Source organism: Manacus vitellinus, unplaced genomic scaffold (genome assembly GCF_001715985.3).
Source record: "Manacus vitellinus isolate BGI_N305 unplaced genomic scaffold, ASM171598v3 scaffold_13_pilon, whole genome shotgun sequence".
NCBI lineage: Eukaryota > Metazoa > Chordata > Aves > Passeriformes > Pipridae > Manacus > Manacus vitellinus.
In genome coordinates this window covers 15,267,046-15,555,403 of record NW_021938999.1, presented here as the reverse complement: position 1 = coordinate 15,555,403, position 288,358 = coordinate 15,267,046, and the positions used below count along the sequence as shown (strand labels likewise).

The following is a 288,358-nucleotide window of genomic DNA, read 5'->3' as shown; positions in this document are numbered from 1 at the left end:
AATCACATAAATTCCTTTTATACTAGCCAAAAAAGTCAGCACATCCAAACACTGATTTTCCTTTTTCTAAAACAGACATCTGTGTCTCTGAGAGAGCTTGCTTTGTTGGAGAGGAAGGGTAACTAGCTCAGACTTAAATATGGAACCTCAAATGGCTAAAATTTGGAGAAGTATATCCTACCTTTAGATACATATCCATGGGACTACACATTCATTGAAGAGTTGAAAGTTAGTGGCACAAAAAGGGCAGCAGCAATTATAAGAGGGTTTCTTATATGTTATATGAGATTGTTACATCTTCCCTGTTTTGTACGTATATTTTTAGTCCAGGAACATATGTAACAATGAAATGCTGTACAGATATATCAGATCAAATCTTTTGAAGGAAAATGCCTGCAGTCACTTCTGTGCCCCTCCCTGTAAATTAGCATCTGTGACCCAGCTGCATAAGCAGTTTTTCTGGCCAGGATTGAAGACTCCTTCCCAGTACCCCATTGTAGTTTTTTTTATGGAGCACAGCTATTTTGCATGGCTGTACTTCTTTTTCAAGGGTTGGGCCCAAAGCCTTTGACAAATTTTGCATTTGCAACTGATTTGCTCCCTCCTGGGCTTGAGAATAAAAAGCAATGGATAATGCCTCAGAATCCAACTTTTCATGATGAAATAATAAGGATCGGATGAACTGACAGCTTTTCTCTATAATGCTCATTAAGTTAGACATTGTTTTGATTTTTTACTGAAAAACTCATTTGCAAGGACTATAGTCAGAAGAAAAAGGATTGGGTGGAATAGACAACTATAGTCAAACTGTAGCGCTATTATCCCAGAGCAGATGAGGCAACCAAGCATCTCTCCCAGACAACACAGAAAATTCATTTTTATAATGGAAATAGAAGTCTTTCTCATTTAAACTCCAGCTGTTTTGTTGGCTCATGCTATAGTAAATATCAGTTAAACTTTGTTCTTTCTTTTGGAAATGAAACCAAAGTTACTTTCAGTCTCAGGATTTCACAGTCTTTTGCAATGAAACAAACAATGCATTCTAATGTCCCGTGGACCAGTTGTGAAATGAAGACTCCATGGAACTTTTAGGAAGAATAGGTGAGTTAGTTCCAGTGTGGTTTTGACAATTATATACTCTCTGGTTTGAGCTAACGTAACATTCAGCTGTAAAAAATATTTTTCTTCACTTTCTTCGAACTGCCATGCCATGCTTCTGCTGGGTACTGAACAGTCTCTGCCAAGGCCAGACAAGAGAGAAGAAATAAGATAAGCAAAATTTTCTGAAATATGCATGCTGTTAAAAACCCAAATTCTGAACTTTTCACTTCCTTTTAGTAAATTTGGACATTGTATAATATAAGTTTATAATCAAACTATAGGGACTTTAGTATGAGGATCATCTGGTACTTATGAGCGAGGAACAAAACTTTGATTAAAAACTAGATTTTTATCTTATAATCTACCTTAGTTATTTATAAAGGTAGGAGCTTTAAGGAATGACTGTATCAGAAGTGTTATGTAGCTCAACAGCCTGTCTCTAAGAGAGAATCAATCAGTCTTGTTCTAACAAAGGCATAAGGGAATACTTCATATGCTGATATCAAATAATTAAGTATCAGATATGATTCGATTTCCTGGAAGGCATACTCCAGACTTCTGGTTCTGCAGTTGTAATGGGTCAGATCTGGGTCCTTGAAAAATAAAAATAGCATTAATGAAAGGATATGCCTTTCCAAAAGACAAAACTAAGCTGAGACCAGTTTCTGATCTTACTGGGAGTACAGAGGTATAACTTGAACTAAACCCAGGGTGTTTAATTATTTTCAAACATAATGAAATTAATATTAATTTTCTTTGTGTAGATCTCAATTGCAAATTGAGTGAATAGCAAAAAAACTGTGTTATGTAAAGAAGAAATGTTAGCTAGCTTAATCTGGTAGAAAATTCAACTCAGTGGGAAGAGTGTCTGAGTTAAACCCTTTCAGGAAAATATTGTGACCTGCATCGTAGGTGAGGTGGTAAACTCTGCTGGAAGACACATGCTGCAGATATCCTCTGCATTCCTTTTATGGCCAGAGACTCCAGAGAATTTGTTATTACATCACTACAAGTCATATTTTATGTTTGAAATATTTATAATTTTATTTTACTGAAGCTTAATCTTCAGCTAGGACGCAGGGACATTTTTATACGCCTCCATTTTCACAGCCTTGTGTACACAGACTAGGCCTTCAGGGCAAGTTTTATTGTGCCAGTGTAACATATGTTCCCAATAGGTAAGTGACACATGAAAGGGAAGGAATGTGATTTAATGTTTCAATTTTATTGCTTGCAATTTAACATATGGCGGTGAAGAAGATACAATCAATAAAGTTACATGAATGTGAAAGCACACAATAAAAGATACCTCAGAAGGAAGGTCTGATTTAAAGATTTATTGAACCTAGCTAGTCAAATAATTCAGCACAAAAATTGTATTTATGATCTTGGGCTCGTTTGTTATTGGTGACTTAGTAGCGCATGGTTAATGATTTGTAAACTTCTTCCAGAAATCGTGTCCAGATTTTGTACTTCACCCATTTTCATTCCACTTGTATAAAGAAAGTGTAACCCAAATCAACAATGTACTACTATAATTGATTTTTTTTCCCCCAGGAGTTTAAAATTTTCGTTTTCTTATTTTGTAAACTCTTCTGTATCTCTTATTCATTGATTTTCCCGATCTCCTTTTTTTTCTCCTCTATACTTCCCTCACACTATCCAAAAATTCTTTCATCAGTTTTGGTCAAATAATGTACAAGAAAATCATGTTCTGATTTCAACATTAGTGTATAATTTGAAAGCCTTTTTGAGAAAAAAAAAAAATCAGATCCAGAAGCACAAATAAAAAATAAAATCCTCCAATCTTTCAAACCAAGAATGAATATTTTCCCAAAGTAAATTCAGTTTTAATAAATACAAAAATACATTTGATTTAGAAAAAATGACTGGTTTTACCAAAGAAAGTACAATGGAAATCTAACAGTTTTCATTCATTTTTCTAAAACAATCTAATCTATTTTTTTTAAAGAAGAATCCCTAGTTTTATTTTTTTTTTAAGAATAAATATTTTGGGGATAAACAGACATTTAAATGAAAAATACATATTCTTTATAAAATAATGAATATAAAAGACAAAATTATTAGCTTTGCAATGTGTACCTTGCAAGATTTCTACCAGTCTATCGAGTAGGCCCAAAGCCAAAATCATTTCACTTTCTCTCTTGGATTTGAATTAAATTATTTAGAAACCAAATTCCAGGAAGATGAACTTAATTACTTAAAATATTTATAAGCATTTGCATATAGTTAACATAACAAAGGACAAAAATTCATCAAAAAAGGTTTTCATGGCACCGTCCAGCTTGAAACAGGAGATCTGTGGCTTGTGTTTCAAGCTTAGCCTAAGTTTTGGTACTTAATTCAATTTTGCATTGATGTGCAACCTTGCACAGACAGTATCAGTTGAATGCTTAAAGTTTTGCTTTCCTACTTCTAATTATCCGGTTCTGAATTCTTTTAATCTTTTCTCTTTTGGCTTCCATTTTTCATCTATAAAGCATAAACAATATTTCCAGATTTCATGTTCTTCTTTCTTTGATTTAGATTCACATAATTCCATGGATGGCAATATACGATTTAGCTTCAGCTTCAGTTTATTATCCTCTCAATATCTTTCTTTCAGAACACATGATTTTGTTAAAAAGCTGTGCACACAACATGATTTGGGAAAATTCTGGAAGAACTACCTGACCAGCATAGCATTAACCATTAGTAATAGCTTGCATTTGTGAAAGGTTAGACCTGAAAATATGATGTGGGCAGCTATTGACAGAGATTAAAATCTTTCAGGCAGGGTTTGGTGTTTTGTTTGTTTGTTGTGGGGTTGTTGGTTTGGTTTTGGTTTGATTTTTTTTACTAGATTTGGGTTGGTATATTCATAAAGACTAATTTCCAGTCAACTAGGAAATTATAGTAGTAGTTTTTATTTCATATCACAATATATAAAAAGGTGTGCATCATTCTTGATAGGACAGATGGTAGGTAGACAAAAATCGTGGGATCAAATTATGTCAGATCTGATTATTAAAGTTCATTTAGTAGCATAACTCCATTGTAACCTGTGAACAGAGCATATTTTAAATGGTAGATTTCAAATTTTTGAAAAGGAAGAAAGTTATTTTCAAAATAAAACAATTATCACTGAGAGATACTATAAGATGTCTCAGACAAAATTATTTATCATGCATTTTATTAAAAACATAAATTTATTAAAGTTGTGGATAGAAACTAAACTATTACCAGACTACTAGAAGTTCAGCATTAGGAATCTTAAGGCAAAATGGATTTTCTTTATGGTACCCACAGTTATTGTGAGTTTCATGAAGTTTACCAAGAAGCAGTTTACCAACATCAGCACTTACTGCACATTATTAAAGCACCATTATAGAAGTTACACCTTCTATATTATTCCACATGATTAATCTGGTTACAACAAACTGAATATAAACTGATTGTCGCTGGGAACTGTTAGGATAGGATATTGTTAAAGATAACCTAAAATTTCATTTCACTGTATTTTACTTTCCCTTCTGTAATAATTTTTTTACTTCATGGAAGGAGAGATATTTCCTGATCCATTTTCTCCTTACTTTATTTTGTTAAGTACATACACCATTTCTCGAGGTAAGAGTCTTGGAGGACATAGATAGGTAATTCAATGTGTATATTATAGACTTCTCTGGAGAGGTAGCAACTTTTTACAGGAAAACAACATCGTGCCAGCCAGATTTGTTAGTTTGAGGCCACACTCAAGAATTTTCTTTCTGTCAAACAACAGTCTTTTCTTCATGAATCTTTTTTATTAGCATATTCCCCAATTTATGCACCCAAATGCCTTGAAACTGCTCGTTTTCAACCTTCCAGTCACATAGGCATTAGACAAAACTGTACCTAAATCACATCAGGGTCTTGGCATATATGAAACTTATACATGAAATAGGCATTGAACATGCACATACTATTCTGGTGAATCTAGAGTTCTTTCATGCATGGTATAACCTGAATCCATGCAGGTATATCACTGTGATCTCTGGGTGCCTGCAAATATCTCCCCCATGACTATGTAGAACACATGGTACCTGTTTGCTTTGTTGTCACATTTTATGGTTCATGAAGCTCCTTAGGATATGCCTTGCAATAAAAGTTCTATTTAAGAGATGACTGTAATTTTATATTTATGAACGTGTATATATACACACACAGGAAGAGAGGGGAAAGACATTTGTTAGACATCATCTGCATTCATGTGTACAGTCCCTGTCATTACAGTACAAAGGATTATCCAAAACATTTGTAAAGTCTGTGGGAGAATGGCATAACTGTCGGGAATTTCCATGAGGCTTCTGTTGCCACATATCACTTCTTTTCTGTCTTCTGGCTTGAGTTGACACAAAGATTGCTGGATTCATTCATCCTCTTGTGTCTTCTAAATCCTGCTTTGTTTACCTTTGCTTCAGCAGTGGGAGGTGGGACATGAAATATGCTCAGCGCCAAGAGACAGGCATTGTAGGCATACACACCTCCTATAAACTGATGCAGCTGGAGAACTAGACCCATAAAACTGCACTGTGTGGGTGCCATATGGAAAAAGAGTCCATAATCTATGAAGCATTTGATCTGTATTAAAATTGTCAATACATATCTTCTACGCTTACAACTAGAGATGAAAATTCCTTATAATGTAGCATTATTTATGTGTTTTTAAGCCTGTCACCCATGTGCTTCAAACAAACACAGAAGACCAGAGTGAAACTTTAATTGAATAATGGTAATTTACATTTACCCAAACAGGGTGTCCAGTAGATTTCTGCACAAATCCCATATGACAAGTCTTCTATCACGATATACCTACATCATTCTCTGTCTAGCTTAATCACCCAGCTATTGGCTAAAAATAAGTCCACTGCACCATGATAACTGCTTAGTGTTGCAAAGAATGTTGCTTTTGAGATCTTAAAAGGTCAGCAGCAAAAAACACCAGGCCTTCTTCACAGTGATATAATTAAAGCAAAGTGATCTGCTTATTTGGGATCAGAAAAGAACCTTCACTGTCTCTCTTACAATAAATAAATTGGGAGGTCCTCTTTCTGTAGGTTATTGTACTTACCCATATGTGACTTTGAATAGTGCTTCCCCCAAAATTATGAGTTTGACTGAAAGCCTGACTCGGCCTCACATGTTGGCAACCTGAAAGAGCAAACATAAAGAATGAGCTACTTCATTATAAACATCCGTCCATGCCTGACCTCGTAAGATATATCAAGGAAAATGGCTGAAAACCAAAACCCTCAGTCACCAGCTCTGAAATGCTGACTGCCTGATAGTTGCTGTAAAAGTGCCCAGGCTGCCCAACCAAAAACCACCTCAGTTATTCACTACATGTGACTAAAGCCACAACTATGGGAAACAGCTTTAAAGAAATTCTTTTCAGTACCTTCCCTTTTCCACAGTCCTTGCCAGCCTTCTACACAGTAGGATCCTTGGAAACAAGCTCCAAACCCTTTCCTTCTTGACACATCCATGATGAACAGCTGCAACTCCTTAGGCACTGAGCACAGCTGCCTTGAGCTGCACCACTGAAATAACTCAAAAAGGCAGCAAGAAATGGCAATATGTTATTGAGTACGTGGTTAGTGGTCTTCGTGCATCAGCTAGATGGGTGGCTTCCAATTTGTATTGCTGAGGCTGCTGGAAATCATGCACAAAACACAAATCTGGTTCTTTTTTCACTGTTTTCACTCTGGAGTTATTTCTGGTCAAGGAAAAAAGTGAAGAAAACAAACAAGATTACAATGCTCCCTTCCTCCTTGGTTAAATTCTTCAGTGATATTATCACTAAACTTTTACTGACTGCAAGGGGACTCAGACTGACTGCATCCAAGAGACCAGCTAGTATACCAGTTCTGTGCTATTTCATTATATTCAAAGAACTTTAGATACTGAGAAAAGAGACTCATTAACATTGCTTCCTGGCTGTGCTAATTGGTAAACAGGTGAGAAATTGGTTGTATTACGCTTTGTTCCTTCCAGCTCCTGAGGTAGCTCCAAGAGGACAACGCATTGCAGTGTTGGTATATCTCAAATCAGATTATGTTCTGATTTGAATTACTGATAGAAGAGTGCTTGACTGTAGGTACTATGGCTGCCATGAGCTCAGCTCTGTGCTCAGCAGAGTATCTGGGCAGGCTTAAGCCTGTATGCCGTGTTTTATGAAACTCCAAGTTGGCTGGTTGTTTCCTGTGAGGCCTACAGCAATTCCTACCACCAACATTGCAAGGAAATAAAAGACAACTGTGCGAAAAAAAAAAGGAAGGATAAAAGCTATTTGTAAAAACAGTGCCCCACAGTGTTCTATTCATGGCACAAAACCATCCATCTGGGAAACCTTTGCATGATTATTGCTTGAAAACATTCTTCTTATCTGATCAAGTGTTTCTTAGGAATTTCTTCATAGGCTGGGGTCATAGGACTGTTTCAGAGAGATGTGGTGCTGCCTGGAGCTGAGTATGGCAGCCTCAGTCCAGAGAAATACTTGGTTCTAAGTACGAGCAGCTCCTTTATTAACACATGAAAGGTATCTTGATTTCACAAGTTAAGCAAGGGATGGAGAAATTTTGTTTTGTTTTGTGTTTCTATTTATCTGAAGCAAGCAGGACATTTCAACACATTTTCTACAGTTTATTTTACCCTTTCGTTTCTGGCAAGAGAGTGTAATTCTTGTCTAATTCCACTTTCCTCTTTAAATTCACATAATATAAAATATCATACTATATATGGTTAATTTGCTCTACAGCTGCTGAAATGCTTATTGCTAAAAAGCCTTTCAAGTTATTCTCTAGGAGGTTTAGGTGGGAATAGGCCAATTGCTTCCCAATCTAAAACTGGACATGAAAAAAATCTAGTGCTAATTCTTGAGACTCTAAATAATACCTCAGTGTAAGTTCCCAAGAAATTGGCACTAGGAAGTGACAAGACAACAGGGTTCTGTTTTGTTTGCTTTTTAAGTTTTCATAAGAGGAATGAAAGGAGGCCACATTTGAGCTGTTGGTGTATATAAGAGATATTTCTTGGTAATTTGAGAAAATTGAGTTTGCAGTTGGAAGATTAATAATGTTTCATTGCAGTTAACTAGGGAGAGTACCTTTTCTTTGCTTTTGTCTTCATCAAGACCTGGTTATGAGCACCAGGTGTAAATAGTTGCCAAAGAGTGAAATAAATTAAAATAGACTTGTAATTTCTCGTCATCACAAAACTGATATGTGACAAAAGTAAGTTCAGGCAAACAGGCTTTCTTCAGGATCAGTACGACAGAATCAAAAACCTACAAAGTTCATTGATGTGTAAATGTGCAGTGACATTTTAAAAATGTGCACTGACTTTTTAAGAGTACTCATGCAGAGCGACTAGGAAAGAACAAATTATATCTATCAGGGTCCTGTGAACCAGTGTTTCATTCTGGTAGTGGATGCTGGATTTAGGCACAGGCTCATATACTTCATCAAAAAATCAGTAATTTTGGTTGTTAAGCTGAAGGCAAGTAAAAATATATTTGCTGCATCTGGGTCCAAAGATGAAAGTACAGGATTCATGATTAGCTGTGCATCTGCCTTCGATACCACACAGCAAGCAATAACCTCTTCTCATCATATATAAGACCTTCCAGACAAGAAAATCACAGTGGTCTGCAAAAGCAGCATATCTTCATAACACTTCAAAGAGTTCTTTTTCAAGAGATATTATTTTCTCTATTTTACAGCTGAAAAACCAAAGCAAATAATAGTTACAGTCAATCTTTTCAGCCATTAGTTCCCTAAATTACTCCTGTTTGTCAGTCTTCAAGTTTTATTCTAGCACCTGTCAGAATAGTAGCCAAGCTCCTCCCATGCTAACTCAAAATGTTGGGTGTACTTCAGCCAGACATCTATAATTAGTGCCTAAGTAAGTAGAACTCAAGTCATCTGCGGTTGTTCATCATTAAGCAATCAGGACATGCCTTAAAGTACCTACGTTTACATTTAGAAATCCAACAGAAGCCAAGTAAAAGAGGAAACTTTTGGGAGTGTCTCAAAATGTCTGAGCCAGCAACCCACAAGTACAAGGTCATTCTCCCTTTTGAAAGAAAGGACGCAACAGTGCATAGCATTATATAAGACAATGAATGGAGCATAAGGAGTGTTTGCAAGTGTTTTCAAATGAATAAATTAAAATTTATAGCTAAGCACATATTTCATATTCTGTTTTACCACAGAACACAGTGACTAAAAAATAGAATAATTTTTGACATTATGCTTGAATACTAAAATAAATTTTATTTATTTCTACTTGTTGTAATTATATTTCTATGATAACCCTTTGGGTTAAATGAACATTATTATATGCAGGTACATTTTTGGCACATTTAAGATGAAAAATCTTTCCTGATCAAAGAAAGTCAGCAATGGGAGAGCTGACTAATAGAACCAGACAATGGAATCCAAGGTGCTGGTACAGTTAATAATTCCTAACAGCTGCCTAACTCTCTTTAACATTGCAATACTCATCAAAGAAAAAGTAAATTTTAGAAATTCCAGGGGAGAGTCCTGTGATGTAAATTACTACAGGTCTATTCTGTTAAATTTTGATGGGAGGAATTCCATTAATATTTTCACAAATGGGTATATGTTGGTGGCCTGAAAAAAATACAGTTACCTCTTGCTCTACTCATCAACATGCATAGCTAAGTCTTGGTAAACCACCTGAGTTCTCGTATCAGCGTGCAGGTTTTTTTTCAAGATGGGATACCTGGCACATATTTTTTAATAAATATCATGGAACCATAGAAATAGCGATTGGAAGGAAACTCTGGGTGCATTCACTCCTGCTTCCTGCTCAGGGTGGGACTGTTGCCAACACTAACATTCTGGTTAATTTTTTTTTTCTTAAAGTTTGGGCTGAGCCTCCCAAGCTGCAATTTGTGTTCTTTGACCCTTGTTTTGCTCTCTGCTGCTACCAAGGGGAGTTTGGCTCTGCTGTCGCTGTCACCCCCCTTCATCTCCTGTCATTTCAGTAGTTGAGTTTAGAGTTTTAGCTCTAACATTGCTGAGTTTTTCCACTACTGAGTTTGGCATTATAACCATATATTTGAATAAAAAAATCCCTGTCCCATCAAATTATACAGTTACAAATATGTTTTAATATACTTCTATCTGAACGTATATGCATGCACATACATATATAAAATTAATGTAGATTTGTATATAATGTCTCCCTTACAAATTGAAAACAATTGAAATTTTGGTCTGCAGTGGTCATTTATCCTTCCTGACGGTGACGTCAAATACATAAGTTTCTTTTCATATCCTTTTTTTTAATATATATTAGAATTGGAAACTAGATACAAACATAAACATGTGCACACAAACATACATATGCTCATTCCATATGCAGTCCAGACATGCCAGGAGTTGAAATATTTTATTCAGGAAACAATTTCAGCATGGGATCTGTATATTTTTCCCTCTGACAAGGTTGCTTCTATGGCCTGAGTAAACTTTTGGCTTCACAGGCACCCATGGAAACGTGTAACTATTTGTGACTACAGTGGGATTCATTTTCCTCTGGGCAAACAGATTTTTGACTAGAGATGAACATCAGCCACGCAGATCAGATCCAAATAATGATTTGAGAAGATTGAAACTTCCACTTAGTGCATGTTGGATCCAGGATTTTAATTTAACCCATTACAAAGATAGGGACTGTTTATGAAATACGTGTACTGATCCATCTGGATGTTATTTGCATCTCTGATTTAGTTAAGGGTCTCATTTACATTTTATATTTGAATTCAAGAAACTCTTTAAAACACTTATCTAAGTACCACTGGGATGCAGAAATCATTCCACCGGAATAGTGAAAAAAGGCATGCTGCAGTAAAATTATAAAATTATTAAAATTGCTCAAGCCACTACAGGAAAGTTTTATAAAAATCAGAAAAAAACTTAGAACAAAAGCCACTTATACAACGTGCTGCAGTACATATTTTCTAGGTATGGTGAAAGAGTTTTAAAACTTTTGGATAGTAAAACCCACATTTTATTTCTAAAAATAAGCCTAATCCTTTCCTCCAAGTTTTTCTGTGGATGAACACAAAACATAATCAGTCTCACCTTCTTGTTACTCATGAGTACAGTAATGATCTTTTTTTGTTGTTGTTCTGCACAAAAACAGACATTATTGTGAGTTATAAAAAAAAAATTTTTGTCTGGAGTCCAGGGGCTATTTTATCAAATGCTGAAATATATAGGGAATTATATATAGGGAGAATAATTTTAACACGTATAAAGATTTATTCCACTATAGAGGAGGAGGATGATAAAGCCTAGATTTTCAACAGTAGAGTTTATTTTCCTTCATCATCAGAAAGATAATATTTTTATCCTCATTTTACAGAGGAAGTATTTAACATAAAAAAAACAATGAGTCCTAATTACATTAGAAAAAATGTCACTAACTCTGAATTTAAATGTAACCACATCCTGTATGCCATGTGATGATATTTTTAACATTGTTCTTTAACCTTGCTTGTTCTTAGACACTGTCAATAAAAAGACAGTAAGACCCACATTTACTATACAATTTACTGCTACAATAAAAGGTAGTAGTTAATTCCTGGAAACACTTAGCATATGAAAGGAAAATATTATAAATCCAGTGAACTATACATTAAAAATGGCTTAGATTTTTCAAGGAGTGGCCTCAAGAATATGATAATCAAGTGATATAACATGGCAGGACATGATAATTCTGTAGTTGCTCCGAGAAAAAATGCCAACTTGTGGTTTGCAGTAGCAGTCACATGTCTTGCAAAGCAGCTTAGTGTGACTCATCAGATCCTGCTTAAAACCTAGGCTAAATTGTTGCTTACCACCACAGTATTTTTTCAGTGTAAAATGCCTGTGTATATCCACCCTTCACATCCTCTCCTCCTTCAGTCCCATGGATGTCCCTCATGGCAATAGTAGCACATTTTAACTTGTTATGTGAGTTGTACGTTGATCTCTGGATTCTTTCTGACATTAAAAATAGATGACTATCTCTACTTATAGCTACTGTACTAGATTGATAGCACAACATTTTTAGTATAAGAATGTATTTCCATGAGTTTTTGTAATATCAACATTGAAACTGGAAATATACTGAGACTTTTCTGGGGACAGATCACTACCTAAAAGGAAGAAAGACTATACTTTATTTAGGATGATATGAATATAACGTGGCAGATACTTCATGAATTCAGAGCAAAATGATGGTTTCTTTTCCAAAGATCCTGCAACTTAATAGATGACATAACACATGTTAGGGAGAGTCCAAGGAAACAAAGAAATGCTAATTAGCACCATAACTAGTGGTAACAATCTTCACCTTTGGAAAAGATTGGTTGTGCAAAGAACAGCAATTTTTGTAACAGTTTTTGACTGTGAAGTTATTTTCCCTCAGAAGAAAAAAACATGACGAAACAGCAAATAAAATCTATTAACAAGAATTGTGCATGTTAGTTTCCATCTTTTGCTTTACCTGTGATATTATATTGAGATAAATATGAAGATATATAATATTTAATCAGTATGTTCCTCAGCATAAAGTGAGAAACTAATTTCTCAGATTTAGATTACATATAAGAAAAAGAGCACTGTTTTTCTGCACTGGTTTTGTCCTCCAATTTTATCAACATTTAGATTGGATAAAACCTCAAATATTGGCCTGGATATTTTTGAAGGTGAAGCAATAAAGTTTATAAAACTGGAAAAAATAACATACTTCATCAAAAGACATGAAAGAGACAGAATGAGTAAAAATTGATATTTCATTTGTTTGTCCACAAGAGTAAAATCACACAATGAAAATATATCAAATGGAACTCTATTGATAAAAATAAAGACATTAATTTTTGTCAAAACGTCTAGTCAGGGATAATTTCAACAACTTGCCTTTTAAAAAATTATCTTCTTGTTTTGTGGAGATCAGTAAGTCCTTAAGTGACTCTTACTTAATGAAGAAAGGAATTAACCTTAGCATCTAACTTCTATGAGTTCTCACCTTGCTTCACTTACCACATACTGAACTTCTATGTTGGCTTTTCTCTCATACTTCATTTGATATCAGTTTCAGTTTGTCTCATGCCTAAAAGGACTGGTGCCTGGTAGATAAATTTCCTCTTGCCTAACTTAAAAGTGATTCAGTTCAATAGGTTTGTCTTTGTGTATTAGTTGTATTGCAGAGCAATGAGATTGTCTAAATTTGCATGACATTTCCTCCAATAAGCTTTTATGCAGTGAACGAACACAGCTAAGAAATACAGCTATGGAAAATACAGGTAGAATCTGCAGAAAAAATCAGTGGCTTAAAATTGGGGGTTAGAATTGTGACAAATCAGAGTGTACATTATTTGAGTTGGAGGATTGGAAGGCTCTGCAGAGGGATCTGTATAGGCTGGATTCATGGGCTGAGGCCAATTGCATGAGGTTCAACAAGGTCAGGTGCTGGGGTCTGCACTTGGGTCACAACAACCCCACACGGAGCAACAGGACAGTGGAAGAGTGTCTGGAAAGCAGCCTAGGCAAAAGAACCTGCAGGTGCAGGTCAACAGCTGGCTGAACATAAGCCAGTGTGTGTGCCCAGGTGGCCAAGAAGTCCAAAGGTGTGGCCAGCAGGATAAGGGTAGTGATTGTCCTCCTGTACTCAGCACTGGTGAGGTCATATCTCAAATCCTTTGTTCTGTTTTGGGCCCCTCACTTCAAAACAGACATTGAGCTGTTGTAATGTGTCCAGAGAAGGGTGACAGAGCTGGGGAAGGGTCTGGAGCACGTCTGATGAGGAGAAGTTGAGGAATCTGGGGGTGTTTAGCCTGGAGAAAAGGAGACTTGGGGAGGGGACCTTATGACTCCCAACAATTACCTGAAAGGAGGTTGTAGCAAGGCTGAGGTCGGCCTTTTCTCCCAGATAATGTGATAGAATGAGAGGAAGTGGCCTCAGGTTGTGCCAGCGGAGGCTTAAATCAGATGTTAAGATTAAACCACAGAAAGAGTTGATAAGCATTGGAACAAGCTGCCCAGGGAAGTGGTGGAGTCACCATGCCTGGAGGTATTTAAAAGATATGTAGATGTATAGTGAACTCTGCCCTTGGCAGGGGGTTGGAACTAGATGATCTTTAGAGTCTCTTCCAACCCAAGCCATTCTATGATTTTATGATTCTATATGGTGCTTAAGGACATAGTTTACTAATGGGCTTGACAGTGTTAGGTGTACAGTTACACTCAATGATCTGAAAGGTCTTTTCCTACCCAAATGATTCTATGATTCTATTCTATTCAATCATTACCTGATTGAATTCTCACCAGATATAATGTCAAGATGATGAGGAATATGGGAAAGAATAGGCTAGGAAAACCAGAGATTAAATCACCTCCCGGTTTCAGACCTTCCTTGAAGACAGTGAAGTCAGAAAAGTAAACACTGCAAAAGAATTTTACTAGTAATTTTTCCTTCAGAAGGGGACTGAGGTGGACTGAATGTCTACATCTGTTCATTGGTTACAGAAATTTCATCAGTAGACATGGAACTATCTTAGTTGAAGTCTGAATGTCTCATGACATGAGGTTTAATTGTGGCTTCTATGAGTCTGTGGCATGAAGAGTAGGAAATGTTGTTCTGGATTGAGAGTTGAAACATTCTTTTTATGCAGTGTCAGCATATTAGCAAGAAATAGACATCTGATGTTCATTATTTTATTCCAGGAATTTTTACAAAGAAAGTAAATTATTTTGTATGGTATCATGCGTCCTGAAATGTTCCTGTTTAGAACCAGTAGGATTGAGTCTGGGGAAGGTATTTGTTTTAGTATGCCAGATAGTCCTTTGGCTCAAAGGCTTGAAGTAAAGCTCTGTAATCATTTTTGAAGGAAGTCGGTGTTATTCGAAGTGTTCTCCTCTCCACCAGGTTGTTACTATACGTCTTAGGGTATGTGCAACTGAGTGAGAGCAGGATGCCTGTTCTCAGCTTGTGGAGCTGGCATAGCATTGCTATGACACAAAACCACCTGGACCTTGATGAAACTGGAACAGACATTTTGGGATGACTGAGTGGGAGTAGGGTGTTTAACCACACCCACCTTCCATATTTTAAGTCATCAAGCTGAAAACACCCAACAAAAACAAAGAACGGGCTGTGACATTCAAATAGTTCAGTAAAGATTTAGATTCCTTGAGTTTTATTTCAAGCTGACAAACCAAGAAATTCCTACTGGTGTGTGAGCTAAAGCAATGAAAACACAACTCACGCAACAGGCAGATGTTTGGTAGTGAACTTTCTTCTTCGATTATACTTCCAACGCAATCATTGCAGGCACAAACGAGTTCCCTGGGTTTCAGTTTGGCTGCATTAGGTAACGACAGGCCAGTGTCAGTATTGTAAAGGCAACTGAGGCACATATAGAGCCACTGTTATGGCTCTGGAGATGACCACTTGCTGCAGGGTTTGGTGCTCTCATTCTGACACCCCGTGACTCAAATCACCTCAAGCAAACTGAGATGGTTTCATGGGGCTCTGTGAAGACTGAATGTCTGACCTTCATTTCCAGGTTGATGATGATGATTTCATCACCTCTCTGTGCCACACAGGGCACATCTACTCTCTGACTACACTCAGATCCAATCTATAGGTGACTGTCAAGGCTGAGCTCTGTTTATTTCAGGCTAAGGTGTGTGGAGATGCTTTTTCTCTTTGGAGTGAGAGAGAGAGATTACCCTGTGTTTAACTGTGTAGATCTCAGTGTGGGCAGAGAGGGAAGGACAGAGCATAAGATTACCTAAAACAGGGTTCCCATCAGATATATGGTCATTGCCAGGGCATGTCAGTAGGGATTATGCACTCTTAGCACAGCAGTTTTCACAGCTGCTTGGACTAAGTGTCATCTCATCTATGGCTAATGAGGGAGATGTGGAGAACTCCAACAGGGAAAATAAACATCTGCAGCATTCGGTGAGGAAGTGCAACTCTTGGTTAAACTCTCCTGACCTGAGTAAAGCTTTGATTTCAGCCCTGATCACTTGGCTCAGATATTTTGTTTGCAGACCGAGAAGCTGATTTCTTTGGGATTCCTCTTTTGGGAGACCCCATCACCAGCTGAGATAAAATTAGCTTTTGAAATCTAGCTTTAAAACTCCAAAGTAGCAGAGATTGCCCAAATTTCTTCCAATGGTGAAGCTTGCAATAAAAATGTTTCTTTGAGCAGAGTTCCTATTACCAGATTATTTTCAGTGACTTTGTAGCCCCAAAAGTCATTTATCCAGGAAAACATATTCATTGACACAAAGAAAGCCAGAATATAGGCATTATATACTCTGCGTCATTACTCAGGCATATATTATAGCTAATTTTAATATGCAATTTCTACTGAGCATAGAAAGAAGTTGATTAAGCAGTAGAATGAGATGCAGTAGATATACCGGTTTTTCTTGTGTTTCAACCAATAACAGGTTTCAGTAGGGAAAGGTGAAATAAATCAATCACCTCTTTACCTTCTGATGCCTTCAGATGGCAAAATGCTTCCATGTGCCAGAGTCTTTCTTAGTCAAACAATATAAACATAAAGAATAAACAGGCCAAAAACCAGACAGTGTAGTTTGTTTCCTTATTTTTATATAATCTCTTTTTCTTTGACAACTGCATAACTACACCCAGAGAAGTAGTAATTATGTTCAGAACACAAAGAGGTCCATCATAACATGAAAATGTTGTGACATCATAGTCCTTGGTTAGGGAAATTATAATGATGGCAGAGGTTAAAGCCACAGCATAGGACAGGCAGAGAAAGAGAAGAGCCTCAGAGGAGAGTTTCTTGCTCAAAAAAAGTACAAAAGTCTCCCATTTTGAGGGAGGATTGTCACAAGGTAAGTCACCTTGCTTTTAAAATGCTTCTTTGCATGGGGATGTTTTCGCAAGAGTTTTTTGATTGGTGTAGGTTTAAAACCACTCATGGGTGAGGTGGAAGAGAGGAAATAATGAGAAACAAATTCAGTGGAAAAAGAAGTGTTGATGGTGTGACTAGGCAATGAAGTAAATTTATGAACTGATTTGATCATGCATATTAGCACCTCCTTTCCTTCCAATGTGAGTCAGAATGAACATAAACATCACAGCTATGTGGAAAAATTTACCTCTGTGGAAAAAAAAAATTAAAAGACCTTGAAATTTTTTTGTAAGTTTCTTTATTATTATTATTTTTTATATTTACTAAGAAAAAAAACCCTCTTGAAATATCTGTCCCATTTCTCTTCTGACTAGGAGGAAAAATAAATGAGGACTAAGCACAGTGTGTGACACACCAATAAATTTCTAAGTTAAATGTTTCTAAGGTATTATGATTACTGTTTCTATTAAGATACCAACAAGCCAGGATCCACTATGTTGTGAACTGTACTATGATAGGACAAAAGCACTCCGAGTCATATTTTATTAACTTTTCCAACATTCTTGGACTGATACAGGAAATGTTCTTCCTTACCAAACTTGATGTAGTCTAATATTTTCACAAGCAAATTCACATCTCTTATATTTTTGCCCTTTTCTGTGGAAAAACAAGGCAACTTTGTGATGGTGGTAGTAATACACAGCATTTGTCATGAGATTGCCTAAGAGAACCATTCGTCAACTACTTTACTTGCAGAAATTGTATGAAGTGGCTGCTACTTCAATGATGCATTAGATATTCACTTTGTTTTTCATTTTTAAATAAGTGAAGCTAAATAGGTAAGTTTCAAACACAGATGAACATTGTTCATTTCACTATGAGTTCCTCAGCTAAATCTTAGGTTTCTTTTGTCTCAGCCATGTGTTCATTCCTTTGTACAATATAACAATCTTGTTTTTGTAAGTTCATTGGAACTGGCAGATAACTGAGGGAGCTTGAATTCCAAAGCAGAGTCAAAATTTACTTTATACCCATGACTAATGTCAAATCTGAACTCTATCTAATAGAAATATTGAGTAACCCCATGTTAATCTCTTCTTGATGCCAGCTATGACTGGCAATAATGGCTGAGGTCAGATCACTATCCCTGATGCATGTACTCTCCTCCCAAAGTTTTCTTTGGTAAGGAACTATACTGAGGAAGAATCCCACTTCTATTTCAGGCTGGCCTAGTGCATCATACACACCCTGACATTTAAAAGTCCTTGACTCATGGCTGCAGGAATACAACAAGGCTTAATTATTAAATTGGTAAACATTTATTCTCCAGATACATACATGATACATATCTTCTAAGATTTTGTCCATCAACCAATTTTTAAAATAAAAAAGTAGACGTGTGTGTAGCAGAATATGCAATGAAAAACTTTTGTCAATATCTTAACCTGTATGAGGACCTTCCCCAAAACATGTTCTTAGAAAGAGAACAAGCAGACCCAGCTACCACTAGATTTTTCTTCATAAGAGCAGAAAATTGCATGATGTAAATATTGTTTTTATTGTACAGATGTGCTGTAACAAAGAAAAATGCATGCAATACTACATTTTCTCTACTATAAAATGAAAAAAAAAAGCCACAATAAAAAAGAGTATTCTTTAGCCTGTGTTATATAAACTTAAAGAAATGGTAATGAACCTTGATGCGTGACTAAGGCACACATCTGCCTGTGTGATTTACGACAGAACACAATCAGAGAATAAACTGTTTTGTTTTTTTTAAATATCCTCCCTGTAAGAGGATATTTTGCTCTACAATGAAGCATAGAATATTTTGTTTCCGTATTTTCTTTTCCACTAAGCTAAGAGTTATTATTCAATTACAAGACCTAGTTTATTAACAGTCATTATAGAAATCCTTATCAGTTTCTTCTGTATAGATGCTCAGGGTTGTTCTTGACCAGAGAAAATATTTAGTCTGTTTTATTTTTAAAGAAGGTACAGGCTTCTTCCTAAAAATATACTATAATTCTGAATTAAATGTCAAGGAAATTAGGTATTTTTTATTTCTATTCAAAAATTAGTGTATGGAAATAGAGGAAGTTATTTTCATTATTATTTTATTTTTGTAATGTTTCTTTACTTTGAACAGGACATTTCTAAGGGCTAAAAATTGTTGCAGGTTCACATTTATTTGAAAAATAAAAATTTCCAATAAAAGTACCAGCCATAGTAAAGAGAACATGGACAGTATCAGTACTGGAATTTGATGGAGACCATCTAACTAAACTAATATAAACTGCTGAATTATCACAAGCAGATTAATTTTCTTTAATACAGTTGTAGATTGTGTTTAAAGTGATAAGATTTTAAGTAACACTTTTCACTTTTTGTCCAATGGATTTGATTATAAATACAAGATTGCTTGAGATAGAACAGAAGGGCTTGAAACACTTGCACTGAACTCAGTTGCAAGATTTCCTATATTCAAGTGTATATTAATAAGTAATTTAGGACTCAATGTTTTCCAATGGACTGGAGTCCTAATTGACTTAATTTGAGATCAAGGTCATTAATGTGGATTGAAATTTCTTTTATCGAACACTGGTTAACATCTCTGCAGGGCAGAAAATAACATAGCATGATAGCAGAATACTTCACTGAATTGAAAAACAAACCCAGTCAGTGAAGAACTTAAAATCTTTTCCCCACTGTTGTTCTTTGTTTACAGCTATAATAAATCACTTTGAAAGGTGTATCTCCCCAAGTCAGTTTATGCTACTCGTGCTGGCTGGACCTGACAAACTGGCTGGTGGAGAACATGACACAAGAGGCTCCCGTGCAAAATTTCTGGATCCCTGCCTCAGGGAGGAAGCAAATTTTGCTTAAGTATTTGTCACATTTAATGACCTTTTCAGAAGGAAATCGCATGTCCTGTAACATCTATTGGCAGGAAAGATGACTTAATAAGGAAAGGGAAGGTCTTGCATCAGTGAGAACAGAGTAGTCAATTGGTAATTCTACAGTCAGGACAAAGTTATGTGATGATGTTTGTGCAATAGTGTATTTAGATGAACCTAGAGGAAGCTTAAAAAGAGTAGGAGGCATGGGAGATGGATTCAGTCACTGCCTCTGCTATAAGTCAAATACCTCGTAGCATTAGGTTATGTTAATCTACAATTATATCTGCTTCTGCATCTCTTTCATTCATAATGTGTTTCTATCACAGAATGATCAGAAATGTCTTAAGCAATTCTGCATACAGAGGAAATACAGTTGTTCCACTCAGTGGAATTTTATTTGGAAGGCATAAACCAAAAGAGATGAAAAGAGAATATTTATCACAAGTGATTTTTCTGCATGACACCACAAAATAAATGTTAAAAGACCTAAGCAAAGTTGATCAAGGGTAACAGTTTAGAAACTACTCTCTATTCTGCTAAAATCTGTAGCATGCCCTAGGAGAAGGTTTCTACTTTTTCTTCTCTCTCCATATTCTAGTATTTGCCAGTGTATTGAAATGGAATGAAATTTATACCAGAATGAAAACTCTATTATTCATTACTCTATTGATCTCCCAAATACCAGAAAATTTAATCATCCCAAGTTATAAAGAGCAGAAATGTGTGTATATCTGCACAGTAAATATGTATTCAAAGACGGCAGTACATGGTTTCCAGGTAGCAGAGGCAAAAATTTAAAAAATATGAATTAGACACAGAATGCCAAATTCTGTAAAGTACTGAATTGCTCAAGTGTAAGACTGGGCTCCTGCTACTGCCAAAATACCAAATGGAGACCTCTGTTCAAGGATATTTCAAAGACTATTGCAGTCAATTTAGACTCTGCTGGTAAAAGAAACTTTCATTTGGGTCTCACCTCCACAGCAATCTCGCAGTTCAGGGAACAAAATGCATAGAATCATCTCATTCACTTAGAATCAGATTTGGAAAATGCACAGCATTTCTCCACATCAATCTGGGGAGGACAGAACATAGTTCCTCTTGGACTTAAATATGGCATCTTACTCCTATGCCTTTGGGCTCTAAAGGTAGCCATTGGCTTCCCTCTTTTTTTTTTTTTTTTAAATGCAGCTAGAGCATAAAACTCTGTTTTTATATTCTTCGAAGACCACCCATGAGGTTTCCTCCTCCACTCTTACAAAGCTGTTTTTCATTGGGAATAATGTGTTTGCCCTTACATGTAACCAACAAGGAAAGGCTTTCATTAATAAGACCAGTTCTGAAAATGCCCATGTTCATTTTCATCAATAATTTCTAAGAAAAGGAAATGTTTCTACATCTCTCTTCTTGCTGGTGGGTTTCCAAAATTTTATGCACACACACACACAATAGTCTGGATAACATAGCTTCTGAGAATGTTTATGTCAACTGGAGACCACGAAACCTGACTAACAGGAATTCAATGTACTTTGTCCAAACACAAGCCAAGACTTTGCCTTTGAGTCTAATTTTGAAAAGTCACGTTTTCAGAAACACACCTTTGGAGGTGTCTTGGGGAATAAAAATGACACCTACAATAACGTGCTATTTCTCCATTGAAAGAATACTTACTCTCATCATACAATTATTATGTCTGGGATAGAGTTTATTCCTGCAGAACACAAAAATATGTTTTACATAGCTTTCTATCTGCTTGCAGCTTGTCTCAAGACTTTGTGACAAACACTTCTAACATTGGTTGAAAGCCAAACATCACCTCTTAGGACTTCTTGCTTATGCAAATATTGATTTTTAGAGTCAGCGAGGAATATTTTTATGAAAATGTATTCACTCACATCTCTAGATTTATGTACTTGATGAAGTGCTGTGACAGGACACTTAAGTCAGGCATAATTGTGATGTAAGCCTGTCCAAATTTTTCTTAGAGTGAGAAAAAAAAAACAACAGATCTTCAAAGCTGCATTTGATTAAAAAATAGACAAACAAACAAGCAAACAGTGACTCAGAGAAAGCTCAGAAATCTTAGGTTAAGTAAATTAAAATAAAATGGTTTGAAATCTCACTGTTGCCCACTATAGTTTTCAGATGAAGATCTTGCTTCCAGTTAGCACTGGGATTCCTGTTACCTGGGACAAATCTCCTTTTCCATTGCTTCTCCACATTTGCTCTCTACTTTTTCAAGGACTGAGCATTCACGAACTCAGTCTTCCTTCTCACATTTCCTCCATCGACCCAGAGATCTTCTCTCTGCTTGTGGCATAGGTATGGACTTCTCACTTGCTCTTAAGGAAACACAGTCACTGCTTCCAGGGGGTCCTATCTCACCTCAAGCTCAGTAGCTCAGATAACATGAGCTCATGGAATTCTCTCTGACCTATCACTAAGACCTCTCAATCATAAATTGTAAATAAAATATAATAATCATAGATTGAAAAAAAAAGCTTAAACATGGAAAGATGAAGAGTTATTTCATCTGAATTTATTTCAAGCCTGTGTAAGCCCATTAATCAAATAGGTACCAAAACTAACACTTCATATGTGGAGTATTCCACATTACTAACATGCTAACATACTGAAGTGCATGCAAACTATCTGCTTAACTTATAATTGCTGTATATCTGCAAAAGCTCACAGCTCAACAATTTGTTTCCAAATTGGACTTTCAACTGAGTAAAGGCTAATCATATCTGCAAAAGGTCCCCCTCTGCTCTCTCTCTCTCTTTTGCCTTATAAGAAAAATAAAGTGAGGAGAATTTCCTATTAAATTTTTTACTGGTTTAATCTTAGGACATTTAACAGGGTGGTCTACTCCTTTCAATCCTAGAGCAGTTTGGGGAGCAGGGAGCTAGATCTGGACTTGGCTGCTCATATTGGATTATCAGAGCCAGCTGGAAAGGGGTCAAACGGTGCCTATAAAGGACTGAGAAACCTCAGCTGTAAAAAAGCAGCAGGAGGTAGTTTGGCTCCTGTGATTGGCCCTGAAGTAGTGGGAGCACACAGGAAGAAAGCAGTGAGGATCCTACAAATTGTTTAATAAAGATTATTTTTCCTTTCTGCATACCTATGTGTGTGTACATGTGGGTGGGTAGGTTGGTTGGTCTCTATGTCTGAGATATAAAATAATTGTTTGAATAAAATATCTGAAAGAGTTACAAGAATGTTATCAGTCCATCCTTGGCTAGTGAGGTGGACTAGTAAAGAGGAAAATCAGTGGTACTTTTTCTATTTATTACTGGGATTTTTAGATTGAGCTTCATACCCATAAGAAAGAAGTGCATGCACCTGCATAGGAATTTCAGAAGAGATTAATAATGTTGGGTGCTTAAACTTTTGATGCCCCTCCTGAGAATCTTAAAAAAAACTTGACATTTTCTTTTTTTCAGTGTATTTTCTGTAATGCTAGAAAGTCAGTCTAAAAAAAGGAAGAAACCCTTGACATTATTTTTTGGTGGATTAAGATAACTCTAGACCTTTTCCACATGTGATTTTCAAAAAGCGTAGTATCTTTAACACAGAATTTTAATTGGAAACTTTTGTATGGAGAATGCTTTTCTGTCCAGATGATTCAAATCTAAAAATGCAACTGTTTCTATATATCTGGAAAGTGTTGATAGAACTTTAACAGAAGCATCACAATAATAATATTTTAATATCACTCAAATTCTACTATAATTCAAAATATGCTTTCTTCAGCTGTTGCATCTTAAAGTCAATAGTTCAGTTATGTGCATATATATTGCAGGAAATAGAGAAACTTTGAATTTAAAGTCTATTAAAACCAGTTTGGTGTGGGGGGTCTTTTTTTAAATTATTTTAGGAAAAAGAAACAAGCGTTGTCCAGATAGGACTGGATTAGCAGGATGTTCACAGAACTTGTGTAGTGTTCAATAAAACTCTAGCAGAACTGGAATGGTAAACCTGCTTAATACTCTTAGTTCACTCTCAATTGTCTTCCCAAATAATAGATTATGATCAGATTAAGAAAAGATAAAACATAATAATCCATAGAGGTATTTTTAATGAATTCTGTATCAGTTCACTTCTTAAATGGTCTCTGTTAGCGTCCTCAGATCTAGGGCTGTTAGATTTGATATTTTGCATCAAGTTTGGATCCTGCTTCCACAGTCCTTTGAAATGTCTTCCACTTCCTTCACTGGGTTTTGTTCAGATTTTAACAGAAAGCAGAGTAAGGTCTGAAATTTGTCTTTAGCCTGAAAAGAAGGACATCACTAGGAAAAAAAATATTTCTGAAGAGCAAATCAGCAGCTATTGTTCCCTTTAGTAGATAAGGTAATTTCTTTCATTTTCAATCACTGACAGTCTAGGTTACAGAAGATCAACTCTTGTGTTTTTGATATATTGAAACTTTCTTTTAATTATTTTAATTGTGCATGTTGGCTTCTGTTTGACAGCTGATGTGGGCAAGTTCACAACCCTTGTTTCTTCCACTGGATGCGTTTTTTTCTGCCAGCTCTTTAAAAACTAGAGACTAGAATATTTCTCTGCAAACTTCTTAGAGTATTTTTGCACAAGAAAAGCATTCTGTAATATCATTTGTTTCTTCCTTATTTCAAAACTTTTTTAGTGTAGTTCCTCCTGTGTCAGTCACATTTAGAAAGCCAGAGCGCTTCAGGAAAACTGTAAATCATGAACCAAATACAGAAACTTTTTAAAAAACTATACTCACATGTAGCAAACAGGACCTTGCATAACTTTACGTGAGAATGTTGCTAGCTTATTTGCCAAGGAATGTTAGGCATTGTGCAAGCACATATTAAAAATCCTACAAATCTATAGGGTCCCATAGCATCTGCCATCAGAAATATAACAAAATTAACCAGCACAGTCAATGTGTTCCAAACAGAAATCTTTAATTTGAAATGTTCAGTGAAATGAATCAACTGTAGATGAAACTGGGTTTAATTCCATTTGGACTTGATCTTTCATGGATACATTCCATACAGAGAGTATTGAAAAGTATTTTTCTCTATTCATCCATTGCCCTGTCACTCTTTAGCATTTTGAGATCCGGGGTGTGTTCCACACCCCAGAGCAGGAAACCACAGCCCAGGGTCTCTCTGTTAATATGATGGGCATCAGACTGGCAAGTTTGTACCAGTGCTTGAAAAGTCCATTTATGTGAGCAAATTTCTTGCTAATGAGTTGCAGAAAGTCTTAAATATTTATCATTTACCTTACTTTCTTGCACATTTCCAGGGTGGAAAAAAAAAAAAAAAAAAAAAAAAAAAAAAAGAAGGAATAGACTGGGTGGAGAAAAGGGGTTCATATAGTTTGGGTTCAGTGTAGGAAGGTTAGTGATTAGTTTTTCCAGTGAAGAGTGAGTCTCTTTTACAGTTGAAGTTTAAAGTTAGGTTCTCTGAGCTACTCCAGTCTGAACTTGGCTTTCTAATCAACTTCCTTAGCTGGGCCTAGTCTTTGTGGATGCCCACACACGTGTTTGAGTAGACCTTCAAGTCCAAAAAGCGCACAGTTCTGCCTGGCTCCTAGGCACGGGCAGCCTGACCACGTGTGTTGCAGTGCTCTGGCTGATGGCACATGAGGTTCCCTGGCACAGGGTCTCTCTGGCTGCCTCCCTGACATGGGGTTGTGTTTGCAGGGCTGCCCACCTGTGCTGTGTGCTGTTCACACAGCACTACAAACCTGCGTGTCCCCTCCCCAAATAAACCCCCTGACTACCCCACCTCTTCCTAAGAAAGATTAACTGAGTGGACCGTAGTAAAATGGTGCTATAATGTTTCAAAAACTGAAAGTAATTTAGTTCAGTATCATCTGTGTAGGCTTACCTAGGAGATGTAACTTCATTTCAATAAAAATCAATGCATTTAAAGCTTTGGGGGGACAGAGGAGGTTGGTTGGGTTGGGTTTTTTTTTCTGTTAATGATAGAATCCTAATTAACTTTACCACAAAAAGGCTGATATTTTACATAAGTGCAATACGACCGTGTTTCATCACAGGCCCCCTGCCATACACTTTCCCAAATATTATTGAATTTAGAATGGTCCCTGTTACATAGTCAAGGCTTTGGATGCTTTAAAGAAATGCTATGGTAACTGATTATGTTCTTATTTACTTTTCAGAAGTAGGTATACTTTTATGTGTTTTTCAGTAAATTAGTTGTATTTTTTTAAACATAAAATTATCTTCCTTTAGGAATATCAAAAAAGACATCAATCAAACCGGATAATTTTTCTTTGACCACTAAACACTTGTGGCTGTCTGAGGTAAGCTCTTTTCTTCTTTTTTTCTTTCTTTTTTATTTTGACATGCATTTAAATAAGTTAAAGCTAACAGTTCCTTCCTGTTTGTATTTCAGTAATTAAGAATTCCGTGCAAAATTACTATATTCCTTTAAGAGCCTAATGATTGCTCTGAAATTCATGTGAGGGATACCAGTTCTGTTAAAACCTCAGCTAGACGTTCATCCAGGCACAGCTGATCTGATGGAGACAGGTAGATACCACGCTTATAATAAGGCAGTGATGTGCCCTATAGTTCTGCTCCTTGGTGTGTGTCCTGACAATGTCAGACCTGCTTACTGAGGTGGGACCTGGCTCATTAGTTTGTGCACTTAATTTATTTGGGAAATTGGAAATTTTGGTGGATGGCCACATCAGGGTCCTCCCTCCTAGGGAGCTGGGAATTGAGACTGTGGTATTTCTGCCTCAGAGTCAGATATGTCCATCATGTAAATGCATGATAGAACTGTAGATACACTACAGGACTGAACTGTAAATGCTTTTTTCGCATCTGGTAGCCTTTTTGTTCTGGAAGAAGCATCATTTACAAGAGTTCACTCTTGCAGGTTAAGCTCTTGGCTGGATACTTGTATGTCTGCAATAGTTTCAGATGTAAGAGCTCAATCTATGATTGATTTGAGAAGTACAAATTTTGAAGATGAAAACTTCAGATGGCAAAGGAAAGCCATGAGGTCTTTTAATGGGCTCACAAAATCTGTATATATATGGAGATTCCTTACTCTGTTTTTTAATGTTCCCTTTTTTGTAGCAACTGTGACCGACTGTGGGGTAATTTCACTTGTGTGAACCCTGAAGTAATTACAATCACTGTTCATATAGGTTCTTCTCTCAGAGTTGACTTTGAGTATTAGTTTTATTTAGATATTTTGAATTCTTTCATATTGGCCTCTTTTACTTAATTAGAGTATGCTTATTGCATAGATGAAACTTAATGTTACATGGTATGAATACATGTTTGGAGGTGCATCCTTCCAGTATATGTTTCTGTGCAAAGGCTAAAGCACTTCTACTATTTTCTTTGAGCATTTTATCTCCCCCTCAAGTGTCAGCTGTTGCATATGGAGCAAGGTGCACAAGGGTCTTCTCTTATTTCTGTCCTTTCCCCCTGGAGTTACATTCACAGTGGGGGAAAAGGGAGGGAAGACTTCTCCCTCCCTTACATGACCAAGAAAGAGTTATGGATAATTTAGCCCTAAGTGTTTAAGCCATGCTTCAGTGCTGCTGAATTTGAGTTTGGCATCATTTGAAGGAGCTTGCTGGAGTGTGAAAGGCACTGACGTGGGTATGATTAAAAAGTATTGAAAAATTATAGACCACACTGCAAGAGGCCCTTATTCAGGTGGATGAGGTCAAGGCAGGTTAATACACAAGGAATACTTTTGTAGCTGACACCTGTGTACGTCAGGCAAAGACATATTAAGAGTTGTTCCATTGGGTGTATCCTCTCCTTCACCTTCCTGGCCAGACTACAATTGGCAGAACAAATTTTGCAGTAATAAAAGTTGCTATTCATATTTTTAGAAGAGATTATTCATTGGAAGGAGCACTTCTCTGTACCTTCTTCTCTCTATTCTATACCTTTGATGTAAGTTTTTTATTTCTGGGCAGCTGAGAACCTGAGCAATAACAGAGAAGAAAATTAGACAGTGGAGTATATGATGTAATCCCTCAGAACACACAGGTGACTAAAGGTCTAAAGGTATGATAAATTTTAAGGAGGTTGCTGCTTTCTTGAACAACTGTTTCCATATCTTAATTGAACCTATTAAAAATGTAATATGAAGGGTTTGCTTTGGGTTCATTTAAAAGTAAAACCAAGTGGCAAATTTCCAAGGTAACCACACAATTTAGGATGGGATGAATGTCATTTCCAACACTCTGGAACTATGACTGACCCCAATGTATAAATATTTTTTGATACTCAATAATATTTTAGTCCCATTTTCATGGCTGTATCCCAGACTATAGATGAAAGTTAAGTATCTGTTTTCTTTTTTGGCAAACAATGATGTCCTGATTTTTCCAATCTAAATTGCCCTCCAGGGCACTAATAAAACAAGTCATGGCTCACAAAGTAAATTTCCTGTGTACTAATTGAAAACGGTTTCAAATTTATTAGGGTTTCAATCATCTTCCCAAGATCTAATGCTTGTGTTCATGGTATTCAATCTGACTGGTAATATCCTTACCTGAAAGGTGAAAGAAATATTAAAAATAGTTTTCGGGTATTTTAAAATGGAGGTGGGGGAGCAGGAAAAGGGGAATAAAAACAACAATAACAGAAACCACACATTTCATATCGTTGAATGAGGTTTAAGACAACATCTGAAACTGAGTACTCATTCTCATTAAATATTTGGTTTTATTGTACTTGCCAAAACCTTTCCTATATGTGTTCCCAGACGCTGGTTGTAATGCATGATCTACTAAGATTTGCTGGTAGACCTTGTTCTGAAGTGGTAGAAAAGGCAGGAAAGCCACAACATTGGTTTGTTCTTTTTTTGCTAGACTTTCTCTGCCTTTGCTGTACAAACTCCAGGAGAAGGAGAGAGAAGGGCTGTTGAAATGTTCCAACTTTCTCCCCCTTCAAACCACACCACAAAGAAGTGTAAGCGCTATGCAAACCATCCCCCAGCAACCCGCAGAGAGCCCGCCTTCTGCTCTGGGCTTCCTTTCTCCAAAATATTGTACTGGGAGGGAGGGCACTTGTCAGATTTTCTGGCACCACTTTTCATAGCAGAGTTCCTCTAGCAAGGGAACCACAACCTCTTGTGCAGACTGAATTAATAACACAACAAAAGCATTTGGCCTCCATGTGGATGAGGGTTGGCTGGAAAACTGGAACTCTGGCTTCTGAAAGATTTCAGGGTTTAGAAGTTTGTTTTATTTTCTTCATCATGGTAAATCAAATTGTGTGAAGGATAACCACGGTAGGGGAAAAAAATCTCCAATACCTATGGCCTTATTTTCCTAACAATACTGATATGTGAATACTCTAAAATAGCTCAATTGTTACGAGGATCACCTATGATTAAAAAGCAAAACAAAATTTTTCTCTCACATCTCCAATAAAACCCAGGATAAAATCAGTCTCTTTTCATTGTTTTTATTGCAATTGTTTCAGTTTGTGCAAACACTTAAATATTGGACGAGAGTTTAATAGGGATATAAAAATGGAATTTCTGTGGAGGATTGTTTTATATCGCAAGGGATGTGAGAGACTGCAGCCCAAATCTCACCCTTGTTTTGGTTCATGGTGATCCCTCAAGAGGTGAATGAGGCAAAGCCCTGTTTGTGAAGTGTCTTCAAGGATGTCACTCTCTGCGCACTCTCTGTCCTTGGAGAGATACAGTCTTTCTGATTGTTGTTGCATATTTATATAAAGTTATCTTCACTGGGCCATGACACACATGCATTAATTCTCTGTCCTCATGTTTTGTCTAAGTAAAAGTACAGTCAAGGCAAATGTACTCCTTTGGGATAGTCTGTGATGGATCTATCTGAGAAAAATTTCAAACACAAATCTTCTTGAAAACTATTCATTTTCATTAAAACTAAATTTAAAAAAATTGTTCTAACAAATCATAATTTTTGTATAGGAAAGGGATTTTGCTGGAGAAGTCCCATCCAGCTGTAGTGCAGATGGTCTTTGCTCTGGGTGTGTGCCCTGAAAGCTGCAGTTGAACTGCAGCAGTCCTCATGAGATGGATTCCAGCACCACTTGTTGTTTGTATGTGCTGCTGTACCTACAGTACCTTTCACCCACCCTGCCTTTCCCCTTCTGACACAAGAAGTAGCACTCAAAGCCTGCAGTCCCTATTTTATTTAGCTCCAGTTCTAAACACTGTGACTTCCCTCTGCTTACGGAGGTATGTTCTCCACTAATATACCTAAGGGGACTACATTAATATCTGCTAGCTATTTTATCCATCTACAGCTTCTCTGTCAAGATTCATGTTCATGGCAAAGACAGCAGAAGACCAGATGAGCAGCAGTTGCAATGCTATAAACTAATTCCCAGATGCAGAAGAGACTAGTTGTAATGGCTGTACTGTACATGTGGAAATTAAGTCTAAACATACTGCAGTCCCCATAGGCTTGTGAGCCAATTAAAATGTCAGTCATGACAGCTTCATAGTAGATACTGTGTTTCTCCTTCTGTTCTCTTGTATGCGTATCTTTTTGGTATGTTAGTGATAATTTATGGGAAAAAAGATAATATAGATATTTCACCATCATATGGTTTCTGCTATGCTTAGTACAATACTACACTTAATTCCAAGAACTTTAGGAGACACTCATTGAACTCCAGTAATAACAACTACTTTCAAACTGTTCTAAGCAGCAGTTGCACTTTTTCAGTTTTACATACTAGTATTTTCCTATAAGCTGCAGTAGATAATTTATCATTTTACAAATGCTACAATGTAAAATCCATGTTTTATGCAGATGCATCTTTTTCTTGGCAGGATTGTACTCCATGATTCCAGAAAGAATCATGATGTGATTATGAAATCTGTCAATAGTCAGAAAATGTCTAATGAAAAAAATCTTGACATCCATTCTGTAGATTCTCTCAGATATGAACCTAGTTCTGAAGTCATAACAAAAATATATTTTATTCTAATGGACAGTTTATACAGAGATGAAAACATGTCTGATTTTCAATTTTATTTCCTATCAGTATGAAAGGGTAAAATAGCTTTAAATTTAGCATATATTATGTCCGCTTTCGTACCGTTTACTGTGATGGATGAGGGTAAAAATATTTGTTGGTTAGTGGTTTTTTGATTTTAAAATCCTAATGTTAAAAACTGAGTCCTCTAACACAGGTTATTTTACATTCATAGACAAAGAGGCATTTTCAGTTCTACTTTTCAAATATTCAGTTTTCCCATTACATTTCCCACTAGAAAGCAAGGGGAGGAAAGAACATTAATTTAGAGGACATGGAGGTTGTCAGAAAGGGTCACAGAATCACCCTCCTTTATACTACCGTGCATTGATGAGCCAGGGCTGCTGGATTTAGTGACGGGCCATTATCTTTCAGTGAAGTTTACCTTTATAAGCAAGTTTGTATTTTCTTTGTCTTTAAAAGGGAAGTATTCTTACACCAAAGCCTCAGTTGCTCAACCTGGAGCTTATTGAAAATGCTGGCAACTGAATGTTTTTCTTACATTGAAGAATCTCTGTCTCTGAGATTTTTTCCATTTCAGCAAATTTTGATGCTTTATACTCTGGTTTCAAAGTATTAGCAAGTATCTACCAGTCTTCACACACTGTTCATTGGAAGAATTTTCTTTTCTGTACAGGGGTTTTGATAAGCCAACATACATGGGTCTAAATGAAAAAGAAAAAAAAAAAGTTTATATTTATGTAAGGCAGAGGATTATTTAGTCTGGTTAGTGAGCGGCAAACTCTTGAGAAATCAATTCCTAGTTTTAGCAGTCTAAGGCTCAACTGTCTGTGCTCTGAAAAAGTTACAGGCTGTGATTATATGTAGATATATATATATGTAAATATATATATATGTAGATACATATCACACATATCACATCTTTGCATGCTCTAACTAATTTTCAAATGGGTATTTATAAAATTAACCACATCCTTTTTTTTTTTTCCTTTTTTGTAATCAAGAATGTGACTGTGCAATGTGAGTTTCCGAACTAGAGTGCCTCTGAGGGGAGTAGTTTAGGGGTCTTTTCTGCTGCTTTTCCTTACATTGTTACTTCTTCCAGGTGAGCTTCACTGCTTTTTGCTCTTCTGTTTGTTTAGGTCACATATCTGGGCTGCAATGTTGGGCTTAAGTATGTTATTTGCTGTTTGTTGTTCCTAGGATTTAGAAAATGGAAGAGAGAAATGCTAATAAGAGATAATTTTAATAATTTAATAATTTAATATTTCAGATCATTATCTTGTGTACCATTACAGTCATTTGTGCTTGTCAGAAAGCAACTACATGTATTTACCATATTTTGACTGTATCCATCTACTTCTTGATTGGAGCTCTCCTTCCACATCTAGTTACTTTTTTGGAGTTCCTATCTGAAAACTAAATGTAAAGGAACATTGACTACATCTCATTTCTGAAGATATTTTGAAATGGGATGGGAAAATTACAATGATATTGAACATTCTGAACAGTAGATAAGTTTGGTTTCATGGGTTTGGTCTTGAGTATCTTTTACAATTACTTAATTCAATTAGCTTCCTTAATATTATGAGATTCACTGAAGGAGAACCCCTGCTTAGAAAAATAAAGAATAAAGTTTATCCCCAGATATCATAGAAAAATAGCTAGACACCACTTGAAAAGGTTTTAGCACTTGGAAGCAACACTTAAGAATATTGAAAATTACTCTGAGGTCACTAGTGCATTTCTGTTCCTACAACACTTCTATTTGTTTCAGCAGGGGTCCAAATATTTTGGAATCGTAGTTGCATATGAATGCTGATTAGAGACCTCCTAAGAAGATAAGCTATACCTTATCCTATTACTTTGGAGCTTTCATGAAACATTTCCACCAAGAAAAACATACTCATCAATCCATTTAAATTTCAGAGTAGAATTCTGTATTTTAATGATATATTAGGTACAGTTAAAAATGGATGAAACAACCAAAAGAAGAAGTGTTTTCCAATTTATAGCTCAAACTTCTATAAAGTTGCTTGGAATAACTTCTGCTAGATTTATCTCCCTATTGTGTTTCCTTTTGTCTCTGCATTCCTGTGCTAGGAATTAGGCCTGAGAGGGAAAGCTATACTTTTAGCCTAGCCAGGGGCCAAGCACCAATCAGTCTATCTGAACATTCCTCTTCTGTTAAAGGCAAACCTCACACTAATAGAAAATCTCAGCTATGTCCCGGGACAATGCTACTTCAAAGGTCAGCATGTCATTCATGTCTGAACCTCAGGGACATAGTAAAACTGACATCCGAAACCACGAGCCACAATGTTTCCTCAAGATTTTTTTTAACATGTAACCAGGAGTGGCTGCAGAAAGTCACACAGTCAGAAATAAACTGTGGACTCAATGGGGACAGAGGCATCCAAAAGGAAAGCAAAAGCAAGGTGATGTGTGCCACAAAAGAAATGTTTCTAAAATGGCAAAGGAACACTAGTTGCTATTCTGTTCTCAATATATGGTAGCTTGATTCAAGGGGGAAATATAGATTTTTAGGAATGTCAGCATGAAGATAAACATCACACTCGTAGGTCAAGGGGTTGAGGAAGAGGATATGCTCACCACATTTTCTGGCTTTCTGCCCTACCTATGAAGCTGAGCATAGTTGTACAACAAGTTATATGTGGTTATGATAATCATATTTAGAGACATATTGGCTATTTTGTTATTTAAAAAGTACATCTGTATCTCCCCAGGAGGAAATGCAGATTTGTTTCTGAGCCAGCTGACATAGCAAAATGAAAATCTGGACAGTCCCTTACTCAGCTGCACACACATCCTATTCTCACTGCCTGCTATTTAAAGTGAGTGTAGGATGAAGATAATAGTTACTTAATTTGTGTTGACTGCTTTAGGGGACAGCTTGGATAGTTCTGTATGACTTTTTTATTGAATTAGTGTTAACTGTCTAATTTTTCCTTTTTCATTCTTTTAGTACATTTCTTAATTTTATGTGATTAATAATGCCATAAAAAATATTGACAAATTTCCATGGTACTCAGATAGAGATTATTTATATTGCAAATTGCTATATAATTTATCTTACTGTGTAGAATACATATCACATATAAGTGTGTGACTTTGTTTTGAAGTGGTATCTGCTTGGAATTCAATACCATCAAAATTAGGGAGAGTTCAAACTCAGATACTCATTTGTACCAGAAAAATGTACCTGTAATTAGATGTAGGAAGCTTTTTAAAAAGAGAGCTACTAAAACCTTTGGGCTTTTTTTTTTACCTGTACTTTGTTTTGATTTTGTCTTTTCTTCAGGTTTTAGTATTCTTCTACAGGGTATTCTTTATGCATTTTCATCTCTACATATAGCCTTCCTCGGAATACAAAAAACCACCTCCACCTCTCATAATGAAAGTTGTTTAGAACAGATTTATGAGGCAACCTGTGATTGCTTTTTCTATCCGCTTTTAAAAGTTACACGGGCTTCCCTTTCCATCAGCTTTTGTGCCCTTTCTCTTGTTAAGACTTGTCTTTACAATGACAAACTGGGAAATGAACTGTCTATAATTATGCACAATGATCAAGAAAGACAGTCTATTTATGCAGAAGTCTCTGTATCTTGGTCTGATATAGATGTTAAGTAACTATTTAGGAAAGCTACACCAATAAATGAATACACATTCTCAACTCCAAAGCCAGTGAAACAGTGGCAGTCATTGATTCTCTTTACCCCTCTTGACTTCTGATTTGGAGTAGACAATTAAGCAATCTTGGTTTTCTCATAAAGCCTGTCTTCCCAGCTGGAGCAGTGTGAAAGGAAGCTGTGAGAAATATTAAAAAAAAAATAGGGCAAAGAAAGAGATATAAAGATTGATTTCTCTTCCCTTAGTGAGTGTTAGCAATTAGGTAAACTGATTTGCAGTGAGGTCATCAGTCACAATTGGAAGCTAATTTGAAAATGGATTAGCTTAGGAAGTAGCAATTTCTGCTCCATGGGATTCAGCAGCAAGTGATTCAATTCTGTAACAGACCTCATAAAGTGGCTGAGATCAATGCCTACCTAATGTGCCATTACACACTGGGCACACTTCAGTGACAGTGGCTGCAGGGAGTTTCCCTGCTGGGTTTCCTCTGCTCCACACTCTGTTCCACAGGTGTGTTAGCTGATTATTTTGCTTAAGGGAATAAACAGTTTAGGAGAATTAGAGCACGTGGAACTGTTTCCCCCTCTCCTGAGAATGAGCTTTTCAGTCTGAGATCAGTAGCAGCAAACAAGAAGGATTAGTTAGCACACCCTTTTCTTAGAAAAGACTGAATCTGCTATGTGAATGCAGGATTCTACAGCAACACAGTAGAGACTAATACAGGAGTTTCTGGCATTTACAGTGATGGGAGGACCTGAGTCTGGTCAGATTTTGGGGGCTGCGTGTGCGCATAGGAGGAGAAAGACCCTGTCTCGTACCCTGTCCTCCCTTTTCCCAAGACTTTTAATACCAATTCTGTTTTTGAACAGCTTTGCCTCCTGAAAATTGATACAGCTCTATTGCCCCATCTATCCTTTGTGGGCCCCCACCTTCTTTTCCAAGTCATGCAAGCTCAGTCCAGCTGGATTCCCTGAATGTGCTAATTGCCACCAATCCAGCAACAGTGACCAGTGATGGTCTGGAAGCACGCAGGTGTATGGTTCAAGTAAGCTTTGTTGGGACAAGATTGAAAGTCAGAGTTAAGATCCTCCTGGGGTGAAACATCTGAAAGAGTTTTGCATGCTACCAGTGGTGAGAACTCTGTAGTTCAAGATCAGGCTGAATTAATAAGTTTGGAGGAATATAGTTCTCTTGCAGTGAGAATTTTAGGATTTTTGAGAAATTTCTGCTCTAAATGTGGTCAAAAGCTTTGGGCTAATATATTTAGAATTTCATATTGGAAATCCAGTTGGATAACTGAAACATAGTTGTTGTGATACTTTTACAGTGTTTCTTTGAAATCAATTTTGACTTCTTAAAATGTTTACAGGATGGGTGGCTAGCTGTAGAAAACTAGATTGTGAAATGAAAATTGATCTTGAGAAAAGAGAGGGAATCTTTCACTTAAAAATATGAAAAACCAACAATTCCAAGACTTAAAATGAAAGTCTATAAAAATTACTTAGTTGTTTTCTGACGAAGACTTTTAACAAGCTGACATTTCTAAACCATAAAGACAAAACATGATGATCACCTAGTTACTGAGCTGTAATGCCAATATAAATTTGAAAGAAAAAAATGGATGAATAATTAAAGTAGATAAAATATTAAACTTCACACCCTACTCCTAGGGCATGTGCAATTTATGGTTACCTTTTACAGTGGAATAATCAGACACAATTCAAATACAAAGAATTAAGACTTCTAAAACTGAGACTGTTTACTCAGACATTTGTGGTTGTGTGAATGCCACAACCTTGCATACAGCAACGAATCATATTCAGACTTCAGACATTTAGATACAGTTGCTAACACTTCTTTTGTCAAAGCATTACTCAGAAAGATGTAATAGAAATCTTAAGATAAAATTTGAAGGACTCTTCAAATGGAGTCCTTAGGAATGAAATATTTCTATTGTCAGACATTAAATTCTTAAGAAGTTATCTGATTACCATCTTTTTTAAGGGTAAACAGACAACTATTCTATTGCTAGAGTGCGACCCCACATGACCAAGCCATTTTTAAAAGTGAAATTTAATCTGAAAAGTGGCTTAGATGCCTACTACAATTTTACTGGGTATTAAGAAAAGAAAAAAAAAAAAAGAAACAAAATCTGGAAAAAACAGAGTTAATATGGTCCCTGTAAAAGCTGTCAGAGCCATATAAAGGTGACACTCATGTGCACTTCCTTCCTTGCCATGCTTGCCTTGGAAAGGAAGCACATCCTCCTGGAACAGTGCAGAGTCATGGTGTGCTCTACTGTGTCTTGTTTAGTAGACAGCTGAGGAATTAGAGTGCCAAGGAACTGCATATATGTGCTTAGAAATTGTCTCTTATGCTGTCCAAAGTTCTACTTCCCTTTGATGCAGCAAATTTGATATTTCATAGAATCTCAGAGCAAATGTTTCAGATAATTATGAAAATATGTAGTTCCATTGTTTTCAATGTATTTTTACCTACTAGATACAAGGACTCCCTGAAACAACATCTCAGCCTTGGCCATATTGATCAACATAACTGGTGTACTCTGGCCTCCAATCGGGAGGTCTGGAGACACACCATCTTTATCACTGCTGATGCTTTTGAGAAAGCACACAGGATCACTCTTGAGGAGAAAAGACAACGCAGAAAGAATAGTGCCTTGTAGAATATACCACCTGAGGAGTCTTTCTGCTGTGCCTTTTGCAACTGGACATGCCTGTCTCATATTGACCTTTTTAGCCACCAACGCGTTTGTAGCAAATGTGGGTACAGCCCTTCCCAGATCTTCATTCACGAAGCCCAGCCATGATGATGATAATTTTTACCTATTAAATTAATGATAATATCAAGTTTCAGAAACCTGACAGCTATTCCATGACACACTCTGAAAACTCAGAAAAATTAGTAGTAATATCTTGACTTCGTTTGCTTTGCTTGGAATTTGCCATCAAAACAACAGAAACAAAGTACCAAACAGAATGATGAAGAAAAAATGGTAATCAAATATTAGGGGACAAAAATCCGACTAATTTTAATGTAAATTCATATTAGTTTCTAAGAGAATTGTATGAAGTCAATGACTGCAACAGCAACAACGTAGATGTTGAAAATCAGGATTTCTCTGGTGCTTTGTACCTAGCTGTGCCTTTCTGCATCTTCACACCAACAAATACACTTCTTTTCCCATGTTACTATTTCTTCATAAATTTTTCATGTATGATAATTGTAAAAAGAACTGTAAGATTTGGAAACAAAATCCTTTTTTTTATTTTGGAAGTAAGTATTATTTGCTCTTTCCAGAGCTGGCTTCACAAAGGTTTCACAAATGCTCCTGTGAAACAACCAAAACCCCGTAGCTCTTGTCTTTTTCTTAATAACTGATAGTATCACTTAGAAAGTCTCTTGCCCATCTGTTGTCACACTGGTGCAGCTTTCTGCTCACCTTTGGCAGCAGGGTGCTGAGTTTGGGAATTGAATGGGGCTACACCTGTTTTCATCACAGGAAGGGGAATTATTTATACCAAATCTAACCTGCCAGTGATTGCCATGATTGGACTGTAGAGTCATTTTCATACTGCAATTGTATGCCAACATCTTTTTAATAAACAAAGTGACATATTGTCTTTATTGCTTAGCAAAGTAGAAGTGAGGTGAAATTTCCTGCTTTTTCTGCAGAAGAAAATCTATAATGTCAGTGACACCAGCTCCCATATTTTTGGACTCTATAAGGTGAAAGAGGATGGTTGGGTGATTAGATGTAGGGAAATTAGTTTTTGATGAAGTGTTGGCTAAACATGCCAAGTAAAATTCACTCCTACAATTGATCCATTGATCACATAAGAGTAACACCAAAGTTTTTCTAAGTTTGAAAACAAAATTTTCTGTATTTCCTAAAATTACCTTCAAAAATCCTTGCTGAAGTTCAATGTGCCAAACCTGTCTATGCACAGAATGAAAGATCTTTGCAGTAGACTTAAGCCAAATTGACTTTACCTTTTTAACATAAAGCATATTAGCAGATGAGAAATCCCGTTGTCCTTTGCTCATGAAAGTCACAAATGCTCAAGTACTTTGCTGACATCTTGCAGAATGGAGCCATCAGCAACACTGGAATGGGAACATCCATCTCCCACATAATCAGCTGAGGCTTTATTACTCTCTACAAACAGGCATTGTGTCTTTCTCAATCCTCCTTCTAGACAGGGGGGCTTTGGGATACTTGTTCTGTAACTTAACTGTGATTCACCAAAAGTTTAACTTTTCAAAAGTGTTGTTGGATGTACTGGAGACAGATCCACAGTCAGGATGTAAAATTAAATACATGTGCTCCCTGAGCCATTTTGCAGAGCAGAAATGAAGATGTCCAGTCTGCTTAAGCTGACGTGGCCCCATAGAGGTATATGGAGGTATGATTATCTATAGCACCAGCACGTTGTCTGTGGTGTTTACATTGCACTTCTGGTCTTTTGGACTTACCAGAGGTAGGAAAAAATAAGAATTAGGCCAATATCTACCCATGTACTATATGTGGTATATGTTGAAGTTTCAAAATGAACGAAGTTCCAGCCAACCTGAGTGTCTCCTGCCTCACAGGTTCTCAAAGAATGCGTGTAACGCACTCTGTAAATCAGATTGGCACTTTTGTCATTTTAATTGTAAATGAGTATCACCATATTTCATGGAGACTGGTCATTAAACTTCTACTGACTCAAAATGTTATGGGAGGGATGAGAACATATGTCATTGCTGTGCCTGCTCTGCGATACCTTCCCACCACCTAACCACCCTGAAGGTATAAGTCTTTTTCCTAAGACATTCTGCAGTTAAAGTATCAATGTTATTGTTCTGGTGGGGTTTTTTATTTATTGTGCCAAGTAACTTCAAAGAGGGAATATATCATGGCTGTTTGCATAAAAAATATTTCAGCTTCATAAACACATGGAAATATTTAAAATTAAATACTGGTTTAGATAGCTGGAGAAACACCAAGTTCTTGTTAAGTACGCTTCTTGGTTTCTCTGTATGAACATGAATCTAAAGCAAACCAATAAGCATTTGTATATGAGTTTTCCTCTGAGCTTCTTTAGAGATCATTTCAAACCCACTATGTGTATTAAATTATGAACCATAACTTACTTCCCCATATCTAATCCAACATCCACAAATAATTTTTCAGCTATTTAACACAACTTACATGAAAAAAAAGCATGTCTTATTCATGTTAAAAAGTACCAGTGGAGAAAAAACACAACTGAGTTTTGTTGTGTCCTATTGGATCACAGATCTTATAGGGTCAAGAGAAATGCATATTGACTAGTAGACACTTTTTAAGCAGTTACAAGTCTCCTCTGTCTTAAAGGGAGAAGAGCCTATTGGGCTTCAGAAGGCAAAGGGTAGAGACATTTCACTGACACCAGCTGCCTTAAACTCTTTCTGTTACCATCTTGTTAGATGTTTCCATTATTTGAAGGAAAGCCAAAATTGCTTGGAATGTTCATACACTACTTATAACCTCCTTTACCTCTAAAGAACCCACAGTTATTGTTTTTACTCTTGATTGCTTTCCTTTGGTAACTTCACAAAGTTTGCTTGGGGATTTGGCTTGTAATCATTGGTTTCCTTGGACAGCCACACTCTTTTCTTTGTAAATAATGACTCACCGTGATTTATTCTCTGACTGACAGATAGTATTGACAGTAGACTAAGGGGGATGAGAAAGCAAGATGTTAAATAACCACCAACTGGATTCAAAAGGGACTTACAGGAATCTAGAACGCAGTCTCTTTCCAGCATGCTTAACCATTCAAAAGATGTACACATCAAGATTAGATATTAACTGGACATCCAATCTATAACTACTAAATTAGCATCCCATCATGTATAGAAAGGATAAACACACCACTCCCAGTACTCAGTCTAAGCACACATAATACAGCCAGAGATCCTCAGATTGTTTATACAGTGGTTTTCTCATGAATAAACTCTGGAATCTACCCTCAGTTTAGCTCTTTTGACTTAAAAGAAATGTAACAGTAATCCTTTATCTTTCTGCCGAGATCGTATTTTTTTCATTCAAACTAATGAATCAGAGTTCTGGTCTGCTCCCTCAGGCCTGCCGTAGCTGTGTTTAACACGAGTCTCCAAGACTGGAGGACAAAAGTGTGTATCTTCTTTTTTTAGTGCCTAAGAAAGAGGTTTGATAACCAGCAAAGACAGGATTCCTATTCCACAGTCCAGTAGCTTTGTTTGGAGCAATCTGCCAACTGGGTTTAATGCATAGCCTGTCCTGTTAACCCTTCATCTGTTCAGGTCCTCTGCTGACAAACTGTAAGACAGGGAAAACTTTCCAAGCCACTTGGATCCGTAATGGAGCATGGCAAACTGCCTTCAGGCCTGCTCTCCTGAACATTTATGCATCCATGTGCTTGGGAACCTGCTGTGTTTTCTGCACACATACAGCCACAGGTTGTTCAGCCCTTTACAGCACATCCTTGCCTTGTGTGCCCTGCACTCTTTACCATGACGCGTGTAATTACAGAGGTCTTTTAAAAGGTAAATTTGATATTTTTAATAAGCCCTTTGAATTCAATCCTTCAGGTGATTTTCTAGTTATTGGCTGTTTGTTCATTATTTTGGGTCCCTGTTTTAAAAATTATGACTGCTATGCACTTGCATTTCAATATTTCGTTTAATAGTGGGGGCTTTTGCCTTGCTCTATTAAACACATTCTAGAATATTACTTTGTTTCCCCACATGCAGGTGTTATGAGGGTTATTTGTATTTTAAAGGTATATTTACAGTATATACCTGACTGCAATTTCATATTCTCCTCCCCTTCCAAATGAAAAAAAAAATATTAATCATGATTTAAATTTGTCTGTTTAATGCATCTCCCAGGAACTTGAAACACCTGCTGCTTTAACCTATGCCTTGTAACAATGGAGAGGTTATATATTTGATTTAGGCTTGTGGATTAAAATAAAGCTTTTCTTTATAGGAGTTTCAGCTGGGAACGGTTGCCCTACAATTCTATAAAAATATGAGAAAATTTGTTTCCAGCCCAAATGACTTTAAAAAATAGAAGAAATTAACATGAAAATGTAACTAAAACTAAGTTGACAAAAAAATGAAGTACCATGGGAGAATCACAAATTTCACCCTGCCAACAACATTTTGAGACCTTCTGTTTTTCCTGTAGGTGTCCACATGGCTTTGATTTTCTCCTGATTAGAAAAAAACATAAACATTGGCAAATGCAGTGAAGAAAGAGTGCTGACCCCACTGTGTGAACTAGCATTTGATGCTTTCTGCTTTTGTAGAGTCTCAGTTTGACTATAAAGATGTATTCATTTGCTTTTAATTTGAGGAAATTTTATATTTCAATAAAATTAAAATGAAATTCCCCTTGTTCAGATTAGTAAGTTGTGACAATCAGGTTTTACATAGATTTGATGACAGTGAACCATGGCTCTGTCATTATTTTGGTTGACTTTTTTCCTTAATGTTTAAAGGAACTTTGTTAAGAACATACAGAAAAAGTGTAAAGAAAAAGGGAGAAATCTATAGAACAATAAATCAACACTTTGTAATTTTCTCTGTAGGTTGTGTACAATGGGAAAATCAAATTTAAGGTCATATTCAGGGCTGTAGGCAGCTAGTTGCAAGAGACAAGGTGACAGATTTAGTCTCAGAAAACTTTGGCCTCCTGGTATTGTGGCTGCAGTTGCTATTTGGCTAAGTTGGGGTGTTGGCAGTGAGAACAGATTTATGCACATAAAGCTGCCATTCTATTAGGGCTTTTATAACACAAAGTGCACTTCTCAAGTTGTACCTTGGTCTGAAAAGAGCTGAAAGAAAGAAGCAATTGAGCACCAGGAGAATGGTACCAGATGCTGGCCTTTTGACATCAACCAGTGGGCCATGGCTGAGCACTTCCTCAGCAAGCCCTGCTCTCAGCCACTTCAGCTACCTTAAGAAACACTCATAATAAAAAACACTATCAAACCCAAGGAGTTTCATGAACTCCATGTGACAACAAAAAGAAAAGGGGAGAAAAAATAAAGGAGTTAACTAAACAAGAGGGTGATAAAACAAAGCATGCTGCTGTATTTGGTTTCCAAGGTAGAAGTAGGTTTTTAAAGGACTGCTTCTTACCTTTTTAACACCAGTAGAAATCAGTAATTAGACTTAATGGCAGGGCAGTGGAAAGACTGCAGAGGGATTGTGTTAACTAGAATATCCTCTATATGAAGCAGTTGGGATGGGCTTCAGATCTGCCTTCACATCCCTGCATCTGCTGCTCTTTTTCTGCTATGCATCCTGAAAAAAAAATGAAGTTGTTCATGTTTGAGTTCTCCCTCTGTAAAATGGGGATGACAATTTTAAACTTCTTCTGCCTTTTAATCTGTACTTTCTGTTGGGATTTTAAGTTCTTTGCATCTGAGTGTACTTTTTATATCTTCAAATTCCACAAGGACGAGGTGAAAAATCTGCTCATAAACACAGAGATACACATTAGGAATTGACTCCTGTAATTTCAATTAACTTCTTTGCACTTTTACAGTACCTTTTAGCCAAAAATCTCCAGGTAGTTTACAAACCATGCACTATGCTATGTTTAACCTCACAATACTTTTATGAGTTCGTTAAATATTATTGCAGTTCTGTAGATGGAAAAAACAGGGAGATGTAGAAAGTCTGTGACAGAAAAATCATTAGGCCACAGATTTTTCAAAGTGCCTATGCCTGGTCATGAAAAATACTAACAAATGCACCATCCCTCCTCGCTTGCCTTCTGCCAACATATTTGCAAAGTAATTTGTATGGAGAGAGAGTAGAAACATGTCAAACCATGAGTGATGCTCCCTCTCTAAGAAAAACCACAGGCACATATTGCTACATTGTTACATCACCAACATGCAAATAATATAGCTGATGAAATATATGGAAATCAGTTTCAATGGTAAAAATTGAGCACATCATTCTATGGTTTCAATATAGACAGTGAGGTAGTCTTCTTTAATGCAGTAAAGGGTCCCTTACGAACGTATGTCAACTTTAGCCTTAGACTCAGCAGGGTGAATAAAGTGGAAATGGGCAACTGAAGGGCAGAAACTGAGTGAAGGTTGAGGTATCTAGTTTATCACTATTGGATGACTCCTCAACATGACCTGCTCAACAGATAATAAACAAAATATTCTGTTGATACCTACCCCACAATGTCCTTTTCCCCCCACAGAAAAATTTCTTTTCAGAGATGAGATTAGATCACTATACTTCTTTGTTATGCTATATATTCTTCATTATATTACATACATCTATACATTTGTTATATATTCTGCACTATATTACACAGTGTTTCTTCAGGGAAAGAAATGATGTCATTTTGAAAACTGAAATCTTGAGACCTGGGTTAAGTTCCCACTTCTGCCATAGGCATCTCATGTCACTTAATTAAATCCTCCCAGGTTTTGTTCTTTTCTTCTTTACCTGTTACACAATTCTTTAGAAAATGCTCTAACTAGATCAAGCTGAAAAATATTTCCTTCTGCTAAGACTGTTCCAGGACAACTCTAAGTATATGCGTATGCATTTATCCATATGCCCAAGTAATGAGTACAAACAAACAGACACATATAAGTGTATGTCTGTACAAGTTTGTATACCTATAAATAGGGACCATTTCCTCCAATATGGGAATTCAGTCAGCTCTCAAACAAAGATTAGTAGATGTTTTCTGCTAGCAGTGATTCTAAAGAAAGAGAAAGTGAAGAATAGCTTCTCCAATTGGGACCTCTTGGAGAATTTAAGCAAATATAATGTCATTACGTAAGCTGGAAGTAAGCCAGGACACTGGGGTTAACACCACTGCTCAAGTGAAAGGAGCCAGGGGACCATTCACAGCTATAAAAGTGGTCAAGAGCTGTGGTTTTAGGTTACACCCCAAATATAGGTAACTCAAGGACATTGCTAAATGTATCACATTGAGTACAAGCTTCACTTCTGTAGAATGGCCTAGCATTTTTTTAATATAAATAAATTCTTGAAGCAAGCTTTTTCAGTTGTTACAGTTTGTGATACAGAAAAGTGAAGAAGTTAAAGATGGAAGGAAAAATTACATTCAGTCCAAGCCAGTATTCAGTTGTGATTCTGGTGAAACTACGGGACATTTCCCTACTATTGAGAGAACTATCAAACATGGTTTCAGTTTTATTGTACCTAGCAATTAAAATGTGAGTCTTTCTCTATGAACTTGCTTTGATAGAGAGATCTCTACATGATGAATGTTTTTAGTTTTATTTTCTGTATTTTGCCTGAGTGTTTTCTCAACAGACACAAAACTTGTTTGGGAAGAACGTGTTGTTTTGTTAAAAGTGGCGGTATTGTAAAACTTCAAAGCATTTAAAAGTTTTTTATAAAATCTTTAGGAAAGAGATTAGTTGTGCTGTCGAGCATTTTCATTAACTTTCTTGCCTTTGCTCAGCTGAACTATACTGTTAGGGGTTCAGAAACCACGTGCCCTAAAGGAAGTCTACTCATGGACTTGACTTGTTAGACACCCTTAGATCACATCTAACTTGAACTGCACTAAATTAATTTAAAGCCGTATTGGCATACCTTTTGATATAGTTACTGTTACTTTTGATATAGTTATGGTTACAGTATTGCTTCAGGAAAGACAGGACTCCTTGTTTCCACACTACAGTGGCCTTCAGTCGCTCTCTTTTGTGCTGTGTTCTGGATGAAGGGATTTTTCATCTATACTGACAAACTATTTCCAGCAATGCAGGAACAGAGGATTGAGGATTCACAGGTGCCCCTATCTAGAAATCAGAACACTCAGTTGGGAAGTGGAGTCCTGTTCCTGTGGTAAAGTCTACTCCTCATTACCTACATTATTCTTTTTTTTTCAACCTAGTGATGTAAAATGTGAAATAATTTATGTAAACTATCTAATCATATCTAATCTAACAAGTAGTTTTCATTTGATAACACAGGGCTTGTTAAACTGACCTGAGTGATTTTGGTCTGAAGAGGATGCACAGCACTTATGTGCTCTGTCCCAGTGCCAGTGGCTCACGTTACCTACAAACTGATGGGGACAGTAATATCTTACAGGGGGACAGCTCTTTCCTCAGGGAAAGTCAGATCATGAGTTGCATGAACAACTGTGGAGGTGTGCAGAGCCAATAGGACTGACAGAAAACAAGGGATAGTAGGCACTTTCAGAGAGAAGATGACTGTGCAGAACAGCGAGAGGTGCTTGTCTTCTGTTGATTTGACCCTTGCTGCATTTTGCTGCCTTTGCCTTCTTTCCCAGCCTGACATGCTCAGCTTGGCAGCACTCTGGCAGGTACACCATGGGAACTTCTACAGTAGTCCATGTACAGCTGTGCTCAGCAGCCACACAGGTGATTCTGCCTGTACTTTCTGTCTTGCCAACATTGGCATTGTATTTTCTCAAGGACAGTTGGGATTTTTGGCAATCGCACTCGGATGTCCTGCAGCTAAAAAGTGAGTGGAGCCCACCCAGCAAGAACAAGTGAAATCATCCTTGTTCCTCACTTACTTCCTGGTCATTCTCAGCCTTTGAGGAAGAAGTCAAAGGGGACAGTTGAATCATTTAGGAAATATTTCTGTATTAGCATGCTTATTTTGCTGTTTTCTACCTTAGCCTGAAAGGCTTGGACACGGCATCTGGCGTGCAGTGAGGTCCCGTCTTTTCCCCAGTGGTACTGTTGGATTGCTGAGGCACCCAGAGGTCAAGAGACTGTTCACGAGGTCATCCAGTGACTGAATGCCTCAGTTCAAACTCAGTTCCAGCATCTGCTTGACTCTTGATTTTTTGTTCTGATCTTGAGACTCACCCGAAATTAATTGCTGGGGAATTCAGTGCTAGTTGGATTAAGTAGGTCCTTTTATGTTTGTGACAATAGTATGTCAGTGCTTTCATGATGAATAGAGGAGAGCTGGTACACAGCATCAACCCTTACAGAATAATCCAGTCCTTATAGGATGAACAAGCTTCAGAAACTCAAACAATCACACATACACAGATGAAGAAGAGATAGTCTTGGGGCTATTCATTGATTCAGTCAAAGACAAATTTTCTTTGCTAACAGCTCTTGTGCTTCTGAGGCATTTTCTGCTGTGACCAAGGTCAGCATAACATGGTAGAAATCACTCTGGTAGGAAAACAACACTCTCAGTGCTGGTTTGTATCTTTCCCTTCTCATTTTCTTGTGGTGTTTTGACACTGGATGGATGCCAAGTGCCCATCAAAGCCGCTGTATCATTCCCCTCCTCAAACAGACAAGAGAGAAAATATAATGAAATGTTCATGAGTTGAAAAGGGCAAGGAGAGATCACTCATTGATTACCATCACAGGCAAAACAGACTTGACTTGGGGAAAATAAGTTGAATTTATTCACAACCAAAATCAGAGCAGAATAATGAGAGGTAAAACAAATCTTAAAAAACACCTTGCCCCACCCCTCCTTCCTTCCCAGGCTTAAATTCATTCCCAGTTCTCTCCCTCCTCTACCCCAGCAGTGTAGGGAGATGGGAAATGGGGGTTACGGTCACTTCATCTCATGATGTTTCTGCCACTGCTCAGAGAGAGGAGTCCTTCACCTGTTCCAGTGTGGGTTCCCTCCCACAGGAGATAGTCCTCCATAAAATTCTCCAATATAAGTCCTACCCTGCAATTCTTCCTGAACTGCTCCAATGTGGGTCCCTTATTTTTTTTTCCATGGGGTGCAGTCCTTCAGGAATAGGCTGCTCCAGCCTGGGTCTCCCACAGGGTCACAAATCCTGCTAGAAAATTTTCTCCAGTGTGGGTTCTTCTCCCCATGGTCCACAGGTCCTACCAGAAATCTGCTCCAGTAGTGGCTTCCCACGGGGTCACAGCCATCTTTTGGGCATCCACCTGCTCCAGTGTGGGGTCCTTCACTGGCTGCAGGTGTATTTCTGCTTTCTTTCTGTCCCTGTGGACCTGCAGGGGCACAGCTGCCTCACCATGGTCTGCACCACAGGCTGCAGGGGAATCTCTGCTCCTGTGCCTGGAGCACTTACTTCCCCTTCTTCTTCACTGACCTCGGTGCCTGCATAACTATTTCTCTCACATATTCTCAATCCTCTCTTCTCTGCTACAATTACTTCTTTACAGTAATTTTTTTCCGCCTTCTTAAAAATGTTATCACAGAGCTGTTACTGACACTGCTGGTGGGCTCAGCCCTGGCCAGTGGTGGGTGCATCTTAGAGCCAGCTGGCAATGGCTCTGCTGGACAGGGGGGAAGCTTCCAGCACCTCTTCAGAGAAGCCACCCCTGTAGCCCACTCCCACCACCAGAACCTTGTTATGTAAACACAATACATTTCTATATCTTTCTTTTTATTTTTGCATTTTTGAAAAATAAAGGCTACACTGAAGTTATATCTAAAGTCCTTGTTAAAGTCCTGAAAGTGTGAATATTCAAAGTTTGAGAACATAATGCTTCTTCTCAAAAAATGGTCTTTAAGGGACTGAAAATAAAGTACTGACCTTGATTTTATGGGGATTTTTTATATTTTTTTACAACAATACAGTTTTGTTAAACATGGTTTTTTGTTGTTATTCCATCAATATGTTGACATCATCCAGAATAAATTGCTAAAGAGAAGGATATGGAACTGAAACACTGTTTTATTAATAGAATTTCTTGAAGTCTGTCTTTAAGCCATTAGACCTTCGAGGAAATCAGGACTTTCAATCTTCCTAATATTTATTTGGTTTTATTTAGTAAATGCTTTTCAATTGTTAGTTTCACAGTTGGATATATACAGGAAAGAGTTTTCAGGGATGGGAGTTCCTAAGAAGATGAAGTAACTTGAGGTCATGGGGTGTTTTTTGATCAGCCAATTCTCACAAAAGAGAATTGCACATGTTCATCATGTTGTGTTAGGGACATAGAAGCTTAAATCGAGAATATTTATTTATTTTGTAGGAGGGTTAGGTAATTTTACACTTTGCCTGTTGCTATTAGATACCACCTTTTTCTTCCATCTTTGCTGGAGCCAAGAAGCTGAGTTCTGTTCTAGATTAATATCAGAGTGTAAATTACATACACACACACACAGAAACCATGAGAAATCTCCCTCCTTTCTATTCTGGCAATATTCCTTCTCCCTGCCTTCCTCCATAGGTTCTTAACAGTGTGGGCATTTAATACTCTAACAAAGCAACACACAACACAGCACAGACAGTTCTGAGGAGAAGGTAGGGAGAAGTCATCCCTGACAGGTGTCTGTCATATTGCCTGATGCTATTTGGAGAGAGACTAGGTTACTGTAATGATAAGGGTGTCAAGAGCCTAGGCAGATTATAGCAGAGTTTCTAAGCCTTTGTAACTTGCTTTGACAGCTGGATAATTTTGATTATGTTTGTTTTTCTGTTTTACTTTACACTGCAATCAGACCCTAAAAACCATTGTCAACCTCCCGCTTTTTAAGGAGATTTAATTTGAAGGTATGTGACTAAGTTTTCAAAAGTTGGAAAGATCTAAACTTTCTGTATTCTCAAATGATCCCCATACACAGATTCTTTTTCCTCTTTAAATAAGTATTTTTAAGCAATTTCTCATTCAACTTTTTACTAGCTGTTTTAAAATGCCTGGGAATAAAATAGTCTGCTTGCAACTAAGTGGCAGCACTTGTCCTGGAAATGAAATTCACATTGCTAAAGTGTTTATGGAATATATGGAATGAGAGCATATAAATCATGGTCTCTCTATGTATAGTTCAAAAACAGTAATTTTAAACATTGCAGGCATTACAGTGAGTTATGCTGAAAAATAAAGCAGTATTTCATGAGGGCAGGTGGGATGGCACTGACAAAACTCTTACCATGTGTACCAAAAAAGAATCTAACTTTATGTGCACCTAAATAAATAATACACTTGATCAAACTTCACTTATGAGCCTCTTTTAAAAACTTCAAAGACACCGCTTATAACAGCACCGAGACACTGGTGGTCTGAAGATCACACACTCACAATTAGCTCTTCATTTAAAAAGGGGAAATACAACACCTTATTTACAGCAACTGAAAGAACCAAATTTCCATGAGGAATGACTCAGTGGGACAATTTTCCTCTGTTCTTATGTATCTCAATTAGTTCCGATCTTTTCATGAATTTCCATTTATAGCAGAAAATGCAAGTGGTCAGATGAGATTACAATATCTGTTCTACTGAATATATAAATGAATTATACTAATTTTTACTATTTCCAGAAATGGTGTAGATAGAAAGGCTGGCTTTGTGAATGCAGTTCTTAGCAGCCATAACCAGATGGAAAGAAATAACTTCAATGAGTAGAAAATAGAAATTATTTGTCACGAGCTTCATATTTGGTACTCTAAAAGAACTCCATTGTAGACATAAATATATCTTGTTATGGCGTTGTTTCAAACAGCATAATTAGATTATACTTTTGAACTAGAAGGTTCTATAGTCTGGGGTTTTTTGATTCCCCTTATCTTCCATTGTTTTATAAAAATGGACTGTAATTTCAAGCCAAGAATACCTGAAGTCAGCTTCCACATGCTGTTCCCAATTGCTATTAGATAACTGTGTTCAACAGGAGAGTATTTGGCTTCTCACTGTACAGTACATAAATCTCCTGCAATTGCTGTTTCAATTTTTCTCTTTCCTTTGAACTCTTGAATGGAGGGAAAGAATTTCTTAAAGAGTTCAGTAGGAATGTCCCATTACGAAACATCAATCATCAAATGCCCATTGTACATGGAAAGTGAGGTGACTGTAATAAAATTGACATAACTAAGCAAGCAGCATCTGACCTTTAGGAGCCAGAACTTATGATCAGAAGACCCAGTCTTCCAAACCTTTAGGAGTTAAGAGTTATCATCTCCCACAAAAAATACCTCAGTAAATGAAGTGCTACATATGAATGTATGTGATAAAAGAGGTGGAATAAATTCTTCCCTGACCCTTAGAAGGGGAGTGTTGACAGAACAGAGGTAGAGAGTGACTTTTGAAAGGAAGAAAGAAAAGGAATGTATCTGTGGGTCTAGATGGGAGCAGCTGCTCCCCTTATCTTGCATCAGCGTTAAAGTAGTTGCTGTTCCTGCCATGTCAGCCAAGTCACAACACAGCATGCAATGCTGCCTGTAGTTGATCCAAAGAAAAGACGCAATGGGCACCGTCAAAATGTTCTATCCACAATATGAACATAAATCTTCCTTGGGCTTTGTCAACCTGTTTGCTTTTGTCTGCGCTCTGTTTTCCATGTAACATGCTGTCACTACCATATTACTCTTTTTGAGCTTGCCAGTTCTTCAAGTATTTCCAGGGCTGGTTAGAAGAGACAGAGCTACTGAGTGTTCTGACTCAGCATCAGGCTGCTGAATTAATGCCTTTTTTGTACTGTTTTTAAAATTTGGTTGCTCCCTCCTTTTCTGCTTTTATTTTTTGCTTTTCTGTTCTATTTCAGAGGAGTCAACCACGTACACAACACATGTAACTGATTAGTGCAAACTACTCAACATTCAGTGTTTTCTATCTTAGCAGAAGGCTTTCAGCCATCCCTTGAAGGGATTTCTCTTCCCATTCAAGTGCTTCATACTTTTCCAAAAATGAGTGACCATAAAGCAGAATGTAGTTGACTCCATGTATATACTTTACCAAGAACATAAACGTTACAGTCCATTCCTAAAGCTAAATTTATAATATTGGCCAAATGAAAATTTACAGGAATTTAAAATAAAATATTTTGAGAAATCCTTGAGAAAGTTCTCTCCCCACATTACAAAGACCCTACTTAACTAATCCCTGAGTCAACTAGGTACACTTTTGATCAAACAATACACTAAATCAATATACAATCGAATTGAATTGCATAGGGATTGTTCACTGTAAAGTAAAAATTTCAAAGAATTCCAGAACAGCCTTATAAAAAAAAGTTCTCTAAACTTAGCCAGATTTGGATGTGTGCTTCACATTTATTAGTTCCTTTAGGTTATTCTGTTAGAAATAGTTTGGTGATTTAGGATGACTTGACTACTAGCTTCTGAGGTTAACATCAGGCATAAGCTCATAAGTGGTAAATGATATTTCCTTATTACTCCTTGATTCATGAAAAATGATGGAGATACCAGAGTGAGAAGAAAGTAGTAACATTTAAATCTTTCTACTCTTTTGTCCCGCTCTGAGAAATATTATGTGCAAAGAAAGTAATAGGGTAGGTTGCCCTCTATATGTTTTTGCCTCCATCCCTCTGTCTCTATGTTTACATGGCCTCCACTCCTGCAGCACCACAGCATCTGACAATTCACATAACAAATTCAGAGAGCCATTTCTGGAAGACAGTTACTATGGTCTCCGTTTTGCAAACAGGAAACTGGAACTAAACTTCAGAGCAGATCATCCAAGTAAGCCATAAACAGAGCAATACATTAAATTCTTCCTTGGTGCATCAGTAAAGTCCTATTTGGGAGAAAACTTCAGGAGGTGCTTATCTTTCCCTTTTCCCCCAACACACTTTTTTTCCCCTGAGAACAATATTATAGGAACAATCATTCACTTGGCCTAGCTTGATAGTGTTTCTGTTTAGGGGCAGATTTCTAGGTTTCAGAATTAAGGATATTTATATCTCACAAACAACTTCATAAATAAAAAGAGGAGCTAACCAGATGCCATCTTCCAGTTTGTGTTTTTAGGGAATATAGTTACAAGAGCTCTTTGAACTTGAGAGTTAACATGCATTTTCCACTCTGCAGATGTTACAGCAAACTATTAACCCAGCATTGCTTCTCTGGAGTGTGGTGTACTGTGTCTTTAATTCAGCCAAGTACAGCATGTCAAAAGTCAGGTTGTTATGACAGCAATAAACTTGTGATTCTCTTGAAGCAGATGTTTTAATTTGTTAGGTGTTTTTTTGGGGGAAAAATCTGCTTGCATTTAAATAGATGTTCATATTGAGAATGGAATTTGCTTGAAAACATCTTTTCCACCTGTATGAAAACTTTATCAGAGAGGCTTATGACACATGTGTGAAGTGGTGTGAGAAATCATCACAAAGATGGCCAAAGTACAGAAATCTCCTTCACACCTGAAAGATGATCTTTCTAAAGTCACTTCAGTATAGAAGTCAGATCTGGACCATGGAGGACCCTGTTTAATGAATCTGATATTGCAAAAAGAACACTGAAATCAAGAGTCTGCTGAGGCACCTTCTTACCGAGGTGGTCCTTGTTGCTGTAAATTAACATCATGCTCTTCATATCTTTCACTCCTTAGTGTGCTATTGCTTTTAACCTTTTCTGTAGTGATCAATGAGGTCTACAGTTTTAAAAGCAAATGCCAAAAGTAAAAACCTTTGATGGTTTTCAAAGGCAGGGAAGAATTATGTACCTGTGTGAACTGCAGGTAAAGAATGTTACAGCTGTGGGAACACTAATTCAAATAATTAATTGATCTCATTTTGCAGTGAAATATGTATGGGACCTTACTCTGTCCTCAGTACATGGTAGGATTGTCCCCAGGCATAATACTGACACTAAAGTTCATAGCTTGCTGAATCTACATGGAAGGTGAAAATTTAGGGAACAGTCTGCCCCAAATAAACAGAGTACACAGCCAGATGTACTCAAAAGATTGGTCTAGAATTCCTCTTGTGCTGGGATTTCATACTTCAGATATGGTCATTATTGAGTCATATATGTTGGCAATTTACTTTTTTTCCTCGTTCTTCCTATGAGCTGGTGAAGTCCCAGTTGTTGAGGAACATATGTTTTTAAATTTCAGACTTTTTATCTTTCTAAAATCTAATAACCCCAAAACAAGGAAGAAAATGTAAACCTAAAACCTTTTCTAGAGTTTCCTTGAGAGAAAAATAATAATAGTTTAAAAAAACAAACCAAAGCAACCAAACAAAAAAAAAAACCAACAACAAAACCACAAACAAACAAACAACAACAACAAAAAAAAACAAAAACAAAAAACTAAACAAATAAAACAAAACAAAAAAAACCATGCTTGGTTTAATGAGTCTTCTGTCTCTGATAATATTTTTAGGTGATCACTACAGTCCATGTAGGGTTAAAACAATTCAGCAGAAGCAGATGTGCAGAGTTAAAGCCCCAAAAACCAACATAGCTTAGCCCAGTGTAGACTGATTCCAGAACCCAACACTCAGCAGTGTTGTAGGGGCAATGTGGATCCATCAGCAGTGAGAGTAGAAGCATTTCTCCACATCATTTTGAATGATTTATTTGTTGGTACGTCAGCTTACTAGATACGCTAATAACTGAAGTTACATGGTTGAACATGAATTTTTTTTTTCTTTTATGGTTAAAATATTCTTACATGTTCCTTTCATCTCAAAATTTCCACCATTCGTACCTGAAAGTACTGGCTGCAGCAGCAGCCAAGGAGTCAGAATAGCAGAAACCTTTGAGAAGAAACTTACCTGTTTCTGGTTTTGAAATGTGTTTGAAATAAGAATTTGGGTAACCTGTAGCACTAAAATTAACTTAATGGGAATTTACTTTGGAAACTTCATTTTCACCACACCAATGTGTTTAATAATGTATTTCCAAAGACAGCAAACTTGACAAAACACAGACTTTAAGGAGAGTGGACTCTCTCAGTCCTGTTTTTTTCTCTCTACAATGTCGATACCTCTTTGGGAGTTTGAGGATTTTAAAACCTGGGAGTCTGAGGATTTTAAAACTTTACTAAATGAATGGCCTCCCAGATCCATGCATCATTACTGTTTTGCTGGTAGAGTGTTTATAATTAAAAAACATGGCATTTGACCTTTAGTCCATGGCCACAATATAATTACACTCACTCTACCCTCATTTATGAATGCAAATCAGGCCAATTTACTCAGCATTTTGTTTACTCTGCATATTTTTAAGACACTTCTTACCACAGCATGTCTTTCTCCTCGACTCCTGCACTTTGTGGTAATTGCAGTGCATGCTGTCGTGCTGGAACTGCAGGTATGGATAGTTTGAGCACTGATGGAGCTTGAGTGGTCTGGAGATGCCTTGGATCTGTCAGCGACCTAAAGTGATGAGATAATTTGAATGGGACAACTTTGTCTTTGAATGGCTAACAGTACTGCAGACCAAGCTCATATACCAGGCCAATTAATATACCTTGGCAATAAAAGTAATTCATCTTAACTGAAGTTATTTATGCTAGCCAAGGATCTAGCTCCCAGACTGTTATACAAGTGAGGAGACTGCAGGTTGCGGAAGGCTCTGCCCCCAAAACTCGTCTACAGAAAGCCATTCTTCACTGCGCCTTTGAACCCTCACCATGCCTTGAGGTAAACTCCTCCCAAGTGCCAGTGGATTAAATAACTCTTGTATGGAGCTACACAGGGAGAAGCAAGGGGAATTTCAACTGGTCATTATCAATCACGCAGTACAAACAGTTTGAAGAAGTAATCAGTCTCTCTGTCCTTCACACAAAGAGGTTTACAACACCAGAGGAGTTTATTATTATTGCTGGCCTAAGATCATCAAAGTCATTTTGTTTCATCTTGAACAGTAGTCAGAGGGGTTAAAGGAAGGTTAAACTGCCTAAACAAAATGGAAGCAATTACACAGTGGGATCATGGAGGACAGTTTGCTTTAACCCTCACTGACAAAAAAGGTACTATAAGAAAAAGATTCTCTGACTCTTCACAATCATTAAAAACCTCTGCCTATTTAAGTTCATGTAAAGCTTCTTCACCTAAATCTTCGGGGGAATGTCACTGCTTTAAACATTATCAGCTTCTTCACAGTTCCCAATGCAGCCCCTGTTCATCTGATCTTTGCAGCATTGTCATCACTTTGCAAGCTGTTGTGCAGGACAGGACTTACACAGTGCTGGAGATGTGCCTGTAAAAGTTATGCCTTAGCTTTTTTCTACTTAATGACTTGGCAGGAAAAGACAAGGCTCTATGGAAGAACAGTGTGATGAGGAATGCAGATTTGGCCCATTCCAAATTTTAAATTGCAAGATGGGGATTTGACTCTTCTACTCCATTCAAGGTTATATCATAGCTGAATTGTCAAACTTGGCCTTCCAGTGACCTGCATTGTGTGCTGGGATGAGATCTGCCCCTCACTAGTTTTGCTTTTTTCTGTTCCTCAAATATGGAAAGTATAGTGTAAACAAATTTCACTTACAGTGTCAGCACTACTGTATTATGGGGCTAAACGGAGTCTTTATGGAATTCCCTGAAGTTCCATTGCTGTTAAGCAGAAAAACACATCAAAGAGTCCTAGAAATCTGATGTGCTTAAAGAAAGTATAGGAAAAAAGTTTTAGTTCTATAAGAAGGCCTTGACACAGTGTTTATTGAAACTTGCCATTCTGAAAGGGGACGAGGGCTTCTACAGATAACCCAAATGAAGAATTGCATACCTAATTTTATCATTATGTAAGACACTTGCAAAATGGTTCCTCTGTACCCTGGAGTGTTACTGAAATTGCTTCTTTACTGATGTGAATCTTTGCAAAGTTAATGCTGAAATATTTCTGTGATCTGGTGTCACACCTCCAAACACGAAGTGACTCTTTTTCAAAGAGTTCTCTGTATCCTGTGAAGTGTTTATCTTGTTTGAACTTGTTACTAGGCTTAAGGAAAAGCCTGCATTTACAATTTGTAAAAGAGCTTGCAATTAAAAAAAAAAAAAAAAAGAAGAAAAAAACCCAACCTTTTTTTAATACAGAGAAAGTAATTAAAACAGCTTGTCAATGGAGCCAAAATGTTCAAGTACAAAAAATTTAGTAGAGTCCTAGTAAGAGAAGGAGGTTGCACAGGGATTAATCAGGCTCTTACTTCTTAAAACATTACTGTAAATGGCAAAGAGTAAATAATATTCTTAGGCAAATATCTGTGCATCTCTGATAATTAACCACAGCTAGCACATGAAGGAGCATATTTTGCTCTGTCTTACTTCAGATTTAAAGCAATGAAAATCTGTCAGATTCAATGAGACTATTCTTCATTTAAATCTCTAAAGTTGAAGTGTGTTATTAGAACAGGGCTTATCATTTGTGAGGAACTGCTTTGAAATTGTCGAAGTTATAGACAAAAATACAGGTAAAGTCATGTAAAAAGGCACTTATTTGACTGAGGTTCTGAATGGATGGAGGAAAAGACTGGCACCTGCCCCAGCTTATATGTTAAAGATGACAGTCTAAATTTTTTTCTCATTTGTCTGAGAGAAGATAGCATGAAGACCTAGTGGAAATGTGCTTTCTGTTACAACTCAGAAGCATTCGAATCTGAATAGTCAATACAAAAATGCCAGTTGACCATGTAACGGTAGTGTAGTATACCACTCACTTAAATTTAAGTTTCCTTTCCTTCCTCCAGACGAGTAGATTACTGGACCATGGCATGTTTTATGTATCCTCTAATACTGGCTACTTAGATGGAAGGACATAAATGTAATAGTGCAGGTACTGTTTTATAGGCAAGCAGACAACTAGATACGAGAACAGAAATAGGCAATGTTTCTATCATATAATGATTATGACGTCAAGATCCTTGTTCTTCAGTCATGTCAGTGTAGCATAGAGGAGAGTCTTATTCCTTTGGCCTCCAAAAGCAGGATCCTCCAAAGGATGTGTGAAGCTGTGCCTGAGTTAGGGAAACCTGCACAAGTTCAGGTTCAGCAGCTTGTTTAATCACACCTGGCACAAGATCGTTATATCACATTTCTATCAATGCTTTTTTCCTTGTACAGTCCTAAAATAAAAATTATATTATCCTGAACATAACTGAAGGCTAGCCTGGAAGGTATTTTAGTCTGTCAGGGGTCAGTGGTGTTTAATGATGTTCAGGCTGTAACTTATTGTCACTGCCTCACTGCTGGTAGCAGGAAAAGAGCAACTGAACTGGCCTGCATCTTCCTGTCACTGCTGCACCACCTCCTGCTCAACCCAGCTGCCAGCAGCTGCCTTGCCCAGGTAAGAGGTCACTGTAAATCACTGTGCTATATAAAATAAACTTAAGTCAGAATAGGATGCAGCAGAAAATGCTGTTGCACAGGATAAAGCTACCAGCAGGAATCACTTATGGAGGCAAAGAGCATCTCTGAGGAATGCACGTGGATATCGAGTCTCCCAAAGAAGAAATTTCTCAAACTTTCACTGAGGATGGCTGTTGGATGTCTGATGCTGCCAAACCAAGTTACTCTCAGAAAACACTGACACTGAGTGTCACTGATTTTCCTACTCTGCACAAGTTGGACGTCCACCTTCTTTAAGCAAAAGACCTGAGTGGTATGCTGCACTCAGGATGAGAGGCAGCACTTTTGTCCTTGATTCTAGCACTCAGAAGGCAGACTTATTTAGCAGAGAAAAAGAAAAAGTAGTAATTTTTTCATTTCAGGTCTTTATTCCTGATGCATACTGGCTTGTGCAGAGAGAAGAGATGAGGCTTTTGGACTATGCCCCAATAATTACTTGGGATTTCATTCTTTCCCCTTAAATGGGCAGAGAGGATAAGATTGATAGATATTTTCAGGGCACTGCTCTGAATTAAAGGCTTCAGTAGCAAGCATTGTAAACAACCAGTCTGAGTTATGATTTCTGATCTCACTCTCTCTTCAGAAGCTCTGAAGCAAGCTGATCTTTTTCTTTTTCTTTTTCTTCTTTTTTTTTTATATATTTTATTTCCTTTCACAAACCAATTCCAAAGGATTCTTAAACTATAAAAATAAAATTGCTCCCTATAAAATATAATTGGAGCTGCATTGTGGTTCAAGTGACAACCAGATGCTGGAAAATAACCCCAGCAAACTGTTGGTCCAATTATATGTTTCTTAGTACTCACCGCACGAAGTCTGGTCCAAAAGAGATTTGCTTCTTGTAAGATCTTGCCGGTAATTTTTATTCACTCTTAACAGCTTTTTTGATAGCTTTTCTCCTTCTGTATCTACATGTTTTCTCAATATACAGACACTAAAACTTGTGTGTGTTCTGTGGGCTGAGAAGCAAATTCAGAAGTGTAATAGGTACGAGAGCAGGCCATATAAAACCCATAGCAGCAATAACAGGGGCTATATTCTCACCATCCCTTAACACACACAAGTCATCTCACTAAGTCAATGGATTTCCACCCATGTCTAAGAAATATGAATTAAAGGAAATCAAGTCACTTGAGTCGGCAAAGCTGGATCTTTTTAATGAGTAAAAAAAGTGTGTGTTTCCTGATAATTAATTACTGTGGGGTTTACTTTCTTCTTTCCTTGAAGAACTCCAGTCCCTGGCTTTGAGCGGCTGTCCAATACACCCAAACCATGTTAGAAATAGCAATTCTCTTCTGTCTAATCTAGTTATCTGAGCTGAAAACAGTGCTAAAAAATTTGATTTCTAACAGGTGATGGCAACAAGCTGAGTAAAATGGTTGCCCTGGCATCATTAGCATTGCTGAGCCGGTGGCACAATTTTTTCTAAAGATTTGGAGTATGTGTGTTCAGCTCTGCCACTGGATACAAGTATCACAGGATAGAGCTGAAAGGGAGATTTTTGGTTTTCCCATTATCTATAGGGATCTCCAAGATCCTTCTGTTGGATTGGTGTATAAATAAGTACCTTGACCAAAGTTAGTGAAAAGGGCTGTAAAAAAAGACTCAGTTTAACTGCTGGAAACGATTTTATGAGAGGAAATATTGGATAGACATGAGGATTAGGCTTTTGCTGCCCAAATTCAATGACAGTTTAAGTGAAAATAAATGTCCTTTCTTCAAGTGATAATTTCAGTCACATACTTCCAAAGTTCAATAGACTTTATCTCTGTTTTCAAATGTTTGAACCACAGAATAGTTTTTCTATTTATTTATATAAATCCCCATATTCAGATTTTTTGTTTAATCAGTGAAATCTGTTAATGTAATTGTTTGTGTATTATGGCTTTTTGAGCTTCAATAACAGAGCTATTGACACACATTACAAAGAAAGTATGTCTATTTGTTTTGAATCTCCATACGTTCTTCTGTTTCTTGCAGGAGAGCACTGTGCAAATGGCCAGGCTTCTCCAACAACTGGCATTACATAAGGTCAAAAATATCATATACAAATTTAGTCTGGAATGCCCCAGTTTGTACTTCATGAATATCAAAGACAAAGCTGTTTCTGTAATAAATATTTCTTGTACCTCTGCATTAGCAGCAGTTTCAGAGGGGGTCTATAGGTACAGTCAGAAACGGAGAGCTGAGCAATAATTCAGTTCCAAGGTGATAAAGACATGAATAACTGATGGATGTTTGGGGTCCCAAAGCAGGTGTCACAACCTCTGCCTGTGCTAAGCATGTGTGTGCCCTCTGCAACCACTGCTTTTCGAATACAACAGTGTAGCTTGCTGTGATCAATGGGTAAGTTAGTTCACAGTCCTTTGGAGAGCTGAGGATTCCCTCCTTCTCATTACTGATACTTCACATACCCCTCTTGTGTCTCTTGAAGCACACAGAGATGACCACAATGTGTTTCAGTCCCTTCAGGCCTGGAATAAAAATTTCTACTGAGAGAGGAGACAACGTTAAAAATGGGTGAATATAAAAACAACCTTTGGATGTTTACCTTGGGCTGCTTTTGAAAGAACTTTAACAACTAGGGCTGGAAAACCACAAAAGTCTAACTAACAATGGAGAAAAACCAGAACCACTTGTTTTCTGGCGACTGAGGTGCCTTGGTATTAGTTGTCAGACATAGCATTAAAAGAGGAAGAATAGTTCTTAAATAAAAAAAAAAAGAGAGAAAGAGAAAAAAGCAAATGAAGAAAGAAAAATTGCTTTGAATGGACAGCAGCGTATGTGACATTTCTTTGCAAGTGCTTGCTGTCTATATGATATACACCACTTGCACCATGAGGTATAAACCATAAAAAGCAAAATCAGGAATACATTTGCAATGTTTTTAACAGGACTTCTTGAGTATTTTTTGATTGCATAGCTCTTAATCTTTTGAACAGAACAACTTGTAACCAGCAGTGCCACCAACCTAACTGTTAAATATTGGCACTTGGAAGTACGTTGTATATCCAGACATACACACCCTTTGACACCAGGTCTGTCTTCCTATCTCCATCCAAAACTATATGGATATTGGAGCTATAACACATTAAGCAATGTGACACACTCTTCATGTCCCTTCACAATTGCCCAGTGTCTCCCTGAGGATATGTCTCTTTAAAACTCCCTCTCTTGGTAAGGGTGGCTAGGCACAGCCCCAACATTCAAGGTTTGGACTAAATCATCTTTAAAGATCCATTCCAACCCAAATCATCCTATGGTTCTATGAAAACAAAATTAGGGAACTCAGACTATTCAAAGTAGAATTTAAGATATATTTTAGGGTGACAGCATCAACACCTGCATCTTAGCCGGACTGGGAGGATATTTTTTGTTTGTCTTTTCTGATTCCAAATGCTGCTACTATCTCCAGCTTTCAGGCATAAGCAGCTATTTTCATTGATATCTGTAGGTCTAAGACCAGGTCTCAGTTATGCACTAATGGTTCAGAGGTTTATACCGCAAATTATTTGGGGCAGGCATTATGTCTTACTTGGTGCGTGTAACATATGAGTCTCTGAGGACCCTGGATTCCAATTTTCAGTGAAAACAATTGGACTATAATATTTTGCTTAACTGGGCTTTGGATGCAGCTGTCTTACTCCCTGAAATGCAAAATACAATTAGAATTAATTTTTTTCACCCACCCTTTCCAAGAAGTGCCTGTAATCTCAATGTTCTTTGTCTTAAAGTCAGCTGTAAATTTTATGACAGCATAAGTGTCAGAGAGCTTTGCACATAGACACATTTCTCTGTTGTCAATAGCAGTTTGTGTCACAGTGGGAAGTTTGACTGCTGTCTTCAACACTCAAATGTAAGTGGCAGAATCACAGTTCACAGTCATAATTTTATGAATAAATTTACCTTTTCTTCACATCTCAGGGAAATTATTTATTTTGTTTGGATTGAGCACCAGCTCTTTTGGATGGTTCATATTTAAATTCAAGACAGTTCATTCATATGCAAATACTGTGCCAGGGGCAAGTGGAACAAAGTAGCTGATCTTCTGTTTTGCTACCCAAAGATTGGTCCGTGAGGCCATGTTTCCATTCATATTTAACAAAAGTGTTCCTGTAGCGCCTCATCTGGATACCAGCATATCATTCTCCTGCTTATAAAATAGCTGTATCCTTCCTTATGGCCTTCTGATATGAACATGCACCATGGCCTGATGGCAATCCTTTGCACAGGTCATCCTGGAATAAACAGCTTCTGAAAACCACATGCTTGTCCTTTCCATCCTGTAAACTCATAGTGCAACTCACACAGAGAACAACCAAAGCATAAAATGTCGTCAAGATGGTTGTGATTGTCACGAAATATAACAATATCTCGGTATGAATCTATCCAGGATCCATTTTTCCCCCTCAGACATTCATGAATACATCAGATAGAAACTCTTTCAAGTGTTTGCCAAGTGAATATAAATATGAACAGCTGGGGCCAGGGAGGCAATCTTTCGGGTTTTTTGTTGTTATGCATCAACATTTGATTGTTTTGTTTAGCTGGTTTGGGCTTTTTGTTTTGCTTGTTTGTAGATGTACAAATTTTAATGAACAGAGCAGTCTAGTATGAATAAAATATCTGGAGACAATACAGACCAGTGACTGAGAGGGAGTTCAGGTTATTCAGATCCCATTTCAAGTTCTCTCCCCTTTGGTAAATCTCTTCATTCAGTTCTAAGCATATGCCCATCATCAGTCTTTCCCTCATCTTTGTTTTTGCTAATCATATTTTTGACAATTCTCTTTTTTCCCTACTTTTTGTTGTATCTTTTTTCACTGTTTGGCCTTTTCCTGCCATGTCTAGTTCAAACTTTTAAAAATAAAAGGGTATAGAAAAAAATCAAAGCCTAGTCATCATTTCCCATAACCTAGGGTTTAAGAGACTACAACAAAATTACCAGCTAATATGCAATTTTTTAATGAGGTATCTTTTTGCACAACAAAAAAATTATAATTTGAAGCCAAATGCTACTGAATTTTGAGACAAATAATGAAGTGAAACTGGGCTGAAAAGACTCCCATGGAATGAAGGAGAGGCCCACCAGCTGTGCCCTCAAAAGATCTGATTACGCTATGCTGAGAGGATGGTTCCCTTCATTCATTTCATTTTTCTTACATTATTTCCATAAATGTCTACTGATATCTTCCACAGATAGGACCTGGGCTCTTAAAGCTATGGCAGCTTTAAAAGTTTTAAGTGAAGAAAGATTAGAGGAAAAAATGCAATGGTCAAGGTGAGGAAGATATTCCATCTTCATTAAGTATCTATAGGAAGAAATATTGCAAGAAAAGCAAAACAAAGGGAAAAAAATGACAAGGCTCGACCAATAAATATTCCAGTTGTCTTTTCACATAGAAGAAGTAATACCCGGACAAGGGTTTAGACTTATTCCTGCCAATAAATTTCTTATAAAGAGACCAAACTGAAACACAGATGTCCCATCTCATCAAATGTATATCATGACTGGCCTTAAGCCATGCTGGAGTCTTACTCATAACTGATTGGGCATTTCAGAAATCTCTGTGCCTCAATTGGAAGAAGCAGCTTTAGGAACAAGAATGTGCGTGACCGGGACCTGCCCTTCAAATACTACTTCTGGTTTTTTTCTTACAAAGAATGCACACAGGACCAACCATAGCCTGATCTTAATGACAGAGTACAGTTAAAACCTGAAGTTAAAACCTGCAGTTTTAACAGTCCAGTGCCTGGACTGTGGAGTTTGATTTCACTGTACCTTTTTCAAGAGTAGCAGGAAAATATATTGTTTGGTTTCCTGTCTTTGCTGTAAAGTATTTGAGAGAGCTTATTCCAACTCCCACTCTTTGGATAGGCTAAACCTGCAGTATACAGATGACTTAGGGGCACCTATGACTTCAAATGTCTTACAAGAGGTTATACAGGAGCAGAAAATCTTTTTTTTTTCTTTCTTTCTGTAGTAACATGATTATCAGGGTGAACTTTTGTAGCACAAATAGTGCTTTTGTGGGGATAGAAAATGCCCCAGTAGGTTTCTCTAATCCTTCTTGAGAGAGACATCCTGGGGCAATCAACTCATTTATACATTCTCTACATTTTTTTCCCCCTTTTTGTTGAAGAAGAGGGCTGGTTTGTTGCCAAGACCTGTTTAAGTGGTAACCTATGCAATTCATTCTAAAAACACTCATTTATCATTCCCAAATTAATCTTGTAACAGGATAGCTGCTCTTATTTTCATTGTCATTTTGCCCTTTGGATAAGAGATCACAAACACATAGATATCCAACTCAAAGATTCTAAGAAACATATATAAAAGAGGGAAAATAGGAATGGCATTGCTATAATTATAAGCAGAAACAAGTAGTCATATATCTTCATTTCTCACATATCACATCTATTAATAATAGGATGAAATGTAATTTGTGCTGAATATTGTTCAGAGTCTTGTGCCAGAAGCATAATTGTTTTCAATCAGACTGGTAGTTGGGAGGAAAAGGCTTTTTCGAAACACTTACTAAACACTCACAATTCATGCAAAATGATTAAAATATGACATAATCAATTTTTTTCTGGACCACAGTGCATTTTGACATGAAAAATTGTATAAACAATGAAGAGTTTGGTATGAAACTACCGTGCAGAATTTTAAAACCATATATACATGCTGTTGTGAGTGTAAAAAATAATATGTTGGCACTGGCAAGAACAGCTTGCTACAATGAAAAGTTATAGATGTAACTTTTTTACTGCAAGCACACAGCCTTTTTCAAGCTATGTCTTGTAAAAGCATTGCAGACAAATTTAAACAAAGGGTCGAGGTTTCTGTGGCAGGTTTGGACTCTCGATTCTTCCTTTTTTGGGGGGTGGGTGTAAAATTTTATGGGTTCTGCTCACACACTTAGAGGCTTTTCTCTCAAAGGACTTTCTTGTGGAGGAACACACTGCAAAATGTGTGATTTCTGACACCTCTCCTGTTCCCAGCAGCACAGGCCTAAATTTATGTTCTCTGTCCTGCATCCCACTCTGCAGGGACACGGAAAAAATAATGTCTTATTTTTCCTTCATTTCCCCACACACCCCCTTTCCCTTCATGTGCTGACATACCTCTTCAAACTGACTTTTCCTTGTCTTTCGATATTGAATATATGTGTTTTGGAAAGATGGTACATGTCCTTGCACAGTTGAAAGGGTTGGAAATTGTGGTTTTTCAAACACACACGGAAGTAGGAAGCATTCACAAAACCCATTAAATCATGATTCTTTCCATTGACTACAATGAGCTTCAGACCAAGACCTTGATCTTCACTCTCCATTGTAAATTTTTTTTTTAATGAGTTTCCTCTCTAAGCTGAGTTACGATTCTTTGAACAGTTTACACAAACAAATTTATTTTTTTTTATTTTTTTTTTTAAGTGACAATTTGTTTTCTGTATCCATCACTGACTGCTCACTGGTTTGTCTGCGATGGGTCACTGAGGTCAGTAGTACTCTTTCTGCTCCATGAATGGAATGACTCAAGTGTTTGAAAGAGACTAATGACTCTAATAGCCAACAAAGGATGAATTTGCTTATGTATAAACATCTTTGTTTGTGTGCCAGTTAGGACATTTATGCACAGTACATCTATTCTTCCAGCATAGGTGTATGCAAATTGAAATAAAGCTGGGGGGGAAATAGCAAATGGAGGTTGCATTTCAGATGGAGACACTTGGGACCAGCCCAACTCTCTGGCGAGGGAGACTGTGTGGTACAGTAGGCGCCTCCGGTCCCCCTGTCTATGCTCTGGGTTTCCCACAAAAGAAAATTGCTGCAGGTCCCATCCAGTCTGCATGTCCCAACAAGTCCCTAGTTAAGGTGTTCAGAGCACTAAGACTTCAGGGCAGAGCACCACACAGGCCCACAGGTCACATTATAATGAGCTGGAGATGATCAGAGAGATGTAATGGACAACCTCTATTCCTGAAAACAGCTTGAGAGTGGTTCTGGTGTGCATTACAAAGAGAAAAAATAAGAATAAAAGCAAAAGACCCCTCCATACCCCCAGAGTTGTTTACTGTAAAACATGTAAAACATGTTTTTCTATCATAACTGTCTGCTTTTCAGTACTTTTTTTCTCTTCTTCTTTTTTACTTCTCTCATCCAAAAGTGACCTCAGAAACCTTCTGTTTTAAAAATATCATTAATATAGAGATGTTTCTATGGAATATTTTAGTTTAAATAGGTTAGCATATATTGATTAAATTCTCTTTGGGTGAAAGTGTTCCAACTATCTGCAAAGGCAACCTTCTTCCAAAATTATTTTTCAAATGAAGTAATTAAAATTATATTTTTTCAGTCTCTTGTGGGTTTTTTCTTCTGTCTTTGCATAGTTTGAATTACTTGTGTTTATTTGTTTTCTCAGACATCTGATTTCTTTTAATAAGTGTATTCATGAAAATGTTCCATAAAAAAGAGGAAATATTTTACACTAGACCATTGATTATATTGGGGCTAAAGTTAAACTTCAATTATTGCTGCATGTCAGGGGCACTAGCAGCAAACAAAAAATTGAACATTTTCTATTAAAAAAAAAAAATATTTACATCGATTCTGCTTCAATGATTCCTTCCATGTCTTTGTCTTTAGTCTTGACTATGGCATATTATTTTGTCCTAATACACTTTGGTAAACTGTGAAGCAGAAATTGGAGCTCCATAGATCACATCTTTGAACCTTCCAGGGCTTGAGGGCCAGAGAAAGTTTTTAAGAAGCAGAAGTAGAAGCAGCAGTGCAGGACCTGCTCAGGTGAGAGCACCACAGACTCCAGACCCACCTCATGCTGTAAGCTAAGGGCAGTGCTGCTGAGTGCTCTTACAGAGGGAAGAGACAAACTGATGCACATTAGTGCTTAAAGTCAAACCTTCCACATTCTAAGATCTTTGGAGCCCAGCAGGAACATTTTCAGAGATAAGAGTGTCAGTAGCTGGGACCATCATCTCCCACGGCTCACTAGGGTGTCTGTCTGCCTTCATAACACATCCAACCCAGTGGGCTCAACAAGATAGAGCCCAGAGTTCCAGTCCAGGGAAATTTTAATGTAGATATTGCCATAGCATGTTTTTTCTGTCTTCAGTAGTGGTGATTCCAAGCTTCCACCCACAGCCTGCTTTAATGACAGTACTGTGGAGGACAGTGACGCCCACAGTTTGGTTCTAAGTCTGTTGTCAGCTCTCAAAGTTTCTCATAGAATTTAGCTCAGCTATTTAGGGTTGATGAGATCATGCTGTTTAATAGACCAGAGACCTCATACGGATGATTTGCCAGGACTTTGGGGAACCACCGTTTCAAAATCGTTGAGCAAAGCTAATCCCAGGACTTGATTCTAGCAGGTAAGATCAGCCACTGGAACTGCTCCTGCCTAAGAGGTGCAAAAAGCTTTGACTAAAGAAGTATTTTCTGGATTTACTTCTGTAACACTGTTATGACTTCACTGATACCTGCAGTAATGTGTGAGAGTGAGAGAACAAACACAGTCATGACTAATACAGATCTTGGCCTTTGGCTTCAGCACTTTCAGAAACCTACACTTTCTTCTTGTTTGGTACCTGCTTTCAGTTTGTCTGAAGCTCTCTCTTTCCTCCAAGCCTATGCCGTGCCTTGTCGTGGATGAATGGAGTTGTGAATTCCCCATAAGAAGGAATCTAACCCTTCTGGGTAGGTGGATGTTGCTGGCATTGAATAATCACAAAACTATCGGAGCCACTGTGGTGATTTCTCACAGCTTGCTGAGAGTGGTTGGTCATGCTGGGTGTTGAGAGAAGGGGATCTGGCTGGCCTAATTCTTTTTTGCCAGCTGTCAGTGAACCCCATGAATATTTCTGAAGGAGGATCAGGGCAGGTACCTTCGGTGCGGTAGCTTTTCTTGCAGAGGTGTCAGGACTGGCTACATACGAGCCACATAGCCACTGTATTTGTCTAATGCTGTGTGGTGCAGATCCCAGCCAGGGCTCAGATTTGTGGCTGGGCTTGAAGCCTGAAAAGCAAAGGATTCAGGATTTGGCCTGAATCTGTCTGTGTATTTATATAATGACAGAAAAAGCAAATTCCATACGAGCAAATATGAGTCAAAACAAAAACACTGTGAAGGTCAGCTGAGCACAGCAGTGAGATGATATTATCCCAGCCACACGTTCAACTTTTCAGCTGCCAGACCAGCCAGAAGGACTCTTGGGCAAAAGTCATGAGAAGATGCCAGCTGCGAAACCACCCACTGACACCCAGCTGGCTTCTCAAAACAACTGGAGCCTCAATGTTTGACACTCTGCTCCAGGCACAGCTGCAGGGCATAGCCCAGCCACAGAGCAATACCAAGGACTTCTCATCAAGTTTTCCAACAGAAATACTACATATGGGCAACACTGTCATACATCCTAATTTGTAAGGAATTCTTTTTTTTTATAAGAGGATCAGCAGTGTATTTAAGACTAAATTTTTCTTTTTTTTTTTTTTTTTTGCAACCTAGCTGGCACATTAATCCAGTAAGTCAAACTCTATTTTAGGGATTTTTTTTTTTTCTAAATATATTGGTTAGCATCTTGCTTTCAGCCAAGATACTATAAACAATTCACAGACACAGATCCTATCCAGAGTTCATTACGGCTGATCAAAGCTTATGTGCAATCCTCAACTCCTAGTGCTGAGGATAAAAGCACTGAAGTCTTTGTTAAGGATGTGGTGTCCTTGGAAATATATATCCCTCCTCTATTTGTTTGGATTTAATTTAATTTCATTATAACCTCATGTCTATAAATGCCCTTCCATTAAGTAATAACAATCTCTATGAAACTCTTCTTGGAAAAGTTTTGAAACTATCTGGAGGCATTCACTATAAATGTGTATTTCATTTCTGGAGATCTAGTAATGTGTTTGTTATTATCATTTTGAGAAGTTACATCGCATTGTGATCACTTTTCTTGCAGGAAGGTTCCAGCTTTGGCCAGTTCCATTGAGTCAGGCACTGTACTTAGGGATGTACAGTCAATACCTGAAAAAGTTTCCAGGCTACATGAACAAGACAAACAGGAAATCCTGTGTACACACTACAGACAGGTTTTAGAGACATCAGGGCTGAATCTACAATGAAAATCTAAAATCTTGGCAATAGGGCTGTTTGTCCACTCGTCCCTCATCCATTCTGGGGCAAAGCCTGCATTTGCACCAGCCACCTACACTTTTGTTTCCAGGTGAAAGGGAACCGAACCCACCGAGCAGAGGAGAATTTAGCAAACAGCAGCAAGATATCTGTCACAAATAGTTTTCAATTTGCACACTGCATATTTGCCATTCTTCTTAGAGAAGCCAAAGAAATTAAAATCTGGACTTTAATAATAGCTTTGTTTGTTCAATGTCATACAGAATAAGTAAGTTGGCCAGTGCCTCCAGTATGCACCAGTTTTGTCTCTAAACTGGGTTGCCTTTAATAGATACAGACCCTTCTTGCAGACAGTAGAGCACTTCACAGTCTCAGGTAACAATTTAGAGTTGTTTCACTTCCTTGTACTTGCAGGAAGCGTTACCTGGAGTCATTACTGCCTGACAGGTCCTAACCCATGCTCATATTTATGACTTTAAACTGTTCTGGGCCTAGAACATGTTTCTTCCTGAAGGTCTATACACACAGTACGTGTGTACTCTCTACTCTGGGGAGTAGTTTTGTCTGTGAGGGAGAATCTGGCATGGAAAGGCCCTGTGCCCTTTGATAGGACAAGCTCTCATGTGCAGTAGACCCTGAAAGAGCTCTTTCATGTTACATACAACTATCTACATACAACATTACCCTGATCGAACCCCAGACCAGGTTCTCTTTATAAGCCTATTTGTTGCCGGAAAACTACTCGCTAAGCTGGTGTAATGCAAAATTAACAAAGTTGGCTGAACATGGTTCTCTCATAGAAATGGGAAATGGAAAATCTCATGTATAGCCTTACTTACTTCTCATACATGGAGCAGAAAATATCTCCAAACACAGCAAAATTGGTCCATTATTCTTTCATATGCTAAATTACACAGACAGATACTTTGCTTTTCTTTTTTTTTCATTTTTCTTCATGTGTGAGTTTTGCCCATCTGGTAGTCTTGAGGACAGTGTCTCCTCGCCTTATAGCATTGGCAGTTCCTCACAGAGACTTCATTATGTATAGAGGTAACTAAGTACTCTATTCCTGCTATTATGGTTTTGCAATATGCCTCTGAGTGGTTGATAAACATCACCAGACTTATTCCAGTGGGCCACTGAAGGCCCCCTCTAGCCCAAAGAAGAGTTTCCATTTGGAAGTGGAATATGATTTTGAACTGGAAATCCAGAAGCAGAAGGATTATAATTTCTATTGTTCTTAGCCATTCACTGGTCTTCAATTAGTTTTCCTCTGCCAAGAGGAAAAAAAGATTATAGTAAAATATAAAGCAAAATGTCAAATTTTATTGACTGCCAGGTTTTGTTGTTGTAATGGGAGCTGATCAAATTGGTAATGGGTAGAAGCCTTGTGCTCACAGTTACTAGAGAGACAAAACTATTGATGAACTTTGTGTTCTGCCTAGAAGATCAGTCTGGGCTATGTGGCTACTGTTTCATGCTCCTTTGCAGAAATAAAACTTTTTTCCTTAACTGTTGAAGCAACAGAAGTATTCTCCTCTTCCATGGGAAAAAAAAAAATAGAAAAAGGATTCTATCACTGTTGACAGCAAATCTTCAGTATTTAATAAATTGTAGTAATTTCCTTAAGCCTATATTTAAGGAAATAAACCAACTCCTTGGGCTTGGATGAACCTGCAGTTAGAAAAATGTATTCTGTTATTATCTACTGTAGATAAATGAAAAATAACTAGTGAAAACACGACACAATGAAATGTCATGTCCAGCTTCAAATGTGAAAATAGGAGAAAGTGCAACTTTTTAGCAGATTTTTCCATCTAGATTTTTCAGGAAAGATGTTTTCTGCTGCCTTTAAAACTAATTTCTGGATCTGTTTTTCCTTCTAAATGACTTACTATCTATTAGTCCTCTCTTCCTCATAATCTGCGAAGACAGATCTGTATACATTTGAATTCTTCTGGTGTTTTAATTGGATGTGTCTCCAGTGTGAAACTTTAAGTATCTCATTTAGCATCGGTGGTTTAACATCCTCTGGAGCAAAGTGAACCAATGACTTAATTAACTTCCACTTGGGCAGTTATCTACTCTGGGAACCTGCAGGAAGTATTATTCTATTTGAGGGTGACAAATGAACATACATGAGGTACCACACGCCACCCAGTGGGAGATCTGACAAGAAACATAATTTATTTCATTAGTGGTGCCAAAATGGGCTTTCAAGCTGAAAACCTAAATATGTAGCAGTGTCTTAGGAGAAGAGGAAATAGCATGGGCTTTGTCTGAAATAATTGATTGTGTACAGTTCATAACATATATTTCCAAGGGAAAGTTTAAGTTTTGTGTCAATCTTCATCCATCATACTGTAGTTTGTTAGGTGTTAACAAAGTAGTGTATAAAATAACAAGTAGTGTATAAAATAAACACTCATAAATACTTTTGGATTTGGTAATATTGATCTATTATATTATGAAAAATAGATTTTAAAAGAAAACAACTGGCCTTGAATTAGAATTAACTTTGGTGTTTTAGAACATATTTATAATTGTTCTGAGTATTGTAGATTTTGAAACATGGCTACAGTCTCAAAGATCTGTGGCTTTCTTCAGATTTATTGTAATTTATAGAGTAAAAGTCAGTGGCAGCCTCTAATTACCCACAGAACCAAAGTTTCCTGAGTGAAAACTTGAGATCAAAGGGCATGAATAATAGCCTTAAAGGCATCTCCCCTTACACAGGCTACTCTTAGCCCCTCTGCTGTCCTTTGGTATAAATTAAGCACCTTAGGATGAATAAAACATGAAGCACAGAAGGTTTAGATTTCACAGAAGATGAATGGTTGGATTATTGATGGGAAAAGGAGCATGGGAAAGTATAAACCATGTAGATCTAAAAATTGTAAACTCTGTAAGCAATCACCTTTGCTTTAGTAATTTTTTTCTTAATTTATTTTTCATCATTTTGTCCAAATCCTTTCTGTTGATAAGGCAGCTGGGTTGTTCTGTGTCACTGAGCTGCACTTTTAAGCAAGCTCAGAAGCCTTTCACAGTTCATTCTGTTGATTTCAGTGGGCATATGACCAGGCCATAAAACCACAAGAGCAATCACTGGTTGTTAAAAACCATACAAGCACTTACATTCAATTATAATGAAAAAGGTGCATACCTCTGGTGTCTCATGAAACTCAGACTTGAAGGCCGTTTGATTCCTCATATATATAGCATGAATCCAGTTCCTTACTGATGTAAAGTTCACTGCCTTTCACTAGTGTTACATGTGCTGAATTTAATTCATTTCATATCCCGTCACGGTATTGATGTATGCAACCGTAGGAATCGGGAAAGTAGGAATCAAAATCCTTTCTAATTGGATGTTTATTTGTAGAAAAAGATTTTGCAAGAGGCAAAAGCTGCGTCTTTCTTTTGAACAAAATTCTGTATTTCCTTTCTATGAAGAACGATTTCTTTAAAGGAAAAAAACCAGGACAAAAAGGCAAATCAGTTACTGTTTTGAGAAATGGTAAAATGAAATATTTCTCCATAATCTGTGAAAATGGCTGACTCTTCATCTGAGCCATATTTTGTCAGGAATTGAAATATTAACTTTGTGAAATTTGGACATTTGAAAAGTTATTTGTTTCCTGTTTACCTGTATTGAAATCGAAAGCAGTCAAATGCCCAAATTACCTTCCCTTGCAAACCAGAGAGATGTACTATTATAATCATATCTCATTAAATCCTACAGCCCAGCTATCAGGGTAGTCATACAAACATAGGAAAAGGGGTTTACAGTATGCTTGATTAACATTAGGGCTTCGAACAAAGGTCATCTGCTTTCTGGGAAGTTGAATCAGGCTTTGTCTCTCCTCTTAAGGCTGTTCCACTTTTTAGAATACAATTAAAAATTCATTGGACTGGGAACAGGAACCCAGGTGTCTCACATCCCCTGGGATGGGTCTACTCACTGTCTTATACAGTCATTTTCACGCTCTCTTGCTGGCTCAATAAATATTGAAGTATTTTATGCAAAACGAAAGACGGTCTGTGTGAGAAATGTAGAAAAAATGCATTCAAAGAATACTGTAGATTGTGATGATTGGGCTCCTGTTTTTAACCTTTGTTCTTGAATCAGGAAAAAAAAGAGGTTTGGATCTCTCCCTCCTCATGTGGGATTGTGCTTATTTTTGGAAACTGGATAAAAATTAGAAATTTAAATGAAATGGTACATTGAAAAAAATCTCACGCTATCTCTTTAAATGGGTTTTCTAATTCCAAGTGCAGAAAGAACACAATTTAGAAAATCATAATGGCAAGGTTGAGGCTGTGTTTTTTTGCGTTTTTTTTTGTTGGGGCTGTGTTGGAATTTAGCATAAAATTTTTGTTCAGTTTAGCTTATTTATGCAAAAAGTCTTGGAGTAACCTAAGAAACACTTTTTTATATTTATATTTGTTTTTCTCTTAAGAAAAGAAATACATAATCAACTAAAGAAATAGAGCAATAACATTTCCTTGCTCTTCTAATCTTTGTAATTTTTTTCTCAGGCCCATTTATTTGAAAGAAGAGCTGTAAGTCAAAGGTTTTTTTACTAGATTGTAGCCAAAAATCAATTTTTTTTTTCCCCTGTGAAGTATGACAGGAAAAAGTACCATTTTTCAAGCAGTTTTAATCTTATCTCTGAATAGGTGTAGTTGTGCTTAAATTGTCAGGTTTTAGGAAAACTTTGAGCTCCCAAAGCTGATCCAAAGCCCTCTGAGTAGGTGACAGTCTTTCTGTTGACTTAAGCTGTCTATAGAGGGGATGCTATCAGAGTTAAAACATACAGAGTGCAAATCTGTGACTGTGTAATCTAGTATATTAAGACAGAGTTTTACAGGAAGAAGAGATACCTCAAAGTTATCTCAATATTGCAGAAACTTGATTAATTATCCTTTTGAAGTAAGGATATTTTTATTTATTGTGTGTGCTGCTTTTGGGGTTTTTTTCCTGCTATGTTATGGATGTAACATATTGATTCTGAGGACATTGTAGAGGCCAATGAATTCCAGTCAATGCGAACACTCAGAAACCCTCAGCGGTCAAAGAGTTCTAGCAAACAAAACCATTTTATAACATATCAGCACACTCTTTGTATTACCCTGAGGAATAGAAAGGGTAGTTAGTTTAGGCAATCATGAAAAAATAAATCTTGAGGAGCAAATATTCTCACTTACAACAGTTTTCTGACAATAAGGCCATTTCTAACGGGAAGGGAGTTCACAGGTCATTCTTATTAAGTGCTTGACTGATTTATTTTAACACAGCTCTCCCTTCTGCTGGAGCTGGGAGAACTGAGGTGTATTTTTCCTTCCAAAAAGCCTGCTAATGCTGTGCTGGGCTGCTGAATGGAAAGGGTGAGCACTGCTATCCCATCGTACCAATTGCAGCATGCTTCCATCAATGCAGCCAAAGTGCTCCGGAAGGGAGAATTCTCCAGCTTGAATCCACTCCCTAACTGCCTCTCCCTGACCTCTAGAGTATGCCAAGTGCCCCTTTAGGAACAGTTAGGTGGTTTGTCCTTGCAAACTGGATAAAATGTTCTCTCTACCCGCTGCTTCTTCCTACAATATTAATTTAAGGAACAGCCCAATTCTGCCTCTGGAAGATGGCATTTTTTAATCTTTCTTAAAGCATTTGTGACATCTCTCAAAGCCAGACTGTGTTGAATTTTAAAACATAATATGGGATATTATTCCTCACCCATATTATAAACTGTATCTTTTGGGACTCCAGCTTCAATTTAATTACATAATTACCCTAATTATCTTATTAACATCCATCCTTTTATGGAAGAATAAAATACAGATTTTTTTTCTTTGGCCCTGTGGCAGGCTCACAATCAAATATTCAGAAACTATTACACTAATCATAACCATTTCACTGTTAGCTTCTATTTGCCCATCTGTTTGCCCGTATCCACTTGTTTCCTGACACACCCTCAGACTGTCAGCTCTCTGAGGCAGGGTGTCTCATAGAGCTTTGCACAGAGCTTGTTCCTTATTGGGGTGTGTGGGTGGTGGAACAGTTATAGTGATAGATTTGTTTTCTATATTATCAGTAACATAATTGCATTGTGTTAAGCTGTAATATCTTTGCCAATGCGCTTTCTTACCTTATAATCTGGGAATACTTTGTAGCATTTCCAAGACAATGGGGCCAGCAATTGGTTTATTAATTAAACAGATTGATAAATAGCAACTGAAGCAGTTTGGCTACAATAAAGGCATTAAATCCTTTAATGATAGACAATCATGAGCTCAACACACTTAGCAGAAATGAGATAGAAAACACTGAAAAGACAATTTGTTTATGTGTTGTTACTCTAATTCATTTTTCTTATTTCTCACGATTACTTTACGCCCTTCATATATTTGTGTCATCCATGTAGCACTTCTGTTCTTGTTGTTTATCACCTTCTTCATTTATTTCTGCTTTGCAAACAGGACATTTTTACAATATTGCTTCAGAGGAAACTACAGATCAGACTAGCCAGTCACACTTTTTTTTCCTCTCCTTTCATTTATAGCGAGAAGAAATATGAATTGAAACCCATGTTCATCAAAAAGAGCATTGGTTGAGAAAACTGGATGTTGGTTGCAGTAGTAAAGGAGTACAAGCTGAAAATATGATACAGCTGTGCCGATGTCTTTGCGATTATTTCGAAAAGCTGGCTATCTGCCCCATCTGAGTCTGTGAACATGGTAAATAATTTAACATTCATGCAGCTCCTGTTTTGGCATTATATATATGAATCATGTGGTCACCACTTTCCAAAATGGTAGCAGATCAGAAAAGAGTTAATGACTAAAGTTTTGGTCATGACTTGTTCCATTGCTCCGTAACAAAAACCATTGTAGAATGAAATATCAAGGCATAAAGCACATTTGTGTCATGACTCATAGGTCATGGAGAACTTTTTTTTAGTACATCTTAAGGACTTATTTCTAACTTTGGAAGTTTCCTGGAGAGTTGATCAGCTCAGTATCCCTGAATGCCAGGCATGGTCCATGGATTCTTCTTGGACTCCATAGGCTTCTACATCCCTGAATAACCAGCCACTTACTATACCTTCTAGTGAGTTGCAAGAGAATATGCAAAGTCTTATTTCATCTATGCTTCAGAAGTCTATGGAAGTTTTGCAATTAGAATTTCTTAAGTCAAAATATACCTGTTTATTTGCCTGGGTTTTTTTTTATTGTGGTTGAAATATGTGAGAAGGGCAACCCTCATTAAGTTACATGGGGAAAGGATGGCTTTTATCCTCAGCACTGCGAAGTGGAGGGTCTTCATTACACTTATACCTTTGTGTCAAGCAAGTTTGACTGTGAAAATCCCCCTGGGGAGTAGCACTCTTGATCCTAAGTCCACCTGGGCACTCTGCTTATCTTCATGTCATTTTGGAGCAAAGCTGATAACATAATTAGATTACCTGCTGAGCCATTTTCAACACAGCATATCACTTCACCACTTCTTTCTCCATGATTCAACATTATCTCCGAGCACACAGGTGACCCCAATAGCTGACATGAGAGGAGCTTTGTATCAGCATCATAGATTGGCCCTGTTAGAGAATCATGAGTTTCTGCTTATCCAAATTTAGCTTTTGTCCTTTTTTATGGTTGAGCCAGCACAAGTTAAAAGCAGGGAAGAAAGAGCTAAGGTTAGATTTAATGTCAAGTAATCTTGGAGTTTTCAGAACAGGAAAAGTACATAAGGGCAGTGAATACTGAATCAGCTATGGCAGACATGGCCTGTATCTGTGCTTTGCAATCAGATACCTCATAAGAGCATAAATTGTGTGGTCCTTTTGCTTGTTTGAGAATTCCATTAAGATGTACATAATATCAGATTTACAAACACGGGCAGAAAGAGGTTATCTTGATACCCATTAGAGTAACATTCAATCTCTTTCCTTAGCTGTCCTAGAAAGGAGCAAGCACAGTCTTGGTTTTGAGTGCATGGAGAACAAGGAGGTAGGGAATAGTGTCACCAGCCTTCTTAGACCCCATGGCAGAGCCACCCTACATTTCACACTAAAGCTTGTGAGGCAACATGCACCAGCTTCTTCAAAGGCACTGTGAGAATTCAAACACTGCCTCATCACTACCTAAATACTAATCTGCTTATTTTGTTAAACAAGGTTCCTAGTTTGCTCGCTGTTTGTGCAGAGCACATGCATACACCTGCCATACATTTGGCATCAAAGGCATTGTAAAGCTTATGTTCCAAAGCAAATATACAACTGATAGCAAAACACAGCAATCAAAAGCAGACAGTTTTTCAACTTGATGTAATGCAAGAAACATGAATTTGTATGAACCACGCTGATTTTATTTTTGTCTTCTAGTGCTATACAAGAACATTCTTTTCATGATAATTTGAGTGAACAAGAAGTCTGTTGAAACTTCTGTAGTCAGAACAACAGGAGTTGGATAACATTTTTGGCTCGTGGGGTTGTTTGTTCGTTTGTTTGTTTGTGTTACTGGTGGCAACTGGAAATGTTCACACTAGCCAAAGTGATGGGGAAAAACTGTCAGTATCACAGTAGTACCCATTGCCCCCCTCCACGAAGTAAAACACTCTCCTTATCCATCTGTGAAAATTTTGCCTTGATATGAGATTTGTGAAGTCAGTTGCTTAGGATTAATAATGTTGATAAGGATTGCATGAGAGGTTTAAAATCCTTGATTCAGATTTTATCCACCCAATATACCCAGTCTGTTTTACCTCTCTCTAAATAGACATTTACCTGTCATAAATAGGATTAAACAAACTCCTAGGTCATACAGTAGACATTAAAAAGATTTTAACATAAATAGGAGCATTTAAAATTTAAGGCATCACCTTAATTTCACACTACAGCAAATTCTATGTCTGTCTGGAAGATTAATAAAAGAAAATGAGGATTTGCAGCTTAGTCATTGAACAATTCTTTGAAGCTGTCTTTACATGGAGATTCTTTTAATACATTAGTTAGCTCTGTCAATATTCCCTTTCCAAAGTATCATATTAGTGTGAAAATAGCAAAGAAAGAATCACAATAAAGGTTTTATGGTTTTAAATTTATTCTCCAAGGAAATATGGAATTCCCAGCTGAAAATGAGTAAGAAATCAATACAGGTGAATTGATAAAACACAACTGTCAGGGCAGGAAGTCTTCAAGTGTGCCACAACTCTAAAAAAAAATGCTATTCCGTCACTGTAGTGGGATTTTATTGTCTCCACATAGAAATAGATGAGTAAGGTGCCATGCTATAGATGAAATGCAATTGGTATCATCTTCACTATACTAGTTGCTGTATCATTATCAAACATACACACATTAAACTGTAACCAGATCATCTTCAAATACACTTTTGAAATTCTGGTTATACAACAGAAAAGTAGGGATGTCATGGTCTAACCCCAGCCAGCAACTAAGTACCATGTGGCTGCTTCTGTGGTAGTATTAACAACAACAGTAACAATAATAATAATAATTATAAAGAAAAGGAAAGAGAGAAATAAAACCTGAAACAAGTGAGTGATGCACAATACAAATGCTTACCACCCATTGACCACCCCAAAGCAGTGACTGGAGGCTCCTGGACAACTCCCCCCAGTTTCTATACTGGCCGTGACATTCTGTGGTATGGAACATCCCTTTGGCCAGTTCAGCTCAGCTGTACTGGCCACGCTCCCTCCCCCTACCAGTTTCTTATGCATCTGCTCACTGGCAAAGCATGGGAAAACAAAAAGTCCTTGGTTTAGAGTAAGAATCACTTAGCAACAACTAAAACATCAGTGTGTTATCAACATTTATTCCCATACTGAATCCAAAACACAACACTGTACCAGCTACTATGAAGAAAATTAACACTACCCCAGTCAAAACCAGGAAAGGGTAGAATTTTTTATTAATGATTTAAGGAAGCAAAGATAAGAGATCATCAGTGATTTTTCACAACAGAATAAAAGCCGTAAACTATGTGAACTGCAGAAGCTACAACCAGATCAAGTATATTTGGTGTGTTTACAACACAGCTCATATGATGACGATGGTGATGGAAGTAGCATAATAATATATTTTAGACTCTTGGGCTAAACCCCACATTTTTTAGATGATAAGACATAGTCTGATACGAGAGTGAATGAAAGGCCTGTAAGTAATATGTTTCTTTATAAAGTTAGTGACTTGAAGATTCATTCTCAGGAATATCAGAGGCAAGAGCCCATCAAATCTACTCTACTTATGAGTAGTAATACCTGTCAGTCAGATTTAAAGCAGCAGAAACTGATTCTTCAAGCTGCTACACAAAGTAGCTTATCCTGGTCATGTTAATGCTACAGAAAGGTAACTGGGAAAACAAAGTATAGAAAGAGATTGAAAGGCAAGTCAGAGTAACATTTTTCAAATGTTTTCTGCACCAGCACTAAATATTTCTAAAATTGTCAAAGGTGTGGGAAAATTATTTAGATAAGATTAAATGGGTTGTCTAGGTGACACTTGGATATTTTTATTTTCATGTTGGCCCTGTTCCTCTATTGCTGATGTTTCAACCATAAATTTGAGTCTGTTCACCCACTTTTTCTGCTTTTCTTAAAACTCTCAGATGGGGAAGAGATGGGAAATAAGGATATTTCCCCAGCTCTTTGTTGTTGCTGTATTTCTTCAGAGTTGCCCAGAGTTCAGACATTTGAGTACACTGTGAACCATTTAGTTTCTGAGTTTTTGAATTGAGTAGTACTACTTATATGAGACACCATATAAATTTAGCACTAGCTCAACAGGTATGTGAAAAGACTTATTAAAAACATAGAATCTCATGTCTTCTTTTCACAGCAAAACATCAAAAAAATTCAGAATCATCACTAACTTAATACGGAATTTCAAATATATATAATCTTTGTTTTATTTATATATTATTCATTAGTTGTAAATGCTCTGAACTGACCAGTAGCCTCTGACATGCTGTCCCAGAAATTTTTATGCTTTCCTGTTGGGACTATCAGTCCCATTTATTTTTGGCTATGCCATGCCCACAGGTTTCACTATGTCAATTTGCTGAAACTCTTACTCAAGTGACAATTCCTTAGGGAAAAAAACCTTTTCAAATGTTTCTCCAAGAATTGTAAAGACATTACTCTTTCTTTAAAGTTTGTGTCAGTTTGGATGGACAATTTCATCCAAAGTATGACACTGGTGACCTCTTATTCTCACAACAAATTCTCTCTTCATTTTAATAAAATCGTCATTTCTCTTAGTGGCACCAAGTAAGTTTTTATTTTTCTTGTCTCTTTACTTTTAGTGTTGAGTCTGACAATGTTGGGTCATGTTTTCTATTCTCTCTGGAACAAATAGTACCTCATGGCAGATTCATTGTAGCACTTCACAAGTTAGTCATGCTTAGCATCATTAAAAGCATGACTCAACAGGTTTTTTTATTAGTTTGGTGGGTTTTGTGTTTTGGGTTGGGTTTGGGGTTTTTTGGCACCATTTTCTTGCTTACCTATAGCATTAGGCATAATATCATTTAAGGGTTACATTCTATACCTGTACTGAAACTGCTTAAAACAACACAAGCTAAATTCTGGCAGAATTTACTGTGTAATAGGTTTCTATTAGACACAGAGCTGGTTTAGCAAAAAATGATTTAGTACATATGGCTACATGTTCAGCTACAGTATTTTCTGTAAAAGTCATCTCTAGCAAGCCAGCATTATATTCTAACACAAGTATATTTGTCCTTGCCAATTTAAGCAATATCATCTATGTGTGCTTTCCATCACAGTGCTGATTTTTCCTTTATCTCTAGCACGAATTTATCACTCTTTCACTTACTTTTGGCTCATGTAGTAATTCCTGCCAATGTTCTTCATTTCACTGTTCATTGTGGGTTGTTATAAAATATTTTTGCCCTTTTTCTAAGGTGTTTTTGGACCAGAAGATGACTTTTATGTATCCTTTTGAATACATACTCATGTAACACTTTAGCAATTGCCAGGTTGTTTCCTTTAACCAGAATCCCATCCAGGACTGAATAGGCTGCCTTGAAAAGCTCTTGGAAAATTCTGATCCTATCATCCCATACTGGTGACTGATAACTTTCCCCAGTTCTATCTCAGATATAACTCTGGCAATTTCAGTCCTCACCTATCCCAGACCTGAGGAGTTTGCTCATGTGTTGACAACTCCATAACCTAGTTATAGACATTGTTACACTTCATGTTCGCCCAGACAGTGTTACTGTAGTTATTAAATCTTTCCCCCTTTTTTATCAGTTTTAATATGTAGTTTTGTATCTGAAAAACTAATCATTTCCAGGTCCTCAAACATTGGAACGGTTTGTCAGATCCCCTTTTGATAGCAATAAATAATGTCTGACCAATTTCATTTTAAAAGGGCATTAAGAGTTAGAAAGAACGAATTGAAGCTTCTTATTTCCATTGCTTAAGGTCAGTGCCTCCTTTTGAGCAGACTGAAGCTCATTTTTGGTTAGTGGTTAGTGTGGTTAGTGTGATACATGAACCAGTGCCGATCATTTTCAATCACACTACTGTTAGTAGACTCTGCCAGAGCCCTTCTTAGAACTTTCAAAGAAAAAATTAATTCTGCTTTCTGGCATGGTAACTATGCATTACTGTGTCTTTTAACAAACCCATCAGTTTTAGAATCTCTTTCTCTTTGATAGCCATTAGGTTTTCTTTGCACGGTTTAACTCAGGAAGGAACATTTATCAAAAATGATTTAGTATTGAGAACTTGGGAAACTTTTTGTTGCATCAGGCATTTTAGTGATGACCTCAGCTTTATTATAAACTGCACATATACCTAATCGTATTAGGATCTCCACTGGATATGTTATATCTACATAGAGCCTGCATTATGGCTATTCAGATTTGGGTCACAATCCCTGTTTCTTTTCAAAACTCCAACAGCTCAGAGCTGTTGATCATGGCTATCTAATGTTTTATTTTTTTTTCTAAAGCAAACATTACTTGGGCAGGTCCTAAGTGCAGATGTGCAACTTATGTTATATAAACCAGCTATGTACAGCTTAAAGAAATATATCATTTAGTCCCTGGCCCCTTTAAATGTTTTCTCGTTTGTAAGGCAGAAGGATTCCCAGACGATGCACTGATCCAGATCTCTATCTTCCCCAAGAATGTTTTAAGTCATTCTCTCTGTCATGTCATTTAATATATGCATAATGAATGTAATTATTATTTTAGAAGTGGTCTGTAAATCCATTTTTGTCAGGAAGGCCAGTTTTAATGAGGGTGCACTGTGCTTTGGTTCTGTGCTAGCATAATAAATCTGATATTCCTGGGGAGAGTGTACAGTATATCTGGAGAATGAGCATAGCACACCAAGGCCTCTCATTGCTCATCTTCTAGGAGCTGGTGCTGCATCAGCTCAGTGGTGACAGGGACATATATTCAGATATATCCAAGAAGACAGAAGGGAAAGCAGGCAGACGGCTCCATGAATGCCACCTTCTCGAAAAACATACTTTGCTTGGAGTTATTCTCACAAGGGTGATAGTGGAATCACTCTCACTAAAAACTTTACTTACTAATCTTTACTTACTAATCTTTACGATCCCAAGACATTGTTGGGAGGAAAAATTTAGCCAAGCTTTGGGTAAACAAACTATATGAACTCTGATATCACTGCTGATTATTCTGCCAAAGTTAAAAACATTGATTTTCTTCTATGTTTATTTTGAAAAATCTTCCCTCACTTAAAAACTTTTGTGCTCTTGCTCAGCTATACATGTTCAAATGACTCGTGAGTCTCACTGTGTAGAGCAAGAACATTTAATGTGAAGCCAATTTAAGAACTCTTCCTTCCTAAGTTTACCCACTTATTCAGCTTTTGTTGCTGTACTGCTCGTAGTTATTCCAGATTTCTTTGGCTCAAGTACTGCACGTGATTCCTTTCTGGTCATGTGATTTGGGGTATTAGTAAATGCAATACACAGATTATTCAGGGTAGCCTCAGAAGCTTCATGGTGGCTGGGAGGAGGCCTCTACCTCAACCCTCTGAAATTAGAGGTGATTGGATGGGGCTGTCAGGTATTGATGGCACTATTTATCACAACTTTGATAATTTTTCTGACGTTTTTGGTCTTCTCTTCAGGTATCTCAGTCTCCTACTGTGTCTACTGCTCTTGCAAATGGCAGGTGCACTATTTCTCCTGAGTGTAAATAGGATCAACCTTCTAATCCTGATATGTTTTATGTTCATATCTCAGAGCCATCTCCACAAGCAAATGAACAGAGTGTCCACTTGTTTTTCAAAGTAAAACTGTAAGACATTTTTTACTCAAGCAATCAGATTTCCATGATATACGTTATGAACTACTATTATTCATTACATTAAGGTGATATCACCTGACAGTAGTATTCCATTTTTTTACATTTCCATAGTATCAGTAAACAGTTCATACAGCTTTTTTCTTTGCTTCTAAAAAAAATGTTACAGAGAATATATCATACACATTTTAAATAAAAGTAACTAAAGGTTGAAATTCATACAAAACTCTAACAAAAATAGTGATTAATTTCCTATAATTACTCAAAGAACTTTATTTGTTGTGAAACAGCCCGTGTTCCAAAGGGTAGAAGACAGAGATATTTATTTATTTTTGATTTTTTTAACTATCTGCCTCCCCAGCACTGGAGGCTGTTCACCTGTGAACAGTAGAAACACAGAGTAGAAATAAAGAAACTGTGGAAACATAGCAGGAAAAGAGAATCTAGATATGATTTTCTTTTCTCCTGAAGTGACTCTTCATGTTCCAGAGACATTCACGAAATATTTTTAGTTTTGAAAAATAGGTGAAATGGAGTGTGTGAAATGTTCTTCATAAAAACAAATTCAGTGAAGTTAAGCTAGTTTTTGACAGGGAATTTATTACTCACTGAAGAATCCTTTTAAATACATAGAAAGAAGCAGCACAGACATAGATAGCAGTGTATACAGTAAATCTTGTCCCATTTACTAAGTGTGTTGTGGATGCATCACCTTCTGGTAATACAGCATAAGACAGTCTTTATGGTTGTGCAGTTTTTGTTTCTCCTTTGACAATCACTGTTATGACAGATTTTTTTTGTAGTGTGAATTGTTGTCACAGAAAAAGTACAAGAAAATCCTTTAAATTATAAACTCCATCTGCCTTGGCTAGATTCCTTAGCTGACCGACGATCTGCAACCCATATTATTGGCTGTTCTGAGCTGAAGTTTGTGTTACTTCTTTATCACTATTATAACATTACCCTGTCCTGTTCCAGACACTGCTGATATTCTGGTTTACATGTGCATAACAAAGGCTTCCTTCTGGAATGAGACTTGTCCCAGCAAATATTGCAGAAATTAAATTACAGCACGTCCACTAACTCCCAGCTGCTGCAAAGAAGGCAGAACACTCCTGCTCTCTCTAACACAATTTTCTTAATTCCTGAAAAGAGCTTTTATCTGATATTAACTGTGGTAGTAAAAATTCAAAGTCGGAAGTGGATCACAGCCAACTCTTCCACTTGTGGAGAAGATAACTGTGGCATTAACTATGTCTCTTAAAGTTATTTATCTCATGCAAGCAGATGAGTTCAAAGCCTTCAATTTACTGCTATATGATTGTAGATATCTGCTGTCAGGTCTTCCCTGGCTAAAGCTGGGCACTTCTTCACAGGGACAGACATGGAGTTTGCAGTCCAGCATGGCCCATGAATATAGTTTGTTCGCAAAATAATATGGCAGCTGATAAAAATGTATGCCCTCTTCCTATTTTTTTCTCACTGTCTAAGTGTATACGGAGCACAGTATCAGCAGCAGCCCTCTCCTTTACAGATATGAGTCCTGACATTGTGCTTTCCACCATTAATTTGAAAGCTCTCAGAGACACAGGCTGGTCCAATGTATGTAATATTCACGTTGGTTTGAGCTTATAACATCTTATGGGAAAATTTTGTCATCTTCGTATCTCTGTTTCTCCCATCATTTGGCTTTTTCGGGCTTTTTTTCTCTTAAAGAATATAAAGGATATAGTACAAATATCAGCTTGATGCTGTTACTAACCATAACATTCTCCAGAAAGAGCTTCAATTTCTCTCCCCACCACTTAGCCTCTGAACTCAGAAAACTTCACTAGGTTTTGGGGATTTTTACCAATTCTTTTCTGCACTCTTTTCCCTCCTGCCTTTGATGAGATTTCCAACTAGAATTCTCAGTGATGGGTAAATTGCTTCTGTGCTGTGCTGCATTGACAGCAGTAAGGCTTCAGCAGTGAATAGTTACTGTGCAGTGGGGGCATAAGAAGGGACACGTGCTTTTTGCATTGGTGGCAGAGGTATGAGCTCACACATTTTTACCATGAACTAGCAACAGGCTGTGTTCACACAATCAGATGATGCATAACAGCTCACAGTCACACAGTGTTGTATCTCAGCCCTACAGCCTAAGCCTCAAAACACACAGCCTGTTGAGTGGTCTTAAGATGTTCCATATTGCAGAAAAAACCTACATATATATAACTATCCAAATGATAAGCTACATGTTCTCCTACCTGTTTCCATACATCCAGAGCTGTTCCTAGGCAGGTAATATAAGTACCATTAAAGCCTGATGATCAAAGGAGCTTGATACATGCCACTTAGAGTGAACAAATACTCCTGGTGGCCTTGTAGGTAACTCTATGCCCTAAGTCCTTCTATGTCTTGCTTTTACCCCAGATTAGCTTTGAATGGGCCTTTGTTGCTCTAGCTTGCATGAATTATAGAATCACAGAATGGTTTGGGTTGGAAGGGACCAAAAAGATCATCCAGTTCCAACCCCTCTGGTGTAGGCAGGGACAGTTTCCACTAGACCAGGTTGCTCAAAGCACCATCCAACCTTAACATCCAACTTTCAGGGATGGGGCATCCACAAGTTCTCTGAGAAACCTGTTCCAGTGCCTCACCATTCTCACAGTCAAGAATTTCTTCCTAATTTATAATCTAAACCTACTATCTTTCAGCTTGAAGCCATTCCCCCTTGTCCTATCACTACATGTCCTTGTGAAAAGTCCCTCTCCAGCTCTCTTGTAGTCACCTTTAGGTACTGGAAGGCTGCAATTAGGTCTCCCTGGAGTTTTCACTTTTGCAGGCTGAACAATCCCAATTCTCTCAGCCTTTCCTCATAGCTGAGAGGAATCAGCTTCATGGCCCTTCTCTGAATCCACTCCAACAGGTCTATGTCCTTCCTGGGCTGAGGAACCCACAGCTGGTTGCAGGTGGGACTCTCACAAACACCACATAAGGAAACATATGAATGCAAAGGAAAGTGTTCCACAGAAGATACCAGAAGTCCATAAAGAAATATGTTCTTGTAATTTCAGGTATTGAAAAGGAGACACTTCCTTAATTATCTGCTTGCATACACAGATCACATTGCACAGAATTCTAAATAGTGTAATGCCCCAAATTTAAACACACAAATAATGCTTTCCAAGAGGCTTCCAGAACTGGTAGCTAACTTTAATTGCCTCCAAATATAGCATTCTATGAAAAACATTTTTTAGGACACCCGTTATTTCAAATTCAGGCTCTTTTAATTTGGTTCAGATGGAGGCACTCAGAATTAATACATGCTTGTGAGGATGACGGTACATATTGCACAAAAGCAGATGTGTCAAAGTGAGCTATGTAATACATTTCTCAACTGCCAGCAAGAGTATGTTAATGATGTGATTGTGTGCAATGACATTGCTTTACCATAGCTGCTCAGTGATTTTTACTTGTAGCGTGGTAGGTACAATCACGATAACGTGCAAGCAAGGAAAAAGTTTGAAATAATAGTAACAGCAATAATAACAGTATTACTTTAGGTATCTTTATTCTAAATGTTAAAAAAGATAAGGAAGAACTACAGTCACACACACACACAAAAGATCTAGAACGTTTTATCACAAATCAACACAAGATAAAATTAAAAGGTCAAATGTGTGAGGATAAAATAGTGTGCACAGAAAGCTTGCAAACTATTTCCTAGTCTCCAGACTTGAAAATGGCAGAGAGGAACATGTGGCAATTACAGAACCATTTTTATTGCTTTAAAACAACACAGTTTAATTGGTTTGATATAAACATTGGAGCATATCTCAACAATGAGCAAAGCACTGTACTCAATCATGTTACTTTTAATGGAAATAGTCTTGAAAATAGATTGTGTAAAGAACATTTGTCATAACTGCTGGTCTAGCAAATCATGCAAGCACAACTAGATAAATAAGGTAATGTGTCCTGCCACTTCTATTTCATTAGAAGGGTCTTAATTTTCATCTGAATGTCTCCATCTTAATGAGAATGAGACTTGAGTTTGGCTGGAGCCCAGACCAATTTCATGCAATAGCAACAGGAACCATCTCAAACTTCTCCTTTCCAGTAATTGAACTATATAATATGTTAAAAAACAAAACACATAAGCAAGCAAACAACTTAATAATCTCTATCATAAACTGAAAGTTTTGGTTTAGGAGTCTTGAAAACATGATCAGTGAAGAAGCACGGCTTTTGAGGCAGTGGCTGTTGCATATACAAAACGTTGGAAAAGATTACTGAAATAGGTTTTGCGTTTTTCATGCTGATTCCACTGGAGATGTGCTGAAAGCCATAAAGATATCCTTCTTTCTCCAACTAATTTATTTCACATCTACAATAATTTGTGGTCAATAAATCTAGGATGGATTTGCATGGTAAGGCATTGGTGTGGCAAACAGAATGGATAATAACTTTATCCATAATGTGGTTGCGGTATTTTTATAATCAGTTTTGTAATGTGATATTACTGGAGAGTATCATCAACTAGTGTTCAATATGAAACAAAGTTTTCCAAAGCAACACATGCTATATACTAATTCATGTCATCAGAGATCCATCTTATGGTGTATGAGACTCATCTTGTGTGCACATGGCTTTCACGGAGATGATAGCACAGAGAAATATACTTTTACAGTTCTATAGCTGGGCTCTCCAGACAGAACATTTTACCATACATTTTTACCATATATTTTTACCAAGAAGAAAATAATTCTCTCACAATTGAGAGATCTCTTGACTTAGGAAGACAAAACTTGTGGAAGTGTCGGAACTTCTGGGATCTTTAATGAGATACAGCAACTTTAAAATAACAATTGCAGTAGAGACTATTAACAGAATATTAGTTTATTTCTTTCACCTGTTGGTTTTTATGCTTAGTGCCTTACAAAAAGCAAAATTATTTAAATTGAGGAAGCAATTTCCTTAGAAATATGTTATAGGAGGAAACACGTTGAAATCCAGTCATTTAAACAATCCAGAGTTTAATATTTGTTAAAAATAATTTACAGATCTGTATAATGGTCTACCATAAACATGAAACTTTGAAATTCTAGAAATCTTGGTCCTGCATCTGGCTGGGTTAGTCATCAGGCTTAAATCTGGGCGCAGTCTTTGATTTTCAAGTATTTTCACCTGTCAAGAAGGTAAGGTTTAGGTTATGCAGATCTGATAACCTGTTTGCCTAGATAACTATTTTTCCTGGAGGTCCTTCCCTAAAGTTTAAAGTGCACTAAAGAGCAAAAAATTGGCTCTCTCTGATTCTGGATTGTGCTGTCTCTCCTAGTCTTTACAAAATTTCAACACACATTGGGCACAGATCCAGAAAAGCATGTGCATAATTTGAAACCCATGAATAACTCCAGTTAAAGCTGCCAAAGATGGTAGGATGAACAGGGAAACCACTGAATTTCAGAGGAAAAATACAGGATGAAACTGTATCCTCAAACATAAGACTGCAAACTTTGGAAGGGTACTCACTCAGCGCTCGTCAAGAAGGATGTTGCTTTGCAAGTTATTCATATAAATCACTATGGTATCTGAAATTCATTGAACAATTCATGAGAAATATATTTGCATTTGATTTTCCTTTTCTTAAGCTCCTGTTTGTTGTGACTTTTAACTCCTGTGGGAGACTGAACTGAACAGTATACGTAATGTTTTCTTCAGCAAAATCATTAAACTTGTATAAACGAGCATTGGGTAGAAAGTGGAAATGTTTTTAGAGGTCAAATCATAAAAATGTAAACTATGGAGGGATTTATCTCTAGGGAGTTCTATCAAGTGTACCACTCCCTTAATTGATGTCACTTGGTTGAAATTATTATCTCTTGAGCTGAAAGTTGATATGACGTTATGTAAGATATCAGAGTAAAAGGCATTTTTTGGATCAGATTTTAAGCCCAGCTTGTAGTATCACAATTGGTCATTGTAAAAATTATTATTATGTCACAAACAGAGGATTATGATGTCAGGTGGGGAATAAGTGCAGAAGTAGATAAATTCTTAGGAAACAACAGTGATTCTGTTTTAAAACACTGTCCTCAGAAAGAAAGAACGAAGGAAAAGAAGTACGGGGAAATACACTGCACAGAAAAACACTTGTTTCCAAATAAGATATTTCATAAAGTTTTCCATAAGGTGACAGCTGCTTTTTCAAGCACCACATTCTGTTCTCCGTTACATCAGCGTGAATCCAGAGGAATTGCATTTGAACTGTTTTTACTTGGGACTGACATCAGGGTAACTGACAGTAAAATTTGGCTTTAGTACATTTTCTCAGAAATAGAACCTGTTTATTCCCTTCAAAATAGAGAAGGGGGAATTACTGCACATCATATGATGTCATATATCGTTCAACACTTTGGAAGAAAAATGGGGAGCAAGATTCATTTGAAGTCTGGGGTGTTGTTTTTTTCCTCTTCTCCTTCCAATTTTCACAATTTATTGTGAAAACTCCTGTTGCTGAAGCACAATATAGACCTTTTGGGCACAAGGCAGCTCTCCTAACAGTTGGTTTTGCCATCATAATAAAACCTTTAAGGACACTAATTTTAGGTTTAGGCACACTGTTCCCTGTCGTTAGCAACATCACGCAAATAGTTTCAAGGCTCTTTATCAGCAGCTAAAAGGGTGTGTTTAGAACAAAAATGTAACTGGTAAACTTAGGTCTGTGATGGAACACGGCTGCAAGTGGGTAAAGACTGAGCTTGTGTCCATCAGCTTTTGCAATTTCATGTAAAATCACCTTCCTGGAGTCACAGTGTTTTCCTCAACTTTGTCCCATGGCAGAGTGGGGAGAGGAAGCGAGTGAGGTTTCAGTTGCTAGAAGTGAATGACAAGCAGCTTTAGAACCTAACTACTCACACACCAACCTGCTGCCTTCATTTGTATTCAACAGATGCCTTGATTTTTCCCCCTCACTGCCTAGTCTGTGCTGATCAGTATAAACAATGGAATTTTTTGTTTTTATGAACATATTCTCGTTCTGTTTCACTTGAAGGTAGAGACGAACTTAAAAATAAGTAAAAAAGAAAGAAGAAAAGCAACCTTAATAGACCTATTTACGGTTTATAAGGTTGTTATGTAAAGCTTTAAGAAACACTCAGGAATTTGGCTGAGAAATTCATGAAACCGGGACATGATGCATATAAGTTTTAAACAAAAAGAAGAAAAAAAAAAACAAAAACAAAAAAACGCTCAATGAAAAAGAAAACCTGAGGGATTCATCTGTGAGACATTGTAAAATACCAGGGGAAATGAAGATGCCTAATTATGCTAGTTTTATGTTATACTATCAATATATAATATATATTGTCTCTATGTGTATATAGATAGTGTGCATATATGAGTCCGGCCTTTTTCCATTACTATTTTGGGATAATATAACATATGTTTTAATTAAACGACTTTGCATACACAGAAAACCTGGTTTAATAGTATATAATTTTTTTCCTTCCTAGTCTGATCACAAGTCACTAAGGTGTTGTTAAGTAGCTAATTCTGGTCCAGAATTAAGAATTTCCATTGTTGTGGGAAATATTTACTGGCATTACCAGCATCTTTGTCTGTCCTAGTACCCAGTTACAGGGAACAGGGCAGGCTCTGAGAGAGCAAAAAAATGTTGTGCAGTGTCAGCAGGTCTCCATTATCATATGATCTCCAATGAGCTGTCAAACTGACTTGGTGCAGTGCTCCTCCCCACATCTCGCCATCTTTGCCACTTTTACCACGTCTACCACTGCTGTTAGTCCTCAGGGACTGGGTGAGGTGCTCTAAGGAGATCTGAGCACAGAAACTGCAGCTTCATACCCTGTTTGGAGAGAAAAGAGAGAAGGTTGACTGCAACTGTTCAGACTTGGGTTTGACCCAAGACCAAGGTCTGGTGTAAAAATCCTCATTGTAGAGTCAGGGATGTTTATTACCTGATGCTCCTTGTAGTCGTTCTCTCTGGTATGCACATACAAATGTCAAAGTATTTGAAGCACTTCTAGAATGCCTGAGTAACAGAAAACAAGCTGGGTTTTCAGTTATTTTCCTAGAGAATTGCTCTAATGATATATGTGTGTGCATGTGTACAACCTATGTTTGGATTTCCACAAACAAGATTTATATGACTGACTGGTTCAACTCCATCCCAAATTTGTTTTGGATTTCAACACTTCAGGAGATAGAAGGAATCTTTCTTTTCTATGTCTATATTTACCTGCCTAAAATATCATGAACTCTGATGTCAGAGAGGCAAATAGAAAAATAGTGTAGTGTAAAGATTTTCTGAAATAGTTACAAATTCAGTCTAGAGGAGGGATAAATTTCCCCTCCCCTGCTGAAATCCCTATTCCCTGAGGACTCAGAAAGGGAAAGAGTTTTAGTTAATGCTTTCTTAGAGCTTGTTTTTCTTTGAATTCCCCTCCCTCTCCTCTTCTAGCACACACTTCTACATATTGCTGACTCTAATAGCATTCCCAGAGGTCAAATTATTGAAAGCTCAACCAAGTTTTCCTAAGCTATCACAGTTTACTTACCATTCCCAGTTTCCACAGGCTATCTGAGTAGTGATTAAATACCTATCAGTTTTGGCATCAGAAGCCATAAAATGACTGTTTAGCCCCTATGTTTTATGTGATATTGTTTGATCTTCCAAAAACAATTTGCACCCACACACTCTGTTCAACAGAATCAGACTTGTAATTTGTCCATGAAAAAAAAAAATCCTCATTAAAAAGTTTTCCAGTCTAGAAAGTCAAATAGGGCAGATGTATGAAGATGACAGTCGGTGGTTACAGTTTAATTGGTCTTATATCTTTCTCATATACTAATGAACCACTCAGATTAAGAAGAAAAAAAAAAACAGCAGAGAGAGAAGAAGAAAGGTCCAGAAAAGAACAATGATCATAGAAGATGTTACATACACTTCCAGTTTGTGGTGTGCTGCAATTCACCTGGAGTATTTAAAAACCTGTGATGAATGGGTGGCACAGAAGATAGTGTTGTGTCTTTCAAGTCTTTGACAGTTGGTAGTAAAGGTTACTAAGCAAAAGGTTGGCCATGATGGATCCCAGATACAATAGAACTGGGGATTTTCTGTATATGGAGCGATAGAGAGGGACTTTTAGGGTTGACAGGAATGACTTGCATACTATGACAAATGAAGAGGTAAGGATGGGACTGTTGGCACAATACATGAGAAACACGGGATCAATTTCTTGTCATGTCTCAGTGTGTGGCCTTGGGCTCAGGTCTTGAAAGGTATACAGGGGTCTAAAGATGCAAGTCAGAATACAAGAGGACTTTCAAAGACAAGCAGAAAATCTTGAAAACCATATTTTTGTATTTATCTATACCTTATTTTTCTGATCATAGTAGTTTGTTGTTTTTTTTGCAGGAAAATATTTTATGCATTGTCAGTTGTCCCAGTTCAGAAAAAACATGGGTGATAAAAGCTCAAACTGGATTTGGATGCCAAAGTAGCTGAATCTGTAATGTGTTTGTGTGTAACACACCTTGTAAGTTGTCTCTCCATCCAGCAGTGGGGAAGAGGGCAGAATTGCTTTATTATTCATCTTTTCAGAGATCCACCAACCACAAAATCTTTTGGGTTAGAGAAGCAAGTGCTTCTGCAGCTGGTTGTTTGGGGGAGACTTTCCAGCTTGATTAGACTTCCCTCAACAAAGTTCAACACATCAGACCTGGAATAGGATTCAAGGAGCCAAAAGTTTCATGGCTGCTGTTGCTTTGGTTTTCTCTTTATAATGATTTTTCTTAAATTGGCTTTCCTCTGAAGAATTAGAACATCAAATATTTCTTTGCATTTCCCTCATCTCCTGTAAAAAAACCCCATATGTCCAGTATTTCCTCAGTGAAGGCCCAAGAGCCAATAAACATAAGCAATTAGAGGGATGGAAGTCTCTGTATGTGGAAGTTAAAAGACTTGGAAGTTTTGTTCAATTTGGATGAGTACACTAGAGTTAATCCATTGAAAACAGAAGCTACTGGCCCATATCAGGAATTGTGGAAAATAAACTTTTTGTAACTCTTATGAAAGTCGCATGCCCAACAATGAGATATTAAGGTGGGTTTCTTGCCATGGCTCTGAGTATCACAGTTGCCACACATCTGTGTATGAGATGAACATCAGGCAGCAGAGGCCAAGGGAATAGAAGAGGTTTGTTTAGGTTTGAAGAGAAATCTGAAAATGTTGCTGTTCAGACGGGCATATAACCTGTCTACAGAACAGGATGCAAAGAAAATTTTTGAAGAATTTGATGAGGTGTTTAATAGACCCGAAAGCATTGTGAATAAAACACATCATACTGATACAGATTCCATTATGCTGCCAAAAGTACAAGCATCACACAGAGTACAGTCTCATTAGTCCTGAGAAATGAAGGAAAAGTTGATTGTGACAAGATGGTAAGATGCAGTGTTATTGAGAGAATGCAGATACTGACTGGTCTGGTTAGCAACCCAATCACATACAAAAATAAAAAATGTTACGGATTTATGCAGATTGAGGAGATTTGAATAAGGCTACCAAATGCAACATAGCCCAAGGGAGTGCTGGGGAAAGACATGTCTAGACTTCCAACATCAAGGATATTTCCAGATCTAGATGCAAGCCTGTGATTTTCACAACACCAGTTTGATAAAATTTTAAACTCTACACCTTCACATCTCTTTTTGCTGGTACATTTTTAAGTAGATTTGCTCTGTGATTGTTTCAGAACTCAAAAAGTGCCGCTCCACAGAATTTTAAATCCTTTAAAAAACAGATGGAAGCAGCTATTTAAAACCTCTCGAGTTAATGTGATAATCATCAGCATTGTAAAAATAATAGCTGATATGTAGTTCAGCAGGTCTGGTTATCAGAAGCATTTTTCTTTGTATAGGCCTTTTATTGGTTTCCTTCTTTTTTTTTTTTTTCTTCCACAAGAAAAAGAGAAGAACAACTGTGTCAGCAATAAGCTCTATGTCAAATAGATTCCAGGTTTAGATTCCTGTCTGATATAGGCAAAGGACTTGAATTTAAAGGTAGAGCTTCATGACATGTTGCCTTCAGGAGTAAGACCAACACCTGAAGTTCCTCTGTATTGCTGCTTTTCCCCAATGCCACTTGATGGTCCTTTTTACTCAATTAGCTGGTGCATTCACTCATCTGCATGAAAAACAACCCCTTTCATATGCCCACAGGGACTAGTTTTAAACATTCTTCTTCACCATGTTTCTAGTATGTCCCCACAAAAAGTCTGTAGCGACCGAAATGAGAGTGGCAGGAAGTGACAGAAAAGGGAAATGTGGTAGATGATGCCTGGATATTCTTAAACGAGATTTTGCTTCTGAAGTCCCTATGTTGTGACACTGTGTTCTAGGTCTCTCGCACATCACATGACAACTGTACTTATAATTGGTTTCTAGACTGAGCCTCCTTTTGGACCAATAATTACTGAGTTATTTGAAAGCATTTTTCAAGTATCATTATGTGTAGAACTGAAGCAATTTCAAAGGGACCTTTTGCAGAACTGTAAATATTCTGCTTATCAAGCAATTCACCTGCTATGAAAGAAAATCACAGAGAGTTAAGATTTTACATTTCCTGCAGGAGTGTGCTCTCTAGGGAGGTTTTTAGCAATAAGATACTGACTGAGAAGGTTTTCTTTCTCTGATTTTAACCAGAAATTGTACACTTAACCCAAGAAATCTTTCCCTCAAAAATTACTGGATTAGTAGTGAGTGTCAAAAACGGATTCTGGTAATTCCTGAGTAATTCTGAGAAGGACATGATGACATGAATATAAACAACTAATGACTCATCCAAAACATAGGAAACAATTCTGAAAACATAAGTACATTTCTAAAGCACACTAAAGACTTTCTTAAAACAGTTGAACTTTCAAGAGCTTCTAAGTATAAAAATCACAGCAGCAGCAAGGTTTGAAGTAATCATGAGTCAAGTAATACTATTTCTGAGTAATGAGAATGATGCACCAAAATGATACCAACTTGTAAGTGATTGAAAGAGTAATTCTGTATGGATAGTTAACAGGGAAAGCCCAGAAGTATCAAAAAAAATTTTTTTGTGGGATCTATCAATGTGAAGTTGCTGCACGTATTGGAAGGTGGTATAAAAAAACTCAAAAATCATAATGCAACACAGCATGAGAGCAGAAATGTTAAACAGAACCCAGAAGGATCTATCCGGGTTTCGAAACATAAAACACTATATAGAATGTCATATAAATACCATTGGATAAAATAAAAATAGAATCTGCAACAAATATGGGAAAAGATGCAGAAGAATTGTTATTCCTTGTGAACCTGCAGCACAATAATGGAATAATTAATTAAGCTGGTAACTGTGGTCTTCATTTCTTCAGGGGATAAGGGTATTATATGAAGAATTGGATTTTACTTTTTGCCTCTCTCTAAACTCAGCAGCTAGATCTCTTTTAAAAGACCAAAGAAAAAAGGTGAATAGATTTTTACTTGAAAGTGAGTTGTTGCCCACCCTAAATTCCCAGAGTTGATGTTTCTGGCACTTGCAGTAGGAGTGTTGGCCAAATCATTCCTTCCAAGCAGAGCCCAGTTTCGCCTTGGCAGAAGCACCATATGGCAATGGGTGCCTTTGAGATATAAAGCCTCTTCAAGCACCACTGAAGTGCTGCCATTGCCCCTCTCCTTATAAGGGGGTGTAGCATATGCTCTCCTGACTAGCTGATTAGCACTACTTAGAGCTAAATAGCAGGAGGATCAGGTTTTACCCTTCCCTGTGTCTTTAGGATGGTGTATCCCACAGAGGAAGGCAAAAAGCGAGTGGTTTCTCACATGAAGGATGGAAAAAGTCTCATCTCTCCTCAAATAATGCTGTATCATATCTCTCAGATGCAATCTTGGATAAATCAGTATTCATTGTATTTAATCCACACATTTTTCTGAGGAAAATATATATTGACTGGGGACGTGATTTGCTTGTTTGATTGACATAAAATAGTCTGGAGTGTTATACATTCATCACACATGAGAAAGACAGACTTTTAGCTTTGTATTATCTTTTCCTTATAAGAAAAAAATTAGCTGTGCCTTCTTTATGCAACTAGAAGTAAATTGAGTGTAACAACATCATTGTAAAATGATGTGCTTTATCAAGTCCTGAATATGGTGCATCTTTTGTGTTTTGTTTCTAATTGTTTGCTCAATACAAAAGGATAATTCATTAGGCCAATTCTCCAAATAATCTCAAAGTGACATGAATTCCTTTGCAGAGTGAATGTCTGTAGCAAGTAATCCATGGAAAACAGACAGACGTCTCTTGTCATTTTGGAGCTCTAATCCACTGCCTGGAGCATGAAAATGTTCAGGATAACAAGTGTGGGAATGACCAAAATCAACATTATTTTTTTATTTTCTTTTCTTAACAATGCTGCTGATCAATAGAATTGCTGAATCTGGCAGATACAATGCCACGGGATTAATGAATTAAGCTCAGGAAGCAGAAGAATCTGTTAAAAAGGAGAGGGGGGAAAAGCCCCTTCTTTTCCACTGGTGTGTGAATATTAAGCAATGAAAGCAGCAATGACAGAACTTTAGCCCTTGCTTTACCATAGCATCAAGCCTTGTTCTGCATGGGTCTTTACATTTTAATTAGAACCATACTGACACCCGCTTTTTCAACTATGAACTTCAGTTTTAAACTTAAAACTATTTCCCAAATGCTGGTTTAGTAGCTAGGTCTGAACACAGAAATTCTGAGATGCTGTGTTCTGTAAAATTCAGGCTGTAGTGTGGTCACCATCAGTAGGACTAGATAACTGGTTTTCAAACCACAGTAAATAATGATAAAAGGAAGGAAGAGACTCTCACAGAAATGCCATAGCCTCTGTCACCACAAAGTACTCACATACTCTGTTTTCTGGAAAACCATAGAATGAAATAGAGGTCATCACACTTCCTTTGATGATGCCAATGTTTTATAAAGGTCGATTGCCAGCGTTTTTGTCAATACAGCATTAGGAGTGTAATACAGGGCACATATCTGTGTAAGACATTACATTCCAAAAGGCACATTACGTTGATATTCAGCACAGCATGGAAATTTTAATACACTATCATTCACTAGAAGGGGGTTGTTTGAATATGTGGGAGGAGAGAGCTTAAGTTTGCTTATATGTTTATATTTACAGCTCCTTAAAGACCTCTGGGGATTTTGTGTATCCTATTGTTTAAACAAACAAACAAAAATCACTATCTAGTTTCATTGCCTAAAAATATATTACAATAATCACAGTCCTAGAAATCGGGAGGTTTGGAACATTTTCAACTCATAAGAACACTTCAGAGAATATGCCGGTGTAATTTATGAGCCCCTCTAGACCTGTCCATGTCTTGAACTGATTGTTGAAGTGGGCTTTACTAGGAATTTCTTTTCCTGAATTGGAGTAGTGCAGGAGGTGGAGAGGACGGGAGGGGTTAGAGCAACCTTCCCTAACAAGGCTTTAAAAGCTTCAGTTGTAAAGTTATGCTGATGGAGAGACTTTGTTACTTGTTAACTGGGAACAACCCGAAGAGGATTACACTACGGGCAGGAGCTGTTATTTATGTGGGTAGCAACGTTGTGGGTTGTGTTGCGCTGTTGCTTTTGAAGGGGGGACGCGCATCTTTTGATTAGACCCGTAAAATGAAATTTTAAAAGAAAAAATAAAACAAACAAACAAACCCCCAAACCAAACAAAAAAACCCAAACCCAACAACCTGGACAATGACACGAAACAGCTGGTGAAACGTCTAGCTCCGTGCCTTTCCCCAAGCTCGGTGGAGGTTTCTGTTCTCTCATCTCTGCCGCGATGTGTTCCTTTTTTTTTTTTTTTCTTTTCTTTTTTTTTTTTTTTTTTTTTGCATTGCATGGGCTGTGACAGCCGGGGAAGGGGAAGCGGGTGGAGGGGCGGTAGGGGGGGGTAGAGGGGGGGTCGATCCTCCCGGCGCTCCCATTGTCAGCCGCTCCCGGGAGCGCGGGCAGAGCCCGGTGTCCCCCCGCGCCTCTCCATGTGCGCGGGGAAGCGCGGGGCCGCCCCCGCCGCCCGGGACGCCGCCCGCGCGGCGCGGAGGCGGGGCCGGCCCGGCCGGCCCGGCCCGGCCCGGCCCGGCCCCTGCCCCCGGCCCCGCGCCGCCGCGCCGCCCGCATCATGCCGCCCCCCCCGCCCGCACGCCGCCCGGGGGCTGCCTCCTTTTCCCGGCCCGCGGCGTGTGCGTTGAGAGGGGCTTGAAGTTGCCCCGGCGGCGGCGGCGGTGGCGAGCGGGGGCCGGGGCGGCAGCGACAGCGGAGCCACCCCCATCACCTGTTACCTCCGCTCCCCAGGTTGCCTGAAGTTCCCCGGCGCGCGCCCGGCAGGACGGGGAGCGCCACGGCTGCGGCTGGCGGGGACCCTACAGTGGCTGCTGCAGCATGGGCTGGCTCAGGGGGATTGCCTTGCTTTCCTTGGGAGTATTACTAGCGGGAAGAGTCAACTGCCAGCATGTGAAGAATAACGTGCCAAGGCTCAAATTATCCTATAAAGGTAAGTCTGTTGTTCTCTCTCTTATTCTCGGTTTTCCTCCAAGCCCTCCTTCTCCTTGCCCCGTCGCTCCCTCCCTCCCCACCTTCCTCGCTGCTTTTCCTTATCTTCCGAAGGGGATATTGGCATTAGGAGAAATTTCTGAAAAAATTTACTCGAAAAGCCCCTCCGTGCTGCGGTCGGCACCAGGCAGTTTAAACCCAGACAAAGAAGAGTTAGTTGCGTTTGCAGACGAGGACTCCGGATCGTGCTGATCCCTGTTAGAGCATTTTTCAGTCTTGCTCTATTTCATTGGACTTTACTCTTTAAAACGATGAGTCGTGTTTGGCTACCCAGCTCATCTTCCCCGTGCTGGGCATGCAGTGCAGCCACAATCCCAGATTTGTTTTAAACAGCATGGAATAGATGATGATTTGTGTTTATTTTATTTTTTTAGGCATGAAGTGGTTAATTTTCAAGTCATGAATATTCAGTTTGTACAAATCTGACAATCAGATGCCTAACATAAGCAGTAGATGGTGGGTTTGCCAAGAAACTATAAACTGAAAAGAACAGATCAGTCCAGAAAAGGAGGAGAGGACTGCTAGGCACCAGAAAACGCTGCCTATGGATGTTTAATGCAGTGCGATTTATTTGAACCAGCGTTGTTTTCGGTGTAGTCTGATGTGTGTCATAAGAGATCACAGGGAAGGTGTAACTGAAGAAAGAGAGCTGTGAGATTGCGTTTACGTTTGAAATTGTGTAATGCCACTCACACTGCAGTTGTCAGTAATTAACTTTTGTATAGTAGTGCCAGTATTAAAGGAGAACAGTGAAGTAGACAGGCTCTTCTCTTTATCAGCATAGTTCTACTCTTAAGTACATTTTCAGAAGAATTCACCAAATCTAGAGAATGTGCAACTGGGAAAGAAGTTTAAAATGTAAGAGCTGTAGAGTATTTTTTCTAAAAAGGAGAGCGATACACCAAGGTGTATATACACATCTCTCTCAAGAGCTGCCTCCTCATAATTCTCAGATTATTGAAGGCTGAGAGAAGGAGCAGCAGCAGCAGCTACGGTTCTGAAAGGGGGGAGGAGAAGTAACACACTGCTTCTACAGCAGGGAAAAAGAGAACATGTGTGTGCATGCCTGGTCATAGATGTGAATCTCAGTTTACATAGTGTCACTACATCTCTTGCCAGTAGAAATACGTTTTCCATTTTTTTTTCATCTTTCTCGTGCTGCAAATGAGAGAGGGGAAAGTCCTCTCTGATACAGGGCAGGCGTCATTTTCACACTCCAGATGAAAAAAAAATTAAGCACCTGCAAAACTTGGATGTGCTGCATGAAATAAATGCGTGTGCTGAGTTTTCTTAAAGAACGTGTATATGCATATTTGTGAGTATTTAAACTTGAAAATACATGTATGAAAAGAACACTTTAAGAGATTCAGAGTCTGTTAATTTGATTTTAATGAGAAAAAACATTTGTATTTAACACAAAATTGATTATTTTGAGTAATGGAATCTGAAGAAAGCTTCTACTGTAACTACATGTCATGTCAAAAAACTCATTAAAAACCTCTTAATTGCTTCCAAACTTTTACAATCATACTGAAACTCAGATTATTATATAGAAGCATAAATACTATAAAAACATACTGTAAAGGGGTTTAATAGCTAATTAACTATTGTGGGTTTTTTCACCTTTTTAAAGTTTATCCATGGCTCAAGTCTGCTACCCCTGCTCATATTGGCTAAATGCACAGAAACTGATTTCAAAAAGTGACCAGATGTGACTGAGAGTGGTTTTCTTCTTTTTCCTTTTTTCTTTTTTTTCTCCTTTTTTGTTTTCCTAATTTCACCCCGCTGGCGCTGTATCCTTATGCAGTTTAACAGTATTTTGCTACTCTACTGATTGGTTGTTTTCCATTCTGCTCTTGCTGGGATAATGGGTCTAATTTTCATTTTTTAAATATATGAGACGTCAAATTTTGATATATGGTCAGTCCTATATGAGCAAAACAGGAAACTGAAAGGAACATTGAATCTGTTTTATACGTGGTGGATCACTGTGTACCAAATATGAGTTCAAGTGCTGAGCAAGCCTATCTAGCAAAGATAGTAAATGCATAGTTAATCCAAAGGAAGTTAAAAGTCTGAAGACTTACAGAAATTCACACTCTGGCCTTTGATTCACATGTTTGACTTCAAACATGTAACTCTAAGAATCAGATCAGACTACTCACATACTTAATGTTAAGTACCAGTGTAAAGGCTTGGCCAGGTCAATAGGAGCTTGTTGCTTGTGCTGCTGCATTGATCACTGAGTATGGGGATGTCATTGTTAGTCAGGGAAAACTAGGCTTTGTCAGCTGGTGCTTTTCCAGACAAATTTTGCTTCTAGCGAAGTATTCAATGCACAGATCAATGTTAACACCGTGCGTAGGAACATCTTAAAAGCTGTGGGTATTGAAAATACGTCTTTTAGGCACTGACAGAATGCCTCACATGATAATATGTATCTCTCTGGATATACCTCACAGCTGTGTGACTATGTGATATCAAGTGATTCATCTCTATTTAAACTGCTTGCAAGTAGAAAAAGAAGCTACCCAGCTACTTACCTGTTCCTCATCTCCATGAAGAGATGTGGTTGAGTAAAATAAACTTATGATATTGAAAAAAAAAAAACGCCAACCATGCAGGTTGACAAGAATGACTCAAGTGACTTCACTTTTCTGTGACTGTCATTGTGCTTTCTTTTAAGATGTGTGCTTGTTTTTTACCTAAACAAATACCTTGAAGCTAATTGTCGGTGCTTTATTTCAAAAGAAAATCGAGGATGTATTTTAACTTCTTGTTTGTCTCGACTAATTAGATGTCAAACATGGTTAAAAAGCTCAGGCATTTGCTTTAAAAGTTAGTGAAATGAGTCATGAAGGGTTAAATCCCTGCCAGACTTGATTTCCTATGGTCACTTGTTTTCAAAGGCCCAGTATTAGCTCTGCCGTTTCCCAGGTTGCTGGACAGAAGTTTTGGTGAACTCCTGTTCTTGCTTCCTCTTAACTCCTTGTCACTCAGTCTTGCAGAAGATTAGAAGCATCCTACGGGGCATGTTATGGATAGGAAGAGGAAGAGAAAGTGTATAAATGCATATGTTAGGACCACATCTGCGGTCTGAAAAGGTTCCTTTTGTTTATTGCAAAACAGAATTTTGGTTATTTGGTTTACATCACTGTGATTTTGGTGGCATATTAAAGAAAATTTGAGGAGATCACTAGGGAAATCTTTGTCCAGCTGACATCTGTGGTGAAGCTCCTGTTCAGTAGCTTCAGGGTTTTGCTCTGTACTTTTTAAAGTTTCCGAGCATTTTCATCTTTGTGCATGAATGGGAAAGGTTTTACTCAGATGATATTTATCTCCTTATTTCAGTCAAAGGTAATTAATATGATTAAAAGCCTGATCCAAAGTTCATTGAAGTCAGTAAGTTCTGGATCATAGCCTAAATGAGGTAAAACTAACCATAAACCCGAAAGCTCAGTTGAGCTCTTCAACCTCTGAGCTCTTCTTTTTGTGTCCTTCAAAGACTGTGTCCTTATTGTAAAGTAACAAGAAATGTCATTGTTGATATGTCAAAAGTAAAGGAATCTTCCTTTGAAGAATGTAGGGGGCTTGGGTTTTGCTTTTTTTTTTTTGTTGTTGTGGTTTTTTTTCTAATCTCATGGACTTCAATTCTGATGTCGGTTTTAAGTCTCTATACTGTGTCACTAGGTCACAGATTCTGTTCAGGAAACTTCTACTGAGCGCAGAGTTCTCAGAAAGATGGTGATCAAGTTGAGTGTGCAAAGTTTAAAACAATAAATATAGCCTGAACTCCAGATGGATTTCTTGTATCGTTTATTGTTTCCTATTTTCTTTTGCTCTCCTCAGTATGGAAGGGGTAACAGCACAAACAGAGATGGAACCAGCTATGGTAACCTTTAAATATAAACAATTAAGCCCAAAGAAAGAGAGCGTTTCCATTAACAGTTCCTTGATTTACGGATTTTTTCCCAAGGCAACCCTGATTTTTGTCTCCAAATGAAAGTTGTGAACCCAACTTTCTCAAATCCATCTGTCATGTCTTAATTGTCTATTGAAAATTACTAAATGCTGTAAGTATGTTTTGCAAGAGTACATGTGTGGTTCTCCTCTGTTATTGTTGCTCAATTGGATACATATTACTTGAGAAAAAGTAAGTGGAAAAGCATTGCGCGCAGATTTAGCTGTATTACTCCCTGGCTCCAATTCAAGCCATGTTAAATGTAAGTGTCTTGTTTAAAGTTGCAGTGATATTGACAACTACTCCATCCTTGATGTGCAGTTGATTTACAGTTTTATAGGATGGATTTTTTTATCCGGATGAAATCCTGGCCCTAGTGAAAGCAATTGCAAAACTTGTGTCCGTTTCAATCTGTCCAACGTGCAGTGATGAGGGAGGAATGGCACTGCACTGAATTACCTGTACGTAGACTGATGTAAATATGATACCTGGCTTGTAGTTTGTTGACCCAGTCTGGTTGTAGCTGATGACCTGCCGGTGGGTTTGATTGTGGTTTCTCCTTTCCATCAAACTCTATAACTCACAGTTCAATACCTCTTCAAATATTAGGAAAGCAGGGCAAAGTAGGAGAAGGAAATGGGGAGAGAAATATTGGCAAGGGAGACTGTTTCTCTTAAGTTGGGACCAGTATTGGAGTTTCTCTCATATTTCAAAGTATCTGCTTAAAAAACCTTTGCTTAAACTGTGTTGTAAGAGTACTGTCTGAGGGAAGAGCCTCTCTGATGTGCCTGAAAGGGAGAGAAGGACAGCCCCAACTTAGGAAGAAGACTGTGAAGAAAAGTAAAATGGAGATTTGCATCTTTGGCTTCTACTGTTTCTGACATTTCTACCCAGCTCCAGAACTCTCAGACCTTACTGTTCAGTCAGTGCAGGAGGCTGGGGGACAGTGAGTATATCAGATGCAGCCACAGCCTCTTCACCATTTTTTTTCACCCCAAAAGGACGAGTCTTTAAGAGAAGATCTGTGTGTTGGTCTTTCTATCATTGGTTGACTGGGGCCTTCACAACACCTGGGAACTCTTAGGATGGTGGTAGGACTACCCTGCCTGCATCTGACAGCCCACAGGCTGACAAGAGGGAGACGCTGATGAAGGAAGTGCCTAAGCTCAGATCTTGCCTATATAGGGAAGTTTTCAGCTAGCTAATTAGGGCCTCAGACAGGCAGTGTAATTGGAACAAGGAGGGTGAAAACCTAGCCCAACATTCTCATTTTGTGTTTCCAACTTTCCCATTTAATTCCCGTGGAAAAAGTGGTTTTTGAATTACAGAGCCTCCCTTTTCTGAGAAGCTGGAGTTCTCTATAATTATTTGTGCTGTACAGTTTGCAAATGACTGAATTATTCATGTAAGGTGCTGTATTGACAGCCATGGAAACTCCACTCTTTTGCTGTGTACAAGGTTGCAGCACTTACTTGTACTGTTTTTTACAACATCTTTAAAACCCTGACCTAGTGAGGAATTTAAATATCCATAGTTTCACTGAGCTCAGTGGAACTACTGGTAATCGAAGTCTGCCTTAAAATTTACTTCTGTGCTTGAAGCTTTTGATCAAGACTGAAGTACCTGTCTGTTTGCTTAGGGTTTATTCAGGTGTGTACTTATTCCATAACATTTAGCAAAACAATATTTGAGGTAAAAAACCTGGTCTTTGGAAGTTGTTACACTGTAAATGGGTTATTTATTATAATCTCTCCTGCGTGAGCCTCCGTGTGCGCAAAAATCATTTCTATGGAGTTCCCACCTGAAAAGAAACCATTAAATTATTTGTTTTCTTGAAAGTGTTTTGTCAGGTTTAATTCAATGCATTGCTATATTTTGATCCTTTTAATATGCTTTTGACTTGCTTAATCACTGATTCCGCATATGACCTTTAATGCCAACAGCTGCTGTCTGAGAGACATCTTCTTTATTTACTTCCTCTGGCTCACAGACTTTTCCCTCCTGTGCCTACCTGGAACACTGGAGTGGAAGCACCGGTAATACAAAGATGCTCCGATATTTTCAACATTTTCTACATCAGCTAGAGCCTGACTTGACCCCAGTTCAATCTGAAGTAAAATCACATCTTCACCTGAGGCAGTGCCTAAGTGACTGAGAAGAAAACAAATCCTTCTGAATGGTGTCCAATGGTTGTGACATTTTCCAGTTGTTTGAAAGCTAAAAAGGGTAAAATTGTTTTCAGGCTCCCACGCACTTATTTTTAAGCAAATGTGTGGGGTGGACCCTGGGAGCTCTATGTCAAACTTTTAAATGGAAGTTCTGTAGCTTGTTCTGGTGCTCTTGTTAATTAAGGTACACGTAAAAGTTGCTGCTGGGGTTGTGCTGGTGCTGGTGGGCAATTCAGCAAATTCCTTCCCTTGCAGGATTAAAGCTCCCTTCAGGAATGTCTGCAAGGTCAGGGTCCTCCCACATACAGCCTTCATATAGGTTACCTGCTCTCTTCCAGTAACAGCTGTGGATAGTAAGAATAACTGTGGGGATAGTACTTTTACTTGACTTTTCCTGTTTTTTCTGAGTGGGATAGTGTCTGAATGTACGAGAGAGAAAATGATGGCCACAGCTGTTGAGAACATCAGAAATCTTAAGAGTGTAGTAACCTTTCTCCTACACCACAGGAGGTTCTCTGTGGTGTCTCTCTTTTTCTTTGTGACTGACATAGTTAGCCACATTAGGCTCTTTTCACTATCAGTGGAAGGAGAGGTACCTCCAGAGAGGTAATCTTGGGTTAGGCAGATTGAATGAGACTTTAGGGGTGCTCATCACTTTTCAGTGTCTGTAAAAGGAATTAAGCTTCTTGTTTATTTATTTAGTTTCTTTCTCTCTGGGAAGGTATCAAAAGAAAGTACCAGTTAACTGCTAGGGAAGAAATTAGGCTGTGTGTTGATCCAAAGCTTCCTAATTTAAGAAACTGTCTTTGCTTAAATGAGTATTTAAAGTTGTGTAAAAATTGAACTGATTAAACTTACATATGCCCTCACTATCTGTGATCTTGAGGTCACCTGTGACTACCTAAATTTTTACCAAACTTCCAGCTATAGCAAGAAATACACAGTACCACTACAGTCTCCATATTCTTAAAATTATTACCTAATTTACTTCTCACATTTCCCATGCCTCTCCTCATTAATAAGCTCATCCTAAATCCAGTAACACATGCTGGAAGTAACTGTCTGGGGCTACAGAGCTTTACTAATTTAATAGCTTAATCATTCAGAGCTTTCAATAAGCTGTCCCCTGACCAGCTCTGTTGCTTTCTGAATGTTTCTGCACTTTAAAGAGAAAAACATATTCAAGACTGAATTCTGTAGAGCATAGTTTGCAAATAAAAATCCATGTGTATTCGTGCAACTCAAAGGACAGGTGCCTTGACCCTTTTTCAACCAAACAATTTCAAGAGTGAGAACAGGATGAAACCTAATTTATTAATTTCTAAAAAATCTAAATAGACTTGCAGTTTGGGGGATTCTTTTCTCAGTTTGGGGATTACAGATCCCCCTTGAGCTAAATGTATCTACAGCAATCCCTGAAATGTGTGAGCACTAGTCTACTTTCTGCCACATTTAGTTTTCATCCCTTGCTGTTTGATAGCCAAACACAGTAAAGTCAGAAGTTTTTGCTATTCTTCTAATGTTTTAAAGTTGTTTGACATTTATTGGGCAGCCTGCTTATCTCTCCAGCTGGATGTTGCAGAAACTTTAGAAGTGAGCAGTCAAATAAAATTCTCATCTCTTATAAATATTTTCATGCAAAGTTGGATCTTGCAGGGAACAATCTGAGGAATGAAGTAGTTATTTGCTTTCATCTAACTTGTGGAAGGAGGTAAAAGAAAGCTCTCCTTTACTCTCCACTCTAATGAAGCAAAGCTCATGTTGGTTCCGATGGCCCCTCTTGGCTCCTTTTGAAATTCCAGCCTTGTATGAGAAAAGGACACAAAAAAGCTCTGTGAGATAATTTAAAGGATTTAGAGCTGCCTTTCAAAGGGGAGGGGTTGGTGGCCTTTTCTAGAGGCAGCAGATTATAAATAAGCTCACAAGCATCCAAAAGAGCTGCAGAGAGTGCAGGGTACAGCTTTCATGACCAGCTGATGCTGGAATAGCAATAGATCCCACATGTGGACAAGGCACAGAGCGAGGTTGCTTAAGATGAAGTGGTGATTTCAGGGTGTTAATATTACTTCTTTCATGGATTTCCCACTGCAACTTCACTACTTTTGCATGAATGTAGAGTCTGAAATGGTTCGGATGCCTAATGGAGCTCTTTTTCTCAAAGCACGACAAAGGTCATATCAGTAATGATGAATGTTGCTCTGTGGTATCTTTAGGACAGCTTGGTCTCACCTCTATCATGCCAGGTCCTTTTCAAGGTCTCTGTTCTGTTAAGCCCATGTGGTAAATCCAGTTCCTGTCGAGTGATAGGAGGCACAGTAGAAACAATGTCTGGGAATCTGGGAGAGACAACTTTTATCTTCCAGACTGTGTTTTTTTCCCCATATTCACTTCTACTACAGCAGATGAATGGCTATGTCAGAACTTCTTGCTCTGATGGCCTTGAAGACAACAACATAAATGTATTCCTGAGCTACCTGCAAATTGCATAGTTAGGAAATTGCTTCATTCTAAATTGCTCTTCCAAGAGGTGTCAGTGCATCCACCAAGACCAAGTATATATTCAGTTGTACAGAAATGTATGATAACATTTCCAAAGAGCTCTAGTTGACACTTCTCTCAAATGTCATAAACATCAGCAAGGCAATATTTGGAGCATGTTGGCTATTCAGTTATCAGTATGGTAAGCCTCTGTCTATATTTTTGTTCCAAATGTGTATCCTTAGTTTTTTGTACTCTAGCCATAAAAACTGACCTGCAACAAATAGGCAAGCAAGATTTCAACTCAAGTGAAAAGATCAGAAATTTGTTAAAATTGAAAGAAAATTCTTCATAGCTCCTTTTAAAAGTGTGTTATAAACTAAACTATTAACAACAGTATTTTATGTTGAAAATTTTGCTTTTCTCTGCAGCCTGGAGTATTGAGATAAAGAATTACAGAAATTTCTAATTCTGTTTATCCAGATTTTGTTTCTCATCTGTAATGGGAAACTGCTAGGTATTCTACTTCCTTCTCTGGCATCCTTTTGCAAGTTTGTGTCTTTTATCATTCTTTAAACCTGCATTGTAACTACATTCTTTACTGGCTAACAGTCACATAAATTAGGAAAGTTTTGTTCATCTCAGCTACATCACCTACAAATGGAGGTTGGAGGTTAACAGAAACCCAGCACCACAGCTGATGATACACAGAAGTCTGTATTGTAAAGGGAATCAAAGAAAGTACCATAAAAGTGAAATCCTATTAATTCCTTGGCTCTTCTGTGTCAACTTCTTCACCTGTAAAGTGGTATTAAGTGATTTCATGAGGAATTTCTTGAGGTCAGAGACTTGCCATGCTTATTCAGAGTTGTATCCTACTCTCAGAATAATCCCATTAATGTGTGTATTCAAAGTTCAGTTAGAACTTACTTTTGATCAACATGCAAAGGCCTTACAGGTACTTTAAAGTGATTATAATAATAATATTCACAGCTGTGTATGCCTGTGAAATGAAACACATACCTATTATCCAGGAAGCATATCTAATTTAATTCAATTTGGATATTCCCGACAATTTTATACAGACACAATGTTTTTTGGAGTATCTACCTCTATTTCACACTAAATACACTGTGAAGGTGATTACAGATGGCTTGGGAGAAGAGACTTTGTGTTTAGTCTTTGCAATATTGTCTAAAGGTATGTGAGTGCTTGTGAGATTCTGCCCTATTTCTGAGTTTAAGCTCTTTTTTTAAATTATAACTGATAATCGTATTTTAAAATTGAGAGGAAATTAAAAATTTTATTTTTTTATCTTGTGCTTATCAGACAAAACTAAACCCCTCATTTGGGCAGTTCTTCCCTTTCCAAACAGTCTATTCCTTCCCAAGCCACTGGTGCTTCATACTCCTCGACCCCTACAGGTGTACATGTTTCCTTCCCAACAGATTCTGGAGAAAAAAACCTTCTCTTTCTTTATGCACACATCCCTTTTTCTGGCTTTCCATACCCCAAATGTTCCCCAGCCTTCACCAGGATGAGGGCAGCCTTTCTTAGCCACTTGGGGAAGCACTCATTAATCCGTTGAGTCAGTTATAATTGCCTATCATTTGTGAATCACTCAGTGGAAAACTGTTGCTTGACAGCCCTAGTTCAAACCTAATAATGAGGATTAACTGCTATAATAAATTCAGAAGTAGAATTTTGAATCTCTAAAAGATTCGCATCCTCATTCCTAAAATAAGTAAGAAAGCACCTGTTCCCTTCGTCATATATTCCACATACCTCAAATGCAGCATTTAAATATTATCTTCAGTGAATTATCTCAAGGAATTTTTTTCTTTGCTTTTATACTTCCTCATGCCACTTATATGAAGTAAATGTTGTTATGAATAGCATTCATTTTTTTCTGTAATTAAGTACTGGTTTTCATGTCATTAATTGAGACATACAGAGAAAATATCAGATTTTCTATGATTTTGATGTACTTTTGAACTTCAACCACAAGTCTGTAGTTTGATATGTTAAACTATGGTGTCTTACTTGACTGTCTACTGCATAGTTTTCTTACAGTTTTGTTCGTGCTAGAAGAGCCAAGTTCAATTCTTAAGGCTGGCAAACAGACCAACAGAGACCAATGTAAAAGGTCCTCTTTATTTGTGTCAAAACTGACTTTTTCATATGTCTTCGGAGAGACAAGTATCAAGGGTCACGTGTATTATTATTCTATATTAGAAATTTTAAGCTATCATCAGTTATTCTGGTGTAAGCCAAATGTAACATTATTGTGTTAATGTGACTGCAGTGTTGCATGTTCAGACCACTGGTTCTGCTAATTGACATAGCATCAAAGGGAATGAGGACATGGCAAGCAATGCAACTTGTAGGTTTTTAATACAATTTCCATAGCTGAGACCATAAACAGCCCCTTAAGGTAATTTTCTCATAACTGCCACTCTCTCTTTTTTTTTTTTTCTATCAACATGTAGGAATATGACAAATGCTGAATTTTGTTTCACTGTAGATTCACCCCCATTACTATGCATAGAAACTATTTTACCTTATGCCAGACATATGGAAGTGATCAATGTATGTAAATTGCATGAGGAGAGGTGAAATACAGCTTTTTGGACAAGGAAATGTGTATTTGTTTCTAGTTAGAAGACACTGAAATCACACCAGAAAAGACTTTGGGTCTTAAGACAAGTTTTCCTTTAAAATAACAACTGGCGAGTGGGTAGAATAGCAATGATTTTTGATAATCACCATGAAAGCACAATATTGTCCTGAGCTGAACCACTCAGACAGGTCTCTCACCGGGGTTTAAGACACCAGGGTTTGAGAGGCAATTGCTTGCATGTGCAGGGCCAGACTGTGGACCTGTTCTATGCAGAGGTGAACTGTTCTGGGACCCACTGTGCTCAGTAGTGCAAGTCAAGTTTCTTCAAACAGGGTTTGACTGGCAGGGCCAACTTAAATGTCTGCTTTTCATTTTCCTTCCCTGATGTCATGGTGTACCCACAGTGCAATGACTTGAACCTAGTCTCAAAATCTGGGGTTTTGAGGGGCTGAGTTACTTTGTTGGGTTCTGAGTGACCGCAGGAGGAAAAAGCAAGAGCTTAAGTCAGCTATGCTTTTCAAATAGTTTTTAAAACTACTGTGCCCCAGCTGGTCTCTAAGTAACCAATACTCATTTTATGACTGAGGCATTCACTGTGCTCCCCAAATTTTCCATTCCAAGGAAGTTGGACTTTTTTTTTTTTTTTAATATATATATTCACTACTGCAGAATAAGAAACTAATCTAGAGTCTGGCAAGGCTTTATTCTAAAGATATTGTCATATCTTTCATTCTGAGTTGAAAAATGGACAGATCACTGGGCTTCATAAATGTGTGGAAAAGCTGTCAAAGCTCCTATTTGCATGTGAATGGTCAGCTGAGGTAGGAAGGGAGATATGTAAATAATTCTCCAACTAGCTTCTGGCAAAGATGGTTGCATTTCAAAGTGCTGTGAAAAGCAGCACCATAAAACTTTAACCTATTCACAGGTATGGAAACTCCACACCTTAAACAGATCTGCTGTAATAATGACCACTTGGGGAAAAATGAATCTTAAAAAGCAATATCAGATCTCCAGGTACTATACATTTTCCACTTCTTTTAATATTTCATAAAAGAGAAGCTAAAAAAACCACTCTCCCCCTTCCCACAAGGAAGAAGAAAAAAAAAAAGAAAGAAAGGGCAGAAAAAAGCACAAGATCTAAGCAGTAAGCAGATGTAGACCTTCATTGAAAGTCTGGCAGATAAGTTTGATAGCAGTGGAAGAAATTTAAAGGATTTGAGTATTATTCTGTATTATGTCTGTATCTGACCTAGGAGCCACCCAAAATAATAATTACTTTAATCTTCCTTACAAACTGCTAGCATTTCACTATTGTGTTCTGTTGTTGTACTTCAGTACATGCTCAACTAGGTAGAACTGGTGAATGTTTTAGCTTAAAATTAAATGTGTCCTTCAAAATATACAGTTCTTCATGCATCCAAAAAGATGAAAAAGTAGAAGTAAGCAGTAGAAAAATGAGGAACACTGAGTAAAAATATTAATAGTCTCTGAGCCAGACTATTTTCTACATATTTTATTTTACCTTGTGTCTGCTTAGATAGAAGTTGCATGTGGACAAAGATTTACTAAGCCCTTTATGCCTGAAACAGCTCCAAAATCTGAGATTAGGCAGGCACAAGGACTACAAAAATGTTTTCAAAGTAAAGTTCACCTCCAATATTGATATGGGTTATGTACCTATCCCTTAAACATGAGATAGCATGGGGCTGTTGCTGTAGTTTACCAGTATAATTTTCCCTGATATTGTTTTGTAGTCTCCATCTACTACTTACTTTGAAATACCATGATGTATTTCATTCAACCTCCATATTTCAGAAAATAATTCATGCCACCTCTGTAATCATTTACAGCACACAATCTCACAAAGCTTCTGTGCACTAATTTGATCTGGTTACACTGTGCTAAAAAGAACTCGCAAAGTTAAATGCAATTTCATTCACTGAATTTATAAAGGGCAGTTCAAAGGCTCTGGGATTCACTCAATCATACTAATATTCCTATAATGAAATGTGATTTGTCTTGGTATTTACTAGGAGATTAAAAAAAAACAAAAAAAGGACTGATCTTACAAACTCATACTCACATGAGTTGTACTATTGATTTCAACGTACCTGGCACTTGTGGTGTGAAGTGCCCTTTTGAGAGGCTGTACAAGTTACTCTTCACCTACAAAATAAGCAACCAACAAACCCATGCAATTTTAAGGATCACTTAAAATTTTTGAGCTCTGGCCCGTTTAATGGAAAGAAATTAGGCAAAAACTGTTCAAAATATTGTTCTATTCTCAAATGAAAATTTTCATTTGGTAGTAAGCCCTCTTGATCCTTCTTATCCCATGGCTCCACTGTGCTCTACCACAAGAGAAACATTCCCTGCCTTGCTGTGGTTTGTGGAATCCTCATATCTAGTGGGATACAACATCAATTGAAGTCACTATAAAAGACCCTGACTTAGTCTGGTAGATATTTAAGTATTAATAAAAAAAGTGATCAGATTTTTTTAATGCCCAAGCAAATTTAAACTGAGTTTTTAAGCAAAGGAAAGTCATATCCAAGCCCTCTCCCATTTTCCCTATTAACAGGTCTTTTCATTAAAACTTTCTGTGAAGAAGTCCATCTGTGTGACTGTACGTGGAGCACAGATTAGGCAGTTCCACTGATTCAAGCACAGTAACTTTAGCAGTAACTTTAGATAAGTAACACTTCAGTGCTGGAATATGGTTTCCACAATGCTGTTGTTCTGTTTCGATAACCATTCCTAATCCATCAAAAAAGGGCACAGCATTGTGGAAACTTTTATCCTTTACTGGAGTATTACTTATTTATTGTAGCTATGGCTCCTGGCACTTTGAGTGAAAGTTGCTACTGCCTGCTTCTCACATGAGCTCACTGAAGAGAGCCCAGGAGATCTCCCCACAGCAGGAGACTCCAGAGCTGCTGCCTTGCCACTCCAAATAGCTGCTAATGCTAGGAACAGAGCAAGGAATCCCTGCTCCGTTTCAAACATCAGTCTGACAAAGTGGGACAGCAAGCATGGGGCCACGTGCTCTCTCACCCCAGACATCTTGTCAATGGGCGCTCAGAGCTCTTTGCAAAACAGCAAGAGGAATCTCAAATTGCAACCACTCAGATGTAGCCACTTGTGCAGACACTTCTATTACACTAAAATTTATTGTAGTCTGTGTCACATGTTAAGAAAATGCAGAAAGTCTCAAATGCAGTGGCAGGTGGTGGGGCAATAAAATTTTTCACATTTTATGATAGGCATGCATTTAAAGAAGGAAGAAAAAATAATGTTTTCTGTTAAAAATAGGAGCAGAAACCATTTGTGGCATAGAATCCAATGGGAAACACATTTGCACTACTTCTGGTTATGGTGCAGTTGGCTGTGAAGTCCTTCAGTAGGCTGTAAGGGGCATCAATTTAATTAATTGGAGCTGTTACTGAAGTTATGTTAGCAATCAATGAACAACCCACAGAGTAACTCATGAGGAAACAAGTCCATGAGGTCTTGGAACAGGGCATCCTAACATTTCTCTGGTGCTGGCCAAGGATGAGATTGAAAGGTAGAAATTGCCTTGTATTTTAACATATATACTATAGATTGATATATAAAGAAGGCCCCTTACTGTAAGGAAGCCCCTTAGCATGTTCAAGTGATAACTACAAGGACATGCAGACATCAGACATCTTTATAAAACTGTCAGCCCAGTGGCAGGGTACATGGAGTGTCAATGCAACATGAGAAACTCCTTCCTCTTCCCCTACTTTGTCCTACTGAGATCAGAAGCTCTCTTCCACTTACAAAGGGATTTTTGGATCTGGCTAAGATCAGCCTATCCCTCTGTGATAATAAGCAGAGGGAAGAAACTTCCCAAATCCTGAACTCTGGAAATATCCTTAGGTGCATGCATGCATTTACCTACATAATGTATACAAATACGAAACTATTAGCATACCCATTCTTGGCTCAGATCCATAGACAGTGCAAAATTACACCACACCCTGCTGCAAGTTATTTTTAGCTGTTCCTCAATGTAAATGTCTAGTTCATAATTAAGTTTCAGAATAATGAATGATGTGTTTTGTGTTTCAGTGGGTACAGACGTTTGCGTTGCATAGTGGATGATTTAAGTATGAAAGGTCTTGCATTCCTAAATCTGTTACAGAATGTGGGTGGGAGGTGGATCTTTTCTTCTTTGCTCATACCAGGAAACAAAGAATGAATGAATATTTGTCATGATGTTTCATCAAGACAGTGTTAATGTTAATTGAAGATAAGCGTGTACTTTGTGGCGAGAGTGACAGTTTGCTTACTGTAAAAATTTCTGAAAACTGGGGCATTGGGGTTTAGTATTTGTACAGGGTGTTAGCAGTGTTGATACTGAAACCACCCAAACATGAGCCTTGTGTAGTAGTCAGGTAATTAGGCCAGATACGGAGATCAAACGCTATTTAAAAAAAAAAAAAAAGAAAACAAACAAAAAAATTCAAACCCAAACAGCAACAACAAATCTAAACCAAACTAAAACCCCCCCACCTGAAAACCCAGCACAATTTTCTTCAGCTCTGACCTAAGGCCTATCAGGAATTATGTCTTCTTTTGTCCTCAAGTTCTTTCCTTAATCATCTGTGACTGGTCTTCAGTAGTCACTGAATTAGACTGGCTTTTGGTCTGGCTGGATAATGCTGTTCTTATGTTCCATCTCCAAGATCAGCCTGGACATCTTGCCAAGTGTCAGGATTTGTGCTCGGTCCTGCCTCCAGGGACAAGATGATCCCTGTGTACATGTGCTAAGGAACAGAAGAAAGAGAGAAAGAAACAGAGAAAGAAAGAAAGAAAAAAGAAAGAAGACGAGAAAGAAAGGAGAGAGAGAAAGAAAATGAGAAAGAAAGAAATAAAGAAAAGAAAGAAGACGAGAAAGAAAGGAGAGAGAGAAAGAAAATGAGAAAGAAAGAAATAAAGAAAAGAAGGAGAGGAAAAGAAAGAATAATAAGAAGAAATAAAGGGTCATTTTTTCAGCAGTGTCCCTATGTCTTAAACTGGAATTGCAATGGAATGTTATCCTTACATGCATTTAAAAAAAACCCAACAAACCAGTACAAAACAAACCCCGCAACAACAACAAAAAACCCAAAGAGAGCTATTTCTAATAAAAACATTACTCATACTACTATCATAGCCCTGACTTTGCATTTATTGGCATAAATGCGAACTTACAAAGCTGTGTGGATGTTTGCCATATGCAAATCCATCCATCCATAAATCAGCGTACAGACTGGAGACTGCACAGCTGAAGTGACTGTAATGGTAAATGAAACCTTTCACCACCAGGTCAAATGCAGTTCAGCATATGTGGTAAGTGGAAAAGCACTATCATGTAGGAATTGATCTGTGGTGTATGTGAAACAAGTGACTTACCAGTTCGCACTGTTCACCATCACATTTGGCTCCTCAAGTCAGAGCTGGCAAATAAGTTGGAGCTGCAATGGCAAAACACTGAAGCAACCTGGCTGATGACTATTCTGTATAAGTCAGGCATAAACAGATAATTTACCTTATGGGACTGTCTGGTACTGTATTACAAGGATTAGGCAGGCGTTTTTCATCAAAATGAATTGTCAATGAAAAAGGAAGTTTCCATTTAATCAAAACTTTCCACCAGTTCTATCCAAATGAAAACATTACTTTGGACTCTGGTGATGATCTAAGGCAATAATATTATATTCATCTGGTGTTAACCTCTATGTGTTCCGGGTAACAGCAAGGTTTATAAGAGCTTTGTGTGGTTTTACTGCTTTCATGCCCATTCTTCCCTGCACAGGACATTCAACTCCCAGTAAAATCTTTGAGAATACCTCAGAAATCAGCATAAGGACAGGAAAAACATGTGGTTCAGTCTCAAATCCTGGGCAACAGGTCCAAATCAGGGATTAGGCAGGTTTATCATTTGTATAAGGTGCAGTTCAGTGTCAGAGGATGCCACGTGAGAGGGGGCACACTCAGAAGCATTTCCTCGCTTCTTGATTTTGGGATATGACTTGACCATAGTTGGGCTGTGGAGTCTATTTTTCCCCCTTAAAGCCTAAGAAAGTTGGACACTCAGACCAGAACAAACATAGATAAAATGATAAAAAGCAAACATTACACATTCCAGGATTTAATTTTTTTTCTAAGTTGTCACTCTGTTAAAGTTCAGCATTTTGACTGTCTTAATTTGAAAACAGATGTTAGAATATTGTAATTTCCCTTGAGACAAAAAAAATTCCTTACTTTTCTCAGCTTTACTTATTCCTGCTATGAAACCATGTTGTCACAGAGAAACAGTGCTTCATAAAGCTCTGTTGTGAGTTGTGAAGCTCTAAACCATCTTGACACATTCAGCTATGTGTTAATGTCAAAACATAGTTCTCAACATTTATTGCAGCTAAAACAGCATTAAAAATGTATGTCTGATTCTTTAATATAATTTAATACATTATTTTAAAAATTAATATTGTTATTGGTTGTAGTTTGCTTAACAGAACCTTTGCTCTACTTTTAAAGAATATTTTTTTTAAGCCATTGATAAGTTGAGATATGTGTTTGCCTTCATGTTTAAAGGATGTTAATAATGTCAGGAAGATTTGTCTTGTGGCTAAACCTGTGAATGAGTAGATGATCTTAAATTCCAGGATCTTACTAAAACTTTTTAAGTAACATCAGACAAGATCCCTGTGGCTCAGCTTCCAGTCTGTACAAACTTTTTGAAAACATTGTTTTATTTTCTATTGACATTGCGTACTTTTTTGTAGGCGAGGGTTATGTTTTTGCACAGTGAGATTCTATCTGGACTTTTCAGAACAAGTAGTACAATTGATAAATAACACAAGTATTTAGTTCAAGGCTGAAACAAACATCTGAACACGAAGAAAAAAATGTCTTACTCTTACTTTCTGGTATAAAGAAATAAAAAACTGAGTTTTAACAAACCTTTGAACAATTACTTAACAGTATATCCAGCTTAATTTCAAAAACCAAGAAATTTAGTCACTTGAAATTTAGTTATTTTAGTTACTTTAGTTATTTTTCCCTCACATGTCTTCTTCATGTTGTGCAGTTCTCTGGATATAAAAGCTGCAAAATTATTCAAATTTGTTACATACATTCATTCCCATATGAAAGGACATATTTGTCTCACATTGCTGTTCCCATTTTCATTCTGATTGGTGCTGAAATGCTTTGTTTGTGCATTTTCTTTTTTTTTTTTTTTAAATTTTTAATCTGTGGTTTCAGGTGTAGTTTGTCATATCAGTCGACTGGAACATTATAGATTATCAGGGGACTTCCAGGTGTCACACAAGAAGAATGACTGTTTTCCAAAACAAGCTGTGCAGTCCTCCAGGCTCTGGCATAGATGAATATGTGAGTGTTGCTAGGCACAGAAAACAGTTCTGAAAAGGTAATTCCATGTTGAGTTTGAATATTAAGGAAACCATCTACTCATTCTGAGGTGTTTAACCTTTCTTCAGGAGGTAAGTCTGGAACAATGGTCCTTATTTACAAAAGGTTTCCTTTATTTTCCATAAGGAATACAAAACCAGAATTTCTCTTTTGCTAGAGTTGCTCCTTCCTTGCCGTAAATACGTATTGCCATTGTTGATTCATTCCAGTACAGATTATTACAGTAATAATAAGTGACAAGTTATGTGTTATTTTGAAATAACATACATTATGGTTCACATCATGTCTTCAGAGACCTGAGCAATGTGTTATTTCACATTGACAAATGCTCCAAAGTGTTTGCACTTATGAATAAAATATTCTCCACATAACTCGACTTTCGAGTGTGCGTTGTGCAAGAGCGTTAGGATGTGACCTCACCACAGGCATCCTAAACCTGTCACCTTCCTCCTGGATTACTGCTCTCCCTTCTGTGACACTTGTTCCAAGCTTTTGGAAAGATACCAGTGGACTTTGATAAGTCTTTTAAACTGGTTCTGCCTGCTTACCCCTGCCTTGGTCCGTATGAGGTTCTGGATGGGATTCAAGTCCTCAGTATTGCTCTATGAAGGTGCAATCTGAAGCCTATTAAATTTGGTAAGAGTCTTCCTATTGACTTTGGGGCCTTACACAACCAGGCCACAGTCTTTGGTTACAGCTGATGTTACAATGCTCATTCTATTTCTGAGCTCAACAGCCTTATTACAGGGACAGGCCAAGGTATGACACTATTTGCTTGCGTGGCATTTCTGTCAAAATCTTCTAAGTGATACATCAACAGCTATGCAATCTGGAAAATGCTTTAACATCCAGGAATGATGCAAGGGCCAATTTTTGCACAGGCCCCTGCCAGCTAAAGGCAGCCCTTGGTTTGGTCCCCTGAAACAGAGTGTGCATGACAGCTGAGAATTTAGAATGGTAACATTAAGCAGTGTAGGACCTGGTGTTACACAAACTACTTTGGGCCTGGAGTGAACTGTCTTGTGTCACCGTGTCTTTCGTTAGACTGCTCGGGGTGCTGCAAGTCTTCTGGGGCAGATAAATGTACAGACCAGGCAAGCCTGATGGAGCCTTTTCCATTGGACTGCTAGTGAATTTGCTGTCACACAAGAAACATCCAGGACTGTGTTTTGTAGCAAAATCCAGAAAAATGTGAATCAAATCATCAGCACATCTTTTCCAGTTCCAGTGAAATTTACCTCCTACATAACGTTTCGAATATAGAAAGTATTTCAAGAGGAAAATCTCACATGGATTAATGTTTATTGGTTGCCAAGGCAATAGTTTGGAGACCTCTCTAGCACAAAACAGATAATATTGTAAGCAGAAGTAGGTTAGTATAAGGAGAAAATTTATCAACTTTAGGAAAGACAGTGCTCTGAGTGTCTGTTATACCTTTTAGAGATTATATGAATTTTGCTTTGGTCAGTTTTCCATTCATTTACGTACTTTTGTGCTGTTATTTGTATGTCAGGAGAAATTAAATCTCCTCATGAAGGCTGGATGCCACTGTACAATGCAAAATAGTGTTTCTGTGTGGAAAACCTGACAGTCCATTTAACAAGTCAGCCCTAAGGTAGTCCAGAAACTGAGATGCTGTCAAATAAATTGTCATGCCAAGGTCATACTGTGACTCCTTGGGAGACACGGGAAAAGGACACAACCACATTAGCCCTGAGTTATTCAAGTTTTAAATGGGCAAACCCCAAAAAAAACAAATCAAAAAGAAAAATTAAAAAATAATTGATTTTATTTTTGAGGAGTAAAAATAAGGTGCTTTAGCAGATGCTACTGAGATTGACAGCTGAGAAGAAACAGTTGAAATATAAAGAAGGAGAATAAACACTGAGAATTAGTGTATTTATTTTCAGCAAATCATGTCTTTAAATTCTTTTTTGTAATCGTAAAAGAATATCAATATATTGAGCTTTTCCAAACCAAACATGGCTGTGGATCTAAGCAAAAGAAGGCATTGAAAACAACATTCACTCTGAATCATTTCAAACCTAGCAACAGATTTACAAGGGCATTTCAGACAGGAATGGGAGCTGAATCCTGCACAGTTCTGTTCCAGAGTATGTGTGTACCAGCTCTTCCTTCCTTTTTTATAGTCTCCCTACCACTGGCATGATTCAAATCATGTTATAGAGGAAGGTGTAAAGTAACCATGTTCCATTAGAGCTCAGCCACTGACTCCTTGCCAATAACTGCTCAGTTTGGTCTCTGCCATCTTACTTCTGCAGCTCTCTTTACAATTCTTCTAAGCAAAGCCAGGACAAAGTGATAATGAAGTTTTAGAATCTTTGATTGACTGATTTCAAATTATATTCAGTTTTATCTATACCCTTTGATATTTCTAAAGCAGCTCTGAACCTCCATTTTTCAAAGGTAGCTTGTCAGCAGAAGTATTGGATGTTTAACACCTTTGAAAGTACTGTCTTTTAAGAGATAAACCATATCAAAATTATATTGTTCATTCATCCTTTAGAAGTTACGTGTTCTTCTCATCTCTACTCCACACTATACATTTTTTAAATCATGTCCATAGTTCATAGATCACTTTTAATCAGATGTCACAGTAATCTCTGTACTTTCTAGTGCATATATATGCATGTATATATTCTAATATATATATTATAAAGTAAGATAAAGATATTGCAAGTACATTATATTGCAGTGTCTCCTAGATACTAGAGAGAGAGGGGAGAAAATAAAAAAAAAAGGGAAAATCTTGAACCTTTTGCCAGAAATCCAAACCAAACTTTTCAGACTTGAAAACTTATTACCCAAACTTTTTTTCTTATGTAGTAGTTTCTTTTACTTACTGTTGCGGTTTTCACTGACCTGAAGAAGTAGGCCATATCAGTTTGCTGATATTTTTCACTACACTTGATCAGAGGGCTGCTAATCTCTCTTGCAATGAGATTCTCTTTGCATCTGAAGGAAAAATTTGCTGTCTTGTCCTCTTACTTGTTTACCTGAGAGATTTTCAGGTGATATCATCTCACCGCCTTCATCAGAGAGATCTGGCAAAATGCTGATGTTGTCCAGCATTTTCCAAGGATGATGTACAGACAGACCCTTACAGAGTCTGAGTGATGAGAGCAAACATATTTTGATATCTAGTTGTCAGAGAACTCAGATATGGGATGCTTTCTGACTCAAGAATTGAAGGTTTTACAGAGTTCATTCAGTACAGGTTTCTTAATTGTTAATATACACCTACTCCTCAATTGTAATTATGTTATACCAGCTGGTGTTTGTTTTCTCCTGCTGCTGCTGCCCCAAACAAATTTGACACATTTTTCCTTAGAATATGGGTGGCTATTTCTATTCCCATTGTAGGTTTGGCTTAAGGTCATATTTGCTGAATCAGGAGACAGGTCCAGTGGCACCAGACATATATTGAAGTTAAAAATATTTGCACTGCATAACCCAAATGGCCTCTCTTTAATCATGCTACCTTTCTTGCAGGAGCTTCCCAGCATGGATGTCTGTTATTAACTTTTTTGCTGGACAAATGAGATGAGTATGAAGGTCACAAGGATTCTAGACAGGGCTGGCAGAAAAAAACCTGCGTATTACAGTCGTCTGGGAAAGCAGTTTGATACAGAATCCACTCAAGCCACTGTTAAGATCCTGTGTATGCAGTGAACATCATATTTTCTTGCATGAGTGGTGGAAAATTACACTACGTGTTAGTCTGTCATACTTGGTAGGAAATATAGGTAGGTATGTTACAATATTCTGTGTGATCACAAAACTCCCAAGAACTGTATGGCCTTATGCCAGCTGCATTTGGTGCATCTACAAAACATACTCAGAGATCAGTTGTGAGCTCACTAAGATGTGTAATGCAGTTGTCAGTATGTTTTTCCCATACAAATCGCTCAAGAATAAGAAACTACTGTAGGGCTCAACTACAGATAAAATATTCTATCTCTAAACAGGCATCCTAGGCCAAGAGTTTTGGAAATTATTCCAGTCATCCTGTGTCTACTGGTGGTGCCTGATAAAGTAAGTGTCAACTAATGGTCAGGGCTAGCAATACATATGGACTGATATTGATCATCTCATCCCTGCGGCGCATGATGCAAGAAGCAGAATAGTGAACTGGTGATTTGTAATAAGATACATAGGCCTAAAATATTCCTGTAGATGTGAATATAGTTTCTCTAAATAGGTCTTGAAATTAGATAATTTTCAAAAAGTAGAAATGGATAATGTAAACCTTGGGAACATGGCCCTATGCTTTAAAAATCCATAACGAAGTGAAGCCAGACTGGATTCTCCATATCTCTATCAAAAGCAGGTGCTAAAGGAACATATGTGCTTGACAATGTTAGTTTTCCACAGAGGTTAACGTAGCAGTCTCTCAGAAGTGGAGTGCAAGGCTTCACACCAGTTTTAAGCAAGAGGAGCTGAATCCCAAACCATGATTTGTATCTTCAAAGCCAAATTAAACTTTGTGTTTCGACTGTTAAATGGACTAGATCATCTTTGAACCATGTGTGGAGGTCGAAGGGTGAAAAGTATTGATATTATTAATAATGAATGATAACCATGGACATTGCAGAGGATTTGTCTTCACTAGCTTAGAACAGAGCTATAATTCTCTTGAGCCAATCACTCTGATATTAGACTCTGTTTACCACAAAGTGCTGTGTTTTGGGGGAACATTAAGTTACAGAAAGATGAGACCATTGTGAAGCAAAACAGTTTTCAATATCTGAAAAGTAAACCTCTCTACCACATTTGATAAAGTGCCTGTGACCCAAATGCAGATCACATTAAAAAATGGAAGCATTATTACTAAGCAGTTAAACTGTGAATTTCTGAAAAGTTATGTATCTCTTCACCAGGACAAAGTTTGGCATTGTAATTTTACTTCTAAAAATGGGATACCTTTTACAGTAGTTCTTGGCTATTCATTCACATGACCAAATATCTTTTCTTAAATACTTTGTTTTTTTTAACAGTAGCAGTTTATTATTCTTAAAGATTGAGGATATAAACAAAGCAAAATCTTGAGAAGAAAGAGAACGTTTTTATTAAAACTGGAAGAATTGAAAAATGTAGTCAAGGCTTTGGCCATACACACATATACACACTCTTTCAAATCTACAGTAAGGAATAAGGACTCTTAAGAAAGGAAAGTGTAAAGTTTTTATTTGATTGATTTTACAGTACTATACATTTTAGAACATTGCTTGAACCTCAGGCTTGTCGTTGAAGACAGTGAAAAGGGCACTTTTGCATCTCTTGTACATTGCCTTGGATTTTTGTTTTGAATTCATGTCAGTCTCTATTGAAAGAAAAAACTCTAAAAAACTAGAGTATAAACCAAATTAATAAGATATGAACTTCAACAATATGAATCTCTTATACTGAGTGTAAGAGGCTGTTTAAAGGGATTTCTGTTCATCATTCTTTATAATTCAGTGTGATATTGTATTCCATCAGCAGCAGCTTAATTTATTTCTGTCACCATCTGCTCTTTTTTTTATTATTCTTCCATGCCAAAAATTCAATAGCACTCAATGAGCAAAACGAAACTATTCTGTATTTCAACTAAACTGATTTTATGTTGTTATTCAGAATATGTTGGCTTATTTCTTACACTGGTTTTGTTTAGCTAGGCAACCCTTTTGTTTTCTAAACCTGTAAAATGTGAAACAGTAAATACTGTGTGAGCTATTAGTGCCAGCACTTTTGTAGCCGTTACTTTAAGAGACAAATATCAGGCCAGTTGGTTTTTAATTATAGGCAATAGCTAGAACCTAACACGTGTGACTGTCCTTGCCACAGCTCTATCCAGCTCATTCCTTGTACAGAGCAGGCTGAGCCACTTGCACAAACACAGACCAGGAGTCAAAGCACTTTCCATGCCAAGCCATATTAATCTACTGATATCTCAAAATGTTCTTGGGTGTTCCCTGAACCACCAAAATAATTATGGCAGTTTTGTGAGCTCCTAGAACTACAACTGTGCTCTCATTAACACCTTCTGTTCCTGTAGAGATACAGATATACATGATATACATGAGTCTTCAGAATACAAGGTTTCAGATCAGAGTACTTTGCTCAATACAGGACCAAATGAAAACTAAAATCATTAATGCAGAAACTTTCTTGGAGGTCCGAAATAGAGCAGTAGTAAGGACCACACGTGCTTGTTCATCAAGGTGATGTCCATCCCTCTCTGATAGGCTTACACAGAGAGCTTCATACCACATATTGCAAAGAAATGATGGTAAATGAGAGAGTTTGGAAACTTCTCGCTGGGGCTTCCAAACTGTGATCACTCTTCTGGTCTAAACTGGAATATGTTGGATGTAGGTAATTTAGCCATTGAAGTTCCATGTCCCACAAAGCCCTACAGTATTTAAGAAACATTGGTTAAAGACTAGATATCCTGTAATCTTAATCTCGTTGGGTTTTTTACATAACATGATATCATTAAATTTCACATCCTGGTGTCATTAAGTTGATAGTTTCAGCTAACCTAGTTCTAAATGACATGCAAAAGATGGAGTATATTATCAGCCAAAAAATACCATGGCAAAACTCTCATAGTTCTTCCCAGATGAGACTCATGCCCTTTTGTATAAGAAATAAAGGATAAAAAAATGTATTTTACTAGGGAAAATAGATCTAGCTGTACAGAATACCTTTCCACATGCACTTATAATTTAATACAATTCTTTCTTTCTACTAAATACTATTACTATAATGCCAGGAATTATGTTGGATTTCAGGTTCATATCCCAACTGTACAATTCAGGATATGCTTCAGACCTGTTTATTCAAATAATTTTATTCAGACTGTGGCTAAAATAAACAGAGAAGCAATTTAAAGAAACTTGACGCAGGTTATTCTGAAAGTCTAGTGGACATAATGATTAATATTTCCAGGAAGGCTGATGATTAGACAAAATAATGATATAGAGAAGAACTTTCAGAAAAAAAAAAAAAGAAAAGGAAAAAAAAGATGGAAAATCACTCTTACTGAAAATTATTGGTAACCTAAACCACCTGAAAAAATAGTGTTTGCAAGAGAAGCCCTTAAAGTTAAAACAGAAGTGAAAATAATAAAATTATTAAATTAAGGATAATTGAGAGATAAAATAATGGGATTGATAAGTGCCTGTTGTTTTTCCTCTCTGATTTCAAACAGAGCACAAAGTGCATTTAGGATTTATCAAATGGATACGATGAAAGACAAAGAACTAGTAGGAAAAATATATCATGGCTTTACATAGTCATCATTATAAGATGTAGCTCTTTGTCAGCTACCAATTTATCAGCACCGAGAGTGCTTGCCTGCTGCACCTAACAACATCCTCATGCCAACAGTGCTGTTTTCTCTTGAAGTCTCATTTATCTTCCTACACAGGTCGCTAAGTTTGAACCTGCTTGCTTGAAGTTGTGTCTACGGTTGCCACTTTCTCTGTATCCACCCCCACAGTGTTCCTGTGCTCCTGAGATCTCTATTTCAACAACAACAGCAGCAGCAAAAGTACTGGAGTTTTCACTGACAGAAAACCAAAGAAAAATTTTGTTTTAGTTTTATCTCAATTTCTAATTCTAACTAGTTGCAATACTTTTCTCTGAATTACAAGATCTCTCGCTTTAAGTGGGATTAAGTGGGATAAGTCTTAGAGTTTCTACTCTCAGCTGCATAACACATAGCAAACATACACTGCCATTATCTTGGATATTTTTACTTGTTTTGTAACCTCACTGATTCTGTTTTAGGTGCTTATGTGCCCCAACAGAAACCCCTAATTCATCATTGCACCTTCCTACTTGAGGAAAGAAATTTACCATGTAGACTGCTGTAGAAGTGGTGGGATATATATAAATATATGTATACATATACATATAGGTTTGAATGCTTGTGTGAAAACTGCTTTAGCTGTTAAAAAGAGAATATGAGTAACTTCATGGGAAACTGGATATGAGAGATCTATATGATCCTAAGCCTTTGCTTTTACCCTTATAGATAGTGACACCGGGCAGGTTTGTCAGTTATTGTAGAATTAAAGTAATTTAGGTTGGAAGGGGCTTCTGAAGGTCATCGAGTTTAATATCCAACCCCTGCCCCAAGCAGGGCTGACTAAATCAGGTCATTTGCAGCTCTGTCCAGGCAACTTTTTAGTATCTTCCAAGTTGGAAATTCTGCAGCTCCTCTAGGCCTCTGTGCCAGTGTTTGACCACCTTCATGCTGAAGATGTTTGCCCTGATTTCTAATCAAAATTCGCTATGTTGCCTCTTGTCACTGGACACTTCAGAGAGAGTCTGTGTCAGCCTTTTCTGTAGCCTCCCATTCAATAGTCCAAGTCAGCAATAGGATGTTGCCATAGTTGACAACCAGTGTGTGTATTTAGGGATCAGTACTCCAATATACTCTAGCAAAAAATGATTGTAAAGATTACAAGAGATCAGCTAGTACAGAAAGTGCCAGCCCAGCTTCTGACTGGGAAAGGATAATTATACATGTTTTGTACTGATATTCTGACTCCTGGATGACATACAAGCTAAATTCCTTGCCTTAAAGGCAGACAGCATTTAATTTTATTATAATTCTATATTATTATTATTTTTAATAAAAATGTAACTGGATTCCTTGTAAAACTTGAGGTATTTGAACATTTTCCTAGTCCTCCTTTGTTTTGATACCACACAGTGTGTATTTTGATTCCATGCTTTTTTTTTTTGTATTGTGCTACTAGAATTGTTTGGCACATGACTGTTCCAAATGACTGGCTATCCATACTCCACCTCTGGTTCACAGATACTGTATATATAAGATCTGATTATTCTGGCACTGCTGGGACTGTGTCTGGCTTCTGGGTAACATCACCTCTTCCTGCACACAAAGTGGATGGAGTGAAACCAACATTCCCTCAGTTCCTTCATACTGTCATAGCTCATTTTGACTTCTCTGCATACAATATGACTTTTCATACCAATACCTGAATAGCAGGGTGGACAGTAAGGTTATTGTAGCTAGTGTATCTGGTATGGCAGGAGTTTAATTCTTACAGTTTTCTCTTTTATTGCACTGCTTAGTTAGGTAAAATGAAAATAAATCTTATTAATAGTAGAGACAGGTTTGTTTCTCATTCTGGCTCAGAGTTGTGGAGATGCTGAAGCAAGACAGCTGGTGCAGACAGACACTCCAGTAAGTCAAGAAATTGAGGAAGAACATCTGTAGGATATATAAGAATATTTGTTTTCAACAAGGCAGACATAGCAGTGTCATTTACTCTTGTTAGCCAACTTACTTCAGAATAATTCAAGAACATTGCTATATTTTGTGCCCTTTGGAACAGTATGGAGGAGTAATTCAGAGGAATCTGAACAGGCGAACTGAGTGCTCTGCTCTCCTCCACATGAGTGCATTTTAATTACAGGTTACTGGAATAAACTAAAATGCATAGCAAAATCTACCTTCTGTGGCACATATCTTTAAATGTGGTAAAGAGGAGCTTAGGTGTGCCTTATTAGAGCTCTAAAAATTTTACATACTCAAAGCATTCCAAGATTTCTTGGCTTTATGAGACCACAGTTGGCACATATCATGCAGAGTCAGGCTTTATTTCCTCCTGCCTTCATTTGATATCCTGTGTTCAGGAACCCAGCTAAGAATGCGTGTCTTTCCTGGAACCTCAGTACAATATTTTTCTGGTAAAAGAACTTTTTCTCTCTAGCAATTTACTTTTTTAAACCATGTATTCATCGAAATTTCCTTTTCAGTAGGTAAAATGATCGTTTGAGGAGCCGTGGAGATTCCTCATTTCTGCTGTGATCCTAATGATGATGTCAGCTCATGCCCTATTCTGTTTCTCAACAAAACATCACAGATTTTGATAATATTTGTCAGGCCGTCTACTTCACATTTTTTGCCACACCCATGGAACTTACTTGCCAATGGGGAAATCAAGCAACACAATTTTATTTATTTTTAAATTAATTTACTAGAACATTACTTCTTGAGAGCTTCACCAGATTGTTGATACAAGTTAAGTTGATGCAATACTGATGAAGTACAGCTTGTTTATGTCTATCCCAGACAAGGCTGGAGCTTTAAGGGCTCAGATTTTGAGAAGCAGCTGTCTCAAAAATTTTCAGGGGAACTAAATGAGAATCAATCCTCTTTTTGCCTAGCACTGTAACTTATCAGATGCTGCAGACTTTTTAGCAGCCAGTTTTCCATTGTGAGGTCACTGCTCATCACTAGAATTACCATCCATGGAAAATGACAGTAGAAACATTTATTAACCTTGAATAAATCTGTTTCTTCAAAACATCTCTCTCTAACTGTTGCTGTGAGCTGTGCTTCCACTGCTACAGAATCTCTCTGGAGTCTGAACTGTCAGAGGAATTTCAGACTGGTTGAGCTTGCTCTTCCCTGTATACCTCTGTGTGTGGGAGTCAGGAGAGGGTGAGATCATCCAGGGCACAGCAGAGCCCCAACAAAGACTCCTGGGTTACAGGGTCTGAACTCACATTTGTGGGTCTAACACACACACCAGAGTGAAACTGCCAGAAACAATCTCTTCTCGGCTAGATGTTCTTTTGCTAAGTAATTCTTCTTTTGCTATCTCTAAGGTAACTGGAATCTTTGTGCTTTTTGTCTTTCAGCACATCAAATGTATCCGATAATAGTTAAGTCAGAACAATAGGAGATGAGATGCTGTGTCAGCATGTGGGCTGCAAGTGGAACAAAAGAGTTTTCTTAAATTCAGTATGTTCTGAAAATACAGAGTTAGTGGCAATGTTCAGCCATGCAGTAGTAACAGGCCATAAAAGGAAAAGGAGTTGCTTTTAACACTGCAGTTCTTTTGTCTTTCTATATCAACATTCCCTTGTTTCTTAAATAGCCACAACATACTACACTCTGAACTCAGTAAATACCTTCAGTGTTTCTTCCAGTCTATTCTTCTCCAAAATGGACTATGAAACCATGTTTGTTAAGTCTCAATGTGCTCTTTATGGCTGTGATGCACATGCTGTCCAGCAGCTAGAGTGAGATTTGGGGAATGGTGAAGTCAAAAGGACCCAGATTTGTTCATTGTGTTGAGATTGCTTTTTAATCACCATTAAGGTGATGATTACCTGTACCCCCTTTATATGATATTTACCACATTGTCTCATGAAAATTTTTCATGGGGGCCTTTAATGTGGGAATACAATAAAGGCTAACAACAGCAGTAGCAATATGTTTTGTGTTCTTTCTACCTAAAGACTAAATTTAGATGAAAGAAATGGAGGACTATTTTGTAGAAAATATCAATCCAGAGGAACTATTGCCTGTTCATGTTTGCAAGATTTATAAATGCTTTTACTGAAAAAGAGATTGTGTTGAGAATATATGAGAACAAGAAATAAAAACATGATTAGTAGATTAGATCCGCACAACTATCTTGCATATGCTTATGCTGTCTGAGAATCTTGCCAAAATTGCATCTGAATTCCTGTATCTGACATATCTGACATGCATATACTACAATACATTTGATATTTCAGTCTTCCCTCTTTCAGGGAGAGCTATGGATCCTCATTTGACCAGTAATCCAGAAGCAGTAGTATTTATGCTCCATTGTATCCCCCACCTGTTCTACAAGAACCAATATGTGCCGTTATCTCCTGTTGCCAGTTGCTTGCTTTCTGCTCTTGCTTACAGTAAGGAAATTCTTACCCTCAGGAATACGTCAGGAAAAATCAGCTTTAAGAGAGATTAATAAGTTTTGGTTGTTTGTCTGGGTTTGGTTTTGTTTGGTGGGGTTTTGGGGGGGTGTTTTGGGTTTTTTTTAGTAACAGGAGGAATGTACCTGCAATGTCCTGTTATTTTTTTGTTAGGTCCTAACTTATCAAAGATAAATCAGTACATTTAATTCATAGGGAAAAAATTGTGATTGGAAGAGTCTAATTCAACCTCCTGCTCAAAGCAAGACTGTATTCAGAATTAGATCAGAGGTTTTGTGTCTGATTCTGTCAAGTTTTGACGGTATCCAAGGAAGAAGACTCTGTAACCTCTCTAGTTATTGTTCAAGTTAAGAGTTTTCCCTTTATATCCTATTCAGTATTTCCCTGACTCAACTTGTGCATGTTACCTCTTGTTATTTCACTGTACCCAACAGGTAATCAAAGACAACAATTAGATCACCCCTTAGCCATCTCTTTTTTTTTTTTCTCCACAGACATTACTCGCTCAGGCACAGTAAGTTTCAAACTTGTGGTGCTGTGTCAGCCTGAAATGGCACTCACCATTGTGGTGGATTTTTTACTTCATGTTGTGGAGATATTCCACAATTAGCACAAAGAAGTTTTAAAACACTTTTTTCCATTTTGAAACACTTCTGAACTGCCCAATTAAATGACTGACAATGAGACTTGGGTCCTGTTGTTTAGTAGATTGTGGTCAGATCTTTGCATGAAGGGTAACGCACAGTGTAATTAGTATTATTAACTGTGAAAATATTAATGTTTACTAAACTGGTGTCTAATACACCTGGACAATAAATTATGCTTATTTTCTCTCACACAAAATTCTCATCTTCATATTTACACTCCATGGGTAGTGGTAGAGCAGACAAACATTTCAATGAATCAGACTCTGGAGGGGAAGGATTGGACACAATTAGAGTATTAACTTTAGATAGTAATTGCTGGCATAGTTAAATGTTGGTTTATTTAAATACAGCCACCAAATTATAATGGGCTCTAATGCATGGGAATGAATCGTACTCTTGTTATGTTCAGTGAATACTTAGCCATATCCTTTATGTAAACATCCTACTCACAGTAATCCAGTAAGGACATAAGGTAGAGTATGTTTATTTTAAGAGGTAAACCACTCAGGATTATACAGGAATTAGGATGTGCATGCAGATCTGGAGGTTTCCAATGTGAGGAAACTACAGGTTGTCCATTTCACTCTGCTTTTCCTCCGCAGTAAAATGTGAAGTGTGTTCATATAATTATTAAAGAGTCTATATTTTTGACTTGCAGAAGTATTTTCGCCTGTATAATCTAAATCAGGATTTAAATTCTGTTGAATTCAGTAGAAATGTGTGTTTGTTAATTTGTAAGACTAGAAAAAGTTATACATTTCCTCATAGAAAGTGCCTTATTATTTGAACACTTATTATCTGTGTCTGGTATTTCCTGTGATAAATCAATGGGTTTAGTTTCTTGAAAAGTGTAACTCTCTGGACTGAAAGTTTGCGTTATGAGTGTCCTGCTTTTTTCTATTTGAAACTTTTTGGCCAACACATTCACTTCTGGATGTGAATCTGTGACATAGTACCTGGTCTAGCATTGAGTCTGAATTCCAGAGAGGAAACCTTTGTCTCCTCACACAACTGGAGGATTCAGCAGCCCATTTCATATGCAGAAGTACCATGCAAACTTTAATTACACCATATTTTTCTTTATTTCTAAGGCATTTCTGCATCTCTTGATGCACAGAGTGAGGCTGGGTAAACCAGTAAGGTGAGATCTGTGTGTAACACTCCTGCTTCATTTAGTGCAGATTCTACTCTGTTTGATGAGTGAGGCAGGGGACAAAAAGGTTAAGGTGATTGATTCCTCTTCTACTCTTGAAGATCAGGGCTTGTTGAGTCAAATCAAATGCCTATTATTTTAAGGTATTTTTGTTTGCTTTCCTCTTGTGCCTACATAAATTAGAAATTATAACAGCTTATTTTGTATTGAATAATTTTTCTGATTTTTACCATAGTGTATAGATGAAAAGCAATTTAATAATTTTCTCCTCCAGACCAGCATTTGAAGGCTATGTAGTCATTAGGGCAAATACTGAAAAGCTCAAAAAGAGAGAAATTTGGTGTTTCATCCATTCTGCACACTAAACAAAGTAAGGATAACATACCAAAAATATATATATTAATCTAAGTCATGGTAATGAATGAAAACCTATGGTTAAAATACTGCAATCTAGCTTAATGGTGAGATCTCTTTTGCAGAATAAAATGGGATTTAATTAATTTATCTTCTTAAATAGAGACAGACAGTCTTTTTGTTGAGATCCTCAGGGGGACCTCACGACTTCCACTGACCTACATAACGCTTATTTTAGGCAAACTGCTTTGTGACATAACAAAAACTTGGGCCCAGGTCAGGTATTCATGTTCAGTGTAGTGCATACCATTTGTTATTTTAGCAGTATTCTGAAACAGAGTTCTCAAATAGCATGGGAGACAGTGGGACACGCACAGAACATGCATGAACCAACACCAAATTCCACTTCCTAAAGCCTGCTCTCAACTCAAATGAGTTAGACTAAGGCAAAATAGAAAACTCCCAGTGCTTATATTTTCCCTACAGAGATCATTGTGAAAGCATGTCGGCTTGAACATTTAATCATAAAATAAGGAATATATTTGGAGCACTGTGCATAAGAGTGTTACCTAGTGACATCCATCGGGACCCTGTGTTTTAGCTTAAAGTACATACTTTTTAAAAAATGTTTCTGGGGTTATAAGGGTAAATGTTTTGGAGGAAGTTCCTGAAAACATAGGTCCTGTAGGAATCATACCCTTAATCCATTGGCTTGATACAGTTTTCAGCACAATCAGTAAAATCCCACTGCCTTTGCTTGGCTTTGGATTAGACCTCAAGGGTCACGAACTGGTTGAACTGAGCAGTGCAGCAGATGCAAGCTTCCTCAGCTTGCAGACCTTTCTACCAGATTCCTGTTCAAACTTGTTAGCATCTGAATCTCAGGAGTGCTTTCTGGAATATACATCTGCAGAAAGCAGCAAACGTGTAAATTATTCTCTTAAATCTCAAAGTTTTACTTCTAAAAAGGGCAACAGTAACTTTCCTTTTAAGGAACTCAGTAATACTTTGGTATATAGCTCCAAGCTTGGAGACCTCTTCTTTTGTGGGGTGTTTATGCACTCCTTTTGCAGCTGTCGTACAATAGTTTAATTAAGCAATATTCCACTTAAACTGCAGTCAGCCACTATGGTCAGGGTACTTTTCCTCTGCCCACCGTGGAGAGTTGGCTGTTCTAATTTCATTTGTTCAAATTAATGTGTTAACTCCCTCCGAGGAGGTAAGCAGTGTGTCACAGCTTGAGGCAGGACCTCTGCACACGAGTCCTTTTAGTTCATAGCAGGATTCAGGCATGCAAATGTTGACATTTTCAAATTGTTTCCCCAGAAGGTCAAATTAGTATTAGTGGCTACAAAAAGAAAACACATCTACCCTGATGCCTTTCATAATTAGGCTAGTGGAATATACCCAAGTGTTTGCCATTATACTTGAAACCATGTCAGCTGCTGCTGGAATTACATTTGGAAAAAATAAAACAAAAGACTTTGACTATTTATTTGACATTACAGGAAACAAAAAAGGTTGAAATAACTTTTGAAAACTTTGGAAAAAGTAGTGTATTTGTTGTACACTGATTAGTAATGCTCCGTGGAGGGTCAGGATTCACTATTTTCAAGACCGTGAGATATCTGTTCTTGAAGGTTTTCCAATATGTATGTGTCAATAGGAAACCTCTTCATCATCAGGATAAGGAGTCATTTCCCCAGCTATCTTAGAATAACAACAGAATGTCATGATGCTGCTTTGTAATGCCTTTCTTGGGTATTACTTAGTCTTCAAACATTATAAACATGTAGGAACTTTATTGTGAAATTAGTTTATTGCAGATCAAATCAAAATCTTGCTAGACAATAAGGAGTTTTAAAGACACACTTAGTACAGTTCACTTAAAGAGTTTAAGTTATATCCACATCTGCTGTAGATTAATTTGAGTTTACTCAAAGCAATAGAGCTGTAGTTATACCAGTTTCTAGTCAGCTGAAATCTGTCTTTAGAACTTATTTCGAACCACTCAGTGTTGCTTTAATTTGGAAACACTGAATCAGTGTCCTGTTCAATTTTAGATGAATTGTTACTTTAATTTTTTAAATTTTTTCCCCAAATCTCTGGAGTATACCATTAACCACAACGTGTTAGTGTATGACCAAGGAAAAATGTGAGTTCTCCGTTAACTTTCAGTGGGGATTTTGTGTGAATGTTCCTCATCTGTCAACAGTGACTCATGGTATCTTGGATCAGTGTGGGCATTTGGAAGCCTGTGCAGCAGTTGACATACATATACACTTGAATACTGCACCCAAAGGAGCATTCTTTTGGAGGGAAATTAGTAGAGTAACTAAGCGGAGCTGCTGAGAATGAATAATATCATTGGGTCTGGAAGGGTAACTGGAAAGTGCCCTGCCTTTTCCCCCACAACATTCCAATTTTTAATGTGCCCTTTACATAAACCAAAATTATACTGAAGCTACACAATGTGCGCAAGAAATTTATTAAACTCATTGTGCAGGCGTGGCGATTTGGTGCCAATGGATAATGTTTCCTAAATTCAGGTGAAAAATGGTCCTGTTTTAAAGCATACAAAGTGCAAAGAAATGTAGAGTGTGAAAAAAATGAAATAAGTTAAAATTTAGAGTACATTTTGCAGAAATTCTTACAGTGTGGTAGTTCTCATTTTACCTAACACAGATGAGAAGGCAAACCCTGCTTTCCATTTCAGTGTGCCTGGACCACTTCACTAATACCTTCATTCTATAGATCATTCTCTAAAGGTGTTTGTTCTGAGAGGGACACAAAGTAAATGACACGAATGTGATCTCTGATTTCTGTCGTGGTAAGAAAAGTGTATTTTTTGTGGCTGGAGCAAAAAATGATATAATGGTTCTCATTTATATTCCACTGGAGCTTCAGAAACATAAAACTTCCATTATTTTTCTCTCCTGATGCTAACACTGAGGATAATGATGCTATTGTGTTGATGCAAGAAAGAGCTATCATTTATTTAGATTGACAAGACACCTAGGATCAGTGGTGTGGACTAGATCTCCTTTGTGCTAGTTCAAAGAGAGAGGAAAAGAATAACGAAAAGAAAATGGAAACAGATGGATTTTTGGCATGGTAGGTAGCCACGCCAGCTTTTCCCCCCTCCCCTCCAAGTTAATTTCATTGAAAAACACATTGCTTGGTTTTGTTGCTTTTGGAATAGTATTTTCTTCTTTTTTTTTTTTTTTTTGTGAGTTGTAACTTGTGTGCATGTCACCCCTTCTTCCTGACATTTGCTGCAGGAGGTGGGAGGAGATGTGGCTGGACATGCTATATTTGGGCCATATCAGCTGACAGCAGCCACCAGGAAACTGCTACAAGCCAGTTCAGGTGGGACTGGCCGAGTGTGCTTGGAGTCAAAACATCCTAAAGTTACTTTCAGTTATCTCTGAATTCCCTTCTGAGGCTGCTCTGAATAGAGGCTCATGCACCAGGTGATTTGGTGTTCAAACAAATCCAAATATATTTACACTGACATGTCTTTAAGCAAATGAACTTGTGCTCTAAGGTCAAGGACCATGAAGTTGTATCCAAACCTCCTCATGCATTAAGGCCATCCAGCCAGGAGGTGCTACCTGAGTGCTATTGGTAATCCAGTCACTTTCCCTCCTCCGTCTCTACTGGAAATTGCAGATGGGTCTTTCTGGTGTTCACTTAAAAGATCAAATATGGGCAAGTTATTTCAAAACAAAAAGGCATTTAGAAGGTATTAGAGGTTGAAATGCTGTTACAGAAGCTGGGTTCAATCAGCATGAAGTGATGCTGTTTGCAAATACTTCCACTCACCCAGGGAGGCCCCAAAGGCTTTGAGGAGGGGAGATGGACTGGGGAGGAGGATGGGTGAGGGAGGTGCTGTGGGCAGGCACAGAGCATAGGCCAGCTGAGAAGGGAGTTGCAGCAGTCATTTTGCTGAATTAGATTTCAAGTCTTGTATCTTCACTTTCCTCGTCAAGACTCAGGTCATGGCTGCACTTTTATCCACAAGTGACTAGGAGGGAAATATGCTGTCTCCAACCACAGCCAAAGCAAACACATAATATAGGGTTTCCGTAACAGGGATTCTCCATTGTAGAAGATAACAGGGTTAGGTCAGTCAGAGAATGATAATTCCCCAGAATACTCTCTAAGTTTCCTACAATTTGAATTTCAGGAACTTGGTGAACTAGAGGCTGTGTCTCTAAATTTAATAGCCTCTTAAGGATTTCTTTTTCTTGATTTTATCACTTTGCCCCTTGAAACTATAAAAAATTTTACCATTTACAGCATCCCATGTCAGGAATTTCTACAGCTTTAACTGTGTGTTGTGTGAACTGGATTAAGACTTTTTTGGGAGATTTTAAAACTATTAAAGCTCTTTACACTGTAATTTCCTGGTGTTGTCAGAATTATAGTTCAAGTTTACTTCTATGTCATGAAATTTCAGGTAGGAATGCACTCCTCCCAGCCCAGAATCCAGAAAATTAATGTAAAAATTATATAAAAGGTTTATTTTCCATTTTGAATGTAGCAATTAATGAGAAATTTCTTGTTCCTTATTTGAATGTGTAATAATTAAAAAGACAGTGCAAGTAGAACTAGTTTGGTTTGTGTAACTTGAAGAAAATTTAAAACTTTGTTTGATAGAGTGCTATTCAGCATCAGAAAATTCACTTTGAGTTGAGAAACGGTATGAGGGTTTTTGCTGCTGTTTGATTAATAATTACGTTTACGACATTTGGAAAAGCTGAAAATTCCTTTTTAATGCACATAAGTTTGTAGGTACATTTGATAAATAATCGTAGGAAAAACTTGATAAATAATGTTTACTAATTTGAAGTGCTTTTTATTCTAATGGACACTAAATATATTCCACACATTTCACAACCACAGTGTTTAGAATCTTTTCCATGGTATAATTCCATTGATTTTCGTTAGGGTAAATTAAGAGCAAAATCAGGCATCATCACTTACTCTATTTTGGCACAGAAGTCTGTGCAAGGAGGGTCAGTGGTTAGAAGAAGTCCCAGCTTTATTTTGCTGCAATTAAAGTACACAGCAGAGCTGTGTATATCTGTATGTGAGCTACACAGACTGTTTAACTGCAGTTGCTGTTTTCAGCCCCTTGCTGATATTCATCCAAAACTCTCTTATTGATTGGAAGAAACAAGAGCTATCAGAAGAGAGAAGGATGTAAATCCAAGCATGAATTTTACTCATTCATTCTATTAATGTTAAAAGACAGTTCCTCAAAGTGCTGGATACATGATCAAAGTAAAGGGAGGATCCACTCTGGAAAAACAAATTTTAACAGAAGGAGTGTTGATAGCTATGTCTGAAATTAAAAATATGAGGTCACTGATTTGTACCCATATAAGAAAACTTGGACGCAGTCCATCTAAGCCAGCTGCTGTATAAATTATAATGATTATAATGATTTACCTACTAGGAGAACTAACCCAAAGCCTTTTTTACATCTTATTAATCAGAGGACTTTGAAGAGTTTTTACACAGATAGAGACAAGAGTTTCATACATGATTTGAAAGCATAAAAAGACCTTTTTTGAAGCAGATCAGATGTGTTTTCCATCACAGATCTGCTGAAAATGCAAGTGTTACTTACTCTAGTTTGCCATTTTGCATATGCAACTAAATTTCCAGGGAAGCTTCCTAACCCTATTGTGATATTAAATACTTCACCTTAGTAAATAATTTGTGTAGGTTTATATTGTCAGTTCAGTAACAAAAATAGAATAAAATACATCAGAGAAAAACTTAGAAGCATGGACCGGTTTGGGTTGGAAGGGACCTTATAGATCATCAAGTTCCAAAACCTTGCCATGAGCAGGAACACCTTCCACTAGACCAGGTTGCTCAAAGGCCCATCCAACCTGGCCCTGAACAGTTTCAGGGATGGGTCATCCACAACTTCTCTGGGCAACCTGGGCCAGTGTCTTACTACCTTCACAGCAAAGAATTCCTTGCTAATATCTAATCTAAACCTGCCTACTATCAGTTTAAAGCTTGTTTAATTTGAGATCAAGTCTACCTCTGCTGGATTTCCCCCTACATCACTGATGGCTCACCTGCTGCAGGTCACCCTCAGTCTCACACTGTCTCAAATTTGACCTACCACATTAGTCTCATCAAGAGCCATTGGTAACTTGGTTGTCAAATAGCAAAGTCACACTTGAAAATAAAAACACTGGTATTTTAAAAAATTTCTCCTGATATCCCTACAAAACATAGTACATATTTATTAATTCTTCCAAATGAGCTCACTTGTTTTTGAAGTACGTTGGTTTGATACCTGAAACCAAGACTTCTTTAAGAGTTAGAAAATACTTTCATACTTTTGCCCTGGAAAAGGATTACATTTGCAGGAGGAAGGGTTTTGTCATAACTGCATCTCCAATGCACATATGGACATTGTTGTGACTCCTAATTGTCCATGCTGTGTGAATCACAAAGACACTGACTGGATTTTTGATTATCAGGTTCAGTTGTTAGGAGTTTAGAATAAAGGGCACTGTTAATAAGAAATGAATGATAAGAAAAAAATGAACTGACCTCACTAGGCCAACTTTTCAGAAGGGAATTTTCTAAAACACCATTGTATTTAAGTAGTTTGTTACTTAATAGTCCCCAAACATCGTGACAGGTTTTGGGATTATCCAAAATAGTTTCATTTTCATCTGCAAAGTTTTTACTCAGAAATAATGATTGTTTGGAAGATGAGCTGACTTTAATAATAATAAATAAAAAACCCTAACACTTCTCAGATTGTACTTGTGCAAAAGTCATCATGCAGACATTTAGTCTTTGCATTGAGTCTTTCTGACTTTCACTGTCTTGATTATGACACTGTATAATCACATCCCTTAGGCTAACTTCAAAGTAGCTTGCCTGCTAAGCCTGAGGTAACACCCTAGTCATTCAACATGCAGCTTCATTGAGGCACAATTAGATGAAGAGCAAAATCAATTAATCTTTGCTGGCCTCTTAGGCAGTGTTGTAAAGACACTATGAGTACCTAAGTGAGTTCCAGGATAACTCAGGTGCACCTATACTGCAGCGTGGTCAATGTTTTGAGCAAGTAGGTGTGCCTGCAGAGAGCAACAGCTCTTCCTGCTTTGCTTTTGTTCTGGGAGAAAAAGTTCATGAATTGGAAAAACTGTACTCCATGCTAAGCTTGGATCCAACATGTAGACAGGCTGTGCAGAGGACAGGATGTAAAAGTCTTCCAGTCTCATTCCTGCTTGTCCAAATGAAATACATCTGTGCCCTGGGAAAACAACTGTCTGTGCATTAGTCGTTACAAAGGTGTTTATGCCTCTGTGATATGATATTTAATGAGACAAACTGGTTCTGTTTATAGATAAGGTGCTTGAAGTGACACCTACCCACAATTTTACTTTCCTGATAACCAGTACCGGTTCTGCTCGCTGAAGACCAACTTCCCAGAAGTATGATACAAATAGTTGAAAATTGATTAACTTCTAACTAGATCTGATAACCAAGTTACTTAATGAATGGGTTTTAGATGGCTGTTTACCTGTGCTAGCTCAGATGGTGCAATGCAGGGTCATGCAGTGCCACACTGGGCTAACCGAGCTCAGAGGCTGAGTTAATATGCCTACAGTGTTTCTGCTGTTTGAGTTAGCATGCTTACAAACTTTGCATTAGATCAGTATTTTGCCATAATATTTTGCCACATTTTAGAGAACTTTGAGAGTTACAGATGTCCTTAACATCTGGATGTTCATTGTTTCTCCTGAGCATTTCTTATACCAGCACAAGTGGGAGGTACAAAGATGATACCTACTCAAATCTCAAGGCAGATAAATTTTCCCTTAGACAGATAACACCTTAGTAAAACCAGATCATGGTCTCTTTTTGCCATCTCTTTCTTGCCATTTGATTCATCACACACACACAAAAAGAGCTATAGGTAATACAGGTAATATATATCAGTGATTTTGTAACAATGTTGTACTTAACTACCTGTGAAATTCACAGTTAAATATGTGCCATAACCTTTCTCACAAAGCCTAATCTATAATATTGGATGTTACAGTAAATTTTCAAATATATGAAATCAAGCTTTACAAGACTTTGTTTAGCTCAGAGGTTAATATTTCTCATATTTTATAAGAAAACAACTGACCAATAGGGATAATCCGGATTCACTTTCAGACACAAAAAGGACAAATAATGTAAATAATAAAGAAAAAACAGGTTGGCTTTAAAAGCCTAAATGTTTTATATCTTTGAAATATCATGTGACCCCTTCAATTATTCAAACCAAAAACACTTTAAGGGCTGTCATGTAGTTAAATGGTGCTGACATTAATGAGCTAAAATCTTCTCTCAGTTTTACAGTATAAAAAACATATGCATCAGTATTTTGAAGTCAAGGGATTCCATGCTTATACTGGTGCAACTGAAACAAAACATTGGTGTAACATTCCTCCTTCCAAGTATCTGGTTTTAATCAAAGTATGCTCATGGCCCTCAAGTTTTCTTTGCTGCAGTGGAAGGTAGGCAGGAGTGTTTCATTTTTAAAATGCTTAGTTTACATCATGAGTGCACAAAAAGCTGTATATCTTGTCCTAGTTACTTCTAATTGATACATTTTAATAATTCCCTGAACTGTGTTTCTGAACTACATGTTCTCTCAGAAAAAAAAGTTTTACTTAAAAACAAATATGGTTCTGTTTTCTTTCTCCTTCCAGTACAGTTCAGTGAAACCAGGTGATTGGCAACTGTTATGATAAAGTAGATGAAGAGGATGAAAGCTAGGACTGATTGAACAGCTGTGAGGGGCTCTGTTCCAATTGTATTTTGATTACTGATAAGATAACCCTCCCTTTTCTCCCAGTGATTTATCTCATTCAAATTACAATAACACTGAATTGCCATCAACAACAAATGCTGTGTAGTTTCAAGTTTCTCTGACTCCTAGTGTAGCAAAAACCCAAAGGTGCTGATTACAGAAGTTTTTATGTTACATTTCTAAAAATGGATAAATCACTTATTACACTATGTGATCTCATACACTTCATAAGCCTGTTTTTTGTTTCATTTGAGATAAAAGTGTTTACTTTCTGATATTTCCAAGCAAGGTAATTTTAGAATTATATGAAAGTATAAGCTGGGTTTTTTGGGGAGGGAAGAGTGTTGATAATTTGTGTCTTTATTCTTCTGCTCCTAGTATGAAATAAAAGTCTTATTGATAAAAATAATTTGGAAATATTGGAACAGTTTAAATGTTACTGAAAGACTGATAACTTCACCAGTAAAATTGAAATATGTAGCAAAAATGTGTTTCTGCAACTATTGTTTAATTTTTTTCCCCTCGGGTGAAATATTAAAATGGGATAAATTAGTTTTCCTTGTTTTAATTAATTGTTTTTTAGAAATTTGAATGGTAACATAGACTGTTAGCAAGTTTCTTATTTTTTCCTAGAGTGGGCAACTGAACCATTCTGCTCACTAAGGGCTAGATCCTAAGGTTCCAGTGATGTCTGAGGTGTCAGTGAAATAAAGTAATTGTGGTATAAAGTAGTCAAATCCTGGGTAGGAGAAAGGATTAGTTATTCTTCAGGCCATTGAGTGTGCTACTAAGCATTGGATCTGGCATGGGGTCAAGCTCACCTGATTTCAGACAAGCACCCATCTGAGTGTTTTTCATAACATATGGAAATACCCCTCTGAAATATCCCACTGTATGCATGGCAGCCGTTGTGTCTCTCTCGGGTGGGGAACAGACTCACAACAAATATGGTGCCTTCTCCATGCTTACGTTCCTGGATTTGCCAGGTACACTCTGCTGGCTAATGCCTTGCAGGAAGCTGTCTTGATTTCCTGCCAGTCCCTGCCTTTTCCTTGACTCTTTGGCTGGGGCAGAAGTCACCATCTACACTCACAGCAGTAAAATGGGAAAGCTGCAGGAGAGGCTGGAACTTAAAATACTCACTTCTTTCCTTGCGTGGTAGAATTGCTATCTTAGAATTCAGCAAATGATTACTCAAAGAGTAATGACTAATTTACACCTGGGATTATTTAGAAAGATATACATGCTGATATACAGAACAGGCACAGTATACATCTGTGTAAGCAACAAATGCATGTGCAAACATGCAACCACCTGATCCTCTGTAGCCAAAGTAAAGGCCTGGCGAGAGAAGAAGGAAATGTTCTAGCATGACGTTGTGGGAGGCACTGCTCACAGTTCAGCAAAATCCCTGTTTGATGGCATAATGGCATTGACTCATTTTTTATCTACTGCTAGGAGATACACAGTGAGATATTATCGTTGCTGGCAAAGGAATGAAGGTCGAGAGTTTCGTGCAACCAGCAACCCACTCGTTGGCTTCACGAGCGTGTTATGACGAGCAGCACTGCCTGTATAACCCAGTCACTCTGCAGAGTCACTGGGAGTAGGACAGGTCCAGATCTGAATCCTTCTGAGGAAACCAGGAGACCTTTCCTCTGATTTTTAGAGAAATTGATGTGCTCCTTTGACCCTTGACAACAAAAATAATCTTGGCTGGTGTGTCGTTGTGACGTCTATAGCAGGAGCACAGGCCAAAGCTCACAAATTTTCTGACTTGTTACACAGGCAAATTCCCTCTTGCTACAAAGACAGCTTCCCTGTTAGTAGATAAGGAAAAAATAAGATGGTTTTCTTTTGTTATGTTCTTCTCCTGACAAACTCTGCTGAAGGAACACAGACATAAAACAAGGTTTAGAGTGGAATACCAACCATGGATAAAGCAAACTTCAGGACCTGCCTGCCTGTATTCATCTTAGGTATAGCTGTGGTTTTCTAGCTGCTTCTTTAATGAAAAAGTGTGATAAAAATAAAACAAATCTCCATTCATTGTGCATGCATATCTCCATGGATTTCACAGCAGGAATTTGGTCCTCTGTGTGTATACATACTATTAAGTTACGATTCCATTAGCAAATTAAATAACCATGTATTAAGAGGAAGGCAAGGGTTAGGGACTGGTTTACTCCTGTAAATTTGCCAACTTGGCCTGGCAAAGTGAATGTTCTGACTCAAGTCAGACTGGATCAAGAGAAGCATCAGTTAATGGAAGAAAGACCATGCAGAGTCTGCAGAAAGGCACACTGAAAAAGGTCAAATACTTCAAACGTGGACACTGGCAGAGAAGAACGAGTAAGATGGAGCAAGCAAGTCAGGACTCTGAATTAAAGCAGTTTGAAGTGAAGTGGTTTGTAGGAGAATCTGGCCCACAGACCTTGAGAAACTCAATCTCCATCTGGTTTCACTGGTCATCACTGTGAAAATTCATGATAATATGATTACCTTTTAAGATATGGTGCATTTTGAACTGTTAGTTTTGGTCACCTGCAACACTTAATAAATGGGAAGCAAACACCAATAACAAAAGCAATAACATATCTATTACTTTCAAAATATCACCACCCACTCTAAATCTACATCTTAGAGCATTTTTTAGACAATGCTAGTCATAGTGTACAGTGGTTAACTGTATAGGGCTCATTCATTCCTGTTCAAAACTACAAGCATGACTACAACTGAGGATGTATCAAAAGGAAATAAGAAAATTATCTCTGGGCAATTACTGAAGAAATGGTACTTGACTGTAAAAGAAAAGGTGGAATAATGTTACATCTTTGCAATAAAAATAACTGCGCACATCATAGAGGAAGTAAAAAAAAATTACTTTAAATACAGGCAACCGTTACCTGTCTGTGTAGCTCATGGATATGCCAACATTTAATAAGAACAAAAAAAACCCAGGAAAATAATTAGGGTATGCATCATAGATAGTATTAATCTCATTGATTTATTGAAGACATTCATCATTCTCCTCTTGTCATTACAATGCAATCTTTGTTGTAAATCTTGGTTTATATTATCAGCGATCATCCATGTACCTTGCCAGTATGAGTGATCGACACTTAACAGAATCAATGGATGTCAGTGCCCTTCTGGGAGTGTGCCCTGTTTCTCTCAGCAGTAGCCACTGATTGGCTACTGAAGACACTGGATAGTAAACACTTTGAAATTAATGAATTTGGGGAAGTCGAATACTTAATTTGTATTGATTGTGCAAATGTCATTGCTTTGCTCTTCAACAGCCTGTCCGGAATGTCCTATAAAGCCATATTCATCACTGGACAAATACATGTAAGTTAAAATAAACAGTAGAGGATCTGCAGAAATTATTTAGGTTTTCACCTCCTACTTGTGATGTAGCTCAAACCTAACTAAATTAGCCGTGATTGAGAATCATCAACACACAAATGACATTTTTCTCCTCAACCTGTATTCTCCACCTGATTCTTGATGGGGAGAAACCTGATGTCAAATAATTTGAAATACACTGGTTGGAGCATGCTTAGGCCTAATCTTTTGGGCAACAGACCCTGGAAATCAAGTCATCTCCTGCAAAAGTCAGTAATGTGACAATACGACACAGACTGGATTAAAACCTAGAAGAAATGTCCTAATTTTAGACAATGGAATTTAGCTTTTAGTTTAAGTTGCATGTTCACGAAAAAACCCAACATAGTTACTTTTAATATTGTTGCTTACTCTGAAAGTCACAGATAATTAAAAGAAAAAAAATATATATTTCCCTGCACAGCTACATCTGGTCCTTTTAAGTTATACTGTAGAGACTTATGAACAGTGAAGATGATGATGTAATTTACTCTTGGCCATAATAAACCTTAGACTCCAATGTTATGATCTCACTTTTTTCATGAATATTAGAAAGAAAAGAAAACATCAATCACCATCTGTAGATGTGAATATTTAGATCTTTTCATTAGGAAAATCATATCAGGCTCCTTTTAAGCCAAGTAGCTGTGTGCCTAACCGATCTTATTTCCATTTTTATCAGTTTTACCTTTGTGTAACATTGACTTCAGCAGACACTTGTCTTTACACCGCAGTCACAAAGGACAGAATCATACCTATGTGAGTTCAAACCAAGAAAGATGAAAAAATTACAAAGGTTTTTGACAGCTATATTATAAGAAAAATGATCAGATACAGATGACAACAAAGCATTTCTAGCCAAGAGAGTTCTAAGACAAGTTAAGCAATCAATCATCTACATCACTCACTATTCAGTGAGTCGACATTCAACATCTGAATCAGTCATTACAAAGTAAAGAGAATTAGTAAAGTCTCTAACAAAATGCAAATAAATGAACCGGAGGACAATAGAGTCAAATTCTAGAACTTGGCAGGAAGCCAGAAGAATTATTTTGACAAGACTGCTTGGGGTGATTTGATTGTTTCATTTAAAAGAAAAAAAAAAAAAGGAAAAAAGAAGGGAACTTCAGTCTCCAGCAGTACAAGTTTTAAAAAGTATACTGTGATACAAATGTATAGTTATATTTAGTGAGAAAAAGTGTAGAATAATATAGTGTGTGCTGTGATGCTTTGCTTTGCGAATTAACTCTTTTTGGTGCTAGTGATAGTTTTTTCAAATAAATGCAAAGAACACCAGAGCAAAGCTAGCCCAAATGTTATGCAACTCTCAGTGTTATCTTTGTCTTCCTTGAATATGTTGCCTACTAATGCTTTCCATTTCAGAGTATCAGCCTGCTTCAAAATCCACCTGGTATAAGTGAACATGAAAAATAGGTTTAACATCTGCGGGACTACAAAGATGCAGGTGCTGAAATTCTGTAAATTCATGTGTACTACTATTATGTAGGTTCAAAAAAGCCTCATCTAACATACACCTTGTTCTTATTAAAATAAAATAAGGGGGGGAAAAGAGGAAAAATAAGATTAAAAAAAAATAAGCAGCAACTTCTGTTTTAACAGCAGTTTCTCCTTGATTTTTAACAGCATAGGGGATGCTATCTTACACTCATTCCTCGGTTGGAGTAATGATGGAAAATGGGAGGGATCTTACCAAAAACCAAAAAGTCATAGCAGGTAGCTGCACTGTTAGACAAATCCTAGACATCCTCAGCTTGCACATATGGCAGAAGTAACACAAATATTAGATACATGAAGCTTGGACCATCAGCCCTTGCATTGGATGTGTTCAGTCCCTTTCTCATCTGTCCTCCTGGGTCCATCAATGGAACTGCTCCTGTTCCTAAAACTGCATGTTTGCCTTTGTATGTCCCAAGGTCAGGGCTTGAACCACATAGGATTTGCCATCACCAGGAATCTTTCTTATTGATGAATTAGTATGCCTTAAAATGATAGAGATGGTTTGGTTTTGGTCCTGATATGAATGTAGATAGACAGGAATAAAGAAGGAGTGTTTTCATGAGTATTTGTACTAATATAGTCTACATTATATTATGGCAAAAATATTTTTCAGCAGTTTCAGAAAAGTATGTATGACTTTGTTAATGTTTGAATAGCTAAGATGCTGAGGATCCTTGTACTTAAAAAATCCTATCAAGTGCAATGGCTCTGTGAGGAGCATGAGAGCTAGAGTATCACTCTTAAGTTTAACAGAAGTCAAGTTACCTTCACTAGCTTCATTCTTGTTCCAAGCGAGGGAACAACATGCTGCCTGTGTCAGAAAGCTCAGAAGAGAATAATACATGTAAGAATAGATGTTACATCTTATTTCCTCTCATCAGCTGGTCATTCTTGTAACTTATGGATCTGTATGAAATAGTTTTTTCTGCTGGAATTAGATTTTGTGTTTAGATGTGTTTTTTATCAGCTGGTTATCCTCAAGTTTATCCTTGCAAATCTCATTGATTGAACAAAAGTGAACTTTGTCCAACAGTTGATGAGCTGCATGGATAGAATTTTGCCACCTAAAAGTTCGTACAGGCTTTTAATTGATTTTGCTGTTGTTTTGACCTTTGTGTAGAGCTGAATCTCACAACCAGTTTCAGTACTTGAAATAAAAACAGTCAAGTGCCCAGGTACGTAATGCTTTCACTGGTTCCTACTCACTGAGCATAAATTCCTAAAATGGTATCTTATACAAGTCAAAATATAAGTCTGTATTTCATTTGACCGTATTAACAACAAAAGTATTCCCTTTGTCTTACAGAAATGTTGGAATCCAACAATATAATCAATTTCAATGGACTAGCTAACAGCTCCAGTTACCACACTTTCCTCTTGGATGAAGAACGGAGTCGGCTGTACGTTGGAGCAAAGGATCACATATTTTCCTTCAACCTGGTTAACATCAAGGAATATCAAAAGGTACATTCATTCATGTTCTGTGCAATGTAAATATATACTTTTAATGTTGAAGACTTGTTATTACTCAGACTATGTTGTGCACTGTTGGAATTATGTAGTAAGTGTTTGGATGTCAGGAATACTATTACAATGAAAATATTTGCTGACTCTATGAAGAGAAATTTATAATGAGCCTATGACCTTTGACAGTATAATCTGCAATATTTTTTTCAGACTACTAAAAAAAAGTAAAGGATAAGTGAATAATCCAGCTATTTCCCAAACAAGACATACTTTCATGTGTACTGCTAAAAAGCCAAACATCTCTTATGACAATTTGCACAGAAAGGCCTTATTGCTCTGTATTTGTTTGCAGATAAAACAAGCTGTTTGAGAGTTCAGTGTTGATTTTTCTTCTTTAACCCAGCACTTGTAGGACCTCTGCTTCTGCTGCTTTCAAATCAAAATGGTTTCAGTATTAATAAAAGAGGAATAAGTCAGTAAAATATTGCCATTCTTGATGAAGAGTATAATTTTCCAATAAAAGTTGGTGACTCATTAAAAGCTGACAAATAGTTTAGTGTCATTCTTCTGTTGGAGTCTAAATAAATAATTTAATTTTTCATTTATTTTAATAAGACAAAATACCAAGAAGGTAAACAATGGGATGGAGGTTTGATTTGTTATATTAAGTATTTTGATGGCACACTTTTAAAATCCAGAGAGTACCCTTTTATGAGAGATATATTGCTTTAATACCCAGGGATTATTTTTTTTTCTTGGTGTTCCTGACCTTTTGGCCGTTTGACTATTAGCTTCCTAAGATGATAGCAATAAATACCTTGTGTTTTCTGTTCAGAGGGAAGACAGGCTATTCATTTGTATTCTCTAAGGATAAAAGGATAAAAGGAAAACTGGGTATTTTCTTTTCTATTCTCTTTAGAGCAGCTATAAAGGAAACTAGCTATTTATTTGAATTCTCTGAGGGATCAATAGCTTAATGTGCAAAACATCTGGAATAATTAAAGGAAAGAAGGTGTTTCCATTGCAGAAAACAGCTCTGTAGAATGGGAGCAATTGTGTCTTACATACTTACATATTTAGATACCTTTAGAACACTCTTTGATTTTATATACAAATACTAAAATATTAAATAAAGAATTGCTACCGGTAACATGAAAATGTATGTTAGCAACAGACTTAGAGAAAAGACTTAGAATTTAGACTTTAGGTTTAAGAATAGGCAAAAGGCTTAAAGAATTTGGAGATCTGTTTATTATAGACAGGAGAGTTGTGTAAGAAACTTAAATCAAAATTACAATGCAGCCAGTGCTGAACTTGAGCTCAAAATTTACCGGTTGTTTCTTCTGCCATGTAAAAAAACCTCTCAGTTTTCTGTCTAAATGCTTGTGGCAACATCAAAACTCAAAAAGCCAAATCTTTCAATTTATTAAAAAGAGATCGATTTAGCTGTCTTTTAAACCAAATTTGAGGAAAATATTGTGCTGTGAGACTAAGGAAAAAGAACATCTAGAATACTGTTTTTAAAAATATTGAAATTTTTGCCCAAAACTTGAACTGAACTTGAACTGGTCCTTTTGGGAGATCTGAGAAGTTTGGTTAATGTTTTTCAATGTAGTAAATTTTAATTTTTGCGTGTCTCTGCACGTTTTAAGCTGAGAATAGCAACAGGAAGTAGTGGGAATCCTTTGAGAGAGAATGTGCTCATAAAATTTTCAGCCTTATTTTGTAGACTTAACATGTTTGTTTGTGTTTGAATTTCATTAAGTTTTAAGAAAATTTTGAATTTGAAAATGTTGCAAATTGTATTTTCAAATGTCACATATAACGTCTCCTTTGACCTCTTCTGTCATCCATGTTCATCCTTCTTTCTTTTTGTTTTTTTTTTCATTAATATTTTGCCTTTTGCTTTCTATATTGAACACCAAGACTGTAATCCAGACTTATGGCCATTCATATTGCATTATCTGAGGCTCCCAAATGAATAGCCTTGCATTTTATGGGAAGATCATGTTTTATTCTATATGTAATTCCTAAAAGCTTTTCAAAGAAACATGAATAATTGACTGTGAGGGTCGCTTGATTTTCTCTGTATGAGGTGAGATCCATTTTCTGCAAAAACACTACAGCAAATCCTCAGGTTTAGGATTAGTTGTGTTAGGGCTGCTCTATAGGAACAGCATAAACATTTCTATTTTGATGGTGTGAAACTTGTCAAATCCCATGGCTTCTTTTTATTATTTAATTAACTAAACCTAGCAAAAGAGTAAACTAGTAGATACACTAAGAGGCAAGCAGCTCATTTCCGATGCTGTAACTAATGTGTGATCGAATTTCACACAGATCCCATTTATTGTTAGTAAGTATCTGCAATTTTTTGCTCTTAGTCTCCATTCCATGAGATTTAAAACATTGAAAGAACATTCACTTAATGGAGAGTCAACCGTCTTATCATTAGTATTCGAGATTCACAGCTGAAATTCACAATACAGACTATATTTCAAGATTGTTTTTACTGTGGCTCCTATTATCCCTGTTTTGTTCCCAATATTACATTTATTTGTCGTCAAATTTTAAGGAAGAAAAGGGAATAAGGAAAAGAATGGGGGAAAGAGAAACTGGGTAAAGGCACTCTAGCATTCGGCCTGCAATTTGTGAATATTGAAGCATGTAATAACACAATCTGATTTTTGTTTTGTGTCTTTAGATTGTTTGGCCTGTGTCTCATTCCCGAAGGGATGAGTGCAAGTGGGCTGGAAAAGATATTGTGGTAAGTACAAATCTTTTTAGCATTTTTTTTCCTTTTATAAAACATTGTAAATATTTTATTATGTCTTACTGTGTTAATTCTTAAAGTATTTTTCCTACTCTGTAAGGTCACACATCTGATCATAACTTCAGTCTTGAGTTTTCTCAGTTGTCTTATTCAACATAATGACATTTTGTCTTCATGACCAAGGGTTTAAATTTATAAGTGGAAATCATGTAAATAAATAGAATTTATCTACCAAAAAAAACCCCAAAAAATATCAGAATGAGAAATATTAACCCTTGAATACTCATCTCCTGAAGTCAGGACGCGTAATATTTTGACCTATTTTTTCCCTGCTCCAGGTTCCAGTCCTACAGTGAGCTCCAAGAAGTGCTTTTTCTTTGTAGTATCTCTCTGGAGTCAGAGGGTTCCCCTGAGCTCTTTCCTTCATGGAGTTCATAGCAATATTGAGGTCAAAGTGTTTTTAACATTCTATATTAGTTTTGGTGCCTCAGGAAGGACCCTGTTACACTAGCCATCATTTTCTTTACATTTTCCCTCATTCCTGTGTACATCATATTCCCTGTATTTATGAGGTAGGAGAGACATAGCCGGTAGCCCCCAAATAGCAATCATTCCACACTGATAATAACTGTCTTCTGTATAGGAACAGAATGGGAAATAGGAGGAAAGGGCTGAAGAAGGGGGAAAGCAGATAAAAAATACATGCCTGCAATAAGCCAAACAAATACTTGCATAGCAAAGCCAAATGGGAAATCATTGTGGTTGCCAAGGTATAAGTGAGAGTGGAACTTGGCCCCGTGTGGATATGCTATTGGCCTGATTTTCAGAGATGATTCTGTAAAATATTCATAATGCCAACCATATGCCTCTGGAGAGCTCCATTTGAATAATTTCCTAGGTCATAATAAAAATAGTTTCATCAGTCTTTACCTAGGCCATAGAGGACAGTTGTCTTCATAAAAAAACCATTTGGGAACAGTAGAGGTGGATTAGGTGAAAACTAGGAAATATAGGCTGAACTATATATGTGAAGGGACAGCTGAAGTGCCAGATATTTAGGCTATCTCATTACATAAAAATAATACATTTAAATTAATTCATGTTCACAAATAATTTTCAGGAGTCCTTTACAAGCTGAAGCCTAGAATATCTAATATTCAAGGTTAAAAAAAAAGGCTAGTGTTAAATATGTGAGAAAATTAACTAGCCTTGCCACTTGATCTTAAATGAAGTATTATGATATTACATTAAGTAGATTTATTAATAGCTGGGGTAAAAACCTAGAAAATTAGTAGGACATTCAGTGCCTAAAGTGAAAGTATACTCTTTTATTTTGAATAATTATTTTCAGAAATTCACAGTAGTAAGAGTATGCTTTATGCATTGGACCATACTGATTCTAATGCAGTTGTTGAAAATCATAGAGGTGCATGTTCTGGAGTAAGCTGGGAAGTTCAGGTCCCCATCCTCTGGCTGTGCTAAGCTTGAGAGGACTGTTTATGCTGTAACTTCTGTTCACCTTGATTCCTTTGCTTCCTGTAATATTAGGACAGCTACACCTGCTGATCACGAGCAGAAAGTGAAGCCCATACCACACAGCAGTGCAGTGTGTGCCCCTGGCACATGAGCTGCCTGCTATGATCCTGTGCATTAGGAGCAGCACTGCCATGAGCTGGTGGGCAGAACAGGAGCACAGAACTCAGCACTCAGTGCAGCCCAGACTGAGAGTAACAGCACTACAGCAAAATGTTGCTAGAATCTGCTAATTTGTTTTCAGAAACATTTTTCACATGTAGGCTTGTTGGTGCTGGTTTTGCTTTCCTTTTTTTTTTTTTTTTAATTTTAGAGTTCTCTACAAGAGTAGGTGAGAAATTAAAATAAAATAAACTCATACGTCATATGTAATGTGGATCCAGTTTCAGTAGGCAGCTAGAAAGAGGGAATACATATCTTGATGTGTTCAGAACATCATCTTTAAATATTTACAGCTGCTTGTTCTTGCCATAAAACAGTGCATTACAAGCAACATATTTAATGCAACTGCTTTAGCTGTAATTACAGATAAAGATTACAGATCATTTAACAAACTTATTATTCCTCCCTTATTTATTCCTTAAAGCCATTGTTGGTACCTTGGGAGTGTGAAATATAAAGACCATAAAAATAACTCAACAGACTCTCATTAGTGGGAATAGGAGAAATAGAGGACAAATACAATGACATACAAACCATGTTTGATTTAATACTGCTTTCAGCATGTACCACTTCTGAGATACTGTATACTCTTCACTTGTGATGGTTCAAAACTTTCCACATGACAGTCTATACTTCTACATTGAGGTCTTATTTAAAAAAAAACAACTTTTAATTATTGATCTCCAGGGTAAGTCAGTGCTGAAAATGCAAGTCCCCACTAATGGGCCAGGTGCACTGCAGCAGCTGCAGCACAAGTGTAACCCTGGCCCTGCCCCACTGCTAACCTCAGCTATGGCCTCAGAGATTTCCTCTCATAATTATAAGGGGTAATTTACCATCGTTTTCACTCCTTCAGAGGGATTCCTTATCCTGATGCTGTCAGTCATACCAATCCAGGCACAGCAGGTTTGTGGCTCAGGACAGTCCATGCGGGATTTGAGGAGAGCAGCCAACGGGGCCTGTTCCCGCTCTCCTGCTACCTCTTTGTTACTTAAGCAGTCATTTCTGTTTCTTAAAGGGCTTACTATATGTTAATTACTCAAGCTTTACTCACTGTACAGATAGATAAAGTTTTTAAAGTATGCTTTGGATCTTTTTTTCGTATGAGTAAGCTGAGAAGAGATGCTGGAAGACTCTCCCCCCAGCTATGCAATACCTACTTACAGCAGGACTTCTCTGACAGAGGTTAACTGCTACACTTTCCCACAAAATACAGATTTTTTCCAATAAAATCATAATTACTCTCCGATGTAAGTACTTAGTAGTACAATATATTTCCATTTCCTCAGTATAGAGTATCACAAGCACCAAAGTAACGTTGTTCATGAAAAATTAAAGACTATAAATAATAAATAAGATATTTGCTTACGTAATTCATCTAAATGAGCAATTCTGTGAGGATTTCTCGCTATTTTGGACTTCAGTGTTTTATTTGATCTATTCTGGTTTCTGTAAGTCCTGTGAATATTTCTCATGATTCCTGGCCAGACCTTGATAATGATCAAAGACGACAAAGTCTCTACAGAATAATTCTCAGCTTTTATACTAAACTTACAGAACAGTCATGCTGCTAGTCATATTCCTCACCAGTGAGCCTCAATATTTTTGTTTAAAAATCTGACAGTCATCTGGGACCCTGCAAAAACACATGGCAACCTCTGCATTACATGTGGGTTGAATAATAGGTAACTAAAAAAAAAAAAAAAAAAAGAAAAGTGGCTACAGTTCCAGTTTGACATTCCTGGGATATCATAAACCAGCAAAGCAAAGCCTGGGTGATTTACAAAAGTTACCAGAAACACCAGTTAGTTTTGCAAGTAGGGATATGGCAGAAATAGGTTCCTGACTGGAAACCTCATTTAGTCCTTAAACTGTTAATTTACCATTGTTTTAAATATTTTGGCTGCTGTTCAGTTGATACATCTCTGCACTAGATTTTACTGAGGCACCATAACAGTAGTTCACGTTACACAGTTAATCAGAGAAATCCCTTTTAAAGGGTATGATAGATTTCTATGATTTGAAAGCTTAAAAGATGTGTTTCTGAAGGGCACCTTAGGATGTTATTTTCAAGTGTGATTTGACTATCGAATTTATTTAGCCACTTTTAAAGATTCCAGCTCAAATTAAATTGTTTAAATGGTCCTTTCTGGCCTTGACGTGTATAAATCTTTAACATTTCAATAGGTACTTTAGTAAAGCCTCACAGGACAAGCTGCATGATGGCAGGCATTTATATGCATTTTGCATGCTGTATGATATCGGCTTCTCCCTGGATGTTTCTGGTGAGAAGTCTACATTGATGTACAAACAGATGCAAAGAGTACCAAGTACTTGGTACCAGCAAGCTTCTGTGTATGCTCTGTCACATGAATATACACAGTTACGTACATACAGGTCCATACAGCGTTACACTTTTGTGTACACAGCTAAAGTGCATCAGCAAAGTTGTTTGTGGGTAAGCACTGACTGTATTATAATTTATAGGAGATAGGCATCTGCTTGGGTTATTTAATTGCCATTAAATTTTATCTAGTTATTAACTTTTACCTGACTTCAATCGTGATTGATTTTTTTATACTTGATAGTCCTCTTGATGGTAATTTGGAATCACTTTAGATCAAAAACCTATTTCCAGTGAAGAAGCAAGACTGTTTACACTACACGATATAGCCATATTCTGTGCATGCTTCTTTGCATTCAAGTGTGGCTGGCACGTACTTACTGAGTTTATTGTTCATGCAGGTGTAAAAACATGACTGTAATTTAATTCATCATCTCATTTTTTGTGATAATACATAAAGCCAAAATGTTCATATGCCATCTCAGTTTATGCTTCCTTTAAACTTTTCCAGACCCTCCCTAAATTATAGGAAGGGAGGGGATGGATCTACAGAATCACAGAATCATAGAATCAGCCAGGTTGGAAAGGACCTCTGAGATCATCAAGTCCAACCCTTGATCCACTACCGCCGTGGTTACCAGACCATAGGCTTATGGATCCCTCAGTGTGTAATGATTTAATTTGGAAAGAAAGAAGAAAAAAAGAAGAAAAAAGAAAAACAAAAACTAGAAAAGAAAAAGTTGTGTGTAACTCAGCAAGTGTCCCTCAGCCATATCTGGTGATACTCTGGAAAAACAAAGTTGGCAATAAATGAGCACTGTTCCCTTTAACTCATTTTATTACTGTAGCTGCCTTAGGGAAAATAGAAGAACATGGAGGCAGAAAGTAAAAGTAATTCTTTTCATCTGTTTTTGTAAACAAAGATCTGAAGACAGAATCTGAAAATTAAATATATAATGCTGGCTGGACCTAGAAAGCCTGTTTCTAAATTCATCTGAAAGGCACAATTTTTCTGGTCAAATTACCTCTGGCCCTTTGGGTTTGCCAAAGAGTAGTTCATTCCTTTCTCTCAGGGCTGTTCCTTTGGAGAACATCTACAACCAGATTTCCAGCTTTTCTACCACCAACCTTCATCGCCATCCCTGTTTCATTTCTGGCTTCTTGTCTCTAGCACAGCAGTAAAACTCTTTAACAGAGCCTAACAACCCAGGACCCCCATCCACCCTGGGCAAAAGGGAAAGGTGAATGTCTCCTGGGAGCAGGAAGGGGTAAAATAAGTAAAAATCCAAAGCAACAGACCTCCCGTAACGTTAGGGACAGAATTTACTCTCAATATGACTTACTACAAGAAGGAATGTGATTTTCGTTATATTTGTCACATAAACAGTGCCACTGCATATCCTTTCTGACTATCAGTTCTCCCAGTTAACGTGCTTTGTTTTTTAGCTTGAGGGCTGCTCGCTCCTTAGTCTTGTCCATTTTCTCTAATGTCGACACAATTTCCTACTAAAGGAATTCTCACCATTTGGGAGATGAGAGAGTGAGACATTTTGTAAGTAGTGCTGCTTTAATACTGCTACTTTGTAAAACTGCTTTGCATAGACTACAAACAAAAGAGGAAGACAGATGGGGGGGAATCCCCTCAAAACCTGCAACCACTGCACTCAGAGGTGAACTGGGCTTGGTAAAAAAGGGGTTTTGGGCACTGGAGTCTTTCAAAGTCCTGTGCAGCTCTCTAACAGACTATTCCACCCAGAAACTCTTGTTTGTGCCAGCTCCAGTTCTCGAATGGACCCCCACAACACACCCACCAGCATAAAACCTCATTTATGGCTTATTGCAGATCTGATCCTACAGCTTGTGTTCATTTAGGCATTTGCATATATTTCTTTTTATGTACTGACCAAGGCAAATCAGATGCTGTAAGGTAATAACTTGTGTCCTTATACAAAGGAAGAATTAACTTGGCAGTTGTTCAGATTTTCATATTTTACCCATTTATGTATCATGTTGAGTCATTTAAGTCTTTCAGTATGGGGAACAAATTGATATAGATCAAGGAGAAAGCTAATTTTCCAATTTTGGGCCTATTTTTCTGTTTATAGGTGTGACTATAGAAATTTGCTTCTGAAGGAAATTTAATATTCAGCAGATTTAATGCAGTCTTGCAGAAATGTTTTCTTTGTTGCTTTTGAAATACAAATTCACAGAGTCAGAAAAGGCAAAGTAAAGGAGAAATGAAGGAAAAATCATTCCCCAAATTATAGGGTTTAATTTTCTATCAATAGATGTTCCTCATGAGCCCTTGTTTGGCCTTGGCAAGTCTGAGAATTATTTATGGCTGAGTTTCCAGCTATTGCTATTTCAAAATGTTGTAGGGTAATTCCATGTTATGATTTACTGCACCCTAAGATGGACAGAGTAAATTTATTCTTCATACATTTCTTTCCAGAAAAACACATTAACTGGATGACTGGTAGAAATGATCGATATGTTTAGTCCCTGTTTTCTTTCAGGGCTTCAGTCTGAAGTTCATGAAGTCAAAGAAAAGCCTTCCCTTTGCTACCAGTCACATCTTTTTTTTTTCTTTTTCTATTTTTTTTCTGAATTTGATTCACATTCTTTGTATTTTAGCAAACAGACTGGGCTTTTTTTTTTGTTTGGTTGGTTTTTTTTTTCATTTTTTGGTTTTTTTTGTTTGGTTGGGGGTTTTTTTGGTGTTTTTTTGGTTTTGGGGGATATTTTTGGGTTGGTTTTGTTTGTGTCTGCTCTGAAAGATCACATACCACAGTTTCTCTATACTCAAGATGTGGTCACTATGTCACCATTAAATTAGTCCACAACTAATTTTTTCTGTAGACCCATTACTTACATACACCAAAAACAGGTCTACTAAATTCCTCCCTGCTGCACACAAGTCTAAAATATTGTCTTTTTCCTATTGTAATGACTAAGAAAACTAAAGGGAAAGTTCTTAAAATAACCCAGGAAATAATATGCAATTATTTCCTATGTCAAAGCTAATGCTTTGTTCAGTTTCCACATCTTCATGTCAACAGAAGATATAAAAAAAACCAACCCTTTTCAGTGTTGAAAAAGTTTTATATTCTGAAGATGGTGGAATAAGAAAAGTAAGAACAGTAAATAAAGGGAGAATTTATATATTTTTCTCTTGCTTTTGTGTTTGGTTTTGTTTGTTTGTTTGCTCTTTTTCTGATTAAATGATCTTTGTTGGATGAAATGATCTATTCATCTCTTACTCCCTTAGGTAATTCCCTTCTAATTAACATTTTCCAAAAACTTTAGATTGCATGCATGTAAGATGAATATATTAAAAAAAGAAATCCAACCAACAAAAAGATAACAAAAAAAAACCAAACCACTCAACAAGCTCACATTTCAACAATTTCACTTTGGTGCCATATTTTTACTGAGTGGGAATTTTAAGCTTCTGTCACGTAAGGTTTCTCTGTTCAGCATCTCTCTGTGGTGCCAAAACAGTTTAATATCCCCACACAAATTTCCATCATCCCACAGTAAGACACATGTAACCTCATAGAGTAGCTTACAGTGTATGTTTATTTACAGGCACACATACTGCTAAGCAACTGTCCCTTATAGGTGTCACAGTCTTTTGCTTCATTTCAACACTTCATGGTTTTATGTTCATTTTCAAAAGAGAAGTTTTGAATATATTGTCTTAGGTGGCTGTGAGTGGAAGTCATTAGAGGATATGCCTGTAATATTCTGAATAAAGGCAAGCTGACTGATATGGAGTCTGTGTTATGTGCTTGTAAGAGGCTTGACAACCCGTTTGTCTGAAATACTCCACCCAATTAACAGGTGTTGATCCTATTTGGAAAGGCGTGAGTGTAATCTGATTTCTCCAGGAGACAGGTGATTACTCCACCCAGATGGAAGAGATAGATGAGAGAGACTCTTTAGATCTAGGCTGTGGTTGCAACTTAAATTGCTGCTGGGCTTGATGGGACTGCCTGAGCTGAAACCAAACTCTAGTGTTCATTTCTTTGCTAATAAAGCCGTGCTAGTATTGTGGGACTCGTTTACTCTTTAGAACAAAACAAATTTTTATTTTAAAGTTATGGTCAGAAAAGAACTGGCTTCTGCTTGACCTCAAGGCTTCCCAATATTTTGAGTTATTTATTAAATACTCTTCTGTTCCTTAAATAAATTTATTCTGTGCTGTAGGAAGTGCATACTACTGCAGAGCATAACAATTCAAAATAAAGGAAGCTTGCTAGCACTCATGGAAAGGTTTAATGTACAACAGTCATGCTATGCCTGCTAAACCCGGAAAACCCACTTGTTTGCTGGACTGCATCCACAGAAAACTTTGGTTTGTCTTGTTAACTATGCATTAACCAGATGTACAAAAATGAGACATGATCATTGAATCAGGTATATTGTGCTGCAGCCCTCTAGCTGTTCACAGGTCTGGAACATTTGTTATATGCATCTTCTGAATTAAGGTTTCAGGACATGAAACATGTCTTGTAATTGGAATGTGCCAAATGGAAGAAAAGATTGGAGAAAATTTTGCTTCCTGAGATCACTAGGTCACATGATCAGTGCTAAAGACAAAGATTTAGAGGTCTGGTGTGTCAAGGGAGGCATCTTCAAAGCATGGCTTCTAATGACTTCTTTTAATGGCTTCTGGCTTAAGATTGTTTTCAAGACAAGACCTAAGGAGTATCCCACCTAGCTTAGCTACCTCCATGCTTAGCCTTAGTGATAAACCCTGGGCCAAATGACCAAATACCAGTAATGACCCAGATTTGCAAGTGGATAAGTAGACAGGCAAAGAGACATTTTGTGTTTTGCCCTCACTAACACAAAGGAGGAACCAGAGAAGCTTTCCATCTGCTGTGCAAGTGTGCTGACAGTACAACTGTTTGCTAATATGGCTTGCAGTTTTGTGGTTTGAAGGAATCAGGATATATCTGCTTTTTTTAATCATCTGCTTTCTTGGCTTCTTTTTTCTTGTCTTGATGCTTTAATGGTTTGAATTCATGCAGACATCCTGCAACTTGAGTAAATTATACATTTTAAATATTCTCAAGAACTCTTGTCATATCAGAAAATCAGGCAGCTAACAGGCAGAACTTAATTGGAAAGATAACTGGAAGTACAGTAAACTGTACTATGCAACCAAAAATGTCTTATCAACCCTCATCAGTCTGAAATTTCTCAGGGCACATCTTGTCAGCAGAGGAAAATCTAGATATGAAACTAAACAGTGGTTCCTGTGCAATGTCGGCAGTGGTCACCATGCCTAAGAGTAAAGTCATTCATGACATCTCCAGAGGAGTTGGGTCCCCCAGATCACAACACAGTATAAAGTCCTGCACAATTTAGCATAAGGGTCGCTTATTCTGGGGATCTGTCAGCTCTTTCAAAGCTCTGAGGTGGGAAGACAAGTACAGTTAAAGTCCAGTCCTCAAAATAACATGGATTTATAAAAGAGACTAGGTGTTTTTTTTACCTAGACATATTTTTGGTTTGTATTGGATTTGCGTGTGTGTGATGAAATGCACACTGCTTATTAAGGCTTTGACAAATGGGGATGTAACTCCCAAGAAATAAGTTAATAGAAACCCCTTTCTGTAACACAGACTCCAATACTTCAGCTGCTCAACTTGCTTCAGTCAGCACTGCAGACTGGCTCTTTTTTGGAGGGTGAGAGTATAAAACATTGCTCCTGCTAATTGCAAGGTACGGTAATGACAAAACAGGGATGTAAATGATGATATTGATCCCAGCTGCAAGGGTACACAGTAATAAATCACATATTGCAAATGTTCTCATGCCAGCTGGCCTCCCCTGCTCTAAAATTGTGCACCTGCCTATACAGGTTCAGCTGGAAGGTTATCTCATGGAGTACAGGTGCCAGGCAGGATTTCCCCACCCATTACAGCCTGCACACGGCTCCCAGAACTCAGGGACTTTCTCTTTACTGTCAGTGTTAACACGAAAGCTTTGCAGTGCTGTTACCAACCAGCTTATTCCAATAAAATAAAATTTTAAAAGACCATTGCATTTTAACAGGACTCAAATAATTGGCTTTGTTCCCTGCTTATTCTGGGCCTTTTTAAGCAGACTGTGTTTTTGGACCAATATTCTTTTAAATGTTACTGTAATAAAAAGAGGGACACGACAATAATTTTTAAATAATGTTACTGCATTTTGCAAAATCTTGCTCCCAAACAGCAAGAGCTGTGAAAGCACACACCATGTAGAGTTCACCCTGAAGAGACTTCCTCGCCCATGCTTACTGACATGCTAGAGTATTTGCCGGGTCTAGCTGAGAATCCATCATCTGTGTACATGGCAGTCACACATATATTTATTGCACTAACACTCCAGAAATATTTTCCTTGAAACAGTGCTGCTGCATGCTGAAAAAGATACCAATACCAGCTGAACTGATGGCAGCCAGCAGTAGCCCACCAGCAAAAGAGAGAAGTTAAAAAGCTCCCTGGTAATTCTGGAACATCTTTCATCAGTGTGATAAATTTGAATGACAGCAGTAATATCAAGGATTACTTATTCTCCGTGGATATCCCTGACCTCGTCACTTGAGAATTCAACTAATTGGACAGATGAAGGGAAAAAAAGTAAACATATTAATTAACCTCATGCATGGGACTTTATATGAAAGCTGTCCATCCATATTGATTTAAAAGACAAAACACATATTTATTTTGCTTGTCCAGCTGTTAGATGATAGTTTTAAATCCCCTTGTCCATCCAGTTTAGACAAAATCTTCTGATATTTTAATCACTTGGCTATGTGGGAAGGCTGAAATAAAGGAAGAATATATTACTGGGTCTGATCCTTATCTGGATTAAATCAGCAGAAAACTGTTGAAGCTAATGATACTGTAAAGGATCATTTAGCCTTCTACTTATTGCACTGCATAATCTGGCCATTTACATTTACTATAATATCTGAGAAGCAGTATGGATATCAGTGTTGGTTAAAAAAATGAAACCACTTTCTTAAAATAAGGAGAAAAATCTGGATATTAGTTGGTCATGGGGACTTACTTTAATTTCCACTTAAAAAGATGTCATTAAAAACTATTTGCTGCATTAGTAATTCAGATCGAAGGACGTAAGTTCCAGGCTTCTGGAGGAGAGAGAATTACTGGAAACTCATAAAAAACACCTAAATTCTGTTTTAATTTTCATACGCGGAGCAGATGTTTTGACAGATGGATGGACTTTATTTTTGTAACTGTCCGGGAAAAGTCTGCATAACACAGCCTAATCAGTGTTACATATCTGTAGTGTTTGTTTTTCAGTCTTTCTGCATTCGACTCTTATGCTTTTGGTTGCAGACATTTTCTTTGTGATTTATTTTTTCAGGTTAATCTCTCTCTGCATAAGCCCTTTTATCAACTTGATATATAAATATTAGAAAACTCTTAAAAAATAAATGTGCATGTTTGGTTTGTAAGTCAGATATATTGATCTTCATATAGTGGGTGCCCTTCTAGAAAACCTAATTAACACTCTATCTTCTCTTTAAGACAGGCCCTCTGCCCTTATACTTATTATATAATATTTGGAATTAAAAGTTAGAGTTAAGAAATCTGTTCAGACTCACAAGACCTTTTTGACTTTAATTCACACTCTGAATGTAAGTGGCAGTCTAATAATTTCTCAACTTGTTCTACAAGTAGGAGTTTAGCATGGCAGAATTTGCAGTGGAGTTTGGGGCTTTGGCTGTGTTACCACGATGTGTTACCTTAGTACTGTTTTAGCTACTTTCATTTCAATAAATCATCAGTGTGGAGCTGAGGATCTGAACCCCCCAACCTCCTCAGTCAAGTTTAGAGGAAGCATAAATACCTTTAATGCACCTTTTAAAAGGTGAGTTAAAACCTTTTTCTCACTCAGGAATGCCCAGTGAAATTCTGAGGTGTGTTTCCTCCATGTGGCCAAATATATCTTTAACTCCTAGACACAAGGTAGAATGGCTTCAGGGCATATAATGCCCCTGTGCACTTATATGCCATATTAACCCCAGGAAAGCCTGTAAGGGCTTCTTTGGCTTTGGTGAAGTTTACAGTCCGTTTTCCTTCAAACAGAGAAGCAAATTTGATTGGGCCCCAGGTTTGGGGTTAGCACTTCATCTACTACACATATCACCATTTCTTTGGCCATGCTTTGGAGGATGTTGGCAATCATGCCATCACAGCTGTTTGCAGAGACAGATCCAGCAGTTATATTGTGAAAACATAATAAAGTAGCTACCTAAGGAAGTTCCCTCTGTCAGGACAGAGAGAGGAAGATCTTTCAGGCTGTGCTAAAAGGTCTCCGATGTGATGTAGGGATTTGGCTGCTTGGGTTTTAAGATAGAGGCACTTCTGTACAAGACCAAAGGTGGAACCTACAGCTCTTGGGGAAACCCTAAAGCATTTATTGAAATATAAATGAAGACTAATCCTCTCCAGGGGTAGGCAAGAAAAATGAATGGGTATTTTGGGGACTGCAGTAACTCCCACATGATGTACCTAATTGTCCCTTTGAATACCTACCTCAGTCATTCTGTACCACATACAACCACTTATGCTTTCTGCTGTATGTATGTATGTATGTATATATAAACTCAAGCTCTAGGGCATAAACCAGTGTTTAGCTTTATAGAGAGAAGAAAGTGTTCCTAGTATTAAGCTACCCGTTATAATGAACAAGATTATTAGGTGCAAGAATTTACAATGATTCACTGTGACGATCCCAGTACTCATCTTCTTTAAGGTTTATTTTCATAACCCATCCAAGTAACACTTTTCAAACCTTGCATTCATTTTCATTCACATTATTTGGCTAAAAGTATTTAAACTCCCACAACACCTTGCTTTCAAATATGAAAAAAATTATTTCCACCTGGAAACTAGTTTTTAAAAGTCTAGTTTTCTTCCTTCATCTATTTCACTTGACAGAGAGTGATATTCAAACAGTATGGATATGTCCAGAATGTGTCCCCTTTAACAACATCCCTTTCTCGGGGAAAGTGAAAATGGATACAAAAGCATGGGGAGGCTCAATTCACTCTTGGACACAGTGTTTAAATTCCCTGACAATTTGTTCCTTACAGCTTCTGGCTCTGGGTTACCTCCTCTTCCTGCAGTGGATACTTTCTCCTATCTGCCGTATTTTCCGAGATACTACATGCCTTTTGTTGTCTTTGTTTCCCTTCCAGTGCCTTACACTCTGAGATCATATAGTGAAATGCCTCATCCTGCTGGCACAGACCTTCACACTAACAATATAGTGCTAGCCTGGGGGTCTGGCAGGGGGAGACACTGCTGCCAAGTGGGACAAGCCCAGCTAGAGACACCCAAGTCATTCCAGGCCTCCAGCCAAGGGGGTTGGAGAATTGCTTTGTAGTCAAGTTGACGTAGCCACCAGTGTCGGGACCAGCAGAGCTGCCTGCCAGGTTTCACAACTGATGGTGCCTGAATGCCACTGAAGGAATTGTGCTGTGAGGGCAGGAGCGGGGAAACGGACTGGAATTGGGAGTCAGTCACTCAAGTCCCATAGAGTGGCAGACCCGAATTGCATTCAATGCACACACACTTTCCATGATCAGAATATATTCTTCGTCATACACATGTGCTGTGATTTAGTCTCTGAGCAAATTATTCAAAGCTGTTAAAGTTGGTTTATTACAGATTTGTGGAAAGCTTTTTTGTCCCAGAGCCACATAAACCAGGAAAACCTAGTATTCATCATCCCAAAGCAAATTCTTGCTGAGTTCAGAATATCAAACAACCAGGTACAAGATTTTCACACATGATGTTGTATCTGTGCAGCTGTACTTGAGCACAATTAGACAAAGGAAGAAATCTGAGATGGAAATCAGTGTGCCTGTTGCTGTTGTTCCAGGGAGAATAGCACTGTCTACCAGGCAGGACAGAAAAAAGTTCACTTTGAACTTCCTGAGTTGACAGGGGCTTAAATCAGAACTGTAACTTTACTTTGATGTCATTTATTGGGGTTTAATACCCCTCTTTATTTATTTTTTTACTACCATGTAAAATATATAAAGAAACCTAATCTGCTAGAGAGGTGTATGAGAATTTACTGAATAGACCTTAATGGTTCCTTTATGCAGCTATAAAACAGAGGGAAGCTGTAAGAGCAGTCTGAACTGGACTAGGAACTTTAAATGTTATATAAATTTATTCACCATAGTCAAAGGTTTATTGCTGTAGGTATTTACTTTCCCCATTGTTTAACTAGGTTATGTATTTCTCAGACATCTATGGTAAAAAACACATTATATAAGGGATTAAAAGCAGGGATGAATAAGCTAAATATGCTTTTGGAAATATGTTAGAAATCCGGAGTCACTTTACTGATATTTACTCATTTACACTAATATCAATTGTAAACACATGACATGCAAATACAGCCATAATAGGGTTAATCCCCCTTCCCCCCAGGCTAATCTGGAATAATTCAGTGAAGCTGATGATACAATTTTTTTCTTAATTTCATCCATAGAAATCAAAGAAGACTCTGTCCCTAATGTAAGTAGGGTTTTCCATCTCACCTTTAAAGTATTAGCTATCTGATGCCTTCTTGCTATATGTTATAGATAAGCAGCTGAACAGTCTCAGTTGGTCAGACCTGGTGCCAATAATGTCAAGGTTGTGGTTTGATCCCTGTAGGGGCCATTCACTTAAGAATTGGACTTCATGATTCTTGTGGGTCCCTTCCAACTCAGAATATTCTGTGATTCTGTGATTCTGAGTGCATGTAGAGTCACAGGTGTTGTGCTGCTGTAAATCAGAACAGCTCCTCTGAAATCAGCACAGTTCTTTTATTCACAGTGGCTATGGGTCCAGCCCATCTACTTACAACATTTTATGTGTGGCCACCAGCCTCTGACTTTTCATATTCTTCATGTAGGCAATTTTAAAAGCTTTAATAAAGGGTAGTAATAGACCACGAAGACATTTTTAAAATCATGATACATTAAACCTGACAAGGCAAAGCACAGTCCTACTGAAACAGTGTTGCGGTCATATTTGTCCAGATACAACTCTACGTGACAAAATTCTAACTTATTTAGTAATGAACACATCATTGGTCAGTTTTAAATTATGTAGAGTCAAAGTCAGATGCTCCATCTGAAACACAGAATATTAGAATTTAAGAAAGGATCTATTTCAATTTTGTCAATTTTTAATGTTACATGAATTTGGGGTATTTGTCCATTTTACTCTGCAGGCATTGAATTGTTAACATACTTTTATTTAAAGGAGCAAAGGACAGCAGCATTAATAAAAATATTGAAACATTTTTTTGATTATTTATGCCAGATATTTGCTTAGTACTCTACCACTGCAACAGTGGAAAGCAGTCTGTGGATAAACATAAACACAATAAATATATGTTCATGCTTATACTTTTATATGTGGGAAGAAAAAGTATGGGCCAGAAATTGTGTGTGTTTTTATTAAGAAAGGTCACAATGCAAAGAATTGAGAGTAACATCCATCTCTATTTCTTTCAATTTCCTGTTGGATTACCTTAACTATCTCTATGTTTTCTCTTCCATCTCAGTTGAAAAACTAAGTTTACAGTAGTAACTCAAGGATGTAGTAAGATTCTGTATGCTTTTCTCTGGATGCTCTTTTTAATACACTGCCATTATCTGTTATGCAAATATACAGTAAAATTGTAAGAGCAATTTCATACCAGTACAGTCCTTTGTGTAAGGCAGGGAATCAGTGTTTCATCTGTGTAAGTTCATTGCTTTTCCCTGTGGTGGCCTAAGGCATGCCTCAAACTGCATATGAATTTTCCTGGTAGCGCCTTTATTTTGTGTTTGGGAGTATCTGGTTTAATTAGCAATGAAGTTACAGAGAGGAATGATGCCAGTCAGTGAGATTTCTGTGGAGGTGGCAGCTCAGGTGGTATTTCTGTGGACCCTGGTCCACTTGGAAAGGTAGAGTTGAGCACTGTACCAAAAAAGTCATTAAATATGCATAGAAAAATTTCCTTCATCTTAAACACAAACTTTACTGGAAATATTTATTCAGTTGCATTGTTCTCATTTCCCTCCTATTTAAAATGAGTTATTTGTCATTGTATCAGTAGATGAACTCACAGGCACTGACATATTTCTTTTCAATGTTAGACCTGATTGAAATAAAAATATTGAACAAATGGAAAAAGTCAACATCTTGGCTATCCATTTTAATAACATTAGGCATTAATAATGACAGTTTTGTTAACAGATAACAGATAATGTTTGTACTAGGGACTGTTAGTGTTGCTATTAAGCTTTTATTTGTGGAGAATTAAATAACTCATGATGGATAATTTACATAGGAAGAAAGAGTAAAGTCCAAGTCTTGCAAAGCTTACATTCTAGGGGCTTTCAATAATTGCATTAAAGTTTAACATAAGTATTCATATGTGTAAAACTGGCCCTAAACACAAACAGTGGGGGTGAGGCAGCACTCATATAATTGTTAAAAATGCTGTATCAATGATTTGTTTTTCATCAACTCCTTCCATCTGGCCCATTTTTCTTCTAATTGTTACTTAATTGAATACAAGCAAACAGTTGGTCCATTTTTCTTCATTATTTCGTTCTGACACATTTCTGTAAATGGGTTTTGTCTTACAGACATGGCAATAGCATAAATTAAAAAGATGAAGCATGTCTGAAACAAAAATTAGGAATTCTTTTTCTGTAATCTTTTCTTCAGGGTTGGATGCTTTATTAAATGGCAACCAAAGATATTTAAATGAGAAATTAACTCAAGCTATTTATTAAATGCTTAGCAGTAAACAATCTTATGAACAGCATGAAATGATCACACTTAACAAATCTGTTCATTCAGCCATACATCCTTAAGACAGAAGAGCTCCCATTAGTCAAAATCACTGAATTAACTCAGTGAATACATTTTTTCCCCTTTTCTTTGCAGAGAGAATGTGCTAATTTCATCAAGGTGCTGAAGGCTTACAACCAAACCCACCTGTATGCTTGTGGAACAGGGGCTTTTCATCCAGTCTGCACCTATATTGAAGTTGGAAGCCATCCTGAGGTAAACTACCTTAAAACAATATTTTTCTTTTTCCTCTTTTTAATCTTTATTGGTGTTTAGCCATGATCTCTTCCTGCCAAAATGTGCTCTCACTGGTTTCTGTAGCCTGGGAGGTGGATCTGGAAAGACCTGCTCCTGAATCAGGTGCTGATGTGCTGATTGATAAATCACAGCAGAATCTCTGCTTTTCTCCCCTACACAGCATCTTTTCCACCAGGAGTTTAAATAAATATAAGGAAGTCCATTCTACCTGGCTCATGAAGTTAAAAGCACTCTCTTTTTTTTTTTTTTTAAGTTGGGACAGATACCAGATATAAGAGAGGTAGTTCAACCAGTGTGTTTTTTCTGGGCCCAACTCTGTCCTTTAGTTTCCTTCCAGTCAGTGCAGTCTGGCACCACCTCAGCTTTCTACCAGCTGAAAATTAAAATAGCGTCACACATTCATAAATTCCCCATCTCATATTTGTCCTAACACACTGACAGTTTTTCATATGTGACCTAGATTTTGTTTCCTTATTTTTTTGTGAAAAATAAATCCCTCTCTCTTTTCCCCCATTTCTTTAATCTGTAGCTTCCTGATTTTTGCTTAGTGTTGCAGAAATATTGAAGTAACTCTTGTACTGTTTTGTCAGTGATCATCATAACCAATTAGATAAACGTGGTCTTCCCTGGTAAAAGGCAGAATCACTCAAAGGAAGCTGTAGGACTAGGCTGGTTTTCCTGGCTGAATATTTGACTAGAATGTCTCTGTGATCCACTTCAATACTTTTTCTCCCCAGAAAAGCCAATTTTTTATTTTCCTGTTAAGATGACTATGTAATATAAATTATTCCACTTCACTGTATTTTCTGTCTGGCTTACCTGAGCATTACTCAATGAACTGTTTTAGTTTAGCAGACTTTTGAGGTGTTTTCAGCATCTATGGATATGTTTTACCAGTGAATCTGTAATTATGTTACTTGTAGCTTCCGTGATCTTCAAAAAATCAGTTCTTTCAAGTTACCTTATGCTTTTGCAATTCAGGTTTGCAGATTTCCTTCAAAATAAAGACATCACTGTTAAATAAGTGAGGACAATTTCTTCTTTTAGAAAAATTAACAGACCTTTTGAGTGTTGACTTCATAGTCTGGGAACTATTTTTTCCTATAAAAATGTCTTTTGATATTTGAAACATAAGTCTTTAAAATGTTCTAAGCATAAGGTTTTGAAGGGATAAAGGAGCTGCAGAGCGGAAAGGGTTTTGTTCAGATTCTTTAATGCTTTATTACAATGCATTCTTGGCAATTAGTGATTGTCTCTTGACCACACACAGTATGTCATTGCTTACTGCATTAAACAGATTCTCTGCTTCCTGAGATCCATTTGGGAATTGGTAGACATATTAATTAACTCTAGTTCCGTAAGATGTGTGTCAATCAATTCTTGGCTATCTGCCAAGGGAATCTATCTGCAGAGAGATAGCTGGTATGAGGTCATTTACTTCTACATTTGGCTGTTTTATGGCTGTACCATAAAACTAACACGCACTTTATCAAGGATTTATAGAAAGGATGATCAGAGATGAGAGGCCAGATCCAACCTTGGTTTAACATTCTGGATTTTTAAAGTCTTGAATCAATGATGTGTTTGGCCTTGGAGCTGAAAGAGGATGTTTGTTTTAGCTTCTTTTTAACAGTCCTTAACTATAAACAAAATCTAAATTGTTGCCTTTGTTTTTTTCTTTTTGGTCATTTATGCAGTAAGTTTGTAAGTCCCCTTGTGCCTGAATCATTCTCATGATCCTTGGTTTCATCTTTGCAAATGAGAGAACTCAGGAGTATGTTTATCTGAACTGCCTCGGGCACCGTCAGCTTTTGTTTTCCTTTTCATACTTAAGCTATGAGTGAAATCATCTTCACCTGCCCTCCCAGTGGCACAAGTTTCTGTGTCCTCTGGACAGTTGTGCAGGAGGGTTTACTGCCTTCTCAGCCTAGGTCTGCCCATGTGGAGAGAAAGTGAGGCAGGGCAGGAGGCCGCTGTACCCACATCTTGTTGGGGTTCGACAAATCTGACAGTCAGCCTAGAGTCTGTCCCTTGCAAAGGTGATAATCAGATGAATAAATGAATTTATTAGATTTGCAATGAAAAATAATCTGTCCTGTCTCTGTCCCTCAGCTAGAGCCTGCTCCTTCCTTTCCCATAGTACCTAGTCAGGAATTTCAAATGTGCATCTCCTCTGGGAGCTGAGGAAGAGGAGGGTGCTTGATTGACAGTAGCTATTAGAGACACCATGAATGAGAGGGATACAATATTAACCCCTGCACCCCTGCACACTGCATCTGTGAGAGCCAGATGGTTTATGTTCTCGTGTCAGACAGCAGCACTGGACGTGTCAAAGAGCCATTGCTTCTGTATCATGTAGAGTTTATACCTCCCTAGCATACTAAAAAAGGTAAAAAGTATAAGCAAAGGTAAGCGGTTGATTTTTTTTGAGTTAAAAATTGCTGTCTAAAACATTTCCTGAAGATCCCTTTTCTGCCACAACACTCGTGGAAAATTAACTGATTTCACCATCTGCTTATTTATTTTTCAAGCACTTAGAGAGGTAAATGTGAACTGATTAGGGCAATAGTCGGGGAATGTACCTACTCTCTAAAAAGATTGCTTGTTTATGTGAGCTCTGAATGTAACCCACCTGCCTGAATGCAGTGGTGGAGAGGAAATCTGTGTGTGCCAAACTGAAAAGGGTGGAGAAGTGAAATTTAAAGAAAAGAGTGGCAAGTGATAGAAGAGATGCTGGAAGCAATTGGAGTAGGCTGAAGGAGGCTGGAATATGGTACAATTTTTATGACTGGGGAAATGAAATAAATTACTTTGTGTGACTGTCATAAAGTAATGGGAATATGAATTGTTATATCTGTTGAATATCTCTTTGATATGAAGCAGTGTATCACAGCCCCATTCCATACCTGAAGAAAACCATTTCTAGTGATGAAACTAGACAGGTCTAATTGAGTCTGATGAAGTACAGTATCAGAAATAATAATAAAAAGCTAAAAGGATATGAACGGCATGCTGTGCATCTGATTAAAAATGATGTGCGCAAATGTATACAACCTAATATGTTGTGAATTACACCGCAGTCTAAGGAGTAAAGCAGACTAATCTTCGCTTAAATCCATTCCAGATGTGCAAGTGAATAACCACAGTATTTAGAGAGAAGAATAAAATTAATGTTTCAATAGACTTTAAGCACGTAAGCCATGAGGAAGCAGGAAAGAACATATTTAGAGAGAATGTAGCGTGTGGATACACAGAAAATACCTGAAGAGAGCCTAATTTAAAGCTTGATATCACCCATTGTATGTGCATGAATTTAGGAGAGATGACCTAACACAGACACGTACACAAACTTCAGGGATGGGGATCCGGGGTTAGGCAATATGTGTCATTCTGTCCTCATAACGCAATACAATATGAGAAATCAACTACCAGATGAAACAAGAAAGTAATTAGTAAAACTATGTTTTGCACCCACTGACTTCTGAGGAAACAGGGCTGGATGTGTAGGAATGTTGTACTTAACAGTTGCGAAATTACGCAAGTCAGATCTGTGCTTGAAAGGAACAAATCCAACTGCAGGGAGACACAGAGGTGCATTAAACCCCCTAGAAAATCACAACAGGATGCGGAATGCACCTGCCTGTGCATGCCTGAGCAGGGGGAAGGAACCCAGCTCCCTTTCCCCAGGGCTCCCTTTGGGGTAGTTTGAGTGAACCAGCAGGGAACAGTCCTGTTATGGTAAGAACAGGAATTTCCATTTACTTAACTCTTTCATACAGGTGGAGGTGTAGAGAATGCCCTATAGTACTTTTTTTTTCCTTTTTTTTTTAATGCTGAGACAGGCATTTCAAGAGCTGTACAAAATTGTTAGCCAGATCCTCAGCAGGAATACATTTGGGTTTCTTCAATAGAGGTAAATCAGTAGGTACTGTCTGAAGAACTAACCCTGCTTCTTTTATTGTCTCCTAATTCCACATTTCTTGTCATTGTCCAACAGATTAAAACTCATTTTTAACAGCATGAACTTAAAAGGTCTGGGATTGCTTTACTTGCAGGTTATTTCTCAATCAATAAAGAAGCTTTAAATTTAGTTCAGATTTATGATGTACATAAAACATTAAGTTATTGCATATGAAGTTATATAATGCTACCACCTGTAACATATTTGCTTTTTCCGGACTCTCTGTATTTTAAAAATCTTTGGTTCAAGTCATAAAGTTTTGCTGAAATATACTTTCCACTCTTTTTTATCCTTTCTTTGTTTCATATTAGTAGAGGTCCAGAGTGCATTTTCTGAGTAATGGACATCCTGTTCTGATACATTTATGCATCCATCTTTTTGTCTCTGTGTATTTTATATGTATATAGTGATGGAAGAGCAGGTTTTTTCCTAAGAGAATGACTTTGAAAGAACACACTAATTGAAGGACCAATGCTACTGCTGGTAGAAAACTTGTGTTTGATTATCTATTATAAAAATTCAGAGTGAAACATTCATTTCAGTAGTAGCAGACAGGGCATAAATTGGCCTGACTTCATTGAAGACAGCAGACCTGTGTCAGTTTTCATCAGTTAAGGTTCTAACCTGTGGTTTTTAAGTGAAGCATTTGAGAAAATGATTTTCTAAGTTCCAAATCACCTCAGGCTAATTTCTTTCCATCTAATTAGTTATACCTTTATATGGTATTTAAATGCTTACCAAATATATATATATATATTCATACATACCAAAATATGAAAAAAAAGGATACTGTGAAAGGATTATTCTCATTTATGATATCACAATTGAGTGATGAAACTGTTAGTTGTGACATACAAGTTCTAAGCATCACTATAATCACAGAAATGCCAATAAAAGAAGATCTAGTTCACAGACTGCAATAGCCTACTTCAGTTCACAGGTGCTTTACTCTTTCAAACTACCAGGTATCCTGTTAGTATAGTACAGGACAATAAAACTGAAGAGCCAGATCTCTAGCTTAGATACAGTACAAGTACCTTTTAGAGCACTTCTTTCCATTACCTGAGTAGTTTCACCAGGGAAAAAAAAAAAACATCCCTTAGGTGTTTAAAGCCTGATATATAAAGCCTTTGTTTCATAACAGGTCGTGATTTCTGCTATATGGGGAAATTCCAGGCACTAGACCTTTTCTCTGTACTGATGTTCTTGTCTGTGGAGGATGGCAGATAACAAGATAGTCAGTGTTAGGCACACGTGTCCAGGTACCTCACAGCGGCAGTGGCCAAAATCACAAAACAAAGAAGTATCTGGAGGTGATGAGTCTGTAAACCATCACTTCCATTGCTCCACATGACATCAATTTCCAGTCTCTTAGGCTACCCTGTGTGAAAATACTTCTCTCAAAATCAGGCTTTTCACACATGTACAATTTACCTCCACTTGTTAAAAAAAAAAAAAATCTTGTCATAGAGCTGTCACCTTCCTAGCATTTTTAAAGTATGTAGTTTTACATACAGTTACATGTAGATATATAGAGATATATATATATACACACTTTCTCCAAGTCATAATTCACTATGACATTGATTGGGAAAAAATGTGGTATGGGAACTTTTCAATGACCCAAATACAACATTTACAAGAGAAGTACAGGGAAAGGACAGAGTCCTTTCTCATAAGACAACCTAAGCGAGCCAGTTGTTCTGTTAAAGTCTGACAAATATTTCAGTAGGGAAACTAGGATGTGTTGTTGGAAGCTCTACACATTTTTAAGCACGATCATGCAGAAGCACATATTTCTTACAGGTCGAGTGCTATGTCCCAAATGGCACCTCTTGTTATGTTGTGTTATCTTGTGATAAAGTTACGGAAGTAGAAGGTCACCATAAAGAGGTAACTTGATTCCTATTTAAAAGGCTTTTTGAAAAACTCCATAAACCCCTTTGTAAACAAATATTAATCACGTTCATGGTTAAATGCTATTATTTATCAAGACCTGTCTTTGAATACACTGCAGGTCTCCTTTGACTTTTGCTGTATTTTGAACACTTGCTTTGTTAAAAGAGAAGTTAGACCAGGAAAACTCATATTTTTCAAACCTTCATCCTGTCATCCCCAAGCAAAATGTATTTCCAATAAACATTTATTTCCAGAACAGATCCTTTAAAGCAGGACTATTAGGCTTTATACAATAATTTAGCTGTCGGAATAGTTTAATTTATGACGTAAACTTCTCTCAACTGAATTACACACATGGCAGCAATGGCTGACATCTTTCCTACCCCTCACTGTTGGGAAAGTCTACACAGCTGCTGTGAATGTTTCATCCTCAGCAAAGTGAGGCACTGAAGAGTAAAATTTTTGAAGTTTTTTTTTCCAAGTATCTTATTTTACCAAGAATCTATTTCCTAATAAAAATTATGATGCATGCTAAACTTTTAATGTAAACCACACAGTTAAATGTATGGAAATTTGAGTGTGCAGCTAGTGTTTATTGTCCTGATATATTCAATTAAGAAGGGTATGCCTTTATGACAGCTGAATATTTGACAACTAGTTGATCCATTTGACCTTACTTTTACCAACATAAGGGTATATTTGTAAGAATAAGGCTATTCCAAAAAAAAAAAGTATGCAAAGGATCTTAAATATCTTAAGATATCTCAATATCTTAAAAGATATCTCAATATCTTAAAATTCAGATGCAGTACAAATATAATTTTTGGAGGGAAAGTATTTAGCAAAGGGGTCATGCTTTAATCATTGACAGGAAATATGAACATTGTAGGTTTTCAGCTGTCATTTAATGCATTCAGTCCTACCGTTGCATATTTCATAATTACACCTAAGCAATTTGGAATCTATTTATGCCTAAAGTGACAGAAAGTCAGTAATTATGTCTGAGGCTCACTCTGAGATTTACAAGTTGAACATTTACATGCAGGAAATGAAATCAGGTTTTAAACTATCGCAAGTCAAAACAGTGTGGTAGCTCTTTTATTTCTTCGCCTTCTTTCCTCAGACTACAGAATAAAATGGTTTAGGCAAAATGGGAGCACAGTTCTTTAGTAAGTGAACATGAGGAGAGGTATAAGATATGATGAGAAACAGAACAAAGACATGGAATTTACAACTGCAAGGACCATTTGTTGCACAGCAGAAATCACTAATGAAACCCCAAGCACTATTCAAGTCTGATCATTTCAGCTATTGAGCAGCTATCTTTTGTTTAGGACTTCATAAATATATCTAAGTTGCTATGGCAGACCTCCCAGTTTATTCTTAAGAAAACGAACAAAACAAACTCAAAACCAAACTCCAGAGCCATATTAATTTAATATTGCCTTATACATATGTTTTAAAGAAAATGTAAATGAAAGTTGCTCTGCAGATGATGTTCCATCACTCTGCAGTTTGGTTTTGATTGAAAACTTCCCTGAGATGAGGGAGTACTGATAAGGATGTGGTCTGTAGAGAGCATTTGTGTTTCCATTGGTCTGGTCTGATCACTACAGACATTCAGTGACACAAAAGGAAGCTTGATAGTAGCAAGATATTACATATTTTCATCCACTGTTGAAAAAAACAACTCTAAAAAAGTAACTGTTAACACAGGATTTCTTTTAGATTTTTTCAACGCAAAAGAAGGTCCAGCGTGAGCAATAGTGTCAAATTTGAACCCCTTACCTCCTGATGACAAGAAACCATGCACTAGCACGCTTCCACTGAGATAACTGAGAAGACCATTGTTCCATCACCGTACATGGCTTTCGCCTTCGGTGGCTGAGAAATGCCGGTTGATTACGGGGGAGAGCTGTACACAGTATGCCACAGCTGAATGGCTTCCATGAATAAGGAACTAAAGCCAGTCAACATATTCATTAGTTTCAAAGAAATGAGTCTCAGAACTGTGGGAAAACTTTTGTTTATATTGCTGGAGAGAAGAAAAAACAGACTGAGATAGAAAGAGACCTCCATGGAAGTAAATTTGCAGAGTGGAGCATGCACATGTGCACAGGCAGAACCATTGGGTGGACTTTCACTTGTACCACATGTGATGTCTTGTTTTCTGAGTCCATGTCTTAAAACCACGGGTAACTTTGAATATGCTCAGATAATGAGTGATTCAAGTTAAAGACACTCTTAGAATCTGGGTTTGATTTTTTTTTTTAATTGGGTGTTTTTTCCTAGTCTTATTTATCTTCAGTGGAGTTCTCTGTGACTTATACTGGGGTAGCTAAAACTGAGGTGCAGTCTTCATTTGTATAGTCACAGAAAAAAACATTGATTTCTAGGATTGTTAGAGGATTGTCTCAGAGTTTTGTGACTGCTTTAAGGAAATTAATTTTAGCGATGACTACCAGAGGAGCTGAAAGTGCACCCACTGTTTGCATTTGGATGTTCATTATTTCTCCTATCAGTTAAAGGACATTATGATGAATTATTTATTCCCACAATGTAAATATTCCCACTACATATGGTTACCTTACTTTACCATGAGATGATACAGTTTTCCTAATTCATTACAGACTTGGACTGTACTTTTAAGAGACATGATAATCATATTAAGATGTCAATCCAATTTTCTGGGTGGGAATATTATGTTGGTTCATCAACAGAGCCCATAATATTTCTAGTAACACAGAAGTTCAGCATTTGCCTCTTGTTAGAATAACAATTGAAAACACTAACCCAACTTCACAGTCATGGAACATATGCAAAATTTCATCCACACACCTCCCAAAACAAAGACAAGTATGGCTGAATCCTTTGATCTCTCTACCAATATGGGGGAGAAAAAAAAAAAAAACAAACCACCATCTGTTGGGAAACCAATGTAATAAAAACAGTGGAAAGCCAGCCTATAGTATAGACTGACTTAATTGAGGAAATGACTTATAAATAAAAAAATTTCTTGATTTAGAGGCACAGGAGGGAACAAAACTGAAAGAAGGAGTTACTGAGCTCAAGTTTGGATAGATCAGCATCAAAGCAGCATTATTCATTGTGGGATTCACGTCACAAGGCTCTGGTTGACAGGGGCTGACCTCATGAAGAAGAATCATGTTGTAAATGTGATTTCTGCTGCTGAAGGAAGTGACTGTATTGTGTTTGTAGCTCAGTACCAACATCTTGTCAAATAATCTTCAAACAGCCAAGGTCTCAATGCAGCAGGTTTTAGCTGTGGGTGATACTCCACATACAGACCACAGAGCTGTGAAATGCAGAATAGCAAACTAACCAGTTATATTAAATATTCAGACACGAGAACCTAACAAAGATCTTACTGGTGAACTAATTTCACTGGTCTTTGCCTGAAATTTTATGAGAGATGATGTGCTGTGAAGTGCCTTTCAGGCCTGTTTTAAAGGCTGTAGGATATATTTAACTCTCAGAGGCGTGAATCTGAAAACACTGCCTTTTTCCATGCTTTCAGACCAACCTGATATTTCTAGTTTCTGCATGTTCACGTTGTGTGAGCTTAACAGTACACTGGCATGGTGAGTGGCCGGTGGGTAGTCCCAGGAAGGGCCTAGGGAGACCATGACACAGACTACTCCATAGTGATGAAGAGGTTCATGCTTGAACTTCTCCTCAAAACATCCCCCGATGTTGCTTGTGGCTGTAAGAGGCTCGCTGATTCAGAATTCCCCAAAAAGGGACATTTCCCCAAAGGAAAGATGAGAACACTCACAGATTTAAAAGCTTTCAAACAGATTGAGGAAAGAAAAAAGTCATTTTCCACAATGGAAGGCCTCCTTGGTGTGCTTCCAAGCTCCTTAGACATGTCTTCCTTTCATCAGCAGCTGCATTTGGCATGACAAAACTGGCTTCTCTACAATGATTAAATCTTATTTCTCCTTTGATATAAAGCAGAGCAACTGCAGGTGAAGCTGCTCTTTCTGTGAGTAAACAGCAGGACATAGGTATTTCCAGCAGTTGCCTGGTGGAACAGGAAATAATTGTTCTTCTCCTACTGTCTTGATCATCCTCACTTTTATGTACAGACTCATATTTTATGTGAGAAAGCTTTGCAATACTTTCTAGATGCTTCCTTGCCTTTAAAAGATTTTGAAACTGGATTTCTTCTCTGCTTTTTTTATACAGGGAGTGTCTTAAATTTGTTACCAAGTTAACTCAAATCATAAAATTTCACTATTCCATAGTTTGGTAGGAAAATAATGTTAAATACTGATGTTTAGACTAGTAATTAGTACTTTGCTTCTTAAGGAGAGAATTTACTGAACCATGTAAGAACTCAAATAAGAATTAATCCCATATATACCATATACAGAGAGAAGATGACTGCAAGAGGAAGGATCTCTGCAAAACAAAAGGAGATAGAATTTAACCATTGCATACTTTCTATCTTTTCTAAAGACTCTTAAAAAGGATAAAGAATATTTTTTTATCAGTATAAAATCTTTCATGTTTTTGTATCACATTTTGCTGGCGTAAGATGACACAAATAGATTAACAGTCAGGTGTTTCAAGATCTCAAAAGTCTTACAGGACAGAAAACCCTCATCCTTGTTTAAACAATACTTTTGTATGACTAGAGACCTGGTACAGCAGTGTATGTTTGATTGCTGCAGTAGTACCTGTCTGCAGGAAGAAAATCCAGTTTTAGGAATGCGTCATAGCTTAGACAGAGATTGTATTTTGTGCACAGAAAGAACATGGGACTGTGCATAGAATTATCTAAAAATAACAGATATGAAAGCAGTGCATGGGCATAACTATCTTTCTTAAACATTAGTCCATATATCTTTTGCCATGAATAGTTAATCAATTTACTGCTGAAATGCTGCGGGAGATTAAGAATAGTTCTGAAATAGGCAGTATTTTAAATATTTGTGCTTGCCCCATCTGCCTACTGCTTGTGTGATGCTGGAAATCAGAGTAAGTGATTACAGCAACTCTTTCTGTTCTCAAAATCTAAGAATAAAACCACTTGAAGTCAGTTGGGAAAAAAATTATTTACTCTTCCATTCATGCTCTGTTCCAGCTTACATAGCTTGTAACAACTTGTTTTCTGTTTATGGCACTTGGTAAGTCTGTTTGGAAATGTACCAACTCCTCTTTGAGCTCCTGAGCATAAACCATATAGAATCCCTGCATCTTCCCTCAAACAGTGTTCCTGTGAGGGAAATGTACTGTACCCTTCTGTTCCTTCCTTCACCTCTCCCTCGTTTATGTAAGAAAAATAATTTAATGAGTATGACCTGACTCAGATGAAATACATACCTCTGACTCGTTCATCCTCTGTGGACTTCGAGTAAATTAGTTATTTCCTAAGTAACTCATTTCATTGGAAAAGGGTGAGTAACTTTCCACCATTTCTTAGGAACTCAAGGACAGACTAACTTACACCTGCTTTTTCTTTCTCTTCAGTTTCTGCATTATTTGCTGTAGACAATTCACATATGGTTGTTTTTATTTTTTCCCAGAAGAATGCTTTGTTTTAAAAATATTTTTTGTTTAACTCAGTGAGTCAGAAAAGAATGTGCGAAACACTTGAATGAAAAAAACAGTCACCACTGGAAAACTTAGCTAAAAAGAGGTATTGTGGGTATTGTGCAGAATAGATAAATATATCACGATGAATTCATGCCTATTAGAATTGGCAATGACTTGCTATGTCATCTAATCTATTCTAATTTGTGTACATTTGCAGTCATCTACAAGTCTGTAGATGTCTTCTCACCTGTAGTGATATAAATCACAACCAGTGATTCTTGCAGTTCAGCATTAATTTGCATTTTAATTATTTCAGTTTCAAATATTGCACAGCCAATCATTATTGTATACAGTGTTCATCCCTAAGCAACTCTTCTTCTGTCTAGTGTGCATATCCAGTAAGTCCAGAAGAGCTATCATATAGCTTCTTTCCTGTCTGATTGCATATCATTTAGTTAAGAAGTGCTACCAGATTTATGAAAATCTATGGATTCCTCCAACTTGAGACACGGTCACACTCAGAAAGATATGTTAATAAACGTTTGCAAGTACATAATCAGATGAGAACACAATACTCTCCATTAATGAAATATGATCCATAATGAATCTTGCATGGGAGTACTAATAACTGCCTTTAGGTTAAAGTGCTCAGATGTCACAGTATAACAATATCTGTCTTAGATGTGTATCATTACAGCAAAGTAATTAAAGGTTACTTAGCTGCTAAATGGTTACCTTGGCAAAATCCTTCAGTAACATGGCTTCAAACATGCCTTCACAATGAAATTAATTAAGCAAATTAAATATCAGCCTTGTAGTAATCTATTGTATGTGCAGGATAGCAGACATGTGAGTGTCTAATATGCTTGGTCACAGAAAGCAGAGGACTTGAAGATGTACCCATTTGCTATTAAAAAAACAATCTTCGTTGCTCCTATATGCAAAATAATGTTTATGCATGAGAACAGTGACAAAATTGATGAGGAGAAATGGAATGCCAGAATTACCATGGTCATGTTCCATGTACTGCGTGAGTGCAAAGCTCAAGTAGCACCACTCAAGATGAGGGAGGTATTAAAATTCGCTTTGTCTTTTTTACACCTCTGCTCTTCATGGAGTTAAAACCTGGTAACAAGTGACTAGAGTTTTGCTAACAGCTCGGTCTAACCCATCAGAAGGATGCTTTCAGGAACTACTAGCTTGCTGCCTTCTTCCGTATTTAGTATAAACCAAACCAGGAAAGTTGAGCAAGCGGCTTGATGTGGATATAAACATTTTTCATCAGCTCCTAAAGTGGAAATATGACATGGGCAACACCAGTGACAGATGGATTTTGACTTAAAAAATTATTTCCTAGCATTATGCAAGCTGGCAGTGACAAATACGTAGTATATTCTGTCTTTTTTCCTTTGTTTAATTAGAAATAATCCACTAGATAAATCGATCATTCATCTGAGACCTTTTCATATGAAAGCAAGAAGATCTAAAGTTCAGATCTCTGCAGTCATGCTGAACTATTGGTCTTGCTCTGGGCAATGTCATTATTTACAAACCTTAAGTTTACTCTTATTTAAATGTTTTGCCTGATCATATCTTTTGAGGAAACAGAAAAAAATAAAAAGAAATATGTCTCATGCTGCAGAAATCTTTGCTCACAACGCAGCTAGGAAAGTATTGGCAGAAGGAAAGGAAACATGAAGAATTTGTAATAGAAATCTGTTTTTTTCATGCTCTGGTATGTGGTCTTATGCCAGTGAGATAATTAGCAGTTGTGGCACCATCTTATCAGTGCTATGCAAAACTGCTGCACATTTTGGTTGAGGTTGACACCAGTGTTAAGGGGTTCTTCTCCAGTTCTCAGGCTTCTGCCCGGGGCAAATTGTTTGGCCTTAATTGGTTTTGCTCTCTGCAATTCAGATTTCTTAAAAGATGAAACTTCAGTCATTGTCATGTGAAAATGGTCCTACGTCCCCAGGCCAAAAGAAGTCTCCAGAAAAGCTGAATAGAAGTGATGGAGCTGTCTGTCCACTGGATAATCTTTAGATGACCTTCAGAGACCCTCTGCACACATAAGGGCTAAGTCTACATGAAGCTATAATATAGATTTTTACTTCTTGGGCACAGTAAAAGCATATATACTGATTGATTCTACCTGATTCCAGAGCTGGAGACAGCTTTTGAAGGTGGATTAGAAAACAAACAGTGTAAGAGAGGAAGACTATCTTCCAATGAGTTCTTTTGCCCTGAGGAATGTTGGGGGTTTTTTTGTTTGTTTTTTTTTTAATTACAAACCAGTTCATGTGTAATCAGAAAACAAATGGCATTGATTACTGTTTCAAAGGACTGACTCTCTGATCATTTCAACCTATACTTCCAGGTTGTTTGAAGTATGAGACCAACATGAAACCTGAAAGCATTTTGCCATTTGTATAAATCAGCATTACTCTGTGTAGCCAATGTTTATTTACAAGCCTGCAAAAGGTTTCATAAGGGATATACGTGCACCTACAATACAAACCATGTGTCAAACAGCAGAAAACTGCAGAGCAATAGTGCAGTTGTTTTTTCCCTTGATCCAAGTTTCATTTTCTGTTTGGCTAAGCATCAGTGGTCATGAAGGTGGTATATCAACAATAGTCATGGTGGCATATTCAATTTAATTATAGCTGGTTGAGGTGCTTAACTTCATTTACTTTTTCTTAATAACAATTTATTTTATTCTGTTTTAACAAACCTCTCTGTTTATGCATTTTATCATCTTTTGTTATGAGAAAAAGGGGTCTCATTTCATTGTATAAGTGTGTGAATAATGAAAGAGTAAGTCTTCATCAACCTACTGTTGCTGTACCTAGGGTCTTTTCCTGGAACACTTGCTGAAGAACAAGTCCCTTGGAGTCTGTAGAGTATAGTCTAGATCATTAATTTCGATTCCTGACTAAAAAGTTGGAAACTCCTACCAAATTTAGTATATGGAAAGATTGGCCATCATTTATCATAGAATGGTTTGGGTTGGAAGAGACCTTAAAGATCATTTAGTTCCAACCCCCCTGCCATGGACAGGGACACCTTCCACTGGACCAAGTTGCTCAGAGCCTCATCCAGCCTGGCCTTGAAAGAAAATTTCTGTTATTTAACATGGAATAAGGCCACAAAGATTCTTCCAAAAGGTATAATATAATAATAAATGATTCAGACTTGAGTACAAGATTTATGTATTCTCTTAAAGACTTGTGGGGATAAATAGAACAGTGATGGGGAAAATTGAGTTTGTTTAACCTCAGTCAAGGCAGGGAACTGAAAAAGGAAAGTTTGAACAAGGCAGTAGGTTTTGATAGTGAAGGAGCTCTCTGCATGACTTAAACCTTGTCCATAAGCAAACTTTTGAATGTCTCACGAATTCAGTGCAAATCCCTGCACAGACACTCTCATTTCAGTTAAAGTAGCATTTCTAGTCTGGTCTTAGCTGCCTGAAAGTGGCTGAAAATAAGCTGCTCTTAAACGGAACTCACTGTGTCGACACAGAGTGCATGTGTTTACTGGAATCTCATTACATTCAAACATAGGGATACAAGTCTGCAGATTAGTGCTTGCCCTGAAAAGACTCTTTAGCCTTTCAAAGGATTTTGCAGGAAAGCAAGCTGGAATACAAGCCCTTTCTGCTTGTCGTTCTAGGTTTGTGAATTTGGCTTTTATTTCTTTGTGCAAATGTGTTTTCATACAGACATTGAAAAGCCATGACCCTCTGTAAAAAGGATTACCTTGAAGGGAGATAGTAAGAGTACAGTGTAAAGGATGGTTAATACAGAAATGCTAAATCTTGCTGTACAAAGATTATGGCACAATAAATTTTTTAACTCAAGGTACTTTCCTGACATTATAAAAACAGTCACATATCAGAATCACAAAATAAAAGTCTTAAAGAGAAGGCTAAAAGAAAATAAAGAAAAATATCTGCTATTTTTTTTTGTGGAAGGATGATATAGAATCCCTTAAAAATGTGTTTTCTTTTAGCTGACATGGTACCAAGTAGTTTAGATAACACTTAATGACTGATATTATTTTTACAATCAGTATATTTCATGGAGTATTAAAGATAGTAAATAAGGAAATACTTTAAAACAGATAATAGAAGACAGTAAAGAAAGCTGAAGATTTCAGTTGCTTACAAAAAGCCTGACATCTTACTTATATGAAGCAATGGCTTTCATGAGCCACATGACCCATTTGAGTAAGAGGAATCAAATCACAGTCTGGAATTATTCCTTTGGTGGAAAAAAAAAACAACAAAAACAACAACAAAAAGAGCAGGGTTGTTTTATCAGTTTACACCTAGAACATTTTTCTTATTTGTTTGTCTGAGTAGTAAGCAACATGGTCAGAAATAAATCTAGACTTAACCCTTCAAAAACTTCTCAAAGAGATAAAAGCAATATCTTTTGGGGGTAAAGTAGGATTTCAATTACTGCAAGAGTTAAACTGGAGCAGTAGCTAAATAACTGTGATGAGCAGCCCAAGCTTCCTTACCTGCTTTTTTCTCTTTTGGGACTGCTACTTCTAAATCACTGGCCTACTCCAGGCTGACAAGACTGAAGTAAATTAAAAAAAAAAAATATTATGATACCCTGAAAGAAAATTCACCCAAAGACTTTACCTAAAGAGCAGAAATGATGTTGTAGTAGAAACCAGTACGTAAATCAGGGAAAAATAAGATTGGATTTGACAGGTAGTGCTTGATGTACAGAGATGTAAGGAGAATTTTAAATGTACTAGCCATGTGATAAGAGGTGAGATGAGAAGAGCTATAAGAAAAAGTATGAATAGCTACCATTTTCATTACACTGGTGCAGGAATGAAACTTAATACTGAATTTAATTGCAATAGCTACATTTTCAGATTATTGCATTAAAAAGAGATTGCAATATTTTTTCAAGATATTTCAATGAACGATTGGAGACAAAGAATATGAGAATGGCATATTTATTTTTAAAGTTTCTTTTAAAGCCAAATCTCTGATGCACTGTGATTACTGGCTACTTTCTGATTTCTGTAGAGCTAGGATTAGGCTTTATGTGCCAACATGTCAAATTAGAGCATTAATTACCTGTGTAATTGTGTGTAGTTAAGTGCAAGCTAAGGTACTTCTATAAAAAGCAGTCTCAAAACCTCATTCAGAAGGAACTTGGGCAAATTGTTTCAATGTTTTGAGGGAGATTGGACATATATGTGAAGTAAAACTGAATCTGACAACTTTCTGCATTTTGATGCTTCAAAAGAACAACCTAGTTTTTGGTTTTATAGACCCTGCTTAGGCAGCACCACAGATGAGACACTTAGAATAGGAAAGAGAGAGAGATTTGGGGTTGCTTATGGTACCAGCCAACACTGGATCATGAAATGGAGAAAGATGAATAGATGACAACAGGGAAGTATGTTAGAGGATTTGAGACATTCCAGATTTTGTTCTTACCTGGTGTTAAGACAGTTTATTCCCTCCAGACTTAGATTACCTAAGTCTAGCCTAATTTCAGAGCGTAGAAGTCATTGTACCTGATTTAATTCACCTGCAGCATACTCTGTTGGTTTAGTGATCCAACCTTATCCTTGGTCAGTGGAGAGAATTCTGCATCTTCAGAAATAATGCTTATCTTTCACATCTACCATAGTGCCTGAGGTGTTCGTGACCATGAAACAAAACTAAAAAAATAAAATGAAGCAGTCCCTCAGAAGCAATGCATTTCAGAAAAGTTTCTGGATATCGATTTACATTTCTCTGAACTAGAAAAAATAAAATTATACAAATTTAATCCAAGAAGGGAAATCAGGAAGCAGTATGAAATTTCAGTTACAATTTAATTTTACAAGACTTGAGGCAAATTATTATCCAGCTTAAAACAATTCACACCAGCCTTCAGAAAACAATAAATGAATTTAGGTATGCTGTCAAACTCAGATTTTAATGTTAAGACTCTTTGCATCTAAGTCTACGAGAAGCATTTGGTCTACTTCCACAGACATTTTCATCTAAGACAGAAGATCAAACCCCCATGCTGAAAATTATATAAATGCTGATAATTATATAAAAACAAATGTGATGGCAAGGTGGTAGAAAGGTGAGAATGCAGCAGAAAGAAAAAAACATATGGCCATTGTAAGCAAATCTGGTCTACTTTACATCCTGTTCTTGTTCATTTTCTGCTTGCAACTTACACTTACTAGTTTTCTACCAGAAGTCTTCTGCTTTAGCTGCTCTATGTAAGCAAGTATCCTCATCGTGGTACAGTTTGTAATAAATGAATTTTTAACTTCTTATATTAGTTAAGAAGATTAACAGTGCAGAATTTAAAACCTGTGATCAAATTTGATGAAACGACATAGAATGAATGACATTTAAGATAGAAAGAGGCTTCTAAATACCAAAAGACAAAATCCAGACAGGAGAAAAATAAGGTTAAACCCTTCCATCTGAAGCCATTTCACAAAAAATGAGAGGAAATGTGTGACATATGGTATCAAGTGCGGCACTTGAAGTTAAGTCTAAAAATGCTTAAAAAGGCAGCTGTTAGTTTACATGATTAAAAGGGGAAAGGAAGGATATTATGATACATCAAGAAACAAGGAAGAGTTATGAAACAGGAGGTGGACTTGTTGGATGTTTGTTTACTTTTCTTATCCAGTAGTTTCTAATGTTTTTATTAAAGTTATCTTCAAATTCAACCTCCACCTCTATCTTCCGTTCTGTTTCTCCCAGTGACATCAGTGCTGGCTATTAACACAAAAACTGGGTGGATCTTTGACCCTTGAAACCAAATCAAAGAACAATTTAGAGAAAGAGATAATTGTGTATCAGCTCTTCTTCCCTCCAATATGTTGAATTAGATTAGATTATTTTAATAAGTGTTGGAAATTATGGGAACATTTTAGAATAATATTGTTATGTGAATCTCCACTGGCTATATATGGATCAATGAACTCAGTTAAAAGAACCCCACATTTTTCTTTATGAAATGTTGTGATATGCATTATCTGATTTTTATTCTAAACTAAATAACTTATTTCTTTTAAATCTTTGTTTATATGATTGTTTAGTTAATTAACATTAAGTTGTTTTGGAGCTGGAAATCTATGAGGGGGATTTTTGGCTTCCACTGCTAGTCCTTGTAAAACTCCAATGAATGAAATGCAAGTGGCTATTTGCATATTGCAATTTGTCCGTGCACTGGGAATCCAACAGAGATATTCCTTGGGAATCACTGGGAGACTAAAGGCTAACTGGGCACAAAGGCTGATGTACTCTTCCCATCACAAGTGATCCTTACCAATTTTACTTGGCACATTGTGCATAGCTTTGCATGTGCTGAGTAAGCTCAGTTGCCATTAGCTTTACTGGGATTTGAGACAGGACTATATACTTTTGTTTATGGCACTGGACAAGGCTCAGGAACTAGAACATTAGCTTTTTGCTTTGGCATAGATTTCCTGGCTAAATTACCTAATTTCTCTCTGCCTCATTTCATAAGAACAGTCAAATCTGTTCAGACCAAAGGCTCATTTAGTCCAGTATCTTGGTTCTCACCAGGTCCCATAATGAATGCCAGTGGAGGAGAATAAGGCAAGTATGCAGCAGTGCTTAGTGATAGAGTCTCCCAGGCTCCAGCACTCGTTGTTCAGGGATTTCCTGAACCAGGGGTGGAATCTCTGTGTTTAATGCTTTTCAATGACTTGTTTTTTGTGAATTAGTACTGGCATATCTTGAGCTCATATATCTTTTAAGTATCCACAGCACCCCAAGCCCTACAAATTGCAACATGGGAGGAACATTCCTTTATTTTGTTTTAAACTTTCTGCCTGCCAGTTTCTCATTTTAGAACAAACTGAGAGCACTCTTCTTTTCTTCATCTCTCCTCCAGTGTGTATGTTTTTTGAGTTAGAGGACTGTAACTTCATACAGTACTGAAAATGCAGAAGTGTCATGCATTTATAGAGGCTTAAAGATACTGTTGGTTTTGTTCTTTATTTCTTTCCTAAAAACTCATAATGTGACATTTGCTTTTTTTTGACTGTTACTGGGCATTGATCTCATTCATAAGAAAAATAAAATTTTAAAAAAATTATTGTTATTTTAAAACCTTATTTTTGATCTATAAAAGATGCACTGTATGAGTTTTTCAAGAATTACTTTCTATGGAAAGATACAGAAGGAAACTGTGAACACTGCTTTACATAAAGTTCACAAGTTGTTCTGGTCTATTCTAGCTACCTCCAGTCAGCAATATGATGTTTTATCTCTAACATTGACAAATAAAACATTTGCAGGCAGAAATGTAGTGCTAAAATTCCCGTTTCTTTAATCTGTACAAAATCGATGATGCTTCTAGTCTTTTAAGGTCTTAATTCAGAGGACACTAAAACACGAGAGGAGAGTGCCATGGACTGAATTGGTTTTGGAGTAGATGCTTAGTCATTGATATGAGAATAAAATACCAGTCCTGCAATTTGGCTTCTTTGGTACCACTAACACCTCCTGAAACAAGAAGACAGCTGAGCTGTTATATTTCAGGTTCCATTTATAAGTGTTAATTTTAATGCCTGCATACGAAAGAAAAGGAAAGGGGAAAGATGCATTTCGTTCCCACGGGTTTTCTGTGCATCTCTGGATGTGCAGTGTGGGACCAGCGGACCTTGCTGGCCTTCATGAGACTTGTCTTACACGGGGGAAGAACTCCAGCACCTTTGCAGATGTTTGGTCACTTTTCCTTCAAGGCCATACCTCTGAGTTCTTCCCTTCAGAGGGACTTACATTTCGGGAACCAATTATCGTTACGTTTCGATTTCCCAGGGGCCTGTAATCAGTGCTCAGATCTTAGGTAAACAAAGTTTCATCTCTAAAGAGAAGACAAGCTCAGCAGAGTTCAGAAGGTGCCTCAAACAGCACAAACACCACCTTCTGTTGAAATGTTTACATCCAAGGTGATAGAAAATTGAGCAGCATTATCTTGCAGATGGTCTGAGAATATTTCATTAAATAAATACAAAGGGATGTGGTTTTTTTAACCTACCAATTAAATTCAAAATTTCCAGATCCAGGGATAAGTTATAGTAAGGAAACACTTCAGTTGTAAAACTAAGACAAAAAGTAACCCAAAGACTTAAAATTTGCATCTGTGTTATGGATATGCAAAAAACATATGGATCCTTCTGATATTTGTTCTTCTCGATAATCTCCAAAGCTGACTTTTTTCTTTAGTTCTGTTGGCTTTCACTGGGGTTGCACCAGCATTGCTGAGGAGAGAACCCAAATCGTTGTCCAAAGGTGCCTTTCTTTATGAATAAAAAATGAAAAGGGTGATTTGAGACAGCAGGGGAGATGATTAATATTTTAGGTCTTATTATTTTTGTTTGTAAATGTATGTGTTTTAATGCAATTATGCATTTCAAGGATCAACCAATAAGTGGGGTTAAACTTTTAATATTTATCTGAATAAATGCAAATGAAGCTTGTATTTCAGTCAGATATTGTAAAACAAGTAATCAATATGGATTAAGAACACATGTGATTTTTTTCTACTCAGTGTTTATTGCCTTTAATGATGACAAAAAACAGAAGGGTGATGGTACAGATGCAAGTTTAGAAATCGTGTATTTGTCAGTTCAAACCTTTTAAATTGGTGGTGATGGAGAACAACTGTTTTAATTCATAGTCATTTGGAAGGATTTACCATGACCTTGCATTAACATGTAAACATGGCAAGGGATATAAGGAAGATTCCTCTGGCGTTCACTGCACTTGAAGGGAATCTTTCTCTGACTTCAGTGGGGTTCATGTTGAAATTCTAAGAGTAGGGCCTGAGAAGATCTGCATGAAAGTCTCACGGATCACACCACTTTTGGGATGGCACCACCCTTGCTTGGAGTCTGTAGCATTTATTGACGTCACTTTATGCAGAGCACAGACAGGTCCTGGATAATCCAATTCATGACCGTGACCACTTCTCACGGTGGCTGTGATCTTGTGGTGAGTGGTGAAATGTGGAGTAATCTAAATGTCAGTTTTCTTTCTCAAAAAGAAAAAAAAAATGCAAAATCATTTGGATTCCATTAAAGTTTACTGCAGAAATCAAACAGAACATTAAAGGGAACTACTTTTTTTTCCTATGAGAGGTTGGTGTGTTTGTCAGTTTGCTTTAGCCAACAAAGTCAATCTATATTATGCTGTACTAAACCATTCTAAACTATACTATACTACACTACACTATACAATGAGCCAGGATTTAGAGCCAAAGTTCTGTTAAAAGACAGGCTGTGTTTCTTCAAAAATACAAGTATCAGGAATTGAGTTATCTGGTTGAATGCTGATTAGCCCTACTGACACTGTGCATTCCTATTTATGAAGGTACATATATAGACATATGAGCTGAGTGTACCACATATTCTTGCCAGTGTCATTGACTCTCTCCCCTTCTGGAGATTCTTGGGTGCTAGAAAAGCAGGCAAGATAGTGAATAAAGAAGTGAATTTTAATGTACTTTTTTCAGTCACCTTGAATCAAACTCAAATCCATCTGTTACTGTCTCAGCAAAGTTTTTGTTGCACTGGGAAAAGAATATCAAACATTCTTGACTTTTTTAATAAAAAAAACCCCGACCAGTATGAGAAATGCATTGCTTTTAAACACAGTGCCATGAGGAATAATTGCAACTTGTCACAGAGAGAGGTTATAATTATATCTACTGTTAGTTATGTCTCCACATATAGAATAGAATTTACATTTTCAAATGCATTGTTCTCTAATGCAATACCAGCTATTAAAATCTGAGGATATTATTTCTTGCTAATGAAGAAAAATCAAATGAGGCTGCAGAAGGGCTGGGTGGTGTCACGCTGCAAGCAGGTGGAGGGAACAATAAGGAAAGAGAAGTGCTTGTTGCAGGGATTTCAGTTCTAAGCTTTGCCTCAAGAAAAGCAAAATTGCCCAAAGGGTCAGAATTTCAGCTTCTGTATGCCAGATTTAGTTTATGTTTTTTTAAAATCTGCATATGTATCAAACACTGATCTAGACCTGACACTTTATAGGCACCTTGGAATGAAGTGCTGCAAATAGATTGCAGTCTCTTAAAAAAAAAAGCAAAGCTTAATAGTTGTTACAGTGGTTGCTGTGGTGTACTTCTCTGTCCCTTTGTTACTTTCACAAATTCTCTGAAAGCATGCTCACAAGTTCTTATAATAGGGAGAAAGAATTAATAATATTTTTATAGGCTTGCTTCTTATCCTGTCACTCATTTAGAGTGAGATTTTTGAAGCCTTTAGTGAGGACATGTGCCCATATTAGAGGTTTCTCCTTGCTAGGAATTAAAAGTAATGCAGACATAGCCTTTATTTTCAGAAGAGACTAACAGCTTCACGTATCAGAATTTTAAATTGTCTAAGAAGGTATTTGGTGAAAATCAGAGCCCTTGAGCAAGTTTTAAATTGGGTGTCCAACTTGGGAGTATGCAAAATCACTTGGGAAATTAGAAAATCTTGGCCGTATGCTTATATGTTAACTCCACTTGACTAAGTCCTTTCTGTATGTTGCTTCCCCAATTTGCAGTCGTTTTTGTGTTGTAAATAAGATACCCTTGACTGAAAGTTCCCCAGGAAAACTGGAGAACCTTTCTCTTGTTTAACAGCACCCTAATTACAGAAGCAATTTTACAAACAACACCTCGAGGGAAACATTTTCATTCTCATCAGGAAGGCTCTTGAATAAAATAACACCTTTGCTAACTTCATTTATTTACAACAGGACACAAGACTGAGACTGGGTTAGATTTATTGCCATTACATCACTGATGCTCAGTAATTCATAAAACATTGGGTCTAGGAGTTAGCACTGCTGTTATTTCCTCTGATGCCTGACCTCACCACAGTCTAATAACATACAGGAAATCCAGAAGACAAAAGAGGAAAGCAGTGGTCTTGAATGCTAAAAATAACTGTAGAAAACTTGTACAATCATGCAATAAAGTATGGCCCGATAATTTATTTAACATAATAGTAGAATCTGCTAAAGTGATTAGAATCTGTTCCAAATATTTTTAATGGAAAATATGTTGGGGGTAAGAATAAGAACACTTAAAGAATTGAGATTTTTAGGTTATGTAGTTCAGTGACGTGTACTGGTTTTGGGCTTGTATATCTTATTCCTTACATATGCAGACCATTTAATAACTTGACTAGAACAGACAGTCATTGTATGGTGGTTATATTTCCAGAGGTCATCCTATATGAGCCAGATGGTGATCTTAGGTGATGTATTACACTTGACAACCCAGAAAGTTGCAATACAAAGGCATTCTAATTCTCAGTGTCCTCTGAGAATTGTTCAATATCCTTGATGGTATCTAGTGTCTGGTATGGCATTGGGATGACATTTTTGGTGTCTTTACTAATCATTCATGTTAACTGTGTGTTTGGTTTGTTTTCTTTTTTCTAATCACTCTTTATTTCAAATATTTTCTGAAGCAATAAATACTATAGTGACCCTACAATGAAATTCATGTCTGCTCATTTATTTGCTTTAGCATTAGAACATTTCATTAGATGTTTAAAATGGGTGCAAGTAGGTGGATGACATCATCAGGGAAAAAGAAAACCAAACCCAAGAAAACTGTTGCATGAAAGTCAGGTAAGTCTGGGGTCTTTTGTTTGTGAAATATTGCAAAAGCAAGTTCACAAACACATACATCTTTTTTGAACAGCTGCTCAGTTTGACAGTGCCTGCCCTCCTTTTATTTAGGTATGTTGCACAGTGATTTGAAAGAGGCTATTACTCATATAAATACCAATATTAGTATGCAGACTAGTATGTTCAGGTGTGAACAAGTCTTTGCTATTTGACATTGACACTTGGTTTCTCTCCCAGTCAGAAGAAGCAGCACTTACTGATCATAAACTAGGAATAATGAATAGATTGAACCAGCTGTTCCTGAAAAGCCTAGTTGGCTGTTTTCCCTTTTACTAGATTCATTGAATTATAATTATGCAGATAGATAGATAGATAGATAGATAGATAGATAGATAGATAGATAGAGACAAAACATTTCCCTCTTTGCGAAAGTGTATGGTAGCTTAATAAATATTAGTAGATTTAACTTCAGAAGAAAGCAGAGTAGTGTGGGATGTTTGATATTTGACTGAAAGAGAATTATTGAGAAGGTGAGTTGTCCAAATTCAGCCTAGGGAGTCAAGTTTTCAAAATTTGTGCTTTCCAGAGTCATCTGCTGCATCTCAAGGCATCTTCTGAAGATCATAAGCTAGAAAAACTTTCCAGTAGAAGTGACCTATGGGATAAAAGGAGAAACAGAAACCAAGAGCTCTGTTCTTCTTTCATTAATCTACACAATGAAGCATGGAGCTGGTAATCATTTCAACAGCTCTTTATTTAGATATCAAAAGTAAGATTTCCAGGAACCAGAATTAATATCTACAAGTGTAATGGTTTGGTAGAAAGAATATCTCTTTGAATCTGAAGAAGAGGACACAGGATAATGTAGAGACTGTTTGAGAGGTCTTGAAGTGATCATACTGCCTGAGGGTTAGAGTTTGGGAGATGATCTTAGAGCTCATGACCAGTTTTGCAGGTAAATGCTTTTCAAGGAAGTTCCTTCTCTGTCCCCTTTAGCACAGCATAGGACTCCAAGAAAGTTTCAGTTCCAGGTCCCACAGAAGCTGGAGGCCTTTCTTTGGGAGCACGATTTTACTAAAGATCTGTAACTTAGAGTGATTTCCCACAGGATTTTAAAACTGGTTTCCATAACTATAATTCTGCTAAGCCTCAAGTTGGAAAAACAAAACGTAATAAAGGTGTTGCAGAGCCCGGTGTCCCCCAGATGTGTGTGGGTAAAACCCCTATAGCATATGGAGCCTGAAGACTAAAAGACTAAAAGTCAGAAGCCCATTGTGTGCATTTCTTTTCTTTTTTCTTTTTTTTTTAATAATTAATGATTTAAAACAGTTGCATTATTACTTCAATCACTTTTCACCTATTTCCCCAATGGTTACCACTTGCCTCAACATTTACATTTGTTTTAATATTTGTATTTTTTGCATAATTTCTCACATTACATTTATTTGCACTTGCACTTTTTTAAAAATAAGCCATTCCGTGGGGATGAATTTAATAAAAGTTTCTCATTAAAAGTTCCATAATAGCATGATTCCCAAACCTGAAACCAAAGTCCTCATATTTAACAGTTTTCATGACTCAATAGATTAAGTGTGAAATAGGAAATATAATAACAATAACAACATGGCCATATCCTGCACAGTTGTTTCACTTAAAATTATTCTTGAAAAGTAACACAATTCATAAATAAATCATTTCTCATAGAGTAAAGTTTACTTAAAAGGCTTTCTGATATACTCTTGATATAGTAATAAAACGTGTGCACAGAAAGTTGTATTGTGCATGAGGTAAATCAAAAATTCCCTGGAATTAATATATTGAAAGGGAGAAGAAAAAAAAAGAAAAAGAAAAAAAGAAAAAGAGAAAAAACAACACCAAAGAGCAAAACCATCAATTTCTTTTTTTTCAAAGTCAGGTGTCTCCAATCAGCTGCCTCTGCAGTGTTCATTTCAGAAAGACTTAGCTCAGACCTAAATTCACACGAGGCTTTCTCTGTGGTCAGTGACGAGAGATGCTGCCCTTGGGAACTGCAGTTCTGAGCTGCTCTGACTCATCATTCAGAGGAACTTGTTGCTTTCCTCTGACTGTGACTAGAGCAGCAAATTCAGCCACCCCAACTAATGCCTCTGTGTAGAGGGGATAAATCCAAACGTTAACAAGCCTGAAAGTTTTTCTCTGAGTGGGAAGTGGAGCTTTTCCTTTTGTATTTACAACACCGAATAATTACAGAGAGCACAATATTTCAATGCCAGCAATTTCTGACTCAGTGAAGAGACATTGTCATGGGCTTTCAAGTCCCCCAAATGGATATTCCCTCCTGGTGCATTGTCATACTCCAGGCACTCTGGAAATCTATTGGGGCTATTTTTATTGGGGTTTTGTGTGGGGTGTATTAGTTTTGAATTTTGTCCTTTTTTTTTTTTTGACTTAACAGTTTTATAAAATGCTTCATCATAGCACAAGAGAGTCTGTCAAAACAGCAAGGGGAATGTTAATGTAAAAAATACTCATAGCTAAGGCCAACTCTACCTTTTTCATTAAACAAAGGTTGTGATAGTTGGCATATTGACTGTTTCTGGACCATTCCTTGTTCAACTGCTTGTTGTGGAGATCAGCTAATCCCTGAAAGATACCCTAGAGATGTGTTCTTTTCTATTTATGGGTTGGGGGTTACAAGGGTAAGGATATGAGTTCCTTCAATTGTACTGGAATGGCTGGGGAGCATCACTGCTGTCATTCTATGCCTTATAATTTAAACCAGTAATACTTTCTTAGTAGCTGTACACACTCCATCAGCAAAGTCTCTTCAGATCATTTTTTTGCACTGTGTTTATTCACTACTGACCAACAGTGGTTTCACTGCATTAAACTCTGCAGTTCTGTGAGAATTGCCAGAAAAGGTTCGGGAAAAGCATAACCTGGAAATTCAGCAGTCAGCGCTGTCCATACTGATAGGTTAGTGCTTCCCCAGTAACCACACTTTTACTTGCAAGGCAGTTATACTAAACTGGAAAAAAAATATATATATTTACAATAACTTATGTGTGTTTTCATCTTCCTTGTCCTTGTTTTGTTGAGACAGTTGATGGGTTAGCTGCAGGCAGACACGCAAAAAATGGTTTAAGAAATGACCATTCTGGGTAGATATAGATAGGTAGATCGATCTATAAATGGATATACCGTTGGTATATGTATATTTATATATATATAACATCTTGTTTTATTGTCACACTGGCTGACTGAAGCTGTTCAATAACAAGATATAAGTCTAGTCAAAAAGCTATGTCTTGTCACCACTCAGTATCATGATATGACACGTTATTTCATTTGTATTTCAGCTTTTGAAAGCAAATCTCTGGAGCCTTGAAGTGGCAGATCATGGGAAGTCACAATAACTTTTTCATTCATTTCCAGGACTGAACTGTAGTTCTTTCTGGCTGAGTCTTGCCATCTATCACGCTATGTGCTACAGGAAAACATGTGTTTTAAGGAGCCAGAAGCATTATCTCCTACCATGCAAGGCATTTACTAGGTGAAACAATTCGTGTCATGCCATGAGCCAGCAGTCAGTTGTTGTCTTTATGAGTTTGTGGAATTTCAAGACCTAAACAATCTAATTTTCAGTAGTTTTACTATGGATTATAAAGAAGCATCAGCGAGATATAAACCTAGAGTTTAATAACCCATAAAACATGTTACAGCAAGGTTTTTAGCTACGAGGATCCATAAAAGAGGTTTGAACTACATTGTAATGTCCTTTTGGGTTGCCAGTGCAACTAATGAAGGGTTTTAGACAATAAATTGGACTAATTTTTGAGTTACAAAGGCCTTTCTTTGTTTATTTTTCTTTCTTTTTCTTTTTGCATTTCTACAGGCTTTCCACCCACCTGGCAATCTTGCGTTGTCATGAATTCTTGTGTTTGATTCTATAATAGCCCTCATAAAACTTTGAAACACTTAGCATTTGGTGAATACACAGGGTTTTTTTTGCTGTCTATGGCTCAGGCATTTGCTGATTCACTGCAGTACCATTCTTTTTATTCAATTAACTGCAAAAATCCAAGAGGCAGCAAAATTATTAACTGATCAGGATTTTTCTGAGAACAGTGTGCTTTCTTTCTAGCTAACAGCTTATCTGTACTATGCAAAAAGGACCACACTCACACAGTCCCCTAAATCTGTGAGCAGAACCTTGGTCTTTGCTGTCTCCAGGCAGACTCACCTTGCTGCCAAGTCATTTCCCAAGAGCTTCTGTCTCCCTCCCTGCTGCCTGCACACAGGTCTCCAGGTGTAATTTAGGTGGACAGGACTTAAAACACCAGGAGCATAGCCCAAGTTTTTTGACCAGAGACTAACTCTTTGGAAAATGATCAAGTACACCTTGAAAATGAAGAGGTGAAATTTTACCCTGAAATACTGACATTGACTTCTCATCTCATCTTTTGCTGTTGTGGCATCTCAGGGTATAATTTGGGTGCAAATACTGCAGACCAGTGAGTAGTATAATCAAGTGCCTATCAGTAGTCATATTGCTTCCTAGGTTTTCAAAATGAGAATGAAAAGTACGTAGAAAAGAGTTTATTCCTCTGTTGCCTGTATTTATTGTTGATTTCTAGATAGAGGTAGTTTGACTTCAGCACCCAAAAAGCTTTTTGGGCAAGTTGCCCTATTTGTGACAGGTTAGACTTCCTATAGCATGTTTATCAAAACTCCTTGGGGCCTCAGACTAACCATGATACATTTATTTGACACTTAACAGTGATGTATTTATTGTCATCATTACTCACCCATACATTTGGAAACTTACAGTACATGTCTCCTCATTGCATTTTAACTGAAATACAAAAACACTGTGGGATTTACATGTCATGCCTCTTATTTCAAATGTTTTATTCCACAAACTCGAAGAGGAGGATGGATCATCTCTGACTTATGCTGACCTGGTTCTCCGCTCGTTCTTGCCTGCTACACACCAATATCAACAGTTAAAGTGACATAACCCAGAAGAATACAGTCAAAAATCAGATCCTTCCTACACCAAATCACTTTCCACATCTGTTTCTTATTTGTCTTATAATGACACATGGGATTATCTTGGGGATATGTTCTGCCTTAACTGTTATGCCACTGACTTTACAGCCTTATCAAATATCCATTGGTGTGCAAGTTGAGCAGTTATCATCTACTAAGAAGAAATGCCACTAAAATATAGATTGATAATAACATTTTTCAATAATGGCTTGTAGCATTAGTGCCATTTTCTATTATTGAAGTTTAGGTCTAACATTCTCCTCAATGTACTGTTTTTATTTATTGTGTAAGATCTAGGTATGGACCCTACAGTAGAATCTCAAAAATATTTTTCTTTTTGGTTATTTATTCATTTCTGGTTAGAAGGAGCAAAGTCAGAAAGCTGGAGAGAAATAAGAAATGTGCCTATGCTATTAAGAAATAGAAAGAAAGACAAAGGGAAAGAAAGACATTTAATACTGTGTAAGATATTACATATACAGGATGACTATAAACATAATCAGGCAGGCTACATGTACAGGAACATGCCTTAGGAGGTTGAACTTGAATCCTGAGATCAAACTTGATGATGTCCAACCTTTTTATCTTACAGTGCAGTAAGCCCCTCCAGATTACTATCCTGCTAACAGTCCATTTTCCCTTCACCTTTTTCTTCAGTAAATGGAGTGAAATGTGAAATTCATCTGATTGATGAATTTCCTTTGAAAATATGTAATTGATACACAGAGATATGTACTAGCATGATGTAATTGAACAAACCTGTAATAAAAGATATAGCCTGGGACTGACTTACAGAAACATGGACTCCATAGGTTTGAAATAACACCATTTTTTGGTCACTAGTCTGGCCCATGACTGGGCTCAATATGGATGAGTAAGATAGGGAAGGCAGGGTGCCAAGGAGAATGCCGCTTCCAAGGTGGAGATCAGTCTCTTCTTTTTGGGGTTCCTTGACTTAATTAGGTGTCAATGCAAATTAACCACAGTGCAGGTGGGAAATGGAAATGTCAGGTTTTGGTGTGGCCTCCACAAGTCTTCTGTGAATGTAGAAATCTTCTGTGCAAAAAGCATCAATTCCTCTGGTTTTACCCTCAGTCCAAAACATAAGATAAACACACTATTCAAATTGATTGGCAGACTTGGTCCCTCAGTTTAAATTAAAGTAATTAAATATACTGAAAACCCATTGCTTTGGATTTACTGACCTCTGTTTGACTTAGTGTTGACTGAGGCCCTTTTTAATCTCAGTTTAAATCCCCATATGCTTTACCCTCAGCTTGTATATTTTAAAAGTTTCGTTGCATGGTTCTGAATAATAATAATGATAAAAAGCTCTCTTGATGCAGTTAAAATTGAATTTGAGGATGTATGAAATAGTAAGTCACTAATACTCAGGCTAGGAAAAGCAGAATTTAGCATCATGTCATGTTGTGGGATATCTCAGAAAAGTAGAGTCAGGGAGAAATAGGTTTTATTTTTTTTCAGATATAAGTTTCAAATTCCTGATTCATTAGTTACTATTAGTCAAATGTATTCTAAGTGAAAGCAAAAAGATTTCTATAAAACCATGTAAATTATATGTGAAGTAGAACAGAAGAGACTCAAGCTGTGCATGTGTATTTGTGCCTTTGACTAACCTTCAGCACATACTGATTAGGAGGTGGGCACTTCTAGCAGATCCTCACTCATTGTAATTTGACTTCCTTAAGCCACAAACCCCAGTATGAATCACATAAACTGCACCCTCTGCACTCTGTTGTGTTCAACTCACTCATCAGTGTTCTTTCATCAAATAATGTTGCTTTTTCCTCTTTTTTTTTTTTTATTTATCCCACAGGACAACATCTTTAGAATGGCAGATTCACATTTTGAAAATGGGCGGGGGAAAAGCCCTTATGATCCCAAACTGCTGACAGCTTCGCTTTTAGTAGGTAGGTACCACATAACAAGTTCAGTGAGATGTGCAGTCACCGTAAATAATTACTTATTTTCTGCTTTTTTTTCCTCCTTGCAGCACCTATGACAGGGTTTTGTTTTATGCAATTTATTTCTAGGTTAAGGTAATTCTGGTTTCACTTCGAATACAGTTGACCCAGGTATCTTGAGATATAAACTAACATTGGGTATCACAAAAGCTGCAAGGCCTTGATTCTGCAAGGTGTTTTTCCTTCTCACTTCTAGGTCAAGGCATTTTAATCGCCCACTTTACAGGCTGTACACACTGGTGGTCACACCAGCACAGCTGAGAGCAAAGTGAGAGCAGGAACAAGTCATTCCTTACATCAGTTTTGCTGCCAAGGAAAGTTTATCACTCAGTTGTACCTGTGTGTGAGCTGAGACACATAAGCAGCCACAGGTCTAGGCCCTCAGGTGATGTTTCAGCTGAAGAGAGCTGTCTGACAGTGAATACACTTACATTCCTGCCCAGAACAAAATGATTTAAATAAATTAGGTGTTTCTGAATTGGTAATACTTCATTTCATGGAATATGTAAATATAGAGCAACTGGACTGTGTCAATCTAATTGAACTAATGCAATTGATTGAATTTGTCTAATTGATTTAACTTATCTAATTGAATTAATTATGTCCATTGTTATTCCTTCTCCTTCTCAGAAAAAGGCAAAAAGATGTTTTGTGAGAATAAATTAGGAATGAAACAGATCCTTCTTTCCATAACAACTCTGCCTAGGTGTAGCCACCTTATCCTTAACATGTAACTTTCTCACAATTTATTTCAACTTCAAATCCAACAATAGTTTCAGAAAATTGCAGATTCTCTTTATCTCAGAAGTCTTTGGGAAATGACACATAACCAAATAGATTGGTTTCTCCAGGACTTTGTCCATATTGTTAGTCTAGGGCCTTACCTACTGTCTACACTTATTATATTTACTTTGCATTTAAAAATTAAGCTATTCAAAATAGACAGCAACAGAAATTTAGTCCTAAGTGTGCCTCATTTCCTGATCTTAGAAGCCTGTAATGATCCCAGGTGATGAGCTACCCTGGGGACACACACTTTTTAACAGGAAAAACAGGAAAGACATCCAGATCTTGCTCCAACTTGTACCCTGTACAAACAGAAAGGAAAAAAATGTGTGTCTAAAAGGCCAGTGTATAAATTAGTGCCTGAAGCGACTTGAATTTGTGGCAGAGCAACTCTCAAGCGAATAGCTTTACTATTTACTTTAATATACAATAAAGAAAGAGAATGATGACAAGCCAGTATTACGTGGTATACCCGGTATGCAACTGCACAAAGTCAACAGTGTCTAGCTTTTCACATTCCTTTTTTTTTTGCTCGGCCCGGCACAAATATGATTATCTTATTTCCCTTGGCTTAGATTTCATGTCTTTAAAACATCTTTGCTTTCTTGAGCCCACTTCCTATCACTATGATTTTCACTCCGTTTATATTTCCTTCTAATAAAGAGTAGACAGGGCATGACCTTTTGTTTTCAATCAGGCTTCAGTGGGAGTCATTGGGTATATTAACACAATGGAAAATGGTGCAAATTCAACATTCAAAGCCAGTGACTAATTTCTACTTCAGTGACTTATACAAAACTCAGGGTGAGGCTAAAAGCAACATTCCGATATCCTACACACAAACACCTTTTCTTCTCTGCCTCTTCATAGTTGCCTCACAGTCACATTGTGTTAGTGATTATTTACCTCAATCCTTTATGCAGAGTGTATATTTCACAGTGTACACCAGGTTCACCACTGGTTCTCAATGTCTCTCTTTGCCAAAAAACAAACACTTGCATTTTATGGTAAAATGATGACCCAAGGCAAAAGAATTTCCTCCCACCAAAATAGGTGAGAAACAGGGTCTGAACTGGCTAAGCAATGACTGCATAGAAGGGGTTTTGTCCAACTGCTCTCTGAAATAGGTAGCGCTGGAGTGAAGTAGTGAGAACAGCCATGAAGGCAAGAGGAGACTCTTGACCACAAAGGTCTCACATCATGAAGGACATGGATAGATTACTTCTTCCGTTCTCCTGAGCTGAACAATAACTCAGCTGCTCCTGGCCCCTCATGTGCCAGAATATTTGTCCTCACATTTGACCATGATTTTATCTAAGGTTTAAGAGGGCAACTATGTAAAGTAATTACCCAGTAATCATTAAAATGCAGTGTTATAATTAGTAATGCAGAGTAACTATCAGGAAGATAAAAGAAAGCTGAGAAGAGTAATTTATATGGTTAAATACAGGAGGGAAATATAACCTCTCTTCATCAGAAACACTAAACAGAGTTTTTGATAAATGTGGAAGAAGAGTATGTTCTTGACACCATACTAGAGAGTAAATCTTAGGTAAGTGAAATGTAATCACCAAGAGGAATTTGGGCAAAACACCAAGGTTAATTTGCAAAAGATAACTTCAGATTTTAATAACCATTAGTGCCTAGGAGGTCTATTCTGTATTTCAGCTGAAATAAACTCTTGTAAGTGTAAAGATGATCTTCAGTTTTACCTCTCTCCTAGAAAAATCAATAGTGTTTGAAAAAAAATCCACACCAAAACAAAACCGAAATAAACAGTTCATCATTATTGAATTGTTCCAATATTTTGCCAGTATGCATTCCTTGTTCCATCCACCTGCAAACATTTTTCATTGTTTTTTTAACAGTTGCTCATTAAAGTTAGCTATTGCTACCCTACTCTAAAGTAAATGCCATCTGGGAACATGATATAACTAGCTCCTAGTAATATAAGATGCTATTCAGCCATTCCCATCTATGTGCTGCTAACTAAACAATCTCCATTTGAGTGGGCTAATGCATGAAAATGTAGAGACTAAGAAATCCCTGGGCACCACTAGTGATTATTCCAGTGCAGGAGGAAAAAGAGAGGCAACTTGGTTTCCAAGGAATATAATCACAGGAGGAAATATCCCTGAATGCAATAGACTAAAGCAACTGTATTGGGATAGCTGGAAAAAGCCTTCAGAGAAGGAGACACCATTGTCCCAGTATCAGTCAGTTTGTGTTTAGGAAATGACCCTTTGGGATTTTCAAAAGCTTTCGTGATCCAGAATCCTCAAAGTTGTTTTATGTTCCTGTGTTTCACTGATTTTTTTTTTCTTTTACAGTTTATAATTTCTTTTACAAGTTAACAATTACTGCATTTTTCATTTTTTAAAATCCATTTAGGTAACTTAATACTCCCAAATATGTATTAATGTGATCTGAAATACAGTAGCTTCTCATCAGTTAAGAACTTTAGTATTATATTTGTTAGAAATTAGATACTAAGTACATATGAGGTTCAGGATTTTAGAATTACTCTACTTTCTGGGAAGTTTCAGTTATTGACTTTTAAAGAAGTGAAGTCAGCCTCTATGTCTGCAAATCTCAACTTTAGTGAATAAACCTTTTACCCAAGGATAGATTTAATTTGTGAACCCTTTTACCAATGAGAGCAGTCATGACATTCAAGGCTTGGTTTTGCCTATATTCCTCATTTATTCAACTTCCTTATTACTTCCAAAGGAAAGTTTACACTTCTGTACTCTCCACGAATTATTTTTGTTAAGAATGTAATCCTGTTTAAGAGCTGAATAGGAACACTTTATCAAATAAATGTGTATTGTTTAGCTTTTAGCATCCGTGTATCTCATGATCTTGGGGAGTTGTTTCTAGTTCCACGCTGATTACGAACAGTACAGGCAAAAATGGTTCCTTCCTTCCAAAAATCAGCATTACTACGGACTTTAATTGTTACCTCTTTATTTAGTACAGTCAATATATGTATTTCTGTTTGCATTCATGTGTCAGCATGCTACTCCTTTAGATTAAAGTGGTTGCTGTCCAAAACAGACTTTTTTCTTATATGAACAACTGAGGGTCATCAGCTAGTTCTGAACAGTTGTTGCTTTGTGCTACTGGGCTGGAAATATAAAGTGACAAGTTTTTGTTCAGCTTTTTCCCTTCTTCATTCTATCCCTTTCAGAAATGTTTGTCAGTTTTCAAATTATTAGTTTCCACTTTCTTCTTAAATTTAATGAAAACTTCTTTTAAAACTGCTGGCAATAGAAATAACACAGTGAAGACTATACACGACATTGAAGAATCATTTTCCAGACCAGCAATGAGTAAATTTCAGTCCAAAAGAAAATGTGCACAGGGAAACAAAGATGAATGCACTTCTATCTAGACAGGAGGCAAAATCCTCATATAGCTTTTGAACAGTACTAACTCAAAGGATGTGCACATCTGGGACATGACTTGAGGCTTACCCTGAATTTAGCAAAAATTATCTAAAGCCTTACAAAAAAAAATGGTATTCCTTGGTATTTCTGTCTGGAAGAAGTCAAATTCGCCTTTTTGCATGACTACAGCAAATTAGTTCAAACTGCAGGCGCTGGCCTAGGTATACTGAAACTGGAGGAGCTGTAGGAGAAAGGATGGAAAGGTCAGCTAGTTTTCTACAACCCCTTCCCCATTTGCAGTATGCTGAAGCCAGTTATTGGCAAAACTTTTATCCTGTCACCATTGATGAAAAAGTGTCAGTTGAGCTGAGCACAGCCTAGAAAATATGTTACTTCCACTGATGTTTATATATCGAGTTAGAAGCTGAGGCACCAAAAATACAGTTCTATTTGAAATATGTAATTTTAATAAGTTTTTGAACTGTGTTTGGTTTAATTTTAATAATATAGTATTAAATATAGATTTTTTTCCTGGTTGACTGACCTTTAGATAGTTGATAACTAAGAAGAAAAATAGACCTTGTTGGTTTTTTCTTTCCCCTTTGATTTATATTGATTTATCAGAACTCACTAGGGACCGAAAGACAAGAAAATGAAGATAAGGTTAAAGAAAGGTTAAGCATAGCATCAAAGCCCTTTTCACAGGCAAAAAAGGTTTTATGATCTTTAAAATCTTAGCTGCATCCTCTGTACGTAATAATCACTATAATTAAGTGATTGTCTCCCCTTCAAAAAAAAGTTGAAAATGACATAGAAGAATGATAAATCGTTAATTAATGATATGCTGTTCTGTTTCACTTCTGATTATACCTCCTGCTGGGCGCGACTGGTCTATTTGCTTCTAATCTCTGCTGTGAATTCATTCAATTCCACGCCTTTCTGCTATCATGTTTTCACCCTTCCTGACTTTCATGGCTACCATATGGTATAGAGCCACTGTAGGTTCAATTTCATGGTATCAGTGTTCTGGGGAAAAGATATCAGTGATATCCAATAGACATGCTTGGATCTGGTTGTCCCACCATGGAAATATCTAAAATTGCCATGAAAATTATAAACGTGTTCCTAAAGGGTGTTTTAAAATGAGGATATGGTAGAGTTCATCATGACCATGAAAAATTTATTACCTTAGCTAAAGAAAGAGTTATCTTATCCTCAAACTTGTCTTTTTTCACAAGGGACCTGTGTAATATGGGTAGCTTGAAAATACTAGTTGGAAGGAATAATACTTTTTAATTTCATATTAACAGTATAAGGTAGAGTATTTCATTTCACATACAGATGTACAAGGACACAGTCCTAAAAATGCATTTTTAGTATTTTGATTTCAGAGTAATTTCATGGACAAGCTCTACATTAATGCCAGAGAGATATGTGTTGTACTTGGATCCCTGGTTCTTTTCTGTGGGTCTCGTTACAATGTAGTTACTATTATTACTCGCTCTACCAGCTGGCAGGTGTTTAACTCGACCTGCTCCTTTGAATTTAGGCAGTGTCTCTCTCTGCCTCTTCCGTGGTACTTCTAGCTGTCTGAGAAGGGATGCATTGAGATGAGTTTTGTCTCCCTCTAGGTTGTGTATGTGCCATTTATGGGCTGAAGTGTCACAGATCAATTTTGAGTTCATTTGTTCACTGTGAAATGCATGGGGTCAAGGTAGCAGGGAATAATCTTGTTTATTCTCTCCTTTAGCTGTTGCCCTTTGCTAGTATCACAGTTACAAAGGTGGCTGAAGGAGAAAGGAGTGTTCTGTCTTTCCTGTAGAATAGACTGTTTTCTGAGGATCCGCTTGCGCAGAAAAAAAAAACCTAAAAAAAAAGAAAAAGAACAAAACCCCAAACCAACCAAACAAGAAGCCACACAGTTTCTGTATGAAAAAATGAAGAGACCTAAGGCCTTTCTGAGGCAAGAGTGAATGAGTTGGACTCTTTGGTTCCCAGGGTCACAAAAAACCAGTAGATTGGGCGGAACCTCCAGTCCAAATTCCAGTTATAAACAGGGTAATTTCACATTTAGGTAGGATTTTTGAGGCTGCATACCTGCCAGGGTGAAGTGTACTGCCTGCCACTGTTCCAGCCTGAGAATTCAAACATATTTTTGAAAAGTGGCTGCACCAGCAGTCAGGAGATACACCTCATTTGCAAGAGGTTACAATTAAGCTCTGCAGTGAGAAAGTGGGTCTAATCATCTATTTTCAATGACAATACATTGCATATGGCTTGTTGCTTTGTAATTTTCTCATTATCCCTATTAGAGTAATATGAACATAGGACCAACAGATTTCTCTGACTTACCATGACTGGAAAATTAAGGAATGTTGCTTACAATTATGTCCTCCCACAGATGGAGAACTGTACTCTGGCACAGCAGCAGACTTCATGGGCAGGGACTTTGCCATTTTCCGAACTCTGGGGCATCACCATCCCATCAGAACAGAGCAGCATGACTCCCGGTGGCTAAACGGTATGTAAAATGTACATCTCTCTGGTTACATTCCTCTATCCATTAAAGACTACCACACAGCTTCACTCCAGCAACATCTGTGACAAATACACCCCTTGTTTATTTGGAGCAGAATTTTGTCTTAGACCAGTTAAACTAATCAAAAGTGATTTATAAAGGAGCACTTTTGTTTTGATTACACTGAGATTTGAGGAGTGTGATTGAGTTTAAAACACATACAGATACTACAGGGACCACAGTCATGCAAGTTAGACAGAAGCTTAGGGCTTGTGGAGGCATCAACCAGGCATCACAAAGTACCTCCAGAGCCTTGGGCAGGACTGTGCTTTATACAGGCTTTAATTTTTTACTGGATTGAACGGAATCTGATACTGGCCACCAAAGTCCAGCAGAAAGTCAATGAGCAGAACTTCCTGAGCAAGTCAGAGTTGTGAAGAGTTTGGAAAAAGTGAAAGGGGTCTTGGCCATGCCAAGCATTTTGGTTTCAAAATGTCCAATATTTTAACAAGGCACAAAGGTTACATTATTGTATGGATATTACTAATCAAACCTGTGGTTGTTTATTTGCGTGCATGAGGAGAGGATAGTTTCAGAGAAAATCTTGTTTTGGCTTCCTGTACCAAAATAGTTTAGAATGCATCTGAGTATTCAATCCAAGTTCTACTGAAGTCAAAATTCCAACAGCTCAAATAGAATTATGCTTAGCTTTAGCTATACAAGGATATGAGCATTTTGGAAATGAGAATTCATTGTCTAAAAACGCTAACTGTAGCTAACTAATACTAACTCTATTTACTGAGTTAATTTATATTTTAATTTTTGAAAGGTTAACTAGCTCTACTTTTGCTGTATATGCTGCTTGCATTCTGTTTTTGAATTCACAAAATATTTAATTCTTAGCCATTTTTCACTCCTAGTCATGTTATTTATGTCTCTGCTGAGGTTCAGGTTTTCTTATGTAGTTTTGCAATTTGGTGCAAACTGTTCACACAAATTTTAATGTGTAAGAGCAGAGTATGTTTTGAAACACAGTTTCTTATTAGCTAGTCAAGAACTTCTAGTATCATACTGAATATCGCATTAACTATATGTACAATCCATAACAAATTCAGTACCTAATTCATAATTAAAACCTCAAGATGCTATTGCAGGTTGGATTAACAACTCTCTATATAACATACATTAGATACACATATCTAAATATGTACATGACAAGTTATATGGATCTGTATTTTAATATTACAAGTTGTATGAATATGATGTTTATGCTGTTAAATTTAGTTTTTGCCATAATTCATCTACACTACTGTGAGAACATTTCAGTTCTAGAGTCTGTGCTTGTCCAGTACCCCAGAAATTTTGTTCATTTGGTTATTTTATTATAACAATAAACAAGATTTCTGGACTTCAGGAGACAGTAAAGTTACAAGGGTTATGGACATATCCCATCTATCTTGGTACCTGCTAGAGTAATAAAGTGGTAACGATAACCAACACCCACTTTTGTTATGATAGTCACGATGACGTAAAGCCCAATCATGCAAGCAAAATCTGCTTTTGTGCAGTAGATTTGCACAATGACAGCTGAGTCAGGAGGATTTATGCAGTGGGAAAGCTCAGCCATTGTCCGCAGCCCCTGTACTTCATCGCTGAAAATGTGTCATTCCTTTGTGGATTCGGTTATCAGTCTTTCAGCACTAAATGTGAGAACTGCTTTTCCCAAATTAGCACTAAGGTTACATCTGACAGGGTGCAGAAACCACAACTGCTTTCTGCTCAAGATGGGGAGGAGAAGACAGTCGCACATAAAAAGCTGATGAACCTCAAGCTCTCTAGAATTTAAGTATTGTCCAAAATAAGCATAAAAGTAGAAAGACAGCATTTTTTTGTATCACAAGGTGAAGATGATTTCCAACTCTAAGTAAAGTTCTTGTACTATATTTCTGTATGGAAAGTTTCAAACTAATTTAAAACAAGATAAGAATCAAACTGAAACCTTTAGAAATTACTCTCATAGCTGTCTATAATTTAATAAAGAACGATCCTTAAGTACATTTTTGAAATCTCTCTCTCAGTTGCAACTTAATGCTTTTACCTTCCTAATATGGAAAGGTTGGCCTAAAATCTGCACTACAACATTCCTATTAAGGGCTCTAAGGCTTTACTGTTAATTTCCCAGTGATAAGATCCTGGCAGACTTTCCACACAGTACTCCTAATTTCAGCATCTAACAGGGAAATCCAAAAATGATAATTGTTTGGGTTTGAAACTCTGCAACCATGCCAGTCCTTTGATTACTTTTTTTATTTGTCATTTGTCTTTTTAAAATATAATTATAAAAGATGGTCTGTGTTTGCATGTATTTCAAGTGGATATACTTTTAATGAAACAGGCTCTCAGTGAAGGATGAGGTGTGCTCTGCTTTCTTAAAGATCTGTATAAACTACTTTTGAACCTTAAGTTTGCAGACCCTTATGTGTTTTTTAGTAAAGACATAGATTGCTATGTAGTGGAGGGTTTACTTTCCTAGTTGCTTTCTACGTTGTGTTTAGCCTCAGGTTAAAAAACAGTATTCTAATGGACATGTGTTGAAAGCTGCAGAAGAACAGAAGTTCTGGTCAAACTAACAAAGACAAATTCTCATCGTCGTAGAGTTTAATAGTTAGGCGGTAAGGCATCCAGTTTTAAGACCTTGCTAATGTTTACTTCAGTCAGAGCAAGAGCTTAAAATGGCTCTTTCCATACTAAGGCTGAGGTCAGAGCTGACGGGGTGCAGAAAACACAGCTGTTTGGTACCAAAAATGGAGAGGAGAAGACAGTTGCACGTGAAGAGCTTGAAAACTTCCCAGAAATTAAGTCTTGCCCTGAACTGGCATAAAAGTAGGACAACACTGCACAGAGTGATCAAGTTTTTGGGATTTAAATGTGAACACAGAGGTCCTACAGAGATCACACGGTGCCTTTCTGGAGATACTCAACCTTCTTAGAGGATGTGTATGTTTTTGGGAAGAGAACTTAGCCCAGCCCAGCCCTTAAAGACTTTTTAAGTCTTTTAGAGATATTAAATACTCACAGGCGTCTAAAGCTTTCATTTTGTTTAAATAATTAAACAGTCACCAAGCCAAATAAAACAAGGGAGACTGATTCTATAGCCATGGAGTCAGGGTATTCATGTAGAAGCTAGGGAACCATACATCAGTCACTGTAGCAGTGTATATTTAATTATTGATACAGAGTTGGCCAGATGTGACAAGGAGGCATTTGCAAAAACACAGTAAAATAAGCTGGTGTTCAGGGAAGTCATTTTGGATATGAAAAGCTACAGTTCAGTGCCCCAGAATGAATCATGTACTTTGTTATAAGCCATGTTCATGCACACACTGAACATTACTGGCTCCTCTGGTACGCGCATGGAGTTTCTTTGCACAAAAAAGCTTTGGCAGTCTAAGTTGGTCCCAGTGAGGGTCAAGAATAGTTTTGACCTTTCAGAAAAAAAAAATCTGAAATTGGAAAAAACATTTGAAACATTGGAAATTGGAAACAACTCCTGTCCAGCTTTACTGTAAGGAGCAACCTCTTTGATGTTACAAATACATCTTAAAAAGTCTTGCCTATAAGGCAAGGACATGTTTCCTTTTAAACGTGCCATTGCCTCTTGTAGTTCAGAGCCATCAGAACCCAGTGTTATTTCGAGGAAGTGTAGATCGGGTGCTGTAGATCAGGTCCTGCTTCTATGAACTACTTCAGCAATTAAAAAAAAAAAAAAAGAAATTAGTAGAGGCCCGAACAGGTGGGAGCAGCTCCCCCTGGTACCAGGGAGTTCCCTGGTGCACGACAGGCAGTGTTTGCTGTGCACCCTCCCAGCGTTCATACAAGGGCTGAGGGCATGGCTGGAGGCAAGAAGGCAGAATTGGCAGTGCAGTGTACCAGAGCAAATGCTAAGCAATGCAAAAGCAGTGCACCAAAGGCAGTTTTTCAAGCTGAAGATTAGAGGAGTGGAAGGAGAGAGCTTGGAGCTGCTCCCATCTTCTCTGACTTGAGCACAGGGGATCTGGCCTTAAATTGTTAACGTTTTGTAAAATGAATAACCATAAACATTTATTTTAAAAGCAAAGCAGAGTGAGGTTAAGGAAGATCTGATGGGAAATGAAATCACGAAAGCTGCATAAGATAGTATTATGAATCTGGTTTGCACCCCAGAAGTACTGGCCTCACTCATATTCTTTTCTAGACCTGGGGTTAAGAGAGACTGTCAGTCTGGATTTCCAGCCTTGGCTTGGAATTTCCTTGCTTTTTATGGGTTTAAACCACTCTGTGATATTATTTTAGCATACTTTCCATGGCTTAATTTTTAAAGTGGAGTAGTAGCTGTGCTTAGTCCCCTGGGGTTATTGTCCTTGGTAATCTTTACTTTACACTTACATAAACAGCTGAGAATTATAGAAGCTGAGTGACTGCTCAATAAAAAAGAAAATGCCCTGTTAAATTTCACAGGCTCTGAGGCAGGAAACATGGCCTTGATACTCTCCTGGCATTCAAGCAGAACTTTAACCATCGCTTTGTGTTGTTTCCACTTATGGCACTTTGTAGAATGTCCCAGTACTGGCATCACACACACTTAATTTTGGATATATATGTATTGCACAGGAGAGTAATGTGTGGCAAGAGAAAGACAAGATTTCAGATAGTTTATAGTATTTTTACCTCTCTAATAAAATGCATTACATGTGTCAAGATGTTAGAAATTAATTACTCTTGCTGAGACTTGGATGTGTTCATTTGCTGATCACTGAACCTATAATTTGTCTTTGGTCAGCCACACCAAACCCTTTTCCTACTTATACCCACTGCTACCCCCCTCTGCTGTGCCACACCCTTGTCCCTAAATGCCTTCCTAGTTTCACACTTTTCAGCTCACCTCCTACACATTCCCAATCCAGATATGCAACATGCAGTAAAATACATGCCACCAAAGGTAAGCAGATGTGGAAAGGGGCTGACCTGTCAGCACAGACAGAACCCAACCGTCCTGGTACCTGGGGGTTGTTTCACAAAATACATCTAAGATATAACTGAAGAAAGGAGTTGGTGGGTGTTACAAATACAATAAATCTCCAGCAAGAAAAGAGCTATTCAAACAAACAACATGAAAAAAAAAAAAAGTGTGAACTGCATATGAATATATTCAGTCTTCAAATTAAAAGTATTAAATCATGGTGGGAATGAAATTAGAAAAAGCTGCCCAATAGAAGTAGTCAGTGAGGCAGCTTAGCTGGCTTTAATGAGAACTCAGGCAACTTTTCATGTGTTTTTATATAGCACATTTGCCTGACATTGGAAGAGACTACAGTGAGTAGACTAAGAAGTCTCTTATAGTCTGCATTCTCATAAATTTACAAGGACATATTTAAACAACCTTATGAGTAAAAACAGGGAGGGAGGGAATTTTTTTGTGCATGTTAATCTTTTTGTTGTTATTTTGGTGGGTTTTTTTGCCCTGAAAAGATCTCTTGCATTTAAAATATGCATTACTATATTTGAACCACATTAGGCAGCTGATAGTGTGCTATCATGCAGGGTGTAGCGTGGACCGAGTTCCACACTTTCCCACCACTGCTTATAGAGGCATGAACAACTCCAACCCTTGCAGGAACAAAACATGTCCATATATGCAAGTCTCATTTCTCACTCAATACATTCTCCCACCCCCATTCCCATTATCTTCGTTGCTAAGAATAGTAATAAATAATTTCACTGTGATAAATTCCATGTGTGACAAATGCTAATGTCACCTAACATAGTGCTAGGAAGTGCTCAGAAACTATGGTGATGGTGGCATAATACTGTGAACAGAATGGCATACAAACTCAATTTACAAGGGGTTTTTTTCTCCCTTAAGTCTGTAGAACCAAATTTTAAAGATTGAATATGAATTTTGAATTGTTTTTCTCATTGCAATTTAACAAGTCTTTTTTTCTATACATTTTTTGTTACAACTCGTTCTTTTTTTCTTTTTTTTTCTCTTGGAAGAAATGTAGAATTTCTGACATCACAAAATAAACACTCCTTTCTTATTGTTATTACTTGATGTTTGTCCTATCACTAATCTGTAATGGTTACAGTTCAGGAAGCCAAACCCCCTCTGAATACTTGATAAAAGGATACTTGTGTATTTGAATCAGCTGATTCATGCTGTCTGATCCTGTATCTTTATACAAAGAGAAACATTTGGTTCAGAAATAGAAGACCAAGTAACTATTAGAGAATGTGCTTAACAATTATCAGGATGTGAAAAAAGTCATGAAGATGGTGGGTAAAGATAACCAGAAATATTATAATCTCCTATCAAGTGGCCTAAATGAAATTATTTTAAATCCTTCTAGGAAATAGATCTTCTCATTCTCTCTTTCTCCCTGTGCCCCCTAGGTTTAGGTAAGTTTCTTCATTAAATATCGATGCTGTGGATGAGATTTTGCTCTGTTTAGGTATGAAAAGTTGGTAAAAGTAGCCAAGGGACGAGTTTTGAGGTTGGAGTGGAAAAAGTGGGTAGGAAAGATGAAGCAGAAGAGAACATTCTCCTGGTCTGAGTTCACATTTGGAAAACTTCCTGGCGCTGTAGAGAATACGACCTGGAGCAAAAAGACTTGCATCAGTACATGTATTGGTCTGAGCTATAGCCACAATATGCTTGAGCAAGTTAGGATACAAATTAGTTCAGGAACATCTGAACTAAGGGTATGTGTATATTACATGGTTAACCGAGGACTCATTTATGGGTTTTATCTTGGTCAACCTTATTATCCGCGTCAAAAAAGATAATAGCTGGGAGTGTAGTTTGGAAGCCATGCTTTGCTGAAGTTTGTACTGTGACTCTCTTTATAGAGAATATAAGATAAAAAATAATTGGAGAGCTCGAAGTTCTTTGTGCACTGTTTCCACTGGAGACCAGAGAAGTTTGTCTGCTGCATATAGTACAATTTTAGGAAAGAAGTTCATAGCTCTTAAAATAAGCAGTGTGGACTATGATCCCAGTGCCAAACAGATCAGTGCAGCATAGTCTTTCTAAACAGAGACTTGGCAGTGATGGCCAGTTTGGGATCTACACAGACTTGTGCACTGAACTGGTCTATTGGTAATGTGCCTTAAAATTGCCAAATTTTGAGGCTTTTATTTCAACAGTGAATTGAAAGGTCAACATATCAACATATATCAGGCCAACAGCCCAGTAAATCCTGATGAGTCTCATGTCAGGGTAAGATCTAAGGGTGTAGCCTTTCCCATCATCTGTGCTCTTACTTCTCTGGGAAGGCAATTGGATGAAAGAACCGAAAGAAGCTCTGGATGGGTGCTAGATGTGGATAAATAAGTGCATCTCTCTGTACAGGACAAATCCGGTGATCTCATTTGGGTTTTCAGATTCAAATTTGATGACCCAGGTGAGTTGATTTCTATAGTCATCCTTCAGAGAAACAAATCTGTGTCTCATCTGCTGTCTTCAGCAGCAGGAACTGTGTACAAACCCAACTGCATAAATGCACTCCAGGAGTCCACACTTGATCCTGGATGTCTATAGCTCTGTGCCCTTCTCACACCCGCAAATTTCTGCCTATCAGTAATAATCAGATTGATTTTTTTTTAACTTAGAAGAACTGTTTATTTCTATGGATTTCTTTCAATGGATAACTTTTAAAGTTGGCAATGGATGGCTTTGTAAAGTGATGGTCTGTCCATTTCAGGAAGGTGACAGACTCAGTACATAACTCAATCAGTGATATCTGTGGCAATGATCTCTACTAGAAAGCTTTGGGTACTACTTTCAGTTAATGTGTGATTAAAAAGATCATATATATCTATACATATATATTAAAATATATACACATATTACCCACATGCATAATTTCACAGGATGCCTCTCCTTTTTCCTTAGAGATGAATTTCAATAGGAAAAAAAGAGTGATTTTTCCAGGACAGGTGTAGCATTCAGTTTCTAAGTTTGCAGTTTGCTTTGCTTTTGGAGTAAAACCCACTTTAAATTACACAACACAGGTTTCTTAGTAATTATCATTTTTGCAAAGATCCGAATCAGCTTAAGCAAAGAAAAGTTCAGATTAGGTGGCAGGATGCCAAAGACAAAGCTTCTGTGTTATAGGCCTTGCAAATTCAAGTTGGTTTCCCATGAGCTCTGAGATCTCTGTGAGAGCTCATCACAGCTCTGATGCTTGAAAAACAGTGACTTTTAGCTTCCAAATTGTGCCTCCTTTCTTGTTCACAAAAGTCACTAACCAGTTTTTCAGAAAAGTTAAGCAGAAATCTGTTTGTAGGAATCACACAGCAGAATACTAATTGATTTAAACAAAGCAGGAGCAGGTCTGTTACAACCCCGTTCACTGGGATATGACATACATCCGAATTTTCTTTTTGCATTCTTGTGTAGGGTTTTTTTTTTTCCCTTCTGCTCTAGCCATCAATTTAATGAGGGTTGACCCTGTCAATACCAATTTCCTCTTTTCGGGCCACCACGTTCAGAGTTTGGTGGGCATTCAATAGAGATTTACTGTTGACTGGGTAATTTGAGTTCATGTGTGTGGTGAAAAATTAGTGAGGAGAATTACCCAGAAAAGTGGATGCCATGACAATGCATGTCACCATGGTGTGACCAGCTCTGCTGACATAGGTTTCAAAAGCTCTCCCCCTGTGAAAATGGGGCCTGTTTGCAAATTAATTAGTTTCTGGCAGCAGCTTGATTGTTGACCCAAAGTTTGTAGAGTGGAAAAACAATCAGATTAGTGTGTTCAGTATAAAGGCCCAGCGCGGCACTCGAGTGCAGTTTGCCAAACTGTTGAAGCCGTGAATAGAGTGAAACAAATTCTTTTTTGAGAAGCCAAGGCAAAGGTTAAGTGTGATGTGACTGGAGCACGCTGGCCACAGGGCGGTGGGGAAAGAAGTGGAGGTTTCAGCCGCACAAAAATAGAGAGTGTTGAGCGAGTTGCATTGAATTTAATGAAATTCACAGCTTCAGACGCAAAAGTGTTTGGCAGTGTTTTAGTCTGTGTTAAAGGGAGAAATAAGATGGCTTTGTTGTGAGAAGTTTTCTTTGTGCGTCCATGTGGGACTCCAGGGACTGAGGCTCTAAAGGGTATTAGAGACACTTCCTGAGCCTCCACGCTGTTTCTAAGCACCTGCAGACTCTGAGGTTTGTACCAGTTCCTCCCATTCCCTGCCACACACTAACTCCCTTTATCTCTTAATGATTCAATCCAAGCTTCCCATTCATCACCTCCAACATTTGGGCAGGATTCTTCTTTTAAACAGTGCTGGTGTTGGGACTCATGGGCAAATGCATTAGAAATCAACACTTGTGAATAGATGGACTGGCTAAAACTTGTTATCCAGGTAGTGAGAAAAAAGATAGATACTAAAAAATATAATAGGCCAGATCTTTAGCTGATAATACATGACAATGTCCCCAGTGCAGCCAAGATCTGATTTCTGCTCACCGCAGTGCTCAGTTCATTTCATTATTATGCTCCATTTTATTAATGGCTTTTTTTAATATATGCCACCTTTTGTCATCCATTTCTGGCATTCACTGTTATTATCACCCTTATAATATTTCCTTTATATAAAACAATTCCTATGTATTTTTAAAAATATTATTTTCCCACTATGCCAAACAGAAAGAAAGGAAATGCCAACAAATGTGAGGGAGACCATGTTCATGGGAAGTTGAGGTACCTTCTCTTGAACCAATGTCTTAACCCTGTTGGCCTGAATAAGAATGCCTGACAGACCCAGGGGAATGGGAGGACAGAGATGCTGAGCTGAAAATATGAAGGGCTCCACCACCGCGTAACTCTCACCCCATCAAGTCACTGAGATGCCCAGCAGAGTTAATGATGTGAGGATACAGACCCTTAATCTGTTCCCAGCTCTTTCCCTCGTTCCATAAAATTACAGCTCCTAGCCTTCGACCTGTGCAAACTTTGTGATTTGTTCTTGCTAATGGGGCTGAGCCTACCCCCTTTACACTAACATTCCTGAACCGTGAATTGCTTGTCCCAAAAGGCATTTAGTGTTGCTTGCAATTAACACAACTGATTACTCAAAGCCGGCACCTGAGGTGGCATGGAGCCATCTGGAAGCATAATTGGCTCCTTAGCTGGAGTAACATCCACCTCACAGTGGAGTCTGTGATGACAGAATTATTAGTTCAAAGTAAGCCAGGTATTTGAATACCTGGTCTACACATTAAAACCTCCACTAGCACTAGACACAGATGAATTATTGCAGACTCAAAGCCTCCCTTTCTCTCTGTCTCTGTAACTTCCCTTCTCTTTGTTCATGAAATCACACATATTTCAACCTGAATGTTTGTAAGGCTGAGTAATTGCTTTTGTTCTTTGGGTTATTTAATTACAAATCTCAGTAGATGACAGGTCCTCTGCTCTAAAGGAAGACATCACATTTGCACAGTTACAGAATCCCAACACAAATGTGTGTGGCAAATCAGTGACTGCAGATTTATTCATGCCCTCTGGGACCTGCACTGCCTTTTCAGCTTAGCATGCAATATGATTTAAATTACAGCTTGTGCAGAGCTGTGCCTTGGGATTACACTCCATGTTTCCAACTGTTTATAGTTCAGTGAGCTTTAACCTCTGTGATTCTGAAAATTAAATAATGTCACGGCTGATATCAAACTGATGGCTGGTACTAGATTGTTAAATACTGTGTAGTATTAAAAACCTATTTTTACAACAAAAGTGGAAACATCAGTGTATTTAAAACATGGATGGCACATTCAGGTAGTTCAAGAGCACAATTCAAAAGTCACACTAGCAGAGAATAGCAAAGCTAATATTAAGCTCTGTTATCAAGGATACTATTTCAACTTCTGTATTTAGCAGAATTGTGGATGTGGACTTGACTAGAGAAGGACTGAGTTTAACACAAAGTAACACTGAACCTAAGTACTTTGTGATGAGGTAGACACAAAGAGTGGGTAAGATCAAGAAATGTAGATAGAGCATCTGTTGCAGTTAAATGCAGATTTGTTAATTCCTTGCAGATTTTATAGTGTCATTATTTCTGAAATACTGTGGTATATCAAGTGTTACATCTTGAAGACCCTTTTGTGCTGTAACTGTGGACATCTTAGTATTTCTCTTGCCATTCAGTAGAGGAGGAAAGGAAACACCTAATTAGAAAACTCTATTTTTAATATGGCATGTAATTTCCCATCAGATTACTTTTCACTATTTGCAGGGGTTTAATTGATGTAAAAACTTCTAGTGATTTTTCTTCATTTAGTTCTGCAAACCAATGTTTCAAGGATAGAAACTATTCCAGTCCCACTTGAGCCACTTCATCGTATTCTTCCCCGGGCTCTTGTCAGGCAACCCTGCAAAACAAAAGGGTGAATGCGATGTCACCACCAGCATCATTTAGCCCATAGAGCCTCATTCATGGCTGTGGTGTAAGGAAGGGAGAACAGGAAGAGAAAATGACAAATGGGAGAGACAAATGGATACTTACTTTTCACTTGTAAAGGCAGCATGTTTGACTAAATAACAGAGAAAATAAACAAAGAAGAATTCACAGAATTTCAGTTATCAGATATGACGGATAGATCACAGACACACAAAATGCTTGACAAATGGTTCCTCGTTTGATGCCTTTAAATTTTGACAGTGCAATAGATCCTGAACTTTCCATTTTGGTGCATTGCCAAAGTGGTCCTTCTTTTTCTCCTTGATCTTTAGAGTGCCCTACACTGCTTATCTCAGACTTCAGTGTCTAGCTTTATGTATCAAAGTGGTGTCAAAAGTATCTCACCCCTTGCTATTCCATTGGATTTTCGTTTCATTTTTTTCATGGCCAGTCTTCGCGAACGCAGATTTTGGGAAAGGTCATTACCCTTCCAAACTGTGCAGTGGATTTTTTAGGTGAGACACAGTGTGCGCTGGCCTTTAAATCTGATTTTTTAAACATGTAGATAAGTGCTTTTACATACCATACAGTAAAAAAAAAAAGACATAGTAAAGCAACATGGTAAGATATTTATGGTAACATCTAAGATTTGTCGAAGTATACAGGTAATCATCAGCTAATTGTTCATAGTCAGTAGCAGTAAATACCTCAGATGATAGTGTGCAGATAACACAGTATTATTGAAATGTGGTAACATTGTTTTTAAGAATCTCAATTTCAGTGTCAAATGATGTAGTGTTGTCCAAAAGACTGTTGAGAGTGACCCACCAAAATTGAACAGCAAGCTGATAAGCCTTTTAGCTCTTTTCCTCTCTGCTGTCAGGTCTGTATCACTGGTGATTATTGGCTGATTGTTTTATGTTAGGAAGGTGAGCTGTCTCGTAGTGTTCGGAGGGAAAATTATCTCTTTCAAAGACAATGATTAAATTGTAAATCTTTGAGACTACCATTTATTGTAAAACATCCAGTAGAATTTGATGTTCCTGAGCACTTACGGCTGCCACAAACACACTGAGTAAATGGAGACAAAATATTCCCTTTCTGATTTACCTTTTTCAGGGATGGGCTGGCCTATGTTTTTATTAGATTCCTGGATTATGGAAAAGAGTATTTTTAGCATATCTTTATATATATATAAATTTCATTTCCTCTTGGTAGGTTTTAAAGATTTCTGTTCGGGTAAGTACAGCAAGATTTGTAGGAAGATTTTAGTAGAGAGCTTGGTATAAGCAGAAATAAGATAACCTTTCATGGATGACTTTTTATATAGATGATCATTCAGAAAAAGGAGAAGAAATGTTATTTTAAAGACAGGATTACATATTTTTCCCATTCACTCCACAGCTCTTATGAAATAGTTGCAAGCATTCGGTGATGATACGTTATCTATGAATGTGACCACATATCTGAGGATTGGTGTTTATTGATTCTTTTATTGCCATGTGAGCAAAATTCAATATCTTTATAAGTAAGTAAAAGTGTTCCAGTGATGTCAGTGAGATTATTCATATTTCCTGAGCTCTATAATAACATTTGACACACTGTAAAATTTGGTATTCATGGGGCACAGCTTTCTTCACTTATCCACTCCTTTAGTCTCTATGTCCTATTCTCAGAGAAAAGCTCCATGAGAGAATAAGGTGCAAAACCTTTCTATGAGATATTTTACATGGACTAGTGAGTCATCAACTTTTTCCACAAGATTGTGTAAATGGGTTGTCATTATCAATACTCAGTTCTGCTCCATGTTTGACACACTGTCAGCTTTAATTTTTTTTTTTTGCCAGACTTTTTGGTAGAAAGTATTCTTAAAAAAAAATTCCAGCTTCCCATTTACTACAGGACCTGTATTTTTTACTGCATTTCTTTTTTTTATTACTTTTAAATATTTTTGCTAAATTTTCTGCCAATTCCTCTCCCCGTTGTTTATGTATCACAAGCAAGTGTGCTGCAAAGTCCTCCCTCAGTGCTTTTAGAAAACACAAAAATTTCGAGTCTGATACAATGTTGCCCCAAGAAACTTTTCATTCATAAGAGTCACAGAAATTGCATCAAATATTTCTGAAGTGCTGTCAGTGAATAAATTAAAAAAAAGGAGGTTTTGCTTGTACAGAATTAAAATACAAACCAATTGAACAATGTTTGAGAAGAACAACTTTCTGACAGAGCGGTGCAAAAGGTAATGTTGCAAGACTTTTCTGTCTGAAGCAACTGCACAGTTTTCATCACACCTGTGCTATCAAATACTTTTGTTACTTTTTTTAATGAACAGAACTAAGTTGCACATCAACGATAAACTGGTACATTAATTCAGTTGGGTAAAACCCTGTTAATACCTTATGTTGACTGAAGCTCAATTAAGTTGGAAACACATATTATACTCACATGACTACTGAAAGAGGTTGCCATAACTGATGCTATCACACTGAATACCTTAGCTTGTGCTGAGGGGTTTCGCTTCCTCTTACAGATGCCTTACTGCATTTTATGTTGCTGTGCTACACTGACAGATCAACTAAAACCAGTCATTCACCCTGCCCTTTTCTCAGTCTTTGCTGCCATTCCTCATTAATCTTACTGTAATGGATTTTGTGTCAAGTTACTTTACGCTGGCTGTAAAAGTTCATTATGACAACAAAATCTTTCTCATAGTTTGACAAAATCACCTCAGTTTTGTAGCCAATTCTAAAGGATTTAACTAAGAAATTAAATTACAGGAGATTGGAAAGGTTAGGAAATTGCTATGGGAGTGTACTCTGCTGGATGACTCCTTGGGACCTGGCATGGGCTGATGATTATTTCCAAATGAATTAACATCCTTCAGCGAGAGTTGAGACTATGGCAGAGTCCTGTCCAGTTTTTTGATGTGACATCAGGGAGGAGATTTTATTTTACAGCTACAAAACCCCTTTCACACACTTCAAATTGAACCTGGCAGTACAAAATTTGAAATTTTTCTTCCTGTTTTCAAAATAGATGGTTTTTGACACAAAGGCCATATTTGTTCACTTTGTAGGCAGAAAAAAGTAATGTATCTAGGGACAAATGGTTCTGCTGGAGACAGGGTTGTACACTGCATAGAGCTGACAGAAATGTTAGGAATTTAGGTTTCAGAAGACAAAAGAGGAGGCTGAAGATGCACTTGTCAAGGCAGTGATGTTCAGTTCAGGGTTTCATGCTCTTGCCAATCATACTGCTGAGGGCTGTCCCACTTTACCTATTTAGCACTTTCCCACTGGAATATATTTGTCATGTTAATCCCCAGCTACCCCTCACACTCAACCAGGTATTTGCCTCCTGCAATGTGCTGTGTCAGGAGCTTGTGAGGGTGTTGCTGCAGCTCTCTGTCTTCAGGACACCTTCTTGTACCCTCGAATTTCCAAGTGGCAAAGAGGAAGAATATTCCATCAAGACATAAACGCACATCTCTGAAAGGCTTGAGCAAATCACATTAGTGGAGAGGAACAGGTTTGGTTTCTGAGTTTTAGATCAACTACCCTAAACTGCTTGGGCATCTCCAGGGACTTGTGCTCCACCTGTGAATCCTCAGAGCTTACACAAGGCAGGCCCACAGCATGGCTCTGCTTGCCAAAAGTCTGTAACACCCCAAATCAGAAACATCTTTTGTCTTCAGTGCCTCCACGCTCCAATTCCTCCCTTAATACATCACTTCTTTACATAAAGGCTGTGATATTTAGTTCTTGTCACTCATCCAGAGCTCTAAAGACGTAGGTTACACAGTTGAGGCATAGGCTTTCTAGTGCTTTTATTTCCAAACATCAATGTCAAAAACTTCAGATAAATGACTGAGAGAGGAAGAAACAGGCTCTTAGCTGGAACTCTCGTTAGCTTTTTCTGCAGTGAGGTTAAAAAATACAGAAAATTGAGATTAAAATATTCCTAAATGGAGACAATATGCTGCAAGCCTCACTCTCTGTTCTGTGTTGCCCAATTACTCTTTCTGAGGGACAAGTAAATCAGTTTAAAATTAATTGTGTTGATAGATGTACAACAACCTTAAAACATAGTCAGTAATGAAAAAGAGGTGTTAATTTTGATTGTTGTTCTGTAAAGAGATAATAATCACCTCTTTTAAATTAGATAGGGTGGATAGATCATAAGCATGGTTTGTGAGAAATCTAATTCATGTTGAGCATTAAGCTATAATTTTACTGAACTTTGTATTCACTTTTCTTCACCGTATAATTAGTCTATACAGGGAATCAAAACTATTGTTGTCTCTTTAGAACAAAGGCTTCAGAAACTGATAATTGCATCAGAGATCAACATTTTCTTCCTTCTCTCTCCTGTGGGAGCTAAAATGTTATTCCCAAGAAATATTCATGCTGAATTATGCCTCTGAGGCAGAGGAAGAGAAAGATCTCAGGGTGGTGGCATTGTCTTGGCTGGTTGTCAGGAACTCATTTACACTACTTTAGAGGTGCTAAACACCCCAAAATGAGGTTGTGCTCCCTTGGAGGGCACCCCTGGCTCAGTACCCAGCCTGGCCTTGCCAAGTTTTCACTTCTACTAGGTCTCCAGTCAGTGTGGAGCTTGTAAGCTTTAGGATGTTATTGATGCTCCCAATTACACTTGCCCTTCTTTACTTTTGCCCCAAATACAAATCAGTAGTTCCTTAAAAAAACCCATCATTTTAATAGGATTTATCATCAGTCACAATGAGAATGATCCATAGGTGACACTTAAGGTCAAAGCACTGAACAGACACAAGGACTAGACTCCTGTTGCTGTATTTGTAAGTGTAGCATTGAGATGTGGAAGATACTACCCATGTAAAAGCATTGTGTGTCTTTTTAAATGCGTGTCTTTCTGCATGTTATATTGCTGCTGCATCCATGTGTTGAAATGACAGAACAGGGGTATGTTGTTACTACTTCTAATATCTTTCATCCTCGAAAATCTGTAATCTCTTTATGTCACCAGAAAAATTCACACAAGTCACCACTGAAACATAGCAGTTGGATTCTGCAGAGGAAGGGTTTTTTTCCTAATTCTGAAAAGAGTTTTGAATAAGATAAAATAAAATGTACGCTATTGAAATCATAAGAAGCCTTAGTTAAACCTTACACTTATTAACCCATTTTATAATCTATGTCACCAAAATTGTGCTTACTAATCTTTGAAAAATTAGTAAAAACAGAATATGACTTGTAAGGAGAAACTAGTTGATGTAACTAACACACTGATTAAACACCATCATTCCTCAGCATCAGTCTGGCTTGACTCAAAGCACTTGGTAAATATAATCAGTCTTTAAAACTCTTTCCGATGAGATTTTCCTTTGCAAAATCAATGAGTGACCATAGGGCTCCCTACCTTGTAATAGCTACTGACAGCTTGACCATGCATGGCCTGCATACCACACATCCTCCTCTGCCTACCCATGAGTTTGAAAACAGCATCTTCAAATGACATCTCTACTCCGTGGTCTGTCCCTGCTACTACTTTCTGTGTTAGCATCTGACAGTAAGTTACCACAAAACCCTCATCATGCTCCATAAGAGCCACAAGTTATCCCTTGTTCAAAGAGCATTCTCACTTAGAGGATGTGGTCTGATGCCATCCACATTGCTGAGGAGCTTCACTCTAAGCAGTGAATCCATGAGAGCTCTGCCACGTTTGCTTGAGTCAACAGCAGCAAGAGGGATGTGAAAGTTGAAGAATTTAAATGAAAGAACTATGAAAGAACACCACTAAAAGCTTTGGTGTTTTGTAAACTACATTCGAGTGTGTAAAACCACAAACCAGCTTAGCTCTCTCATCGCCACATATTAACAGCTTTGTCCTCTGGTGACCTTGCAGAGTGTGCTGGTGGCAGGCAGCTCTGCTCTGCACATTTGTGACTGGTGCTGCAAGTCTCCTCTCTGTGGGTAGCAAGGCTTGCTGTGAATGCAAGTCCAGATTTTCCAAGGGCATTGTTTGGCTCTCTGTGCTGGGTCTCAGTGGACGGGCACTGTACGTGATTATGAAGTCTTGAGTAGCTGTCTATTTTTGTTGTTGTTAAATTTTTAATTTCATCTTCCCTAGTCTTGTTTGTCTCCTCAGGGCCCCAGTCACCCTCCAGTTCTTTTCATTAAATTATAGCAATTGCAGTTTTACTGAGCATAAAATTTCCCTAGTTTCCTAGAATTTTCTTGCTGTGGCCTGATAAATTAGTCATTTTGACCGTAAATATACAATAATAGGGGCATCCAGTTCAAACTCTTAACAAAACATTTCCTGGGAGAACTGCCCTTTGGCTCCTGTCAAGTGATGAAGAGATGACCCCAGCTTCTGTTCCTTCAGCTTATTCAGTCTTGACAGCTAAAGGTAATTTCTGTGCCTTCAAGTTTATAGATCTTCATTAAAATGCTAATACAATTCGGTTAGAAAGCCAATTTCTGACTTTTATGGTTCCTTGCTCTTGGGGTGTTGTATGTATTTGTGAGGCTGTTGCTGCTAAAGAGTAACATTTGTAAAAGAACCAATGCAGATCGATTTTCCTTAGCTTTTTCTCCACCTGAAATGCTGAGACAAGCAAAACATGTTTCCATTACTTAACTAAGCAAACAATGGCATATAAATCATAGAGGCAGCTGGACCAAGGTGTCGTTTTCATAAAGAGCCAGATTTCTCACGAAGGACAGTTTAATGGGCTGCTGCCAGTGAAACGTCTGCAGAGCTGGTAATTGCAGGAGGGCACACAAAGTGGTGTTCAAAGGTGTCATGTGGGATCTGAGAAATAACCCCACAGCCAAGACAACTGGAAAAAGGAGACTGAAAAGGTGTGGGCTTTTTAATAATTTGCTTCTTGAAGCTGATTGTTTTAAATAAAAATCTAAGTTTTTATTTTTAGCTTGTTCATGTTGGCTGCGAGATCAGAGGAGTGTTTTTAGCTGTAATTTTATTTTGATCATGTTTATGCTGTGGCTTTGTTTCTCCTTTGATCATGCTTAAACATGTTTCAGAAATGTTTGTTTGATGTATGCTGTTTTCTAAAGCACTCTTCCACGTTGTCTGCTTGTTTTTTAAAAGCAATGAATCATTGCAAAATATTTGCCGTCAAATTATTTCTTAAATCCATTTTCTCAAAACAAGCTTTCTGGACTTTTAGCCAATGAGATTGTTTTCAAACAAGAAAGTGTTGAACTACTGTAACACCATTTTTCAGGGCTGCACGAATTGGAGACATTTTTGGGGTTGCAGAATGCTTGATAATTCATACACAGAATTTTGAAGTCATCCCATCTATCCACGATAGCTGCAGTGCACTGACTTGCAACTGTTACTGGTGATTTTGGGTCAAAGTCCCACTTCCCATTCAGTAAAACTTTCTTGAAGTTCACTCCAGCATTTCTTTGGGGGGCTGTGTTGAAGGTATGAAATAGGTCAACCCTGACTGTATTATTTTAAACTTCCCATGGGGACCCCTTGATACTGAACCTGTTTAATTTTGCAGAGTAAGGCAGGGCAGTCTCAGTACTTGAACATACACATTCATGGATGACATTCTTTCTTCTGCTGCCTGGGTGAGCAATTAGGAGAGTCAAGAAAAAGTCCCTAATTCCCTCATCTGTGGATATCTCCTTTCCAATGCTCAAAGAAGAGCAATAAAAAAATGCAGTCCATAGGGAGGGCTGTGTTGCGTGACTTCTGGCCATCTGGCAGATTGATTCATCAGGACCCTAAACAGTCAGTAGTAAGCATGGTCTGCAGCCCTGGAGTTAAATGCAAGTGTGCATCAAGCCTCAGGCAAGTCAAACAGCTCCTCCACTAATGAAACAATAAAGAACACACTACAGATCAGTAGTTCACACCACCCACTTCTTAGCTTTATAACCTATGAAATCATGAACCACATTTCTTTCCCTCTCTCCACACATGATGTTGCTGATGTATCATGGTGTTGCTTTTGTGACCATTACATCCATTCTGAACAGAAATTAATCTATTTCTATGTGCAACAGAATGTATGTAGCCTGTTCTTCCTTTAGTTATTTCACTGCATAGACATAAATCTGTTAGATGGAAGAGGGAAAAAAAACTAAACACCACCAGGTAGCAAGAGCAAGGGCCTTATTACATCAAGAACCACTCTTTTATTGACTAAAACGTATCGATTTAACTAGATGGAAAAAACAATCCAAAGTATGTGCAGTAAGAAGCATCAGTGTTGTTCAAGAAAAACTATTCCATGATGTACAGTGGGTGCATTCCAATGTGAGGCTGTGTGACCACTTTATTTTCAGGAATGTAGCTAGGATTATTAATCACTAAGTGAAAATCTGAATTCTCAGATGAGCACAGGTAGGTGTATACAAAGCATACCCCCGTGTGCTCACGCTATGGCATTAATTTTATCTGCCTTCCTCACAGTCCTCTCCTCTGCTACCCATCTGACAGGACCATTTGAAATACATATTTTCAGTTTATTCAACTATTTTTCTATCATTCTTGTATCAGCCCTGCTTTAATGCTAAACTGTCTTACTGTTTCTAGGTTCACTTGCAAAACTATGAGAGGGAAAGAAAAGAATAATAATATGCTAACTGAGGACAAGTTTATATAGCCTGTGCTACATCAGCAATATTTTTGACTCAAATGGGACTCCCCACAGTATCTTCATAGGCCAGTGTAAAGTTAGATTTTTGATGCGTGATATTATAATGATTTATTTTAGAACTTCTTGTCTTGTGATTTACAAAACGCATTGTGCTAGAAACAAATCATTCAACCATTTGGGAATGTAATTAGGTTTTGGTCGAATGTGATTTTGCCATTTTTCTATAAGACCTTAAGAATGTCAAAACAGCATATTCAGACGAGGTTCACCAGATCCAGTAGCCCAGAACAGCGTCTACTAATGAGTATCCTCTTTCTCTGATGGATCCTTCACAGGCTGCAGTGCAGAAATTTTCAAGCTGTAGCCCTTGTTTCTTGAGATATAAGTCACGTGCAAAGCCCTAGTATAGATATTTACCGTGGTACAATATAGTCTAGATATTATTAATCTTGGGTCTCGTGTCAGTGTAACTTTAAGGCTCTTAAATGCATGCTAGAAAGGAAAGAAGCACATATAATAGCTTGCATTTCTGGGGTTTGAGGTGGAAAGATTAAGCTGCTTACAGATTTTTCAGGTTTTCAGATGTCTAAAAATATTTATTTTAACAGACAATAGGTAGTAGACACAGTTCCACTGAGATCTGTTCTGTGGCCTGTGTTCAACATCTTCACAAATAACCTGAAAAAGAGGTTGAGTAGCAGGACGAGAATTTTTTTTTTTCACACGATCCTAAATTATCCAGCATAGTAAGACAAAGGAAGACTGTGAAGAATTACAAAAGGATATTATGCAACTGGATAGCTAAGCAATAAGTGACAAGTTAAATTATTCTTGATGAATGGTGCAGTGGTAAACCATGAAGAAAACATGCCTAGCTTCACATAGAAAAGAATGGTCTGTGGGCAGAGAGCATCACCACACTCTGGGGTTATGGCTCATAAAGTTCCATGACAATTTCAGATTGCTGCTTAGGAACTGTCAAATCTATATTAAATATTAGGAATTAATAGAAAAAAACCTCAACAAACACCACTGCTACAGCCCTTGTGTAAGAGTTCATTTACATCTCGAACATCTGGGGTTATTTCCAATACCAGATTTGAGAGGAACCAAATGAAGATATTAAGGTCAATGTTCAAAACACAAAATCAGTACCAAATTTTAGTTCATTACATTGTGTAGGTGAGGAACAAATTCCAGAAGGACACTCTGAATTCTGTAAATTTGTGTGGGTTAAAGAAGAATCTACACAGATAACTGGATGAAAACTTTGTTGAGAGTTACTAAGCATGTAGAAAGCAATGAACTCAAGGAATCAGCTACACTGAAAATAATTGGAAGAAGGTACTTTATTTTTGGATAGTGTTATTTGTACACACCGTATTCTTTCTTTGTCTTGCATAATTACTTCTGGAAAATGTTGGAGATTATATATTGATCTAAGTAAACTTTGATGTAAACCAGTATGCTCATCTTTCTGTACTCATATATATGCACACACAGAGAATATATGTGAATATATACATACACACGCAAAATTATGCAATATGTACTCATATAATAGAAACATCTAAAGTTGTATGTGCATATGTGTAAATATATCAAAATATGTTGCTTAAAAATACTGCCATCCTTAATAAAGCACGGGGTTCCACAGGGCAGCCAGTGCAAACTGGCAAAACAAAGCAAAGTTCATTATTTCCATGACTGTATAGCAGTAAACATACACTGAAAAGATGTTAATACATGACACTAAAATAGCTTATAATTTCACATAGGAACAGGACTCTGAGTAGTTAAATATAGTTCACAGTTAATTATCCCAGCAGGATGTAGAGTGGTTATAAAACAGATTGGTAAATCTGTTGGATATGCCTTCTTTTTCCAAATATAGTGAAAGATACCAGCTGAAGTATCTCTGTAAAATACAACGATGAGCCAGATTCACCACTGGTATGAATTTACTGATAGGAATTCTATAAAATGCTCTCTCCCAAAACTTGTTTACAACATTTTTTATGTAACCCATCAGTATGTCCGCATTTTATGTATTTTCATTTGTTCCTGTATCTTTTTTACCACCAAATAATGTTGTCAGTCTAATTGTCAAGAAATAAGACATATTTATAAAAAAACCCTCAAACTTTACAAAAATGACAAGACAAAGTATTTCAACAATCTGAATAAAAATTCAAAAATACATTTCTCTTCTGAGAAGAAGACAAAAATTTGGGGATTAGTGGTATCATGTGGAAGTAGACAATATCAATGAAAATTTATTTTTTAACTTAGCTTTTTGAGAGTAATGAATTAGTGCCTTTTTAGATGTAAGATAATTTATCTATTCATTTTTATTGCTAAAATGAGGAATATTACATTTGTCTCAATAATTCTTTCATTTTACTTGCAACATATACAAAAGGGTTATTAACCTAAGTATAAACATACAAAGAAACAAGAAAAATATCAGTAATAAATACATGGAATTATGAAGCCATGTTGTAATGGTATACAACCACTTGTAAAGAAATTTCATGGATGTTTAATTGCTCTAATAATAAAATTAACATCTGGTTATTAGATATCTGTAGCAAGTACCTCTCTGTATTAAAGACAAGAGGAATGTAAACATAGAAATATTTGCCATGTGATGCTATAATTGATTCCTGGGAAGCAAAATGACAGTTCATTGATATAAGGAAGAGAAATGATTCAGTTCATGGAGTAGTAACATGGACAACGGCGTTGTCTTCTCAGATCCCAGATTTATCAGTGCTCACCTGATACCAGAGAGCGACAATCCAGAAGATGACAAAATCTATTTCTTCTTCCGTGAAAATGCAATTGATGGAGAGCACACTGGAAAAGCCACTCATGCCAGAATAGGGCAGATCTGCAAGGTAGGATGATGAGTCCTTCGTGTGGGAGTGAATGCACTTGCAGCATGCTTTGCAGGCAGTTTTAGAAATTGCATTTTCTAGCCTGTGAACCATGCAGTATTAACATTGGCATTGTACTAAAGCAGGGATCATCCCAAGTGAAATATAGTTAGGAAATAGCACATCAAAAGGAATACTGTTTGGTTCTTCTTTTTGGGGGGAAACATCACAAACTATGATGTTTTGTTTTAAAAGTCGTAGGCATCTTCTGAGGCTTAGAATGTGTCTGCAAAAGAGAGTCTTTTACAGGAAATGTGATACTTCCAGGTGGGCCAAAAACATTTAAAGAATTTGCTTTTTAAATGTTAATAATTTTCCATTCCCACATTAGTGAAAATCTTTAAAACAGTTGTTTAAGGTTAGCTCCAGAAATGGGCAACCATTCCAAAGACCCTTAGTGACTGCAGAATCCACAGTGATAAATGTCCAAATTGTTTTCTGACAGACTTTTAAAAATATTTCTACAAATGAAATGATATTAAAAAATGTTGTAGCTTTGACAACTATGATAATTTCAGTAAAAATTCATGTTAATCCGTAAGCACAATTTCAGTTTAGCTCCTCAAATTCAGAAGTAGCTGCTTTAAAACCAATTACCCCTTAAGTATGAAGTCCTTGGGGCCCTTTATTCCTACATTTTGCAGCTGTACAACTGATCCCACTGTTCTGGCATTTTTATCTACTTTGTTCCATTGCAACTTGCATTTCTACTTTTTTGCTACCCAGTTAAGCATAATAAACCCCCTCAGCTTTTCCAGGACAGGGCAGACTGGGAACTCTGAAGCAAAATATTCTGTCTGTTTGTCTTTTTCCAGTGTTATGTATATATATATATATGTATATATATTACAATATATAAAGAGTTTTGGGGTTTTTTGGGTTTTAAATTGTGTACTACTATGAAATATGTCACTATACAATGTTAAATAAAAGTAATTCATAGTTTGGGTCTTTGCAACATTATAATGCTTTTGTGAATTCTTCTCTCTTGTTTTCTCTAAATAGCATCTTATTTACTCTGTTTTCTCTGTACTCTGTTGATACTTCAGACGAGGACTGTTGCTATATATTAATGCAAAATACTTTCGTTATTAGAATGACTTTGGTGGACACAGGAGCCTTGTTAACAAATGGACAACTTTCCTCAAAGCACGTCTGATTTGTTCTGTGCCAGGACCCAATGGCATTGACACACACTTTGATGAACTGCGTAAGTAGCAGAGATGGCTTTGAATATAGAAATGTTTTCAGATATTATCTGTATGAATGTAACCTAATTTTCTTTTCTCTCTCTTGATATTTTTACAGAGGATGTGTTCCTAATGAACTCAAAAGACCCTAAAAATCCAATAGTCTATGGGGTGTTTACAACTTCCAGGTATAGAGCATATCATTTTACTTGCATGGAAACGTGTGTGGCTGCTTGTTTTAAAGAGGTCTCTTTGTTAAAAATGTTTTCAAGAAACACAAAATTTTCTTAACCTTTGAACTGAGAAGTCAGTGGCAGAAAGAAATAATGAATTAGGTCTCTTTCTTATGAGCAATGTATATCATCACTCCAAAGCTGGCAAACACAAAGACTGTCAGTTTCTCAGGCTGTTCTTGCTGTTGAATTGGCTCTTTGTAGTGGCGGTCAGCATTTGTAGCCCTTTCCACACAGATTTGGAAAAAGAACACAAGCAAAAATAAACTTGTTTGGGGGCAGTGTAAAATAGAAAATCTGTGGTGTGAGAAATTGACTACTCAAGGATATATTAGTAAAAAATATTGCTGAAATCTGGAAATCTTAACGATCTTTCAAAAGTTCTGTTGTTGAATCACATATAACTGTGACATGAATGTTTTTTGTTTCACTGTGCTTTCACCAAGAAAAAATATACTTGTAGCCTGAGGAAGGTTTGCAGTACTGATTGTACTGCCACATCTATCTGTGAAGGAAACAAGTTTTAGTTTCTAAACAGAAAGAATGTTTCTAGTGATACCAGGAATAGAAGAGGGAAATTTACAAGTCCTTACTGTCTTCTGTAAGAAGTCTCAAGGTAAGAAACAGCACTGAAGTTTGCATGTGTGCTGCCCAAGTGGTGGAAAAGGCTGCTAAAAAAAATAGAAAAACATGCAGTGTAGGACAGGATTGAATAGTTCTCTAGAGACAGCCCTACTGAAGTTTACTCAAGTTTGGGCTTTGGCCTTCTGGGGACAGTATATTTTAAATAGTGGAGTAGCAGCCATCTGCTTAGGAAAATGTCTGGGAGATCGTATCAGTTATGCTGAACTTTCACAGGAGGTGAATGAGGATTGCTCTGAGAGCATGTCAGGGTTTTGATAATCAACACATGCAATAAATTAGAAAGCACCAAGCTGCTATTCCCACAGCTCTACCACTTGATTAAACTGACTGATAATTTAAAGAACCTGATTTGATTTTTTCTCCCCTCATTTTTAGTAATATCTTCAAGGGATCAGCAGTGTGTATGTACAGCATGACTGATGTGAGGAGGGTATTTCTTGGTCCCTATGCCCACCGAGATGGCCCAAACTACCAGTGGGTTCCCTACCAAGGGCGAGTGCCATATCCACGGCCAGGAACTGTAAGTACCCTAAAAAACGCAGTAATCAAAGCTGGGAAAACTATGTAAAATATTTTCACACGTTACATGGTCCTTGAGCTGAGATCCAGGAAAAAAACTGAAACAGATAACAAAATGGAGAGGGTGGCAGAAGGGAAAACTAACAGTTCCTCCAGGTCCAAAATATACTGATTTTCTTGTAGCATATGAAACTGCAATAACAACGTCACTTGGATTTTAATTTTGGCATTCGTATTAACAACTTCAGAAGAAGTTTGAGCAATGGCTGGAGAATTCGACTGAAGTCAAGTATTTTAATCAATTATGCTGCATTATCCTTTCCTTGGAATTGGTTTTTTTCCCAAATATTGGCTGAGTCATTCTTAGTGAGAACGAATGGAAAACAGAGCATCTGTCTGGCTGTTAAGAAATTTTCAATCATCATTAGATCTAGAACAGTGAAACAGATATCTCTGCAGTGGATGATACGGCGACTAGAATAGTTTCTATCTTCCACTGGCATTTTTAAAAATGTTTGCTTCTACCTGGTTTTCTGTTTTTGGTTTATGAATGACTAAAATTCAGTCTATGTAAGACATCCATATTGACAACTTGAAACTGGTATCATCACATTCTAGAAATCTTTAACTGCCTTTGAAATTTCCCGTAGTCTAAGAAGATGGGACATTTATGAAACAAGTTTTAATTGTATGCCTGGGGTCGCTCCTTAGCTTGTGTAAATCAGCTTGGCCCATTTATGTTCTGAACTATCATTACAGATGATTAAATATATACGTACGCACGTATACATAAAAACATATATGTGTAAATAATATATATGTCCATAATATTGTTTTAAAAACCTTCTTAAATATAAGGCACAAAAAAAAGCAGGAATAACTTCGCTTCTTTAATTCATCGTATTTTCTATTTTTATCTCGTATGTTTGAAATTGCCCTTTCAAACCTGATCTTTCAACTGATATATATGCTCAGCCTAATGAAAATTACTTCCTAAGTAAAAGAAAACAGTGGCTCCCTGACAGCCCGATTCCACAGCACTCCTCACTCCTTCGCTGCAACTGCTAAAGGAATTTCTAATTTTTTCCAGGGTTAAAACACAAGCTCTGCAGCATAGAAGAGATTTCATTTCTCATTTGACGGTGCCTTTTTTTTCCTAATAACTACAGTTAATTCTGATATGTCAGAAGGCTAGATTTTTTGAAGCTGTATTGCTTTACATCTCTGGGGAAAATGTGAATGAGTAGATATTTTTGTTATTTCTTGTATAACTATTGTCACTTACTTTTCAGTCTGACAGACTTAGTGTTCATTATCCTGTTTATTTAGATTCCTCTTCGTTTCCAGTATCCATTAACCTTTCTAAACAAAAAGAGATAATAGGCATTATTTAGAACACTGGACAAAGAAGAAGGTTACGTATTTCTGTCACAGAAATAAATTGAGATAAGGGACTGAGTGCTGCAGAGAGGCTCTGTTACATTCATTCCTCTGCAGAGATCAGATGCAGCTCTACTAAGATTTTGAATGCACAACTGAAATAGTTGCCCATGAGACTGGCAACACAGTTCTGCCCACCTCTGGTTATTCCAAGACTTCTCTTGGGGTCTTGAGCTGAGATCCATATGGGAAAAGAATAACTTGATGAAATTCCCCAGAACAAGCAGAAAAACAGGGAATCAAATCCAACCCCTAAGTGGCAAAGTGACCTAAGCCACCAAAGCTTTTGTGAAAGTAAGGAAATGCAATTAGGTTACATATAGTTTTATTTCTGTCTATGCTCTTAGAATGAATGTTACCCTTAAAATTTCGTTATAAAATGCTTTTAATAAGATTCTCAAAGTTCAAAGATGTTCACTGTAAACTGTTTTCTTGCCTAAGGGCAAATGTGATCCCAAATTTTACAAGTTTACATAGCCCTGCAGTCACATCATGTAGTGCAGGAGGCCATGCCACTGTAAATGATGATAGAGGGCCTGAGACCATCAGTTTCTCCTAGCCCAATGCAGGTGACTTATCCTGAGTTCTGCTGCTTTGAAAAAAGATGAGTCCCCTCACAGTTGCTAAAATTATTCTATTATATTAATAGGATAAAAGTGGATTTTAAAATGAGATACATTTCTGGCTGTAAAGAAGGTTTTTGTTTTTAAAGTGATAGAGTTGGATGTGTTTTCAGTGGCTTTGAAGACTGTTGAGAATAAAGAAGAAAGATTTTTGAAGTTCCTTTAGATCTCAGACCTGGGGATTCCTTTTCCAAGAAATGCAAAGAGAGAAGGGGGAAAAAACCCTTAACGTCTTAGAGTAATTCATTTCCAGATTGCACTGCAGTTAAACAGTGCTGAATTATCTCAGGAATTTAATAGGTGAGGTGCCAGTAAACTTCTTGAACATCTGGTGACCCACCCAGTATGAGAAAGGGAAAAGGAAAGTAAACGACTCTTTTGAAAAGTAAGAAAACTTTGTAAACAATTCTACATCAGCTTCACATTTAACAAAGGAGTTGCCAGAATTTTTCCTATAAGATCTATAGAACTTGGGGGTTTTAACTTTTTTTTTTCTTTTTTTAACTTTTTAACAGTATTTGGCAGAGGAGGGAGGATTTTTGTATATATCTCATCTTAACTGAGGTACCTCATCCTGAATTCTTAACTGACTTTCTGTGAATTCGGCTACAGAGCTAAAGTTTTTTTCTGCTTCATGGCACCAAGAGTTATGACCAAAGCACATTTTCTTCCTACCAGAATGTAAATACTGATTTCTTCTGTTCTGTCGGATTCACTAATAGGCCAGTTAGGGGATAGCCTAGTTCCTCCCTCCTGACTGATCAAATCCCCTATATTGCCTACTGGGGACCAACAACTGGTATTGAATGTAAAATGCAGGAGTTCTTTGACTCTGCTTGAATCCAAGATCAACCTCATTTCTCCAAACCGTTTCAGAATATTTGTATTCTGGCCTGTATTTTGGCAGATGAAAACCTACTTCTTTGCTATCAGTGGGATTGATTTGGTATATAAACACAAGTTCTGATTAATCACCTTGGCAATTAGCTGGATCTAGACCCACTAATATCAAAAATGGTCCTGTAATTAGCACCAAGGATAATGTCTTTGTTGTGTCTCCTGGCTTTGTGTTCTTCACATAAAACATGACAGAGCTTTCCTTCTCAGGACAGTTATTCTGTTCTGTTCTGTTCTATCCTATCCTATCCTATCCTGTCCTATTCTGCTTCTGAGTTGAGATTCCTCTGCAAGCAGTTTGGACTATGGATGGTCTACATCTCACCTACTGATGGTGCCCATTTTACTCATTGAAAAGGGGAGGGTTTTTTAGCAGTGGCAGTTGGATTTCATCTCAGTTTTCTAAAGTAGGATGGGATGAATATGAGCCACAGCCTAGTCCACTTCAAACTTAACATGTAAAGACACAAGATTACAGTAATTTAGAAAAGTGAGCGATACAAGGAATAACCTTGGACTCAGAATTGAGAGTGTTAAACACACAGAATTATGACACTAGTTCTAGTTTTATGATTTTTCCACACAAAATATATCTTGGTCCATAGAATCATAGAATATCCTGAGTTGGAAGGGAAACACAAGGATTATTGCACACAACAGCCCCAAGAATCACACCATGTGCCTGAGAGCATTGTCCAAATGCTTCCTGAACTCTGGCAGGCTTCGTGCCATGACCACTTTTCTGGGGAGTCTGTTCCACATTGCTGCAAGTAAAATCCTTTGTTGGAAAATGAGTCAGAAAGTAAACATTTAAGCTATTGAAACACAGCTGAAATTCATTTGCTTATAATTAAAAGGAATATTCATTTAGCATTTTTTCAGTGTTTGCCCAGATGCAATTAACAATACTTAGTTCTTCTGTAGTGAATTTTATACTTAGAGCACTTTACATATATTATCTAATTAATTATTATCTAATTATTATGTAATTAATCTTAATAATTAATATTGAACTGTAGTTAGAATATTAATTGAGATGTAAAGCAAATTTAAAATTGAAGCGTAGAATTTGAAACACAATTTTTGAGACACAGAGTGGTTTGGCCAATAAATATGAAAAGTCTATTTGATTTTTTTTTTGTACAAAAGAGCAAGTGCATATAATAAAGCTAAAAAGGTTAAAAAATCACAATAAAATAGGTAACTAACTTTCTGCTTTGTGTGCTCCACATGCATTAATCAAATATTCTCCCTCCTTCCATTCCTCCCTTCCATACCGTGTAATGAAACAGAATGAAGGAATTTGCTTACTAACAAATATGCCAACAAGGGACAATTTACACATTATATGTCCATACTGGAAGAGTCCCTTTGCTGAGTATAGCAACTACTCCTTTTGCCAGCATTGATTTTTAAATTTCATTTCTGATGAATTATTAATAATTTGGATCAAGGTGATAGCAAAGACAATTGATTTCTTCTACTGAGCATACTGCAAGGTCTGGATTCTTGGTTAATAAGATGTTGTCCTCTAGGTTTTTAATTTAATTGGTGGATACTTTATACCTGGATATAAAAAGCAAATTATGTAGGGCATTTTAACACCAGTTGTTTATATTTGAGGTTCAAATACTGGAAAAATAATTATTATCAGCTAGGTTTCAGAGTTTTATATGTCTTAAATAGTTATCTGAACAGATCAGCATTGGGGTCACCAAGTTTTTTGATGAGTATCTTTGGCTTGGTGTTATTGTGGCTCATTTTCTTTACCCATTCAACAATACTAATACACTACTAATGCTTATGTTAATGTAACCTCTAATTGTTTGTAAAATAATTACCGATTCTGCAGAAGAGATGAGGGCAAATGGTGATGATCAGTTCTTGAGTCACCTGATGGGGATATGTGGTAGCTGAAAGTGGAGGAATACTTTTGTGGCTACCAACACCATGGTTTTACCTCCCCTTCCCTTTTCAGCCTCTGTTTTTTGCTTACATTGGGAGAACATGAGCTAAATGTAAAAAGTAGAATCCTCTGCTTTTCACAGATGAGAGGCAAAACTGTCTGGCCCACCCAGGACTATATATGAGGGCAAAGTGATTCTTTACTATCTGGCTCCATGGGGACCAGATTAATCCCAAGGGGACAGCAACTTTTCAGTCACTGCACAGGACACAACAGTGAGGAGCTATTTCAGTTCTTTAATGAGACTCGTCTCACTTAACTGTTCACATGGGCAGGATCATCACCAACACTCATAGAAGGCTTTCTTTAGAAGCAGTAGGGAGAAAAACAGATACATTTAGGACGTGACTCATTAGATTTGATTTAGCGTAACAGGATCTGTGTATCTGGACTACATGCATGACACAGGCTTGTTGAGACAAGCAGGAGTTTGAAAAGTCAGTAGAACAGGAAATTGTCCCAGGATTTAAGGATTTGGTTCCTCAGAGAGTAATTCATACTTCCAATCAACTTCTGAAGGTAACACTTTGAAACAAAGATGATGGCATAATTAATTAAATTTGTGCTGTATACATAACCAAATACTGAAATTGCTTACCTCATACTGAATGATTTTGGATATTTCAGGATTTCTTCCTTCTGCCAGTTAAAGACTAATACTAATCACAGTGGACTGAAAATCCTTTTGTTCTGCATAGCAGTAAGACAAATGGTGTACGAGGATCATTTGCATTCTGTTATCCATATTGGTTTAAATACAAAATAAATAAAAAATAGATACTGTCAGTAATAGAATTAAGTTTTGCTGTCAGTCAAAAAACACCTACATTCCCTGTCATATTTGACTATAGTTTGCAGTAGTTGGGATGATTGTAACGAAATGTATTTCTAATATGTTTCTAGTGATAAATAATAAAATGTAAAACATTTCCTTCTTTTTATTTCCAGTGTCCCAGTAAAACATTCGGAGGTTTTGATTCCACCAAGGACCTTCCTGATGAAGTTATAACATTTGCCAGAAGTCATCCAGCTATGTACAACCCAGTATTCTCCATTAACAACCGTCCAATCATGATTAAAACAGACGTGGATTATCAGTTCACACAAATTGTGGTAGATCGAGTAGATGCAGAAGATGGCCAATATGATGTGATGTTCATTGGCACAGGTAGGAAGTCCTGAATCTACAAGGTGCCTCCAGGCATGGTGGAAACATAAAGCAGAAAAAATTTCATACTCTGAAAGACGGAACACTGACAGAACAGGGTGTACCTGTGAAAATTTGGGGCAGGACTCAAAACCGTGCGTGTGGGGAGCTCTTTATTACATATGTTGACTGTTACAGGTTCAGGCCGTGGCCTGCATAGCTAAACTCTTTAGGAGCTTTGCCAACTGGATTAAGATGAAACCACCACCCTCTTTTCAACTACTGTTATTAGGGATTTTTATTAGAAATATCTTGCCTTATTAATTATAATTTAGTATTAAAATGAGGGTTTGAAGTGCAGCATAAGAAGTATTAACGCAAGTAAGGCAAATATCCAGGTATGGGAAATGTCTTGTGTGCCTTTCAAGTATTTCAAGTATTGCCTTAAGATGCTCAACTCTTTAGCCAAAATGATGCATCATTTTACTTGAGATGAATATATCTGGCACATGCAAAGTGTTTTCAGAAGAGCTGATATTCAAATAGAAACATGATATCCTTTCCAAAGCATTTTCAGAATCATACAGCTTGGGCATCTCATAAAAGTGGAAATATGCACTCAGAAAAGACATTTGCTCCAGAAAGGTAATAATGAGAAATAAATGTGTCCAGAAAGTAGGTGATATTCATTTTCCTAAGTCCAATACCTTCAGAACTGTGCTGAGTAGTAGTTGGTGGATCTGTTTCTTCACCTCTGAATATTTTCCATTGGTGGTCTGATGTTTCAACTATGTTGAATAAAAGTATTTTAAACTTCTACTGAACATAATTGCTAGTAATTAGACGTTGGCATCATGAAGCCAAAACAAATCAAACCAAAACCCTACTGTTTCTTTTCAGCTTTAGACCAAAGAATATCTGTCTGACTGTCTCTCTTATAACAGTCCAATTTTTTACATGCTTTAAATACAATTCTGGTACTCTAGACCTGGGGTCAGATTTCCAAAGCAATAAATATCAAGGTCCCTTTCATGTCGATGCCTGAAATATATTATGAGTAAACTGAGAGCTGATGAAGTTTTGTGTACCAAACACTGTGCAAGCATAGCAATTCAGACCATTTACTGCAGAAAATGCAGCTCTGCAGAAAGGGTTATGGCACTTTAAAGCTGTGAACTGAGTTATTAGATACCAGTGCTATAGTATGCTCTTGCACAAAACACTGAGAAGTATTTCCATATGATTTTATACAACGCATATATTTTTCCATCACTCATTAGAGACTTCAGTGCCATCTAAAGTTGGCAGTATTTGGTGCCTTTCAACAAGTCTTCTATGACCTGTCAGCTCAGGAAAAAAAAAATAATTAATGGCAATACTCCCCTTGGCTGTGCTGTGAGGAAACAAGCCCTTCAGCATCGAGAGTATGATGCTGAACAAACATAAGGAGTTGATTTAAGTCTATATCTTGAGCAAAAGAGGTGCCATTTATCTCACCAAAGCTTGGTATTCAGACTGAAAAAGATGCATTGGTTTCTGCAAGGAAAAGCAGTAAGTTCTTCCAGAGAGAGATTCGTTGTACTTTCTTCAAGACCTCTGTTAGAGTAAGGTGAATAGTAACACAGAAGTTCCTGTCTGTTTTCAGACAGTGCAGGAAGATTTGCTTAAAGCTGAGCTACAGCTTTTAGATAGTTACCATTATGTATACTAATTCTTTAGTTATCATTATAGTAGTTCTTATGTAAATCGGTCAGGCAAGATCTCCCTCTAAAAGAACCTCAGTGATAATTTTTACCTTGAGTTGGGAATTTAGGCATCCACCTAATTCCCTAAACCATTAATATTCAGGTGTGTGGTAAGTGCTTGGGATTCCATCCAGTGTAGGCAATAGCCATGCCCAAGAACTATAAGCAAAGTATTGAAACATTGTTACTTGTATTTGCCAAAAGATATTTCAGCGGCAAAATCCCACCTTTACAGCTGTATGTATAGTGTTATTATTTCTTGGAATACTACTTTTGTCCATAGAAACTGTCCTTTTCCCAGCAGGACTTTATACCCTCATGGGGCAAGAACAGGCATTACAACACCCATGCTTGGAGCTGGAATACAAAAGATGTGCCATGCTCCTCTAAGCTCACTATCCGTACTGTGGTTTTCAGAATGAGGAAAGGGCATCTTCCATGTGGGGGAAAAATTAAAGAGGCAGAACCCAGGCCCTGCCTGCCTTCTCACTGAGCCAGCTGGTCAAAGTCAAATGAATCAGAAACAGATACACAATCAGAGTGTATTACATCTTCCCAAGCAAAGAACTAAACCAGGGAGCAGATTAAGGACTCTAGTCCATTTTCCCACTTGATGATCTAAAGCCAAAATTATGCTCTCTGGGGTATGACTGGGTTTTTCTGTGCAGGTCTGTCCCATCAGATTAGATATATTTCTCTGTGTTTTCCCATTGCTGTTACAGTAGTCTACATTATTCCCATGTGCTGCTGAACTGCAATATATTGGAGAAATACTTTTTTTTTCCTTTTCATTGAATAACTGATGATAATTGAACACAACATAATTAATAGCCACCCAGTGTGGTCACATTTTCCTTTCCTGTGGGTGAAATCTTTAGCTGAGCAGTTTCTTTCCCACTGTGATTGTACCACTGTGTTTCACAATGAAAATAAAATCCTATCGGCATACTTGAAAGTATATCAGAAAAAAACAGGATTTAAGATATGCTCTTAATGCATATCCTGAATGTCTAATGTTTGGGATCCTTTGGCACAGTCAAAGTACCTCTGTCAGTAAAACAAATTAATAAGAGTAATTTTATCTTACTAAGCAGAGCCTATTGATCCTAAAGGAGACGCCTCATTCCATTTGTGTGAAATCGTTTGAAATACTACTCTGTAAAACTTGATCTAGAACTCAGATAAAGCCCCACTTTGGTACCTGTGGCCTGACCAGAGTCACCACAGTGATTAACACAGTGTATCTTTGATCTCAGAGGCTTTCTTGAGATCAAGCAATTGTAATTGTTGCAGGATCCACTTAAAAGTCAGACCTTTTGTGGAAACAACATTCTGGGAAGCTTGTGTGTCTGCTCAGTGCCCACTCAGACTGTTTCATGAAAAATCTCCCTTTATTTCTAGGAAATGGCATTTGATAGATTTTGATTGAGGACAGTCCTAGTCCAACACAGAATACAGTTGTGACACTTTGCTATGCTGTTAAATTTATTAGATCAAAGTTCTCTGTTTTTTACCTGTAAAATGTATTTTCCTCAAAACCACAGTGCAAAATATTGGGATAATTAAGGAAATGAACTCATCCATTAAATTACAAATATAACAAGTGCTAAGTTATCTGTCGTTCTGAATTGCTCTGTGGATTTTTTCTCTTCTTGTTTTAAAGTTTATATTGCATTTGTTCTATACTGCTCTCAATATTTGTTGAATTAAATATATTCAATTAGCACCAGTAACCATAATGAAAAGCACTTCCAAACCCACTTATCTAGTATATTTTACTAGCTTAGTTTTTACATATAGCTACCTAAATAAAAACAAAGTTGTGTTTTGCTTTGCTGTTACTTTAAGAAATAACTGGTTTTTTTCTTTTTAAAAAAGAATATATGAGTTTGTGACTAATACAAGAAAACATTCTTGGTGGGGGGGGGAATTACATCTTTCTAAACTTCCAAAAATATGTATTTAGAAACCAACATCTGCTTAAAGGGAAGCAGATGGAAAAAAGAAAAATCTCAGTTCTACAGGATATTCTAGGTTTTCTAAGATATTTTAGTACAAATTCATTTAAAGAGGTTAAATACCAGAATTTTGTTAAAACGTTAGCTCTTAAGTTAGTTGCCCTATAAAAACATTTTCAACGTGTGTAATCTCTTTGTTTCAATTTTATGCATATTTTAAATATAGAAGTGGTGTGTTGTCATCTTTTTAATCAGAAGTTTCAACTAACACACACAAATATATATAATTATAAAATATATATATACTTGATTTTGTGTAACTGATGGTTAAATTCTTAAGAATGTTGACCCTTATAGTTCTTTCAGAATTTTATCCACATAAAATGCTTTGTATTTTCCTAAACTATTACTGCTGTAGGATGTGCAACATGAAAATTCCTCAGGGATGTAGTTGGTATACCTATGATACATTTATATGGCACTACACTTGGTTGGTTAAAAAGAAAAGTCACATACAGAGTGTTTGCATTTCAGAGAGTCTGCAGTGATGTGTGCCAACCTGGAAATGATTCTTTTGCTGTTTTTTTCCTGGAAATTTTGTTCATGGAAACAAAGAAATAAATCACAGATGCAGAAGCTGTATAACTGAGGTGGTCTTCAGTCTCAACCATGTTGACAAAACCAAAGGCTGTAGCTCTGGAATTTCAAGTGCTGGCCTTGCACATGTTAAAGCCAATTACAAAACTCCAAAAATGCAAATGGATATAATATTAAAATTCTGGCACACACCTATTTCTAAACCAAAGATTGAAGTTGTATGCTTTGTACTCCTCAGTGAAGACCAGTACCTAACAGAGAAATGTCTTTAGGGGCTTATACATCTTCAGTACTTTGTTTGACACAGGGAAGATCTCACGTACTTGAGAGACCCAACAGATTCATCTGTCTGACAACATTTGTCCAGATGGTTTTATGTCCATACTGTCTTTACATGCATTTTAGGAAAGACAAACATCATATTCAAAATGGACTATAAAACATACCTGGGTAAATGTAATACATTTCCTTCCTCAATTATGCATCTGTCATTTTATACTGTCACTTAGATAGTATTTCATTGCAGTTTATTCTTTAACAACTATAGTAGTATATATCTTCTTTGTTGCATTTTGATAACTGAAAGACTTCAGTAAAATTCCCTACTGAAATTCAGTGTTTTCTGAGGTTATTTTAAATAGCAGCTTTTAATTTGAATGAGTACTGAGAGATATGTAGCTTCACAGTCTTTATATGCGAAATAATTATATACTACAAGAAACGCTGGCTGCTACAAAACTTAAGTATTCATCTTAAGCACCTGAAAACTCCTTTTTGTTTTCTTTTCAAGATATTGGAACAGTTCTTAAAGTGGTTTCAATTCCTAAGGAGACTTGGCATGAATTAGAGGAAGTCTTGCTGGAAGAAATGACAGTCTTTCGGGTAAGTGAGGCTAAATTTCAAGTGTCAGGTTGTAGATTTCTCTGTGGACAGCTGCAAACTCAACTTCTTGCACTCTAGCCAAGGAATAGCCTGGCATACACCTCTAATTAGCTTGTTATTTAGAGACCCAGACACTAGTCAAAATAAACTTGAAACTTTCAGTGCTAGCTGGAGGTTAACGATAAAAGGAATGGTATTGTCGACTCTTTTTTGGTGGTTTAAAAAATAAATTATTATTTCTAAATCTTAGAGCTGTTGCATGCCGGAGTTAAATATCTACCTGTGCAAGTCTAGGAATAATGCCTGTCTGTTGTCTCCCAGAGTTATGCAATATATGAATTTATAGTTGTATCAACTCTTAACACTATTCAGACTATCAGCATATTGTAACTAGGAAGATACTTTGGGTAAACCAGTGACGTGCCCAGATTTTTTACAGCTAAGGAACAAAGAAAGTGTTTATATTTTCAAAGGTGACTTAGGGACTCAATTTCATGGTTTGACACAAGGCACCGTAAACACCTCCTAAACTTCAGCACTTTTTGGTGAAAATCAATCTCTTCTATTTTTCCTTTTGAGCCACCCAAAAATTACGGCATCCCATAGGCACTCCTGCGAGGCGAAGCTGAGCAAACCTTTCAAACAGTTTCCAGACAGAACGCAGGAAGGTCTCGTGTTTTGTACACAACAACGAATCATTTACGTTCCCCAGGTTATTCTTCTTGTCAGTGCCTTTTTATGGTACGATTTCACTGGCTCCAGGCTTTTGGGGGGTTGATACCTAGCTGGGAGCACGAGGTTAATCTGACGGCACGAAGATGATGTTTGCGTGCTCGGAGGGCCTCATGTCGTGTGGTTTCGATCCAGATGTGCTGACAAGGACTGTGTCCTGGACCCGCCAGAGGGGCCCAGCCACCATGTCCTCATCAAACTCAGTTGCCATCCCTTCATCTTTGGTTTCTGAACAGAGACAACCTATGTAAACAGAGCTTATAAATATTTTTATTATTATTTCCAATATTATGTTTAGTTTTCCTTATGGGAAATCTTGCTTTTACTGGTCCCAATCTTGTTTTGAGTGCCAGATATAACTGAAATATGTGTGTCTCTGTTTCTGTGGTCATTTTTTTTGAGGGCAGACAGTAGAAACTATAAGTAAACTATGAGTAACATTGGAGAAGTAATTTGTGAATCCTGGCTTTCTTTTTCTTTTTTTCCTTTTTTTTATACATCCAAAAGTCATTACATTAATGCAGAGTAATTTGGCAATTGCTGATAATGTATGAGTCTCTTCTCTAAATCAAGTAGAAGTGCCAAGCTAAAGGAGATCAGACAGAATAAAAAGGGAAACAAGGAAAATAAATGGAGTGAGTTTTATTTCGGAAAGGTTTTACAGAAGCAGAATAGTTAGTGCCAAGTTCAAATTTAGTATTTTACTTTATGTGTGTATTTTTTCATTACACAAAAGGATTTTGGTGCTCTGATTTACTTGAAAGCTTTTTTATCTCCTTTGGCGTGTTTTTAAGCCTTAAAAAGGGCATTAATGTATTTCAGTGGAATAAGGAGAATTTGTGTGCATGAGATATGAATCTTTCAATAGGGAATTTGCAAAAGATTTTTCATGTACCTTATCCAAATGTAAGTTTTCTTTAGTTGCTAAAGAGTCCATGTACATCATGAACAATGTATTTTGGTGCTTAAACCGCAATGTTCTGAGTACAATGCTTTCCATTTATAATTCCACAAAGCTGAAAACCTTTCATGTCTATTACATTGATAACAAATGCCTCTTTTAACCCCATTTGTGCAATATTTATCTGAACAGCTGAGCAAACAAACTAATGAGTTCAATTTCCATTCAAAAGTTAGGCTTAATCGATGCTTTCTAATATAAGATCTGTTAAACCCCCTGCAGTGGCAAGTCCACATGCTTACCATCCACTGACCCATATCAAATTCTCTCAGGAAAACCAAGTTGAAAGCCACAGAAGTGTAAAAGCTTAATAAGGACTTTATTAATGTACATAACCAAAAGTATAATGCGTGGGATCAATATCAAATATTTAGATGGAATAAAGTTCATGCAAAATTGACTTGCACACTTTGTAACCAAATTATGAAGTTTTACTCTCAAGATTAAAATCCATCCAAGAAACTGGGCCTAAAAGGTGTAACAGTTGATTAAATAATGGATATTCTAGGGAGTAAAAAGCCTCGTGCTCATTTCAGTTCTGCAAATGTGAGTAACTTCTTTGTAAGAGAATAGTGTGGTGCAGTCAACAAGATTACTCTTGGGATTAAGACTTGATATTATGAATAAAATTTCACAGGAATCGGGTTTTCACCTTGGTATGGTTAAAAGACGTTGCTTATTTCAGTGTTATCACCCTTAATATATAGTATCTATGAATATAGCCATTATTATTTTCATATTTCCTGGGAGGTTCTTTCAATGGAATTTTAATATTAAGTGTAGAAAGTAATTTCAAGATGTGAAACTAGTGACAAAATAATCACAATGAAACTGTAATAATAATGGAAAATTACATGTCTACAATCAGTACAGCAATCAAAGATGCATGCAGATATGTACATGCATTCTAATTCATTTACAGCTAGAAATTATTCCACTGCAAAAGACAACAAGAGTTTTATTACTAAAGAGTTCATAGTTTAATTTCAGGGTTTCTAGGTTGTGAAAATAGCATTGTAATAGAATTTTTATGCTTACAGCTCATTTTATATTTTAACTCTATTTTTCCCTAGGAACCCACTGTTATTTCAGCAATGAAGATTTCCACAAAGCAGGTACTATGTGCACAAACGTTAAATCACTTTCAAATATTTATTGGTCTCTGTCTTTTAGAGACAGTAACTTGGCAGTCAGCAGAGACATATTAATTGCGGCAGCAGCATCCCATCCCTTTACATAAACATCAGTAGTTTCTCAGGAAAATGTGACATGCAACAGAGAAAGGAAAAGTCTAGTTTGTGTTACTGGTAAGGTGGAAACTAAACACAAACTAACCAGGTGTCTGGTGGCTATCTAGAAAAAAAGCCAAATAAATTCCATGTTATAGAAAGTTTTCATGACAGAGAAACTGTTGAAAAGGAGCGGACAAACTTGGTCCCTTGCTTTAATGGGACTAGTTCTAGTTTCTATAGGAATAGTACAGTACCAAATGCAGATGGCAGAAGCAAAGGATGGAAATGAGACATCCTCCTGTCTTTTTTCTCCTATGCCCCTTCCATTCCTGGATGTGTGTCATTCAGCTTTCAGAAAGAATTTAGATCTGTTTCAGTCCAAATTTTCCATGCCCTTCTGGTTCAGTGATGTGGTTAGGATATGGGTTCAAGACTCCAGAATTTATATTTCCTACTTTCTATTGAGTACACTAATAGCTAACTGCTTACAGAAAAGATATGTATTATAAGGCCAGATCATAACTAAAATGAACTGAACCTCTTGATGGATAGAGGTGAAGTTTTGTCTGACTTACAGTAAAAGTGATTCCTGAATTTCTAAGCAAATACAGGGAATTATTATTAGGCTTCTTTGTGAAGCAGTTGATGAATTATATAGTCATGCAAAGAACACTGAGTTGCAGTCCAGGAATGAAGTGGGTATTAAAGGCCTATCTTCAGTTTTGCCTGGAATTCAGTGGATGGAACCAAGCCACTGTCATTTCCTGCTTCAGGACTCTGAGCATAAAACTTAGTGTCAAATTTAACATTTTTTTTTCTTCTTTTTCACATTTGTGCTGATTTGAAGCCTGATTTAGTGAATATAAGTACCTTGTTCGCACTCATTAACTTTTCTGTTAATGCCATTGTCAGTAAAGAGGAGAATTGGTATTACTTCAGGACTAGGTGCACGGAAAATTGTGCATGTCATAAATTAGATTTAGTTAATTCATCTACCTCACTCTGTATATTAGTAAACAGAAATTAAATTCATTCTGTAATGGACAGAGCCTAGTATTACGTTTCAAATTATGCATACTTAACTCTGAATTCACTGTATTTAGGAAAGTTGTCTGAAAGCAGTCATGTGTTTGATAAAAAATTTGGGGTGAGAACGCTCTTCTAGGATACTTTACCACCTAAACCAACAAAAATGGCAAGACCAAAAAAAAGGTACTATTGCATACTGGAATATTTAAAAACAGACCTGTCAAGTTGTATATATGCTCACATCATAGCAAAACGCTCTACTTTGGATTATTTTTATAAGTACATTCCCTTAAAGCAGCCAATCATATGTGAAAATTGACCGTGCATTTTCATAGAGCTTCTTCTTCAAAGCATCTTTAGTTATTCAGGAGAGATTACAATTTTCCTTGAGTCTTCTGAAAACAAATTTACACTGCTAAAATTGTTTAAAGCTAAAAAAGAGCATACAACACAAGTTATTCAGGCAGAGTAAAACTCATGAAAAATCAACCAGCCTCAGGCTAAAAATGACAGAATCATGATACAGGGTGACAAACTTTTGGCAGTATGTATGAAATAAGTATACGGCAACATGTTTCCATTTTACATTTATGATTTAAAAATCCTTTAGCTCTAAATCTCAAACACTTTACTCATTGTGTTCTGATAAGCAGGGCAGTTTTTGTATAAACAGCACGATAATTCTATGCATTGTAGAAAGCAGGAGCATGAAATGTAAACACTAAAACCAGCATGTTCTATTGAATGCCTTAAAAGCAATCACTTCATTTTGGTTTTTCACTAACAAATCTTTCATCCAATTAAAAACATGGTACTGGAAGCTTCTCCTTATTTCTTAATGTTTTTACTACTCTGTTCAAAGCTACCTCTTTTCCCATCATGCCAATCTGTCATGTTACAAATTACTCTTCTAAAGACCAAAATCCACAAAAATTCTTCAGGAGCAGAACTTAACTTAAGTTTTAAATTGTGTGAAGCTATAAGGCTCCCATGTCTCTCTCTCTGAGTATAGATTTGACCCTCGAGCAAGTGAGTCTTTGAGCAAGGGAATTTAGCCTTTATGTGCAAGACTAAGCCTTGCTAGTCTTTTGCCACTCTGCTGTCATTAACTCACAGGAATTGCATCTGTATTTTCTCACTGAAGCTACATATTTCTCCTAATTGTGTTTAGAGCCCTAGGTTTGTGTAGCCCTATCACTTAAACAGTGTATGCATGGTTAGTAATAGACACAAACCATCAGAGGATGGCATCCTTAAGCTACTGCAACACGCTGCAGCTGCCTGAGGTCCCAGTTCTGTGGGACACCCTTGCCCTGAGCCTGTCAAGTGGAGCTCCGTAATTTTTTCCTTGATTTAGAAATGTGGGACCAGGCCAAAAAGTCAGACCTGGCTTTCAATCAAAGGTGAAGTTTTGTGGAGCAAGCTCTCATCTCTTTCTCAGGTTCAGGTTTGTGATGCTCTTGTTTCAAAAAGCAATTGGATTTCTGGTGAAATGGGAAAAGGACAAGAAGATCCTGAGCTGATAAAGGCCAAGTCCTTGTCTGACGAACTGCTTTGAAGAGCTTTTGGTTTTCCTCTATAAGATTTTCAAGAAAAGTGAAGGCAGAGACCTTGAGAAATACCTTAGTGACTATTTTTTATAATATATTTCACAAAATACTGATTTTTTTTCAAATATCACCATTTCTGTCCGTATTGGGAAACACTGACAGAAAGGACTGGCTCAAAATAGATATATCACTTAAACAGTCTCCTGAACTATTCTGCAATCGCTTTCCAAGGCATAAAATTTAGTTAAATGGGATTTGAGCCTCGTGCTCCCTAAAGTTCCTTTTAAAATTCTGCTTAAGTTCTTCTTTTAAGCATTACATTTTTTTAATATCGCTTTCTTTTTTTTTTTTTTTTTTGATTCCAAATGGAGAGTTCTGTTATCTCTGTCTGACTTGGGAAAGACTGCTTTTTTGGGCAGCACCATGGGGCAAACATAAAACACTGGATTGCTTAGAAAATTAATGTCTTCAGTTTTTCTTGTGTTCTAATACTTCTGCAAGAACTTTTAGAGGACAGCCTTTTTTTTTTACCCCTCTCTGGTTTGATCTGATAATCAGCTCATTGATTAAATTAATGTCTTGGGAGAGACTCTGACAAAAGGCAGTTTGACTGTGTATGGCAAAGTAAGGTCAGACCATTGATGCAGATAGTTCTGTTACTATTTTCTGATTTTCTTACTACCTGGATTTATATATTGTTGGTGTCCAGAATAATTATCACCAGCTGGAGTCTAAAACCAGGATCAGAAGAGCAGCAAACAGGGCAGCAGCTTCAGGCTGTGCAGCACCTGAAACACATCCTGAAGTTCACTGGCTGAACTTATCTGAAAGGAATAGAGTCTTTAGGTAACCCTATTTTGGCCTCCGTTGTTTTTTTGTGGTTGTTTTTTTTTTTTTACATGTTTCTGCTCATTCTTTAATTCTAAAGACATTTATTAGAAATCATGGAGGGTTTTTTTACCAAATGAAATTGGTTACAGAGGTCCATGAGAAACCATTACACCATTCTTTATTTTCCCCTGTGCATTCTCTGGGTTGATTTTTATATTAGTTGCACCACACATTCGTATACGCTTATACAGATATTAATGCCCCAATTACACAGGACTCAGATCAATACCATCTGGACATTTAAGATACTTAACTGAAGCTCTAATTTGACCTATGCTGCCTCCCTAATCAGTAAAGAGAAGAGACATCCCTTGAGAAGCAGTTAGGTCACCTAAGATTTGAATTGCTGCTCTTTTTACTGCAGGACATAGCCCTAGGTGGATACTTGATTAAGTGACTTAAGTTAGAGAGAATCAGCTTATCATGTCTGTTGCCTGTTCTCTCTTCTCAAGGCTACAACACTCACTGGGACTGGTATGTGCAGTTAAGGCTTTGTGTAGAGCTCTCTGTGGTCAGAGATTTTTGCCTGGAGAATGTGGGTTTACAGCCCAGCTATGAAACTATAATAGATGGAAACAGCTGCTTAGAAAGGGTTTAGTTTTCAATTTACCAGTAAATTTTCCTGTGGGTGATTTCCTTGTCATATTTTCCTTGAGAAAATACAAGTGTTTATATAAATGCACGGGATGTTTCTGTTACAATTAATATGTCTGTATAAACTGCCAAGCTGCTGTCTCTGAAAGAAGTTAATGCAACACCTTTTATGAGTGTTTTTGGTGTTGCTGTCTCCTGGTATCCAGTGCTCATAATTTCTAGTAGGTAGGTGACCTCAGCTGTCTTCCATCCCTGAATTCCCTGGAAATGGTGCCTCTGGGACATCACAATGCAGGAGATGAAGAATTTTGAAAACATTTCTTGAAATCCTGTTTTTCAATTTATATTTTCCAAGAAAGGAAAATGAATACAAATTTGTATTTTCTCGGTGGGACTGCTTGCAGTGGGACCTTCAAAAGAAAGGTATTCATTACTCCAGCATGGGTGCTGGGTGACAGAGTTTAACCTTTGGATAGACAAATGTCAGTGTTTCCAAAACAGAAGGATTGTACCATTGAATTTTGTTTATATATTTTCTTTTCCCTAGTTTTGCATCTCACCCATACTTATTTTCTTTGTGAATTAGTGCTAATCTGAAGTATCTCTGTTTGGACTTTCACATGGGATCAGAAGTTCAGTTTTCTCGTATCCCTCTGGGGACCAACTTTCCTAGTGGACCACATGAATTTGATATCAGAGAGGAAACTGAGAGAGACAAGATATTCTATTGTGATGCCATGTGAGGCTGTAATTAATTTTGCATGCATGGTTTTTTATTTACTCCTACCTTTAAACTTCATCTTCTACTCAACACTAGTTTTTATCCAAAATAAAATAAAGCCTCTCCCCTCATTAAAGATAGGTTTTAGTTAGAGTATGTGACCTACAGAAAAGAGTACAAAACACCAGAATTATCAGACATGCAAAGACATGCATGCATGGCAGCACTTCCAAACTGGAATATCTTAGCATCAGTCTGAAGTAATTTACTTCAGGTTTCCCCCTCACGTACATAAATCAAGGTCATACTTAGGAAATTTGTGTTGAAGTTTTACTTTTTGTTTATATTCAAAAGTATATTCTCCATTGTGTTCTCTCACTGACTGTGGTGCTTTCCCAGTGCGGGGATCTGAATGAAAAAGAAAAAATTGAAGAGTACTTTAATTTTTTTACTGTTTAAAGAAGTGACTGAGAGCTTCATGCAAAAATAAAGTTTTTCCTATTTGATTTTTTTTTACCCTGGGGACAATTCTGTTCTCATTCCTCTAGTGTACATCAGGATCACGATCCTTTATTGTGTTTGTAATGGCCCTAGCATCTGATTATATAACTTTGTTATGCCTTCCTAGAAAAAAAAAATTGTATTTTGCAATATTTTTTTAACTTTTTTTTCTTTTTTTTTTTTTTTAATTTTTATAACAGCAACAACTCTACATTGGCTCAGCCACTGGAGTTTCACAGCTTCCTTTGCACCGCTGTGATGTGTATGGAAAAGCATGTGCTGAGTGTTGCCTTGCAAGAGACCCTTACTGTGCCTGGGATGGTTCATCTTGTTCACGTTACTTCCCCACTGCTAAGAGGTAAGGACAGTTTTGGATGGGTTGCTGTTTGTTTGAACTGATGGTCTCAATATGACCAGAGGGCTTTGGAGATTTTTCCTGAGATGGTTAACTGGAGCCCTTTCTCCTCCAAAGAAAACATTGTTGTGAGAGTTACATGCAATATGAAGTCTTGGTCGATTTAAAGTGACCACTGCTACTTCTTGGGCTGGCTTAAAAAGCTCCTGTAAGGAAACATTCGTAGAAGAGTTCTCTTTGAAATGGATTCATAACTTCATATCCATTTATAAACAGAAAAAAGAAAAAGAAATCCTTTTCTCTATCTTTAGAAGGGGGCTTGAAATCAAAATAGAATCTCTACTTACCCAAGTAAATTATTCTGTATTTTCATGAATTCTAATTCAAAAGAAATATCTATAAACTGTTTGGACATCAGTAGAAACTTTTTCCGTGATAACGTTGTTATTATTCAAAAGTGTAGCTTGCATGTGTTGATGTGTGTCCAAGTGCTACCAGACCAGCACAACCACTTTTACACTCAGTCTGTAGTGACACTGAAGGCTTTGCAATGCAAACATTAAGGGAAAACCGATTCCACAAGTCAAAAATACCGATTTTATAAAAAAGTCACAAGTCTAGTTGCCTGATATGAAGGTTTAAAATAATATTTTCTTTGCCTGCCTTTATCTCTGAAACTCTTTCTCTAAAAGTGTACAAGCTTGTTACTGAAGAGCTCGGCTACTGAAGTAGAAATTAGGTATAACTGAATAGTAATCACTTGAAAATAGAAGCAGACTTTGGTGTAGTGTTGAGATTCCCATGATAAATTGGCCAAAATGATTTAAAAAGTACTCACACTAAATTGAATATGCCAGACATCATCTATTTAGGAAGAAACAAGGAATCTAAAGGTTTAGATAGGTAAGGGTTTATGTAGATAAAATTAATGGTAGCAATACTAAGCTGAGAATGTCAGGACTCCAAATTCCAGGTTTAGATCGTTTGTTGATGCAGATGAAATGTGGTAAAGGGTGGGAAGTTGAGTTTGTATCACAGACTTTTCAGATACAGGGGATTAAAATTTCAAGGTTTACATTACAATGCATCCTAAAAAAAGAAAAGATTACAAAAATAAAAGCTTCTCGTGGAACATCAGGTTTTATTTTTTGCACCAGGAAACAGAGTTGATCTGAGACAAACTTCTTGTGAAATTCTGTGAAAATAATTGAAAAGGAGAAACGGAACCCATCCCAAAAGAAGACCCAGTCAAATTTTCTCAGCTGTGTGGACTAAATTCTTATTTCTCGTGGTATCACGGCAGCTTCTCTGGAGGAGGATTGAAGGGAGAGGGAACAGTGAGGTTTTCAAAGAGAGTCTAAGAATTTGATTTGATCTGAAGGTTTTTAGGATTAGAAACCAGTATGTTTGAGTACTGCCTCTGAGTTGAAGGAGGCAGTAAGGTCAGGAATCAGTGATTTACTCTTTTCTGCTACTCTCCTATGCTTCTTTATCCCTGAATCTCATCGTTTCTCAACATTCACTAGCACCCATTCCTACTCCCAGCCCATCTCAAGATCCACAGAGCACATAAACTGTCATTCATCTGCTTACACTGATGGAAGAAATAGGGCTCTTTGTCTTTTCCTTATCTATCTCCTAATGCACTGCAGACTGAGCTCACTGTTGCCATCATGGGTAAAGGGACTGGGACCTCTTCTCACAGGAATTGCGGGGTAGAGTTACTGGGGCTAAACTGGGTTGCACAGCCATAGAAAAACCTTGGGGTGCAGAATTTGCTCTTCTTAAGGCCACTGTGAAAGAAAAAGTTAGTCCTGGGGAGCTTGTATCCGAAAAATGCATTCAGAAAAAGCTGCTGTCTCCGCCACTTCCCCCCAATTTTCCCTTGGCAGCAACAGCGGCAGAGTCAAGGTCTGTGTTACTGGGGGAGAGGATGCTCGGTTTACCTGGTGCCTGCTGTACCCACTGTCTCAAGCCAGCTTGGAATGCATCTATGATAAAATCAGAATTTCAGGGAACAGCTTAAATGTCAACATTTTCCTAATAATAAATTCTTGTGATTTTAGGCTCCAGAAATATTGGGAAAACTGAGTCCTGAGGCACTTGTACAGATGCTTTACTAGTAGTTGCTTTTGGGGTTTTGTTTGGGGTTTTTGTTTTGTTTTGATTTGATTTTTATTCTATTTTTACAAGCTTTTATAAGCCTTGATTTTAATTTGCTTCTCTTTCTTTGTGTATTTTACAAGTATAAATGACAGTCCAGAGCTCCTGTTGTGTGACCACTTCACTTTACCCCATGCAGATGTGTTCTGGTTCATATTTCATAAATTATCATGTTGATACAATTGTGATATGTGCGACATTTTCCTAAGATTCTGACTAAACATCTCATCCAAACTTCATTAACAGTAATATGAATCTTTCCACAGACTTTTTTTCCTACAAATAGTATCCTATGACATGTTTCCAAATTTAGGAAGGAGTAGCAAAATTTTATGATTCCTTAAGTCTTGGGTGTGGTTTTGTCAGTGGTAATGAGTAATACAGAGATATTGGAAATTATGATTAGTACATTTTTTGAATCATGTATCAATCAGCAGAAGATTCCTTATTACTAAGGAGTGCTAAGATAAACACATCATGAGTTTAAAGAAGTTTTTATTCAGAAAAATATAAAATATTGGTAATCTCAATTTAAAAAAAATTCAGATGAGCAAAAAAAAAAAAACCAACTGTTGCTGTACTTCATGTAACTAATTTCAGGTTTAACATTCCAGTAGTTTTCAGTAGAAAAAGATATGGTTAAAATCTTTCAGGCAATAGGAGTCAGCTGAGCAGTTGTGCCTCAGAGAGAACTCTTGGCATGTGCTGATGCTGGGCTATTAGTGAGAGCCTGCAAATAGGGCTGGTGGAGAGAAGAGAGATGGTCTGTACCGCAGAACAATGGCTTTTAAAAATGTGGGCTGTTGTCACAAGGGAGTGACCAACAGGGTTTTTTACAAGGCTACTTGACTTTTGCATATCCGTTGCTGGATCCCATAATCTGAAATCGCAGCATTGTTCAGCAGCCTAATCCTCTTTGTTCTCCTCTAATTTTGCAAGCCCTCAGGCTTTCTCCGATTCCTAAAGTAAAGTGCTCTCACTTGAAACACATCTTTGTTTGCCTTGTTCTTTTTTTCTTTCTTTTTATGTGAAAGCTTTTCTCTGGCTCAGTTGAATTTCGTGTCACAGCTATTTAAATAAAAATAGGAACAGACAAAGAGAGAACAACACATGCAAAATAAAACTGTATAGAAAAGCTCTCTTTTCTGAAATACATTTTTTTAGCACAGATCAATATGTTTTTCAAAAGAGCCAATAGAATTCAAACTGGGAAAAAAATATACTATGTTAAAAGGACATGCAATCAAAGGTAGAACTCAGACTCAAGCTACAAAAAGTGGAATAAACAGCATTTCAAAATCTTCCTTTTCAAGTGTTTTATTCTGTTTATTCTAAAGACGAAGCCATTTGCAACAGTTATGTAAAAGGTTTTTTCAGAAATGTTTTGGTGAAATCTGTAGTGGCTGAAATGATCTATGTAGTTTAATTTAGGTTTTGTAGAAAATACAGCACTTCAGTATTCTTTGAAAGCCACCCATTCTAACATTTCATCTATCTAAAAGGTGCCACAATATTCAAAGTATTGTGTACTTGCAGAACAGCTGTAGCTTCTTCATGGGTTTTGATGCATTTTAAACTGTACTATATATATTTTAATCCCTCAGCAATCCTGTATCTATGAATCAGGTAATGAATTTGTCTGTAATCAATATTGCCCACACAGTGAAAATAAACATCATATTTTATGTAGTATATCTTTAATATTAATAATTAGTATTGAATATTATTTTTATTTAGTTTCTCAGTGCAAGAGATATGTATTTACCAGTTTCTGAAGACTTTATCTGTAAGAGTAAAGCCTCATTCTACAAACTGTGACAATGCACAGAATATAGTAGTAACAATATGGTTTCCTTCCTAGTGTAGTTTAGATGCCCTTGTGACTTCTGTAATTATATATGTTCCACTCATTGCTCTTCAGTCACGGTGAATGTGTGTGCTGACCACTTGAGAAGGTCACTAACAGATTTCAAATGTGATATTTGCAGGCGTACTAGACGACAAGACATCCGAAATGGAGACCCGCTTACCCACTGCTCAGACCTGCAGCATCACGGTGAGTTATGGGCACAACTGAAGTGCAACTAATTTGTATGTAATTTACAGACTGTGCATGAGTAGAGTAGGAAGCATGTCAATGATTTGTTGGTGAAATAGTCTCGAACATCTGTGAAAGATGAATATAATACGTCATTATCCCAATTTAGATAGCTTACAATGGCCTGGATCAGACACTAAAGAATATTTGGCGTTTTTTGTTGTTGTTTTCCTCAAGTTAACAGTTTTAAACATTTTAATTTTCCTGCTTCTTTTACTTGGTACTATACCATCAGGTTAGGAGTATTATATCAGAAAAGACTTGTATCTCCTTCAGGATGGCAAGAAATATGTACATATTGTTTTATATAGTTTGCATAAGATAATAAGCAAACGTGTTTGTAACTACCTTGGCAAAATGTGGAATGACCTTTGTTGTAGGTGTCATGCTAAAAGCTGTTAAGATCAGGATGTTCCTTGCAGTAGGCCTGTCCCATATGCTTTCAGCATGGGTTTTCTTGGACATATTTTGATTTGGTTTCTTGTCAGCTGTTTCATTTTCACAGTGTATTGATCAGATTCCATTCTGGACTTAAGTTTGACTGATAAACTTCACACAGTTACTAATTTGTTGCCAAACTTTTCAGAAGACCTTGACTCAGAAGATTAAAAATGTCCCTTTTGCTGTAAGTGGAGGGAACACTTAGGCAATACTTCCCTCTGCTGGAAAAAAGTGAATCTTTATGATTGCAGTAGGTCTATATGCACACAGGATATTCTGAGTTGAAAGGGACCCACAAGGATCATCGAGTCCAGCTCATAAGTGAATGGCCCATATGGGGGTCAAATGCACAACTTTGGTGTTATTAACACTGTGCTGTAACCGAATTAATCCAAGGGTTAAACCTCTGGACAGATCTCTGGGATAAGGAGGTGACTGAAAATGGAGATACCTCAAAATCCTCATGTCCTTCCAGTCCATGTAATAACAAAAATGACAAATAGTCCAAAGTTGTACTTCTGTGTCAGCTATAATAATATTATAATTGTCAGCTTTATAATAATATTATAAATGTCAGCTATAATATTAGTCACCACTAATACATTTCACGAATAGTTTTCTCTGTGTTCCTTTCAATCATTTGAAACTCACAGCTAACATTACTATAGCTTTTCTTTTTACTTCTTGGTTGTCAGACTCAGGCCAAGTTACTCAGAAGGCAAAAGGATTTGTAAAAATGCATGAATAGATTGTGATCAGTCTGTAGTTGTCACATTTTGAGAACTCATGAGAACTGGTTTAGATTTGAACTAGTCAATTGGCACTAGTAGAAAGTTCAAAAATTTTGTGTTGCATCATATCAAGTAATGCATATACAGTGCAGATACTGAGGCTGAGATGACGTTTCCCAATAGAAAAATTTCATCAGGCACTAAATGTTGATTTTAATACCAACAGAAGTGTGTCTTAGCTTTACCTTTTTACTCATTACATGTTACTCATGAGTAAAAATATGACCTGGCCTACCACATGTCTTTAATTTTAATGTTTTCTAGCCATTGCCTGCTGTGCTTTATACAACTGCAGGTTTGTTCTTTATTTTCATAGGTGAAAAAAGCATTTCAAAACACTTTGGGTTTTTTTATATCTTCCCATATTTGGAAGCATATTTATCTGATAAAGATATGTTCTGTCCAAAGGGAAGAGAGTAATACAGTTTTGCAGTAATCCAGAAATGCATTTTTTTTCATTGCAACAATCATGGCACCCCTGATCACAAGGAGCTTTGATACAGCTTTGTCAAAATGAGAAGAGCAAGTATCAGTAAGTTACAAAGAATACTGAGGGAATGTAGTTCTGGATCTTAAACTTGAAGGATGCACTGTCAAAATGCTTGATGAATGGTTTAGACTGGTCTTGAGATAAATTTTCTCTAAATTAATTGAGCTGTAAATCTATTACATTTTCCAATATTTACATGTCATTTACACATGATCGCACAGTATGTGATTACAGATGACTGCATGGCCTATGCCAGTTTCCTAAGCCAACTTATGCTGAGTTTTTTCCTTGGTTGTGACTAGTACTTTTCTGGACAACAGATGACGAATTGGGTTTGCCTATAGCCACAAATAAGCTCCAGCAATATTTTACTACTTGTCTGCACATTCACTTGCAGTAACTGCCAGTTGATTCTCCAATAAAAACATAAAAAAAGAAAAATCTCACTTTTAAAGATATTGCAGAAACCAACTTTGTGATCAATCTGAAGCACTAATGTTTTTAATAAGGTTTACATGGCTCTTTCCATTGCCCTTCAGTGCAAATGTATAAGGACTAGTATAAAATGACTACACAACAACATTAGAGGGAGCTGAGGATCCTTAGCTGTACAGATGTTTGGCCAGACATTAATGCTTAAATCTAAAAGCATGGACACCTTTGTGTCAGCTAAAGAACAATCTTTTTTAAGCATAACACACACGTTCTATCAAGAAGTTAATCAATCTTTTTTTTTCTTTTTTCTTTTTTTTTTTAAAGAATTTGTAATAGAAGAGATACCTTTTTGAGCTGATTTATCCCAGAGCAAGTTCAAAGAATCACTCTTGAGTTAAACTATATAGTAAGATTGATTCATCTGCAAAGCTGTCTTGCTATAGCTACTTGGCCTTTCATACTTCTTTGGTTATGTCAGAAATTATGTACTTCAAGGATATTTATCAGGGTAGTAAACTGATACTGCTGTTGGGTTCATTTTGGAAATTACTGCTCTCAGACAGGATTTTGGGCTGAATTTCATAACCAACTCCACAATTTCTATACTTTTCTAATTCCTCCACCTGCTTTTCTGGACTTCCTAGACTTTCATTCTTTCTTCTAGTCTCTTCAGCTTCTCCCTCAGTCCCAAAGCTGCACTCCGATCCTGTGATTATTTGATCACTGCTTACTTTCTTGCACTCCATGTGCTAAATGGTTCATGGACTTTATAGACATTTCTGGACCTGCCTTCTGCTCCCCTAAATCATGGCAATGGAAACTCAAGGATCTCCTAAATGCTTCCTCTCTCATCTGTCACCCATACTTTATTTTCTGCAGCTGTGAAGAAATTTAAAGAGGGCTTCACTCACTTTCCATGGTGTTTTCTAACACACTAGAATGTCATAGATCAGATCCAAGAAAACAGAAGTTTGAAATGGTGTCAGAGCACCCAGTTTCAAACAAAAACTTGTGACTAGCTCCTTAGATACTAAGGATATCCTAGGTATTGTTTTCCAGCAGAAACTTCTCTGTATACTTAAAAATATGCCACTCTTCTTGGGCAGTGGGACTTTTGTGAAAAAAATACCTGTTTTTGTCTTTTCTACTAACATTTAGAGTCTAGAAGATTATCTTCCTCAGATCTAATGGGACCAGTGTTATATATGTTCTACTCCTATGTAATTCACTTGAACTCAGCTGTGTTCAGGAAAATATAGTCAGTGGTGCTGAGTAACCTGCTAGTTAAGTCCACTATTTGGGATGTGGAAGATGAGGACCTAAAGTCCATTTAAGCTTAGGGAATTGACTTGATAGCTGTACTTCCAATACAGACAGCCAAAATATTGGATTCCTGTTGTTGAAGTTGGGCCATTCTGCAACCACAATTCATGGAGCCTAGGAGAGGAGTAAAAACAGAGCAGGCATCCTAGGGTGAAATCCCCATGTTTCCATCCTTTATTCTGGAAGCCTGTAAATCACTGTTTCACAGAAACAGTTTGCTGGAGCAGTAACAGAAGTGTCCCAGGCTATGAAAGAGGACATTTCCTGCTTACTGTTTTATGCTGCAGCCCTATATATGCTATCTGTTGTGGATTCCAATTCAGATATCAAACAACTTATCTCTGTGTGAGGATCCTTGGCTGCCTGCTCAGCCATGTGAATTCTGTTCCTTAATTAGAGGAATTGAACAAGAAGAGTCAGTACATCATTCACAATGTCGAATCTGGACCCATAAATTATCAGCCAGTCAGTCCCAATTCCAATCTTTATCTTCCACTTCCCTTGCTTCATTGACACCAATTCACCCATGCTCCATCTCAGACCTTATCACCAGTACCCTTGGCTACATTCTCTTCCAGCTATCTCACCTTTCTCTTGCCGCTTTGCTTTCTAATTCTTTCTTCCATTGCTCCCTTTCTTCCTGACCCAGAGCTGCACTGACATTCTTCATGGGAATGTGGTTTCTGAAAGATGTCATAAAAGTTGTTTCACTTAGTTTTTTATAGAACACCCCACTTACTTGCTTAAAAGGTCCACAATCCAGCAGAGGAAGGCAAGCAAACCCATTTCCTATTTGTTTAGTGTTAATAGGCTATTTGATGTTTTCTTGTTGAAAACTGGGCAAGCCTCAGTTCCTATTCTACCCTACATCCCTTTGCCCATCCCCTCTCAGGGCTGCAAGTCATTATTGAAAGGCATATGATTCTGTATCAACATAAACCAGGAGCTCAATTTTATTTTTACCTTTGGCTCAGTCATCTAGTAAACAGCCTGTATTCAGTAAACAACATGGCCAATATGATAAAGGCACAGTTGGGGGCAAACAAAACTGGACAAAGGATTTCACTTAGAGGGTTTTAAATAGACATAATTTTCCAGTTAAAACATATCAAAACTTGTTCCTTAAAGATTTCCAGTGCTAAAGTTCAAAAGTGGAGAATGGAAAGAATGGCAGAGAATGGCAAAGAGTCAGGAAACCCCATGAGATCAACACAGTGTTAAATAGCCTACCAAGCCCTTCCTCCTCATCTGCTCTTCAGGATTGGCCACTTAATACCATAACAGTGGCCACTTAATTCCATAACAGCATTTTAAAGAGCTAAGGTGGAGAGCTGAAACTTACAGCCTCTGTGGTATTGGAGAAGAATCAAATACCATATAAGTCCTATAGCTATGTGATATTTCCAGCAAGTTGATGAATATCTTGAAACATTGTTGTTACAAAAGGAAGTAATTTATTTAACTTTCTTTTTCCCCTTCCATAATGTCTGGTTTATTAACCTCATTACATTTCCATAAATTATATCAGTATGAGAGGAAATGATTAATTGAAGATCGTTTCCTCAAAAACATTATTTCTGGTCATTAACAGCTTCAGCAAACTGCAGTGCCATGTAATCTAAACACATTATACTACTTTTAAATAGCCTCATGTTTTATTACTTTGCTCTAAAGTATTATGACCATAGAGCCCAGGAGGCATCATTACAAACATTCTACAACTACACCCTGAGTTTTCTCATTGCATACAGTTTGCTATTAAAAATTCTTGTCATGTCCTAGATGTTTTCCTTGATGAATAATAATGAGGTTTACAGAAAATTTCACAATTAAATTCATTAACTTCCCATATTGAGATGTTAGCAGCTGTTAGGATTTAAAATACAATTAAAAAAAAAAAAACAGTAAAAACTAAAAACCTACCAGGGATCCTTACGAAGATAGAGGTGTTGATGGAAATTTCCCAAATAGCGTACTAATATGGGGAAATTTTTTTTGAAGTGTTTATTTTTAAACACTTTAAGGGAGCCCAATTTCTAAACAAACAAAAAAAAAATTACTTAGCAATTAAGTGGGATTTTTTTCAGTAATTGTAATTCTTTTTTCTTTTTTTTTTTTTTTCCATGCTGTACAGATAACCCAAGTGGTCACACCCTGGAGGAAAAGATTATCTATGGAGTAGAGAATAGCAGCACTTTTCTTGAGTGCAGTCCAAAATCTCAGCGTGCCGTAGTCTACTGGCAATTCCAGAAGCAAAATGACGATCGCAAAGAAGAGGTACAGTAGAAAAAAATAAAGGGATGCAAATAATTTTCTCTATAAAGATAGACTTAAATCTGAGTCCTTCCCAAAATTATTTTAATTTAGCAGAATTTCTCTGCAATCTTATAATTTCCATTGTTCTTCAGCATATTATCACTCTTATTACCATAAAATCCTGTAAGTGCTCAATAGGTTTTACAGATTGTTACAGCAGAAAACATTCATATCCTCTCCTTGCTCAGACTCCCTTCAAAACACACTTGTTTTGCATTAGAGATACCAGAAATAGAAAAAGCTATCTTGTCACCTAAAACATCATACAAGGATTATATGAACTTGAATAGCACAAAAACCTTAAAATTGCCTTTGAGAAAAAGTTTAACTACACTCATTTAATTATACTATTTGACTGAAGCATAGTCTATCAGAATCATCCTACATACTGCATGCTCTAAGACTTTACTGCACATAAGACAGAGACAGAATGAAGAGCTGAGAACTGTAGTGGACACAAGAATGTGAAAAACAGTACATTTTTTTCATCAAAAACAATATTCATAGAGGCAAAAATACTGACCTTCCCTATTTGCTTTACTCTAAGTTGATACTTTATTTATCTCCTTCTCTTGTCACCAACATTCTTATGTTATTAATCGTCCAGGTTTTCAAGTCGTGTCACTATCAAACTAGGTCACACATCTTAAGAGAAGAATCTGCTCTGGTAGGTAGAGAGGTCAAGCTAGGAAACAGAACCTTGTTTTTTGCATTGAAGTATTTTTAAATACATATATTTAAAGCATTTTCTAAATAGTTACATTATCGCCTTTAAATATTTTTGTTTTGTTTGCATAAGTAGTAAATTATTAAGAATTTATTCTCAGTGAAGAGAACAGCAAAAAGGTTTGTTCCCTTTCTGTCTGCATCCACATGTGCATTCAGAAAATGTAGTTACATGTCATGAATTAATTCAGAAAAATACATTATTTTGAAAAGCTGCTTTTCGAATATTAAAATTTTCGTATTTAACTCTTATTTGTTTCTTTGTAAATTTCCCACTTATGCAGAATCCACTTCTATGCATAAGGGCTTTTGTAGTAAGGAACAATAGGAAGACAGAGAACCTTTCCCGTAAATGGATCTAGGTTTGACCAAAAGATAATGATAAATGTGACCTCAGTAATACAACCACATGGATCCATGCTGACTCTGCTGATTACAGGCTAGGGTCTTCTGTAATTTTACCAGCAAATCCATCTAACAGAGACAGCTCTTTATTCAGCAGCAGCAAGGACTAAGGAGTAAATTCCTAATTCCCCAAAGTCTTTGCAGGACATTGGTTTTTCCAGAGTATTTGAGGCTTTCATAACTACAGATTAATGGCAGAGGGTTTTCCATTTTTGTGAGTTCGTGAATTTTTGGCCAAGTTTTACCATTGAAAGGAGCGGTACTAAGGAGCTAGTATGGTTAGAGGATAATGGGGCACGTATACGAAAGACAACTGTTGAAATTACCAATTTTTTCCAATACAGATAAAAGTGGGTGATCACATGATCCGGACAGAACAGGGCCTATTGCTACGAAGTCTCCACCGGAGAGACTCTGGTGTTTATTTCTGCCATGCTGTGGAGCATGGCTTCATGCAAACTCTACTCAAAGTGACCCTGGAAGTGATTGATACTGACCACCTGGAAGAGCTGCTCCACAAAGAAGAGGATGGCGATGCCTCCAAGATCAAGGATGCTACCAACAGCATGACCCCCAGTCAAAAGATCTGGTACAGAGACTTCATGCAGTTAATCAACCACCCCAATCTCAACACAATGGATGAGTTCTGTGAGCAGGTTTGGAAAAGAGACCGCAAACAGCGCCGGCAAAGGCCTGCCAACGCGCAGGTGAACACAAATAAGTGGAAGCACCTACAGGAGAATAAAAAAGGTAGGAACAGGAGGACCCATGAATTTGAGAGGGCACCACGGAGTGTCTGAGCTTCATTACCTCTAGGAACCTCATCCAAGTAGAAACTTGTATAGACAGATAACTGGAAAAAAATGCAATATTCATGAACTTTTTCATGGCATTATGTGGATGTTTACAAGAGTGGAAAGTTCAAACAATTTCCACTAGGTTTAAATAAAATCCATTTCTAACTTTCCTAGCAATTCCTTCCTCTCTGCTCTGATTCTAAGATCAGAAAGACCAGAGTTTCAAGGATGATAACTCACTCGGACCTAACTTACTGTTCAAAAAGTTCTACAAGTATTCAACAGGCAAGTTTTGCTTTCTCTTTTGCCAGAGATATAAACAAAATGCTGTATTTCATGCTGTCATCTTACAGAAAAGAAAAACAACCCCCACCTTTCATCATCAGCACCACCATTTCTAGACTTATATATAAAACTGCATGAACTCATTAAGCTGATGAACGTCTAAACACGTGATCGGACACAAGGATTTTGTTCGTTTTGTCTACCAGTTCTCCTGTTTATATGTGCTAGAAGAGGAAAAACAATACTGAATGAGATTGATTGTGGAAATCTGAACAACATAAGCCATCCATCATCTGGAAGAAAAAAAAATGTGGAGTACACTGGCCTACTACTGATGACTTCTTTCCGCTTTGATCTAAAGATGTATTTTATTAAAACTATAATTTAAATGTACCATGAAAAATATGCAGCAAACATTAGCTCCTTTCTAAAATAGATTAGGCTTTTTGTCTTAGAAATATTGGTTTAGAGGAAAAAAAGACAACTTCCAATTATGAGCTGCTTTACTCTTTTGTTTGGAAAAACTTCTAGGGGAGCTAGTCACACTGCAGTTAACCTCCTCCCCTCTCAGTAATCTATATGACATGTAACTTCAAAGCAATTTTAAAACTAAGCTATTTTAACATGAAAGTCACTGTATAGCATGGAAGTATTCTGCCTTCTGTTCTTCTAAGTATGGTATTTGAAATTATTCAACTTGTCTAATACCTAATAGATTGAACCAATGAAGAGGAGAGCATTGATTTTCAGTTGTATATTTTTTTTTAATTAAAAAAATACAAGTAGCATTAAAATATCCTCTACTAATTACACTCTTGCTTTCTTGGTTCATATTTGTGAATGCTAATATTTAAATACTGTGGCTCATAAACTGTCATATACCCATGAGCAAAGCTCATATTCAGTTTAAGGAGTTGTGTTCCCAGCTCTGTGGTAGAAATATGTCCTCACTACTGATTCTCAGTGCTCCATTCTTTCTGTGGGCCAGATCACCCAAATGCAAAGAACCAGCACTAAATAGTAACCTCAAAGCCCCATTTTAAGATCTGAGGGACAGTTTTATCTGTGGGTGAAATCTGCTGCAGTAGTCAATTGGTGAAATTCAGCTTAAGACTAGTATAATTTGGTCCAGCACTTCTGTCTTATTCTATATACAGGAGAGCAACAGGGTAAACCAGATAATGTACTTGCACCATAAGTGTCAGTTTAGGGTTATAAGTAGTGGATTTATTCACCTCAGCACAGATGTGCCTTTGGTCCCCAGTTCTATGGTGTCCAGTTCTTTTGAGATCATCTTTCTCCAGCCTCCCATATTTTATCTTGGTAGAGTCTGTAAATGACATAATTTCAAATAATGTCATTGTGGGGAAAATTACTAGAACAAAATCCTTAGTATGCTAAAGGAGCTTTTATATAAAAGTGTGTCTGCACTGATGACTGATCTGTTTTGTTGTTATTCACACCAGGTTGTTTAATTTATCTATTGCTACACTATCAATCAGGCTTACCAGATACAATATAACACAACTGCTGTGAAAGCTTCTCTCACAATATGCCCAAGTCTCCTTGCCTCTCACTGATTCGAGTATCCCTCTGCTTAGCGAAGTCTTGACTTCTCGCCTCCATAGCAATTGGATTTTCACTAAGCCCAGTTACTTTGGTCCCCTTTGAATCCTTTGCAGGGGTTGAACTGGCAAGATTTTTTGTCATTTAATTCTTTAGCAAAAAAATCATTGAATAGACCAGGACAAGGCTGTATGGCCATGATTTAAGAAAGCAATTGGGAATTTAGTTTTAAAGCAACTTTAAGTCTCTCTTATGTTTAACCTGACTCTTCTGAACTTCAGTATGTTGTTAAATTCTCATTCTTTCATGATGTGCTGAATAGGGATGGATTAAAACACATGTTCAGCTGTGTGCTTATATGTACAGTAGTATTAATGTTTCAGCTCAGTTTATGATTAATTTCTGAGCATTGTTGTCAACTGAATTATTTAATCATGGAACATTCTTTAGCCTTTTATGTAGGGCTATTTTGTACCATCTAGTTACTACAATCCTTTTCCTTACAAAAGGAAGCAGTTTTAAAATGAACCTCAGAGAATTCAGTGGGAAAAATACAAATTGATTTCAATAGATCCTAAATACCTTTGTTTCTTTTTTTACATATTAATGGAATTGCTATGTAACTTTTTTCTCTACCATGCTCATAGCAACTGGTTCTATAGCAACTTGCTGCAAAAAATCAAACCAAAACCAACCTCTTTCGCAATGCCTGAAGAAGAAACATATTAAATTAAGACAGAATTCTAAAATATGTTTTTCTATACTGAGAAAGATAATCTGTGGGAAGAAAGTACAGAAGTTGCAATGTTTTTATCATAATCAGGCAGTCTCATTGGACAATTGATATAATCAGATCTTACAAACTTCAGTCCAATCCTCATAGACATGAGTATTCTTGTTTAAGACTTTTGTATTTGCTTATATAAAGAAGAGGTCAGAAGATCAAGCCAGCAGTGGAAATTTTTGGGGTTTAGGTTCATATTATGGTCAAGTTATAGCAATGTTTAATATTGACGTGAAATGAAGTTTGTTTCAAAAAACATAGGCCTTGAGGAATTAATGTATAGAAAGATGCCCTGCAGCTTCATTAAGATTCATATCCCCATTTGTGTCATTATTATTATTTAAAGCACCATAAGGTTTGAAAATAAAGATTAAAACAGTATTTCTGTAAATTGTCAATAAAACCCTCTAAGCCTCTAGTTACAGACTTTAGAAAAAATAAAGTAAAATGTTGTGTTTAAGCTGGAGAGAAATAAAGGATTTCATTTATAACCAGAAAAATCTATTTTGTTTTGCTGTAAGATATACATCTGCAAGGAACAAAAATACATTGAATCTTTTTCTTACTCATCTACACTTTGCACTTGCACGGATCACTGAAATGGGAATTTGTTAAATGGCTCCTGAAAACTGTATGGTTATGTTAAACTATAACATCAAACTGAGAAAATGTGCGTCTTTGCAGAACAAAGTTAAATCTTCATGACCCAATAAAGTTACTATGTAAAAAAAATAAAATTAAATTAAATGCATGTGAATGCGCATTTACTGTTCCTTTTTATGTATTATTTAGTGAATATCAATGGTATGTGTTTAATAGTTCAGTTTTTGCTACCTACACATTAGTCAAAAGAGATGTAAATATTTTTGACTAGATAAGGAGGTACAGTGTAAAGTACTGTTATCTAGAGGTACTCCATTTCGGTGTGTTCAGCAAAATACTAAAATGCAAGATTTTGCCACACAGGTGATAAGGTGGTTTATTTGCTATATCAGTGTCTAAGTTTTGCGCTTATTTAAACGCATTCCTCACTGGGTAGTAAATAATTCTGCTTCTGTATTTATCACTTCAATTCATATGGGAACTAGAAAACTGGAGAGAAAAAAAATGTAATGAAACTGCTGCTGTAAATTATTTCTTTTAGCATGTATTCAGTTGTTAAATAAACATTTCTTCCAAATATTTGAAGTTTGCTGTCTTGACTGTTTACAAGGAAACGTGCCCTGTAACCTTCATGAGCATATGGAGTGCATTGTTGCCAATATAATGCTATCAATGTATATGAGCTCTGTGTCTCAGGCCAGAAGGATGGCTATTTTAATTAATGGGAGGGTTTGTTTCTTTTTTGAAGACTACAAACTAATAATGCTGAAATGAAAGGTATGAACTTATGTTCAGCCTGTCTTTTGACACAACTGCTGGGCTTTTGTGCAGATAAAACCACACATTTACACACTCCCACCCTCCACTCTGCCCATGAACCAAACTGTAAATCAGCCTGGAAACCATGTGAATGTGAGCAAGTTGCTGTACTTGATGAACTTTCATTCTGTGCAATGCTAATGGCTTAGGACAGCTATGCTGCTTTCTTTTGGAACTGGCTTGCACAGACAGCAAGTAGAATAAATCAGGTTCTATCTGTTAGCAATATACCCTTGTATCCTTAGGTAAACTTAGCAGCTGTTTGAAAGTGCTTAGGGGCTCTATCTAAAAATAATATGCCAAGGCACTAAGCACTGTGCAAACAGCTAATAAGATAAATGCTGTCCTGGAAAGCATGAAGTTTAAATACACAGACAAGAAGCAGAGAAAAGAAAGTATCATTATTTTCATTTGGCAAATACAGAATTGGAGACACCTCCAGCAGTACTTAGTTGTCACTAATCCATTCAGCTTCACCCATGTTCCTTTCTTTAAAGCCAGGATACAGGAGTCCAGTTCAAAAAGATGTTGTAAGGATATTTTATTGTTACTACTGTCTTCTGAAAACGAAAATAAGCCCTCAACAGCAGCCAAGAAACTCAGTGGGTTACAAAAGATACCTGCAAATAAAAGAAGGACAAAATGAATATGGCAAGCCATGAATCTGCAAACTGTAAAAACAGTAATTTTGTTTTTCTGTGTCCAGTGAATGGATTATAAATACCCACAGAGGAAGATCCTTTTTTCTGAATGGTACCAGGCTATGTCCTTTGCTAGAATTCCCCTCAGAGCACAGCTAAACTGAGTGTCCTCTGTTACTACTCTGTACATTGCCAGTAGTGTACAATGCCTAGGGGCAACCTTCTTTGACACTGAGTAGGAAGAAAGAAGAAACATTTGGGATTTAATACCTATTTGTTCTCACGCATATATACCTAGATAGATAGATAGATATACACATACATTGAAACAGACAACTTTCACTGAGGTGAAATCCTCTTTTCTCTGAAGCATTTAAGGCTCTGTGTGTAATTCTAGTACATCTCTGAATATGTTTGGCAGCTTCAGCTATAAATTGTTATAGATGTTTCCTCTGTAAAGACTGAAACACACTATTCTGTTTCCTTACAGGTCACATTCACTGAGCTCCCCATCAAACATCCATTTAATAGGAGGAAAAGTTATGTTTTTTCCAAAGCATAAAACAAAAGGACTATTATTCCTAGAATGCTGAGTAACAGGATACAAGTAGATCAGAGTATTAGTGATCCAGCCAGTTTCTTTGCTCCCCATAAATACTCATGTGAAAGGTTGGAGGAGCTTCATAGAAAAACTGGAAGCTGTGGAGAACAGGCCTTATTTGAGACCTTTTTGTCCTGGAATTTATCAAGGGTTGACATTTTGGAGAACTTCAGGATGATTTGAGCTAAATCCCAAAGCTCTGGTGAAGCAATATCCAAATGGAAAAACTTCCATTTAGGTTAAGAAAGCAAACTCCCTTTCTCTCTTAGCAATTTTTCACCCCTTCAGAAAATGGGTTTCTTCTTGCCTCAATATTACAGAAAGGTCATTATATAGTTTCTATAGTCCATATTGAAGGCTAATATCTTCTTCAACACACATGGGGAACCCCATTTCTGAGCAGCCCTCCCTGAGCTGCTTTGTGTCCAGGCACTCCAGTCAGACTAGTATGCAGTCTACTCTTGCCACATCTGCTAGTACTAGATCTAAATATGTCCTGTTCTCATCCACAGGTATAAAATTAGGATTTAGTAGGCAGTAAAAAGCATGTCTTCGTTGAACTATGAGGTATAATGCAAGAAGATATCTGTCAGGGAGTCACAAGGGATGACAAATTCCTGGTCCAGGGGTAGTGAGGGTGTCAGGGCAGGACCTAACAGCCAGAACCTGTCCCCTGCATCCAGGACAGGGCAGACCAGGGGGCAGCTGGGGCAGCTCCAGCCCCAGGCTTCAACCATATCCCTGGAGATGGAGCATCAGCGTGCAGGTGGACCTGGCTTGGTGTGGCCCATGGGCAGGGTTGTGTGGGGCAGGAGATGGCATCCTGCAGCCTCTCTGAGGCAAGCACTGATGGCCCCAGGGGCTGGAGTGGGGTCCCGGGCCATGGGCAGAGCGGGAGGAGCTCTAGAGTGGGCAGGGGCATTAGGGTCTCCAGTCAAGTGAGCTGAAGCCTGGTGTTTGCAGCTAAGGAGGCTCAAACCATCCTTCTTGAGTTGCTTCCAATCAGCTGAGGTCATTTATCTTCTAGATTTAGAGTCAGTTCCCTGCCTTCTGAAAGCCTACAAAAAACCAACAGTACCTTAACAGCACAACTCAGTTCCAGTTTGGCTGACCTAGTTTAGTGGACACTGAAAAAAAAAAAAGGGTAAAATGTACACCTAAACAGTTACTCAGAATTAATGTGCACAGGGTTGTAACACCTTTTCTTTGAGCAGAAAAGCCCTCATGAAAATAAGGATCTAGGCCTTCTCTCCATACACGAGCCTGCTGTGTCTGCCCATGCACAACCATGTACCACCAAGCTGCCTCTGAGGCACTTGGAACGGATTTGAAGGATGAATCTAATTTCATGAACAAGCCCAATACTTTTTCAGGCCATTCCACCTTACAGCCTGGTGTAAATTAAATTTGATAGTCTGCCCTGGGAACAAAACTCCTCTTTGCGCCTCTCAACATGGGGTAATGCTGTAGCCTGTATTAATTTCAAGCTATATCCAAATATATTATATTCATTTCTCTGTGTGTGTCATGGTCAGCTTTTCTTGTAAGTTTGTTAACAGTGTTAACATGAATTATGATTGTTTATGCAGAAGCAAATGGAAATGCATGTTTCTGCATGGGAAAAGGATAGAGACTATAGTAATTCTGTTAGATCTAGTACATCAAGTAAATATCAAATATGACTTGAACTTCTCATTTCTTGCTATAGCTAGGGGCAGGAGAGGAAAAGAGCAAACAAAAGAAATACAGACATTTCAGCTATGTTTTGCAATGACCAGCCCCTTAAACCCTTTAGTTTCACATGTCACTTTTTTTCTCGGTTTGTAGCACTACATAGAAAAAAATGCATTCCTATAAACTCTGCTTTCACTGAACAATACCACATTGAATAGCTCCATAAACCAGAACAAACAGACAAACTGTGCCAGATCCTCTGAAGAAGGCTTAACTTTCCTCTTCTGTTTGTTATTTTATTATTTTAGTAGGGCCACTGCTACTCTTTTCGTTAGTGTTTTGTCAGCACTTTTATTCTAAAGCTCAATTTTTAGGGCTTAGTAATTTTGTCTATGGTATTTTACTACAGGTTAAAGATTTTAAATATCAGCTTTTAATCAACAAATCATTTTACAGTACTTGAAAGAAAATTGCTAAAGTGTGATCAAAGTTCCATTTTGAAAACAAACCAAAATATGTTAGAACTTTAGCCATGTCAGGTGGTTGTTTCACTGACTGCACCACAAAAAAATTATGAGCTGAGTAAAGCTCGGTGAGCAAAACAAAAAGCTTCCTACTTTACTGGACTACGTGTTTGTTTTTGAAACATCTGTGTGTTTATCAGAGGTCCTGAATGAGACATCAACTTAAACACGTTCTTGTGTAATTATTCACGACTTAATCACTCTTGCTGTTCCTAAGGTAAGTCTTGGAGTAGAATGTTTTCTTGCTTCGTACCTTAGTCTCTTCATTTAAGTTGATTTTTAATTGTTGTTCTATATGAAGTTAATGTAGGCTCAACTCTTGCCCCAGTTTAACAGTTGTCTGATATCCAGTACAGAAAAAAAAGACTGCTTCTGCTGTTTTGCATACTAGATAGTTAAGGAGAAGTGATCTTTTTTGTTCTGTGGTATTTGAAATTTAAGGACAGAACTGATTAGAGCACTGTGGAATTTTCCCCCATATTTCCCTTTATTAATGAAATATGTGCACACACCATTCTTATAAACATGCCAGTGCTTCTAGAAATCAACAAGTTGTATTTTTTGTCGTTAATGCTAACCAGTATACTCAGCTAGATCCTCACCCAAATAAATAAAGCTGTGTGCTCCGCCACTGTTTTTGTTGACTGGAATCTATCAAACGGTCAGGGCACTGAAAGGTATGAATTTCAATCCTTGTGCTATTCGCTATGGCTCAAAATGTTAGTTATGAAAGCTAAACAGTTTGATGCCATTGTAAAGCATTGGAATATAACAGGGCTTCAAACTATGATAAATGTTTCACATATTATACATCTCTGTGATCTTCCCTAGCTGGAGGGGGAGAAACGACTGAATGTAGAAAATTTAAACTATTTATAGCTAAGTTCACTGTTGCGTGTCAAAATAGCAGACATAATGCAGCTGAAAAAATCTTTGGACACTGAGTGGAACACAGGCACACTCAGCATATAATGGTTCTTTGTCTCCAAGAAATTCTCCTGTTTGGCATTCACTGTGCCTCGACAATATGTTGGCAATTGTACATACTGTTTCCTGACAGAAAAGCATTTCTGCAAATATTTTGAACTATTGTTAATGCTAAGTCCTTTTTTGTAGCTCTTGCATCAGGAAGAAGCTGAAACCTTAAGTTAAGGCTCCAGGGATAGTTCCAGGTATGGTGCCCTTACAAATTATAGTTCGCATCTAATCTCTGTGTAAATCATGGCAAATCTTTCTATGACCACTAAAAAGGTTATAGATGGGCTCTGAACAGAAATGAAAAATACCAGAACATAATATCTGGATGCTTTTTATTTAGAAAAAAAAAAAAAGAAAAAAATTATCATTTTAATATTAATAGGAAACTAGATCAAAAAATGCAATCTCTATTCAAGTCTCACTGTTTTCCATAATTGTTCTGCTTTATTTTTAAACACATTGTTTTCTATTTGTCACAAGTATGAATGTTACTTCTATTACAGGCATTGAAAACTTTTGAGTTCCTTGCAAGCCAGTTAAAAATGAACATCACTAAGAAGGGAAATGCTTATCAAGTCCATAAAATGGACTGTATAGCTGCTAAACCTTGGCTCTTAGACTAGTTGGGTCAGTTAGATTTATATAGTAGAACCAGCAGATATATATCACAAAGAGGTAATGTGATCTGTTGAGGAATACTTATTCATTTTCTCAAGGCAACGCAGTGTACTATTATTTCCCCCTTAAGCTGCCTTGCCAAAATGGAACTTAGTTTAACAGTGCAAAGGAACTGCATCCCTACTGCTTTATTCTAGTGACTTCTGGCAGGTAGATGGTCCTGAATGAAATCTGCCATATTTTACCTCTGTCACTCCTTAAAGTCAGCATTTTAACCCAACTACAGAAATCTCCAAAAGGATTTATCCAAATCATCACAATGGTATTAGAACTACAGCGCTAAAAGAATTAGAATTACATAATATTTCCCTAGCAAATATAAGAAGTGGTTACAATTACTGGTAACCTCTAAAGACCTAGTTTTGTATTTGAAGGATAAAGGGGTACATGCACGTGCACTGAGCTCTTCTAGTTCATTTGAGTATTACAGGCATAATGAACTGCTAAAAATCAGGAAAGTTCTTGGAAATGAGTGAAATCTGCTTCCGTCATAGCTCTTGGAAATTCCACCATTATCTTTAATGCAATGGGATCAAGCCAGGATTTGCATTTCCTGCCATGAGTCACTAAAAGCAATGGCTTGAGGCATTCAGGCCTGTATGGAAACCCGTTTTGGTGAATAGAAGGGGGTGCAGAAACAGCAGTGCATTTCTAGTATCATCAAGCTGCTATAGAGAGGACATGTTTTAGCACTGATTTTACATTTGAATTTTAATTATAACATCTAGAAATAAAAAAATTTATCTCCCTACTTGTTTTACTTAAAAGTTTACATTTCTCTTCTCATCCTGGAATTATGTGTCAGTCTGTGGTCACTTGGAAAGGTGACTGACAACACCAGATAATGACTCCCCAGATCTCTGCAGAAGATCTCGATATTTAAAATAGACTTGCAGGAGAAAACTAAATAGAACTGTCAGTTTTTCATGTAAACACCTCTAGGGAGTATAAACTTCTAGTATTACCAAAACGGATATTTTCACATCATAAAAAGACCTCAGTCTGAATTTTAAGCCAAGTGTTTCAAGTCTGGGTTTTCTTTTTTCAGTATCTTTCCTGGAATGATGCTTTACAACAATGGATTAATATAGAAACTACAACACTAGTCTAAAAAATCATTGTGTGTCATTTAGTTCCATGTTTCAGAAAAGAAGTACCAGCTACCTCAAATGAAGGTGTAAACTGTTCATCCATCAGCAGTAATGAGATAACCTGCTCACAGGGGATCAGTGTTGGGCCCAGTTCTGTTTAATATCTTTATCGATGATTTAGATGAGGGGATTGAGTCCACCATCAGTAAATGTGCAGATGACACCAAGCTGAGGGGGAGTGTCGATCAGCTGGAAGGCAGGAGGGCTCTGCAGAGGCACCTGGACAGGCTGGAGAGTTGGGCTGATTCCAACGGGATGAGGTTCAACAAGGCCAAGTACCGGGTCCTGCACTTTGGCCACAACAACCCCCTGCGGTGCAACAGGCTGGGGGCAGAGTGGCTGGAGAGCAACCAGGCAGAGAGGGACCTGGGAGTTTGGATTGATAGGAAGCTGAACATGAGCCGGCAGTGTGCCCAGGTGGCCAAGAAGGCCAATGGCATCCTGGCCTGTATCAGGAACAGTGTGGCCAACAGGTCCACAGAAGTGATTCTTCCCCTGTACTCAGCGCTGGTGAGGCCACACCTGGAGTGCTGTGTCCAGTTCTGGGCCCCTCAGTTCAGGAAGGACATTGAGGGGCTGGAGCAGGTCCAGAGAAGAGCAACAAGGCTGGTGAAGGGACTTGAGCCCAAGTCCTATGAGGAGAGGCTGAGGGAGCTGGGGCTGTTCAGCCTGGAGAAGAGGAGGCTCAGAGGAGACCTCATCACTCTCTACAACTCCCTGAAAGGAGGTTGTAGCCAGGTGGGGGTTGGTCTCTTCTCCCAGGCAGCGATCAGCAAGACAAGAGGGCACGGTCTTCAGCTCTGCCAGGGAAGGTTTAGAGTAGATATTAGGAAGAAATTCTTTACAGAGAGGGTAATCAGACATTGGAATGGGCTGCTCAGGGAAGTGGTGGATTCTCTGTCCCTGGAGGTTTTTAAGACAAGACTGGATGTGGCATCTAGGGCCATGGTCTAGTAACCACAGTGGTAGTGGATCAAGGGTTGGACTTGATGATTTCAGAGTCCCTTCCAACCCAGCAGATTCTATGATTCTATGATTTTCTGAACTTGATATCTGATAAATTCATATAATGGCACCCCTTTAGTTTTACTGGGACAGTCCTAGAGTAATCAGTCTATAGTCACCCTCTGTTTGTCTCTTTCAAATAATTACATTAGAAGATTCACTTAGACATTGGTTTCTACCACACACAGAGCAGTTCCAAAGTTTAATTACTTATGAAGTTTGCTAATTGCATTCTGTCTGTCTGATATTCTCTATGTAATTCTGCTTAGGTTAAATGATAATTTGTTTTTTTGTTTTAACATCAATAACAATTGTTGTAGTTTAACTACTGTTCTGCTTCAAACTGAATAATCTGATTCTTTAATATAAGACCCTAAGGTACACTCTTATGTCTTCATGTTGAGAAGTATTTTGCAAGTAAACAGATAAATATAAATATAAGATATTAAAATGTCAATAGTGCCTAAAGAGGTATTTAGAAGTACTACGTAGTACTCAATACTAGTTTTTATTTACTGCTGTATAAAGATCATAAAAGGATTTATGATTAATAATAGTTACACAATAATACAATACACAAATAAGAAGATGACCTGTAACAAAATTGTGATTACAGCCTAGAGAAAGAAAGAGTAGGTCAATGCTATAGTCAGATGGGAAGAAGCACCAGACAATACTAAGAAACTACTGATTAGTCTAATAAGCAATTGCTTTGGTGCAACAACTAACCAGCTGTTGCTGAGCATTGTATTATGAAATGAGGAAAATGCAAAAGACATTTTCACTGAAGACTCTGAGAAAACCAATTGCGCAGCTGAAAGTCTGTAGAACAATGCAAAAAAATAGGATTATACTTCTTCTATCATTATCCATTTTATTTTTATAAGCATGATGGGAAACCAATTATGATGACAGCTGTGATAAGTCTTCTTTAAAAATCGTACTGATTATGTCTTGTTTCAGATTCCCCATATGAGGAATAACTAGAAAGAAAAATAAATCTGATCCTTCATGCACAGTACAGCATAGTGTCTTCCTAATTCAGTCTAACAGCTCTCTAAAAACAACTGAATTCAGTGAATAATCAAATTAAAACTATATTTATGAGTAACAACTTTGTTTCTAGAAATATGATTTGCATCCCTAGAATAATTAGAATTATTTTATGCTGCTTATTATATGCATTGCTCTTCCTACATTAGTAACTTTCAAAATACATTGTTTTGTGTATGAACTTTTGTGTCTTCCATGATGGGGGTGAAGGTTGCAGTGGATGTCAGCGTATATATGTGAACATTTAGCACATTGCCCACAATCAGAATTCAGAATTGGAGTGAAATAACAGATGACTGAAAGAGGAAAGACGTCTGTATATATTTGAAACCACAGTGATTATTTATCTTGGCATTTGTTCGTTACTAGTAGATTAAAAGTACCTTTTCCATAAAAAGTAAAATTATTTTTTAAACAAAACTGAAGAGTTATTTATTAGATCCTTATCAAACTTTAACCTTTTAAGTGTATTATAGAGATAGCCAAAGTGCCTTCGATATTTTATTAAAAAGTATATATGTTTTTCTTAATCTTCTTTTATGAATGGTCATTAATTTCATGGGCTCAATTTAATATTACAAGAAATAGCACAGCTCTTTGTAGGGAAAGAGTAATCAACGGAAAAATCACTTCTTAAACAACTTGGATTTCTCCTAGAAATCTTCTTGATAAGTATTATTTTCCTCAAACAATTTGTGGCTTAGAGTTGTCACATCTTGACAGAGTTAACAGAGCTGAATTTTTATTAATTATAAACAATCATAGCAAATTTTTCAGACATATAATCAGAATGCGTCTTGATCTATAAGGTCATTTAGATACCCTAGTTCACCATGTCTTCATTAACAGATTTCTTTCTTCCTCATGACATGTGTAGGAAATAGTGCTCTCATTGCTCTACAGCTGAGAACTCAGGCCAAGGATAAACAGAGTGGCTCGGTAACATTGCCCGAGTGCCTCAATCAGAAAATGAACCCAGCCTTTCCAAGTCTGAAACCACAAGACTCTCTGCCTTTCCTAAATAAATGGGCTTGCAATATGCATTTCCACATGCTTTGTGTTTGCACTACCCCAGAATCATTCACAAAATAACCTAATCATCTACAAAATAACCTAAATTTCTCACCACAATTTCTGTTTGATATGAAACTAACTGCTTTTTTTTTCTTTCTGTATATAATATAGCCTTTCAATCTTTTTTTTTTCATATTCTCACTCATTTTCAAACATATCTTGTTCCATAGCAAAGATTATATGTGGTATGCACTCAAGCCAGCTCTGTTTTAACTACACAGTATCTTTCAAACATATGAAATATATTTGATCAACTATCTGGGAAATATGATTTTTCCATATGGCTTAGCTTTCACATAAGGGAGTTTAGTGTTTCTATGGAGAACATAATATGCTCAGACAATTATAATAGGTAAAGAGTTGCAAACCACAGAGTGGGAGAAGCAGGTGTCCAGCTGGATTTTCACATAGGAAGGTCATGAAGGTCACTGATGGTGATGAGGTCTCAGAGATTCCCAAATCCTCATAAAGCTATTCCTTCCTTTCCCAATACACTAATCTCCTACTGCTCTTGATAATCCAGTGACTCAGGAAGCAAGGCCATTTTTTTCCCTTTTGTTTGTCAGAAGCAGACTAAATAACAACAATTTTCTGAATTACCATTTATTAGGGTGGAACGAGAGTATTCCCAAAGGTCACCATCCAGGAGAATATTCATCCATTGATGTATAAGTATTTGTCTTCCTGCTGTCAGACTAGAATCTCCAGAGAACAAAAACATAATGGTAGTAAAATTTACAACCAGATATGACTTTCCCACTGTCCTAAAATGGAAGCACAGACAATTTGATACCCTTGCCCAGCACAAAACTGAGTGATGTCAGTGCATTCTAAAGGGAATACTTGATGGTCACTTCCTTCTGCTTTCCATTTCCTCAAAGAGATGGCTTCCATCCAGATGAGTTGGTTGATCTTTGTCAGTTTTGTTTTATCCTCTCTTACCTTTCCTTCTGTTTATATGATTCAGCTTTGGTTATGATTCATAAGAAGGTTGTGCTTGGTGTTTTCCTCTACCTGTTCTCCTTATAAATTATCCTTCACTCCCTGATGTCCTCAGCTACCTTCAATTGAGGATTGTTCCCACAGTAGAGAACGCAACCACTGCAGGGAATTGTCTGAGGGAAAAGAACCTAGAAACAAGCAATATAACCTTGTTTGATCATTTTACTACTGTTATTTCTCATTCTCAATGCAGCAGACTTGGTAGAACTTGTGAAGAGTAGTGAATACTAAAGTTACTACATTAATTGAGCATTGTAAATATTACTACTTTTTTGGGTTCATAGAAGTAATATATTAAGAACACTATACAGATGCACAACAGTTTTCAGACAGCCCCCTCAGTTAGCAGCATAGCTGTTTGGCAGGCTTTGAAGTTTCAGATTTAGCCTTTGGTAAATCTGCATCTGGTTTTTCACAGCAAAAATTGGCTGAGAGGAGGAAGAGTGAATATACTTTCTCACATATAATTGGAAAACCAACATCCTTTCAGAATTATTGCCCTTTGAAAGGAAGATGAGCACATAACCCACATCTCAAATCAATTGGGATGTGAGAAATCACAGACGGGGACACTGTTGGAGAAGAGAGAGCAGATCCAGGATGTAAGAAACAGAAAGATACTGCAGTATCTCGTGCATGCAGTTCACACTGTGTCTGATGTTGTATTCTGCTGTTAAGCAGCTCTAAATGGCCACAAATGGAAGTACAGCATGAAGTTAAAAAGTACTTTCAATCTCAAACCAGAAAAAACCTGAAGTGGAACAGACTGGCCACCAGATCCCTGTAAGGGGGAAAGCTGGGCTGATGAGGGTCTTTGTTTTGTGTTAGTAGGACTCAAGAAAGATGTGCAGAAAGGTATTTTCTGTTTCAGAATAGTTATTCATTTCCACATTTTGTTACAGGGTAAGTATAGCAACTGCCTTTCACTTATTATAACAATAAATTATTAGTTCACTTAGTTAAATAGGGTAAACAATCATAAATTCTGCCACATAAAGTGTGGAGGTACATGCCTTTGCCCCCCAAAATGGCATAATATTGACATCTTATGTTCTCGACACTAGATTTTCTTATGTTTGTGAGAAAGAATCAATGAAAAATCAAAGAAATAGAAGAGCAGAAAAGGTAAAAGAAGAAAAAACATTTTGAAAATAAACACTCAGAATGTGAGGCTGAGAAATCTTATGAGAAACACTAAATGCTTTCAGTGCTACCTGTGTTATTGTTTCTAATTATTTGACTCCTATTTTGTTGTGGAAAACAAATTTTTGAACATTCTTTGTAAATAATAATTACATTTGAAGAGAAAAAGAAAAGAAAAAAAAAGAAAAAAGAAAAGGAAAGAAAAAGAAAAAAAATAAGAAAAGGGTAGCAGTGTCATTCGACCTCCTTCAAATTCTTCCTCCAAACAGAAAACAGCCATGGATTTTGTTAAATACTTGAAACAGGAGGGACAAAGTAGTGATTTTGTCTGTGTTGGTCACTGTGGTTGCTATTGCTACTTGAACAGAACACATAAAACATGCTGGTTGTATTACTGCTGGGTGACCCTGGAGGCAGATGGCACAACATGACACCTTGTACACACCTGAGATCTCTTCTCCACCCAGGCAGTGCACAACCAAATTACCTATTGGGAACGGCATCTTCCTTCCCCTAATCTGTTCCGGTAAGGATGGAGAGCCCCAGCTGACATGGGCCAAAGCTGATCTGTGTTGAAAAAAAGAAAATTAAAGGCTGAACTTTGACACAAGTGGTTAGTTGCTTTCACAGGTCCCAGGCATTACAAAGCTCTAACTTTTAATAACTAACACTTCCCAAAATGGAAATTTTATATTCTGCTGGACAGTCATCATCTTGTAAACACATTTTATTGTGTAAGAAAAACAAAACCAAAGGTCATAACTACTACTAATAAAATCTATTTTATAAATGTTGTTGTTTTTACTCAGTTATTTGTCCTATATAGTCATCATCACTGCCCTGAAGGGGTATGTTATTTACTGATGACTTAAAGAGCTTTCTAACTATTTTTGTAACTATCTCGATGAAAAAGTTGTCCCCTGTCACTGCTAAACCTTCTGTTTTTCTTCAGCTTGACCCAGCTGCTGTTTACAGCAATCTAGCATATTAAAGGTGGAAAGAGAGTTTTGTTGTTATTTCCATAAGAGTTTATCAACTATTTTATTTATAAATAGAAGGTTTACTACAAGGCAATGACACATAAGATCTGATGAGATTTTTTTTTAGCCTTAGGCAGGCTGCAGGGTGGATGATAGATTTGCCTCTTCTGCTACAGTGTTGATGAAGTCTATCAACAAAGTCGCTAAGGTTATGGACATCTTTCACCAGGCATGACAGGCATGAGCCTAAAACAGTGACAGTGACTCAGATTTCCTTTAGCACTTCTTACACACCTTACTTTTTGGTGTGCTGAATACTTGGAAGGAAGTTGGTATGTGTTCTGGCCATGTCTCAGTGGATGGTTGTTGCTGTCTGGGGTTGTATTTCAGAATGTGGTAACTGCTCTTAAAGAAGTGTATTTTTGTACTCACTAATGCAGAGTTAGGCTCCAGGGTGGCTTGTGTTCAGATTGCATTGATAAAGTGAGAGAGGATTGTTTGCTCTCAGTCTCAGCTGTGCTGAAGCATTGTAGTAACTTGTGGAGGATTTTATCTTCGTCCGATTGTGTTTTCTACTGAGGCTCCCTCTGGAGCAACAGAAGTGATAGCTGCATATTCTACAGGCAAATCCAAAGCTCTTGAGAGGCAGCCACCTGGTCAGGCTTGAAGTTTTGAACATGTTACATCTGCAGCACAGTACAATACTTTACCATGTGCAAAACAAATGTACAGGAACAGAAAACCAGTAAGTATCACGGAAATATGCAGCATGATTTGGATAGAAACATTCAGATCTTGACATCTTCATAAAATATGTGAAAAGGGAAATAGTCCTCACACTGTGGCTTTAGACATCCAATTTAGGTGACTAAACGATACCCTAGGCACTCTTCTCCACTCAGCAGAGCTCCCGGTCACCAGTTCACCACTCCAAGCACCTCATCTGCACAGTTCAGCTGAAATGGTGTGAATTCTTTACCTTGTCTCAGGCCTTCCCCTTGTATGAGAGCTATGAGATATGGGATATTGAATGTTTTTAATATTGAAGTGTCTCTTTCCCAGTAATAGACATTTCATTTTACAGACCTACATGCTTGCGTACTGCACACACATTATTTTGTTGAAACATTATTTTGCTAAGAACTATGCTTCTGTGGCAGAGGGTTGCCATGAAGTGGAACAAGTATGCATGCAGTATTTTCTTAGACTGTGTGCATATAGACTGAGGTTTGGATACCCGCATGTCAGTTCATTGTTTGATGCAGATTCTCCTTTACTTGACACAGGAGACAATGATGTTTTTGTAGCAAGACTTTTTCAGAGGTTCATAAGAAAGCAGGGGCTGTTTTGCTTGGGGTTTTTCATGAGCTTGCCCTTCTGTGCATACCTTTTTTGTTCTGTGGATATCAGCTCTGGAATTACCACCAGTACCAAAACATCTAGTGAATTTCCTTTGCATGCCAAACGCAAACAAAGGTGGGTCAAGATCTCATTCACAGGCAGATTACTTGTTTCTTCAGTGGGAAATGGATGGGGAGACAAGGCAGCAGTCTCCTTATTAATCCTCACTGATTAAGCAGTCCTTGCTCTCTTGTTAAAATGTTGTCCTGTTAAGCTCTAAATAGGAATGTCAGGCCACACAGCAACACACAGAAATCTTTATTGACCATGGATTTGCTCTAGTAGTTCACAGAGACAAGAAGGTTTTGGAACAGGCTCTACTTCCTTGGGGCTGAAATGCCAAGCACCAAAAAGGTCAGCAGACAGCAGCCTGGTAAATCACAGAGTGATAATATTGCTGCTTACAGGGTGACAGACACAACAGGGAAAGCTTCTGTGCCAACTGGAGGAAGCAGGTCATGGATGAGGGATATCGTGGCCTTTGGCAGGATCATGGTAGGGGAAAGCAAATAGGGAGGGGCAACTGAATCCACCACGTGTCCAAGGCAGTAGAGATGAGATTTCTTCAGCTATAATCTTACTGACAAGCTGAGAACTGTACCAAGATCACATTTGTTACTGGGGCACCTGGATCCTACAAAGATTTGTATTTTTAGTATGTTTACCTACTCTAACTTACCCTTTGCCTCCATTTATCCGTCTGGAGAAAATAATCTCAGAAGCATGAACAAATCTAACTATTGTAGAAGCAGTAGATTATTATTTTTTCAAAACATGTATTTCTGGTACAAAGGATTCAATATCAAACTTAGAAGGTAAAATTCCACATTGATGTCAGCAGGTTTGTGACTAAGACAGCAATAGGCTACGTGGCATCTTGGCAAAACTCCCCAGTTTTTTTAAGGAGAAAGTGGAATTGTAAAGGGAACTTTTGGTCAGCTTTTTCCAAGAAGTCTGGAGAACTTATTCCCACCTGGGGGAGCTTGGTCCTACCAACTAATTTGGAGAACAGGAAAAAGGAAATTGCACACTGGCGGGGTTTATGGTAGACAACGGAGCAATCTCCTTATTGCTTAAACACGCAAGCTGGATACTTTTGACTCTACCTCTCTTTTGTTGTGGTACCTCCTCCCTCCCCCCAAAAAGCTGAATAAACATGAAAGATCAGCGGATGTATTATGTTTTACACAACAGAGTGCAGCTCTATAGGGCTTTGTTGCATCTTGAAAAGATTAAGTGCACCTGCATGTGAAGAGTCTTCATCCCTCTGAATAATCAGGCAAAGGCACCTTCGTTACAGGGCACAGGCAAGAGACGCGCTTGGGCTGCAGGTTTAGCCGAGGGTGGATCCTCTGATTTGTAAGGAGCAAGGCTGCCATCCAGTGGCTCTTCTCCAGTACAAAACTGAATTGAACAGCAACAGGTTTGGAGAAAGTTCATGTTTTCTTAATTCTAAACGGGCATCTGTGGATCTGCTAATTTCTTTGTTGTTTTGTTCTTTAACCTACATAACACACCAGCTGCAAACTGCGCCGAGAAAAGAAAGGTTATGAGCTTACTTTATAAATCATCCCTAGCTTTTGTTCTTCTTGACTTGGATTTTAAGTGTATAACTTGCCTGCGTACATGAAGCTGAATATAAGTACAAAATAGTTTTTTAAAAAATACCTCCTAGTGAAGTAATAGTGTTCTGTTAATTTATGCATCACATTTAAAATGAAAGACACATTTATAAGCTTAGTTCAAAACTTGCAAGAATAATTGCATTCTTCAACAGGCTTTGAATCAGATCTTCTTTGAATATAAAGGAAATTTGAAATTATACAATCTGGAGGAAAATTATCATGCATATTACATATACTCATCTCTGGGGACTGACAGATCCACAGGTAGCTTTAGAAGGAAATTTCCTGATGTTTATCCCCTTGCAGATCCTACTCAAACATAAATGTTTTTATCTACTGAAAAGCTGAAGTTCAGGCTGGTGAATAAGGCTGAAGGATAATCTGCTCCTGAGGCAAATCATATAAATGCCCTTTGCCTCCATTTCCCTCCGTCTAAAACAGGGATAATGCTGGTCTAGCTTGCAGGCAAGATGTGAGATTCAATACACTATGAATTACAAGGGATTTCAAGCTCCCCAGAAACAAGAGAGTATTTGTGTACTTCTTAGTACTGTTTATACAAGACAAAAATCTATCAAAGGCTTGAATGAGGCTGCATTGCCTAACTTATTCCACTCTGCCTCTCAGCAGCTTCTTAGCAGATCCCCTGGCTCCCAGGGCACCGATGAAGATGGGAGTCTGTCCTCTTTAAGTGTTATTATTAACTTCAAGTACTCTTGTTTCAATAGATTCGCTAACAAGGATGAATCAATCTGTTTAGTTTAGCCAAAAGAAAACAAAGACATACTTTCACCACAGTTCAGGGTCTTTTTATAGGGAGACAGAACTCAGCTAATGAAGAGCTCTGGACCACAGTCTGCAAATTTATAGTAACATTCCGTACTAAGATGAAATGGGATAAATTCAGATGCAAACGAGGGCATGAATGCCAACAATAAGAATGCTTAAGAAGAAAGTTAGCTGAAGTTGTGGTGCATTCAGAGTCAGGACAGATGCTTAAACCAAATGTAGATGTATATTCTGGAAATCATTAATGTGGAACATCAGTTTACTGGTAGAAGTCTGATAACCTCTTTTACAGACTATCACAAGGCTTTCTCTGGCCTTTAGATCTGTTAATATACAAAATAGTTTATGAAAATTGATTTGTTGTTAGAAGTACTTGTTAGGATTAGCAGAAATTGTTACAGTGATGAAAGGCAAGAAGAAAAACATTTGAAGTAAGTTAAAAAATGGGAATACGGTCTAAGGAACAGCTGCTCATTTTTATTGGAAAGTAATAAAATGTTCACAAATGTGTCATGTAAAATGTCCAAATATTTCAATCAGTCATATATTTAGTAATACAATTAGGAATGGGATTTTTTTGTGGGAAAAAAAGTTACTCCTAAAACGTTTTTTTTTTCTTTTGTATTTATTTGTATTTATTTGTATTAATTTCTATAGAGACCACAGAGCATCTTAAGTTTTTTCTTCATACAAAGGAGTGACATTAAAACCTGAATCATTTTCTGTTTATGGTGAGCAACACTCCTCTCCCAGTTCCTCCATCTTTTGTCCCAACCCTTCAGATGGAAGAATCATATTAGAGAGTGAATACTAGCTGAAATAGGCACTTTTTCTGGGTTTTGATCGATCTGAGTGAATTAACCTTACTTCTCTTTGGACATGTAAAAATCAGACATTTACATATGAGGCAGTTACCCCCTAAGGTGGATCATCTCCTTTTTCTAACACACTTAATCTAATATGAGCTGAACTGCCCTCTGGAGGTTCCTGTTTCTCTCCTTTGAGTATATGAAGAGCTTATCACGACTAGAGCAGTTCTAGATTTCTAACTTTGAGATGTCTAAATAGCAAAAAATGAATTTTCCTTCTGTTTCCAGCACAATCTAAGCTAGAACCCCCTAGGATGAGCAAAAGTCTCTCTTTACTCAAGTTTCATGATGGTTTTTAGAAATTTTAGTCTATTTTTATTCAAATCCATTTACAACCCTTATTAATGCTTTTTTAAAAAAAATATGATACACTTATTAAACATAAAATCAAAGCAAGAAAAGCATTTTACCTCTTGTTGGTCACTAATATAAAAATCCTGTGACCTATCCTCCTATAGCTGGGAAGAATACTACTACCTAGCAGCATTTTGTGTTCACAAGAAGCGGTCTAAGAGGTTCTTGTCCCTTTTGCAACCTATTACTATGCCTTTTTATCCCCTATATGACCTAGTATCACAGTTTCTTGCCCCATGACATGACCTACTGCATGAAAGTTTGTACACTAGAAAATTAGGTATTTAAGATGTCTTAGATCATTGCTGGTCACAGGCTGGAAAAAATTACAGATGTTGGAGCTGACTAGGCCTGCAGGATTAGCCCAGTGAAGACATCAAATACTAGTTCTGAAAGACCATTTTATTCTGTCATAAATCTCCTATAGATTTGACCTCAGAGGTTAGCTGGTAGGATGCTTCCTAGAAGAGACCTGTGGACTATCAGGGAAAGAGCATGGATACCTGAGAGATTGTTCCTCTCTTTTTGGATTTCCAAGAGTTTGGATACCTAACTTTGAAGGTTCTGTAGTGGTCAGATACCATATCTCTCCCAGTCTATACGTACTCATGCAGCCCTTGACATTGTAATGACCAGAATACCCAGGTGACCTGTAAGGAAATTCCACCTATCAAAAAAGGTTCATAGAAAAAAAGCATGTGGAGTAGCACATGTGAAACAATCCAAAAGTGTTTGAAATGTAAAGTTATTCCAATACATGTAAGTGACAATAAAAGAACTATTTATCTTTCAGTGAAAAGAGCAGCTGTGAAAACATCAGCTTTCCTCAACAGGGGCTTCTTCCAGGTGAGCTCAAATATTATCCATAAGTATATCAGAACTGAACATTTATTTTTTGAGATTTACCAAGTAATTCCTGTGGTTATTATTTATTATTTTTAGATCTACTTGAGGTTTTAGATTTTTTTTTTTCTTAAAGACTGACAAATTTAAACCACAGTTAAACCAAAAAGGAAAGCTCGTGTTTGGGGCTTGTCTGGGGGTTTTTTGAATATTATGCAAAATATTTTAAGAAGAAATTCTATTTCTATTACACCATTTCTGTGAGCTTTATTAAAAATCCTCTTAAGTGCAGTCAAGTTGTAAATGTATGAAAAAGACAAGTTTTATAAAGATGACATCCTGCCAGGTACTTTCCATTTAATAAAAAGCTCATTTTCATGGAACAGGAGGTTTGAGCAATTTTTCCCAATTCTGATATTTCTTTTACAGTCTTATATAGAGATTCTGGCTGAAAACTGAACTGTATGAAGAAATTAAAAAAAACCCAACCGAAAACAAACGACCAATAATCCAAGAAAGAAAAATCCCTGGCAATCTGAATAGCCATGATGTATAATACAGAAGAGAAGAAATGAGAGAGTCTTTTACAAACAAGGCTTCAGTAAAAGTCCACTCTGATTTTTCAGAACCTATGAGCACACATAATCCTCACAGATATGAAGTAGAAAAAAGGATGATCACATTTTTTCAAAATTAGCACTTAGGGGATTTTCCCAGTTCTATACAAACATATGACTGATTTGAAACTTCAGTTAGTATTTTATATCCAGTCAAATACCTTAAATTAGAAAACTATCGTTACTCTATAAAGATAATGATTTATCTTACGTTTGGCTGATCCTGTTTTGTACACTCAGTAGTTGTTGCTCCATCAGTTTATGTACTCGAGTTCATAATTTTTTATTACCACATTAACTTTTCTTAATACTTTATGTTAATTGTTCTGTTCTTTCCAGAAATAAATTGTTGACACTAGATTTTGGCTCTATGGTATAGAGAATTGTACTTTTCTTTCTCCCAGTTTTCTAACCATACTGTGAAGAAGAGATAGGAAGTAACTGAATGCCACCTGGCTTTTGAATGTCTCCAAAGCTTTTATCTGTTCATCCAGATGGCTCAATTTGCATTGACAGTTTTTGTGGCCACTTCAATTAGCTTAAGCTGCTTCATGATGCATCTAATTATACTAGTATGCATTTTAAAAGAGCCTTAAATTCTAGAGCAGATTTTAAATAAAATGCTGGAAGGAAAAAAAAAAGCTCATATCAAAAATATGCAACCCCCAAAATGTTTAAATATGTGGTGATGAATTTCCAGTCCTATAGACTAGATAATGTTTGAAGACTTTGTAATTATTAAATATATATATATATGTATCTTACTGTGGTACAGAAAGTATAATTCAACTTTTTAATGTTTTTCTAACTTGTTTTTACTTCTTTCTTTTAAATTGTAGCACATTCTGAAAATCAATATTCCAGACAGATCATTGTTATATAAATACTCTTATGAAGCAATTTTTTTTTTTGTGGATGTTAATGTGAAAAGGTTAATTCTAGATCAATTTTTACTAGTATAGACAAGACTTGTTTGACTGCAGTTAAATATATTTGCTTCTTAAAGTTCAAGGAAATCAAACTGGAAATTTTTAATTATATTTTGAACATTAACTCATTCCCAAACATTTTTATGAAATAAATTTTGCAAGAACTATATAAACAGTCTTGGTTTTCTTGTCTTAAGAAAAAAAAAATAAAAAAGGTTTCGGTCAGATTGATCTGGAAGATAGTATTGAATTGTTTACATGATCAACAAAATATTTTTGGATTGTTCTATATAATGAATTTGTTTTCAGACTGACTGTGCCCCATTTACACTCGCCAACATTGACTATTGTGGCAATTGTTATAATTTGTCAAACTTAAACCATGTCAAATCTACTGAATATGTGTAACTGATCTGTATCCTGAGTCCATCACATCCTAGACACTTCAGATTTACCACACATGCCAATTAGCCAAATTTGTGAGCTATTAAAGGTTTCTTCTGAAGTTTTGATCTGCTAAAGGTTCCTGCTAAAAATTTTAGCTTACCACACAAATTACTAGAGCTGGTATGTTGTCTCCCTGGCAGTGTGACTTCAGTGTAATCTCTCTATTTCATTGTGCTATTTCAACTACATTTCTATATTAAGCATATCTTAATTGTGGCAGTGTTACTTAAAGTTTTAATGAAAATATACAGCTGCTTCTGTATCATAAATAATTGGAAAAGGACAATAGAGAAATGCAGATGGAGCAGGGAGAAAAGATAGTGTAGTCAAGTTATTTCAGGTTTATTCTGGTTCAAGCACAAAAAAAAATAACAATAAGACGCAACTTCAATTCAAGAGAATAGTCTGATTTGTACTATTATTGAGTTAAAATTAGGTTCCACTGCCTTAAAGTACTTGTTTGTGGGTTTACTTTTTTTTTGTGAACCATGACTGTGCCTGTTTTTTACCCACACAAAATGAAAGATGTTATAATAATAAACAGAAACTGTTTAAAAAAATAAAAGATGGGCAAAAAGAATGCCTTATGTTCATAAAAGTAAGGAGCAGATAGCATGAGTGGTATTTTTCTCCTCTATAATTCCAAAGCACATTTTATGTCCCTCCAGTAAGACTGTCAGGTTTTAGTTTGTGATGAAGCTGACAAAGCTCATGGACCTCTACTCTAGTTTCCACTAGAAGGTGTCGTCTCCTTAGTGATGTCTGTGTGACTATTAATGCATATATGTTAATGAGACTTACTGAGATATGGTATTGCTCCGGCTTCTGGTACAGAAATCAGAAAAACACATTGATAATTTTTCAGGAAAAGCCTAATGTGACTGTAATTAGCTTAAGTAATGTAGTTGTATGATTTTACCAGAGGTTTGTTTTAATGGTCATATTTCGCTTAAGGTCTCAGTTTTTAAGGCCCTGCCTTATTCTTTAAAGAATGTAAAGCTAGTAGAGAGTGCCCAAAGGATGACCACAAAGCTGGAGAAGGGTCTAGAGGGGAAGCCTTATGAGGAGCAGCTGAGGTCACTTGTTTTGTTCAGCCTGGGGAACAGGGCACTAAAGGGAGACCTAATTATGGTCTGCAAATTCCACTCGAGTGGAAGCAGAGGGGCAGGCACTGATCTCTTCTCTCTGGTGACCAGTGACAGGACCCAAGGGAATGGCCTGAAATTGTGTCAGGGGCCATTTAGGTTGGATATTAGAAAAAGGTTCTTAACTCAGAGAGTGATTGGGCACTGGAACAGGCTCCAGAGTAACATGGTCACAGCATCAAACCCGATAGAGTTCAAGGAGCATTTGGACAATGCTCTCAGGCACATGGTGTGATTTTTGGTGTTGTCCCACGCAGAGTCAGGAGTTAGACTTAATGATCATTGGAGGTCCCTTCCAACTCAGGATATTCTATGATTCTATAATGTTTTCCTGTCTTTTTCAGTTTATTCACTTTTCTCTCTTTTGATTTGCTGAGTCCTTCACTATCTGACACATTTTGTATTATGAGGTTATTAGTATGTAACAAAGCCAGAAATAAGCACATGGCAACCGCTGAAAGAAGATCAACGTGGAGTGAGTCTCAAATTTTGAATTCATTGCCAAGCTATGCGTAGCCTCTCTGTGTAAATGTGAGCAAATCTAAATTTTCTATTTGGAAATAGGGAATTTAATATTTTCTGTTCTCACAGGGTCATCACAACGTTCACATACAGAAATCCAGTAATTTTTGGGACAGTACAAACACCCGTATTGCCACTCACTGGCAGATTTTATAATGTCTGTGCTGTGACAGTTCAGATTCGTATAAAGACAGTGGGTTTTTAGGGCAAAGAAATAAATGTTAAAGCAGTATACTATGGCTAATAAAAACAAGTCCCTACTTAACATATCAGAAAACAAAACATGTTGCCATAGATTTACAGGCAGAAGTATGACAGTTTTAATCCTCTTTTAATGTGTAAGCACACAACAAAAACAAAATAGTGCAATTTGATCAATCATGCAATGAAAATGAGTTAAGCAAAGTTACTAGATATTTTGTTGCCATAGGCTAAGAACACAATTACACCAATTCAGTGCATGCTCAGAAACTTGTTGAACAGTGGGAATTTGAACATGTGTCTGAGCCTTCTGTGCAATTATTTTGTGTCTCACATTGCTGATTGATTCTG

The 288,358-nt window shown here is 37.2% G+C and overlaps 1 protein-coding gene across 1 annotated transcript; it reads left to right on the top strand.

Moving 5' to 3' along the window:
* Positions 1-98,508: 98,508 nt before the first annotated feature.
* On the top strand, positions 98,509-262,799 carry SEMA3A (semaphorin 3A). Its single transcript, XM_018068111.2, has 17 exons — positions 98,509-98,707; positions 146,410-146,567; positions 149,275-149,337; positions 166,360-166,479; positions 197,476-197,569; positions 204,200-204,319; positions 227,130-227,272; positions 228,407-228,521; positions 228,620-228,689; positions 229,755-229,899; positions 235,773-235,992; positions 241,062-241,153; positions 243,920-243,961; positions 249,565-249,722; positions 253,871-253,938; positions 259,595-259,737; positions 261,252-262,799. The coding sequence occupies exons 1-17, from the start codon at positions 98,596-98,598 to the stop codon at positions 261,705-261,707; spliced, it is 2,319 nt and encodes a 772-aa protein (XP_017923600.1). The 5' UTR covers positions 98,509-98,595; the 3' UTR covers positions 261,708-262,799.
* Positions 262,800-288,358: the final 25,559 nt, after the last annotated feature.

Excerpts from the sequence above, each read along its gene's own strand:
- SEMA3A (XM_018068111.2), top strand. The coding sequence starts at position 98,596 with ATGGGCTGGCTCAGGGGGATTGCCTTGCTTTCCTTGGGAGTATTACTA. Across the intron at positions 98,708-146,409 it reads GCTCAAATTATCCTATAAAG|AAATGTTGGAATCCAACAAT; the intron begins GTAAGTCTGTTG and ends TTTGTCTTACAG. Across the intron at positions 166,480-197,475 it reads AAGTTGGAAGCCATCCTGAG|GACAACATCTTTAGAATGGC; the intron begins GTAAACTACCTT and ends TTTATCCCACAG.